This window comes from Cricetulus griseus, chromosome 3 (assembly GCF_003668045.3).
Source record: "Cricetulus griseus strain 17A/GY chromosome 3, alternate assembly CriGri-PICRH-1.0, whole genome shotgun sequence".
NCBI classification, from domain to species: Eukaryota; Metazoa; Chordata; class Mammalia; order Rodentia; family Cricetidae; genus Cricetulus; species Cricetulus griseus.
In genome coordinates this window covers 32397406-32685763 of record NC_048596.1, presented here as the reverse complement: position 1 = coordinate 32685763, position 288358 = coordinate 32397406, and the positions used below count along the sequence as shown (strand labels likewise).

At 42.1% G+C, this 288358-nt stretch overlaps 5 protein-coding genes and 1 pseudogene across 16 annotated transcripts; 4 read left to right on the top strand and 2 right to left on the bottom strand.

Annotated features, from left to right (window-relative positions):
* Positions 1-36573: 36573 nt before the first annotated feature.
* Positions 36574-38801, top strand: LOC100760605 (annotated as a pseudogene).
* Positions 38802-87276: 48475 nt separating this feature from the next.
* Positions 87277-152776, top strand: Slc1a1 (solute carrier family 1 member 1). Its single transcript, XM_027406456.2, has 12 exons — positions 87277-87367; positions 123001-123141; positions 133773-133865; positions 134600-134714; positions 136171-136213; positions 137557-137652; positions 141607-141791; positions 142837-142944; positions 144506-144628; positions 145189-145383; positions 150471-150605; positions 152530-152776. Exons 1-12 carry the CDS (start codon positions 87277-87279, stop codon positions 152774-152776), a joined length of 1572 nt encoding a protein of 523 aa, XP_027262257.1.
* Spata6l (spermatogenesis associated 6 like) lies at positions 132355-214533 on the bottom strand. Of its 11 annotated transcripts, none has more exons than XM_027406445.2 (13): positions 214369-214532; positions 210149-210286; positions 206864-206912; positions 197150-197191; positions 190029-190153; positions 186983-187060; positions 185725-185958; positions 182823-182925; positions 180257-180291; positions 179499-179719; positions 170502-170586; positions 169487-169588; positions 165565-165789 (listed from the first exon to the last, which is right to left on the bottom strand). In XM_027406445.2, the coding sequence occupies exons 1-12, from the start codon at positions 214405-214407 to the stop codon at positions 169499-169501; spliced, it is 1239 nt and encodes a 412-aa protein (XP_027262246.1). In that variant the 5' UTR covers positions 214408-214532; the 3' UTR covers positions 165565-165789; positions 169487-169498. The 11 variants fall into 11 exon arrangements, with proteins under 11 accessions (XP_035297786.1, XP_027262246.1, XP_027262247.1 ...); XM_027406446.2 differs by having other exon boundaries at positions 165565-165767; positions 179529-179719; XM_027406444.2 differs by having other exon boundaries at positions 165565-165767; positions 214369-214531.
* Positions 210514-213561, top strand: Plpp6 (phospholipid phosphatase 6). The gene has a single exon (XM_027406454.2). The coding sequence runs from the start codon at positions 210595-210597 to the stop codon at positions 211465-211467; it is 873 nt and encodes a 290-aa protein (XP_027262255.1). The 5' UTR covers positions 210514-210594; the 3' UTR covers positions 211468-213561.
* A 6311-nt stretch (positions 214534-220844) lies between the features above and the next one.
* Cdc37l1 (cell division cycle 37 like 1) lies at positions 220845-250211 on the top strand. Of its 2 annotated transcripts, XR_003483522.2 has the most exons (8): positions 220845-221130; positions 225524-225805; positions 232005-232095; positions 239197-239312; positions 239908-240030; positions 244444-244608; positions 245605-245727; positions 248640-250211. XR_003483522.2 is itself a non-coding variant. In XM_027406455.2 (7 exons), the coding sequence occupies exons 1-7, from the start codon at positions 220999-221001 to the stop codon at positions 248736-248738; spliced, it is 1008 nt and encodes a 335-aa protein (XP_027262256.1). In that variant the 5' UTR covers positions 220849-220998; the 3' UTR covers positions 248739-250211. The 2 variants fall into 2 exon arrangements, 1 of the variants encoding a protein (XP_027262256.1); XM_027406455.2 differs by lacking the exon at positions 245605-245727 and having other exon boundaries at positions 220849-221130.
* A 4008-nt stretch (positions 250212-254219) lies between these two features.
* On the bottom strand, positions 254220-279680 carry Ak3 (adenylate kinase 3). The gene is made up of 5 exons (XM_027406443.2): positions 279394-279680; positions 271453-271572; positions 260825-260997; positions 259771-259889; positions 254220-256168 (listed from the first exon to the last, which is right to left on the bottom strand). The coding sequence occupies exons 1-5, from the start codon at positions 279542-279544 to the stop codon at positions 256048-256050; spliced, it is 684 nt and encodes a 227-aa protein (XP_027262244.1). The 5' UTR covers positions 279545-279680; the 3' UTR covers positions 254220-256047.
* Positions 279681-288358: the final 8678 nt, after the last annotated feature.

Here is a 288358-nt window from a genome sequence, read left to right as displayed (position 1 = left end):
TCCAGATAACTCCTTTAGCAGCTACCACTTACCTTTATCCTCCTTCTAATCTCCGTGGAGAGGTAGCTTCTGACTGGTGACAGGGGTAAAAGACACAAGAAATGTTTTACTTTATTGAACATTTTGTTGAAAGAACTTGGGAGTAAATAGCACCCAGGAAATCTAACACTTGGATTTTCGTTTAATTTTAGAACTAAAATGTATTTTAAAATGGTAGAATGCCTGCTTTGGATCTTGGGAGTATAAGTGGATACTGATTTCTGCTGAAGTTAATATCAGGAATCATACTACCCTAGTCTCCACCTTAGCAAATATTTACCTTGGAAAAGTAATTATTATTGATAGTAAGTCAAAAATATATATATATATATATATATATATATATATATATATATATATGTCCCTGGTGGATGTTGACTATACATACTTATGCAAATTTATGTGCTAATTTACATATATTGTTATTCTTATAGTTATACAATAGTTACAGAGTACATATTCTAAGCAGAATATAAGAATTTGTAAAAGAAGCAAGTTATAAAAATGGCAGCCCACCTATGGTCTTCACATTTCCTGATGATGTCATCACTGCCCTCTGTTGTCTGTACTCCTGCAGGGCCCTTGCTCTGTGCAGACAGAAGTCAGTGGAGAAAGTAAAATATCCGAGTGACCAACTCATCAGTCCCATCTCCGTTTTTAGATTACTTAACATCAGACAACTCTATCTTTGCATGTCCTCTATGTATAAAAAGATGCTGTGACATTGACTAATCTGACCATTGTGCAGAAAATTTGACCCATCTCAGCCAACACCCACCTCCATCCCACAGGCAAGTAATGCAAATGTACCAGGTTAGGAAGACGTGGCTGGATGCCTAATACAATCACATTAATATTAAATTGATATCATTTTCATAGTTAACTCTAGAATGCATTGAGCCCTTTTCATTTACCATTCTAGGTTATTCCTTGACTCACCCCCATGAGGTCAATGCTGTCAGCCACATTTTATAAATGAAACATTTGAAGCTAATAAATGCTAAATCCTTTGCACACTGCCCCACAGATATTAAGGGTTGGGGTTTGAATAAATGTCTATTTGGTTTCAAAGACTATATTCTTAAAATTGAATTATATTGCCTTTTGCTGATTGACAGGGCTGTTCAAGTGCACATGTTTTAAAGGTCCTGCAAAAGCAGTTGATCCATGGTAGGTGACGTTGGGGAAGAATGCTCCTGAGACAGAGGACCTGGCTTGGGGAGGCACAAGGCAAGGGGATAAAGGAGCATCCTGCAGTCAGTCACTAATTGCTTTGACCTTATATTGTCCAGATGCCTGTTTCTTAGTCTTCATGTTTTCTTTCTGAGGGCCTCATATTTTTTGTCATCAATCACGAATGCACATAACATTCAATATAATAGTTACTAGGTATTTGCAATACCATCTGTCCCTGTCTGAGGGTCCATGAGTTGACATGAGGAGGTATGCTGCTAGTCCCGACTGCTCTTGGCTAGCCTGTCTAGGGAATAGCAGACACAAGGAGAGTGCAAGTCTTTTGGGTTTTTTGTTTGTTTGTTTTGTTTTTTCGAGACAGGATTTCTCTCTGTAGCTTTGGAGCCTATCCTGGAACTCACTCTGGAAACCAGGCTGGCCTCCAACTCACAGAGATCTGCCTGCCTCTGCCTCCCGAGTGCTGGGATTAAAGGCGTTTGCCACCAATCCCAAGAGTGCAAGTCTTGTCTCACTGTGGGCAGCTTTCTAAGGATGGCTGGTAGATTTGGCAAAAAGCAAGACCTGAGCCGGGCGGTGGTGGCGCACGCCTTTAATCCCAGCACTCCAGAGGCAGAGGCAAGTGGATATCTGTGAGTTCGGGACCAGCATGGTCTACAAGAGCTAGTTCCAGGACAGCCTCCACAGCCACAGGGAAACCCTGTCTCGCAAAACAAAAAACAAAACCAAAAAACAAACAAAACAAACAAAACTTGACTCAGCAGTTAACTATGAAAATGGACTCCTCTGGCAGATGATCCACTTGTTGAGTTCCCCAGGGGACCCTTGAAACCTCTTTTACAACTGTTTCATAGCTGGGCTTCTCCTGACCAAAGCTGCTCCTTCGCTCGCTGCATCCCCCTTCCACCACCACCACCACCACACACACATTGCTGTTCTCTCAGGAACCCAAAACAACAGTTCTTATAAATGAATTTTGTCAACAAAAAGATTCAGGTTTACAAGGCTGAAGTTAAGCTCTGTCCTGGGAGAGAACCAGAGTAGAAGCCCAAGCTTCCAGCTCCCTACATTCCTTCCCTACCCACTCTGTAAGCAGTCCAGGCTTGACCTTGCTCTGACCTTGCAGACAGAATAGGAAGAGTTGGCACCAGAAGTCATCCAAGATGAGTAACCCTGTTTCCTTGGCGTAACATGACAATTTTATTACATCTTAAAACTTTCAATTTGGTTGAACATCAGTAGAAAATCTGAAGCTTAATTTGAAGTTCCTTCCACAATGGTGAAGGGAAGGATCTTACAATGTTTGAAGAATTTTTTTTTGTTTTGCTTTGTTTTTGAAAGTTTGGAATGTTATCTCCTCTCTCCCTGTCCAAAGGAAATAAAATGTGCTAGCAGTTTAATGAGAAAAATCTAAGTGGAATTCCAATGATCAACGGATATGCTCTTTCAAGCTTACAAAGCAGAAGCAGGCTGGTGATAAATGGCCGGTGATGGGCTCTACATTTGCTTATATGAAATAAATCACTAAAGGGGTCCATCAGGCCCTCTTGCAGCCATACTTGCTGGGAGAGGCAATGATTAGGACACAGGCAAGCCTCTGGACATCAAACTAGTCTCGATTTTCCAAAGCCAGTGGGTGGGGCAGATTTTTCACAACATGGATTTGCTATGGATTTTTTTGCCACCCTTCTTTTCTTTCTCCTTTTTGCTTTTTCTTTCTTTTGCAAAACATTCTCTCAGCTAGGTCAGAAAGGAAACTCTCATTTTTCTGCTGACTGGCTTGTGCACAACTGGCAATTATCAAAGAAATCGCTGTATCATTGATGTAGTCAGAAAACAGGAAGACGGTTTTCATCTGAAAACAAACCCTCTCAGCTGAAGTTCTCTTTGGGGTTGATGACCACACTCTTTCCATCTTGGCACAAGGCCAGTTTTTATTAAACTCCTACAGCACCAGCTTATTTTTTCAAATATTCCCAAACAGAGCTTTTCCGACGGCTTTCTCTCCGAGTCATGTGCACGGTCATGTGTTTGCTGCCAGCAGAGTCCCACAGGACTAGGGCCTTACCTTCTATGGGCAAGGCCTGGATGAGATTCTTGTGATCAAAAGCATTTGGAGGGCTGTGGAAGGAGATGACTCAGTTGGTAAAATGCCTGTACTGCAAGCATGAGGACCTGAGTTTGAAACCTCAGACACATAAAAGCTTGGCATAGTGATGAAACTCCAGTGATAAGGCTATGGGGAGAGAGGGAAAGACAGGTGGAGCTCACTGGGCAACCAGCCTGGCTCACTTAATGACCTCCAAGTTCCATGAGAGACCTTGTTTCAAACAATAAGGAAAATATGGTAGAGGAGGGCAACAAATGTTGACGTCAGGCCTCTACTACATACAAAAGCACCTACACATATACAGGCATACACACTCATGAATGTGGACATACACCCACCCACCCCCACACAATCGTTTGGTTGCCCTTTAGTTAACACTCACTCAAAGATGAGGGTGGGCAAAAAATGGACACGAGAGATTGGGAATCCAGCTTTTTATCATGTGAGTGGGAAAAAACAAACTCTGCAGGCCTAGAGAGCGACCTGGTAAGTCTACCTGGAGAGTATGGGAAAGCATAAAATACATTTAATTTGGAGGAGAAAGAAATAGAATTAGAAAAGTTTGGAGGAAGAAAGAAGAGAGGCTAAAATGGCCAAGAAGAAATATAGTCATGTTGATGTCTGTGTGGGGTCCATTCAAGACTCCTCTAGGGATAACCCCAATCCACGTATGCCCAAGTTCCCTAAAGAAAATGGTTAATATCTGTATATAACATACCCACACATTTCTATATACTTTAGAGGCATCTCTAGATTGTTCAAGATGCCTAATATAAGGTGAGTACTGTACAAATAGAAATGGTAAAAACAATTGCCTGTAAATGTTCTGTGCAAACACAATTTTCCACTCAAATATTTTAAACTCTGTCCAGTTGAATCCATGGTTGTGGAGCCCCTGGCTGCAGAAATGAGACTGTATCTGTAATTCAAAGAGAAACAAAGGCAAAAGAAAGAGAGAATATGAGAACTGGAAACTAGTCCATCATTTATTTGGTAAATCAGAAGTCAGTTTCATATAAACTATGATATTTTTGGTCATAAAAACAATTAATTCCAAGAGACAGACTACCAAGAAAACCATGAAGAAGAAGGAGAAGGAGAAAAAGAAGGGAGAGAAGGAAAGAAGAAGAGGAGAGGAGGAGGAAGAAAATAGTGATCAATAATCAATAATTCTTAACATTCAAAGATAGTTTTAAGTGATTTGATAGCTTTAATATCATAAACAGTCAAATTAATTTACTTTAAGAATGAATCTTAGTGTTCCTCAAACACATTTAAGATGTTTATAAACCACATTCAAGCTTTGGAGCAGAATTCTGTCCATTGCAGAAGTTAAGAGTACGATGGTGGAACTGGTTAGCATTAAAGAGAACGTAGTCTATTCCCTGGGTATCCCAGAACTGGAGTCCCCTCTGTAACAACCTCAACAAACAGACCCTGAGTAACCTTCATCAGAGCCCTGTTTTTCCATTCATATCTGTGAAGTCCATCTATAAAATTTCCATGGAATTCTTTTGCTCTGAAAACATATGTGTGCACATAGCACTATTTGTAATAAGTGGCCATCAAGGTTAATAAAGTTTGAGTTACAAAGACTTGCAATTATTCTTGTTAGGATCTTACAATGTTCCTAGTTATGGAGCAGTGTGGCAGGACTCCTAGTCCAATGCTCAGAAGAGCCTTCTGGAATCTTCAAGCCTCATCTTAAGCTCCTCTTTGGAAGCCTTCCTCTGTTGGCAGGCTGCATATAATTCTTACCAAGAATGATCTATTAAAAATTAAAAGCACATAGCACTGATAGTGAATGAGTGGCCATGTTATAAAACCCTGCCTGGCCAGGCTAAACTTGGGTAAAAGCCAAATGGATTGTTTAAGGCTCTCACTTAAAAGCAGAAACACTTGATCATTTTGTTTGATCTTAATGATACCACTGAGTCTACAGAAGAACTTCTACTCAATAGGAGAGCAAATCACTCTGCAATTCTTTGGTCCTGTCTCTGAAGTGAATTCTGAAAAAGTGGCCAGAACAACACTACTTTCAGTTCACACTAGTCAAATTCTTCTTCAAGCTATATTGTATATCTTGGGCAAAGATAAGGTTTAAATATCCAAGTCTAATATTCATTGGCCATTTTCAAGGCTGAATATTTCCATTATACTGATTAAATTTCTTAAATAAATTATGGTATTTTTGGTCATTAAAAACAATGCCACCAGCTGGGCAGTGGTGGTGCATGCCTTTAGTCCCAGCACTCAGGAGGCAGAGACAGGCAGATTTCTGTGAGTTTGAGACCAGCCTGGTCTACAAGAGCTAGTTCTAGGACAGCCTCCAAAGCCACAGAAAAACCCTGTCTCAAAAAAACAAAACCAAACCAAAACAAAAAACACAAAAAACAAAACAAACAAACAAAAAAACCAATGCCACCAATAAAAATAATGGTGTATTTGAAATTTGTGATATATAAATAAGTGAATAAAATCAGATTACAAAATAGTAATACAATCTATCAATAATTTCTTTGTGAAACCTGTATATGAGTACAAGGAAAAACTATCTCAAATATTATATCCCAAACAATTTAATTTTTTTTTTTTTGGTTTTTTGAGACAGGGTTTCTCTGTGTAGCTTTGGAGCCTGTCCTGTAACTAGCTCTTGTAGACCAGGCTGGCTTCGAACTCACAGAGATCTGCCTGCATCTGCCTCCCGAGTACTGGGATGAAAGGCGTGCGCCACCAACGCCCAGCACAATTTAATATTTTAATGGTAGTTATTTTTTAAATATGGGGCCATGCTTGTCATTTCATCTTTGTCTCTACTTCCCTATTACACTTAATTTATATTTTATGTCTTCATGCTATCATCACCTATTGCTTTTAAAATAAGAAAATATATAAAATTATTCTATTTTGGAGTGAAAAGAAATGGGATACTTTTAACTTCCAATCATATTCCATACCTTTTGAAGATGACGTCTCTATTAGAGGATCTGGTATCTTGTGTGAGTTTACCCAGCCACTTCTCTTGGCAGTTATGGTCTCCACAGACATGCTACTAGCTTGAGGATGAGGATGAAAGATGAAACCCCCTGATGTACAGGTGGTTTAAATAGGAGAAAGAACCCAAGCAAATGAGAAAGATCACATCAAACACATCCAAAACCCTGATCTTACAACCCTGACTTATTCACATAGATAAAATTTGAAACTCCAAAAACAGCACCAGACCTTCTCCAGCTAACTCCAGTCCACTGACTACTAAGTGTCCCCCACCACCTGAGGGGGGAGAAATCACTTTCTACTTCTTTTTAAAAAATAAAATGACTCTAAAATAAATCATCTAAATCAATCATCTAAAATAAAATATCCCTTTGTTTCTATCCAGAAGAGTTAAAGAGTTAGAGTGTGCAGCAGTTGCCCCTACACTTACATGTTAGAATCCATAAAACCAATTTAATTAAATTTCTTTATTTCTGACTCCAATTCTAAGGTTTCTTTTGAGTGTGTTGGGAAAGAGAGGCTGATGGAATATGCTGATAGGTCTAATATCATCATAAGGATATTGGGTGCTCAGGAGACAGGAAGAAAGGGGACCAAAGAGGCGAGAGAGATAAATGGGGCAAGGAGCCTGACCAAATCCACATTTTTCTAGTTGTTGATCATATTCTCATTTCTGTATTTTGATATCACCATGGCTCAATAATAGATCAGCCCAAATAACTGTTTTAGAGTAATTTAAAAGAGAAAAGAGAAACACTAAATTTCTTGAGTTAGTTGCCTGAGGCTGAATTAATCCAAAATATTGAGTTTAAAAGCTAAAAGTAAATAATTAATTGATTTTTTAAAACACAACTATTTTTTTTTGAGAGGATGCAGGAAGGGGATGCAGCTACACCATTTCCAATAAATGGTTTGACTGCATTTTTTCCAGAGATGACCCAAAGCTTGGGTGTCATGCAGACACAGCGTCTCTGTTTCTTCCTTGTGCTTGGAGCAAGAACGTTCCATTCCAAGCAATTCATGAATTTTAAAAACCATGAACCTTGCCTCCCATTCTGGAAGCACACAGACGTTCTCCTGTACGGGAGCTGTTCGGAGGGTGAATGCTCAAGTCATCTCCATGCCAACAGCAAGAAGCCTTGTCAGGCTGCCTTTATTTTCAGCTGGCCAGAGGCTCTGGGCCCAGGACTTTCAGTAGTGTCTGGACATATGGTCGGGTAGAGAGCACAGGGCTGAAGTTACCAACCACCAACTGCCATAACGGCCCTGTCCCTGGAAAACAGCCAAACTGTTGAGTCAAGTGCCAATGCCACCATGTTGTCACTTAACAACCAAGTAACCTTTAGCCACACAGCCATGGAAGGCCACTGGCGCCCTCTAGTGGTGGAACACAATGGCTAAGGCCCTGGGCCCAAGAACAAGACACTCACTCCTAAAACTGCCTTTTTGATAGTTATCTCTATTCATTTCTCTGTGAGGTAATATTCGCGGCCTCTGAATTGCAGTGACAAAACAGCAACACTCAGATTCAGAAAGTTCTCTAGTGATGTTTTTTATTGCCCTTAAAATTAACGACCCAAATCACCCCCAAGGCTTCTGAGGCCCTATCCCCTGTCTACCTCTGAGCTCCAAGGATGGCCAGCCACTATCACTCTCAACTCACAATTCCTGCACGTTCTCTCTTTGGTGTTTGCATGACTGTTTGCTGCCTCACTTTGAAATAATGGTGATTTCTTCACTGCCACCTTCACATTTGGCTAAGTCTTACACATCCTTTAAGAATTAACTTAAACATCAATGCCTTCCTTGATCTCCAAAACTAGCATACATAAAAAGAAGAAAAGTCACCAGACTGGGGTGGCATACATCTTTAATCCCAGCACTCTGTGAGCTCAAGGCCAGCCTGGTCTACAGAGTGAGTTCCAGGACAGTCAGGGCTGTTACGCAGAGAAATCTTGTTTGTTTGTTGTTGTTTTTTTAAAGAGGAAAAGTCTAGAAAGAAAAAAGTGACCTTTATTTTATGTAAATATAGGCTGGGCACTATTATTACATTTCCCCTTCATTCAAAACAATAAAGGAAAATGCCATCTTCAATTTATAGTCAGAAAAGCAAAGTCCACAGAAATTTAGAAATTACAACCAAGTACAATTTTAAAAGCCTGCCAGCTTTTACTGCATGGCTCTTTCTCTTAGCCCAACTTAACCACCGTCTGTTCTTGCTTATCTGTGTCATCAGAGGCATCACACGGCATGGCTACTCTCAGAGAGAGGCATCTAAAACTCATTCCTATCAGGTTTTCACTGGTGGGTTTCTTTTTATATTCTAAAGGGGGGTTTTATAAATGTTCTTAATGTCTTCAAATAAATTAAATCAGTCTGAGAAGTCCTTATTAGTGCATTTTCTGAGCCACATGGCAACGGGACATCTCAAGGTGGAGACTAGAAAGAGCCCCACAATCCTGTTTCTTAAGCCAAGCCACATAATGACTTTCATAAAACTGCTTTGGTCTCGGGACCTTAGTTCTTCATCTTCCAAAAGAAGGAAATAGAAGCTGGCATGATGGAGTACCCCTGCAATCCCAGTAGCTAGGGAGGCTGAAACAGGAGGACTTTAAGTTCAAGGCCTGCCTAGTCTTTGTGGCCAGACTCTATGCCAAACATTGGAAGGAAGGAAGTCTAGGCTAGAATAGATTTTTAAGGGCTCCTTCCACCCCCATCCCAAGTCTCAACTTCCATTGTTCTATTTGAGGTGGAGCTGGCTACCCTAAAACTCGCTGGCAAGGCAGTAATTTTGTTTCTAGCTAATAGACTTCTTCAAACACTTTTCAGTTAGAGTAATCAGCATCTTGTTGATGTAGGCTGAAGTTTAATTAAACAGAACAAATCATGCTCCAAAGGATGAAGTGAAAATCCTTCAGCCTGTCTAAGTTGAAATACAGAGATCCCATATCAGGATCCCAAGCGAGGTTCACATGCTTTCCCATAGCACACCCTTTCTGAACATCAGCTTCATCGTGGAATTCTCATACATGGCTAAGCAGCTTCTATCTGCAATCATCACCCATTAGAACTTAGAGTCCTTCTCGTTGAATTATCCTTGTTTACCCACACTCCTAGGTTGTCCAAAAACGTAGCCTCCAAGACATTTGAAGAATCTCAAAAGGGGGAGATATCTTTCTCGCATAATTATTCTCTGCAAGAACTCTTGTGTAGCACTTACTTTGTCCTTTCACTTGGAACAAAAATCCTTACCTTTCCTGAGAGTCTCCTCTGAGAAATGAAAGCAATAATATCAACTTAAGAGACAGGCCTTTTGCCAGGCGTTGGTGGCGCACGCCTTTAATTCCAGCTCTCGGGAGGCAGAGGCAGGAGGATCTCTGTGAGTTCAAGGCCAGCCTGGTCTCCAGGGCAAGTGCCAGAGTAGGCTCCAAAGCTACACAGAGAAACCCTGTCTCAAAAAACCCAAAGAGAGGGGGGGGGATCTTTGGTATGTGCATTCTAATACATCCACTCTTCACTCTTCAGTTCAAAGTTGTCCTCAGTGAGAGAAGGAACATCTGCCTGAAGGTCAAAAGACTGGCTGGAGTGCCTTGGCCCTTAATCCTCTGTTTCTCACCTATAATGGAGGTTTGTAGTATAACAACATGCTGAGGAAATGCACACATGGCTGGCAGAGTTGGCTTAGAGTCTCAGTGACCAAATCAGGATGCCAAAGGACCTTGATGAGCTACAACCATGACCTACATCTGAATGAGGTTCATCTAACTAACACAAAGCCCCATGCTCATGACAAGAAAACAAATAATTAAAAAGCAATGCATGAGTGGAGAGACAGTGAAAAGAATCAGAGACATGAAGCCAAATACAAATCAGTAACGCCTTATGATTCTCCCAAAGCTCATACTTCTGTGGGCTCTGTATCAGCAAGGAGTTGCTTTATTCACAGGCCGTCTTCACTGAGTGGAGAGCATCGTTCCCATAGACCTCCACGGCCTCACGCTCTTCCGCATCTTCTCCACCTGCCTCATCCCTGCCCCAGTGTACTCATCACCACCCCGTCAACCTCATCACCGCCCAAATGTCCTCACCACTGCCCCACTGGCCTCATCCCTGCCCCAGTGTTGTGCACTTCTTCAAGGTTCTTGTTAAATTTTCAGTCACCGGAAAGAACCTTATCTCTCAGTTAACTCTCTAGACTCAGTTCATTTGAAGCACTGTTCCAAATTGCCAAGATTTTCAGGAATTTGAGTTTGGTCACTGTCTCTGTTCCCTGAGAAGCCGATGAATCTCAAACATGCACTGGTGTGGAACGACAGAAAAGACAGGAGCTGGATATGGTCAGGTGTTTGAAATAGAAAATCACTATACTTAATCTGTATGTGTTTTGAATATGTATATTTGTTTGTTTCTTATAATAAATACAGAATATTGTTTTCATTTAATTATATAAATTGAATTATTATCAAATACTTGGATCATCTTCCATGTGCACTGTTTTTTTGTTTGTTTGTTTGTTTGTTTTTTATTTTTTGAGACAGGGTTTCTCTTTGTATCCCTGGCTGTCCTGGAACTCACATTGTAGACAAGGCTACCCTCGAACTCAGAGATCTGCTGCCTCTGCCTCCAGAATACTGGGATTAAAGACATGCCCACTGTCCAGCTCCTATCTATGTGCACTTTTTTTTTTGCACTTTTTGAAGTATCCAGATACCCATCTTCTGCTCACCAATGCTTGGCCCTTGATGAAGACTTCAAGAGTGACTTCTAAGGTACTAGAGACTGCAAAGGGAGCAGCATTTTGGTTCTGCTTCCAGGGAGGCTCAAGGTAAGCACACAGCATGTAAGGAGCATTAATCTGTTGAAAGCCCCCAAAGTAAAACAGATGGTTCCTCCAAAATAACAAAAAAGACTCTCATTTTTGCAAATTAAGGGAGAATACAAAGATAAAACAATGGAATCTTGAAATTCACAGGCAAATGGATGGAACTAAAAGAAACCATTCTGAGCAAGGTAACCCAGTCACAAAAAAGACAGACATGGTATAAACTCACTCATATGTGGATTTTACACATAGAGTAAAAGATTACCAGTCTACAATCCACACCACTAGAGAAGTTAGGCAACAAGGAGGACTCTAAGAGAGACATGCATGGTCCCCTGGAGAAGGGCAAAGGGACAAGATCTTCTGAGAAAATTGGGAGCATGGGGAGAGGGGAGGGGGAGGTAGGAGAATGAGAAGGGGAGAAGAGAAAGGTGAAGAGGACATAAAGGCGCAGGAAGGTTGTGTAGGGGAAAGATCAGAGGAGAGCAAAATAAGAAATGCCATCAGAGAGGGAGCCAGTATAGGTTTAAAGAGAATTCAGGCACTAGGGAAATGTTCAGAGATCTACAAGGATGACACCAACTAACCATTTAAGCAATAGTGGAGAGGCTACCTTAAATGCCCTCTCCTGATAATAAAATTGATGACTAACTTATATGCCATCATATAGCCTTCATCCAGCAGCTGATGGAAATAGAAGCAGATACCAATAGCTAAACACTGAACTGAACTGGAATCCAGTTGCAGAGAAGGAGGAGTGATGAGCAAAGTGGACAAGACCAGGCTGGTGAAACAACAGGAACAGCTGACCTGAACAAGTGGGAGCTCTTGGCCCCCAGACTGATCACTGGGAAACCAGCATGGAACTGATCCAGATCCCATGAATGTGGGTGTCAGTAAGAGGCCTCAGAAATCTATGGGACCTCTTGTAGTAGATCAGTACTTATCCCTAGGATAGGAATGGAATTTGTGAGCCCATTTCACATAGAGGGATACTCCCTGAGCCTAGACTCACAGGGGAGGGACTAGGCCCTATCCCAAAAGATATGACAGACTCTGAAGACCCCGAATGGAAGACTTCACTCTTGCTGGGGAGCAGAAATGGTATGGAATAGGTAGGGTGTTAGTGGGGGCAGGGGAGGAGGGGAGGGAGAGGGAACTGGGATTGACATGTAAAACAATCTTGTTTCTTATTTAAATAAAAAATAGAGGGAAAAAAGGGGGGAGAGAAAAAAAACCAAAGATAAAATACTAAAGATATTTAGCCTCTAAACATTAACAGTGACTCAAAATTGTACTTACTTAGATTTTTCCATTTTACTTATTTATGATTCAGATTTTTATAATAAGAAAAATGTAGCTTGATTATTTTATCTTCTAAAAGCCTTTGTATAAAATGTTTTGGTCCAGGCCTTAAGTCTGGCTGGTTCCCAGGCTTGTCTAAGATGAACACTATCCTTCCACCTGCATGTTCAGTGTCCACTTGGGACAAAGCCTGGCTGGATAGGGCAGAGGCCTTCAAGCGGCTGTAGAGCACTGTCTGGAGGAGGCACTGGCGAGTCCCTCCTGTCCCCAGACCAAGCCCATTTCTTTCACTGGATAGCACCTTATTATTAAGGCCCAGCCTCTTCTCATATGTGCTAATACTCTCCAGCTCCGATGTTGTCTGTGCACTGCCTATCTAGGGGTTGGTGTTCTGCCCACAAACCTGGCTCAATGTGAATAGTTCGGAGGCTTTTCCCTGCCAGACCTGCCAGTGGGGACTCCTCTCCATCCACAGGCTAGACTCATTTTGCTGATCTCTCAAGTTGCCTCTGTCTTTTGTCCTGTCTCTCCCACTGTTCACTGTGACACTTTGGCTAAAGTCATCATTATAAAACAGAAATAACTCTGTGTTGCCCTTTAAAAGTTCCTCATATTCTACAAGGTGAATTTTAATTGTTATCCTCAAGTACAGCTGGAGACCCAGTCCTTTGCTTCAAGGTATAGGCTGCATCTCAGCACTGTACAGAGTGGGATACACGCTTGCTAACCTATACCATTGCCTCCTACTGCCCCACCCATGAAGCCTCAGCCTTGCCTGTCTGCCGACCTCTACTGGCCAAATCTCCACCTGGGTCTTTTTGAGTCTCCTGGTCCCTGTCTTCTCTCCACTGTTCCTAAGAGGCAACCTTCTAACACTTATTAACCAACCCTGTTTTTGCTCTTTGTGTGACTGAGCCTGGAGTAATTAATCTGGAAAGAATTCTCCTTGGCACACACCTGTGATCCCAGCCTTAGGAAGACTAAGGCAGGGAAGTCCGAGTCCAAAGCTACCTTGAGCTATTTAGTGAGTTTGAGGCTAGCCTGAGCTACATAGTGAAACCCTATCTCAACAACAAAAGAAAGCAAATGAAATTTGCCAAGGAAAAGACACTGCCGGCTTCAGAGGCACGGGGCCGGTGCTCAGAAGTACAGAGTATCACACTCTTGCCGCCATCTTGATGTATTAAATAGTTTCCGTTTGAACTTCTGTTATATAGGTTGTATTAATCATGTGTTTTAATTTTCTATATTTAACGATGCTTTTACATCTTGGGGACATTGTGGACCAGGCAGGGACTGCCCATGCTATGGTTAGCTAATTCAAAGAATTCATAAGCAAGGTATCTCTAAGCATGACTTTGCTTTGCAGACTAGCTAGTCTAGAGTAATACTCCAAAGCACCCCCCAGGCTGGCTTTTAGTGAGAGGCAACATTCCTCTGTACCCATGACCTCAGGACAACTGGGCACCACTCCTGTAGCTCAAAGTCCGACAGAATTCTTACCACCAGATACTCACAGGGGACTGTTCCCCCCTTCCTTCTCATGAAAACCCTAGCCAAGGCTCTGGCCCTCGTGTTCTCTCTCATTCCTCCTGCCTCCCGACTGACCTCAGTTAATTATGTTCTTGAGAAATGGAGAGAGAAGGATGCTATGTTGCTCTCGCCACAAGAATGTTAACTATGTGAGATAATGCATTTATTAATCGGCTAGATTTAGCCCATCTACACAATGCATATGCACTTCAAAGCGTCAGCTTTATATAATAAACTGCACAGCGTTACGTCAAAATATTTTAATTTTAAACCCAAAAGAATGAAATTGGCTTTGACAATATAAAGATGGATGCTAAAATTCAGGCTAAAAATTTAAATTTTCATCACCCAGGCTAGCATTGTGTAGCAATTTAAAAACCCTATAGCAAGTTGGAGGGGGGGAAGACTGTAGAAGAAAGAAAACACTTATTTTTTTTATTTAAGTATCTTTAATGATGCTATTTTTTCTCCCTGCCTTTTGAAGGAAGGACCGGTATTTCTACTTCCCATTCTATCTAAAAATCATGTAACCAACTGGAGGAGAGGGCAGAGAGAATCTTGTCACCCTGGTTATGACTAAGCCCCCCAAGTGCACTTACCAAGGAAAGTATTGTGGGAGTTTTGTTAAGTGCCTGGATGAGGGGTGTCTTGGTTGGCACAATTAGGGATGGGATTCAGTTAGAAAAGAGATGGCAAGTCTACCAGAGACTTTAGCAAGTGGACGGTGCCCTGGAGGGATGAGCAGACACATGCTGTTAAGACAGCTGCCCCCTAGTTAATGGAGAGGAGCCAAGAACGATGAGCCACCCTTGCATATAAAAAGCCAGCATAGAAATCACACCGTGTTTGCACTTAAATTCGAACTACTATGCATTAAAAACTTTGTCTCAAATTTAGAACTTTCTAGATTCGACTAATTTGGGGGGCTGTCTGGTGACCAAAAGGGGAAAGTCTTGCTGCCAGCAGTATTTCTGAAGGATTCCAATCTGCTGAAGTAGACTACTTTCCTAGATACCTCTAAAAATAGTTGGGAAGTGAGATGTAATTCCAAGGGTTCATCTAGCCTAGACAGAATCTGTGGCTATTATCCATTCCATTCACGTTCTTCCCAACTCCCATCATAGTGGCAGCAATGCCACTGCCCTTCCGAGCCTCTAACAGACAGTGAAGCCTCTGGGATACCCACCTAGGTGTCTTGTGCAGTGACCAGGTACTAGTAGGTCTCCCACCAATGTTTACAGAAGCCACAAAAGTGTGCCAGAAAGATAAACATAGTCTAGACAGGCAGTGGTGGTGCACAACTTTAACCCCAGCACTTGTGAGGCAGAGGCAGTTGGAACTCTGTGACTTTGAGGCCAACTTGGTCTCCAGAATGAGTTCCAGGACAGCCAGAGCTGTTACACAGAGAAGCCCTGTCTCAAAACAACAACAACAACAAAAACAAACAAAAACTAAAAAGGATAAACACAGTCTGATTATTATCCATTACCATATCTCAGAACATTGTATCACCCCCCAGGAAGGTGTCTATGTGTTTCCTGAGTTCCAAGCATGTGAAAACAGGGGGTTCTGGGATTTATGCAGCTTTCAGCAATGCTTACTTATGTGAAGATGGACTTTCATGGCATCACTAAGGAGCCTGGGGATGCTAAACATTGTTCTCAGATACTGCCTATCAGTGATGTGGAGGCCTCACTGTCAGGGAACGGGGAAGATGGCGAGACCTTTAGCAGGCAGCCACTTACATCATTTGGGATGTGGTCTTGTAAGAGAGTGTGGGACCCTGGCATCCCCATTCTCTCATTTGCTTCCTGGCTACACAGTGAGCATATGCAGGTCTGCCTGGCTACAAATCCAAATCAACAGGGCAACTGACCCTGGGCTGAAACCATTGGAACTGTGAACCAAAATTGATTGCCTCAGGCAACACAAAGCTAAATAACTGGGGGCTAAAGAATTCTTAGTACTTCAGACTGTCATGACTGAACAGCTCACATTGTCACATGTGCCCTTTTACAGACACTTCCCAGGTAATCAAACAAATGGAACAAGTCACAGTGATGCTGACGCTTCCATATAGAAGTAGTCTCTGTCTACAAGCATGTCCACTGTTTGATCCTGCTGCTGAAATGCAGAGGAGGTCCTGATGACTGAAACTTTGTCACAGGATGCCATCGCTGCTAGGCAGTTCTGCTATGAGGGAAACTACAAAAGGAGTTAGAACAATTCCCTTTGTCTGAAGTGATCACTGTGGAGAACAAACCTCTCTGTGCCCCAGTCCCTACTCTACTTATCCTTCTGAAACAAAATTGTTGGAAGGGCTGGCGATTAGCTTCATGCTTTGTGTTCCTGGCTGTCCTGACCTTCTACTTTGTAGTACATTTTAAAAGAGCCAATACTCCGGTCACAACACACACATACACACACACACACTATATCTTTATCTATCTATCTATCTATCTATCTATCTATCTATCTATCTGGATATATATGTAACATACATATATATGTAATATACACTATATCTGTATCTGTATATATATTTATGGATATATATATGGAACATACATATATATGTAACCCACACTATCTATATCTGTATCTATATTTACATGGATATATATTACGTATATGTACATATATATATATATATATATGGATGTATATATATATATATGGGTGTATATATATATATATATATATATATATATATATATATATATATGGATGTATGAGAGAAATACAGATATAGAAAATACACTTTTAACCAATTTTTGGCCAGTTCTTAAAAGAGCATCTTACATAATCCCACATAGACCCACTTGAGGCCCTGAAGGCAGTGAATTCTATCTGTGTAAAGCTCACATGTGGCAGCTGTGTCTCTCACATACTTTCCATGGGACATGTCCCCCCCCCAACTCATCACTCTGAGGAAATTATCAATCAAGGCATCACTTCTTCCCCTGTGAGTTGAGGAGTGAGAGCCAAGTTGGCTGCAGAGTCATCTCATCTCCTGTATAAAAGATTGCATTCCCAAAGCAAAGTGTAGATGTCACTCCAAAAATACAAATTAGCCACACTTCGATGGAGCTGCTGTAATTCACTGATTTTGTAGCCCTCCCATTGACACACATGCATGAAATTGAATACATGGCTTTGTTATTTTTTTTCCATTTAACAATAGGCCTTGTGTATTCTCCCACATGACAAAGCTTCTTTCCTATTCTGTTAGTTGGAGTCTACAGCAGCATGCCTCTGGTGTGGCCATTTCAACCTATCCCCTGCCATCGTGTGTTAGTGTTTCCAGCTTGCCACTATTGGATAATGCTCCACTCTTTCTGCTAGATCCTAAGTCCAAATTCTGTCTTATGACAAAACATACTGCTTAGTCATTCTTCATGTTACAAAAATAAACTTCATATCCTTTTTGGAGGGCTGATTCCTGTGCCCCCTAAAAGGAAAGGGCTTCTCACACGCTTAAAGGTTGAGGGGATTTCAGTCAAGCCTCCCTGACTCCAGCATTCAAATGACAAGTTTCTCCTTCAGTAGAAGTGAAGGCGATCCTAAAGCTCCAGTAAGCAAAACAGAATGAGAGAAACAAAATCGGTCAAGTTGCAAGATGTGTACATTTCTATTATGCTTTTGATGGGGAATGAGAGATACATTTGTACTGTAGATTATAAAGACAAGTTTTCTCTATGGGACATTTAACAGGCGATGTGTCCACTAGAGGGTCTCTGCTGACTGATGCTCTCTCTAGACTGTGCAATGGTACCATCTTGTGGCTGACACAAAAGATAACCAGACGACATCCAGTTTTCTATCTTTTCTATCCTTCAACAGTAACACAATGTGCATGTGTGGCTTTTTCACCTTTTCAAACTGTGCCCAGAGAGAGTGAATGTTGTAAGCATTTCCTGACCTCAAACAGTAACAGACAGGCAGGTGTGAGAAAGCTCCAGAATCTTCTAGAACACTAATGTTTGACAGGCAATCGGAAGGTATTTAGCTCCCCTGTTGGATACTATTTCATTCACAAGAAATTTTGGAGAAGTTGAAAAAACACCACAGGAACTACTTTTAGAAAAAAAAAAAAGTTCGAATGTTGGCTAAAGTTTCAGTAACTGTAATATCAGCATCTCAGTTTGAAGTATACAGGGGAGAGAGTGTCTGTGCTGTGAGGTCAGGGTTGTCTGTGAGAAATGGGATGAAATTTGCTAAAGCAGGGACCAAACATAAGCCCTTGTTGTTGTTGTTCTGAAAGTTTGGATTAACAACTGGCTTTCAAAAACAAGTGGTGTGCGGGGCTGGAAAGATAACTCATTGGGAGAGAACACCTGCTCTGAGTTCCAGGGCCTGAGTTCAAAGCCCTGGAACCCACAGAATAAGCTGGTTGTGGCCACACATGCACCTGTAACCCATCCTGTGAAGGACAGTGACGAAAGGAACACTGAGGCTTGCTGGCTGTCAGCCTGCCTCCACGTTCAGTGACAGACTCTGTCTCAGTAGGAGAGTGACATATAGGATACTCTTATGTTCTCTTTAGTCATTGTGTGAGCACATGGGCACATGCATGCATCCTCCGTATGTGTGCATGCACGAGTGCGTGTGCACACACACACACACACACACACACACACAACACACACACACACACACACACACACACACACACACACACAGAGAGAGAGAGAGAGAGAGAGAGAGAGAGAGAGAGAGAGAGAGAGAGCCCAAGTGGTGTGGGACTTCTTTAGTATTCTCAGATAGTGAAGCTGAGATTGTCCCGGCAGGGGAATGTGGTGATACATTATGGTTTATAAAGGCTTGCCTGAAGATTCAGAAAGCAAAGCAGTCCGCCACTAGCTCTTACCCCTACCTTAGACTGAAAGGTGATCCTGGCTCCACCAAACTTCAGACTGCAATCCCAAACTGCTATGATCTCTTCAACATGGCTGGAGAATCCTGAGACTGACTCCTGAAGACCCTGCTCCTATCTTTTATATCTCTAGTGCTGGGATTAAAGGCATGAGCTCTGTTACACTTTTAGACTGATTCAATCTCGTGTAGCCCTGGGTGGCCTTGAACTTGGAGAGATTCATCTGCCTTTGTCTCCTGAGGCCTAGGATTAAAGGTGTGTGCCACCACTGCCTCATCTATAGCTTGAGACTGACTTTGCTTTCTGAATCCTCAGGCACACTTTAATAAATCACAAAAATATATTAACACAGGGGAATGGTGTTAGGAAGGAAACTGGTTAGGCAGGGCACGTAGATCAGAAGTAGAACAGTAGTACCATGTGTTCAAAGCCCTGGATTCCATCCCCAGCACCAGAGAGGCAAGCACGGAAGGATTGGGTTGATGGAGGAAAAGTGGAATGGCTCAAAAAGAAATAATTAACCTATCTCTTCAGGTGTCAAACATTTCAAACCTGAAGGAATGAAGGAGAGCCATCTGAAGGCTTTCTTCTAGGGGTAGAATCTTCAGAAGCCATAGCAGACAGTACTGAGTTTAGACCAGGATCTGTGTTTCTAGTTCTAAATACAAGGGCAATGGCGGAAGCCCCGGAGGAACATTCAGATATGTTTCTCTGTATTTGTATCTAAGCAGCATATGCTAGAGCAGAGGCTCTCAACCATGAGGGATCAAACTGACCCTTTCACCCTTGATCAGATATCCTGCTAAGCAGATATTTACACTGCAGTTCATAACAGTAGCAAAATTACAATTATTAAGTAGCAACAAAAATAATTTTATAGCTGGGGGTGAGCACAACATGAGGAACGGTATTAAAAGGTTGCAGCATTAGGAAGGTTGAGAACCACTGTGCTAGAGGGTCAAACACAATACCAAAGAGCAAGGAAACAACTTTTGAAGTCTTTTTTCCACAAAAGAAAATAAAAATGTAGTTATTCATATGGCAAAAAAAAAACATGTGTAAATATTTGCCATATCAAAGAAGAAATATTATTTTTAACCTTATAAAAAAGCAAAGTTATAATAGCCAAATAATGAAACTTTGAAAGAACTATTGGATACTTTTTACTGTCAGGTAAGAGGGGCAAAAAAGTTCCAGTGAGGCTCTCATGCCAGAGTGGCTGCTGGGTTGTTCCTAGTCATATGGCCACCATACTGACCATATGCATCAAGACACTTCTGGTGCCCATGTTCTTAAAGCTGGTGTTTCACTGCTGGAGGCTAAAGAGGACAACAATTAAGAATGCAGACACTGATCCAGGTCCTGGAAATAAGCCTCCCAGCTCACTACATAGTAACAGGAAAGTGACTGATCCCCACACATCAGTTTCTTCATCTATAAAATAGACAACACTATCCATTTCACAAAATAGTATACATTAGTAAATATGAATCTAGAATAAGCCCAGTTCACCATAGATGCTATCAACATTGCTAGTACCTTTATTATTTGAAAAATATAGCAATTTTCTGAAAGTTTAATTTTCTCATAAAATATTTATTGAGCAGTCCTTTGGTTGAACAAGAGAGAACAGCCAAGGTCTCTGGTGAGAGGAGCTCATAATGCAATTGTAAAACAAATATGCTCGTGGGATGTTGGTGGTGCACACTTTTAATCCCAGCACTCAGGAGGCAGAGGCAGGTGGATCTCTGTGAGTTCAAGGCCAGCCTGGTCTACAGAGCGAATTCTAGGACAGTCTCAAAGCAATACAGAGAAACCCTATCTCGAAAAACAAAAACAAAAACAAAACAAAAATATGCTCAGGCAGGCATGGGGTGCAAACTTGTAATCTCAGTACATGAGAGGCTGAGGCAGGAGGAATATTGCAAATTATAGACCTATCTGGCCTACATAATGAGTATTAGACCAACCAACCAGTGCCACAGAGCAAGGTATCTCAAAATAAACAAACAACAAATCCACAAAAACTGATGTCCATTTAGTAATATTTGTAGTGGTTGTCAGTATTTAAAACTGTGTGTCCATAATCCCTCGTGGCTAGTACACAGTGCATCTGTCTCATGAAATGGATGCCCACAAAGTACCATAAAGCATGTTCACTCAGTGAAACACAGCTACAAGGCTTAATTTCTCATCTGCTAAGGGGATACAACTCAGTCATTAAGAGGCTGAGCACAGTTATGAATACAGGAAGGCTTTGGAAACAGTCAAATCATACACAAAAAATGTTTATTACTAATTGCTAGGGTCTATAGAAATGCAATTACAAAGACAATTTTAGTGAATATTTACTGCCTTCAGAAACTGTGCATGTATTATCTTATTTAATCTTCACTCTGGGGTACCAGGTTTAGAAAAAATTACATTTAGTCAGTTAAATTTTATTTCAATTAAAGAATGAATAATTTAGCCAGGCAGGATGGTGCACACCTTTAATCCCAGCACTCAGGAAGCAGAGGCAGGAGGATTTCTGTGAGTTTGAGACCAGTGTGCAACGATCAGGGTTTATCTGATATGTTTAAGGCTATGTATTTAATGCTAAAGCTAAATTTAATGTTTAATGTTAAAATTTCCCTGAGTGTGTTTCACCAGCAGCCATATATCAGTAGATACAATAACTATATAATGTAATGTGGCAAATAATGTCCAGTTTGACTGTCCATCAGAAATCACCAATTACTCCTTGCATGGAGAAGTAGTGTTAAATAAAGAGACAGAATGAAAAAAACCAGGCTATTATTCCATGTTTCTCATTGTTAGAATATTAAAATATTCCATTTTCTCAAAATAAGTTAATCCAAAATCCAAATACAAAATGCAAAAATGTGTTATGTGGTTGTTAAGACAGCTTGGCGGGTAATGGACCTGTCGCCAAGGCTGATGACTTGTGTTCCATCCCAAGAATCTACCTGGTGGAAGAAAGTACTTTGTCCTCCAAATTGTCCTCTGACCTCTACACACACCCCACAGCTCCACACATAAAATAAATAAATACAATATAATATAAGGATTTTAAAAGAAAATGTGTTTCCAAGCCAAATCTAAATGATTTTGGATTTTAGTCATTTTGGAGAACTTACTATATCCGTCTCTTCTTTCGTTGTAGACTATTGATGGGAGCATATGCCTGTAAATGCTTACTGGCTATTCTGAGCTAAGATTTCAGGGTCTGGAAGTTAACCCAGAGTAGTCCCTTTTCATTGGTTGGTGGTAACTGACTTGCTTTTTGCTGTGTCGGTGGACCTTGAAATGATCATGGCTGTCTGTTCCTGCCTCCCAATTTGTCATCAGCATCGCTGGGTGAGTAAGATGCAATCATTCACTGGCAATGCTGGACTAGTTCCAAAAAGCTTTTCACTCCTGGATAAAGGATGCCACGTTCCTTTTGCAAACAGTGGGTGCAAAGGAGGAGCCTAATTCAATTATGTCATGCTATAATACATTGCAAAGAGTAGTAACAGTGTGTGTGTGTGTGTGTGTGTGTGTGTGTGTGTGTGTGTGTGTGTATCTATGTATGTGTGTGCACCTGCATATGTGTTAGCAAAGATAAAAACTCTGCATTGGAGGTGGAGCCAGGAAACCTGGATTCCATTGTCAGTTCCTCAATTAACTCCTGGTGTGACCTCCCACGAGCACCTCTATTCTTCCCAAGCCTTAGTTTTACCATCTAAAGAACATCAATATCTGCTCTCCTCCCTGGGCCTATGTGGAGATGGAGCATCAAGTCAGGAAGGCGATTTGCTATATGCTACCAGGAGAAGAAAGCTTATACAACTGGTTTATTATGAGCCCGCCCTAAGAATTTCTAATGGGATATTTCTTGTCTTCTTTGATACATGCTAATTAGACAATTATTTAGTGCTGTGTCTTTTTAAAATGGCTTTCTACTCTCTATTATATATAATAAAAACCTCTGTCACATACAAGAAAGATAATTGATTCAAAGAAAATGATTTCAGAAACCAGGGGGCAAACTTCACATCATTACTGCCCATCTAAGATGTCTGATGACAAGAGAGTCTGCTGTAAAAGATAAAAATATTTTCAAAACCACGCAAGGAAGAAAGAATAATAGTGTCAGAGCTGAAAACAAAGGCAGTAGTTGTCAGTAGTCTCACATTTTTGTACCATCAGAGCCACCTGGTGTGCTTGTTAAACGTGGGATTTTTCTGGGCCCCTTATACGAGAGTCTGAATCAGTAGAATGAATGAAATTGGGAGAAAAAATCTTCCCACTTAAAAACTGAGATTCAGATGGTCTAATGAAGACACTTGGAAGAATATTAGTCATTATCAATCACATATGAGCTTATAGCCAAGTTTTTAAATACATTCTGAAAAGAATATGAACAGGTGGTGGTGGTACATGCCTTTAATCCTAGCACTCGGGATGCAGTGACAGTCAGACCCTTGTGAGTTCTGGACCAGACTGATCAACAGTGTGAGATCCAAGACAACCAGGGATACATAAGTGAAACCCTTTTGAAGAAAAAGAAGAAGAATTTAACTTACTCTCAGGTTCTGGAAAAAGAGGGACAGGACTTTTCCACAGTGAGATGAGTAGAGAAGGATTTCTCCAGCAATGTCTACTCTCATGAAATATCTCTCAGTCTGAATCAGAAGATTGGTAAAGCTGATACAAGAAAATAGACAAACCTAAGAGTTGAAAAAACCCTAGTCTACAGCCCAAGGATAGAGAGAAATGGCCACAGGACAATTAGTCTCCCAGATTGTGGGATCATAAAGGTGTGAAAAATAGGGAAGAACCAGGAATTCATTGATCAAAGTGGGGAATCTGTTCACTAAAAAATAATATGAACAAAGCAAAAGAGAAAACAACAAAAGTTTGAGTGTTTTGTAGGGATTATATACTTTGTCCATGGAAAGTTTGATGAGAGGAAAATAAGTAAAAATATGTTCAATGTGAAAATGTTTTTATATTCTACAAGTATTATGGGATGGGAAAGTACTTTGACAAGCAGAAAGAAAGAATGAATCTGGTGGCACTATTGTTTGGCTCTGCAATGTCACCCAAAGGCCCATGTCTTAAAGGCTTGGTTTCCAGAGTAGTAGTACTAGGAGATGATAGAGCTTGTAAGAGGTCAGGTAGAGTGAGAGATCTTCAGGCCACAGAAAGGATGCACATGAAGGGGACTGGGAGCTCTGGTATATTCCACACCTTCTCATTTGCTTCCCAGCCACAAGACAAACTCCTTGGAGTCTGGCTCTGTCACCTGTTCCCATGGTCATCTACTGATGGGGATGTCCTTCTGTACATATGCTTCTCTTATTAGTTGTGAATAAAACACTGATTGGCCAATAGCCAGGTAGGAAGTATAGGCAGGGATACCAGAGGAGGAGGATTCTGGGGAGAGGATGCAGAGAGGAGCTGACGAGGAGACACCATGTAGCTCCAGGGAAGATAGGACACGCTAGGCATTCTCTGGTAAGATAAGGACACATAAAAATACATAGATTAATAGTTATTGGTTAATAATTGAGAGAGAGCTAGCCAGTAAGAGGCCTGAACCATTGGCCAAAAGTTTCTAATTAATGTGTCTCTGTGTGTTTATTTAGGGCTGAAGGGTGGCAGGACCAGGTGCAACAGAAACTTTGTCTACATCTACAGCTCCTTCACATCCCTAAAAGCAGCAGGGCCACCCAACCAAAGGTCACATCCTCTAAGACTGTGAGCCAAAATAAAATTTCTCTTCATTAGTTGATTGCTTCAGACTTTTGTTATGGTGAAAGCTGATTAACACATCTGATTGTTACTTACAATATTTTCAATGGCTATAAAGTTATTCAACTCCTTTTGGCTTTAAAACTACTTAAGAAAGACTGGTATTATCTTTGAACCTCCAGAAAATAACACAATGCTTGGCATATAATAGGTACTGACTAAATGGATAAATGGGTGGATAGATTGATGAATGTTGAATTAATGGATGGGACAGCTATATGAATGGATTGGATGGATGGTTGAATGGACTGTGTGTGTGTGTATACATGTATCTGTGAGTCATGAACAGACTAGACTGGAAAATGAAATAATGTATGGGTGGGTTGATGGGTGCATACATGCATTGGCTGTACAGATTGAATTGATGGATTGGACATAATGAAAATGAATAGATGAATGGGATTGAATGGATGATATACTGATTGGGCTGTGTGTTTGGATGAATTGGATGGATGAATGGATGGGTGAATGGAGTTAACATAGACAGAGAAGCAAGAAGTTTTGTAGTCACCTGGTATGCACACAACTTATAGCCACCATTCTCTACCCATCATATCTGAGCTAATAAGTGGTTGTCATAGGACTAGATAATATTGCAGCATTAATACCTCCTGGTGATTATGCATGAGTCTCAAATGTGGCACGTTTATTTGCCTTCCAGAAGGAGCTTGATTTCTTTTACTTGACAGACCAGTTACCTACCTATTTTCCTCAGTTCCACCTTCTATTTTGTATTGTTGGGGTTGGTCATCCATAACTACATTCCCCAAATGCCTATACTATGAGGCTTTTGTCAAAATGCTAGAAGAAGGAAGAGCTATTGTTTAGTCCTTATACTCCTTTAAGTCTGCTGGTATTTGTGGAAGCAAGTATTGCCTTTCAACAATCCAGCTTTCTGCTCTAACTGCTGTCATTTACTGGTGCCAACACTGGCTGGGGTGACTGTGCTCAGCATTCCTAACATTGGCTGGCCTAGGAACCTAATCCTATATTTTAATGACAGCTCTTCTTCCCTTTTATCTTTTAGTCCCCAAGGCTGGCCACTACATCATGCAGATACTGACCTCTGGGTTTCACATTGTCGTTGCGCCCCACCCCCGCTTTACTTCTCAAGCCCTCTTGCTTTTATTATTAGGTTTTCTTTCCAGGACTCATAATCCACAATTCTGAAGATGGTAGAGTAGTTTCTATTCTTCTGGCAAGACCCTAGCTGATAAACTTGGTGAAAGAGGAGAAATACGATTATAATGAGGTATCAAAAGCACAAGTTTGAGAGTATTTCATTTGTTCTAGAGGAATCTAGAGTAGAAATCAAATTGGCTAATTGTATCACTGTTACATAGCCTATTACTACAGTTTGGATCATAACTGTCCTTCAAAAGTCTATGCACTCAAACCTCACTTGTCACCCCATGGCACTACTAGGAAGTGGTAGAATCCTTAGTAAATGAGGCCTGGTGGAAAGAGGTTAGTTCACTGTGATGCATGCTCTTAAAAGGATGTGGTAAATTGGGTATTGATGGTGCGTGCCTTTAGTCTCAGCACTCAGGAGGCAGAGGCAGTCGGATCTCTGTGAGTTCGAGGCCAGCCTGGTCTATGGAGCCATGACAAGCTCCAAAGCCATACAGAGAAACACTGTCTTGAAAAACCTAAAAAAATAAAAAGGGTATATGCCTAAGAGTGGAATTGCTGGATCTTGTGGTAGACTGATTCCCATTTTTCTGAGGAATTGCCATACAGTTTTCCAAAGTGGCTGTACAAGTTGGCACTCCCACCAGCAGTGGAGGAGTGTTCCCCTTTCTCCACAACCTATCCAGCATAAACTGTCATTCTGTTTTTGATTTTAGCCATTCTGACAGGTGTAAGACGGTATCTCAGAATTGTTTTGATTTGCATTTCCCTGATGGCTAAGGATGTTGAACACTTTCTTATGTGTCTTTCAGCCATCTTAGATTCCTCTATTGAGAATTGTCTATTTAGTTCTGTACCCCACTTTTTAATTGGATTATTTGGTGTTTTGGAGACTAGCTTCTTGAGTTCTTTGTAAATTTTGGAGATCAGCCCTCTGTTGGATGTGGGGTTGGTGAATATCTTTTCCCAATCCGTGGGCTGTCATTTTGTCTTGTTGACTGTGTCCTTTGCCTTCCAGAAGCTTCTCAGTTTCAGGAGGTCCCATTTATTAATTGTGGATCTCAGTGTCTGTGCTGCTGGTGTTATGTTCAGGAAACGGTCTACTGTACCAATTCATTCAAAGGTATTTCCTACTTTCTCTTCTAAGAGGTTCAGTGTGGCTGGGTTTACATTGAGGTCTTTGATCCATTTGGACTTAAGTTTTGTGCATGACGATAGACATGGATCTATCTGCAGTCTTCTACATGCCAGCATCCAGTTATGCCAGCACCATTTGTTGAAGATGCTTTCTTTATTCCATTGTATATCTTTAGCTTCTTTGTCAAAAATCAGGTGTTCGTAGGTGTGTGGGCTAATATCAGGGTTTTCAACTCGATTCCATTGGTCTACCTATCTATTTTTGTGCCAATACCAAGCTGTTTACAGGACTATAGCTCTATAATAGAGCTTGAAATCAGGGATGGTGATGCCTCCGGAAGTTCTTTTATTGTACAGGGTTGTTTTGGCTATCCTGGGTCTTTTCTTTTTCCATAAAAAATTGAGAACTTTTTTTTCAAGTTCTGTGAAGAATTGTGCTGGGATTTTGATGGGGATTGCATTGAATCTGTAGATTGCTTTTGGCAAGATTGCCATTTTTACTATGTTGATCCTACCTATCCAAGAACATGGGAGATCCTCCCATTTTCTGGTATCTTCTTTAATTCTTTCTTTAAAGACTCAAAATTCTTATGATACAGGTCTTTCACTTTTTTGGTTAGCATTATCCCAAGGTATTTTATGTTGTTTGTGGCAATAGTAAAGGGTAATGTTTCTCTGATTTCTTTCTCAGCCCATTTATCATCCATATATAGTAGGGCTACTGATTTTTTGGGTTAATCTTGTATCCTGTCACTTTGCTGAAGGTGTTTATCAGCTGTAGGAGTTCCTTGGTAGAGTTTTTTGGTTCACTTATGTAGACTATCATATCATCTGCAAACAGGAAGTACATTCCTACAACAAGGACATCTGTTCAACTATGTTCATAGCAGCATTATTTGTAATAACCAGAACCTGGAAGCAACATAGATGCCCCTCAACTGAAGAATGGATAGAAAAAATGCGGTACATTTACACAATGGAGTACTACTCAGTGGGGGAAAAAAGGCAATGGAATCTTGAAATTCACAGGCAAATGGATGGAACTAGAAGAAACCATTCTGAGGTAGGTAACCCAGTCACAAAAAGACAGGCATTGTATGTACTCACTCATATGGGGATTTTAGACATAGAGTAAAGGATTGCCAGCCTGCAGCCCAGGCTGCCAGAGAGGCTGGTAAACAAGGAGGACCCTAAGAGAGACATACATGGTCCCCTGGAGAAGGGGAAAGGGACAAGATCTCCTGAGCAAATTGGGAGCATGGGGGGAGGAGGGAGGGAACTAAGAGAATGAGAAGGGGAGAGGAGGAGGGGTGAGGAAGACATGATGGGACAGGGAGGTTGAGTTGGGGGAAGAACAGAAGAGAGCAAGATAAGAGATAATATAATAGAGGGAGACATTATAAGTTAAAAGAGAAATCAGGAAATGTCTCTAGAGCTACAAAGATGACACCAACTAACAATCTAAGCAACAGAAGAGAGGCTACCTTAAATGCCCTCTCCTGATAATGAGATTGATGACTAATTCATATGCCATCATATAGCCTTCATCCAGCAGCTGGTGGAAGTAGAAGCAGACACCTGCAGCTAAACCTTGAACTGAACTGAAATCCAGATGCAGAGAAGGAAGACTGAAGAGCAAAGGGGTCCATACCAAGCTGGTGAAACTCACAGAAACAGCTGACTTGAACAAGGGAAAACTCTTGGTCCCCAGACTGATAGCTGGGAAACCAGCATGGAACTGATCCAGACCCCCCTGAATGTGGGTGTCAATGAGGAGACTTTGGAAATCTTTGGGACCTCTTGTAGTGGATCAGTACTTATCGCTACCATAGGAATGGACTTTAGGAGCCCATCCCACATGGAAGGATACTCCCAATATGACAGACTTTTAAGGCCCCCTATGGAAGGCCTCACCCTGCCTGGGGACCAGAAAGGGTAGGGGATAGGTAGGGCGTTAGTTGGGGGGGGAGGTGGGGGAGGGAGAGGGACCTGGGATTGACATGTAAAATAATTTTCTTTCTAATAAAAAAAGAAAAAAAGAAAAAAAACCACAAGGAAAAAAATAAAATAAAAAATAAAAAGGGGATATGATGATGTTATTTTTCCACTCTTTGCTTCCTGGATACCATGAGATGAACAAGTCTTTGGCACCATATGTTTCTGCCATGATATGATGTACTGCCACAGGCCCAGAACTACACGTCTAAGAAAGCATGGACTAAGCCCTCTGAAATAAGTAAGTCAAAATGTATGCTTTCTTCTCATAAACTGATAATCTCAGGCATTTTCCCCAGTAGCTGAAAGCTGATTGCTGCATACATGTAGCCATTAGAATGTCCCACCCAGGTTGGACTAGCCCCTTGTTTCCATTGTCCTAGTACTGTTTTTTGTTTGTTTGTTTGTTTTTCTCAATCTTTTCTCCCTTTTGAGACAGGGTGTTGTGGGATATTTTGATTACACTCTGGCACTCTCTAGACTGGCAATGAAGTTAAACCTTGAATCAGAGGGTGGAGTTAACTTTCAACAGGCCGGAATTAACCATAGAGTCGTTTTGTGGATCCAGATTAGGATAGAGATACTCAGGGAAGAATAGGGAGGGGCTTGGAAAGATTTGTGGGCATCTTCCATCTGGAAGTGTGGGGAGGCAGGGTCAGCTGTTTGTTTCATTATTGCTCTGTGGATACATCAGGTTTTTACACCATTATCTGACTCCCAAGATTCTATTGATTAAAGACTAACTTAGATAAGTGCTTCAATGGGGTCTTCCCAAGTACTCAAGACCTGCTCCAAACCCACTATATAGCCGGACTTGCCCTCAAACTTGAAATCCTCCTGCTTCAGCCTCCCAAGCGCTGGGCTTACAGGGATGCTTGACCACACTCATTGCACTGCCTTCTTGTTTAGGATTGTGATGAATTAGCCAGAGAGTCCATGGAAGAAAAAACTTGCCAGAAGAGCTAAATCTTAATCATATAATATAGTTGTTTTTCCCTTTTTTGTTGTTATTCTGCTTTCCTACCCAGACCTACAAGGATCTCTTCCTTACAGGACATTTTTCCATGAGTTCCAAATGATCTTTGGTTTCCTGGGTTTCTTGAGTATTTTATCGAGTATACCAAATCTGAGTGTTCATCAGAATTCCCAGAAAAGCCTAGGTATCAGGACACCACATCCCTAATCTCCAGAATCAAAGTTAGTTGTATTTTTTCTGCTATGTAGGTGATTGATCCTGTCAAGGTCAGGGAGGGCCCTTGTATTTCTTATGTAACTTTCATTGCGTCTAACATAGCAGAAGCAGAAAACAAAAGTGCCTTGGTTTTTCCCAGTGTTTCATGTGAGGGAAGATTCCCAGGACGACCAGGTGGTGTCACTACCACCTAATTAATATTCCCAGCTCCTTGGAAATCATCTCCCACAGCTGACTTGGACCTTCCCTGGACCCTGCACTTTGTGTTTGCTTTCCTTTCTCAACTGCACAAACTTTGTCAAGAAAACAGCAAAATCTATGCAGCTTGGCTTCTCAGAAATCGAGACTGGCATGAGCTCGGTGGCCTCACTGGAGAAGCAAGGACCAGTAGCAGAAAGCTGATTGCTGCACACATGTAACAATTAGAATGCCCCAGCCAGGTTGGAATAGCCCCTTGTTTCCATCGCCCTTGATGCCCAAAGGAGATTCCACTTAATGGACATTTGAGAGAAGCTGGATATTTTTTTTACACTTTAATTCTCTTTAATTCACCCTTTACAATCTTGCTAATTTTCAGTAACATTTGAATTGAATAAAGCTTAATTTTCTTCTTTATGTCTATTGCTGCTATATCATGCTTGAATAAGCAAACATCAGGGTTTACCATGAAGTATTTGTTTTATTTATTGTTTTAGTTTTTTGTATATTTTTTTCTGTGGACCTGGCATTTTGAAAATATGATACTTTTTTTTTCTATCATAATGATTCTCCTTGTCGGGGTTAGAGACGGCTCATCAGTTAAGGGCACTGGCTACTCTTCCAGAGGGGGTAAGGTAAGGGAACCATCATTTGCACACGGTAAGACTTGTGCATATGAAATTAAAGTAAGTACTCTGGAGTGAGATGTGAAAACCTTAGTCAATCTGAACTTTCACAACTACTGAGTGTCTACTCTGGGCAGACTGTTTTATATGCTTTAACTCATCAAATGCTTATATATATGGACTCATATATACGTTCATATATATGTGGGTTCATGCATATATGGCTTCTCATATATATGTTGATGTAGTTTTCTTGTCCTACCAGGTCCTGCCACCACTTCAGTCCCAAATGAACACACAGAGACGCGATATTAATTATAAAATGTTGCCGATGACTAGAGCTTCTTACTGGCTAGCTCTCTCTTAATTGTTAACCCGTTTCTATTAATCCAAGTATTTCCACGTGGTCTTATCTTACCAGAGAAGGGTCCAGACCTGTTACTCTTTCCTCCGTTACATAGTATCTCTCCGCCTACCTTTCCCAGAATTCTCCTGGTCTCTTAGTTCCACCTATCTTCCTGCCTCTATTGGCCAGTGTTTTATTCATCAAACAATAAGGGAAACATATATACAGAAGGACATCCCCCACACACACACACACACACACACACACACACACACACACACACACACACACACACACACACACACACACACACGCTCATATCTCACAACAAAGGTATTCTTTATTATCCTCCATTTTCCAGATGACATCACTTAGGTTCAAAGAGGTTCAGTCATTTGTCTGAAGCAGTACATCCAATAAGGGCTGAAGCTGAAACTCACTATCAGGGATATTCCCAAAACCCAGGCTCCTGACAGCTGGGCTGTGGCCTCCATCCAGGCTGTCGTTCAGCATCTCTTCCCATACAGGGAAGCACTAGCTTCTACTTTTCTCTCAAGCAGAGAAGGGCTGGATGTGAGGAAGGCTTGCTTTACTTTGAGATTGCTCAGGGCCAGGAGCCAACTGGGATCTCCAAAGGCTGCTGAAACACAAAAATCTTTTGTTGTTGTTAAATACAGTCCGCCAAGAGTTTACATTTCCAAAGACTCTTTAGATCTTGAAACAAACTAAAAATGTAGGGTTCAAGAGAAGGTTCTAGACAAAGAATAAAGCCAGGATCATGGAGTAGGCCTAAAACTCCCAAACTCAGGAGGCAGGAGTGGAAGGAGAAGCTGAAAGCCAGCCTGGGTTACACAATTTCCATCTCAAATAAAATAAAATTATAAAGAAATAATAACCAGGGGAATATGCTCCTTGGTCCTGCATAGGTAGTCATAGAATACAGGACCATCACATCACGTAAAACTTGAGAAACCCATGGGCCAGATGCCTGCAATGGAGGATGAACATCTAAACCGCACAAATGGAGTAGATAATCAGATATATGCAAGGGTAGACAATGGTTAAAGTTGATTCAGGTAGACTTTGTTGAGTGTTTGCTACATTTCAGACGCTGTGCTTATCCTGGCAGGCAATAGCACCAATGATCAAGAATCTTTCTGCAGAAGAGAGGCAACCAAGAAGGCAAAACAGGAGAGTATACAAGAAATGATCGATACTTTTAAGTATGATGACCAGTGTTGCCATCTTGACCGAATCTGGAAGGATGTGGGAGATGAGCCGTCCAGCATGCATCTTGGGGATTATCTCGATGGTGTTATTTGAGTGAGAAGATCCATCCACTGCGAGTGACTGCCACACTGGGATCCCGACCTTGTGCACTGGAAAGGAAGCTGAGCAGCCTGTATGCATTGCTTTCTTCCTCCTGACTTCAGATGCATGAGCAGCTGCCTCAAGTACCTCTTGCCTTCCTTCTCCACCAGGACACTGTGCCTCAAACTGTGAACCAAAGAAAGGAAAGCTTTCTCCTTTACGTTGATTTTGCCAGGTATTTACCACAGCAACAAGGAAAGTATATTAGAAGGCTCCAAGATAGACAGAAGGAAGAAACTAACTGGAGGGAGCGATAAAGGAGCCATCATTCATTCATTCACAGTCATTCATTCCATTAACACATTCTGAGTTAACACTGTATGTTACAATGGGCCAAAGCATAGGCAAATTAAAATTTTTCATTAGAAAAGAAGAGACATTTTAGGGAGAGGAAACAGCATGTACACATTGTTGCAGGAATCTTTCTGGAACAAACACTCCAATACTGAAGTCAGAATAGCTCCCAAAAGGCTTCAATACAGGTTCATTTGCTTTCTCATTTTGAACTCTCAAACCACATGGAGGATCAGACAAACAAGTGATATTTGGGTACTTGGCAGTCAGCAGCTTGTTAAGGGCAATGCCCCATGGTTTCAGCTGTTTCTCCAGGTCATTCTGCTCGAGGTAGCAAATGAATCCATGTTTGGCAAATAGGCAATCACTAATAAATCAGTGTGTAATCATTGGTTTTTCTACTTCATTCTCATTCTACTTCAATATGATAGATCATTGTGTGTCTAGTGAACTCTAAGGTATTCCAAATTGTAGAACATGTCATTTAAAGGAGGAAAAATAGATATAGCAGAAGCATTCAACAATCTTAGGATGCACTGAGCAAAGCAATTCACATTATGTAGGGCCTCATTCTTCATCTACCTACAAGAAATGGCTTAAGTAGATTTTTCAGAGTTCAAACCACAAATTCTGTCTGTATATAATTTGTTCTTCAAAAACAGCCCCAAATGGGCGTGTCCAGAACAACACTTAAAACACAGAGTCTCAGAAAATTGTCACTGTACTCTTAGTAACAGATATTTTAAAGGGGGGGTTGGGGAAGGAAGGAATGGAGGGAGATGACAGTGGCACACGACAGTGGCAGAAGGAAGAAGGACACCAGGGAGACCCCACATCATAGCGGCAGTTTTGTTGGTATATTTCAACACATACACAGGCTTTATTGTGACCAGCTCATTAGTAACCTCACACACACGTGTCATTTATTTTATTAAGAACATCCAAGTTCCAGACTGGGGGTGCACTTCAGTTGATACAGTGACTGCCTAATTAATATGCACAGAACTCTGGGTGTGATCCCAAGTCTAAAAATCCAATACTGGGAAGAAAGAAGTGGATGATTAGAAGTTCAAGGTTGTCTCCTGCTACACTGTGAACGTGAAACCAGCCTGAGATAGATGAAAACTTCTAAGAAAAATAGGCTACCAGGAACACTCAGATGCTATTAGCTATATTGAAGTATGCAATTATGTATTGTCAGCCATAGTTACAGATTCCATCTTTTAAATGGTTTCTTCTGGGATGGTGAATCAGCAGTAGCAGGCTGCCCATGAACCTCTACTCTCTGGAAATTCAGAGAAAGTGTTATGGGACCTTCCATCAAAACCCAGCCAGTCAAATACTCCTAGATTGTGAGGGAGAAACTGAATCAGAGCTGTCCAATATTTGGCAAGATGGAACCCTGGTTGGAGCCAGAGTCTGCAGGACAACATGGGCACAGGTTCCAAGAAGCAGTTCCAGAATGGGAGGGAAGACCCAGGCCCAGGCCCAGAATTTGCAGCTGAAGGACCATTCAAAGGGTTTTCTTGTTGTTGTTGTTGTTTCAAGACAGAGTTTCTTCGTGTGTACCTCTGTCCTGGGACTTGCTCTGTGGTCCAGGCTGTCCTGGAACTCAGAGATCCGCTTGCCTCTGCATCCCAAGTGCTATGCGCCACCAACGCCCTGCCCCATTCAAACTTTAATAAGTATCTGTGACCTCACAAAGGACCACCAAGACAGTTTTCAAAATCTGACCCCTAGGGATAGCCCAGAGATGTGAAAAGAATTTATGACCCAACCTGTGAAGGGTAGTCCACTGCCAGAACCATGACTTGGCCTTGCAAAAGGCTTCCAGAGGTGTGGCAGGAATCTAAAAGTCTGGGAAGAACTGGCAATTTCTCAGGCCACCTCCTCCCACCCCCTCAACATCTTCTTTTGTTTCTCTATATAATTTCCTTTTTCATTTTCCTTTTGAAAAGCTTTCCCAAAGAGTATAGGCTGGCCTAGTTTAGAGGTCTCCATGTCTCACCTCTCCGAGACATAGGACTGCATCAAGTCATCTGGTTCCATTTCTTTATCTCTTTTCATTCTACATTGAGCAAAACCTGCCTCATTTCTTGCCACCTCATCCCTACTATCCCTCCCTTTTCCCCTCCTCTACTTTTCCCTCTGTCTGTATAAGTCTAGTCACCAGTCTTGCTGTACTTTTTCCTTCTACTTCTGCCTATAATAATTCATTAATGTACATTATTGATATTAGTGTACACAGTATACCAAGATTCATTTACTTCCTCAAATAATTAGCATTTAAGGGTGATTGTTTTTTATTTGCTTTATCTTAACATTGACTTACCCTTTGGTGGTGGAAGGAGCATACCTCAATATAATAAATAATTATATGCATTTATAAATTATATATATATATATGTGTATATGTATGTATTTGTACACATATATGCATATGTAATCATTTGTTATATTGAGGTATGCTCCTTTTACTATCTATCTCTCTATATCTATACATATACATATTTGATATATATGTGTGCATGTATGCATAACCATATCCATATTCAATAATCCTTTCCTAAATGAAGAAAAATTCAAAGAAATACTATTAAAATCAAAATTGAGACAAGGCCACCTACTGTTTCCACTTCTATTCCATATAGTTCTGAAATTCTCAGGTAGAACACCATGACAATAAAACAAGTGATACAAGTAGGAAAATAGGTTAAAATACCCTTGTTTTGCAGATGATATAGTGTGCATAAGAGATTCTGAAGATGCAACTAGAAGTCTGGAGAAATGACTCAGTGGTTAGGAGCACATATTGCTCTTGCCCAATACCTGCATATACCTGCACACACACACACACACACACACACACACACACACACACACACACACACTATTTTTTTATTAGTTCAAATTAGAAACAAGCCTGCTTCATATGTCAATCCCTTCTCCCTCTCTCTTTCCCTTCCCATCTCCCCCACCTCCACCAACCCCCATCTCATCCCCCCTCTTCTCCCCAGGGAGGGTAAGGCCCTCCATGGGGGACCCCCAAAGTCTGTCATATCATCCTGGGTAGGGCCTAAGCTCTCCCCCCTATGTGTCTAGGCTGAGAGAGCATCCTTACATGTGGAATGGGCTCCCAAAGCCCTTTCTTATGCCAGGGATAAATACTGATCTACTACCAGAGACCCCATAGAGTGCCGAGGCCTCCTCATTGACATCCACGTTCAGGGGTCTGGATCAGTCCCGTGCTGGCCTCCCAGATATCAGTCAAAGGTCCATGCACTCCTCCTTGTTCAGGTCAGCTGTTTCTGTGGGTTTCACCAGCCCGGTCTTGACCTCTTTGCTCTTCACTCCTCCCTCTCTGCAATTGAGTTCCAGAGCTCAATTCAGTGTTTAGCACACACACACAATTTTAAAGGAAAAAAAATAAAACCTTCATGCCAGGTGGTGCACGCCTTTCATCACAGCACTCGGGAGACAGAGGCAGGCAGATCTCTGTGAGTTCAAGGCCAGCTTGGTCTACAGGGCAAGTTCCAGGACAGGGTCCAAAGCAATTCAGAGAAACCCTGTCTCCAAAAACAAAACAAACAAATAAAAGTTAAGAATAAACCTTCAATTCATCAGATGCTCTGGATAAGATCAGGTACGAGAGTCTGACAGACCCTAGTAAGCTAGACTCTGGGAAGGAGATGCACATTAATCTTATTCCCAACAAACAAGATCGATCCCTTACTATCATGGATACTGGAATTGGAATGACCAAGGCCGACTTGATCAATAACCTTGGTACTATTGCCAAGTCTGGCACCAAAGCCTTCTTGAGGCTTTGCGGGCTGGTGCAGACATCTCTATGATTGGCCAGTTTGGTGTTGGGTTTTACTCTGCATATTTGGTTGCCGAGAAAGTGACTGTGATCACCAAACATAACGATGATGAGCAGTACACCTGGGAGTCCTCAGCCAGGGGCTCCTTCACAGTGAGGACTGACACAGGTGAACCAATGGGTCGTGGAACAAAGCTTATCTTACACCTGAAAGAAGAACAGAGTATTTGGAGGAAAGGAGAATAAAGGAGATTGTGAAGAAAACATTCTCAGTTTATTGGCTATCCCATTACTCTCTTCGTGGAGAAGGAACTCGATAAGGAAGTCAGTGATGATGAAGCTGAAGAAAAACAAGATAAAGAGGAAGAGATGGACTCCGATGACAAGCCAGAAATAGAAGATATGGGTTCTGATGAAGAAGAGGAGGAAAAGAAGGATGGCGACAAGAAGAAAAAGAGGAGGAGGAGGAGGAGGAGGAGGAGGAGGAGGAAGAAGAAGAAGAAGAAGAAGAAGAAGAAGAAGAAGAAGAAGAAGAAGAAGAAGAAGAAGAAGAAGAAGAAGAAAAAGGTGAAGTACATTGACCAAGAAGAGCTCAACAAGACAAAGCCTATTTGGACCAGGAATCCTGATGACATTACTAATGAAGAATATGGAGAGTTCTACAAGAACTTAACCAACGATTGGGAAGAACATTTGGCAGTGAAGCATTTTTCTGTTTAAGGACAATTGGAATTCTGGGCCCTTCTCTTTGTCCCAAGACATGCTCCATTTGATCTGTTTGAAAACAGAAAGAAAAAGAACAACATCAAGTCGTATTGCACAGAGTTTTCATCATGGATAACTGTGAGGAGTTAATGCCTGAGTATCTAAATTTCATTAGAGGAGTGGTGGATTCTGAGGATCTTCCTCTAAATATTTCTCATGAAATGTTGCAGCAAAGCAAAATTTTGAAAGTTATCAGAAAGAACTATTTACTGAAATGGCAGAAGACAAAGAGAACTACAAAAAGTTTTATGAGTAGTTCTCAAAAATATCAAGCTTGGAATTCATGAAGACTCTCAAAATCTGAAGAAGCTTTCAGAACTGTTGTGATACTACACATCTGCTTCTGGAGATGAGATGGTTTCTCTCAAGGACTATTGCAAAATGAAGGAAAACCAGAAGAACATCTACTTCATCACAGGTGAGACCAAGGACCAAGTTGCTAACTCAGCCTTTGTGGAGCATCTCCAAAAGCATGGCTTTGAAGTAATCTATATGATTGAGCCCATTGATGAGTACTGTGTGCAACAGCTGAAGGAGTTTGAGGGCAAGACCTTGGTGTCTGTTACCAAAGAAGGACTGGAACTTCCAGAAGATGAAGAGGAGAAAAAGAAACAGGAAGAGAAAAAGACCAAATTTGAAAATCTCTGCAAGATTATGAAAGGTATTTTGGAGAAAAATGTTGAGAAGGTGGTTGTATCAAACCGATTGGTGACATCCCCTGGCTGTATTGTCACAAGCACATATGGGTGGACAGCAAACATGGAGAGAATCATGAAAGCTCAAGCTCTCAGAGACAACTCAATGATGGGTTATATGGCAGCAAAGAAACACCTGGAGATAAACCCTGACCACTCCATTATTGAAACCCTACGACAAAAGACAGAGGCTGACAAGAATGACAAGTCTGTGAAGGATCTGGTGATCTTACTGTATGAAACTGCACTCCTGTTTTCTGGTTTCAGTCTGGAAGATCCCCAGACACATGTTAACAGGATCTACAGGATGATCAAGCTTGGTCTAGGTATTGACGAGGATGATCCTACTGTGGATGATACCAGTGCTGCTGTAACTGAAGAAATGCCACCCCTGGAAGGAGATGACGACACATCATGCATGGAAGAAGTTGACTAAGCTTCACCAGAGCTATATGTTTGATGCTTACTTTCATTCCTTCTGATAATATATTTTCAAGGATTTTTGTTTATTTTTGTTAACATTTAAAACATCTGTGTGGCATGAAAACTAAGGACAAAAGGACTTGGAAATATTCTTGCCAAGTTTTGAAATACAACTGCTTACTCAGACTATTATACCCAGCAAACCTATCTATCATAATTTAAGGAGAAATAAAAACTTCCCATAGTAAAAACAGGATAACAGAATTCATGACTGCCAAACCGGTTTTACAATAGATACCTGAAGGAATCGTTTAGACTGAAGAGAAAGATAAACATGTCCATGAGGCTAAGGAAAGAACACACCATGCTAGAATAGCAGTTCAGTAAAAGAGGAACAGAACATCAAACTACAGAATCAACAATAGCAGGAGTTAACAAAGAATAATATTGTTTAATAATAACTCTTAATTAAATATAAATCCTAGTTAAGATATACAAATCAACAAATTGTGTTAAAAACAGAAGATTCATCTATTGTTGCCTCCATGAAACACACCTCATAAAAACAGACACAACAGTGAAAGGACAGAAAAAGTTATTCAACACAGAATAAACTAGAAAACAAGCAAGTGTTGCTATTCTTTTATCTCACAAAATAGATATTAAATCAAAAATAGAAAAGACTTAAAGACAGCCAAATGTGAGGGGATACATTTCTACCAAAGTAGGCTTGTCTCATCTATGTAAAGGTATATCCCCTGATTAACATGACTTTGACTCTGTTCCTTTTGAGCTAATAATTCTAGACCTCTACTCTCACCTTGTTTCTGTTGAATTTTTCCATATTATCTGAAAAAAGAAACACTTTTCATGGTCGCTCAGCAACAAGCAACTTTCTGATTGCTAGAATTCTCCCAGGGAAAGTAGGTGTTTGCACATGTACAAGCACTCGAATGCTCATGCATGTATGTGTATATGCATGTGTGCATGTTTGTGCATGTGGGATGGACTGAGATTCAGATACTCTACCAGATTTGTATTTATCTAAAATTTGAAAACAACAGAACACAAGTTTCTCCAGTGACTCAGAGGATAGGAAATCCTTTTGCCTTTTCAAGGCAGTTTTCATAAAACGCATCTGATTCCATGAAACACACCTCTGGTACTTGGTGACTGTCATCATCCTTACAATGTATATCTTCTGAGGAGGCTTCTGATCCCTGATCTAGGTAGCCTCTTCTAGGAAAGGAAAACCAAGCTGATATTTTCCAGGGAAACAGGAGGTGGAGTCCTAAGCTTCAATAGCCTGAGGCTACTGTAGTACCACTGTATTGCTTACTCTAGGTTTGCTGGCTAGCCATCTTCTCTGCATTCTCCAGTCCCCACCTCTTATTTCACTACAGAAGTGCTGGGATTAGAGGTATATACCATTGCATCTGGTGTGTGTGTGTGTGCGTGTGTGTGTGTGTGTGTGTGTGTGTGTGTGTGTGTGTACATATGTATGTATGTATATGTGTGGTGGAATATTATTTTAAGATGGGTTATATTTGTTTATGCTGTGGAACATTTGCTTAATGATGCAAAGATGTGTTGCATTCTTTTATGATGCATTTGTTTAACTCTGTGAGGCTGTTACTTTGTTTGTCTAAAATACCTGATTGGTCTAATAAAGAGCTGAACAGCCAATAGGAGAAAAGATAGGTGGGACTAGCAGGCAGAGAGAATAAATAGGAGGGGAGATCTGGGAAGAGAAGATTGAGGAGTGAGAGAAGGAGAAGGAGGAAGAGAAGGAGGAGGAGGAGAAGGAGGAGGAGGAGGAGAAGGAGAAGGAGGAGAAGGAGAAGGAGAAGGAGGATATCAGGAGCCAGCCACCCGGCCACCCAGCAAGCCACAGAGTAAGAAGATAAGAAAGGTATATAGAATAGAGAAAGATAAAAGTCCAGAGGCAAAATGTAGAAGGGATACTTTAAGAAAAGCTGGCTAGAAAAAGTAAAGCTAAGGCCGGGCATTTTTAAGAAAGAATAAGCCTCTGTTTGATTGTCTTGGGAGCTGGGTTTACAGCACCCCCCACACACACAAAAAAAAAAAGAGTAAAGAGCAAAGAGTTAAAAACAACAACAACAAATAAGGGTTTTGGAGAATTCTGGTCATCATGCTTGTATGGCTACTGTTTTTACTCATGGAGCCATACCCCTAGCTCAAGATTTATTTTTTAAAAGTCACTTGCAACACTGTAGTATGGTAATTATTAAGGAGGGACAAATGTGATACCTTCTCTATTCTTATAATAAGTATTACCAGGGAGCAGGGGGGTGGACCTAAAAGGGCTTATGAGGGAGAAGCCCATCCCCAATGACCTTCAAGCCTACTAATTTCTAACTAGCTACCTAGCACTCCTACTAAAAGTTTTTGAAAATTATTTCAGTGATCACAAATGGACATATTACCAGGAATTTATGTGCATCTTTCATATGTGATAGCCCTTTTTTTAACAAGAGATATAAAATACTTTTAAAGATATTTTATCCCAAATGATATTTCACTGAGCTTTGATTCTGTTAAAACCCTGACAAAGTTAACAGGGTACATAAAATATTAAATTATTATATTTTCAAGCTAGCCCTTTTGCAAATATTATGACAATTATATCAATGTTCTAGGAAAATTCAGTATCTTTGACTATAAACATTATAAAAATATGTTGGCTATAAGCAACATACAAATCTTATAAGATTTATTTTTATAAGCATCTTATAACTGTGTATTCTTTTTATAAGTAATGTATATCTTTTAGTATAATCCTCACATTGCTACAAGATAATGTTATCCCAGGAGTGTATATTCTAATATATGTGTCATATATATATTCCATTAAATCATCTATTTTTTTGTTTGACTTTGGGATAAGTAAAAGATAAAACAGAGTTAGAATGTTTGATTTTAATAATGTATGTGTACATATTCAACTGTATGGAGACGTGTGCGTGTGCGTGTGCGTGTGCGTGTGCGTGTGTGTGTGTGGGGGCACATACATGTTTCTGTATGTGTGTGTGTGTGGAGGCCAGAGTTTGACATCAGGGATCTTCCTCAACTGCTGTCCCCTTTGTGTTTTTAAGACAGGGTTTCTCACTGAGCCTGGAACTTACTGATTGGCTAGGCAGTGAGCCTTAGGGATCCTTCCATCCCCACTTCCTCTGTGCTGTGATTACAGATGCATGTCACCAGACCCAGCTTCTGATATTGTGCTGGGTGTATGAGTTCAGGTCTTCCTGTGTGTATGGCAAGCACTTTACAGACTGAGCCATCTTCCTTGCTCCAAGAATTTTAACTATAACTCAAATATCATTCCATCATGAAATTTTCAGAAGCTCAAAATTGAATGTGTAGCCTCATATAATACTTTAGACAAGACATAGATGTAGAGATGCATATTTATTTAAAATGTAGCATTTTTAGGATGTGGGAAAATCAAAGTATTTTTTTAAAGATTTTATTTATTTATTATGTATACAACATTCTGCTTCCATGTATATCTGCACACCAGAAGAGGGCACCAGATCTTATAACGGATGGTTGTGAGCCACCATATGGTTGCTGGGAATTGAACTCAGGACCTCTGGAAGAGCAGTCAGTGCTCTTAACCACTGAGCCATCTCTCCAGCCCCAAATCAAAGTTTTTTCTCTGTTGGTTTTTTAACCTAATATCATTTGACAACATAGATTTAAACATTTTAATGGCATTGATTGGTTTGTGTGTGTGTGTGTTGTGGGGAGGATATGGTACATGTGCTCAGTGGGCATGTGGAGGTCAGAGGGCGACTTGCAGGAGTTGTTCTCACCTTCCCCCATGTGAGCCCAGAGGTCAAACTCAGGCTATCAGGATGAGCGACAAGCGCCTTAGCCCACTGACCTATCTTCCCAGCACAACATGGATATTTTTGTCATAAAAAGAATTATGTGTGTTGATCGTCATAAAAACATGAGAATCATAAAAAGTAAACTTAAAAAAAACTCCAGCACTGGGGTAGACAACCTTCCTCTGAGTTGTTGTTTGGAGAGGTTCCTGAAGCCCCGAAAGCAATACAGATTAATTCCACTGCTATTGGTCACCCAGCAGAACTAGATGGTAAGACCCAATTGCTGAAGACACATGTGCTTCGGTTTCAGTACATTGAGAAATCAAGCTGGAACTGAGCTTAAAGGTTGCTTCCTGTCTAGCCTCTTTAGTGCCAAAAAGTATTACGCAGGCTTCTAGAAAACTGTTGTCAACTGCCTTGCTCAGCTGTGACCCTGAATAATATATGATGGACCTTCCAGACAAGATGTGTCCAATGGTGCAATAATGACAAGTCTGTTAAGGGGTTATCAACAGCTTTCTTACTGGATCTGGGGCAGGCTCTACAGGAGAGAACTCATACTATAAACCAGTTAAAAGCCCATGGCACAGGGAGTCATACGCATGAATGTAGAAGCTACTGCTGTTGTTTAGCTAAGTGGATGTGATGTGCCTGTCAAATTGCCTTCTAACCATTCATGTGAATGCCCATGAATTAACGCCACTGTCTTCTTGGTCACAGAAGCTTCTTTTTACAGGGGGCATCAGTTACTACAGTGGGAGTCATAACAGGTCAAAGCACTAAGAATACGTTATTTAGAAGGCTAGGCCCTAGTGGGACAGCAATATCACCTTCTTCCAAGTAACATGGGATAGGAAGTGGAAAAAATATAAGAGCTGGAAGAAGGAATAGAGCATTAATCTTGTTTTCCAAACATGAGACGGTAAATGTATTCTTGAACTCACAGCAACTATTATTATATACATATGACCTGCACAAAATGTGTTGCTCAATATCTCCTCATGGATAGTGGAGAGAGTCATGAAGCACCAGTAGGCAGTTAACAGTTGCTGAAAGAGGGACAGACATTTTCCTCAGTGCTGTGGACATTGGCAAGGTGCAATGGCCCCTCACCCATTCTTCTGTAGACAACCGAAATTTAATTCATTGGATAACAAAACCCAAAGGACATGAAAGTATTCAGGGGAGTAATTGGGAAGAAGAAAATCGCCAAGAGTAAGAAGGGGACAAGAAAAGGCAATGGAGAATGAATATGATAAAAATTCGTTATATCCAGGCATGAAAATGTTGTGATGAAACCTGTTATAATATATAATATATTCTAATAAACAACTTAAAAATAAAAATAAAATGAACAAAAACTTTAATAATTCATGTTTAAATTGCCAGAAACATATTTAATAGTATTATATTATTTCCATAACAAATGAGCATGTAGTATGATGTAATGACCCAATGAACATAGAAACCCTAATTGTAACTTTGCCTTTTTGAGAGCAATACTGGTTTAATCTTAAAAATTTTATGATATATATATATGTGTGTGTGTGTGTATATATGAAGTTAAATATTAAAATATCTAGTATACAGAATTCTTTATGAAAAATGTATTATCTATCAGCAGTGGATTAATGTTGAAAAGCAATTTTATGGTCCCAATAGCTAATTTAGCCCATTTTAATACCAACCTTATGTATGTAATAATCTATAAATACATTATACGTATAATATATAATAGTATACATATATAATATGCAATAATATATTTTATGCCAATATGTGTTATATAGAAATATATGATGTTAAATAAAAACAACATATAATATATGATATAAAAACATATATTCTTACATGGAATATATATTATATGAAACAAACCTCAGAGACCATGCAAAAATTTGCCCGCATATAGGACCAGTCTCTTCATTTTTAATCTCTTAAATTATATTTTGTTTGCACAGAAAAAAATGTAGAAATTTTCTGAGCATTTAAACAAAGATATTTTAATAATTTAATCACCCTTTAAATCTAGGCTATCAGTTTTCCCTCTTGGTGGTAAGGCCTGACAGCATAGTTCCTTTGTGTACTGCATACAGAACAATAGAAACATCTCACCTAGATCTGTCAGTTAGTGCTTAGAGAAGTTAGCATCTCCTGTAACCCCTTCATAAAAAGGAAATTTAACATAAAGCTCTTTGAAAACCATATGCACATCTATAAATTTTTGTGTATCACAGTCTCATTAAAAATCCCACATAGAGTTGGCCTGAAAAAGGGAAAGCATATCGACCCAGACGCTCTTTGGGAGGCCAGTACGGGACTGATCCAGCCCCCTGATCATGGATGCCAGTGGGGAGGCCCCTGCACTCCTGGGAGCCTCCAGAGGTGGACTGGCTTTTTGCCCTGGTGTGTGTGGGGGACTTTGAGAGCCCATCCCACTTGAAGGGATGCACTCTGTCTCTGGACACATGGGGAGGGACCTAGGCCCAGCACAGGAAGATTTGGTGGACTTGGTGGAGCCCCGGTTGGGGGCCCTACCCTGCCTGGGGAGTGGTGGGTGGATGGGGTGGGGGGTAGGTTGGAGGTGGGGGAGAAGGAATGGGGGTGAGGGGAGGGAGAGGGAGAGGGGAATTACATGTGAAACAAGCCTGTTCCCTAATGAATTAATAATAATAATAATAATAATAATAATAATAATAATAATAAAAAGAAAAAAATCCCACATAGTATTCCTAGAAAATAAATACACAGCAATAATCTGAAAACATTTAGAGATATTTTGGTTTATTTCTATAGTTATATATCACCAAACTAATGCTTGATAGCCTCCATACATCAGGAAAATCTCCCAAAGCAATCATATTTGGATTTTTATGTATTCATTTTAAAATGCTTTTAAAATATTGGATTTTGATTAACATAAAGCATTTGTGTCCTCTCATTTATTATCCTTGACTACTTAGGAAAAACTGAATAAAATTTAATCTATTTCTAGTATCTGCTTTAGAAGAAAATCTTTATTAAAATCTATGTAACAAATACAAAAAGTCTTGTTAAGTTACACAATTTGTGTTTGTTTATTTTTCTTTTCTGGACGAGGCCGCCTGTCACTGAAACAAAACAGTCAGTCTGGCTGATGCTATGGTAAACTGAAATAGACTCTTTTCCGCTTCAGTTGCTTTTGGTCATGGTGTTTATCGCAGCAATACGAAACAGAGACAAGACCCTGTCTCAAGGACTAAAGGATTTAAAAAATGTGTCTGTCCTCAGTCTATTTTATCAAGGAAGTTAGTAGGCTTTGGGGCGAATGCTTTTAAAAGAGAAGAATTATGTGTGGTTGTAGTTCTTGAAGAAGCAAAGGAAAACTATGTTTCAGGTTTTAGTTTGGGGGGGTCTCTGAGAGGGCCTCTGAGAGGGTGGAATATAGATTTACCTTTCATTCAGTTGACTGCAGGTGAGAACCAATTTACAGCCTTCCACGGGGCCAGCTTTATGCCCCACCCCAGAGTTTCTCAGAAAAGTCTGCCCATGCGTTGACTCACTTTTCCTAAGGAAAATCTGATTCATCGCAGCTGATACTATGTTCATTTTTTACTGGGAATGGGCTTATGCAAGCATGCTTCTCATTCCTCTCACTGCAAACAAGAATGAGTACAACCTCATTGAGCTGTCCCTGTGTCACAGTAATAGCTAAGCTCTACCAAATATAGCCACCTCTAACTATTGTGAGGTGAGCATCTCTACACTTGGAGACCACAATAGCCAGTGCTATAATTAGCTACTTAATCAGTCTGGTCTGGGAGAGCACTCTGAATATGATTCTTGAATTAAATATCCAGCAGATGACTAATTGCTGATTTAAAAAATTCAGAACCACAGTTCCTGAATGTCTCTAACTGTATACAATGCTTCCTAATTGCTCATTAAGAGCAGAGTGGGCAGCTCTTGCCCATAGGCAATCTGCTAAAGGTTAATGTTGAGGGCTTTATATAGGCCACGTTCATGAATTTACAAATTATTCCCATGAAGGTAAATATTTAGTAATTCCATTTTTTAAATCCCAATCACATCTTTTCCTTTGAAAGACACTGTTTTGCAAGTATAATGCAAATCTATTTGTTAACTTGACATTATTTATGTGACCCCTAAAACACATGAGCTGCATGCCTAGCCGGATTACTTTGTTGAGACACTGGCATGATTTTCTATTTCCCATTATCACTCCCTGCAGGGTTTTGTGACCCTTCAATGTAGTTAGCTTATGATCTCTCCAGCAAGCAGTATGAATATATGGTGGTATCTACCACCCAAGCTCAACCAAAGGAAAGGGTGTTCCAACTACACCAGTACTTGTGTCTTGAAAGGTGACATTTTTCTTTCCAGAAAGGCCTGGGAACACTCTAACTGGCTCTGGAAAAGGCCTATATGAAGGGTATATTATGAGAATGGTGACTCCTTTCCAGCAGGCACTTGACACAACTCTGGCTACATGGCAGCCCAGGTTGATGCCGAAGAAACTCGAGGCAATAGAATTGACGTTACTAATAGTAAGTTAGTAGACTTGCTTATGAGAAATTAAATCTTGCCATGTAGAATTTACCTAAAGAGGTGCTGTCTCCAAAAATACCACAAATGGAAGCAGTATGCTACCTGGGCCTGTTAGAGATAAGCAAAATATATGATGCTAGGATGTAAATGTTTGTCCACCAGTATTGACCAGTCATTAGGCCCATCCCCAAAGAACACACCTTTGATGGGTAGGTCAAGGGGACATCACAGGGCCACAGCTACCATTAAGTCCTGGTCTGCTATTAAGTCTCCTGTGCTCTTACCAGGAAAAGCATAATTCTTTCAGGTGGGCAGATGACCCTGGGTAACAACTTATTCAGAAAGAAGACACTGGTGTACTTATGACATAATTCTGGCAATATCTTCGCCCCACAGGCTTGCTTGCAGACCAATCTAATGGAGGCATTTCTCAATTGAGGTTCCTTCTTCTCGGATAACTCTACCTTGCTGGCACAAACCTAACCAGGACAGGGAGAAAAAGATTTATTTCATCTTGCAGCTCCCTGGTAACAGTTCATGGCTGAGAGTTCAGATCAGGAACTCACATGGGATCCTGGAGTCAGGAGCCAAATCGGGAACTAAGGAGGACTGCAGCTTATTGGATTGCTTTCCACAGTTTACTCAGCTACTTTTCTTATCTAGCCCTGGACTACCTGCCCACAAATGGCTGGGCCCTCCTACATCAATTAGCAACCAAGAAAGTGCCGCAGAGACATGCCCAGAGGCCAGTCTGATGGTGGCAATTCCTGGGTTGAGGTTGCCTCTTCCCAAGCAACTCTAGTTTGTTTCAAGGTAACAAAAACAAAGCAGTACACTACCTCTTAAAGCCCTTTTGTGGATCCCAGGTTAAAACTGTTGTAAAGCTGGTGCTAGTTCCCTGTGCTATGGTTAGGAACTACTGCAAGCCTAGATGTGGCTGATACAGTTTGACCTCGTAACTCCCTCTCTTCTATGGGGGTGCTCCAGCCACTCGTTACCTTCTCCAAGCGTCGTCTTCTCTTGTCTCCCTTGTCACTGTCTTTCCCTGTGGTGTTGCCAACCCATTATTGCGCTTTGCTTTAATTGCTGATTTGGGTAGCAGTAGAGTCATATTGCTCAACAATAGAAATGGAGTCCCACCCACGACTCCTGCCTACCCACCAGCAGCAGCTGCTGAAGAGAAGCTAGCAGAGGCCTTCAAGGCAGTGTGATGCTGCTCTTCAATCCCACACCCCTTGCAGAGAACAAAGAAATGAATTACATGTACCAAAGCATTGGTGAGCATGCCCAAGGACTCCTGGGAAGGGATAAAAGGAGATGAGCATATTACCAAGCAAGTGACTTGAAATATCACATGACCATTTCTCCAATATGACTTCTTAGTGCCCCCCTCCCCCAGCTCCATTCTCCTCCTATGCAGAGCCATTCTTCTCCTCCTCCTCCTCCTCCTCCTCCTCCTCCTCCTCCTCCTCCTCCTCCTCCTCCTTTTCTTCTACAAACCCTTCTCCATCCTGATAAATATACAAAAGTCCCTAAAGTCAAAGGTTCCCCCACTGGAAAAAGAATTTAAGATGACTTATCATGACTTCAAGATAACTTTCTGGTGAGTGCTTCAACCCAAACCCAGGTGGTTTATCACAGTGTTTCTTCAATGTACACAATACTATTAGGAAGCTAACATTTATCGGATCATTAACAGTGGGGGTAAGTGGCTATGCTCTACATTTTTGCTATTCAAAGTGTGTTACATGGAGCTCTGGCTTAGACATTACCTGGGATCTTGTTGGAAATGCAGTCTTGCAAGCCCTCCCCAGGGATTTGAATCAGAATTGTATTCCAAACAGTATCCTCAGGTGATTACCTGACCATTAAAGTGTCCTCTACCACCACCTCAGAGCCTTTCACACACCATCATAGCAGCCTTTCTACCCGCCCGCAAGTGTCTTGGAGTTCAGGCACTGCAGTGGTTAACCATGTCCTGGAGAACATTACCATTCCCCACCCCCACCCCCAACAGACCCATGAGCTCCAGTCTGCAGGGTGGATCAATTTTGGGGACTAGGTCCCTTGATTCCTCCTTAGCTAAAAGTGGTTCTTAGCCTAGTCTCTGCTCCATATCCAGCACCACCTTCTGAATCTTAGTATAGCTGTTCAATCCTCTCTCACACCCTCCTTCCATGTATCTTAGGTTTTGGAAGGGAAGGGAAACTCCTGAGTTGTCTCATGGGTGTCCCAGGCACTGTGCCAAGAGCTTTATTATGTACTATTTTTAATTCAACCTCATTTAAAATGGTGACAGTGGAAGAAGTCCTATCTGCAATTACAGCACAAAACAAAACAAAGCAACTAAGATCCAGGAAGACTAAATACCTTCTCTAAGATTGAATGATGGGTCAGAAGGCAGAAGCAAGACCAAGCCCTCATCACTGATCCCCCTGAGTCATGCTACCTTTCTTTCATAGCTACTGTTGCTGGGTGAATTTCTGTAACTTGTTGCTGGATGCTCAGGTCAAGGTATTCATCTATATTTTATCCATATCTTGGGGAGGCTTTCTTTCACTCAATACATTTTCCTTTTCACCATGCAACCCCCATCAGAGGTTGGTGCTGACAAGTAAATTACAACACAGGGAGAAGTGTGCTATAGTGATAGCAACTCGTGGGCTGCTTTAGCATTGCTGGGAGAAGCACCTACCCCAGGCTGTGGAATGGGGCTTATTTTATTTGATGCTATAGCCAAGTTGTAGGGGAGAGAATGAGTAGAAGAAACAAGAAATGTAAACATCAGAGGTGAGGACCATGTAATTGGGTCAGGGAATGAAGAGAAAGCAGGAGTAGCATCAGGGATGGACTATGGGACATGAGGGGAAAGAGGTCCAATTCGAGCAGTATTCAGATTATCAAGAGCTTCAGAAACCATGTGAGCAGTTGCTCTTCACCCTGGGGACAAGGAATGCCATTGAGGTTTTCATTATGGGAGCCATATGACCACAGCGTTTTTTGAAAGGTAGCTTTTCTGGGTGATTATTGATTAAAGACGGAGCCTGAAAGAGCTGGAGAGGTAACAGGTTAAATAATCTGGATGGGAGATGACCGTGGCCCAAACTAGAAGACTAGCAGGAAGGTTAGAGAAGACACAGACAGGCAAGACTATCTGTGTAGTAAATCTTAACAGGGCTTCATTGGTGAGCTGTGACTCAAGAGAGTAAGAAGGCCTTCTCCCCCTTGGGGATAGATGTTAGCAGTATATACAGGACTCAAAGAAACAGCCCTACTATTGACTACCAGGTGAGTTAACACACCATTTTTTTCTGCTAACAGATGCTGTCACCATTGCCTTTGTCATGATTACAGCAAGGCCTCATGAGTGAATAACTACCAGGCCAAATGCTTACTATAATTGCATTGTTGTAGGGAACACAGTGACAATCACCATCACAGTATGGCATCCAAACGAAAACCGTTGAGCGGGGAAAAGCATTCGTGACTCCAGTAATTCTAACCCTGTCATATTTCTACTTGGGGTTGTTTGATTGGAGAATGACTAGAAGCAGGTTGGAAGCAAGGAACAAATGTTCAGTCAGCCTCGTACTATCAATGTGATAGGAAGCAAGATGCCATAAAGGAACTCTGTCCCCAGGAAAAACAAACAAGAGCTGTGCCTCCTGGGTAGTTCTAGTCGAGGGATTTCCCTGGTCCCCAAATACCTGCAAGTGATTTTTTTGGTATCTTTTTGACAATACTCACAAACAGAAGAATGATTTCTCGAACAATGTATGGATGGTGAATCTGAAGGCTGGAGTTCTTTATCGGGGCTCAGATATTAACAAAAAAGTTATATGACACAGAACTGGCTGCTGATTGTTTTTTTCCAAAGTGTTTCCCCACCCTTTGGAATAGAACTATATATGGGAAGTTGTGTTTCAACCTTCTTTACATGTATTGGCCAAAAAAGAAAATAAAATTATGTAAGTTAAGTGTTAAGATTTTAAATATGTAAATTAAAACTATGATTAAAATAAAATCATAAAGATTTCACACAAGCCAGCTATAATTTTATTCTACTTATTAAAAACAAAAAGGTCAAGAGGTGTAGACTTTCATTTGTCTGCCAGCATGACAAATTGTCCTCTGTCATCATGTAACAAAGATGCTAGATAATAGAAGCAGCATGCTCAGCTCACTGTTTTAGTGACTGTGAGATGCTGTCAAGGATACTGAAGTTTGAAGTCATCAGATCTCCTTGATAGACATGCACGGAAAGATTTAGGTCCTATTTAACTGCCAGCAAGTGTCTCAACTTCAATCACTTTGAAAATCAATAAAATGTTTACAGAGAACTAGCATTTGCTGAATATTTAGACATTTGTTTCCAGTTTGGGAGTTACTGACTAAGGGACTAGAGGCAGACAGCTTTCCCTTTGGCCTTGTTCTATTTTTATTTTTCCACTTGACCTCATTTTTAGAAAATTCACATTTTTGATTTGTGGTATATGCTCTATGACAAAACTGTCTTCAGTCCTTTTCTGAGGCCCCAAAGCATGGAAGCTCACAGTTAATGCTCCCCTAAAAAACCAACCTGTGGGCAATTGGCTTAATCACCATCCACCATGGTCTTACAGGATATGTTTACTTTTTTTTTTTAATCTGGAACCTCTTCTCTTTAAAGTTTTTTCAATGTGTAGTCTTAAAGTTATAGAGAAAATGAAATTATTCTTGAAATGTATTTTGCTAAAACATGCCATTTAAGCTGAGCAGTGATGTTGTACACCTTTAATCCCAGCACTCACTCCGGGGGCAGAGGCAGGTGGATCTCTGTGAGTTCGATGCCAGTCTGGTCTACAGAGTGAGATCCAGGACAGCCAAGGCTACACACAGAAACCCTGTCTCAAAAACCAAAACAAACAACAACAACAACAAAAACACCAAAAATGAAAATGCCATTTAATATCTTGGCTCATTAATGTTGCTGAGTAGTTTATGTGAAATAAGCTAGCCAGATGATCTGGAAATTCAGAGAAATATTTCTAAGCTATAACACACAGTGCTACACACAGAGTAACCTTGTAAGCCATCTGGAGATGGCAGCGCTTCTGTGGGGTTGGGTCTCTGAGTGGCTCTGTGGAGTGTACCCTGCTTTTCCAGCCCTTCTTACCATATAGATCAGTATGGGTTAGAAGTTAGCTTGTGTTATGTCGAGCAGCTGAGATCTGAACTAGCACACTAGCTCAGGAGTGGAATCTGTTACATAGGAATTGCTCTGTCAAAAGAATTTCAGGCCTGTACCGCCAGGCCTGCCTGATAATGGGTTTCTTTAATACAGTTTTACTGAAGCAAAAGCTACCTTAGACTAGCAACTAAGTTCAGATCCTGCCCCTTCCTGAGGACCAAGTTTGGTTCCTAGAACCTACATTTTCAGAAAGGACAGAAATTTTGTGGAGATAAAGGAGAAGGGACATAATTTTCTTCCATTATTGAATCTACATTCTATTGCCTTGCCTAGCTTATGAGAAAGTGTCTACCCACAGAGCTTAAGAAGGATAATTAGAGGGTGATGACAGAGCCAAAAAAGCATCTCTAGACCTTACCCATTACTTACAAGGCATCGGGACCCAGGGAATATATAATTAGTCATTTTTTGGTTTGGCATTAGAATGACAGTGAGCATTATAGGTAAGGTGTGTTGGCCAGAACCCATTGACTATTTGATTGTCATAATGTTGATAGCTTGATTACACTGTGCAATCACAGTAAAACGACTAGGTTTCACAGCCCCCTTAAATTTATATTGTTTCCCTGTGTTATTTACCACCCCCTAGTAAATTCACTTCTATTGCACTTACAAAAATATCCATTGTTAACCCAAAGTATCTGCAACCAAAAAATGCATGTTGGCTTCTGCACAGCTAATATGTTGGGATTTTTGTTTTAAAGCACTGAATTGTGAATTCATCTCCTTTTGACCATCTCTGTGTTTTCTTTAAAGTCAGTGAGTGCTGGCTTATACAAAGGCACCGTTAGAACCATTCTCCATTTAGGGATGACCTCTCAGTTGATTGGTATTCTTGAGAGCCTAGAATAATCTGCTGGGGGATAGGACCTTATGCTCTCTCATGGGGGCTTCTATTGCCACACAACAGGAAACAGAAGCAGAAGCAAGGCTACACAAGGACACTCACTGGCTTGAGGAAGCCTCACATCTCTGCTTCCCCAGACCTGCTTAATTAGAGGTGGTGCTTCTGTCTTTCCCAAAAGAGACATTTCATCACTGAAATATGTACTCTAGGTTGGCTGTGTGTGAGGCACTCTGTGGGTTTCAGTGGAATGCAAAGACCTCACCCAAAACAGCATCTTTATTGGAACTGGCCTGGGAAGGGCGCTCTGCTGGAACTGACTTTGCTGGCTGCCTTGTCCTCAGCACTCACTCAGTCATTCCATGAGCTTGCGCTGAGAACAAGCAAAAGCAGGAGGACGGCCCTTCCTTCAGCAAGTATGCAAGCTTAGGAGTTAAAATGTTGAGTCAGACCCAAGTGACACAGCCTAGTGCAGGAATTCTCAACGTTAAACCAGGGGCACCTCTGAAATCTGTGGCCAGGTTTCAGAGAGTCATTAAAAGTGGATGGAAAAAAAGTTTTTTTTTCTTTTGTTCCTCCACATTACTTGTAATTAGTGCACCAAGTAACGTATTTTCATAACTCTCTTCGTATGTTTGTAGTTTTGGTCAGCTCACTCCCTACCACCTCTCCCCCGTCCAACGGCTCTCATCTCTGCTTGTACCTTTAGCCCCAGAATTTCCCACCTTTATCTTTGCTACTGGCTTCTCCCTTCCAAAGGTTTCTCCGCACTTCCCCTTACCCCCGCCATGGGCACTTTCTAGTTTCCTGACCTCTAAAGACACTGTAAATGAAACACACAAATCTAAAAATTCAAAGCTAGGATCCAAATATCAGTGAGAATGTGAAGCACTCTTCTTTTTGGGCCCAGGAGACTTCAGTTACTAGAAAATCTTCCATTTCCATCACTCTTCTAAGAATCTAATAATTTCACTTCTTTTTTTTTTACAGCTAATATTCCCTTGTAGGTATGTACCTTGTTTTCATTACCTATTCATCACCTAATGATGCATAATTAGGGAGAAACCATTTCCTAGCTATTGTGAATAGAGCAGCAATGAACATGGGTGGAAAGTTTAAACAGAGGTACCCTGCCCCCGGGAAGGCATGGGTTATTAGATGAAAATCTAGATGCCAGATGTAGGAGATCATCCTAGGAGGTGAGGGAGGCCCCAAAGGCCTCCAAAACGACAGAGGCTATTGCTATTGCTCTTGACCACCTTCCATAGCTAGATGGGAAGACTGCATTGCTGGACACAACACAGTTCAGTTGTAGGACATAGAAAAATGACAATGGAACTCACCTGGATACTGCTTCCCTGCTGTCTAGCTCTTTCATAGTACCAGAGAGTGATATGCAGGCTGCCGACTGGAAAGGTCATCAATGACCTCACCCAAGAGTGGACTTTTCATGCTATATTACCCAGCAGGCCATGAAAGATGTTCCCACAGGTGCAATATTGGAATGGCTTTTTATGGGGAATCAACCACTTTCTGATTGGATTTGATTCTACATGGGAGAGAATTTATGTCGGATACTGTAAGCCTTGTCAAAAGCCCATGGCTGGGGATGTCATAAGCTGGAGTATGGGTATAGGGGGTGTCTTACATAGTTCTATTGCTGTAATAAGACTCTATAACTAAAAGCAACTTGGGGAAGAAAGTTTTTACTTCATCCTAAAGTTTATGGTCCATCATGAGGGAAGTCTGGTCAGAAAGTCAAGGCAGAAACCTGAAGGTAGGAACTGAAGCTAAGCAATGCTTCTCATTGGCTTGCTATTCCAGGCTTGGTAGGTTTTCTGTCTGGGACCACCTGCTCAGGGATGGCATCACCCACAGTGCCCAGGTGGGGGGTGATCCTCCACATCAATCAGTACTCAAGAAAATGCTCCATAGGTTTGCCTGTATGCTAATCTCAATTGAGGTTCTTCCTCTCAGATGACTCTAGCTTGTGTGAAGTTGATAAAAACACAAGTTACCCCTTGTTAACGTCACACACACACACACACACACACACACACACACACACACACACACCACTATTAAAGCATGAGTTTTCCCTTTCTTGTTTGCCCCCAGAATGTCAAGTTAATATCACAAAATAGAACATAAAATAACTTTAAAGATCCCACAATCTTTAAAAAAAAATTCACACTTTAAAAGATGCATGTTTTCTTTAAAGGTCCAATGTCTCCTTAAAAGACAAAAGTCTCTCAACAGTGGGCAACAGTAAAATAAAAAATAAGTTGCAAACGTTATGACTCAAAGAAGGAAGAACCAAGGCATAGTTGTCATCAAATGAAAGCAAAATCAAACTTCAACAGTGTAAAAAGTTCACTGCTTGACTTCCGAGACACCATTCATGATTCTCAGTGCTCCATAGCACCTTGGCAGGCCTGCTTCTTCAGCTCTCCCAACAATACACAGTCGCAGGCTCAGGCTGGCTGCTGCTGTCCTTAGTGGTCATCTCATGTCCTAGCATCCAATATAGTAGGGTTTCTAGGCTGCACCTTCACCAATGGCCTCCTGGCTCTTTCCTCACCATGTAAAGCCACAGCCTTCTCCATGACCCCTTCAATCCTTAGCCCTGTGAAGCCAATTTGCCGATTTAGCACTTGCATCACTGTCATGATTATTTGGATGTACCTGTAACAAGGCATGCCTTGCGGGTGGGGGAATCATGGCTGCCATCTTGCTCTGTCTTGTGGTAGATTACAGCTACCACACAGATGACACAACTAAGCACCAGAGAGATTCAGAGACGCATGTCCAAGAGGAGCAATTGTCTATATATACAGAGCTCAAAACACTTATGCTAATTATCTGGCCTCTTATAATTTGTACTTCATAAATTGACTTACATGAACTATCTCCATTTGACAAAAAGATACAATAATAGGACTAAAATGGAGGCTGTTACCCTTCATACCATGCCAATAAATCTTAGCATTTTATTATATTTCTTTGGACATACAATATTTTGGGGAAAATAGCTATAAGAAACATATTTCTCTGGTAATTTACAGAAGACTGGTAATGACATGCAGTGAAAGTCCAGGTAGCAAAAAGACTGCATTTGTGTGTGTGTCAGAGAAACCTGCCCGCCTCGGAAGTATTTTCCTAAGGAGGAAAACATGAAGCTGAGGGATGACGAGATGGCGGCAAGGTGATGCTTTTCACCCCAAGCTCCCCCATCCTGCTTTGGAAGGGTTCCTAAAGCTGGCATTTATTATTCTTTTGCGTGTTTTACATAATCCTACTACATATGTAGATTTTCTATAAATGTAAATAGCTTTTAAGAATGGATGCATGCTGTTAAAATGTATCTAAGGCCAGCATGGTCCTCTTCTGTGACTCATGTCTCCTCAGTGTGCCTGTGACCTTAGCCCTTTGTCACTCAGGGCTGTATTCTGAATAAATTTTTTCACTGCTACCTTCCAGTTCACTAATTACCCCTGCAAGGATGCAAGTTTACTTTTCAAAGACTTTTGTTTGTTTTCTGTTTCCAAGCTTTCTTACTCATTCCTTTTCGTTTTAGATTTTGCTATTTTGGCTTTACAGTTCTTTATTTGTGATAAATGTATGCCTTTCTTTTTCTCCTTGAATATCTTAAATAGAAACAGCTTAAAGTTTCTGTTAGACTAAAATAATGAAATTAATTAAGAACAGGGGTCGAGGTAAATTTTTTTAAAAAATCCCACTGCCATCATCTTACAAGCTCTTTGGCTCATGGAACCCTCCTTATTAAAATGGTTATGGAGTGGTGGTCTAAAAGTAGACCACTTGTTACCTGGTTACTTATTGCTTGTAATTAATATTCATGTAATTCATACGAAGGCAAATGTGTTGTCTGTGTCCTTAACTATTTTATGTCTAAAAGACACTGCAAAATCTTAAGATTTATAAGGGTTAATGTGATAAGCATCTTCACAGTCTTCATTACAATTCACCATAAATTGATCTCATTTCTAATGAATTTATGTCTTTCTTGGCATTAGATTTACCTATGTGTTTGTAGTTGCTAACTTGGAGTCTTGTTTATAATTGGATGGATTTTGTTTTAATTTTCTTTGTCTTTTTTTGTTTTTCTTCATTCTCAGTGTTTGGAAGTTGCTTCCGTATCTTTTCCTATCCTAGTCCAGAACACAATCCACTGTGCTTCAAAAGGACCTCCGGTGGTACATTCCAGTGCCTGGCTTTAGTAAAACTTATATCTAGTCCTTCAACTTCTCTAGAATATCCCAGAATCCCTGTGTTTGGTGTGAGCTATAGCATGCTCTCTGACCCAGAAGCACATAGGGCTGTAATTTCAGCCCCTCTCATGAGCTCATTTCTCATGTCCAAAGACAACCACCTATTTTTTTTCAGTTCAGTTGTGTTTTAAGATGAAAGCTACAAAATTACTAAAATGCTACTATTTTAACCTATGAAGCTGCAATTGCAAGAGTTTCAACTTTCTTCTCCATGGCTTATGCCGCAAACTAAATCTTAAAGCAGAAGTGTGTCAAAATATAAAATTACTTTTGTACAATTTAACTACAAGTTGTTTCTCTCTCTTAAAAGAAAATCTGTATTCATAATGAGTTAGTAATTAACTCACAGAAAGAACACAAAATCAAAAAGGCTTAGAGTTTCTAAGCCAAAGGGAAGGATTATGGGAAACAAGTGCCATCCAATTAAGTTGATTAAATAAGGGATCGATGATAGAGAAGAAAACAACCAGGTTTGAAATAGGAAAAAGGCAGGATTATGGGAATAAAGACCACACTGTCAGAGAATCTGTCAAGAGTGTCTCCATCTGGTTCAGAAGGGTTTGCGGGGCCAGAAAAGGAAATAATACGCTTACATGTCAAGTGATCGTTAAGAAAGCTGCTTTGACCTAAACTCAATTCAGAGTTTTGAGCAGAGAATTCAGGAGGTCATTGTGTTTTTCAAATCCAAGAGAAAAATGTTGAGCTGGTCTCTGATCCAAGAGCTTGGCTCAAAGAAATCAAAATTGTTGCTCTATCTCCCATTCACTAAGTTCAGGCTGGGGGTCCCTATACTTTGTTATATTTGAAGTGGTTCTCTCCCCAAGCCTCTCTAAGGTACAGTCAAAGAGATTTGATTCCTGGAGACTGTGGGTATGTGAGTGAACCATCCCAAAGCACCAATCCTGGAATAAAGGAAGGAGTGAGGCCAGTCAAGTAAGGAACATGTCTTTTTTTAAAATTTATTTTTCATTTTATGTACCAAGTCCAGTTCCCCCTCCCTCCCTTCTCCTGCCCCCCTCCTTCCTTTCCACCCTGCCCCCATTCATTCCTCAGAGGGGGTAAGATCTTCCTTGGGAAGTCAACAAAGTCTGGCATACCAAGTGGAGGCAGGACCAAGCCCCTCCCCCTCGGTATCAAGGCTGAGTAAGGTATCCCACCATAGGAAATGGGCTCGAAAAAGCCAGTTCCTGCACCTGGGATAGGTCCTGGTGCCACTACCAGGGCCCCTCCCGCAACAGATCAAGCCACATAACTGTCACCCACATTCAGAGGTTGGGTTCTGTCCCATGCAAGTTCTCTACCACAAGGATATTTGCTCAACTATGTCCATAACAGCATTATTTGTAGTAGCCAGAACCTGGAAATAACCTAGATGTCCATCAACCAAATAATGAATAAAGAAAATGTGGTACATTTACACAATGGAGTATTACTCAAAGGTTTAAAAAAAAAAAACAAACTAAACAAGACAATAACATCTTGAAATCTGAAGGCAAATGGACAGAACTAGAAAAATCCACCCTGAGTAAAGTATCCCAGACCTGTATGTATTCACTCTTAAGAGGATATTAGATATAAAGCAAAGGCTAACCAGACTACAATCCATAACCCCAGAGAAGCTAGGTACAAAGGTGGACCCTAAGAGGGACACACATGGAGGGCCCCAGGAAGAGGAAATAGTTAAGATCTCCAGGGTAAACTGGGAGACGGGGTAGAAGGGAGGGGATGGAATGGGAACACGAGGGATCAAGAAGACCAAGTTGGGGGAGGGATGGAAGGGGGAACAATGAAAGAGATATCTTGAAAGAGGGAGCCATTATGGGGTTAGGGAGAAGCCTTGAGCTAGAGAAATTCTCAGGAATCCACAAAGATGACCCCAGCTAAGACTCCTAGCAATAGTGGAGAGAGTATCCTCATACAAGCAGATTAGTGACCACCCTAACTGTCATCAGAGAAGCTTCATCCAGTAACTGATGGAAGCAGATGCAGTGACCCATGGCAAGCACTAGGCTTAGCTCCGCTAGTTCAGCTGAAGAGGGGGAGGAGGGATCATATGAACAAGGGGGGGGGGTCAAGAGCATGATGGGGAAACCAGAGTGACAGCTGACCCGAGCTAGTGGGAGCTCAAGGGACATGTCTAGATCTGATGGTCGTCACTATAGTGATGACGGGAGTGAAGGGATCTAACAGTCTGAAATATGATCTCAGATTTTCATTCATATTCCTGATGCCCTTCTACCAACCTGCATCAGACAAAGGTTCTGCAAAATGATATGCACCACTTACTTAGTTCACAGAAACACTATAATTATTATGCTTGTCAGACGGAGTAATAAAGATACCCAGGTAACAGCCATGTGCTGACATGGTAGGAGGTGTGTAATCACATGCTAAGCTTATTTCCCCCCTTCCTTTCCATCTGGGTTCATTAGCATTGTTACAATTCAGTTCATGCTTTCCTTGAAAATAAGGAAAAATAAGTTGTGTGCTCTGGCCTGCCAGTCTCATGCAATTTGTTATCGCCAAACTCCTGCATTTCCCGTGCATCACCAACTCTTTTCCCCATTCACTTCAAAGTCACTGGCCTATAAAGCCAGGCCTTTGGGAAAGTGATGGCATCATAAAGACTGGAGAGTATGAATGAAATGAATATCTTCATAAAAATGGCCACAGCAACTTCTCTGCCCTTCTTCCACCATGTGAAGGCAAACCAGAGAGCAGACACCAAATCTGCTAGTGCAGCTTAGCCCTGGAATTCCTAGCCTCCAGAATGAGGAGAGATTTAATTTTTGTTGTTTATGAATTACTCTGAAGTTTCTTATAGAGCCCAAATAGACTAAGACAACAAAGAAACATCCAGATTCTGTATTATGGTGTCAAACATGTTCCATGATTCTGATCCGTTTTCCTTCTTGCTCACCTCTTACCTCTTCTGGCCTTTTGCTTAGGGTCCAACTGCATTGAACAAACATCCAATGACCCACATGTGCTGGTTCTCACTCTGACACCCTTGCTTCTTGTTCACAACATACGCTCCACCTGCTACAAACCTCTATGCTTTAACTTTCGTATTTCTTCATAAAATTTTATTTTTGTAAGTGTATAAAAGGGAGGTTACACACATATGTGCCACAGATCACATGTGGTGGTCAGAGAACAACTTTCAGGGAGTCAGTTCTCTCCTTCTACTATGTGAGTCCCAGGGATCCAACTCAGGTCATCAGGCGTGATGGCAAGTGCCCTGACTCACTAAGCCTGCTTGCCATCCCTTATTTTCTTTTAAGATGGTTTGGATCCTGCTCCTGGCACCACCCAGATGTTCCTCCATGGTGTACTCATGCTATTTTACATATCCTATTCTGTTTACCTTGTAGGAGGGCTGAGAGTCCTTGTTTGATGTCTGTTCCAATGAGAACCTCCGCTAATGCCCTTCACGATCTTTCTTGGTCAGAATCGATCAGCTATCCCCCTTCTTGAGCTTCATTCTTACAGATATCTTTGACTCTAAGTATTGCTGATATAGGGAAGAGATGGAATTTTCTGTGCAACAGATGGCTTGATTGAGAGCACTCCCCTGAAGGAGACCAGGGCTCTTTACATTTCCGGTTGAATGGACATCTTAGAAAGCAGCAAGCCTGTTGGAACCCATCCCTCTGTTGAGTGCCGAGACCAGTTTGCTTCACCCGAGGGTTCTTTTTTCCTAGGTCCTTCTTGCATTCTTTTTCACTGCTCTTTGCTTCCCTAGCTTTCCCTGTCACATGCTCCATCTTCAGTTTTAAAATCTCTTTTCTTGATCGGCAAAAGTTCAGAATCAGGAAAGTATGTGTGCAAGTACATCGTAAGGTATGTATTCTGCAGGCATTAATGCCTGCAAGGCAAAGAAGTGTTGAAAAACACTACAGCAAGAAGTACTCTGGTGCCCAGAATTCACAAGCTATAATGAATCCTCTGGAAGAAGTAATTTCTTTTTAAATTTACTGACTATTAAAGTTTTATTTAAATTTTTTGGTTGAATTTAAATTTAGAATTACCAAACTGAGGTTAGGAAATTTTTTTTTTCAAAACTAAGCTTGTTTCCTCAAATAGGGTACACAATTTAAATGCATACTGTTAATTTTTTCTTCTAAGTTTTCAAATTCTGTTCATTTATTTTTCTGGATATAGTGAACTCTATTGATGGTGTGGGACAAAATGGGGCTCCCTAAGGCCCTCTCCTCAGTTTCTGTACTGGAAAGTGTGAGGGGAGGAGCTTGTGGGGGAGTCTCCAGAAGCTATGGACCTCTCTTTCTCTCCTATTCCTTCTGGGATGAGTAATCCAGGACTTCCTACTCCTTGGGGGCCAAGGTAACCACAAGGCATTGACAGCCCAGCATCCACGTTGAAGAATGAGAGTCATCACTGTTAAAGTTTCGAGAGACAGACAAGCTGGTGTAGCTGGGGATGCCATCAAGGAGAGCCCGTCAATGCCTACTTCACCATCTTCTTGATGTCATTGTATTCGTCAGCTTTCTGCAGAAAGCATGTCGGGTCCACTACATGTTAGAGGTGGGAACATGAACAATCATGCCAGTAGCTTCCTGTTCACCTCTGGGATGATCTTACCCACAGCCTAGGAAGGACCAGTGGATTCAGGGAGGATGTTCTAGGCAGTCCCATAGCCAATGAACCACAGTTTCCTAGAAGTGTTGAGTATCTGCAGTCTTCTGGATGGTGGCAATGGCAGAGACTATGCTCATGGTGCCAAGGTTGTTATGGATGACCTTGGCTAGGGGTCTAAGCAGTGGTGGTGCAGGAGGCATTGCTGACACTATTTCATGAGTTGTCATACTTCCCATACTTCACACCCACTATAAACATGGAGGCATCAGTAGAAGGCGTAGAGATGCTAATTAAGACACGGTGAACTCCATAACATACTCAGTACTAGCCACACACCATTTGATATTGGTGGGATCTCACCCCTGAAAGATGGAGATAACCTTCCTGTTGATGACAAATTTCCTGTTCTCAGCTTTGACTGTATGGTGGAAAATTTCTATGAGCTTAGTCTCACTAGAACATGTATCATGTGTGTTTGATGTCAATGAAGGAATCCTTAATGGAACGGTATCTACTTGGCCTGAGTTGAAGGCATCCCTAGCAACTAAGCATTCAATAGTACCAAATCTATTCACTCTGAACCTCATCTTTATGTCCCAGGGATAGGGCTGGCACTGCATGGGAAGATGCAGCTGTCTCTGAAATAGTGAGGAGCAGACAGCCGATTTCTCACTTCTTATTAGTGCGTGTGTGTGGGAGTGTGGGTGTGTGTGGGTGTGGGGGGTGTGGGTATGTGTGTCTGTGTCTGATGTGAGTGCCCACATACATACAGGGATGCCTATGCTACAGTATGTTTGTGGAAGTCAGGAAACACAGGTCTTGTCTTCCACCTTGTTTAGGCAAAGTCTTTATTTCTAATGTTCCAGATTTTCCAAGCTATCTGCCCTGGGAGCTTCTGGACAATACTGTCTCCATTTCCCATCACTCTGTAGAACTGTCATAATTACAGATGTGTGCCGCTGCCTTCAGCTTTTCTATGCGGGTTCCAGTGATTGAATGTAGGTCATCATTGCTTTCACAGCAGGTGCTTCTGAGCCATCTCACCAGTTCTTCTATAATATCTAAATATTATATCTTGGAGTTTAGAAATCCTGCAAAAAATAAAATTCTACTTTTGCCAAGAGATGAATCTTTAAGTAACTCACTGAAGGGATACTAGCCCACTCCACCATGTGGCTCTGTCAGGTATTGCCATTCTCCCCAGTTCCCTTTGCCTTGCTAAAAAAAGCCACTAGATTACATTAGATTAGATTTTCCCCAGGTCCATTCCCTTATTTGAGCACTTCCTCCTCCTGAGGTTGGCTACTAAGGTCCAGCTATCAAAGTATTGAAATTGAGCAATCAGAAGCCCCCTTTGGCTCACCTAATTAGCATGCCCAATTAAAACTAAACACCTCATCCTAACATAGGGTTTCCCATTTTTACCTTTATAAACTATCATTTTCCCAAGTGCCATGCCTATCTTCTCTCTATCCAGAGGCAGTTCTTTGTCCCTCTGGGATAAATATCCCTTCCCCTTCTTCCTGGTCCCTTTCCTCTTCTCCCTCTTCCTCTATCTCCTGTCTTTGTCCCTTATCCCTGCCCTCTGTCCCTCTGGGGCAAATAAATCTCCTTTGTGCTACGAACTTGTTCTGAGAACTTGGCCTTGGGAGGTCCTGACTGGATACTTTTCCTTTCACTGGCACGGAATTTCTCTGATCTCTGAGTTGGTAGGGGAGAGGAATGTGATGTTTTTGCCCTTGGCACCCATAACATCCTATGCCCAATCCTTTGAAACTTAAATATGATTTGCCCTAACCTGTGGAGGAAAATGAGACTCGACTCACCGTTGTTAAGGAGTACATGGGGGTACTGGGTATATAAGACATTCTGTCCAGTCTTTCTCTCTGTTTTATACCTCACCTGCCTCCATACACTGATCAGAATCCATACCCTGTACCAGAAAGAGTTAATGAAGTTTTGTAGCCATAGGTTAGATAGAAGCTACACTCAACAGGAAGCCCTTTAATGCTGTTAACTCCAGATAAGGTTCTGGGCAACTGATGTCAAGGCTGAGGAGTCCAAAGACAAACACAACTTTGTATTTTTCCTCTCAAAAAGCTTTCACAGAAAAGACAACCAAATAAACAAAGGCTAAAATTAAAAGAAATACATGCAAACGGGTTTAAAGAGAATTGCAGGGCACTTAAAAGGCTAAAGAAGAACTCAGCTAGCATTTGAGATGGTTCCGATATTATTGAAATGAGGAAGTAAGTAATTCTCTTGATAGAAGGAGTAGGGCGTAAGATCCTCAGAACACAAAGTATAGACTGTTCTGAACAAATAGAGAACACGGGCTTCGAGAGCAAAGGTGATAAAGAAGATAAAGCCAACAGGACGAGGAAAGACTCAAGTGCGTGCCGGTGAATAATGAAAAAGTAAATGATCCATTGTGAGTTGGGTGAAGGTTAGGTTGTAGTGGGCAGAGTAGACAAACAACAAGGAATGCAGCTGAAGAACTTTTAGAGTAAAAATGCCATATGCACTTAGGGTTTCTGAATTGCATAGACAAAGAGCCCTTCTAGCTAAGATATAAAAGGGGAAATATTGAGAGATACTAGATGTTTGGGTCCAGACTCGCAGAGCTATGTTGTAGGAACAAATCAACTCCCTAATTTCATAGCTTAAAACAACTATTTAAGTTTCATCCTTTGATGTCAGAGATTGCTAAGAGCTATAGACCTGCATCTTGCATTTGATTTCTTGGGGATCGAGGATCACCCAGTAGGTACAAGTCAGAGAGTCCACATCCACTCTTCAAGATCCATGCCATCTGCATTTATAGCTTGGTCCCTAAAGCGATTAATACAGCTCCAATCAGTCACAGGATGCTGGGAAGGACAGGGGTACATAGTGCCTTCTAGAGATATAACTGCCTCTTCTGTTGCCAGGGACCCAAAGGGAGTACTGGACCACCTGGCCACATGATGCAGTGAGACACAGCAATAAATTGTTCTAAAATAATATAAAATGTGTCCCTTGTTTAATAATTTATATAAAAAGAGAAAGATCATGGGGACTTATCCTTATATCAAAATTATAGAAGGCTCAAATGCAGGTAGAGAATAATTATAAAAGTAAATGCAAATAGGAATGTAATCTAGTCTGATATCAGCTCAACTTACAGCTGAGGTTCCAAAATTTCAGCACCTTAATTCTTGTGGGAATTAAAAAGGTAAAGCTGCCACCAGAAAAGGAGGAAAAGGAGGAGAAGGGATAATTACCGTCAAGATCAGGAAATCTGTGGCATTATGACTATAGTTAATTGCAACATATTGTAACCTTAAAAATGCTCAGATAGTGGCTATTTAGAGTTCTCCTCACAAAAATGGTAACCAGGAGGCAATGCATTTGTTAGGTGTTAGGCATCCCAAGACGTATACACACTTAAAATATATTGTACATGTTAAATATATACAATTTTATAAATTAACTTAAAATATAAATATATCTGAGAAGTAGCAAAGACAGGAGAGGAGTGGTGTGTCTATGCACTGAGACTCACTAGACATTCTCTTGTAGTACCATAAGACAAGGATCTGCAACTCCAGGCACGTTCTCCTACTGGGTCCTAAGTATTCTCAATTCTGTGTGGGTAGGAACAAAATTCCCCCAGGCTTTTCCTCAAACAGGAGTGATTTGTATCAAAGAATTAACAAGCCTCCTTAAGTATGGAACATAGGGTCTGCGAGTAACTAGGCTCATGTGAGATCTTTAAGATCTCTTTTTATTAAAAAACATTTTAGATGAAATGAGTTGTCAGAATAAGAAAGAGGGAATAAGGACAGATCCCCACAGCATGGCGGTCTTGGGAGAAGAGAATCATGGGAGGCTTTCATTCTCCTTTTTCCTCTCCCTCAGTGGCAATGCTATATCTTATTCTGCTGTTGAGCCTCATACAGCTCTTGCTTTTTACCTCCCTCTGGGATGTATGTTTCTGCTATGTTTTGAAAAATATTAAGAGCATTTTTTCTATCTCTTCTGAAATATAAACAGGGTGTGGAGGTGTGGGGGTGTGGGGCTGTGGAGGTGTGGGGGTGTGGGGCTGAGGAGGTGATGGGGGTGTTGGGTCACGTTGTTCTTTCACTAGCCGTGACATCCAGCTCCACTTGTATTCATTCACATGTCTGCAGCTTCTTCATGGAACATAAGGCACAGAGCACAGAACATGAGGCTGGAGAAGGGCCATGCAGTGTGCACTGCCATCTTGTAACTATGCTAGGAATCTTTATGCTTCTTGTAGTAACTCATTGCCCTCATATTGAAGTCAGAGCAAGCACAGAGTTTATTGACCACATTCTCTCATTTTTCTAACTCTGACACTGACTCTGTGAAACTTGAGCTTTCTACCTTACTTTACAATTGAACATTAAGTCATAGATCCAACATAGGGAAGACCTTGCCTCAAGTGTTGCCTTCCTACATACAGCTATGAGAATGGCTTTATTTCTGGCCAAGAACTACCTTCCTTCTCCATCCACACATATCCACAAAGCAATGCCCATGTTCTCACATGACCTCTGGAGATCCTGCATTGCTGATGGGTCTCTCTCTGAGTCATCACATGCCCCTTCCCTGAGACAATAATCATTTCACCTAAAGATGAGTACTTGGCCTGGATGGTTAATCAGGCTCTGTCCTGGGAGTTTTAAGATTGGAACTAGGAGCTGGAGCGATGGCTCAGAGGTTAATATCTCTGGTCACTCTTCCAAAGGAGCTGGGTTCAATCCCTTGCACCCATATGGCAGCACGCAAGCATTACTAATATCAGTTCCAGGAGATCCATCACCCTCTTCTAGCCTCTGAGGGCAGTGCATGAACATGGTGCATATACATTCATGCCAGCGAAACAAATGCACACAAAATAATGCAATTATTTTTGAGACAGGGTTTCTCTGTGTAATGGTCCTGGCTGCCCTGGAACTTGCTTTATAGACCAGGCTCGCCTCAAACTCACTGAGATTCTCCTGCCTCTGCCTCCCAAGTGCTAGGATTAAAGCCATGCACCATCACTGCCTGGCACAATTTTTAAAACAAACAATAACTATTTTTAATGGAACCGAGAATTCAGTGGTTCAAGCCTGTAGAGTGTTGTTCTCCGCCATCCCACTCATTGGTTTCTGCTGAGGCCATCTGTGGCCTGATGGTCATTCCCCAGTGCTAATCTCCAGACTTAATTTTTTCTGCCATGCGGCAGTATTCACAGTGTCTGTCCACTTCCTGTTCCACTTTCTCCCTTCTTGTGGTTCTTTTGCTTACTGGCTATTTCTTCCTGTGCTCATTTGCAGCTTTGTCCCCAGATTCCCATCTTCAGTTTGGAGATCTTGAGAGCACAGGCTTCCCACCTCTGTGTCCTCAATCTACCTTGGCTGATCTTTGATTCTCTTTTCCTCTCATACCTCCTTATGCAATGCTTCAGAATACAATACTGACTGCCTTCAAATATCTAATCACTTTCCACCAACTTTACCACCTCAGGCCTCAACATCTCTTGTGATGAGTATTGAAATAATCCTTCAGTATTTCCCCTGCCTTTTCTCATTCCCTCTTTGATAGTTAATAATGATGGCTGTGCTAGTTTGTTTTGTTTTGTTTTGTTTTGTTTTGTTTTTGTCAACTTGACACAAGATGGGATCATCTGGGAAGACAGAACCTTAGCTGAGAAAATTCCTCCATCAGACTGGCCTGTAGGCAAGTGTGTGTGTGTGTGTGTGGTGCATTTTCTTGATTAATGATTGATATGGGAGGGCCCAGCCAACTTATGGATGGTGCCATCCCTAGACAGGTGGTCCTAGGTTTTATGAGAAAGTATCTGAGAAGTCATGGGAAACAAACCAGTAAGAAATGTTCCCCTATGTTATCTGCTTGAGTTCCTGCCTCCAAGGCCCTGCCTTGAGTTTCTGTTTTGGCTTCTCTAGATAATGAACTATAACCTGTAAGCCAGATAAATCCTTTTCTCCCCAAGTTGCTTTCTGTAACTTGAACTTTCTTTTTCTTTTCTTTCTTTTTTTTTTATTTGTTTGGTGGCTAGAGACAGCCTGGGTGCTGGGATGGGTAATGTTCTTCTCTGTATATGTTTGTCTTATTGGTTGATAAATAACATACTGATTGGCCAGGGAGGATGATAGGTAGGACTAGGAGACAAGGAGGATTCTGGGAAGTATAGGCAGAGAGGCGTCATCATGTGATCCTAGGAAGTGATGTAGCTGGGCAGAAACTGCCGCTAGCTAACCATACGGGTCTGGAGGTCTGTGCAGACAGGCAGGAAGTGATGTAGCTGGGCAGAATCAGAATATAAGCAGGGGCAAACAGAAAATTGCTCTCTTTTCTCTGCAGAGTCGCTGAACAGTTGAGATGTAGGACGCCAGAGGAATAAGAGGTCCCTGGACCTTTCTCCAGTAAGATAAGACCATGTGGAAATACTTAGATTTATAGAAATGGGTTAATAATTAAGACAGAGCTAGCCTATGAGAAGCCATAGTCATTGGCCAACAGTTTCATAACTAATATAGCATCCATGTGCTTCTTTGGAGCAGAGAAGGGTGGTGGGACCTCGCTGGGCCAAGAAAACTCACTTTACTACAGCCTTTTATCATTTTTGTAAATCACAGCACTAGAAAGCAAGCTAGAGCAATTGCTAGAGGAGTCGGTTCTCTGCCGTATGCACGGGAAAGCTAGCTCCTCAAACAAGAGGTACAGATGCATTTGCCACAGTCAGAGGATGCATGAGGTTGGAAGGGAGACTAGCAACATTTCCCTCTGTGCCCTGCAGTCTTCCCTTGGTCTTCCCTCACATGCCATTCCAATGTGCTGGGACACAGGGAGGGCAAACACACTCGGGCGTGGACTCAGATTTGAACACTTAGATTTGTGTTTCAGCTCTCCCTAATCTTGGGCAATATTGTGTGTAAACTTTGGAGGAAGATTTTCTTTACTTGTCTATAAAATTAGTATTTTTCACATTCTAGTGTAAAGATTTCTATCTGTTTTTCAGATGCTAAAATTTTACACAAACTGGGATGCTGTCCATGGTTCTTCCAATGACAGCGAAAGTCTGGTCATTGTACTTCAAAGATGTTACAATCTGTTTTAGTTGGAACCGGGTTGTTACAATAGAACTCCTTGAACTTCTATTCAGACACCTGGAAACTTCTACAAGGAAGTAAGCTGTTTTGCATTTCCTCAGCTCCTCATGGGGTCAGCCCAGTTTCCCAAAAGCTCTCTTTCAGTGGATGCCATTATCTTTCTTGTTGGCTAGCCTTTGAGGGATTCCATTGAACGGTGAATTTTGGATGGTATTAAAGAATATGGTGCCAACTGAGGCAGGATTTGAATACTAGGGTGACTCTAAATGAGTCACCTAATTTGTCCTAAATGAGGTGAGGTTAGGGATTGTGATTTGTGAGGTGTCTGTAACACACTGCACTCACTGCCTTGCTCAGGTACTTGATAATTTAGATCAGTGCAGATTTGTATTTGGCCAGAATCCTGTATCTCTTTTGTAGTTCAGCATCTTACTTTACTTTAAGGAAGGGTTTGTTTTCCTGTTTGTGCAGTCTTAGAGGACTGTTGTATTAATCGTGCTTCCCTAAAGGAACAGAACTGACAGAAATATGTGTGTGTGTGTGTGTGTGTGTGTGTGTATGTATGTATGTATGTATGTATGTGTGTATACATATATATGCACATATATGACTAAAATATATGTACATATTTTGTGTATGTGTGAATGTATGTATGTATTATGTATGTATTATGTATGTATTATGTATGTATGTATTAGACTAGCATGCAGGATAGTTCAACAATGACTGTCTTAAGACAGAAAGATTGAAAATCCCCTAGTTGTTCACTCCATGAAGCTGGATGTCTCTTCAGTCCAGTCTGTTGATTGAGTCCTGGAGGATTCCTGAACAGCTGCTGATCTTCAGTCTAAATTGAAATCCCAGAGGAGTATGTTCTAATACAGAGAAGGGTTGGCTCTGCAGCAGCATTGATGAACTGGCCAGTGAGAGTGAAGGCAAGCAGGTAAAAAAGTAAAGCTTCCTTCTTCCCTCTCCCGTGATCTGGGCTGCCATCAGAAGGCATGGCCCAGAATTAGGGTGGGTCTTCCTGATTTGAATAATCTGATTAAGAAAATTCCTCCTAATGGGAGGGCCCATAGCTTGGGTTTTCATTGCTTGCCGGCACAGTCAGGTTGACAACCAAGATTAGTCATCACAGCTGTCAATCAAGATAGCTCACTATTTCAGTCTGAGTTGTATTCCTTTACCATCATCTAGGTGATTTACAAAGGAAACATAATTTCTTATAGTTTTGGAGACAGAGAAGTCTAATATCAAAGTGTCTGGCAAAAGGCTCCTTACTGTAACCACGTGGCAGAAGGTGAGACAAGAAGAAGGGGGGAGCAGGAGTCTTTATTGTAATAGGAACCCACTCCTGAAATACCAGCAGTAATCCACTCGTGGAAGCAAGCTCTCATGACCTAAACCCATTTTAGAGTTTGCAGCCTTTAATACCCCTAAGTTTCTGCCAGACATGCTGGCACACATGCCTTTAATCCCAGAACTCCAGAGGCAGAGGCAGGTGGGTCTCTGTGAGTTAAAGGCCAGCCTGGTCTACATAGTGAGCTCCAGGGCAGCCAGAGCTACACAGTGAGACCCCGCCTCAAAAAAAAAAAGACGCAAAAACAACAACAATAACAACAACAACACAAAGAAAAAAGAATTGGGTTCCAACAAATGAACTTCAGGGGACACATTCAAACCATGGCACCCACTCTCTTTCTCTAGATCTTCCTGGGTCTAGAGGAAACTGAGTCTGCAAAAATGTCATAGCAGAGTCCTCTTTATGTATAGTGTAGAGCAGATTTTTAGGACATATTATTTATAAAAATGTACAGACTTGCAGGAAAGTATAAGTTTAGAACCAAGCATATTGGCTCATGAGTCTGAGGCAGGATATTCACTGTGTGTTTAAGTCCAGCCTAGGTTACAGTATAAAAGGAAGAGCAAAAGGGAGGGGAGGGGCGGTGAAGTAGACGAAGAAATTTAAGAACTGTAAAAATTAGCATGTATTCTTCTCCCAAATGGAAATGTGAATTATTTGCAACTTCTCTTTCAATCATTTCTCTATTTGCTTGTCATGGTCTACCCACCTGTTATTGTTCTCCGCCATTTGGTGGTAAGACACAGACAAAAGATTCCTTTAACTTTAAGTATGTTAGTATGCACTTCCTAAAAAAAACAAGGGCATCTCTTATGTAATCACGGATGAATTATTAATGTCAGACAATCAACACTCCTCCAAATACCCTTATGTAATCTATAGACCATATTCACGTTGTTTCAGTGGCATCCTTTCACAACTGCCCTGCCCCCTCTCTGTCTGTTCTTTCTCTCACTGCTGGCATGGCCCTGACTTCAGGCATTTTAGAAGAACATGCCTACTTTTAACACAAATGAATTTCAAAAGAAAAGTGTCAGAAAGTGAAGAGAGCATCTTGAAAATGCTGTCATACAGGAAGACTGCATGACTTTTGTCTGAGTCGAGATCACCAACCACTTCTTGCTTTTCCATTTTCCCTATGACTGTTTCTACATAAAATTCCCAGGGATTTTTTTTTATTTCCCACAGTGACAGCATTAGAGAGGAGCTGGCCATCAGTAGGTAAAGAAGAGCCATCCATAGCTCAAGAACACTGTGTGAGTGAGAACTGAAGGAGAAGGTATTAACTCTTGGAGGAGGAAAATAGAACATAATAGATGAGGCCTGGGATGTGACCCAGCGTATCTCAAAGAGAGGCCCAAGAGATTCCTTTGTGTGATAGGAAACCAATCTTTAAGCAACATGAAATAAGGTAGCAAAGAGATTGCCCAAGTTTCCATTTCTTTGGGAGTTTTGTTACATTAAAAATAAATCAGCTTGTTTAAGTTTTAATGAATTTCTAACTACTTTTCATTGCAATGGAGAGCAGACCTCCACTTCCGAATCCTCAATAAGTAAGTCGCTGTGTAGCATTAAATAAAGTTGTTTCATTGTCATTTTTTATTTTTATTATGATCTAAAAGAGTGTTGTTGGTTACTGATTTTTGATGATAACATTGTTTCTCTTGGGATACAACCCTTTAAGTAAAAGAAAACTTGTCAAAAGACAATCTTAGGCAAAACCCATAACTGTAGCACCTAAGTGTGGCAACAACTTAAGAGGGTTCTATGTGAAATATCAAGGTCAGGAAACACTGATGGAATCAGCATGAAGCTCACTCTTGAACTTAAACCAGATGTGGGAGATGGGCATGTATGAACAAGGGAAGGTCAGTGGGGTGTAAAGATGACGCCAGACCTGTCTCCGGTCGACTTAATTCCTCTGAACAGACAGATTTGTATCAGGTCAAAGGGGTGTGGCCACCTGATTAGAGTCTGCAAACTCCACTGACACAGCTCTTAGGAAACTGCTTACAGATTCTGTACACTGCCCATTTGATTGCCAAAGTATGTGCATTTCCCCCTCAGTTTCCAGGATGAGACAGGACTTCGGGATTCCCCCACCCTTTACAGATTGCTAGACATATTTTTCTAGTTATTCAAGAAAAGCTAACCCTGTAAGACACCATGAAATTTACATACATTACTGGGTGTATTTTAGTATAAATAATGGTAATAAAAACCAGAAATATCATCTTGGTTAATCCGGAGGTCATCAATGACTTGGGCATACAATGTACTTTTACTTCGGAGTTAATGTATGAGAATTGTTTCTGCTGATGTATAAAACTTTGAGTTCAACAAAATATTTATTAAATCAAAATATGTCCTGGGATCTGTGTTAAGTATTACAGAAATATAAAAGGAGACATTTTCTTCCTTCAAGGCACCCACAGATGCAGAACCCAAACTTGATCTGTGCATTATCTATAAAATTTGTCTTAGTCCGTGAAGCAATTTCACTTTGAATTTCTTGGTTCCTACTAAAACATTGTGATACAAGATACTGTTTTCCTCACTTTTCAGACAAGGAAACTGACACTTAGCAGGGTTGTAGGACCTGCCCCAGGTAATAATAGCAGCATTAGCACCAGCACTAATAAAATAACTCATGGCAGGTTAGTGTTCCTGCTGCTCTCAAAGCCAGCAAACATGACACCAACATCTACACCATATTGGGAGTGAAAAATAAGACTTCATTGAAGACTTAAGAAAACATTAACACATGAGGGTATTAATGAACAACTTTATTCCAGTAAGTCTGACAGCTTAGATGAAATGAATAAATCCACTAATATGTTGTCTTAGTTAGGAATTTTTATTGCTGTGAAGATACACCATGACCATGGCAACACTTAGAAAGAAAACATTTAATTGGGGTGGTGGCTTACAGTTTCAGAGGTTCAGTCTGCTATCATCGTGACAGGGACCATGGATTGCAGACAGATGTGGTGCTAGAGCTGAGAGTGCTGCTTCTTGCAGGCAACAGGAAGTCAATTGAGGGAAGCTTGAGTAAAAGAGACCACAAAGCCCATCCCAACAGTGACACACTTCCTTCAACAAGGCCACACCTCCTAATGGTGCCACTTTCTTTGGAGGCCATTTTCTTTCAAACCACCATATATATGAATTACAGAAATTAATTCAAGAAGAAACAGAAAGCTTGAATGATCAAGACAAATTAAAGAAATTAAATTCAGTGTCAGGCATGGTGGTGCATACCCACAATCCCAGTGGCTGGAAGACTGAGGCAGGAGGACTGAGTTTGAGGCAAGTTTGGGCTGTAGAGTAAATTCAAGCCCACATGGAGCAAGACCCTGTATCAAACAAACAAATACATAGAAAACAACCTCCCACAAAGAAACTCCACATTAGAGGAGACCATAATTTCTCTGATTCTAAGACCAGGCAAGGTCACAATGAGAAATAAAATTATGTAGCATTATAACATAGATATAAAACTTGCAGTATGTCTTAAGTAGGGTGTTTATTTATCTCTGTGATAAAACACCATGGCCAAAGCAGCTTGGAGAGAGAGGGGTTTATTTTATCTTACAGTTGAAGAGAAGGCTCTGTGCTTAAGAGCACTAATTGTTCTTGTAGAGTAACTGGGTTCAATTCCTAGCACCCATAATTCCATTCCCAGGGTATCCAATGCCCTCTACAGGAACCAAGCATGTACATAGTTCACATACATATTTGTAAGCAAAACACCCATACACATAAAATAAATAAGTATTAAACATCTAAAAAGATACTATTTTGCATTGAAATGCATCAAAACATCAAGGTACATTCAAGAGAAAAAATCTAGGAAGAGATTCACAAAACTTCTACATAGAAACTATAAAACATTGCTTCCACAACTAAGGAAAATCTGAACAAAGAAAGATACCAGGATAGTGAATTAGAAAACAAAACTCAGGAACTGGAATACTATAAATGTGTCATCTCCCCCAGATTCTACTATGGATTCAAATCATTCTCAAACAAAACCAAAGAAAATCTTTCTATGTACGTTAGAAAGTTATTTGGAACAAATGTGGAAGTTCAGGGCCTAGTCACTAAGCAGGGCAATTTGGAAAAATAGATTTGTAAGATCCAACTCACTAGCTCTAATTATTGACTTATAAAAACAGTTTTGAATAGGAATTGGGAGAGACACAGAAATAAAGCAATGAAACAAAACCCTGCCTAGGAACAGGCTCCCACGCCTAGCTATGACAACAATGCCGATTTTTCTTTCATAAATTACTGTTAGATTCATTGTATTTTCACACAGAGAAAAATGGATTAGATGGATTTTAAACCAAAAATTAGAGAAAGAAAATAAAACTTCTAACACAAGGCACATAATATAGTTATGTCTTTGTTGTAGACAAGTGTTTCTTAAGCAAAAATCCTTGGTTCCCCAAACTTAAATTGGAAAATATTCACAACTTTTAATTCAGAAAATCTGTGGAAATCAGAAGAGTAAAAGTCAAGCCTGGGGGAAAAGTGGGATAAATAAAGAACTTATGTCATAGGAAGAAAAGAAGAATCTGGACTGAAAGGTGGGACAGTTAAGGTGTCCGGATGTCCATTCCGTGTGTGGAGCAGCTCAGCCTCACGAGCTCGTGGGAAATGGACACTAAAATCACCATGGCATACCATCGTTTTCCCACCATAATGGGCCAGCTATTTTTTCATGCTCATATGTTATGTAGGCATGGATGAATGTGTGTGAGGATGAGTGTGCCCATTTGTATGTCCTCATGCATACACACACGAGGAGGCCAGAGGACAGCCTCAGGTGTCACTCTCAGAAATACTGTCCACCTCCTTTGAACTCACCAATTAGACTAGATTGCTAACCAAGGGTCCCAGAGATCCTAGTGTCTCTGCCTCCCCAGAGTTGGAATTACAGAGCTGACCCTGCTTTTTGTGAACCCCAAGATAGCCAACCCCTGACCCGCCAGCACAGGAGAATGGACCCTGCCCCTAATAGGAATGCTGCCCCTGACACCCCCTTAGCCCCTACCCCACCCCCACACTTGGGAAAGCTGGGCTGTCCTTGGGGCCCAACTGACCGGCTCAGCTACCACCCAAGCACATATCAGGGCTTTGAGTTGACACTCTGAACATCTATCCCATCTACCCCAACATCTACCCTTGCTCACCTGCTGGAGTGCAAAAAGGTCCTGCAGAACCATAGCGACAGGAGCTCCATGACTAGGGCGATAGCGGGATATCTGAGATGAGTTTCAGTGGGGGCCCAGTATTGTTGGTGTATAGGAAGCCACAGGCCTTGAACCTGACCAAAAACATATTACACAATGAATATTTGCAAGGAAAGCTGTCTGGAAAAAGGGGTCTACTGCACAATACACGGCAGCTCTCAATGCCACTAAGAAGAATGAAGATGGAGAGTTGAGAAAGATGGAGGACCAAAGTGGTTTTGTTGCTGTTGTTTGCTTTTATTTGTTGGTTTTAAATGAATATTCTTATCTGTATTTTTTATTTTTAGTTTATTTTTATTATTCCTTTTTTAGTGTTCCTTTGGGGGTGCTACAAGGGTGAAGGGAGGATATGGAGGGACTGAGAAATGAGTGGGATTGGGGTTCAGGATGTGAAATTCCTGAAGACACAATAAAAAATTATGTGAAAACAACAACAACAACAACAAAACAAGTATATACTACCATGTTCAGTGTCTCACATGGGTGCTAAGATGGAACTCTAGCCTCAAATGTGTCTTCTTTTGTTGTTTTTTGTTTGTTTTTTCGAGACAGGTTTTCTCTGTGTAACTTTGAAGCCTCTCCTGGCACTCGCTCTGGAGACCAGGTTGGCATCGAACTCACAGAGTTCCACTTGCCTCTGCCTTCCAAGTGCCGGGATTAAAGGTGCACCCAACCACCACCCAGCAGCCTCACATGTATATAAAGGTAGTTTACTGATCAGCCTCCCAGTTAATCTTCTAAAACCTGAGAATACAGAACTAGGTCAAGACCTAGAGGGAACAGACTGATGCCTTCAAGTTTGCACTTGGGAAGGTTTGTTTGTTTTCTAAAATTCTCACGAGAAGGCATTGGGAGGTGTGAGGATGCCATGGGGCAAAAGGAATAATTATGCTACCAAAGTCTCAATTTATCTGCCGAAGAGCACTGGAAATGGGGAGTCGGAAACTGCCATTATCCATCATGATTTATTACATGCCAGGGCCATCACAGCCATTCTCACTGCCACCGCAGGTGAGTCAGCACAGGGCCTGCTTGAGGCAGGTAGGACCATTCTCTCTGTGTGATGGCGATTGTCACAGCTGTCACTTGGCACATGGCTGTCAGCCAACAATGATACCTGACTCAGTGAATGGAGTAAGAGCCTTCATTCTCAGCCAAGGGTTTACAAGAAGTGTCCCAGAACACTCTCTGTGCATATAGCACTGATGAAGGTGCACAGCCTGGGAGCTCCAGATGGTGGTGAGCATGGTCCCTTTGGAGAGCTGTCTGGAGGTTTCTAATACAGGTGAACATTTGTCCTGTGACCCAGCATTTCCACAGGTAGCCATATACCCAAGACATGTGTATAGCAATCGCATGTGTAAGATTGTTTGGGTAGACTTAATTATAATAGGAGCTGCCACAAATAGTCCAATGGTCTGTCCACTGCATAAGGGGAAATAAATTGCAGCCTACTTATACAATGTAAACTCTTTATGTATGAAGACAGTATGGGTAAATTACACAATACACTTATGGATTGAAATAAGCCAGATCCAAGGATAGAAAAAAGTAATACATGTTAACAATAAGTAGGAAAATAGGAGTATACCTAAAGGGATATTTGACTATGTGCCTAGAACAGGAAGTCCAACCACCCACCAGATACTATCGGAATTTCCACTGCAGAAGCCATCCAATAACGTGTACGGAGCATTGACTCAGCAAAGAGAGAGGTTCCCACCCCACCATCCTCAGCCTCTTCTTTACATTTGATTGGAGGAAGGAAAAACAAAGATAAGAGGAATGAGGAGGAGATAGAAGAGGAGAGAGATGGGACCATAGAACACCTCATAGTTTCCAGTCCTTTGTGTGCCTTGTTTCTTCTCTTTCCCCCAGCAACACTGTGTTGTGTTACTGACCTGTTTTTCTACAATTCACTTTTAAACTATAAGAGAAACAAGAAAGACATGTGAAATACAAATCTTGGGCTCTGTTTTATACAAATAAAAGGGAGTGAGAGTGTGGAAGCTGGCACATACAGAAAACATCGATATAATGCCATAAGAAGCTTTTGTGTGATATTGTGTGCAAGACCATCCCCGAAGCACCAATGCTGTCGGAATTGTATGTGACCAGATACAGCTTTTGGGGGGAGGGGCTTGAAAGATTTAGGCAGAAAGATGCAGTCTACTTGTTTCCCACCTAATACTTATTTTCCATGTTTTTAGTTAGTAAGCTAAAATGGATAAATAAAAGTGCCGAGCAGATGTATATATTAAGATGTATTATCCTTTTATTTTTACAGCTAAGTCTGACTATATAACTGTGGTGTCCAGCCAATTATAAGAAGAGTGCTGTATGGAATCCCAGGAAGTATCTTGGAATACAGCAAACTTGCCTGGACATTGTAGCAAGTTCCTACCTCTCCATTCCTATTTTCTGGATTATGAACCTGACGTCTGGTATCCTGCCATCCACCTTCAACCACAAGGCTGCTCGCCTCTGTTGTAGACCAGAAAAAAAAAAGGCAGGGATGCAGACAAAAAGCTTCCTTGTAGAGACCAGGCTGCCTGCCTTTAGATTTCTTGCCTCAGAAAAAAAAAAAAAAAAAAAAAAGAAAAAAAAAAAAAAACAACAACAACCAAAAACCAGAACCTGTGTACTCATAGTTATTCAAATGATGCTAGTGCTAGCTAACCTAGGCCAAAAGAACTTCCTGTCCGGCTATTAAAACAGGTACAGATAAAACGATACGTTGGCTTAAGCCAAGTCATGAAAGCCAAATAAACTGGGCATGACGGCACACATTTGTAGGCCCAGTACTGAGAAAAGAGAGACAGGAGGACCTGGGGGGCCTTGCTAGTCATCCGACCGAGCCAAATAGGTGACCTCCAGGGTATGTGAAAGACCCTGTCTCAAAAGAATGAGGATAACTGAGTTGGTACCTACCTCTGACCTCCATGATGTAGACACATATGAATGAGTACACACACACACACACACACACACACACACACACACACACACACACACACACCTAAATAAAATAAAACTATAATCCTGGTGGTGGTAGCCCACACCTTTAATCCCAGTATTTGGGAGACAGAGGTAGGCATATCTCTGCAGTCCAGTTCAAGGTCAGCCTGGTCTACAGAACAAGATCTAAGACAGCCAGGACTACACACAGAAAAACCCTGTCTCAAAAAACAAAAACTGAAACTGAAAAATTAAGTCATGGATTGATTGGGGTCTACAGTAGTTGCCAGGCAGTGACAGCTCACACCTTTGATCACAGCACTTGGGAGACAAATTCAGGTAGATCTTTGAGTTCCAGGCCAGCCTGGTGTACAAAGCAAGTTCCAGGACAGCCAAGGTTACACAGAGAAACACTGTCTTGAAAAACCAGTGTGTGTGTGTGTGTGTGTGTGTGTGTGTGTGTGTGTGTGTGTGTGTGTAAACTAAATAAGTTACATTTAAACAGTATTAATAAAGACTTAAAACTAACCATCCCTGTTTATCTTGTTAGCTTCTATGGGTTGCATGTCCTTGAGATGATTTCTATCTGCCCTACCTTCCCAGAAACACCTAGATAAAAGCCAGAGATTGGATATCTCTTCCTGACGCCACATTGCCTGACCTGATGCTGCTGACTGGAAACCAGCCTTGGAGGGAGCAATTAGTGGGGTATTTACCAGAGGCTACATTTCATGGCCATTTTTGATCTGTCTCTCTCTCTCTCTCTCTCTCTCTCTCTCTCTCTCTCTCTCTCTCTCTGTGTGTGTGTGTGTATGTGTGTGTGTGTATGTGTGTGTCTTTGTGTGTGTCTCCCTCCCCACCCCTCTTTCTCTCCTCCAGAGAGCTTGCTGGTAAACATGTATACCACAGTAGCATCGAGTGAACTGAATGCTACTTCTTGTGATATTGTTCATAAGCAGGAAATGCTGAAGGAAGCCAACTAGTTGTCCATCATCAGGGAGAGTGTTAAATAACCCTCCGGGACAGCCATGCACTGTTAGATTCTGCAAGCATGGGAAGGAATGAGGAAGAGACCTCCAGAACAAGGTCTGCACAGAGCAGGGATAAGCAGAGAAGGGAATGAGGAAGAAATCTTCACTGTGAGCGAGCACTAAGCTGTATTGTTCAACAAGAAAGGCAAGCGCAGGGCAGGGCCCATAAAATGCCACCTGTGTGAAATCAACAGAGGGGGTATGAATGGAAGTGTCTGTATTTTCTAAGACAGAGCAACAGGACCAACCAAAGGCTTACACAGACTGAACTATTCGCTGCCTGCCGTGGGGGAGGGGGAAGCTACATGGAAGGCTTTTGTCACTGTTGTTTTTATTATTATTATTATTACATTGTGTAAAACTTACAGAGGGCTCACAAGATGGCTTAGCAGCTAAAGGCTGAGTCACCAGGTCTGCCCACCTGAGCTCAACTCCAGGTCCCACATGGTGGAAGGAGAAGTTTCCCACAGTCTATCTGACACCCACATGTACACTGTGGCATGTGCATGCCCCCTAAAATAAGTAGCTAAACAAATAAACGGCTTTTAAACTATCTATTGACTTTTTTGAAATGAATTTCTAAAACTTAAAAACAAATAGAAAACTATAATCCTAAATGCATATCAAATTGAGGGCATAATTGTATTGAAGAATTATGTGAAATTGCTCCTAAACTCATACTTTGAGTCTTCAGGAGTCACAGGAACCACCAGGAAATCAATTTTCATCCAGCGGGCTTGTTACTATATGACTTAATAACACAAAAACACTTTGGGGTCAGGGAGCTGGCTTAGTGGGTAAAGAGCATATTGCCTAAGCATGAGGATCTGAGTTCAAGTCCCCAAGAGCCACATAGAAAAGCCAGGCATGACAATGTCCCATCTGTGGTTCCAGCACTTGGGTTGGAAAGGCAGGAGGCCCCTTTCACCTGGAAAAAGTCAAGAAACAAGGACAGCATGGTCACAATGAACCCTGTCACCAAGAATGTAGTTGTAGGCAAATGCTTGCCCAAAAGTCAGAAAAAAAAATGAGAGAGCTCTTATTGGCTAAATATGGAGTTTGAGCATGTGACTAGAACACATTCACCTACTTATAATACTTCGGTACATTTAAAAGCTCCCAGCAGTCCCAATCCAAAGCTGCCAGTACACTCGTTGGTTACTAAGAAAACCAACCTGTCCCACCATTTCTGTAGGAAATCTACTTTACATTGACCAAATAGTTGTTTCCAGAAAATATATTCAGTATGAATGCAAGAATCCAAGTGAGGTAGCACATGACTGCAATCCCAATTCACCTGGGAAACTGAGGTTTGGGGATCTTTAATTGGAGGTCAATATACCAGTACAAAAAAAAAAAAAGTCACATGAGAAATCCGTGGCACCATGCCCAAAGGAGGAATGATAAAATCAGGATGACTTCATGACTTCAATTGAATGGTCTTGATCATTACCAAAGATGCTCAAACAATGAAAAAAGTCATGGGGGAATGTCACAGATGAACCCCTGGCATCAGACTTTACCTGCTAAACCGCAGATTGCTGAATATTTGAACTCTAACTTATCCGCTTAGAGAAAACATGGGGTACAGAGAATCAAGTAGGCTGTCACCGTGCAGAAGCAATACAGATTGTGGGGAACTGTGTAAACCAGGTAAGGTCTCTTAAACAAGTAGATGGGACCAAGATCAGTTGCAGCATCAAAGAGACTTGGAAAAATTAACAAGATGGGTGTGGTGGCACACGCCTGTAATCCCAGCCCTTGGCAGGTGCAGGCAGAAGAATCAGTAGTTCAAAGTCATCTTTAGTGAATTTGAGGCCAGCTGATGCTACGTGAGTCAAGTAGGCCAAAAAATATTGAATAACAAAAGTAATGTGTGGATTTATCAAGAGTCTGAAATCCACTTGGTCATTCTCTGTGGCTCTGGCAGACTTGCCCTGTAGCATGGCTGAAACCTGTGTCTATGAAGACGTATTTTGTACTGTCTCCTGGTTAGGACCCATGGCCTCACCCCAGCCAGTGCTGGGATCAAAGCTGAAAGTGTCTGCACGGAGGCAGTGAACACAGGTTCCCCAGATTCTGAGTCGTCTTGTCACCCATGGTGACTCCTAAGCCAGTATACAGGCATCAAGAATAGGATAACTGGGTGTGTTAGCTGGGGTTTCTATTGCTGTAAAGAGACACCATGACCATGGCAACTCAGACACACTTCTTCCAACAAAGCCACACCCACTCCAGTAAAGTCAAACCTCCTAATAGTGCCACTCTCTATGGGCCAAGCATTCAATCACACTAGTCTATGGGGTTCATTAATGGAGATGTCCTTCTGTATGCTGTGAATATATGTTCCTTTATGACCAATAAACCTATTTTGACCAATGAACAGGCAGGATTTAGCCAGGCAGGAAATCCAAACAGGGATAGAAAAAGGTAATAGGCAGAGTCAAGGAGACCCCAGGAAGCTGCTGACCAAGCAAGAAGTCTGGGCATCACTGGTAAATCAAGACCACGTGGAGATAGACAGATTAATAGAAATTGGTTAATAATTAAGAGGGAGCTAGCCAATAAGAAGCCTGAGCAATAGGCCAAACAGTTCATAATTAATATTAGCCTCTCTGTGTTTATTTGGGACTAAATGGCTGCGGGACTGAGAGGGACAGAAACGTCCACCTACAGGTCATATCTAGTCAAACCGCTCAAACTCCACACTGGGAAATGAAGTCTCCAAGCTGTTCGAAGCTTCACCAAGCTGTCCTGACTGTGAGCTGATGGGGATCGGAAGGAGAAGCCAGCAGGCAGTTTCCTAGGTAGAGAACAGGGTACAGAGTAATCATTGTCTTTTCTCTAACACACAGCTTCTTCCTAGACAAAGCCACTACCCCTTCCCACTCTCCTCTTCTTCTTCCTACTAGGTCACTGGTGAATTTTTTTCTTATCTCCCATGTCTCATTCACCTTCTGGGACACATTCAGAACAGATCTGCTAGGCTAGGCTTTTGATAGTTAATGGGGAGACAACAAAGAATGTGCCTGTCCCTGATAACAACAACCCTGGTTTCCATTATTAATCATGAGAACATGCAAGAGAGGAGTCCGGTGACTAGTTTAGAATCCTTGGTAGCAAATTCTGACCCCCCTACTCCAAGCATGTGAAGACCTCAGCTAGCTGAGCTTGGAAAGGAAAGTGCAGGGCAAAAAAATACATCACAAAGAGCATGTCACAATTCTTCACACGCCACTGGAACTGTGTTGTACAAATGTCATTTATTGTTTTCAAGTACATGAGTGAAAAATGACTGTATCCTCATTGTATGAAAACATCCAGCCCAGGTTTATAACATATTTTTCACATCCCAAAGCGTAGATTTATAGCAGGCATGGTGAGACACACCTGTAACCCTAGCACTTGGGAGATGGGTGTGGAAGGATCAGGAGTTCAGTGTCATCCTTGGCTACATAGTGTGTTAGAGGCCAGCCCATGCTACAGAAGACACTGTCTCAAAAGCAAACAAACAGGCACCCATAGTTTTGCATCTGTGTTTATCAACCTAATATTTCCAAACTGCATCCCACATTATTTGATATCCTTATTTTTAAGAGACAGGGTCCTGCTAGGTGACCTAGGCTGGCCTCAAACTTGAGATATTCGGGTCTCAACCTCTATTAGCACTTGGATACACACCTGTGCTTATAATGCAACATTCTGTTACAAAGTTGTTATTCTCTGCTTTGCACTGTGCAGTCTCCAGACCTCTCCACACTGAGTCTTCTGCCAGTCTGAGTTCTGGTTAAGCTGGTTCCACAGACCTGGGTTAAGCAGCTCTTGCTCACATCTTTGGATATTTTTTTATTGTTTTGTTTTTGCGTCTGTTTTGGTAGAAATCTTGACGGTTTTGATTCATGTGAAGAATATAAGCAGGTTTGCAAAAATGTTTTTCTTGTTGGGTGGTGGTGGCACACACCTTAATCCCAACATTTGGGAGGCAGAGGCAGGTCGATCTTTGTGAGTTCAAGGCTAGCCTGATCTATAGAGTGAGTTCCACAACAGCCTGGACTGTTACACAGAGAAAAACAAAACAGAACAAAATAAAGTTTTTCTTAACATATATGAACTATTCATAATAATGGATTCCAATATAACATTTTCATATATGTACATAATGCATTTGTTTCTATTGTATTCATGCCCCCCAAAGCCTCTCCTGTTAGCTTCATGCTCCCTCAGAACTAATACTCTCCTCTTCCCAGTTTCCCCCTTTCACTTTCATGACTCATCTGATGAGACTCACGAGAGTTGTTTACAGTGTTCTCTGATTTGATGTCTGCTTCATAGGAGGGAATATATATATATATCTGTAAAACCAGGCGAGAGCCACAGCTGGGTGGTCACAGGCCCTACCACAGGCTCTGCTGTTGTTTTGTGACACAGACATGATAAGTCTGTCGACAACTAAATAACTACGTTTGTGCCCACAGGTTAGTACTGTTGTCAGCTCCGTTCAGAAAAGCTTCCTGCAGCAGTCCCATGACAGAAACTCGAAACTCAAAACTGGTCAAAAAGTCCTAATTAAAAAATATGCTACAAACTGTATAATCATCCTCAAGAAAGAAAATCATTGTATCTTCTAGATATATAAATGCAGGGCACAATACTGCCCATTTCTCCAGGTTAATGTTTTTGGCTTGCAATCCCAAGATAACTGGGCTCCAGATCAAGATTAGAAGAGCCTTTACCAAAGGGCATCTGATACACTGACAGTATCCACAGGTCCTACAGTCATGGTAGACTACCTAAGAAGGTGAAGATCACTTGTGTGCTTGTGACCTCCTCCATCACTGCTGTGTGACACCATTCAACCGTATTTGCCTTGTGATGGAATAACTGCAGCCATCAAATCACTTCCAAAGGGGCTGGTCATTAAGAGTTGGCCTTTGGTTTCTGACTTTCTTTTTCATTTCTATACTAGTTGATATAAAAGGCCACTGTCACCTGCTGTTTAACCTTGTGTGACAAAGTCAAAGTCTCTTTTCTTTAATTGCTAACTAGTTATTCCATGAGTCAACATTTAAAAGAAAAAAGGAAAAACAATAACAATAAGGAACACCAGTTTCTTAGAAGGAGGAGTTGTTCTCACAGTAGAGAAATTTAATTAATGAAAATCAGACAAAGGATAAAGGAATTTGAGAGACTTAGGAATAGAAGGGAGGTGTTCACATTTATTGTAGAAAAGCAACTCCACCAGTTCTTACTCTTTAGTTTCAGGCTTTTACCACAGGGAAGTCGTCTTCCAGGCACAGGTGTGCTACATACAGGAGAAATAGCCCTCCACTGTCACCCCATCTGACATCATTTGTGTTCACAATCAGAGAGGATCTCCAACTCCTCTCTCCATAGCAGTGCTTGCCCCCACCATTTCTTGTTTTAGGCTGAAAAGTCCCAAAGTATGAGATGCCGGTCACAAGGTCAGTGGATTCAGAAGTTCACTCCTTGCTCCCATAAAATAGATTTGCTGTTCCCTTGAGAACAGCTCATTCAGATGTCCAAGTGTCTTCTGCAAGTGGACAGGGTATATCCTTAAGGACCTTGAGTCAAGCAAACCAGTGACTCAAGAGACACTTCCCTATCAGAGCTCTGTGTATGCCCCACCCAGAGGGAATTAGTTCAATAACCTAGCTTGGAGGCGGCTTCTCACTTCAATCCCTGCTCCTCCTCGCAACACAGAGAAGAACCTGTGCACCATTCTTAACTCACAAGCACCTAGCTTTGCCCACCCACAAGATGGAGGTGAGGCAAACATCCGGTTTGACTCTCACAACTTCTATAAAACCCCGGGAGTGAAGATCTGAGCACCCTTGTCACAGATGGAGTGAAATGTCAGCATTAAGGAACAGGTTCAAAGCCACCTCACTAGTAAGCAGTGCAGGGACTGGAAGTAAGTTCCTCCTCGCAGTATGCAAAGGCTGTGAGGTCGACAAGGTCCCATCTCCAGGGTGTGCTAGTTTTATAAATCCAATAGAACACACTGGAGCACAGCTATGGAGGCACTTCTAACACACAGGACACCGGAAGGGGAAACACAAAAATGTGGCACACCACTGCAGAGTCCCAGTGTATTTCACTGTGTCATTTCTAAGCCCATAGCTCTGTTTTACAGATGTTTTTACATACATATGATCAAATTACACATACAGTTTTTAACTTTTTTTTCTTACCCCATGGTACTAAGGGACTCCATTAGTTTCCTTTCTGTAGACTGCATCTGGCTGCATGAAGTTCTATAAAATACTTAATATACCCCCCTTTTTCACATTGGGCATTTGAGTTTGTCCCTTTTTTAATGGAATGATTCTTTTCTTGATAGTTTGCTTCTTCAGACATTTTTATTTCCATCTCTAGACTGGACACCCAATGATCTTGAGTTCCCTCTCTCCTGACTTTTTTGAAAGTTTAACCCCTGGAAGGGAAGTGATCTTTCATACTGTAATGTACATGATCAATAAAACCTAGTCCACTGCATTTTGAAGTTTTTATTTTTTTAATTAATCAGTTTAAACCAAAGGAATGGGGTTCTAATTGTGGGGTTCTATCGATCAATTAATCTGGACAAGGAGATTGCCCTGACACCCAACCACAGAGTAAACTCCATAATGCCAAAAAGGTACAAGGCTCACTTAGTTACAGTAGTGATATGCTCATGGCAAGTGAAGAGTCTGCTTAAATCAGGGTGAAAACAGAAAGAGAAATTCAGTTAGTGCAAGAGTGTATGGCCACACTAACCCAGATTCTTCAACAACATCCTGTAAGGTATTTGGCCTTGGGGATGGGATGGGCCCGCCCACCTTCCACACCAGCCAGGCCTGGTTCTCACCCCTAATTATAGAATGATGGCCACAGAGCAAGTCCTAGGGGTGCAATTGTTAAATTGTGCAAGGCACCTAAGAGGGGGCAATTGTTAAGTTGACCACTGCCTTAGGCGGGGTGTATGCCTGGATCCTGGCGGATCCTGTTTGAGCTGCGAGTCAGAGAATTAAATAATCCCGCGGGGAATATCAGAGATCCGGTGGGAAAATTCCCCAAATCTGTTCCTTCTTCTAGAGAATCTGCGCCCTGGGGTCCAAAGCAGAAAAGCGTCCCCACATCGAATCCCCTAGCAACCGGTCAGGACTGTGTGTCCCCAAGGAGACTCTCTGTAGGTCAGAAGCTCCTCCGGTGGGAAGCCTCCGCTCGGATTAGAGGAGGACCCGATCGCCCCACGCGCGCCGCCCCACCGGGACGCTCCGCCCTCGGCCTCGCTGGTTGGCCGCGGCGCTGCAGCGAGCGGCGGTGGGAGGAGTCGGGCGCGCCTGCCACGCAAAACCACCGTGCTCGGTCCCCAGCGGTGGTGGCAGCGCTGACAGCAGCCGGTGCGCTGTGTCCCTGTGGCGCCCAATATCCAGCATCCCGCATCCGGCATCCCTCATTCGCCACGCTCCCGGAATCGCCGCTAGCGCCAGTGCCCACCATGGGGAAGCCCACGAGCTCTAGATTCGATTGGCGCCGCTTCCTGCGGAATAACTGGCTGCTGCTCTCCACGGTGACCGCCGTGGTGCTAGGTGAGCCGCGCGGGGGGCGAGGCGCGCGCCCGGGGACAGGCCGCGTGCGGGGTCGGGTGGGCTCGGCGTGGCTTGAGCTGCCCGCATTCCCTGGGCCTGGACCCCCAAGCTCGGGGACATCCCGAGCGCTTTGCTTTCACGCAGGAACAATGCTCATAGGGAACCCCCATTCGGGTGCTCCGGGAGCTGCTGTCCCTGATTTCTTCAATATGATCAAAGGGGCTTGGAAGGTGGACAGGGGTCATTTGAAAACAAGCAGGGTTTAATTTGATCTTTATCCTTAACTGTTCGCACACACGCACACCACCACCACCACCACCACCACCACCACCACCACCACCTTCGAGCCCGATGAGACCTATGAATTACAGTTTTCTGTCGGTTTTGAAGAGACATCTGGGCCTGCAGGATGGTAAAGATCCTGGGAATGTTGGAGCCTCTGGCAGGGGGTGGGTGCCCTCTTCCAGGATTGCCCTCCTCCAATCAGATTTTTGCCTGAATTCCCACCTAGCAGTTGTGGCTCAAGGGAGGCCACAGGCAACCGCGCTAAAGAGAACTCAGCCCCCTTCTTCCTCCTGGGCTACCTGCTCACCACATATTTCTATTAAAAATATTATAAGTCGCTTTTATTTGTTTTCACACTCGCATGTGTTTAAGTGACCCACACCTGACACACGGTCGAGCCAGGACTAGGTGCATGTCTGAGCCACTGCTCAGAGGTTTGAGTTACTCATGTTTAGAATTTCATTTTCAGGCCACATTATCTTTTGAACTTGAGCTTGACAGTGTACTTTAGGGTGGAAGCCCTGGGGATCTTTATATCCCAGGCAGGGCAGCCCAGCAGGTGACAGCAGGTGCACCCTTGAGGGAAAGTGGGTCCCTAGGCAGCCTCTACCCTCTGTCTGGAAATTGCAGCTGCCTCTGCTGGAAAAGAGATGGGACAGCCGGTTCTTCTTCCTGGGTATGCACGTTGTTCGAGTCTGGGACGACTTGGTGTTGCCTGCTCTCCTCCAAGGTCTTCACCACCAAAAAACAAAATAAAATGCCTTAAGAAGTTAATGGAATCATTGGGATTATATGGGCTCCTCTGGAACCTTATGCAAAAAGAAGCCAGGCTTCTAGTAAATAAATAACATCCTGGAATCGCCTTAACAGAGGACGTTTGTGGGAGGAAAGGGGGGGAAGTAAAGCCACTAGTGCTCACTTTCCCCAGCGCCAAGCGGTTTAGGGCGTTGGGGGGGGGGGTATCTTGCGTCACCACATTAAAATAACAGGCCCTTCCGAGAGAATGAATGGATTTGAAGACATGCCTTGTTTGTTTTCCCAATGATTAGTACAGACTTTATTTTTAAATCTGTTTTTGAAAGCCTTGGAGGTGACTAAAGCTTGTGTCTCCTTCCCAGTTCTGTGTGTGTCTGCAGCCCTGAGCACTTCAGAGAGTCCTCTTGGTCACCAAGTGTTTCCACCCCAGCAGCTGGCGAGAGCCTTGGTGCCCCACAACCCAATTCAGCAGAGGCTGCTCTGGGAAGGGAGCTTGGCCTTTACTCACTGGCCTTTGAACAAGTAGCACAAGCAACATGTTCAGGCCAAAAAAGGGTTCCCTTCTATGTCTCTGGCACTGGCCTGTGATCTCCAGTCGACCCCTTTCCCCAGTTTGAGTGTGGCTGAGCCAGAACAAGTGTCCTGGTATTTTGCTTTAGCCACAAATCCACCATTTAAAATTGTAAGTGCCCAGCCGAGGTTTAGCAATTGCTTGCTCTTTTGAAGTAGGACAGACCAGGTATGTTACCTTCTGGCAGGAGAAACCATCAGGGTGTCCAAGCAGACACTAGCTGGAGTCCTCCTCTTGCCACTCAGAGGACCTTTGTCTGAGTGAAAACTCGAATCTTCCTTTGTTCAGTTTACACTGTCTTGCCTGTTTAATAAGCAATGCAATCCCAGCCACTTGTCTTGAGTATTTACCAGTCCTTTTTGAGGCTGTGATAGTCAAGTTTTTCTACAGCTGCCTGAATTGATCCAGCAAAATTACCAAAGCTCTCCCGAAGTTTTCTTTGGGGGGTTTTGGGGCATGTAGGCCTTTAAAAAGGGGGCGGATGTTAAATGCAGTTAGTTCTTCTGCAAAACATGAACACAGCCATTAAAATTATTTGGTCCCCGAAATTAGTTGGCAGCTATGACTATGTAAAATATTCTGGTTAGTGAATCTAAAGGCAAAGTTTTCTTTTTCCCATGCAAGGTGGCACAAGCCTGTCATCCCAGAATCAGGAGGTAGAAACAGGAAGATCAGGAGTTTAAGGTCAACCTCAGCTACCTAGAGAGTGTGACCAGTGTTTATTAAGAAACTATGGAAATAGCCAGTTTATGGATTGCATGTAGTAGGCATTCGGTAAATGCTACATGGAAGAAAATCTGAATTTAAATATGAGACAATTAATATTTTGTTTTGAAATTGAGTGTATTCTGCCTAATGTCCAGTTTATAATTTGAAGCCCATAGTAATGGGTTTAATGGCATTTGATGGCACTAAAGCATCTGTAGCACTAGTTGCTTTAAAAAGAGGGAATAGACAAAGTTAGTGACTGTTTTTTTGTTTTGTTTTAGTTTGGTTTTTTTTTTTCTCTATGGACTAATTCTCAACTTGCTTAACAGGCAGAAAGTCAGTGGGAAGAAATTTTGCAGTCTTAGTGGGAATTATGTCAAAGCAGAATTCCTTTGTGTGAGAATTCAGCCACCAAGGCTAGGGCTGCTTGTAGTACTGGGGAGATACTTGTAGACTCCCCATCACACTTGCTATAGGCAGTGTCACCTTCCCTCCAGGTTATGTGTGGAGAAATCTTCAATGTCCAGCTTGGGGACTTTCAGAAAAGGCTACAAATACTGCTTGCACTGGGCAGCTGTCAAACCTGTTCACTGCTGAGCTGTTCCTATGGGCTCTAAGAAAGCAATCATCTCTAGTGTAGAGACTGAGCTAATCACCCCAACTTCCTAGTAACACCCTTATTCAGTCTTGTGTCTTCTGCCCTGGAGTGGCTCTGTACATGCCTCACAGTGTTCACTTGGACCTAGCCTTTGCTTTCTGTTGTTTCATTTTGGAGCCGTCCATGAATCACATGAATCCAGACCCAGCTCTTCATCTCCCTAGCATTGGTACATCAGGATTTAAGAGTGTATCTGACTGGTGTGGTGGCACATGTCTTTAATTCCATCCCTTGAGGCAGACGCAGGTACATCTCTATGAGTTTGAGGCCAGCCTGGTCTATACAGTGAGTCTGAGGCCAGCTAAGAAACAAGTTGTTGCACAGATATCTGTGGCATCCTGACTCCTTAAATACATAGTAGGGAAAGGTTGGGGATGGGCTGGAAGGTTTGAAATGGTGCTGAGAAAGGGACCAAACAACAGGGTGGACCAGGTTCGTATCTAAGCAAGGAAAGAAAGGGCCTCATCCAGGCAGTGGAAGTAGGAGGAAATGAAGGCCATCAAGTTAACTCCCTAGGGCCTGGTGGAATTTGGTCAGAGTGAGAATGACTGTCTTTAACAGGATCGGGGATTCCAGAAAAGGGCTTGGTGTGGACATATTGAGGTGGAAGAGCCTCCAGGGGCCTTTGGGTGAAGCTAGGCAGGGAGTCTGGAGTCTGGAGACAGGTTGCAAGCCGAGTGGAGTGGAGTGTTAGGTAGAACAGGTCAGGCTCAGGAAGAGCTGGGGCGACAAATGAACCCGCTTGAACAGGGATATGAAAGACAGAGAGCTAACGAGTGCAGAGAGGAGGTGCTGACCAGAAACCAGCAGTTAAAGACTGAACAGTGCTAGGAGAGGATGCTCACCAGTGTGCTGTGAGTGGAGGAGGGAAGGTAACCCCATGAGACTTTCTTTGGAGGCACTGGGGCGTGGAAGGGTTGGGAGAAAGTGGTGATTCAGTGTTACAGCCAGAGAACATTATCCTGTTTTGTTTTGGGTTTTGAGTCTGCTTTAATTCCAAAGGAAGCCATCTTAAAGGTGGAGATGAGAGGGGAGAGAGAAGGGAAGGAGGGAGGGCAAGAGGGAGGGAGGGAGGGAGGGAAGGAGAAAGAGAGAAGCAGAGCAGGGGAGAGAGAATGCATATGAGTTATGCTGGGTAGAACAAGGCCCAGGAGAATAGGATGCTTGCCACAGGTTAGAGGGACCTGGTGAGGGCTTGACCTGAGCAGGGCACAGGGTTATATGTTTGACTTCCTCTGGATCTGCCTTTTCTGGTGGCCGAACCTGGCTGGCTCCCACTCCTCCCCAGATCCTTAGGTAACTGGCATCACACTGTAGGGGTTGATGTTCACAGGTTCCAGAGACTAAGACATGGCCGGTCCATTTGGATGCCATCATTGAAGCCTCTGCTATGCTAATAGTTGAGACTGCTATCCAAGTGACCTTGCTTAGAAGCAGATCAGATCATCTCATTTGGGGCCTTAAAATAGCCTCTGGCTGCTGCTCCCGTAGGGTGGAGAGGCTGTCTCTCCAGCATGGCATCCCACTGTCTACTTCTATCCCATAGCCGCATTCTTCAGCATATAACTCCGCACAGCTTCTTGGGTTGAAGCACCTTCTGAGAGATACAAGGCACCCTCCCTTCTTGTTTTACCTTTGATAAGATCTAGAGTTTGCTGTCACTGTCAGTGCTGTGTGTGTTTCCACCTATTTTATCTTTCCTGCAAGCATATTTCCAGGAAACTGAGATACTGACAGAAAGTAGCCCGAGGTCACTGATCAGCGGCAGAGCTATAAAATCAAACCCTGGTGGTTTGGCTCCACAGACTCTGCTACTGTCCACCATACTTCCTCCTGATGTACAAAGCCCATACCTGCCTGGTCTTTGTTACTCTCTCTTCCGATTTCTCTGCCTCCCCACCAACCATAGGCCCCTAATGGAGGACTCTGTGCCCACAGCACTGTCTCATTGATTTATAGGCTCTGTACATTTGTTGAATTGTTGAGCGATTTATGACTCAGAGTATTGGGACATACAGACATGGTCCTGGTTTGTTAAATGAATAAATGAGCTCCACACCAGGTTCTATTTCTCCATAAATTCTTTTCAACTTGCTTCAGTCCCCTCTGATCAACATAAGTAACTCAGTATAACACTTAATTAGTCTGCATATACATCAGGCATACTCATTTTTCTTTCCTAAAATTAGATACAGACCCCCTTGGGGGGTGCTCCCATTATGGGACTGTAAAATAATGCAGCTGACCCTTTTTTTTTCTTTTTTCTTTTCTTTCTTTTTTTTTTTTTTGAGACAGGGTTTCTCTGTGTAGCTTTGGAACCTATCCTGACACTCGTTCTGGAGACCAGGCTAGCCTCGATCTCACAGAGATCTGCCTGCCTCTGCCTCCCGAGTGCTGGGATTAAAGGCGTGAGCCACCAACGCCCGGCTGCAGCTGACTCTTAAAAGTCCACACAAAGAAAAAGTATATCTAATATACTTGGGGGCCTTTGTTTCATATCAAAAAGAAAAGAGTTTATAGTATCTAAAAGAACAAAGAAGATTCCATTCACACATTAATTTATTTATAGGTAGTAAATTGTCTTATCTGGTGCAGTGTTTGTTGAGAAAGAATTGGAAGCAAAATTTCTGAAATTGATTATTGATGTCTCCCAAGGACTCAAGAGCTGGACATAGTAGTAGGTGAGCTACATACTTGTTCCCGGCTTAGGAAATCTCTGAGGATCCTTCTAGTTTTAAGAACCTTTAGCTCCATGGTCACTCCTTAGCTCATTGCTGGAACCAGAGGAGCTCCTGTGTAGGGCACTAAGGAAGTACTGAAGAGTATCATATGAAGATGAAATTTCCTTGGTGTACCATCAACTGTTCTGTGACTTAGAGACAATTCAAACTAGCCATAGGTGAGGCTACTAACCAAGATAATATTCTACATCAGTATCAGATGATTTCCCAACAGATTTCAGAGGTCTAATAAACACATGCATTTGGCCTTGATATATCTCTAGTTTAAAATATTTCTGAAACATAGGATATTCCAACTCACAAAATAAAAATACTATGTGATCTTTCTTTTTTTTTTTTTTTAAGTTTTTGTGACAAGGTGTAGCTTTGTGGACCAAGTTGGCCTTGAACTCACAGAGATCTGCCTGCCTCTATGTCTGGAGTGCTGGGATTAAAGGCAGATGCCACCACCACCCGGCTTATCTGGTCTTTCTTTAAAGTGATAGAATAGCTTGGTTCTGTATCCTCAAATCACTAATTTCTGTGGCATACAATCAATAATTGGTGTAGGGAAAACAAAAGATATAATTTCTCATATGTAATAAAGGACTTATACTCCCCCCACACACATTTGAGCTTTTGATGAAAAATAGAACCCCCTCTGTTTATGTATTTTTAGGAAATGGGAAAAACAAAGTTGCTGGTTTAGGAGTGCATTTTATTTGCAATAGTATATTTAATCCACACCTTGCTGCAGATATGACATTAGCAAAATAGTGGTTATTAAAATGGGTTTTTGTGACATTTTCTGGAAGTATTGAGGTTGATAGTTTATTGGTTACATTTGTCTCATTGACTTTATAGATAGCTAAATACATATACACATACTCTTTCTTATGTGTTAATGAAATACTGCTATGTTGTCCCTTCCTGAGTACCTGTCTATCTAGCATCCATCCTCATCTATCCTCAATAGCTGCTTAAAGAATCTTAGTCTAAGTTTCACATACTGAAGAGCTGAAACAAGAAAACTGGGCTTTAGACCTCAAACTGCTGCCATAAAATAGAAAGAGAAAGGCACTATCATACCCTGTCTACTTAGCCAGCTCCCTTATACCATACACAAAACAAACAAACAAAGAAAAAAACTATAAACCAGTTTCCCTGATAACCATAAATATAAATCTAGGGGAAAATCTTGCAAACCAAATTCAAAATCATAGTAAGATTGTGCACTGTGACCAAGTTGGTTTCATTTCCAGGGATTAGAGACTGTCTAACATTGGCAAAAGAAATGCATGTAATGCAGAACATTAAGACGTAAGGACAGAAATTACATGATCATTTCAATTGATGCCAGAAAAGGCCTTTGAAAAACTTTAGCATCCCTTCATTATAAAAGCCTTGAAGAAACTAAAAGGAACATCTACCAATGTAATAAAGGCTATTACAACTAACCGGTACTCAACATTATAGTAAATGAGGGGAAAGTGAGAGCATTTGCTTTGAAATCTGAAATGAGACAAGGATGCCGCTCTCTCCACTCATTTGATTTAGCATTCAAAGTCTTATCTAGAGCAATCAGATGAGAAGAAGGAATAAAGGGGTACAAATGGGGAAATGAAGACGTCAAATTGTTGTACTTACAGATGAGATCCTGCACTTAAAATACCATAAAGACTCCCAGAAAATGTTTAGAACTAATAAGCACTTTGACCAAAGCACTATGACACAAAAATCAATTTAAATAAAGAACAACAACCAAAACCCAGTAGCTTCTCATACTTCTGTCTTACTTAGGGTTTCTACTACTGTGAAGAGACACCATGACAGCGGCAAATCTTACAAAGAAAAACATTTAACTGGGTCTGGCTTAATAGTTCAGAGGTTTAGTCCATTATTATCATGGCAGGAGGCATGGTGGCACTCAGGCAGACATGCTGCTGGAGAAGGAGCTGAGAGCTCTATATCTTGACCACAGAGCCAACAGGAAGTGAACTTTTATGAGAACTCAAAGCCTACCCCTTAGCGACCCACTTTCTCCAACAGAGCCACACCGACCCCAACCTCCTAGTAATGTCACTCCCTATGAAATAAGTATTAAAACACACCAGTCCATGAGTGTAGACCAACCATTCTTTGCCATCTGCCAATTCCCAAATAACCAACACAGAGATTTAATATTAATTATAAATGCTATGCCAGTAGCTTAGGTTTGTTACTAACTAGTTCTTTTTATTTTTTGTTTTTCGAGACAGGGTTTCTCTGTGGCTTTGGAGGCTGTCATGGAACTAGCTCTTGTAGACCAGGCTGGTCTCGAACTCACAGAGATCCACCTGCCTCTGCCTCCCGAGTGCTGGGACTAAAGTCATGCGCCACCACCGCCCGGCCACTAACTAGTTCTTACATCTTGAATTAACCCACATTTCCTATCTACCCCTGCCACATGGCAGTACCTTCTTTCAGCGTGGCGTGTTTATGTCCTGATTCTTCGTCTCGCTCGAGACTCCTTTGACTCTGCCCTTCTTAAGACTCTGTGCAGAGTTCTGAGTCTGGTTTTCCCACCCAACCTTATCCTGTCCAGCTATTGGCCAGTCAGCTTCTTTATTAAACGAATCATGGCATAATTTACACAGCGCACAGAAGGTTATTCCACAGCATAGGGGGGCCATTCCTATTCAAACCACCATAGAACCAATAGTGAACTTGCCAAGAAAGAACTCAGGCAAATCTTGTTCTCAAAAGCTTTAAAAAACAAAAACAAAAACCCAAAAAACAAACAAAAAAAAACTAGAAATAAACCTAACAAAGGAGGTGAAAGTTCTCTACAATGAAGATGGAAAAACCTCCCATGCACATAAATTGGAATAATTAATATTGTGAAGATGACTATGTTACCAAAATCCCATCAAAATCTCAGTGTCATTCTTTGTAGAATTAGGATAACAACCATAAAATTCACGCGGAAGTGCAAATGTCCCCAAACAGCCAAGGTAATCAACCCTTAACAGAAGGTCCAATGGAATGTGTATCAAAATATCCTATCTCAAATTACATAACAAAGCCATAATAATATAATAATAACTATAAAATAATAAAAAAAACGGCATGGTGCTTGTACAAAACAGATATGTAGATAAGCTGTATAGTCTAGAAGACTCCAAAACCCACACATTTAGAGCCATCTAGCATTTGACAAAATTTGTCAAAAACATACATAGGAGAAAAGACAAACACTTTAATAAGTGGTACTGAGAAAACTGGATTTCCACTGTAAAAGAATAAAACTATCTCTGTGCAAAAATCAATTGGAAAATGTAATACATGCATGCAATGGAATTTATTCAGGCCCAAAAATGGAGTTATGGCATTTGCAAGAAAGTGAATGAAACTAGAAATTTATGTTAAGCATAATAAGCTGGACTCAGAAAGACAAACATTTTTTCTCTTACATATGGAGCCTAGATAAGACTATATATGTGTATGTGTGTATAAGTCACAAAACTAGAAGCTAGATAATGAACATGTAAGTGATCTTCAGAGAGTTAGCAATAGAGAGGGCAATGGAAGACTTGTGTTAAGAAAGCCAAAGGGAACAAACTGTAGAGAACATTTAAGTGGTGGAGGGGGGGTTGATGAGTGAGAACAAAGGATGATATGTACATATATAAGATGCAACAATGATACTTGTTGGTTTGCATGCTAACCTTAAAAAGAAACTTTAAAAAGAAAGGAAAATTGGCTTTTGATATCTGTGACTGCTTTCAGTTTGAAATGAAGGCAGATCATATGAGAATGGAAAAATCTTGGAAAAGATTCTAATTCTAGAATGTTCTTCGTACCTCAAATCTACTAGGCCAAACTCTAAAACAAATTAAACAAAAATTAGAGAATGATTCCTGCAAGTGATTCCACATACCAGGTTCTGCACATACAAGTATCCTTTTCATCTAAATGTCTGCCTTTTTAGAATGCTGAGAATTGAAATTGCTAATGGTTGACACATATTAAATATCTTGTTAAACGCTATTTTATCTAAAAGACAGTGGCTTGTCATTGGTTTGGTTTTGTTTTAGCTTAGCAAAACTATAGAATCAAAGTTACCTTTCAAAAATTTGAGCACCTGCACTCATATGTGGATTTTAGACATAGAGTAAGGGATTACCAGCCTGCAATCCACACTGCCAGAGAAACTAGTAAACAAGGAGGACCCTAAGAGAGACAAACTTTGTCCCCTGGAGAAGGGGAAAGGGTCAGGATCCCCTGAGCAAATTGAGAACATGGGAAGAGGGGGGAGGGAGCTACTAGAATGAGAAGGGAGGAAGAGGAAGGATGCAGAGGCCATGAGGGAGCAGAAAGGTTGAGTCAGGTGTAGATTAGAAGAAAGGCTATGTGATAGGTAGGGTTTTAGTTGGGGGGTAGTAGGGGAGGAAGGGAGGGAGAAGGGAACTGGGATTGTCATGTAATTTAATCTTGTTTGTAATTAGAATAAAAAAATTGAGCACCTGGCATAATAAATAAAGGATACTCCAAATGGAGACACGCTGTAGAGAAAATTCTGTGTATTGATGCAGTATATGCTGACAGTCAAAGAATATACCTAAGGTGGGTGAAAAGTCTAGGAAGGTGTAGGAAGTAGGATTAAGAATCAGCTATGGAGAGAGAGAGAGAGAGAGAGAGAGAGAGAGAGAGAGAGAGAGAGAGAGAATATGTATCTACATGTGCTCCTGCTCATATAGATAAAGTATTCCATGGAGAGAGAGAGAGAGAGAGAGAGAGAGAGAGAGAGAGAGAGAGAGAGAGAGAGAGAGAGAGAGTACATGTACACACAAGCACTCCTGCTCATATAGATAAAGTGTTCCATATTAATTACTTGTGAGAAACTGTGATTACCTTTAACCGAGCTGAGCCTAAAAATTACTGTCCTAGAGAGAGTAGCAGCATACTGGCCGGGTGCCAGAGTCCTGCTTGCCTAAGGAGCTGCAAATCTTCCCAGTGTCACTGGAGACCAAAGGCCACTTTGTGGAGTCTCAAGCACTTAGAAGGAAATGTGCTTGCTACAGACTTATAGACAACATCAAGTACCATTTAACCCTGCAGTGGTGTCTGCTAAAGTGGCAAGTGCTTTAAATGCCTTTTTATTTTCCTTGGAAAATACAAATGAACGTGCATCTAATAGAAGACAGCATTGGAGACAGTTACTGTGAACCCACAATTTTCTCCAGAGCCCTGGGTTTAGCAAGGCATGTAACCCCAAAAGGAGTGTGTCAACTGGCTGAGGGAACAGCCTTAATGTGACAGAGTGCTCTGTTGTCACTAGCACACTCAACAGTGACACCTCTGTAGTCAGCCCAGATGGGAACAGGGTGTTTAGGTTCACCTGAACCAGCACTGAGCAGTAAGGCCCGCCAGCAGAACTCTGCTTAGCCTGAAGCCTTGGCTCCTGGGCCCCCATTACACCCATAGTCCCCAGGTCCAGAGGCATGACAATGTTCATCACAGAGCTCTATGTGTCAAGGAAGGGTCTTGACACCATCTTCTTGTGATCTTGGCCTCCGTGTTGGGCTAAAATGGTGACTGTGGGGAGTGGAGCTAGAAAACCACACCAGAGATGATCCACACAGTATGTTTGTTCTTATAACTGCCGAGAGAGCCATCTGGGTTCAGTGTTCAGCTGCTTAAAACTATAGCATGTATTCAGCCAAGGGGAAAATCGTTCGTCAGGGGAGAGAGCCTGGGTGAGTCGAATTATTTTTCTATTACTGTGCTACCGCCTGGAAGTTATTTGGTTACTTATAATTCAGCAAAGCTCTAAGCCAAGAACGATGGCCAAAGGTACGCACCCTCACCGGAAATGGCCAGCTGCAGGAAGCCCGACCTCCTGCCTCTCCACACTCCTAGAAAAATGAACCCAGTTTCTAGGCATGTCTCATATAATTATATTCTGAGCCACTTAGGCATCCTGAGGGTTTCATATAGGATTCCTGGGGTTGTGAGGCTTTCAGAGACATCTCCTCTGAGTTTTGTCTGTAGCTGAGCAAAGTGATGCTAATATTTACAGGGGAGTTCCTGTGGATTTCATTTGCTGCCAGTGTGGTTAGTACATTGAGGGAGCATCCTTTGTGGGATGAAGAAACAGAAACTTGGGTCATGGGGGTAAGAACAAAGGTGCAAACTCGGGACTGTCTGATTCAAAAGTTCAAGTTAGCCATTAAGCAAGGTTTCTTCCCTTTGAGGGAACCCAGATGTGCCTAATTAGTAATTAAGGACACTGTAACAGACCTCTTTCTTACAAAAGCACTAAAGGACCTTGAACTTTCTCTTGGTTTCTCCCTGCTCTGTCTCTGGGCTCTTCTTCACCTTGTCCTTAGAGTATTCCATACTGCTTATACTGCTTAGTCCTTTCTCTGTAAACAGGTTTTGCTGTCCTACCTGCCAGCTCCCAAATAACCACACAGAGACTTATTAATTATTAAAGCTTGGCTGGTAGCCTAGGCGTCTCTGTCACTAACACTTATAACTTAAATTAACCCATTTCTATCAATTTACTTTTTGCCTTGTGGCTTTATTGCCATTACTCTATATTGCCCATGCTGCTTTCCTGTCCATCTTTGGAGTCTACTCCTGACTCCGTTCTTCTTCTTCCCAGCATTCTCTCTGCCTGGAAAATCCTGTCCAGCTATTGGCCATTTAGCTTTTCATTAAACCAATATGAGTGATACTTCTTCACAGTGAACAAAAAGATTATTTCACAACATTTCTCCTACATAAACTGCCTACGTTATATCTTAAGTGAACTTAGCTAGTACTCTCTCAGGGTGGGTTGTACTTTGTGACATTGATGCCCAGATGTTTCTTCTATCATTATCCTGTCTGTTGACGATGGCTCTAATTCCTATGTTTACCATATAGACTCATCTGATTGCTCAGTCAGAGGTCATCTCCCTCTTCAAACCCTTGCAGCCCCAAATTTATATTCACAAGCACTCAGCATTCACACCATCGCACCTTAGCCTACCCTGTGGCAGACATCACTAATTGATGACAACCCCTTCCACTTGGGGACTTTAAACTATGTTCCAGGCAGTCACTGTTAATCAAACAGAATCGGCATATGAGATGAAAATTGAGGTCTGTGGCTAGGAAAAATCTATTCATTTAGCAGCCAACGAGGAAAGCAATTTAAATTGTACAAGAATGGACCTTGCTGTCAAGAGATGCAGAGTTGGATGTCTGTGATAGATTGCTTCAGTCTGTTAATAGCAATATATGGGCAAGCATCGCTCACATGAGCCTCTGTAAGGTGGTTCTGGAAGGATGCTCCCACATTCCTTGACTTCAAAGGAGAACTGGAATTGGAGAAGGGGTTTTTAGCAGAGCCACAGAGACAGTGGCTGTGAGCAGAGGTAGGCAGGTGTGCTGGAGTTTTAGCAATAGCAAGGTCAGGTAAAAGTTTCAAGTCAAAGTCAGAGGCCTTCGTTTTTCACATTTAATTTTCAAATTGTGTGGAACTACATTTGTTTTATTCTGTTTCAGTTGCTGTAAAATTAAAAAAAAATGTGTTAAAAAATAAGTTTATTTGAGTGCAAAGCCCTGGAACCTGAGAAGTCCAAGTGCACAGGGCTGTGAGGTGCATGTCAGCTCATGATAGAAAAGCAGGATAAACAGGTGTGTCTGAAGAAATGAAAGAGAGCAGTGGTTCTCAACCTGTGGGTCACTACCCCGTTGGGGTGCAACAGCCCTTTCTCGGGGGTCACCTAAGACCATCCTGCATAGCAGATATTTACATTCCGAGTCATGACAGTAGCAAAATTACAGTTATGAAACAGCAACAAAATAATGTTATGGTTGGGGGTCACCTCATCATGAGAAATTGTGTTAAAGGGTCAGGGCAGCGTTAGGAAGGTCAAGGACCACTGAAATAGAGGAAATGGCCTCAGCTCATAATAGCCTGCTCCTGCAGTAGCTAAGAGAGTGAGAACACACAGGGAGAAAGGGATGATTGATCTTCTGTTAGTGGTGTACTCACTCTTCATAGGCCCCTCCTCCTAACACTGCCATTACAGCAATGAGCTTCAGAGGGGACAGAGCATATCCAGCCCATAGCAATATGTACCGTCCCATTTCTCACCTCCATCTGCGGAGGGACTAGGAATGAGGTCATTAATGAACGTGTCATTCGGATAAGAGATGCTCAAAAAATGTTTTTTTTTTTGATGCATTACAAAACCTTTATCAAAGAGTGAAACATGTAAGCCCTTGATGAGTCTATTCCATTGGTCCTTTATTATCCACACACTTGAGTGAGATTTTAGAGAGTGGTGGAGGACACTGTTCCCCATGTTCTAGTTTTCTAGGTCCTAGTTTAAAGGTTCCAGGGAAAAATCAATTGCTAACAGCTCTGCAACCACTGTGGTGAGAGCTCAGTATGGCTGGAGCTGTCAACAGCACAGTTTCAAGGATGCTGGGGTCATGGCAGACCTCAGTAGTAAAGAGCATTGTCACCATTTAGTGATGTCTGGCATGGGGTGGAATGGGAATCGCGGAAGAGTCCCTGTCAGTGCGCATATGCTCTCCACCACCACCACAGGGTGAAGTCAGAGCAAGAACCAGCCTGCTTTCTGGAGAAAAGCGGATTATTTCTCTGCCTTTCAATAAGTGGGTCTCAACTTAGGGCTGGAGCAGCTGCAGATGCATAGAGACCTTTCAAAAGCAAGGGTCAGCTGCTTCTACACCTTAAAGTGAATTTATATCCAGGTTCCCCTCTCCAAGAGTCCTTCTGCTCTTGTCCTCGTCCCCTTTCTCTCAGTTTGGAGGTAATTTCTATGATAATAGGTTAATTTGCCTGCCTGGGTTGTGTGTTACAGCTGACCTTGAACAAACTGTTGCAGCATTAGCCTTAGTCATTAAAGCAGTGTTTCTCAGCCCATGGGGGTCGCATATCAGATATTTACATTAAGGGTTCATACATAGTGACAGTAGCAAAATTGCAGTTGTAGCCATGAAATAATTTTATGGTTGGGGTCACAACAGCATGAGGAACTGTATTAAAGGGTCGAGGTATTAGGAAGGTTGAGAACCACTGTGTTAAAGACTCGGAGATTGAGGGTTTGGGTTGGTTTTTTGTTTTGTTTTGGTTTTTCTTATTGATAGAAGTTAATTACCAACCAGGAAATGTAACAGGCTGGTTCCACTTCTGCTTCCTGTCCATGGATTCCTTTCTGGGTGTCTTTGGGGGGAACTGGGGGGAGCTTTATTCATTCATTCATTCATTCATTCATTCATTCATTCATTTGAGATAGGGTCTCACTATGTAGCCTTGACTGTCGTGAAACTCACCATGTAGTCCACGCTGGCCTCGAACTCACAGAAATCCACCTGCCTCTCCTCATAGTGCAGGGACTAAAGGTGTGCACCACCACAGCCAATGGAGAATTCCTGAGATTTCACTAGACTGCAGAGGTTCTGAATTCTTTGGAGGAGCTACAAAACCTGCAAAACATATCTGAGTCTCCTCTGGAATCAGCTTGTTGCCTACATTAGATATTAATAATTTCCAGTAATCCCATTCACTTGTTGCTTACATTGGTTAGAGTGGTCAGGATTGTTAGGGCTGGTTGTTCTTTTTAACTTCTTAAGTCAGTAGCCACAGAACTGGCTTGTCCCTCATCTAGAACTCTGGAGTTACTTAAGCCATGCTTATCCTGGACTCTTACAGTTACCTGGGTCCTATCCAGGGCCCCAGAAGTCTGGGAGAAGCCTCCAGGTGTAGGAACTCATCCCTGAACTCCATGCTTACAGCATCATGGCCATAGTCAAGGGAGAGCCAGTTCATGAGTCAGGGTTGCTGCACTGGTCACATTTAAGATGCAGGTCAGAGTGTGATTTCCATGGGAAAATGGCAGAATTTATCTCCCCCCCCCCGCCCCCCGTACTTGCCCCCATGACTTAGCTTTCTTTTAATGGGCTCTTCCCAACTGTTTCCTTTTGCCTGTCATGATCAGGTTCGATGCATGCCAGGTGGACGAGGCAGTAGCTGCCTGGGCATGCGCATCAAGTAGTGATTCTAAAGCATTGCTGGTTCAGTTCAGTGTTGCAGGTGTCAGTGGCCGGCAGTGGGCACAGTGCTTCAGCCTCCAGCTTGGGATAGACAGGGGCTGCTCAGAGAGGGTAACTAATGCAGAAAAGACTCAGTAAGGGCCAGTGAGACTCTGCAGCTCAGAGACAGGCCTGAGAAAGGCTTCATGGAAAAGGTGGCAGTTTCAGTAGGAATGGGAAGATGTCTTGAGTCAGAGATAGGATAAAAGTTTTCCGACGAGGAGTGTGTTCATGAACAGGGGTGTGGAAGAAAGTTCTGTGGAGCATCTTTAAGAAGCATCAGGGAGTTCGTGGTGACTGGAAATGTGGAGACTGGGGTCGGGAATGTGAGCTGCTACAGTTAGGGGCCTGGCAAGAAACTGACGGCACATTTACTCAGACAAGATTCACCAAACAGAATCCCATCCCAGAGCTATTATAGAGTTAGACAAGGTTACAGGGACTAGGAAGGCTGGGAGGTCCCAGGAACCAACCAGCTGTGGCACTCTGTAATCTCCCGGGGCCTGAACAGGCAGTGCTAGCACAGTCTTAGAAGGGCTGAGGCTATGGTAGAGGGAACAAATGACAGGGCTTTTATAGCCCTCCAGAAACAAAGTCACCTGGTCTACAAAGCAAGTTCCAGCATGTCAGAGCTGTTGTTGTACAGGGAAACACTGTCGAGCGCACACACACGCACGCACGCACACGCACACAGAGCTGCCACCGGAACCCTATCAAGGAGAAAATAATTTCCATTCTTGGTTCCACCCTCAAGATCTACAGCTAGTATTGTTCCTTGACTTCATCCAGCCAAAACCAGAGGGCAAGGAACCATGGGTTAGTTGGCCGGCACACAGAGCAGGTCAAAGAGGGGCCGAGAGTGAGCCTGCAAGACACTTAAGTGGAGACTAAGCCACACCGAAGCAAGTGGCACCAGGTGCCATACTGAAGCATTTTCAGGATACCATTATTTAAAAGAAATAAGCATTGAAGAGAGACGGAAAGTCCATGAGTGGCCAGGAAGTTATAATAACTGGTGGTGATAACTAGTGGCTGTCCCTAATGGCCACTGTAGGAGGTGAGATAATAATGGCTTCCACCATTCTGTAGCTCAATACCAACATGGCCACTTTCGTTCCCTTGGCCTGCCCCACAAACTTCTTGGCACCCTATCTGAAAGGCCTTGCACCCACATCACTAGCAGCTAGGGCATATGTGTTTGGCGGAGGAGTTACCCAGAGAACCACAGACACCTTCTCAATTGCTTCCCCCCCTGTAATTTAGGATTCTTAATTGGAAGTGCCAGGAAGGCACTTCCAGTCCAAACAGGTTTAAGTCAGAAAACGAGGACAGTTCGAGATTTTATGGCTTCTGTAACTTAGGCAGCCAAAAATATAGTACCTAGCTAGCTTCAGGTATAGCTTGTGCTGGGACTGAAACCATATCATCTGGACCCCTTCCTTCCTTGCAAGTCCCCTGTGCATCTCTGCATTCCTGGGTTGTTTGCAGCGAGCACAAGATTCCCCTGGTTAGCAAGCTAGTTCCCAGTATTCAGCGGTTCCCTTTCCCTGTTCTGCAGGGAAAAGAACAGTGAGAGAGAGGTTCTGATTCTGGTAGGCTCAGACAACACATCCTAGGCTCTCCACCCTAATTAGGTCATGGATGCATTCCTCAACTAGGTCCTGAGACAAAAAGAATTGGCCTGATGGAGTCACTCCTTCATCCTCCACTGTCCCCCAAACTTCTCCAGTAGCTGCGGAGCTGGCCGCACCTGGAACTGATTGAGTTAGGAGGTGTGCCAGTACCGGTTGTTGTTGTTTCACATTTCCTGTTTTTGTAACATATACTAGTTATATAAGATAATGGATTTCATCTCGACAGTTTAGTTCATGCACATCACATGTTTTGACCACTCTCGCCCCTCTTTTCCCTTCCTCCTTTCCTGTCCCCTCACCTCTTGCCTAGTATTTCACATTCACTCACGTGTCTTTGGTCTTGGTTTTGTTTTGTTTGGTTTTTCCTAGTTTCTACATATGGAAAAAGAAACATGCAATACTTGTTTGAGTCTGACTTGCTTTGCTCCAGTTCTGTCTGTTTTCCTGCCAATGGCATGAGCATTCTTCATATGCACTCCTCTGAGTGTATATATGCAGCATTGTCCATTCATCCACTGACAGGCACGTAGGTCGATTCCATAGTGCGACCACTGGGAATGATGTCACGATCAGCAGGACTGAGTTAAGTTTGACTCCTTCAGGCATATACCCAGAGGTGGTGCGGCTGAATCATGAAGTTGCTCTATTTTCAGCTCTTTGAAGGACCTCATACTGGTTTCCAGAGTGGCTGCACCAATTTACATTCCCACCAATAGTGTATGAGGTTTTGTTTTCTGTCTTGGGTTTCATTGTGGCATGTTAATATATAGCTGTCACTATACTTTATGTTTTTCTGTTGATAGCCATTATGAGTATGGTGAAATGGACTCTCAATGTAGTTTTGATGGACATTTTCCCTATAGTTAAAGATGAAGACTTTTTCATATATTATTAGTCATATATATTTATATGTTTTTGAGAACTGTATCTAGCCAACTCAGTTGCCTATTTGTTGATTCTATTGTTTGGATCTTTTGATATCTAATTATTTTGAGTTGTAGGTATCAATCCCCTGTCAGGTTAAATTTTTCTCCTATTGTTTACTCTAGTTATTGTTCCTTTGGCTGCACAGAAGCCTTTTAGTTTGGTTTAATCTGATTGTCAGCTCTTGTTATTGTTACCTTAGCTGCTAGAGTCCTTTCCAGAAACTCCTTCCATGTCTTGAACACTTTCACCTGTAATTTTCCTCTAGCAATTTTGAAGTTTCAGGTCTTGCATTGAGGTCTTTGAACCATTTTGAATTGATTTTTTCACAGGGTAAGAGGTAGGTGTCCAGTTTTAATGGTTCTCCAGGTTCCCCAGCACTATTTATTAAAGAAGTTCTCTTTTCTCCAACATGTTTTTGAAACCTTCGTCAGGAACCACATAGCTGTAACAGTGTAGGTTTATTTCTGAGGCCCAACACCATTGGTCTGCATATCTGGTTTTGTGCCACCACCATGCTGGCCACGTCACTATGGCTCTGTAGTATATTTGGGAATCAGACATTGTGATACCTCCCAGCATGGTTCTTTTGCTTCGGATTGCTTTGTTCTATTATGTGAAGAGTGACATTAGGATTTTTATAGGGATTGCATTGAACATGCACATCATTCAGTAATATTTTTAAAATATTAAATGTGCCAATTCATAAGCATGGGAGGTCTTTCAATTTTCTAGGGTCTTCATTGACTTCTTTCTTCAGTGTTTTGGTTTTTTACCATAGAGGTCCTTTACCTTCTTGGTTAAGTTTATTTTTATATTTGTTTGTTTGTTTGTTTCGAGACAAGGATTCTCTATGTAGCCTTGTCTGTCCTGGAGGTCACTCTGTAGACCTGGCCTGGAATTCAGAAGTCCTCATGCCTCTGCCTCCCCATGCTGGAATTAAAGGAGTGTACCACTATGCCTAGATTATTTTAAGCTATTGGAAGTGAATTTTCTTTCTCAATTCATTTTTCAGGGATTTTGCTATTGGTGCATAAGAAAAGTAGAAGATGTAATATTAATAGACAAAACCATAGCTACTGAGTGGTAACGTCCACAAAAACCTTGACTTCTATCTGCTGTGTACCTAGACTATTGCCTGGTATGATTAGTAGACACTTGTAAGTTAAATCCTGCTGAATTCATAATGTCAGAAAAGCCATTGAAGTTACTGTTTAGTCATTTTAACTCCATCTTAATCTAATTTTTCCCAGAGACTAGGTGACTAATAAACAAAGCTTCATTCTGCATATTTTTCTGGAGGCTGTAAATTCCAAGGTTTAAGAGTTAGGAGCTGCTTCTGCAAGGCTGTTCTTTTTTTTTTTTTTTTTTTGGTTTTTTGGGTTTTTTTTTTTTGAGACATGGTTCTCTGTATTGTTTAGAGGTTGCCCTGGAACTCACTCTGTAGACCTGGCTGGTCTCGAACTCACAGAGATCTGTCTACCTCTGCCTCCTGAGTGCTGGGATTAAAGGCATGCACCACCAACACCCAGAGCAAGGCTGTTCTTGCTCATTGGAAATTTCTTCAGAATCTCAAGTTGGCACTGGCATAATATGGCAAGAAAGATGGTCATAAGAGACAGACCCAAACAAGTGTTTATAACAGATTCATTTTCACAATAAACCATTGACTCAGTGGTTCTCAACTTGTGGGTCGTGGCCCCTTTGGTTGTTGAATGACTCTTTCACAGGCTGGCCAAAGATCACTGAAAAACACAAATATTTACATTATGATTCATAGCAGTAGCAAAATTGCAGTTATGAAGTGGCAACAAAAATAATTTTATAGTTAGAGCGTCAACACAATATGAGGAACTGTATTAAATGGTCACAGAATTAGGAAGATTGAAAATGACTGGATTAACCCCTGATCCATGAATGGATTAGTTCTTGAGGGCTGGGTTCTAATGGCCCAATTGCTTCTTAGGGCTTGTCTCTTTAGCTCCTCAGAATAAGGATCAATTAAACATACAAGAGTTTGGGTGGGATTATTGAAACTATGGTAGCACATAGTTTAAACTTGACTAAATTTGGACAGAAACTACAGTAAAGTATGAGAGAACAAGTCTTAAAGCATTCAGGCTGTAATAACAAATGTTACAACTGAGTAACATAAACAAATTTGCCCCTCATAGCTCTAGCAATTGATTTGGTGTCTGGTGTTGGACTCATTTTCTGGTTCATGGATGGCACCTTCTACTTGTGTTCTTGTGTGGTAGAAGGGAAAAGACAGCTCTCCAGGGCCTTCCTCATAAGAACATGGATCCCATTCATGAGTATCTCCTCCAATGGCCTGACCACCTTCCAAAGGCCTTTCCTCCTGCGTGGTCACATTGGTGATTAGCTTTTCAGCACACCAAATTTACAGTAACATAAACAGTCAGACCATAACAGAAGAAAAAGAAAAGTAAGCAATGACTATAATGGAAGTTTAACTCTAAAAATTTCTCACATTAAAAAATACTATAGCTAAAAATTCCTCACATTAAAACATACTATGACTAAAAATTCCACATTAAAAAATACCATAGCACTAATATGTCTTCGGGGAAACTCTTATTGCTTTTGTCCTAGAAGTAAGAATAAGACAATGATGTTCATTCTTGCATCTACTCAGTGTCTCAGTGGAAGCCTTACACACTGCCATAGGGCGGAAAAAGAAATGCAAGGCATAGACAGACAAACAGACACAGAGGCAGGCAGGTAGTGCAAGACTGGACACCCAGCTGACTCTATAAAATCCATGTGCTAAAAATACCGTGCAGTTAAAGTCATTTCTTTTGCAGAATGGGGAGCGTTAGGTTGAACAATAGAACAGTGATGGAAGAAATCAAAATCCTTGGTTAAAAGGAGACCCACACTCGTTCATGGACTGGATGACTCCAAACAATAGAGGTGTCAGTTCTCCAGCAACTGGGTTATAGGTCTAATATAATTTTGATCAGAACATCACCAGGACTTTATTCAGATACGTCAGATAAACTGGTTCTAAGATTTATGCTAAAGTCAAAGGAATGAGACCTAAAATAATTTTGGAAAATAAGAAGAAAATTGGGGAACCACATTATTATTCCAACACGATAATTAGTTGAACCAGTAAAACAATAATGAAAGGCTAGACACAGATCGGTGAAACAGAAAAGTGATTCCAGAAATAAACTTGTACTACTGTGCCCAGCTGATACTTGACAACGGTACATTCAAAGAAGGGTATTCTTTTCAGTAGGTGTTATTGGAATAGCTGGACATTATAGGAGGAAAAAAAGACCCTCAGTCCAAACAATACGTTTTGCAATAATAAATAATAATAATCGCCCACTAAGTCCAAATGGGTCACAGATATAAAGGAAAAGAACAAAATATAAAACTTTAAGGAAAAAATATAGAAGATAAATGTCCATAGCCTGCAGTTTGGCAAAGAGACTTAAACACCAAAATACAGTTCTTCAAAGAAAAAATGACGTTCCACTTTAAAAAAAATAAATCTTTATGAAAGACAAAAAATAAGCTGTAGAGTAGGTGGTAATCCTTACTCTATTGGAGGACACCTCTCCAATACATCTACAGTTATATCGAGAATATATAGAGAACTTCCAGAACTCAATAGTAGGCAGACAAACTACCCAACTTCTAGGTAGACAGTTACTTCACTGAAGACTATGTAACAAAGGAAAATAAAGGCATGTAAATATTTTTAGCATCAGATCCACCAGGGAAATGAAAATTACAACCTTAAGGTCTTGCCAAATACCTATTAGAATGTCTAAAATAAAACATAAAGCACCAAGTGTTAATGAGAAGGTGGAACAAGCAGAACTCCTACACATTGCTAGGGCCGCTCTGAACACACTTGAGTGGGTTTTTATAAACTTAACCCGTATTGTACCCCAAATCCCACTTTCAGATACAGAACCTAGAGAAAGAAATATTTATAGTCATGTCAAAACCAGCCCGTAAATATTGACGGGCAGCCCTATTCATAATTACTCAAAATAGAAAACTTCTCAAATATCCTTCAATTAGTAAGTGAAAAAGCAAATTACAGTTTATATGATACCATCTATGTGATATTCTCAAAAAGACAAGGACATCATTGAGAACTACATCCCGGGAGTTCCCCGAACCACTGACAGGCAGCTACAGCAAAGTCTCCTTTTCTATTGTCTATTGGTTATATAAACTTAGGGGGGGGCATTCTGAGCTTTCTAAATCTCTGTACATTTCGTGGTCTTCCTGGGCTTTGTAAATTTCTTCTGCTTCCTGAAATTTTTCCTATTTTTGTTATTTATTTATTTATTTTGTTGTTGTTTTTTGAGTCAAGGTTTCTCTGTGTAGCCCTGGATGTCCTGGAACGAACTTTGTAACCAAGGATGACCTCCTGCCTCTGCCTCCCAAGTGCTGGGATTAAAGGTGTGCACCATCACCACTTGGCTAGCACCTTGAATTTTATGAACGTCCCTCCTCTTTCTTTCTTTTCTTCTTTTTCTTTTTTTTTTCTTTTTTTGGTTTTTCGAAACAGGGTTTCTCTGTGTAGCTTTGGAGCCTGTCCTGGCACTCGCTCTGGAGACCAGGCTGGCCTCGAACTCACAGCGATCCACCTGCCTCTGCCTCCCGAGTGCTGGGATTAAAGGCTTGCACCACCAACGCCCGGCTGTCCCTCCTCTTTCTAAGACGTGTTTCAATTGGGAGAGTATAGTTATTATGAGGAGGTTGAGAAGGTTTTCCAAACACCCACCTATTGGGTTTTATAGTAGCTGACATGGCATCCAGGAGAGCAGAAGGGGCAATGAGCAAAGGCCCAGTGCCATGGGCAGAACTGAAACAGTGGGGCAAGGTTGGAGGAGAGTCTGGGGTAAGCAGGAGGCTTGCATGCTATTCGGTGTTGGGAATTGAAAGGGCTGTATGTAGAAAAGTGGCTCAGCTAACTGTTGGGGCCTAGGACAGATGACCCAGGGAGTGTGATTTCCTGGAGCAGCAGAAGGTTCTGCTGTTTCATGCTCACCATTTCTCTGGCAGCCATCTGCAGACCTCTTTGCTTAGAGTCTGTTGTGGAGGAGACCTCAGTCCTTCCAACTCCAGCCATCTGCCAATGTCGTGTCTGTGGCTTCTTGCAGATAGAGGAGCCATCAGTAGCTGTACAATAACCCTGCTTCCATTATCACTTCCAGCATGGGCTTCTACTTTCCTTGAGGAGAAGGACAAATGTGACAGGAAAGACAGAAAAGGGGAGTTCCTGACTTTATCTCTTATCAACCTCTAGTGTTCAACCTGTCTCTGGGTCAGGTGACAGTCCTTCCTGACCTGTGGCATGATAAAGATGCAAGTAGGCTGCCATTTACCTTCTTTCTGAAGCCAGGAAACATAACAATAGTAGAATTTGGGCCAAATTGTGTGCCCTTATACATGTTTGCTCTTATGTTTTTATCCCATGTTTGCCCTTATACTTTATCCCATGGTTGCCTGCTTTCCTGCCTGCTTTGGGGTCTTCTGCATCTCTCTGCCTAGTCTCTAAGCCTGGTCCTTGCACATATTTTTGTTAGTCTGCAGAATGTTGTGAGCTGAGCTGAAATAAACGGAAGTTGGATTTCTTCCTTCTCTCAATGGAAATTTTTGTTCTGCCATCCTCTGGGAAATGTTTTTAGGCCTCCAATTTTTACACCCAAAATATCTCTATAATTTAAGTGGTTTTCTGGGAAGTAAGAATGACTGTAAAAGATCTGTATGTTCTAAAATATGAATAGTGGACAACATTGACTTAGAACGAAAAGTGCTTCTTATATGCTTTTTCTCCTTCTGTTTTCATCTTTCTTAAATAGCTTTGTTGCAGTTTCAGATAAAGCAACCAAAAGCAAAAGGATTTAATGACAAAGCGTGGTGATAGAAGTGGAATTAAAACTCAGATCTTTGATTCTCTTCCCAGCATCTGACTCTGTGTATATTTGTACCAGGGACTACAGTGTTTTGGAAATGCTCTTCTGTCTACTTTTGCTGTCGTTATTGTTGCCTCCTGTCACTTTTCAGTCATGGCAAATTCTGATGGAACTCTCTTCTGGCCCAGGGGAAGGGCTGAGTTTTGCCTTCGTTATGCCATTTAGTGCTCACAATAGCCAAGTGACCAAATGGCTCCTTTAACTGATAAGGATGCTCCTTTAACTGATAAGGATGCTACGCTCACTTATATAAGAGGTTAAGTAGCTTATAGTCACACTACTAGAAACTGAAAGGGAGGACTCAGCTCCAGGACTGAAAAACTCCTGGAAATGCCTTGCAATAATGACTGGAGAAATGACTCAGTGGCTAAGAGCACTGGCTGCTCTTATGCGAGATCCAGGTTTGGTTCTTAGTACCTACATAGTAGCTCACAACTCCAATTCTAGGGGATCTAACACCCTCTTCTGGCCTCTGTGGGCACCAGCTATGCATGCAGGAAAACATAAAATAAAATAAGCCAGACCTACTGAGGCTGTAAACCGTGTAGGAACCAGGGCCTTGTGGTCTCCACAAAGCTTAGCAAAATGGTTGCAAGTAACAGGCACACAAGCCACTCTTTCACTAATGGGAGATGAATTTTTTTGCATCATTTGTTTTGATTGTTTTTCTTTCAGTGTTCTGCAGTTAACATTCTTCTTACAATAATCCGGGATTTCTATTGTTCATTTTGATTCATTTTTATACTGTGCAAGTGAAAACGAATCTCTCAAACACTACCTTTGCTAGTTATGAACCACAATCTATAATCACGTTTTCTCTTTTTTCCTCCATTTTTTAATTTAAATTAGAAACAAGATTGTTTTACATGTCAAACCCCGTTCCCTCTCCCTGCCCTTCTCCCCTGCCCCTCCCCAGCTAACACTCTACCTATCCCATACCCTTTGTGCTCCACAGGGAGAGTGAGATCTTCCATAGGGGGTCTTCAGAGTCTGTCATATCCTTTGGGATAGGGCCTAGGCCCTCCCCTGAATCACACGTTTTCTTAAACCGATGAGTCTCCTTTTAAACTGTTAATAAACATGTCTGGCTTCAATCAGGGTTTCAAACTATTATTTCCAGATGGTGAGACGCTCAAATCTGATAAGGTCTCATACAGCCTACCAAGTGGAACAAAATGCCACAGCTTTGGCAGTCATTGTGCCATTAATATGACGATGAGAATAAACAAGCTCCCTTGTGTTGCTGCGATCCCTCCCACCCCAGGAAAAACCATCAAATTGTTAACCAATCAAAATGTAAATGGATCACACTCAGTGTTAGTATCTGCTTACACACACACACACACACACACACACACACACACACACACACACACACACACACTTTTTTGAGACAGGGTTTTTCTGTGTAGCCCTAGCTATCCTGGAACTCCCTCTGTAGATCAGGCTGACCTCGAGCTCACAGAGATCCACCTGCCTCTGCCTCCCAAGTGCTGGGATTAAAGGCATGCACCACCACCATCTGGCTCTTTTTTTTTCCATTTTAATAAATTTGTTCATTTATCTAGAAGTGTTAAAACCTAAGCCTTTTATGAAGTAATCATTTACGTGCATGTCTGTGCATTGTGTCCTTTTAATTGAATGTAATTCACATAAGTTACCACTTATGTATACAGTTCAATGGTTTTTTCTGTATATGGTTTATTTAGGACAGACATTATCATTGTCTAATTTCCTATTCCCAGCCATGCTATCAAAAGAAACCCCGTACCTGTTGTCAGTGCCAGTCCTCTCCTCACCCATGGCAATGCGCATTCTACTGTCTGCCTCTGGTTTGTCTATTCTGGACACTTTTACATTGATGAAGTCACATAGTAAAAGCTTATACGTTTGCCTTCTTTCTTTATATAAGACTTTCAGAACTGAGCCAGGCTGGGATGTGTGCCAGTCAGTGCTTTATAGCTTCTTATGGCTGAATAGCATTCCCCTGTGCAGATACGTCTTACTTTGTTTAGAAGTTGATGGACACTCAGATTGCTTCCCCTTTTCAGCTATTATTACTGCTATTATTGCTACTATTGCTATGACATTTTCTGCGGGGCTCTGTTTGGATGTCTTTTGTCTTCTTGGGTATACATCTTACACACCCAAGAGTTTACTTACTGGTTTATATGGTAACTGATGAACTTTTTAAAGAACTGTCAGTGTCCCCCAAAGTCTGCACCACTCCACATTCCCACCCACAGTATGGAAGGACTCCAGTTTCCCCATATCCTTCCACATTTTCTAACTCGAGTTTGTTATTGTTGTTGTTTTAATATGAACAACCCAATGAGTATAAAATAGCATCTTGTGATTTTGATTTACTCATAACTAATCATTTCTCTTCATGTACCTGTTGGTCATTTTGTATCTTATATGGAGAAATGGCAATTCAAAAATATTTGCTTGATTTCAAGTGGATTGTCTTCTTTTTAAAAAGAAAACAAATTTCTTCTTTTTTGATTTTATTTTTTATATATTTGAATTACAAACAAGATTGAATTACATGACGATCCCAGTTCCCTTCTCCATCCCTTCCTCCTCTACCACCCCCCCAACTAAAATCCTACCTATCATATGTCCTTTCTTCTAATCTACACCTGACTTTCTGCTTCCTCATGACCTCTGCATCCTTCCTAAGAAAACAAATTTTTATTGTGTAGAAAAACATATATATATATTCCTCAGCTTCTTCAATGCCTCCGGTATAAAGGACATTATTATGCCTTAGTAAAACTCCACCCATATTTCCAGACAGTGCCCCATCTATGTATTATTTGGTATTTGCAAGCTGCACTTTCATGTAGCCATATACATATTGTATTCCTCATTTAAGTTTTATCACTGGTTTTCCTGTCCACTGAAGAAAAGGTTGGGGACTGAGGGGCTAAACTCATCATGAATAACCCCACAAGCTCTGTAGGCTAATAACTGCTGCCCATCCCTTGTGACTGGAGCAGCTGCACCAGGACCCAGAGAAATGTGATTGTCTTTTTATTTTTGACTTTTAAATATTGTTTTCTACATTGCTAAGTCTTTATCAGGTCCATGATTTGCATGTCTGCCTTTGCTGAGTCACTTAAAAATATAAAACTTTTCAGAATGTTTCTATTTTGTCACCATGTGAAGCCAAAGTCCTACCATGTCTTTACCTGTTAACTTTTGGAAGGCCAACAGAATTCATGCTTGAAAATAGGAATTGGGGCAAGAATGAAGATCTGCGTTTGTAGAGGGTTTCACTGTGGAGGTCTTGCACCAATCCTTCCCACCACTGCCTTGAGGAAGGCTGCAGTCCCCTCTTCCATGGTGGCAGGTGGTATCAATGCTGAGTATACATGCTGTGGCAGAAGTTATGGGTTCCTAGTCTGGCAAATCCTGGCCCTGATGTGTGATCCAGCCACAGGTAAACTGAGAGCAATTAAGACTAGAAGACTCAGGATTGCAGACTCGCTGACATAAACATAGCTATCGGCACTGCAGGAGGAGGGGATCCCTTCGAATTGAGTAGTAAAGTGACTTCATCGGAGCTGAATGTTACTGAATTGTCTCAAGCTACTATCAGTGAAACCAGACACATTCTTGGCACGGTAACTCCAGAGTCTGGTGTAAACTCCACATACCACACTAATGACTTTGTTATTTGCAGACTGATGGGAAACTAACCAGATGACTCAGGACATCATGGCAGTTATAACTCAAGATGGCTGCTATAGGTCAAACGGGATCCACATAGTTATCACACTTTCAGTCTGGGTAGGAGGGAGACACTGTTTCCGCTTCAGAGATGCAGGAAAGAATGTTTATAGGACAGTTCTTGTCGATACAAGCTTGCCCGTTGGAGGTGCTGTGACTAGAAGCATTGAGGCAGATAGTGGTGGTCACCCTTTCCTTCACCCAGTTTCCACTGTCATCTCAACACTACCTCATGCAGAGAAGCCCAGAGCCCCACATGGAGGGAGGCAGAATAGGGAAGAACAGACTGCAGCTGATGATGATGGAAGCCAAGAGGGGGAAAAGAGTGGGCAAAGATACTACTTTGTTCGAGACCTTTCTAAAGGGACAAGTCAGCTTGTTTGCATGTTGACTAAGCCACATTCACTTCCTCATCTTTCTGTTCTGTTGGTGTGGGTTTATGCCAGTATATCAGTACTGGTGAGGATGTCCCTAATGGATGTCCTAGCTAGGCTGACGTACATCTCTGCTACTCCATCTTTGGTCCTACTAAATTTGGACCTTCCTTTTTACAAGATCCCCAGGTGATTTATACATACATCAAAGTCTGAGCATTAGAGCTTTTTGTGCGTGCGTGTGTGTGTGTGTGTGTGTGTGTGTGTGTGTGTGTGTGTGTGTGTGTGTGTGTGTGATGGTACCTGGACAGAGGCAGAGGAGGACATCAGGTATCTTGCTGTATCAATTGTCATCATTCCTTTGAGAAAAGGAATATGGAACTGGCTGGCAGGTGGACTGCTGTGTGGCATTACAGGCTCACGTGGCCACACCCAGCTTTTATGTGGGAGCTAGGATTTGAACTCAAGTCTTCATACTTGTGCATAGATTTATGCCCTGCTCCCCTCCTTCTGTGTACTTCACATGGTTCAGTCAATACCATCTGAGTCATCCTCGTCATTTTCCATAGCTTCCATGGATTTGGTCTAGGATATTCTTGGTACAATCTTAATTCTGACTCTAGTTTCTTTTCGTTTCTGGGCGAGTAAAAATAATCTCGACCAACTGGCATGGAGTTTTCTCAGAGTTGTCCACAGTTCCATAAGAACCCCACTCTGCTGGTTTACAATTGAGATTGGTCCTCACCGACTGGAGCTCCTTAAGGAAGAGGTGTGTGTCAACCATGCTTTACATGTCTTTACACCCATGCTGGGGCCTAAAACAGATACCGAACACAGTAAACAGTGACAGGATTTAGTTAGGTCTTTGAACTACAAAGAGAAGTATTTCAGAAGACACCAAAAACATATCAGGTGACTTTTCTTCTGTTCTCAACAAGATTCTGATAATTTTATTTCAGGGACAGCCAGTGGTACAGGAATTATGTCACACTCAGTGACTTCATAGAGCTTTTATGTATCCTGATTTCAATTCTGGATTTTTTTAATGAAAGGGCCAAAAGTAAATGTTTTTCTGTTCAAATAATTGGGATAGGTTAAACAAATGACCTTGTGAATTTAGACACACTGAAAATATCTTACATTGACTTCTCTTAACCCTAGTTCTGTTGCTTTTGAGGTCTGTGGCCATGACACCTGTCAGAGCCATAACTGTCTTTGAAGATCTCATGAGAAACTCCCTGAAGAATGCGTAAGACATATTAGTCAATATGCGTTACTTCTATTTACTCTGTGAGCCAGTGCTTTTCAGACAGTTACATTACTTTTCACTCATTACAGATGGTCTTGTCGTGCTACTAATGACTTTCTAAAGTTGACAGTCTAATAAGCCCATTGTTACAGGTGAGGTGCAGGCAGCAGGTTAAGGTAATTTTGGCCAAGATAATATAACTCATAAGGTGGTGAGACCAGGATTTGGACACAGAGCCAAAAGGAAGCTGTGCCAAGTTAATAACTTAAATTTATATAAACATTTATTTACAAGCAAATTTGGCACTGAGTACATGATGTAAAACAACAATAAAATCATAATCACATGTGCATAATCATAAATAAGATAGAGTTTATAAACCAATAGTTTGAATGCTATTATTTATTGGGATTATATTTCCTGTAGTCCTCTCCATGAAAAGGAGACTTAACACAAGGATCTTCAGTAAACATATATCCGTTAAGTTGCATACAGTCCAGCTTTAGTAAATAAACCTTATAATTAAGCTTTATATTTTTTTCTCAGATTTTTTTAAAGTTTGAATTAGAAACAAGATTGTTTTACATGACAATCCCAGTTCCCTTCTCCCTCCCGTCCTCCCCTACCACCGCCCCCCTCCCAACTAAAACCCTACCTATCACAAATCCTTTCTGTTCCCCCTGGATGGTGAGGCCTTCCATAGGGGGTCATCAGAGTCTACCGTATCCTTTGGGATAGGGCCTAGGCCCACCCCCATGTGTCTTGGCTCAGGGAGTATCCCTCTATGTGGAATGGGCTCCCACAGTCCACACCTGTGCTAGGGATAAGCACTGAACTTCTACAGGATGTCCCATAGATTTTCGAGGTTTCCTCACTGAAATCCATGTTCCTGGGGTCTGGTTCAGTCCCATGCTGGTATCCCAGCTATCAGTCTGGGGAGCAATAGTTCTCCGATGTTCAGGTCAGCTGTTTCTGTGGGTTTCACCAGCCTGGTCTGGACCCCTTTGCTCTTCACTTGTCCTTCTCTGCATCTGGATTCCAGTTCAGTTCAGTGATTAGTTGTGTGTGTCAGCTTCTACTTCTACCAGCTACTGGATGAGGGCTATTGGGTAGCATATAAGTCAGTCATCAATCTCATTATCAGGGGAGGGCATTTAAGGTAGCCTCTTCTCTGTTGCTTAGATTGTTAGCTGGTGTCATCTTTGTACATCTCCAGACATTTCCCTAGTGTCTGATTTCTCTGTAAACCTAAAATGTCATCCTCTATTATGGTATCTCCATTCTTGTTATCTTCTATTCTTGCCCTGACTCAACCTTTCTGCTCCCTCATTTCCTCCTCAGCCCTCCTCTTCTCCCCTTCTCATTCTAGCTCCCTCTCCCTCTCCCCATGCTCCCAATTTGCTCAGCAGATCTTGACCCTTTCCCCTTCTCCAGGGGACCATAGATGTCTCTCTTAGGGTCCTCCTTGTTTATTAGCTTCTCTGACAGTGTGGATTGTAGGCTGGTAATCCTTTACTCTATGTCTAAAATCCATGTATGAGTGAGTACATACCATGTTTGTCTTTTTGTGATTGGGTTACCTCGCTCAGAATGGTTTCTTCTAGTTCCATCCATTTTCCTGCAAATTTCAAGATTCTATAATTAAGCTTTATATTAAAAATATTTTGAAAAAAGAAATCAGGATTTTTATGCTACCTATTTTATGAGATGCAAATGAGATGTATATATATGTAATATATATACATATTTAAATCTTTATTAAAATCCATGTATATAACATTAAATTTTATAGCTTAATCAAATCTTATGGTTAATGAATATTGTTTTATGTAAACAATTAGCATTTTAAGCTTTTTTAAAAAGATTTACTTATTATGTATGCAGCGTTGTGTTTGCATGTATGCCTGCAGGTTAGAAGAGGGCACCAGATCTCATTACAGATGGTTGTGAGTCATCATGTGGTTGCTGGGAATTGAACTCAGGACCTCTGGAAGAGCAGCCAGTGCTCTTAACTGCTGAGCCATCACTCTAGCCAACATTTTAAATTTTTATGAAGCATTTCATATAACCAAAGATATCATTTTAGTAGGTCTTAAGATGCTTAGCATACTCACATTAATAAGATAGTGTTCCGAATTAGGTCTTTTAATATGTCAATACTTAGATTTGTTAGTCTGCATGTGTATTTTAATTGGGCATGCCAAAAAATAATTTTAGCATGTAACAAAAATAAATCTTTTTAAAAATAACAGAAGTGGTCCCAGCTTGTTTAAAAATAATTATTTTGACATAAACAACATATGAAAACAATTGTCATAGACACTCAGGACACAACTGCACAAAATCTAGGTGCATGTACTTTAGGAAAAAATGGTAGCAAGTTTATATATCTGTGTGAACTATGTTTTAAAATGTACTAACTATTTCAACTATTACAGGTATGGGCAGGCATGTTTTTGAATACTTTTTATTAAACCTCCCAAAGGGAATGCTGTTGGATTTCTAGGTCTGAGCCCAATGCAATTCAGCTTCTATCCCAGGTTTGTTTTGTAACTATGGAAAGTATAAATGCCTGAAATTGGAAGAGGGGGAACAATAGGCTGAGCTGATGCTAGCTGCACCCCCCTTTTTTTGTTTCATCATTTGTCCAGAAAATGGAACATTAAATGGTAGCATTCCCTGAATCTTCTCTTTTAAACTTGAGTCTTCAAATTTAAGAATCTTAGATTGGTTTCTTCCTGTGTTTCTTCTCTGTTACGTGTGTGTGTGTGTGTGTGTGTGTGTGTGTGTGTGTGTGTGTGTGTGTGTGTGTGTTAGCATAAGAACTGGAGAAGGCATGGGCAGGTTTCATCTGACATTCTGTCATCCTATTTTAAGGTGAGAGAACCAAGGCTAGAGTGAAATCCAGCCTCCTGGGCAGTAGAAGGGCTCTTTGGAGCCAGTTAACATTAAGTTTTGCCCCAGCGTAGGGGACTAGTTAAGTTAAAGAAGTTAAAGTTCCTTCAACTGTTACCAGTATTCTTCCCCCCTCTGAACCTGCTTAGGGATCATCTTGCAGATGGTTGGGAAGGAAGACCCACAATGATGAATGTGTCCATTTCTAGGGCAGCTTGTGTGGAGTTAATGACTGCGTCTTGGAGGATTTCGGTTGGCCTGGCCAAAGTCCTCTCTCGTTAGAGAGGTCATTCATCTTCCCCCTTCCTAGTTGGGGAACTCTCCCCCCCCCCCGCCACCCCGGTGAACTTGGCTGTTCACCTCCAGGTTAGAAGTTCCTCACAGCACCCTCTGGCTTTGGAGACTGTGCACCTTCACACAGCCCAAGGTTCCTGATACCAGATGTGGACACTTGTTTGTAGGCAGAGTTTTCCTGTGCTGTGGCCACTTCCCAAATAACCAACACAGAGACTCAATATTAACTACAAATGCTTGGTCTGTAGCTCAGGCTTGTTACTAACTAACTGTTACACTTATCCCATTTTTTTTTATCAATGCTTTGCCACGTGGCTTGGTACCTTTTCTCAGTATAGTGTACCCATTTTGCCTTCTCTGTGTCTGCTGGCGACTCTTACTTCACCCCTCTTCATCCCAGTATCCTCAGTTTGATTGTCCTGCATAACTTTATCCTGACTTGCTGTAGGCCAATCAGCTTCTTTATTAACCAATGATAGTAACACATAGCCACAGTGTACAGAGGATTATTCCACAGCATTTGTTGGCATGGAAACAGTAAATAAGAAAGAAGCCAAACATCAGAAACCAGATAGGCAACGCTTCATTGAAAGTATTGCTCCTGAGTAACTGGAAGCCAGCACTGACCAGGTTGCTTGGTAAACAAAGGGAGAGGCAAGTATTGCTCTCAGCTGTGTTGAGTCTAGAACTTTTCATTAGTTTTGTACATGAGTGCAGAAGATGCCTTTCTTCTTATGCTCTAATGCTCTAGCTTTATACTTCATAGATTGCCAGAATCAAGTTGTCCCAGGGATTTCTGAGTTTCTCTTACAGCTGACATCATTGCCTTGAAAAGACATCTGTAGTTAGTGTAGACCTTGTGAAACCCTTGAGTTGTTGCCATTATCTTGAATCTGATGTTTCCAAATTTTCTTGAAATTAGTAAAGCACACCCACTTCTAAGCTGTAACCCTTGGCCAAGGTTATTCACCAGACCCTTTTAGGTCAGGATGCCAGGGTGCTAGTTGTGAACCTCTGACTACTTCCTTAGGGCTTGGTTGGCATTTCTAGTCTTTGCAACTAAAGGAAAACTATTAGGGTACTGTGGCATTCAACTTGATAGAAATCATAGTTAACAAATGTAACGCATTTATTCATCATGCATTATTTTCAACTATTCCACATAGCAGCTCTTTTGTTTCTCCCATAAAAATCCTTATCTGGCTAAAGACTGAAAAACTAATACAGTGTTTCCTAGCCAGCCTGCACCCATATGGGTTGGAGATGATTCTGGGCATAGTTCTTGTTCATTGTTAATGTAAGTGTGAAAGTTGAGCATGTAGGGTTTGCTGCTCAATGGAACAATTCTGTGGCTGCTGTTGTTATTGGTTCTGAGTACAGACACCTTTATTTTTATAGACCAAGATTCCTTTTTCATAAAAGTCCAAAATTTACCAGAAGCAACCGGTTGACATTCCATGAAACAGTTGAAGACAGGCAATTCACAAAGCAAGAAATGAAAATGTCATGCCTTTTAAATTTATTTAAAATATTTTGAATACTTGGTATCTTACCTATTCATGAGTCTCCAGCACTTGTTTTTAACATAGGAAGTACGTTGGATTGATAATACAGTTCTTCTTTTTTTATAGCCACATTTTGGGAATTATCTAAGTATCAATATGTGTCAAGGCAAAATATATAGAAGAGTAGAATTTAGGTAAAGGCTAAGGTTCTTCAATATCTTGTGTGGTTCATCCACTAGAGGAGGGCGAAGGATGGATACATGCTTTTGAGTGAAGATTGTATTGTTCATTATAATTCAGCTCCCTTTTTATTGCCCTGTGCCCAAATGACTTTTCCTAAACTATTTGAGTTTCTGAATTTGCATATTCAGTGACATCCTCTTTGAATCTTGCTGTGATTTAATCATTTTTCCCCTCCAGCTAACATGTCGCTTGTCAGGCTAACATGTCACACACAGGAAGAAAGATATGACAGTCATCTAACTCATTTATTTCTTGATTTTAAAAAAAGGTATGTGTTTTGGGGGAAAGGCAAGACAGAACAGTTAGATGTTATTTGAAGTAGTTGGAATAAGATAATAAGAAAATGTTAATATTTTATAAGTCTTAGTGATCAAAGTCATTGTTAAATTGGGCCTCCATACAGCGGGTAGTTTTCACATAGACATCTTAAGACAAGGTTTCAGAGAATCTGTAACATTTCTTGTTCCTTTTTCTTCTCTTAAAAATTATTTATAAATAACCTATTATTTATTCCTGGAGTTTTCCATGCAATATTTTATGACTGAGATTCAAGTAGGTTACTGAAACTTCAGCACATAAGGTAAGGGTCCAGGGCTGTTGGACATGTAAAATCCTAGTTTATTGAGATTAATGAGGGGCCCTCCTATCTTGAGGATGTGTTTGGTTGCCATGGGAACCAACCAACCTTTCGAATCAAGGCATTCTTAGGGGAGGGGAAAAGGGGAAAAGGGCTGATAAACTAATAGTCAATGATGTAATAATCAATATGTATAGAACCAATGAGGAGGAAAGGAAAACAAAATCTTTCATGTGGAGAATATTATTTTTTACATTTTTAAATGCATGCTTCCTATTCACTACCTTCTGGATTTTCTGAGTCTAAACTTTATAGATTTGCAAGAGATGGTCTAAACAGCTTTTCTTGCCATTGAAATTTGCATTCTGCAGTACTTTCCCATCAAATTATATGCAAGAGAACTAAAAGTGTTTCCTCTCTCTTCCCTGTTTTTCTTAGGCATCGCCATAGGAGTCTTGGTTCGTGGACACAGTGAGCTCTCAAACCTGGATAAATTCTACTTCGCTTTTCCTGGAGAAATTCTAATGAGGATGCTGAAGCTTGTCATCTTGCCATTGATTATATCCAGCATGATCACAGGTACCTTGCGTTCTCTGTTATTTAAGGAGCCCATGAGAACCTGGGCTGTTCTTTACTAATTATGGTAACTTCAAAACGCATTAGGCACACACACACACACACACACACACACACACACACACACACACACAGCCCACATTTGCAAAGCACATTCCCTTGACTTGAAATGTAATGGTACTCTCAAAGTGGCATTGCATCATTTGTGACACTGTCCCTCGGGTACTGTGGACCACAGCTCAAACCTTCATTTGTCCAACATGTCATGTCTTGTGCACAAGATGCCAGTTTTAAACATATTATGAATAAAACTTTATCTAGGGCACAGAATGGGGAAATGCACATTTGGCCATAGAAATGTCAGCTTATGACCTCGGGAAAAATACAGTTGTCAATTTTGATCATATTTTCTGTAGCTGGCTTCTTTGGTTCCTAACTCCAGCTCTCCTGCCTACTAACTTCTGGGCAGCTGTCCTGAAGGTGCCTCTCCTCTTGGCTGAGCACCCACTTCCCCTCCTCCACAGAGCTCAGCACTAGCTATGTACCTGCCCTGCAAGCCTGCCATGAGGTCAGAAGCCAAGAGCAATAGCAAAGGTTTAATTAGAGTTTGCATCCTAGTCTAGAATACTAGTGTTTTTAAATCTGCACATAGAACACAGTTGGATTTGGAAGTGGTTTTTCTCTTTCAGATCATTATGTCGCAGAGTTCCTTCAAACAGCACCAAACGTGCTTATGTAGAGAGTAACTTGATTTATTTTTTAATGCCATTTTTCTGGAGTTGGTATGCTGCTGTGTGATTCTGTGCTACTTTAATACTGGCACTTGGTAAAATGTGCCATGATATCTCTCACTAGTGCTATGGGCTTGAAAATGCAAGGTTTTATGTAACTATGCAATTAGGAGCCTTGACATGTCCTCCTTCCAGAACTCTCTTCTCAGTGTTATGGCAAAGGCTCAGTCTGTTGAGTCTGACTTTAGAGGTGGTGAGAGTGTCAGCATTTGCTGTCACCAGCTGCATTCTCTGAAATGCTGCCACAGTTGCCTATTCCCAGGTGTCAAGCTCCAGTCACACCAGAGGCCCGTGGGACCATTTTTCTTAAGCGACCTTGGTGTTCTTGGCTTATTAGAAACCTAAAGAGAACATTTAATTACTTTTATTCATGGGTTTAATTATGGTTAAAAATTACCAGTTTCTTTCCAGCCTAATGGCCTGAGGAGTGGGGGGGGGGGGACAGAAGATCTGTTATTTGTCTGTATAATGTTTGCCTATTTAAATTATTGAAAGCATTTAAAGTTTGGAAGATGTCTTATAAATTCCCAGATTTCTGGCATTTAAAAAATCAAATCTGCAAACATTGGGTCCATGTTTCCCCACATTAATAGTGTCCTGGAGCAAGAGACAGCTGTTCAATTTAGCTGTCACAAATGCATTTGAGGACACCAAAGTCACCAGCCACCCTTCCCTATTGTGTGCTCTCTAATTGCCCTGTAAGCATTGCAGTTATAACTTAGAATTTTCTCCCTATTAGAGATCCTTAAGTTGATTCTTGTACTCTTTTAGACAATATGAAGTCTTGGGCTTTCGCTCAAGAAAAATACTCATATTTGTACATATACAGAATATCTTGCATGTATCTATACAAAGCTTTATGTATGACATAGTTTGATTCTTCTGGTTTATGGGGAAAGTAAAAACAACAACAACAACAAAAAAAACTAATCCAGAGTAGAAAGAAAACTCAGAATTTATATAGTAAGCCAAAGTTTAGAAGAAAGGGTAAAAATATGTGTATGAATATGCTACTTTTATAATAGTATGTTTGGACAGTATCATTCTTGTCAGCAAAGTAAAAAAAAAAAAGTCTTCCAGATTTGCAGTCTGGAAGTTTTGTTGTGTAGCTTGGCCTTGAACATTATGTATGGGAAGAATTTAGAACTCTCAGATTCCATGAGTAGCCCAGCTCTGTCGCAACTGCAGCCCATAGCTCTCCACTTTCCCTCTACCAGTCTCCAGGAGCTGGAGCAAACATATGCCTCGTCCTTTTGATATGAAACAATGAAAGGTCAAAGGCTTGAGGGACATCAGCAAACACAGCTAGGAGGGCACTGCCACACTCATGTATCTAATCTTTAGGTTAGTGGGGGAGAGTGTTGGCAGGAATGTAGGGGAGAAAACTCAGTTTTACCTTTTCTGTTACCATATCAACTTAGACACACTCCGGAAGGCAGCAGGAAGCATGTTCGGACATTTCCGGCAAGTGAGCCTAGACAAGTTTTATCATAAAGGGGGTATATCCGTAGAGATCCATTCCAAGACCCAGGTATAGGACCCGCCAGATAGTGCTTTCATAATGACAGTGTGAATGGTTGTTACACACATAAGCTAGCATGTTGCAACTGCTAAAAGCCCGCTTGGATACATACCAAATGGCCCATGAGAATGTTTCCAGTATAGCTCTGAACAAAAGAAACAAATACAACACAAGAGACATTGTGACCGTCTGGACCGTATTTTATAGTATTAGCATTTTTAAAAGTTGACCCAAAACTGAAAGATTAACAGTCTTTCAGTGAGAATAGAAAGAAAATATGACCAATTGTGCTTTCTTCACATTTTTGAGGTGAACTCGTGTTATTTTTGTTACAATGTGTCTTTATAGTGTTTTTATTTTCTTCTTATGCTTAAGAAGAAAATCAGAGAGTGGATGAATTCTTCACCGTGTGCTTCAGACTCTGTCTCTGCTAGTCCCCTGCTCCCTTCCCTTCCCCAGCTCTTTTCCCTGCCAAAGCAATGCCACTTTTACCCTGCACGCCAGTCCTGCACTCGTCTTTGCCTCTGCACCCAGAGATAAGGTGATCCCATTACAAAATCCTTTCCCTAGGGCAACAGCTTAATCCATTCCTGGTGGGAGCTTGGGGGCCAGAGGTAAAACAGGAGGAAGTGTCAGGGAAGCTGTGGGTTGTGGGTGGGGTTGAATCCGTTCTCTGGAAATAGGTAGAGGCAAAAGAACTGCTAAGACTCAGATCCAAGACCAATAGAGTAAGCTCTTGTAGGAAAAACAACAACAACAACAACAACAACAACAACTAATTTGTCATCAAAGTCTTTTGGGAATAAAAATACATATTTTATAGCTGTATTTTTTTTTTAACATTGAGCATCCTTCTTGGTGATGTGTGGTTAGGAAATGATGTTTACCAGAGAAATTTGAATTGAGACTTGCTATTAAATGGTGTGAGGTGATTGTTAATCATTTAGTCAAGAGGTGATAATGATATACAGGTTTATGAACAAAATACCCTTATTTTCTAAACGCACATGGAACTATGTAGAGCTGAACTGACACAAGACCTCACATTGACTTTAGAATGGAGGGGGGTTGGGCATTTCCAGAGACGGGGTGTCATAGGAAGCCAGAATTCTCACCATGATTTGCATCCTGAAGAAAGAGTACTTTCCTGTCGTGGGAGAGATGTGGGCTTAACGCCCTTTGAAAGTTTCAGTTTTTAAGCTGTGTTCTATCAAACCACTAGAGACATCATGGGGCAAGTGGTGGAGCTGCCTGAGAACCGCGGCTCTGCGAAAACTCGGGAGTAGGTCTCCGCGGCTCACGAGTTTATATCTGGGTCACATTTCTTCAGTACAGTAAATCTGATGGCTGGAGCTTTTCCCACCACCAGCCCATGAAAAGATCGGCCTTCCCCATCCCACTCCAGGATTCCAGGATGCTCTTCGCTGCCACCCAGGTGCACTGCGCTCCATTAGCACAGCCGTGCCCCCTGCTGTCCGCTGTGGCTGCCTGCCTTCACACCTCTAATCCTGATAAGTTTCCCCTTCACTCCTCCATCTAATCAAGGAGCTTAACAATTCTCCATAGAATGGATGAGGACCCAGCGTTGCCAAGGACTTAGGCGTGTAATCAGAAGCAGCTGAGACACCAGCATTCAGTCACTTCCATAAAGGGCTCTTCAGGGTCTGTGCTGCTCCACAGGACTCCCATCTGCTTAGCTACCCTGCTTCCAAGATGGTGGAGAAGCTTCTGCCTCTGCATGAGAGCAGTCCAACTTGGCGCACCTTGGGCCCAGCACCTGATTCTAACGAGGAAAAGCTTCATCGCCACCCAAACTCCCTGTCCCGGCAAGTGTGCCCTCTTCCTGTTTTAAGTGCCATTGGAGACCATCCACCTTGGAGACAGCGTCTTTGTTGCCTCGAAGGGCATTTGCTTGTGAGTTCCATCAAAGTACTTAACCCTAGTACCTGATGGGTTGTTGGATATCCACCCAGCCAGTGGCCTGGAGAATGTCCAGGTCTGGCTGAATCAGATCGATGTTGACTTCAGTGTATATTTCTTCCCCAGATCAGGGGGAAGCTCATTCCTAACTGTTTCCTGCAAATGCTGGCAGCACACAAGGATGTGCATAGCAAGTGAGGAAACGTCCCTCGAGGGTGGCTCTGGGAATTCCAAGTTTATGCCAAGCTGAGGACACGCCCTTCTCCCCCTCCCCCCCCCCCCCGGTCTCTCCCGGGCCATGAGTGTGAATCCCAGGACCGAGTCCATTTCCTGAGCAGGACACATCACCAAACACTAGACATCAATACAAATTGTCTGCCCTCCATTTATCAAAAACAGCAGTGCCAGGATAGCACTGCTGGAATGATTGGGTGTGTATTGGTAGTAAGATTCTCCAAGATATTTTGACTTTGTGCTCAGAAGATTTCAAAAATATTGGCACAGATTATAAAGTGATTGTTACTCTTAACTTCTACATTAGGATGGCAAAATGTTTTAGGTTTGACTTATACGCTAAAAGGAAACCTCTCTTCTCCCATTGTTTTTTATTTTTATTTTTTATTTTTTTATTTATTTTTTTGTTTGTTTTTCCAGACAGGGTTTCTCTGTGTAGCTTTGGAGGCTGTCATGGCACTCGCTCTGGAGACCAGGCTGGCCTCGAACTCACAGCGATCCACCTGCCTCTGCCTCCCGAGTGCTGGGATTACAGGCGTGAGCTACCAACACCCGGCATCCTGTTACTTTTTAGCCAAGAAAAGCCGAGGCCTTATGTGACCTTATGGTTTTAAGGCAGGTGTAGTAACTCAAGCCTGTAATCCCAGCACATAGGAGGTGGAGACAGGAGGGTCAGAAATTCAAGGCCAGCCTTGGCTGCATAGTGGCATAGTGAGTTTGGATCTAATTTGGGCTACATAAGACCCTGTGTAGAAAAGGGATTATCAATTAATTTTTGAGAAGGTGCTGTAGAATGAAAGGGTAGAGGAGAGAAAACTGAATTGGGCTGAAGAATTTGAAGAGACTCACTTTTTACATTGAGTCTTGTAAAACTTGTGAAGGCGTTATTTTCAGTGCCACTTCATAGCTGTAATTTTGCTATGGTTATGAATTGCAATGTAAATACCCATGTTTTCCAATGGTCTTAGACATGTTTGGGGGTCGTGACTCACAGGTTGAGAATCAATGCTCTACACTGTGTTGAATTCGTTCATTGGATAACAAGCTTTGTGAAGAGCTTGTGGGATCTCCTGAGCAATTGACCCCAAACACCAATGTCTCCAATATTCAGTGATACGGAAAAAACCCAAAAAGCAGAATAACCATGCCGTGTGTGTGTGTGTGTGTGTGTGTGTGTGTGTGTGTGTGTGTGTGTGTGTGTGTTAGCTGGCTGGCTAGCAAGCTCCCAGGGCCCACCTGTCTCCTCTGCATGATGCTGGGTTGCAAACTTGTACCACCACACCCAGATTTCCTTGTGGGTGCTGAGGATCCAAACTCCACTCCTCATGCTTGCATGGCAAGCCCTTTAGCCATTGGTCCATCTCCCCAGCCCACTCACTGTTTCTTGACAGGCTTTGTGGCATCAAACATGGAGCAGATGACAGCATGGCTCTTCTTTAATCTGAGGATGAGCTTATTTTGTTAGCTTCCCAGAGAAGTGTAGAGTTCTGATGCAGCCTTGTTTCAAGGGAGCTCTTTGTATGAGTGTCATTAAGAAATATAGATGCTGGGCTGGAGAGATGGCTCAGAGGTTGAGAGCATCAGCTGCTCTTCCAGAGGTCCTGAGTTCAATTCCCAGCAAATAGTGGCTCACAACCATCCATTATGAGATCTGGTGCCCTCTTCTGATGTGCAGATATACATGGAAGCAGAATGTTGTATACATAATAAATAAATAAACTCTTAAAAAAAGAAATACAGATGCCATAAAGCATGAACACAAACAAATACATTCTGTGTGCTCCCACTGCCTTTCATAAAAGGATTTATTTATTTATTTTATGTATATGAGTGCTCTATCTGCATGTATGCCTTTATGCCAGAAGAGGGCACAAGATCTCATTATAGATGGTTGTGAGCCACCATGTAGTTGCTGAGAATTGAACTCAAGACCTCTGAAGAACAGCCAGGCTCTTAACTGCTGAGCCATCTCTCCAGCCCCTCCCTCTGCCTTTTCCAACCCAGAAGTATTCATCTTGAAAGCTGAGGTTTCCAGTGCCCTAGATTAACAAAGTAAGATTGTATACAGCCTTGTTTTCCCTAGAGAATGAAAAGAAAATACAGTTTTAAAAATGGTAACATGTTTGTTTACTCCTCATTGCAACCCTAAGAAGTAGTCAAGTGGGTGGGGTCTTGTCTCCATCTGTAGAGATAAGGAAACAGAAGTTTGGAACAAGATTAAGCCACTTTCTCAAGATCACATAAATCACAGGGCAGCACCTGGAACAGACAATTCCATTCTAGAACAATCTGCTTCCCAGAAGGCTGGGCTATACCACCACACATGGATATGTTAAATAGTCACTCACACACACATTACGTGTGTGTGTGTGTGTGTGTGTGTGTGTGTGTGTGTGTGTGTGTGTGTGTGTAGACAGAGAGACAGAGAGAGAGAGAGAGAGAGAGAGAGAGAGAGAGAGAGAGAGAGAGAGACTTTATGAGGCTTATAGTCTAGTGAGAAAGGCAAGTGTTAGTTAATGAGACCATTGATTTTTATTTTTAAGTGAAACACATTAGGCACAGGATGCCAATCATGGACCCTTGGTGCTCAGAGAAGGGACCCGGGGAAAGGACTTAAAAGCCAGATGAGGAATGGAGAATAACAGCTGGAGAGAAGGGCCTGAGTGAAGGCCCTGAGGAGGAGCCTGGTCTAACAGTGAAGAGGGCAGGGGGAGTGACACGTCCATCAGGTACACATGCAGGCTGGAGATGCGTCGGTTGGGTCTCATACCCCAGGGTGAGAGTTTACTATTTTATCCTCAGTGCCACTGAACAATTATACTGGAATCTGAAAGTTTTTTTTGATATTTTTAAAAGGTATATTGACTGACAGTGCAGTGAAGGATGAAGGAGGGGGAATGGATAATGAGAATGCTTCTGAGGTGTGTTTTGTTGCTCAGTAACACACATCACCAGCCACTGATGCCACAGGTGTAGACGGTGGCAGCTCTAATGCTCACAGGCTGTGCAAGCCAGCCTGTTCAGCTTGCCCCTCAATATCAACTTGAAGGAGAGCTGGCTTTTAAAGACCACTGTGTACATGAATGAACCGAGTTTGGGAACAAAGCCCATGCTTATTCCTCTTCGTGCAACTGGCTTCTCGGCTGGTGACAGAGCTGGAGTCACTCACACGGTTGTTTAACTCCTGTGTCACACTGAGCTTGGATGCTCTGGCCACTCAGACCTCGGGAGCGCTAGCAAATACTAGACTCCGGTGACAGTTCATCTTGACACCCTGACTAGGAGATATAGAGGTTGTCACGAAGACTTCATTCAGGTGGGTGGCAGCTTCGTCAGTGAGCACTCTTGAGAAGTCTCTTGTTGCCTTCGGATATTTATTTTTAAAGCCGCCTATTGTTTAGCCCACCCTGCTTCCTTTGTAGTGTTGTTATAAAAAGTTCAGATGATTATCCGTTGGCCAAGCACCAACACCCCCGATCATTGCTCCTCAGAGCATCCTCCTGAGATAAATAAAGAAAATGCCTTTTCCCTAAAATAAAGAGCCAGCAGGTGCCCCTCACTTCTAAGGACAAGCTTGAGTTCTAGCTTGAAACAGTAGGGGACAGCATGCAAGAGAATGTAGCTTATTGTGTAATCCTCTCTACTGCCCCTGTGATGGCAAGGTGGAGAGGGTTCAAGGAGTTTCCTTAATGCCATTAAGTCTAAGTTTGTTCCCTTGGCATGGCTGAGTGCCCATTTAGTGCGCAACAGTCTGGTGAGGTGTGGAGATCGCGCTATGTTGTCCATATGGTTGGTAGCCATGAGTCACATGTGGCTATTTGAATAGAGATTCATTTCAATTAAGCAAAATTATAATTCAGTGCTTCAGTCACTTAGACACCTGGCAAGTGTTCGATAGCCATATGTAGCTTGAGGTTACTTCAGAGGACAGAGTAAACACAGACAATTTCTACAGAACAGGAAGGCCTACTAGGCAGTGCTGCTTTGGAACTAGTGCACGGAAGAAGCTGATGTGTCGTGGTGCATAAATGTGACAGACTTTGATGATCTCCCGTGGGAGGCCTCACCCTCCCTGGGGAGTGGTTGGGGTGGCATGCGGGGTAGGTGGGGGGGGCATGGAAGGACAGGAGGGAGAGGGAACTGGGATCAGTATGTAAAATAAGATTGTTTTTAATTTAAATAAAAATATAAGGAAAAAATTTTAAATGTGAATACAGCTCTACCAAAAAAAAAAAAATGTGGATTTTGGGGTCAAACCTGTGTTGGAATCCTAGCTCCATTGCTTACTTCCATAGCTTGAGGGCATGTTGTATAGCCTATCTGAGCCAAAGATTTATGGTCTCTAAAAATGGGCTAATAATGCCTACCTCGTTGAGTTAAAACGAGAATTAAAGGATATTTGTGGTCAATGAGCATCCATTGCTCAAGACAGTGTTACCATTATCAACTTCTTCTACAGATATGAAGGATTCTTTTTACCCAGACAGATATTTCATAATCCTTTCAGTAATAGTTTTGAAGATATAGCTGTTTTCCCTATGTTCCTTCTTTCTATAGTAGTTGCCAACCTCCCAACCCCCCCCCCATGGTGTGTTGTAAATCTTCCAAAAGCCTGGGTTTGGGGGCTGTGGTACCCTCCCTTTTTTGTGACTATAATGGTAGAAAGAATAGACAATATTAGAGAAGTATGATTGTTGATTTTAGTAAAATTTTGTCTGGCTGGGAAACATTAATGACAGAGACACAAGAAAAATGGAAATAAAGCTGTTCCTAAGGGTGAGCCCGAGAGAGTCACTGCAGCCACTTGGGATGTATCTGTGTAACATATTTCCATCAAGGATCCCATTTTTAGAAAGCTTTTTGTTGTCTGCTGAGTCCTAAAGTCGAGGTGGAGGCACTGAACTCATGATGGTGAGAGGTACTTCATCTCCTGGGAAGAAGAAACAGAGAAAAGGGGAGGAACCAGGCATGAGATTGCCCCGTGTGTGTGTCGGGGGTGGGGTGGGGGGTTCTCTGCAAACACCATGGCCAGCAGAGTGTTGGTCCAGGGGGATGTTGGTCCAGGGAGGGCAAGAAGAAAATTTGGTTCAGTGGGACTCAATAGCTGACATTGACTCAAACCTGCAGAGTCTGACCCAGAGTTATTTATTTCAGGAATGTTTAAGCACAGCACAATTTGTCCCTTCAAACAAACCTCAAAAGACTAGACAACATTCGATTTATTTTATTGGTAGCTAAGACTGTTTGAAAGTAGAGCAAACAATGTGGCCATTAAGTCTCTTGACTTTCCAGTGCCATGGAAATTATCTGTATCCTTCCAGTCTTAGATTTTTGAGGTATCTCACAGTAGCATCATACATTTGTTCAGCTAGGAATAATTTGGAAATCATGAAAAGAGCTGGTAAATATGCTAGGGTGGATAATGAAATTATCATGGTTTATTATTGAGTTAGGTTCAGAGACAATCTAGAGATCCAACAACAAGGGACCAAAAAGCACATTGCAGTCCAGCCACATGTCAAATGATTATACACCAATTAAAATCACCCTTAGGGTAAGTTTGTGAGGGTGAAGACTAGTAGTCTTGTGTTAACTATAAACTTATCTATGCTTACAAACTTTGAGAAGAAAATTTAGTAGAATGCTAACTATAGCTGGTGAGATGAAGTGTGTTTGTGGGCAGGGGTGATCAATATCTATTACCTTAATAATTGTAGGCAGATGTTATCTTCTCAGCTTGAGCCTCCTGATAGAAAAGACAGAGATGACCACAACTGTGATTTGTAGGAGTGTCACTGCACAATAAGATAATTAACTTGGTTCTAGATAAGTGGTTCCTCAATACTGAATTTCAAAGAGGTTTATCTCTGCTCTTGAGTGATATTATGTGCAGATCCTAACTCTCCATACATCACCTGTAGAAGGGGGACAGTTTCTATTGTATGACCAGCCTCAAGAAAACCAGAGGCCATGGCTGTGGAAATGAGCTGTGTAGGGAGTTTGTGTCCACACTGGCTTCCACTTCTGAATTCTGCATTTACAATTTTAAAGTCTTTGCTACACCTGATGAACTGTGTGAGATGGACCTCTCAGCTCCTTATTAGTGTCCCTAGCCCTGGAAATCTGCCTTTGAGCTGTGACTTGACCTTTCTCCCCTCCCCCTCTAGGTGTCGCTGCACTGGATTCCAATGTATCGGGAAAAATTGGTCTGCGTGCCGTAGTGTATTACTTCTGCACCACCATCATTGCTGTGATCCTCGGTGATGCTTTTTTCTGATTCCTTCTTCCTCTATGTATTTGTCGCTTTGTCTTCAAAAAGTAACTGGGCTTCTTAAAATGCATATTTTCAGCCAGAAAGTAATATTGTCAAAGTATCCCAGGCCTTTGCTGCCTTCGAGTCTGCATAACACCTTTTATGTGAAGAAAATGCAATTTTTGACAAAATTTTGACCATAGTACTAGGTCTCAAAGTCTCCAATAAGAAGCAGAGAAAAAGTGATATTTTTGTGCCCTGTCAGTATTACTGGGGAGAAAGAAGTAAGGCCAAGAGTTTATATAATCTTAAGCCAGATAATTAATCTAGGGCGGTAGAATATTTTTAGATGACAGTTCCAGAAAGGGTGTCTTGTATCTACAGGTGGAAATAACGGAAAGGCATCAATCTAATGTGCTTTTATTTCAAATCCTTCTGTGGCTGATTTCATAGACTGAACAGCAGGAGAAAGATGGACCTGGTGTGTCCAAAAGCAATTCTAGAAGTCACTCATTCATTAAAAAGAAAAGCAAGGAGACTTCTCCATTAATGCACTTATTCACTTCAGTGGGTTGGGGGTAAGGTCGTAATTAGGGATTAGCACTTTGTTGAGAACTTGGGGGCCCTCCATGGCACAATATTGCCTTGACCACCATGTCCCCTGGTCCTCTAAAGACCGCCCCAGGATCCTGGCTGCCCTGGAAGCTTTTAATTCTCTGTGAATACTGTCCTTGGCCACAGGTATTGTGCTGGTTGTGAGCATTAAGCCTGGTGTCTCTCAGAAAGTGAGTGAAATCAGCAGGACAGGCAAAAGCCCTGAAGTCAGCACAGTGGATGCCATGTTGGACCTGATCAGGTGAGACTTGCCAGTGGTGACTTCCTGGATGGGTTGTCTGTACAGTTGCACAAGGCCCATGAGTGACTTAATGCTCCAGTGTCTTAACATTTGTAGGTGTGTGTTAAATGAGTGTGTGTATGGTGCACATATGTGGAAGTCAGAAAACAACATCAGTCGCTGACTCTCTCCTTCTGCCTTATTTGAGTGAGGATCTTTTTGTTGCCTTTTGTGCTGTGTATGCTGGGACAGCTCGCCCTTGAGATTCTGCAGATTCCTCTGTATTTGCCCCCCTTTTTACCATACATCACTGAGATTATAAGTATGGATGACTGTGCCCAGCTTTACATAAGTTCTGAGGATTTGAACTCAGATCCTCATGCTCTTGCAGCAAGAACTTTACCTACTGAACCACCCCCAGTCCAATATCTTAACATTTTTAATAGTATTTAAGTTAATATGCATCTTCAATTTTGCTATGAGTCCTACAAATTACATAGCTGGTAATTTCTACTCCCCAAGCATGGTTCAGAAAGCAATGGATAGAACAGGCCCCTGCCTGAAGACTTAGCGTGGACAGGTAGGAGGAAATACCCTTGTTACATAAGGATGCTGGGCAGAACTAGGTGGCCAGTTCTGAAGGTTACTTAGGGAAATTCATGTTTCTATTATACAGAGAAACCCTTCTTTCTAAGGTGGTCAGTACCACAAACAAATTAATGAATTGAAAGGTGTCAATTCAAGCAGAACAAATGGAGAAGCTTGTTCTGGATATGTTCAGGATATGTGCATATTGAGCAGTTTGGCAATGTAGGACCACGGTTGGCTCTACTTGTGACCATCTACTGTAATTTCATATAATTTCTGCTGAATTTGCTGACTTACAAATGCATTGTGAGAATCACTAGGTTCTGTTTCCATAGAGTGGAGCAACCCAATCATGAGAAATTGCCAAGAAAGCCAAATACTTAAATCCGTAGTTTTCTCTTTATATATCAACTGTCCTACCATACCTAACTCAACCACAGAAAATATAGTCACTTGGGTTTCTTGAGTCTCCAGGGTATGTAACTTAGCTATTTATAGGACCCATACAATTTCTTTCATACCCATATTTCATTGGTTCACATGTTTAACTCGGTAAATTATGATAGAATTTGCAACAGACTTATGAAAATGGAAAGATACAGAAAATCAAACAACTGTCTCGACTCTGAGTATCCATCTGCCTGTGCAGCATTTCCGAAATAACAGTAAGGGTGTCGTTTAAGGAATCTGTTAAAGTGGCAGTTGACAGGGGTGGGGGACTCAGCAAAGGGTATTATGCAAAGCAGAAGCCAGAAGAGAAACTGGAATATCTATCCAGTTTCTGGATATATTGCTGGAATATTGCTATTCTCAATTCTATTGATATATAGTTTACCAACTGAAAGCACCTGTTTCCCTGATATAATCAAGCTCTCCGTGTCTCCAACAGGAACATGTTCCCTGAGAACCTGGTGCAAGCCTGTTTTCAGCAGGTAACATTAGTGGTTTTGCTCTTGAGTTATCTCTCTGTCCCCATGACCCACTGAGACTTCGTTTTCTACAAAGACACAGAAATCCAATTAGCCAGTCAACACCTGACAGCAGAAAGTACACCTGTGACCGATGGGGTTTCAGACAACTCTTGTCTTTAGGGCTGTAGTGAAATCATGCCATGGTTAACAGAGTTCTCTTCCCCTCACATAGAGAAAGGCAAGAATTTGCCAACTTGTACTATTTTATTTGTTTGTCTTTTGGAGAGCCATGTTGTATTTGTAAAAACTTGGACTTCCTGTAGATGCAGTGCAGTGGACAGAAGGGCTGTCCATCTCTTCCTTCCCTTCCCTTTCATGGTGACCATGGGTGTCTAACCCACACCATGTTGGCCGGCCCACCCTCAACTGGGTCTTTTCCTTAATATTAGATGTCCATTGCTGGAGCTCCGCAGCAAAGCCATGGCTGTTTTAGATTTCTTATGAATGTTTACTGTTGTCTTCACTCCACTGAAAATCCCTTTTCTGTTTATATGGGCTCCCTAAGACAGCTGAGCCTATCACAAACTGCTGTATTCATTTACATAAATTACATGGACAGAGACTTCTATATATACCAATAAAAGTGGCAAATACATCATTGTCCTGCAGCCCCCACCAGGAACAGAGCCACCTCTATTTATGGGGTGCCTTTGCAGCTCAGTTACAGTGGCCGTTTGTAGGGTTCGAAGTTGGCAGAGATTCTGTATGGAGGACATTTCTTTCCAGCACCATAATATAGTGGCTTTTTCTCAATCCACCGTGATTGAAGCCTCACAGAACTAAACAGGGCGGGATGAAGGGAGGAATTCAACAGGAATCTCACAACATAGCTCTGGAGGTGCTGTTGATGTGGATACAACCACCCAGTTACCCCTTTCTTGGAACTTATTAGTCACTGTGACTGTTTTTATCAAAGTGCTAAGGTTATTTTCCCAGATTAAAAATGATCATTTATAAAAACAAAAAAAGGTTGGCAGGAATCCCCATGTCGGTGAAAGTACCTACAGATAAAACCTGCTTCTTTTTGCATCCACTCATTTTCCCATCATAAAAGGGGGGGGACATTCTTGTATTATTGAATGGCCACTGTGGAAGTCTGGAGTTTGGATTTTTAGATCCCATTTTTCAGTCTCAATGCCTCCTGAGAAAGATCATCAAAAACTAGAAGCAACAAATGAACCACCATTACAGCCCTTCGGTGACAGTTATTTGGTCAAGATAATATCCCTGTGGTGTAGCCCCAATTGGATGCTAAAAAAAAAATCTTTTTACTTTGTGAGCAATTGTTTTTCTCCAATGTGCAGTACAAAACCAAGCGTGAAGAAGTGAAGCCTGTCAGTGATCCTGGGGGGAATGTGACAGAGATGTCTGTCACCACCGCCATGACAACAATGTCTAAGGTACCATCTGCCACCCCACCCTCCCCAGCATGCATGCGCCAGTCTTGAGTGGCAGGAGAGAGAAAGGCATTTAGCTTTGTTATGCATAACATCCACTTTTCGAGTACCTCTTCTCCAAATGTATCTGTAGCCCAGAAACCTTTTGGAGTCCCTCAAGAGTGGCACAAAACTGAGTCACCCACAGTACCTGAATCCAAACTGAGTTTGAACGAGGCTACGATATATCTTCATTTTGGTTTTCATTCAATAAACAAACATACATACATGTTGGTGTATGTTTTATCTCACCTTTATTTTCCTTTCATGCATCTTCTCAGTGATTTTGCAGTCTGTTTGTTTAATTTTGTCCTGTGTTACATTGAGTGAGGATCTCTTTCGCTGACTCTGTGTGTGTGTGTGTGTGTGTGTGTGTGTGTGTGTGTGTGTGTGTGTGTGTGTGTGGTCAGGGATACTGGGAATTCAGCCTTGGGTCTCCTGCATGCCAGACAAGCATTCTATCCTTGAGCTATTTCTCCAGTTCATGCTCTCTCTCTCTCTCTCTCTCTCTCTCTCTCTCTCTCTCTCTCTCTCTTTCTCTCATGAATGCATAATAATGATTGTAATTTGGGGGGCACTCACATATTCTCATGCACTTTGCTCCTAGTCTCCCCATTGTCTTCTCTGCTATGTTCTCCCTAAGAACTCCCTCTGCTCTCATGCAATAGGCACAAGCTGCGTCCCTGCCCTATAGACTTTTCAATCTGGGGTCCATATAGAAGAGAAAACATGCAATATTTGAGTCTGGCATATTTTGTGTGAGTTCCATTTATACTTCTTTTTTCTTGCAAATGGCGTAATTTCACTCATCTTTACGGATGAATGAAATGCCACTATATATATATATATATATATATATATATATATATATATATACATGCCACATGTCCTCTATCCATTCATCTGCCAGTGAGCGTCCAGCCCATATCTCGGCTGTTGTGGATAGTGCTACAATAAACATCAAGGTATCTCTGTGCTGTGGGGACTTCGAGTGTGTACCCAGGAGAGGTACTGCTAGATTATATCTGCAATGCCTCTGCATCCTTGCCAGCACTTACTTGTTTTCCTAACAACAGCCATTGTGACTGGGGTAAGATGGAATCTCAGTGCACCTTTAATTTGTATCTCCCTGACTATCTGTTGATTTTACTGTATAAAATGGATTGAAGCATGGTAATAAAATACTCTGTAATGTTTCTAAGTACAAGAACAGGGTGATGCACTTTGCAGAAAAAAAAATATGTGTTAGAGAAGCTTCATTCAGGCGTTAAGTCTAGTCCTGTTAGCTGTGAATTCCAAGTTAATGAATCAAGATATAGGAAAGCAGACACCTCTAAATAGAAACACATTAAGCAATGGCATGCACTGATTGATTGATATAAATGATGTGAGAAGGCTCGTTACCTCTCCATGGAGTGCTAACATGGTGGTCATGGGGACTTTACTCTTTACCAAGAGTAAAGAGCATCAACTATTCTTAGAGAGAAAACAATGAGCCTTGTCTCTGTACCTCGGCCTCTCCATTCCTTGGGCACAGTTTTAGGTTTATGGGGCTATAAACACAGAATACAGGCCCTGGCTCCTTGCCTGAATCTCTCAGCAGTATGTGAGCCTGGATCATCTTAGACTTCACAGGGCCTCATGGCATGTGTGCCAGGTTCCCTACATGGAACCCAGCACCACTCCAGGATCAAGTGCCACCAATGTTTCTGCAACAAACTCATGTATGTTCTGCCACATCAGAAACACAGTGGCCTCATCTCCATTCAGAGTAGATTTTGCCACCAGAGTATACCATAAAGTCATCAAGAAAATCAACAGGCTTTGAGAGCTATTGAAGTTTTGGAATTGGAGAATCAAATCTGTGGGCCTGAAGTGGTACTTTGTAGGCCCACAATAGACTTCTGAATGAATTTCCCAAAGGAAATACTTGTTCTGGCTTTAAAGTGGGAGAGAGAAGTGGGGAGGGCAGGAGAGAGATTTAGGGCAAAGAATATTCAGTCAACTTATTAATTAAATTAAAGTGGCCATAATGGTGCATGCTTGTAAGCCTAGCACTTAAGAGGTTAAAGCAAGGTCATGAGTTTGAAGCCACCCAGGGCTACTGAGTGAGTCCCTGTCTAAATAAATAAGTAGGGGGCTGGAGAGATGGCTCAGTGATTAAAAGTACTTGCTGATCTTCCAGAGGACTTGGGTTCAGTTCCCAGCACCCACACTGGGGGTTCTGATACCCTCTTCTGGCCTCCATGAGTATCCCCACATACATAACACACACACATGTAATAAATATGTGAATAAATATAATTTAAATTCAGTAGGCCATTGTTGGTTCCCTGCTTCCTACTGCAAAAAGCCTTCATTTCTCCCAACTATGACCACGGGCCCTCTGTGGCCAGGCTTCTTCTTGCCTCCAGGTTGGAGGTGGGGCTCTCTTCTATGCAGATCTACCCTTTACTTGCTCCTTACTCCTCGTTTTTGATAAGATTTCACAGTTTTCTGAGCATCCTCCATATTGGAGTTGCTACTGCACATTAAGAGGATAGTGGAAGGACAGATATGACATCATGTGACAAATGACAGATTGGTCATATTCTCAGGCAAGGAATGATGAATGTCATCATCAGAGAAAGCAGGGTGCTTTGGGAACACTGGGGCCATAAAGGTTGAGGAAGAATCATTGGAGGTTACAGAGGCCAGGTGCATCACACCTTCTGCCTATGACGAATATCTTTCTTGAACATGCTTTGTCTCTTGGGTACTGTGGTGGTTTGAAAGAAAATGGCCCCCAAAAGGAGTAGCACTATTAGGAAGTGTGGCTTTGTTTCAGTGGGTGTGGCCTTGTTGGAGGAAGTATGTCACTGTGGAGGCGGGCTTTGCTCATATATATGCTCAAGCCACACCCAGTGTCTCAGTTCACTTCCTGTTGCTTGCCAATCAAGATGTAGGACTCTCAGCTCTAATACCATATCTGCCTGCACACCACCGTGCCTCACCATGATGATAATAGATTAAACCTCTGAAACCATAAGCTGCCATCTCCATTAAATGTTTTCCTTTGTAAGAGTTGCCAGGGCCATGATGTCCCTTCACAGTAATAGAAATGCTAACTAAGATACCTACCCCTCACCTAGCTTTCCCTAACGTCACAGACATCATGCACATCCTAGTTTCTGTGTGACACTTGCAACTCATACAGTGGCTGTGCAGTTAATCAGCTATCATCTTAGTATTGACTTGGGTTTCTCACAGCTCATCCTATGTCTTCAGCTAAATTTTAAGAACCTTGTGCCACAGCCTGTGCAGTTAGAACATTCTAGCTGCACCATAAACATTTGTTCTGCCACACATAAGAAATGACTGGTACCCCAGTGGCTCATCAGCACAATTCTTTATAGACCTGGCCTGCCCCACACAGACTATGCTATCTCTTAGTAAATCTCGTGCTACTTTTTGCTCAGAATGAAAACATGATTCATAGTACAGATGTCTGGCTAGTTTTCATATCTTTAAAATCCTGTTGGTCACATCAGACTGAAGGCAGTGATGAATCTCCCTCAGATTCATTATCAGGAGGGAACAGATGGTATAATGTCCTCTAAATGTTCATGCTGGTAAACACTATGTAGTTCTTGTATTATTAATTTCTATCCTTTTAAAAACAAGTCTCCAAATGTAGCTAGTGGTTAACCCTGAAAAAATGCCCCAATTCTAAAATTCATAAAAATTTACAACATTGCAACATTGGAAATTTTCAAAAGACATGTTCACAGATGGACTTGTTTAAAAAAACAACTTAAACGAGTGGCTGAGGGCAAAGTGTTTCATGGGTAGGCTTCCCTCATCATCATTATACCTCTGACTTGGATCGCTACAATTCCCAGCATGTTTTCAGTGTATTTTCTTGGTTTTGATCCACAGAACAAGACAAAGGAATACAAAATTGTGGGCCTGTATTCAGATGGCATCAACGTCTTGGGCTTAATTATCTTTTGCCTTGTCTTCGGACTTGTCATTGGGAAAATGGGAGAAAAGGGGCAGATTCTGGTGGATTTCTTCAACGCATTGAGTGACGCAACCATGAAAATCGTCCAGATCATCATGTGGTGAGCAGTGCTGATGGGCACCATTTCCCTTCCCCTGATAACACCTTTGTGGAACATGAAAGAACATTCCTCAGCAGGTCCTCCCTAAAGAAGGTGGACATTTAAAATCAAGACTGGAGTATTAATTAATTTCACACCCTCCTTGGGAGTAGCAGTTATCTCTTGCCTCAGAGGCCTGAAGAGCAGCCTATACCTACCCAGCATTCCTGTTGGAAAGGATCTGAGAAAGTTCCTTCGGAATATGAACACCAGGTGCTTTTCTTCTTAGGCCCTACACAGAAATGAAATTCAAAATATCCCAACTGTTCTAGCCTGGGCATGACCACATCTGAACGAGAAAACTCTTCTGGCATCCAAAGACACGGCCTGTCTGTCCTGCTTCTGAGATGCCCAAAAGTTCAGCTTTCATGGGAGACCTCTCCCTCCCCTCGCTCACGTGGAATTGGCTCAACATTTTATAATCCAAAGGGTAGAAACCGACAGTAAAATGTCCGGTGGTAACAGCCAAGGAAATCACTTAATCCCACTAAAACCTTAGCTTCATCCTCTGTAAGAAAAAGATAGTAAAACCTACCCCCAGGGCTGGGGGAAGAACATTAGGTGAAATGATGTGTGTAAAATACTTCCCTGGCATAAGACATCGCTAGATAGAGCTCCACAAACGGAGCTATCGTGCTCACCCCACTGCTGCTACCCTCGCCTCTATCGATGACACCTGAGAAGCAAGATATAGATGGAAAGATTTTGCTCTTATGACAGTCACTGGGGGGTGTGCACTGCATGGGTGCTTCTGTAGTGCACATTCTTACCAGCTGCCCTTAATTTGGGGTGAGTAGGATGAAGATAGCATGCAGATACTCTAAAGACAGTTGTGCATGCTGGATTTGAAGCTGAACCCCTGACTTCCCGATTGTAGCCAGCGGCCCTCCCAGGGGTGTGAGCATGCGCACTGAGCATGCCCACACTAGCTTGTTCCCTCCCCAGCATCCTGTCTGAGAAACGCTCTGATGACTGAATTGTGACTTGGCCTGTGTTTGCTTTCTAGCTACATGCCGATCGGTATTTTGTTCCTAATTGCTGGGAAGATCATAGAAGTGGAAGACTGGGAAATATTCCGCAAGCTGGGCCTTTACATGGCCACTGTCCTGAGTGGGTATGTCAAGAGAAGAAACAGAATCCATGGCTGATGCCCTAGGATGACTGAGTGTAGCTGGCTAGACACGGCTTTTCTCCCATGTGCAGGGAGAGATGGGGTTTGGAGATAAGAGAGCATCAAGGCTGCCCTTTAACAGCTGTGCCGTAGGTGTGTCATGCTGTGCTAATTTTCAGCTCCTGGCAGAACAGCTTGGACCAGCTTTTGTCATTGCCTCTATTGGTTTGGGTTTAAAACAAGAGAAAAAATTCATTTGAGGGCTCTTGGGGCTATCTCCTGCCCTTTACTTCCTTTAGACTGTAAACTAGCCAAGCAGGAAAGAATGCCTCCCACATATCCCAAGGCTGAAAGAAAGAAGGACCTAAATAAATTCCATCTGAAGCATGTAGGACTGGTTTTGCTTCTGATGTTCTTGCTGGGTTGGTGGCTACTGCTGTGTCTTGTGTCACCAGGGTGTCAGGGTGCTGGAGCGATCATCAGGCTATTCAGCAAGTGTCTGATACCTTTCAGAGGCCATAAAACAAACAAGAAGGTGCGAGGTTGAGTCCCTTACAACACAGCTGTTGGCTCCCTCAGAAGAGATGTCATAGGTTATGAATGGTGCCACCAAACATCTGGCCAAGGACAGAATGGTCCCATCTACTAAGAAATGTGGAGCAAGAGAAAGAGTAAATGCCACTGATTTGCTTTCCATGGGCCAAACACTCAACTTGAGCCATTAGCTTCCCTCTCAGAACCTGGCTACAGAGAGGAGTTCCCAAACACAGCATTGGTTGTTAACCCCAGTGTGCCAAAAACACGGCTTTCCAGCCATACAGAGGCAGCCTGGTCCTACAGCGTGAGTGTCAGAGTTGAGGCCACAGAGATCAGAGAGGCAGGGCTTCTCCCTTCTACAGCCCTGCACTAGAGCTGCTGAGACAGGCAATACCAGGGGCTGTGGTGGGCAGTGACGTGGCTGAGACCGGGGATAATAAGCCATTTCATAATGGGGGTCTGTTGAGTTCTTGACTCTTGCTCTATTTATGTTTCTAACCGAAAACTAAACATCATAGCTAAGATCTCATGATTCTCTGGACTAAGAGGACTCTCTCCTCAGGCCCTCAAGATTCCTATTTGTAGTGATCACCACTTACTATTCAATCTTGTCTAACTGAACCATCCACTTGCCACTGTGTACACACAGACTACTAGTGGCTCTCATTTAGTCAACCCCACTTAGAGTAACCAGTAGATTCCTACGTGAGGCACTTTGGGAAGACAGGAATAATAAAAGAAATGGGGGCCAGACCTAAAGTGCAAGTTTCTCTTTATTGCGACTCTGGCTTCCTTCTTAAATAGTAGACATCATCCCCGAACCTAGTCCAGAGGACAGGATGGGGTGGGCTGTGATGAAAGCAATAATGAGGTAGCATGGTTGGGGACAGATGTGACCTTGGAGGGAGCATGCCCGTCTCATTGAGTTTTTATGCAAGTTTAATGATGTCGTCATTTTAAAAAGAGATTGAAAACCAGGCTCAAGCCTGAGGAAGTGGTATTAAGACTTTCTCCCTCTTGTCTACAGGCTTGCCATCCACTCCATTGTAGTCCTGCCTCTCATCTACTTCATAATTGTGCGGAAAAACCCTTTCCAATTTGCCTTGGGCATGGCGCAGGCTCTCCTGACAGCTCTCATGATATCTTCCAGGTAACTAGAAGAGTGTCGCCTCCAGACGATGCTTTGTCACTTCTGTCACTTGGTGAAGATGACTCCAGCTTCTGGTTGGATAGACACCTTTGAGAGATGGTGCCTGTATTCTCTGTCCATCTCCTTGAATGTATTTCTCCACCCTTTTGAATACTTCCTATACTCTAGCTGTGGCCCGATACCCAGAAAACATCGTGGTGTCACAGGGGGCAGGAGTAGGCACAGCACCTTCCAATTCCGGGATTGGCCCAAAGTACCAGCATACAGGCTGGAGAGGTCCGAGGTTCAAGTCCCAGCACCCACATAATGGCTCACAAACTACTGTAACTCCAATTCCAGGAGAACCAACATCCCCTTCTGACCTCCATGGTCACCAGACACACAGACATGCCTTCAGGCAAAACACCCATGCAAGTAAAAATAAAATAATAAATTATTTTCTTAATTGCCAGCATGCTCTGGGGCCCTTTGTTCACTTTTTAGACCACAGGCATACTTTTTGGGTGGAGACCGAGGCCTGGTGGTTTTTAGACCTAAATTTGCTTCCATTGATCCCACAGTTCAGCAACCCTACCAGTTACATTCCGCTGTGCAGAAGAAAAGAACCAGGTGGATAAGAGGATCACAAGATTTGTGCTGCCTGTTGGTGCCACCATCAACATGGATGGCACTGCACTCTATGAAGCCGTGGCAGCTGTGTTTATTGCACAGCTGAATGGCTTGGACTTGAGCATTGGGCAGATCATCACCATCAGGTGAGGCACAGTGTCGCTCTCATTTGCATCACTGCTCCTTGAACTGCCTCAAGTAAACGTGATCCATGCAGACAAACCAAGAGGGACCTCGAGATGGGATGTTCTATTGGTTTATGAATCCCTGCCAGAGATAAAGACAGGGGGTGGACTCATGGCACATGCAACTCCAGCTTCAGGGTCTGGGTACCTGAGGCATCCCTCTGCTAAGCTTAATGGGACCAGTAGGTGCCAGACAATGCCAGGCACAGATTAAACACCCAAGACTCAAGGTTAAATAAGCATGAGCCCCTGCTCTAACAGGAGTCCCTTGTGAATGGGGAGGCGGTTAAATACCAAATAAATACTGGATCTGTGTTAGGACTCTCATGGAAAATTAATTGGGGTCACAGGATGGACCTAATGAGGGAAGGATCGACTCTACCTAGGAAGAGAAGGGAAGGATTCCTAGAGGGGCGGGAAGTACAGGTGAATCTTAGATGAGGAATAAGAATTTAGCAGGAAAAAGACAAAAGCTAAGAGCTCAGAACAGCGAAAGTATCTCATGGCCTAATCAGAGTCCAGATTCTTTGGCCATAAGAGCCCTGTGTAGAGGATCTAATACAACAGTTTATAATATCATGGATAGGTTTGAATTTTAAAGAGATAACTAGCAGTATGATGGAAGGCTTGGATGGGAGCAGGGACCACAAACTAGAAGATCAGTAAGTCACCAAATGGCCTCTATCAAGATATATATATAAATGTATATGTATATGTATATGTATATGTATATGTATATGTATATGTATATGTATATGTATATGTATATGTATATGTATATGTATACACACACACACACACACACACACACACACACACACACACATTGGGTTCACCTCTGAGTTAGCGAATCATAGAGCTGCCATCTGGTTTCAGGCTAAGGGCCAGGAAAAGGCTAAGATGGGTGATTTGAGCGCGTGAGAACAAGAGAAGCAAAAACAAGGGGAAAATGGTATATACTTCTTGACACGTTGAATTTGAATGCCTTTAAGAATTGTAGGGGCTGGAGTGGTAACTCAGTAGTTGAGAGAACTGCTTCCAGGGGACCCAAGAAGCTATCCATGCTGGGTAGCTCAAAACTGCCTAGAAATCCAGCTCCAGGGGAGCCAGTGTCTCTGTCCTACATAGGTGCCTGTACTCATACGCATATACCCTCATGTGTACAGGCAAACACACACACACACACACACACACACACACACACACACACACACAAAAAAAAAAAAAAAAAAAAAAAGTAAATTTAAGCCAGGCAGTAGTGGTACACTCCTTTAATTCCAGCAGTTGGAAGGCAGAGGCAGGCAGATCTCTTGAATTCGGGATCAGCCTGGTCTATAGAGTGCGTTCCAGGATAGCCTGAGCTACACAGAGAAAGCCTTTCTTGAAAAACCAAAAGAAAAAGAAAATTTAAAACACCATAAATTAAGAAAAATGATTGAGGATATAGATCTGAACTACAAACCCAAAAGTAAGGGTCAGCCACTTAACAGTGGTCATAGGACATGTGGGCGCCAAGTCAGGAGTCTGAATCAGTAACACTATGACTAGTTATAACTGTAACCTTGGGCAAGCTTAAGTTCTCTAAGCTCTGTTTTCTCATTTGTAAGTGGAGGAAATAATAGCGCCTATGATTTATTCAAATATGATAATTAGTAAGAGGATGTTTATAAAGTCTTGGTGCCTACACAGCGAGTCCCCAGTAAATGTTAGGAATGGGTGACATTATGCAGAAAGAGTTTGTAAAGAAGGGGAAACAGTGCAAAGCCTCAGAAAATCCCATTAGAGGTAGATAGGAGGGAGGAAAGGAGAACAGGAGGTAGGAGGAAGCCAGGGGCATTGTGGAAACCTAGAGTGGTTTATTTTCAAGGATTAAAATGGCTCAGTGTCTGACGCCAAAAAGAATTCAAGGCAAATGAAGACTGAGGAGGTGTTTGAAATGGCCCTGGTGAATTCTGCTACAGTTGTTTCCTAGGACGGCATTATGCAGCCTCTAGTCCTGTGCGGCCAATGGCTGACTGAATTGGGTAGCACAGGCGTGGAAGAGTCCCATCACTGCGGACGGCCCTGTTGGTTTGCACTGTGTCTGAGTGACAGAATGAGATTCCAGTTATCTCAGGGTTGATGAAACTGGGCCAGCTTCATTTATGCTTCATGCATACTTTATACATAGCCATATATACTCATACACATATGAAGTATTTGTGGTGTGCTTAGGTTTTGACTGTGAGATCATGTGTGGAATTTTCCATTCATATTGTCACATTAGTCTTAAATTTTGGAGCATTTAGGATGTTGAATTTCCAGAAGAGATACTGACATCATCGTGGTGAAGTTGACTGGGGCTACAGGAACAGAGTCCTCTGCTGATTTAAAGAATAAAAAGACAGGCAAGGCAAGGCAAGGTCTCAGCACTCAGCCAGATTTTATTGAAAACAGAAACACACACACACCATACCACACCACATAGAGAGACAAGCTCCCCCAGAAGTAAAGAGGATCCGGAAACCAGAATCTGAGGTTTTCCTGGCAGAGCCAAAACTTTCAAACAAAACAAAAGTTTGAGGGCTGATGAGTTCCCTTTCTCCCTCAGGATTGGCTGGTTTGGGCTGTTGCAAAGGATTGGGTAATCTGGACAAAGAAAAGCTGATTGGTTCCCACAATCAGAGCCCCTCCCTCCATGTAGAGGTCAATACTACATAGTCCCCTCTGGCAGGACAAACATCAAGTCTTTGTCTTAGGGAGGAGGAAGTCAGCCATCCTAAATGTTTATGGGAAGGTACATTCATCTGCCTAGAGCCCCTTTGCCCTGCCTGCCTGCCTACCAGGCAGCTGCTAGCCTCCGGGTCCCTCAGTGTGCTCAACCAGCAGTGGGTAGTGGCCGCTGTACTCAGAGCATCATGTGTATTGATCCTAGCAGAACAGCAAAAGCGGCATATTTATAGTTTGCTGCACAGGTACTATCCTGATCTTGATACAACTTTGTCTACATAAAAGACATCCGATCCCTCAAATCCAGGCAAGGAGTTGAGATCAGAGAAATGCTCAACTGCTGAAGAAAATGCTCATAGCAAATTGGCAGAACCAGGAATGGAGCCAGATGTGTCTGACTCGGACAGCTGTGTCCACACTACTTCACAGCCTTGCCTCCAATCCTGCTGCTCCTGCATGCTGGGAGAGAACCCTGTATCCCAGAAGCTGAAAACCTTTCTGCTGAAGCAGGAAATGTTGAAGCAGATGAGCAGGTTTTCATATATTTCCCCTTATCTGAAGACACAATGTTCTGAATGTCACACCAAAAGCCAGTCAAATGACAGAAGTTCAGTGAGCAAGGTCAAGGCTCAAGGGCAGACTGAATGGATTCTGAAGTCCAGCCTCAAGCTTGTAAGAACATGGCTAACCATGACATGTTGAGGCTTCCAAGGGGGATCAATGAGCCTGGGCACATGGCTCTTTCTACAAAGAAAACCCACTGATGCATTGTTTAAATTCTTTTTCAACCAGCATGGAAATAAAGTTGGATTTTTCCAAAGAGGTCTGAGGAAGGACGGCTCTGAAGGATGATGTAAGCCTCAAACTTTAGACATGTCGGTACAGCTCCAGAACTCTCTTAAGTCACTGCAAACTGGTAGCCATAGCCATGAAAAAAACTGGGATGTTTTAGTACTAGGCAAAGAGTCTGACTGGCTTTTAACTGGTGAGCAGCCTCTAGAACACAACACTAGGCAGATGACCAGGCAGCAGAATCTGTTTTCTGAGAATGCAGAGACCTTTGGAACCCAGAGGGATATGAATGTGGCTAGATCTGGGCTTCATCTAGTTTAACTCAGCAGTTTCCACACCTTTGCCTTTCAGCCCACCCGCATCTGGAAGTGGTACTTTAGCCTGAGGGTGAGGCATAGTTCTGGAAGTCACTACGGGTGTCCCTGCCAGCTCATTCAATTCAAAGGACTTTCAGAGCACAGTGAGCCTTGATTTCTCCAGAATTACCCAATTAAAATAAACATACTGCTGGTGAGAAACTGCTTATTGCCAGGAGAAAAATCCCTGTCCTATTTGTGTGCGCAAGGGGAATTTTGTTCAATACTTGGTAACTAAGTTCCTGTGGCAACCTACCCTGGGCTCCAGATGTCTCCTCCTTTGGCATAAAGTGCACCTGCTGGAATGAAGGACCAGTCAGGAATGCTGTACTTTGGATGGGGTCACAGTTTCTCAAGTCAGTGCCCTGAACAGGTGTTCTTGGGGAAGGCTAGAGTCTTGTGATATGGGGAAATTACGTAAAACCTGCTTAACCATTGCTCCATCTGTTTGCCTTCATCTCACACACCCCTGCCCATCTACTCCACTGTCCCTCTAGCCACCTTCCCAGGCAACAGAAATTCCTGGCGCATACTGAGTGCTCTGTAAATGATTGAGCAGCAGAGACTGAAGGAGGAAGGACACAAGTAGAGAGGGTTCTGACACTTAGGATGGAGGCTTTGGGTGGGCAGATAAAGCCTTGAATAAAAAATTCCTACCATCCTGAGTAATTCTGTCTCAGCATTGATGTCACTTGTTGCTATTCTATATTTCCTTGTTTAGGGTGACCTGCCAAATGCTTTCCTGCTGCCATGATATCCTGTTCCTCGTAAGCCCCAGGAGCTCCCATCGTGTGTGTGTGTGTGTGTGTGTGTGTGTGTGTGTGTGTGTGTGTGTGTGTGTGTTAGATGGGTGGATGGATGGATTATAGACAGATAGATAACAGATACACATGAGTCGGAACTGGTTATTTAACAGTAAGTTCTAACTGTCCACTATAGGAGCATGCTGGGCGTTGGTGACACACGCCTTTAATCCCAACACTCAGGAGGCAGAGGCAGGTGGATCTCTGTGAGTTCAAAGCCAGCCTGGTCTACAGAGCAAGTTCCAGGACAGGCTCCAAAGCAATGCAAAGAAACCCTGTCTTGAAAACAAAACAAAACAAAACAAAAACCCACTATAGTAACATAACAGTACCAGCCACGGAGCCTGTTTCGGTCTAACCCTTTCCTGCTATTGTGTTTTGGCTACAGTATCACATCCACAGCTGCCAGCATTGGAGCTGCTGGCGTGCCGCAGGCTGGCCTGGTGACCATGGTGATCGTGCTGAGTGCTGTAGGCCTGCCTGCTGAGGATGTCACCCTCATCATCGCTGTGGACTGGCTCCTGTGAGTTGGAATAAATACCCCTGCCTCTGCTGGTTGGGCAGGCAGCTTCCTAGCCATGCAGAATCTTTGCTGTGCTCTGCTTTCCTCCTCACAATGCCTAATGAGCCATCTGTTGCTGCTTTCGCTTCCTTTTGGCCAAGCCGTCTGGTTAACATGCTTAAATTTAACTCTTTTGTAACTTCAGCAGGGGTTCTCAAAAGCCAGTGAGCTCCATCAGCTCATGGTATAGGTGGTGGCACTTACGGTTAGAGAACAAGATTAAATAGGAGACAGTATAGTGAAGAAGTGGGGCAAGGCCCCGTAGCCATCCCCAGGTATCCCAGCCCCAAGTCGGCTTCATAAACACGGGACCACCTGCTTCGAAGTTACTGCATCTTTCCAGGTATCTTTGGAATCCTCTGGGCTGGTGGCATGAGCAAAGGTTTTAGCATACGCCTGTGTTCACATCCTCATCTGGTATCTTAAGAGGTTTGAGACCTTGAGCACGTTCCTTAACCACTCTGAGGCCCATTTTTATTTATGAGATGGGGAAAGTTATGCCTACCTCAGTAGCTTGTTGTAGGAACCAAATGGGCTCATCTGAGCCAAGTGTCTAGAAGTATGCCTGGCAGTTCAGTTCATAATCAACATACGGAAAGTTCTATTGTTGTGATGGCAATGAGTCAAACCACTTAGCCCCCAGACAGCTCTCTTCTGTCTTATACACACATCCCCCATACACAGAACATCTGTGTGAGAATTGCCCCCTTGATGCCCAAAGTTGAAGGTGGAGCAGCCTGGTCTTTGGCTTTAGTTTTGAAACACACATCTACCTTCCAGTACCAAGGTTGTGGCTCTACCCCTAGCCATCAGAGTTAAGTGTAGCTCCATACTGAACCTCGTTTCAGATTAGAGAGAGAGACCAGGTTGTACAATGTATACAGCAGCTAAGAGTGGAGAAAGGGAAGCAGTCATGCTGTGGAGGTTCTAACCATGTACCTGACTTGGAAGCCGTGACACTGCACAGAATGGGCATCTCAGGTAAAGAAAGAAACCAGGCTAATTTGAACCCTGGCTTTTCCTAGAAGCAGTGACTCTCTACCAAGGTAAGTGTAAGGCCCAAACTATAGGATGCAAGGATGCTAGGCCAGGACAGTCTGTGGTACTACTCCTGTTAGAAGGGCATCCACAGTGTCATATACAGTCAATGTTGGCCTTTCCTGTCTCACAAATGTCATCTCACCAGGGTCCCCATGTTCACAGTTTTCACCACATCCTCAGTATCAAAATGAGCACGCCCTCTGTAGGCTTTCACTATAGGCCTTCCTGCCACTGGCCTCTTCTCCGGTCTGCCTGGGATTACGACAAATGGAGGGTGTATCATAGAGGAATCCATCTCTGGGCTGGCCTATATCTTTTGGATGCTATGTTCTTCCATGTCTTTACCGGGTTGTTCATGGAATGACCTTATTTAGTAAAGAAATGAATACACCGGGGACACACCTGAGGCCTACATACTTGGCACCATCCACCCCAACCAAATGTTCAGATTCCCTCACCTTAGCCAAGAGAGTCCTTAATACCAGTGCATAATACCTAGGAAAGGCACAAAAACGAAGTCAGAGCTCAAAGACTTACTGAGTTCTGAGCCATCCTTGGTATCCTCCATGTATCTCTGTGGAGACCCCATTCTTATTTGGGAAAAAATGAGGGAATTTCTGGGGACTGAGAGGTCATTGCTACTTTCTGGGAGCATGGGCCAAGTAGAGCCCATTTTCTCATTCTGTCCCTTTGGGAGCCACCTTCTGCCCCAGGCCAGTGAGGCATCTGCCGAGCCAGGAGAACAGCATTCTGCACTGCACTCATCAGAAACTTTTCTTTCTCCACACATCAGTGGAGGAAGATGAAATCTGGGCCCATTCTGATTCTCCTGTCTCTTTGCCAGGGACCGGTTCAGGACCATGGTGAACGTTCTGGGAGATGCATTTGGGACCGGCATTGTGGAGAAGCTCTCCAAGAAGGAGTTGGAGCAGATGGATGTTTCATCTGAAGTCAACATCGTGAACCCCTTTGCTTTGGAACCCACAATCCTTGATAGCGAAGACTCGGATACCAAGAAGTCCTACGTCAATGGCGGCTTTGCAGTGGACAAATCTGATACCATATCATTCACCCAGACCTCACAGTTCTAGAGGCCCAGCTTTCAGGTGACTGGGATGAGGCAGACATCTCCACGGAAGCCATCTGGCAAACTCCAACATTAATGAATGAGAGAAACACTAAGAGTCAACTGTACATTTAGTTTGATAAATAGACCTCCAGATTATTTTCTATATTTGGCTTTATAGCCTTTGTTCTCTGGGTTGGGGAATTTGGGGTGGGGTAGAATGAAAGGAAATTGAGACAGTTGTATTATCTGGGTTTTCTAACTCTATAAAACAAAGTCTGGAAGTATATGATGCAGTTAACTGTTGGAATTAGGTAATGGATATGGAAGAGAAATTGCTTTCTCGTGCATAGACCAGTGTTTGGGGTTTTTAAACAATATTATTATTGGCTACAAATTTTTACTCAGGCTTTCTATTGGCGTGACTTCCTTTGCCTTCTCACTTTTTATAGATATGATGCATCTTAATAGCCCCACCTACTGCCAAATTTTCCATTTTGACCTCATCTTTAGCCACTCTCAAACTAATCTAAAGAAAAAGAAGGATCAACATAGTTCTGCAATAATAGTTTTAAGATAGTTGTGGGGCTAGGGGAAGGGAGAGGGTTTTTTATTCCATGTACTGTATTGGGATGCTGGTAGCTGTTTAGCCAGTGTTCAGTATAGAACTGTATGTATATGTGTGTATATTTATTATTTTCATACAATTTGCAAGACAGAGATCAGTAATGAACTATCAATGTGAAATAAGATACTCTCCTTGTACTTGAATCAAAACTGCAATTCCAAGCTAGACAGTGGTGGCACATGCTTTTAATCCCAACACTTGAGAAGCAGGGACAGGCGAATCTCTATGAGTTTGAGGCCAGCCTGGTCTACAAAGTGAGTCCTAGAACCAGCCAGGGCTATGCAGAGAAACACTTTCTCAAAATAAACAACCAACCAACCAACCAACCAAATCCCTGCAATTCCAGCTGAGGTGTACTTTGGAGCCCACCAGACCACCATCAGGAGCTCTGGGATGAGAAATCAAGTTGCTGGCTTACTGTGTTTCAGCCCTGAAGCAGAAATGTATTATGGTGAAACTCTATGATGGCACAGTCAATCATTTATAACTTCCAGGCTTAAGCTCCCTCCAGGGAGAGAGTCCCTGTTGGCAGTGAATAAATGCATTACAAAGGCAGCTCTCCCAAAGGCTGGATGTGCTCAGAGCCAAACAAGGCTTCAAGGCTTCATTCTTCATGTACACTCAGGTCCACTTCACAAGGCTGTCACTTCACTGCCCTTGGTCCTCTCTGCCCTGTGGGGCAGAAGCAACAGTGGCAAGCCATCTCCAAGTTGTGTTGCAAAATGGGCTGCCTAAATTGAAAAAGCCACATTGCAAGGTGACCAGCTATCCCTATACTGTATGCTTTTTATTTTATATATATTTTTTACTTTTTTGTTTTGTTTGTTTTGCGACAGGGTCTCTCTACATAGGACTGGATGTCATGGAACTCACTATGTAGACTAGGCTGGAACTCACAGAGATCCTCCTGCCTCTTCCTCCCTAGTGCAGGGCTGAAAGGTGGGCAGGGCCACCATGCCCAAAGGCATGTGCCATCATGCCCAGCTCTATACTGTATTCTTACAGAAAAAAACCCAGGACGTGAACTACCAGCACCAGTGGCTCAGGAGAAACACTTCTGTTCCCTCTGTCTCCTCCTTCAGAAAGGATTGTTTGGAGAATCTTGGCCATGCTACTCAGAATCCTCTGCCTGTCTTTCTCCTGCTCACTTCTGAAGATGGCTTATCAAAAGTCTACACTTCTGCCCTCCTCTTGTAAATAAATCTCAACAAAAACTTGTACTTAACATGGAGATAGATTCTTAACAGCCGTGTTTCTGTAGTATCATTAGCCACCTTAAACCCGTGGTTTTACATTTAAGAAGCCAGAAATTGTGCCAAAGATAGCAGGGAGTAAGGGAATGCTCAGTGTTGGCCACTTGCACCTGAAAGCTGCAAGAAAATGACACTGACTTGCTGACCAAGCACAGTTACCAAGGACTCTGAAAACTGGAGTACAAATATCTGTATTCTTTATGGGAAGTAAATCTAAACCTAAATGAAGTTGAATGAATACTTTATTTAGAAACAAATGGTTCTATCCCCCTTATCAGGTGACTCTCATTAATGACACTGGAGTTGGCAGAGCCGTTCACAAATTCACTGGGGTCATCCTTGTAACCAGCCACTTCACACACTGTGCTGTTAACTCGTGAAACAGGACGTGTTCCATTTCTTTCTCAATAAACACTTCTCGTAATCTTTGTCCCCTTATCTTCCAGCCTGCTATCTATTCTTTTACTTATCTGGCTAGATGTGGGAAGGTGAAATTCAGGCTAGTGCAAGAAGCTCTATGATTATTTGCTTTAAAACCAGAGAAGATTGCTTTGACATTTTTTTATCACCTTGAGAATGAAAGGTCAGGACTTGAGGAAAATATACTGATCCTTCATGTTTACCAGAGAGCATTACAGGGATGAAATACAGGCCCATTCTGGACAGTACAGCTCATTTTTTGTGGATGAAATGAGAATAGGATTTTGCTAGAAATTGCTATCATGGAAGACAGCCATATCTCAGATAGCGTGATGACTTGGTTCACTGAAGGACCAATCCTCCCCTCTGAGATAGGACCGCCAATCACAGATGGCAGGATTTGCAGTGCCCTTGAATGGGATGGCATGCTTCTACCTGAGCACACCAGTTATCGGCAAGTTCTGCAGAGCAACACTCATTTGTATGATTGATGGATATCAAAGGAACAGACAGTTTCCTGGGCCCCACTGAGGAAGGGCAGCATAAAAAAATACCAGTTGCTTTCTGGTCACAGGAATACAGGATAGAGTCTTGACTGCAATGTGGACATGGGGCATTTCCAACAACACAGCTCCTTAGTACAAAGTTTGTAACAGCTGGTGCAGCTGAGCAGAGGCCCAACACATGAGCTTAGCTGTCTCCCAAAAGAGAATGTCATTACCAATACCAATGGATGACTTTAATCTTTTGTAAGCTCTCTGGGTTATTAAAAACCCACCTCTGTACTTAAGTCACCATGGGAAATAATGTGACCTGCTGATCAGGAGAAGAGAGCAGAAGCACTGGTAGCTTTGCAGGTGATTAAGAACCTTCCCTCTGTGGCAGGAGGGAAGGGGTCAGGGTCCTGCACAGCCTTGGCTGAGCACTGATGCTGTACATCAGCACAGATACTCTGCAATTAGTAATGCTCAGAAAGAAACCACAGGAGACACACAACTGGTAGGTGTTGTGGGATATTTGCACACTGTGTGAAGATATATGGCTGTGATTCATTTAATAAAGAGCTGAACAGCTAATAGCTAGGTAAGTGGTATAGGCAGGACTTCCTGGTAGAGAGAGGAAATAGGAGGACATGATCTAGGCACACAGGAGACATGGAGAGGAAACAGGAGGTACAAGATGGAAGAGCGGTAATGCCATGCGACGGAATGTAGATTAATATAAATGCTTTAATTTGAGTTATAAGAGTGGGACAAGCCTAAGCTATAGGCTGGGCTTTCATAATAAGGTCTCTGTGTTGTTATTTGGAAGATGGCTGGCGGGATAGAAAAAAGACTCGTTACAGGTAGGCACACAACTCCAATACTCTCTTACCTTAGTGATTCTCCCCAGTAATTTTGCCCCCTCAAAAAAAAAAAAAGTGGACAAAAGGTTAAGGCACTTTCCCAAGGTCATATAAGGAACAGAGGTGGGGGCGGGTGATTCACTTTAATTCAAGTCTCAGGTGACCCAAACATTTTAAGACATTTTAGAATCATTGTAGAGATCTGCTTTACAGCATAATGACTAATTAAAAGTATTGTGTTGCAATACTTACAATTTTGCTAAGAGGGTTTTTAGCATAGAAGGAGGAAGGGAAAGAAGGAGGGAGGGAAGGAATAAGGGAGGGAGGAAGGCTTGCTTTGGAGGTGGTGACAGGGATGACCCTGTACAGAAGGCTATATAAAGTTACACACATTAAATAGCTTTTTTGCTTGGCAATCATGCCTCAATAAAGCAATTTAAATACATTAATAAAATCTTACATTGACCATGTGCTGGTGTGGAGCTAAGTATTTTACATGTACAATCTTATTTGTTCTTTTTAACATTCCTATTGCCCTGTTTTCCAGACGAGAAAGCTGACCTACCAAGGTACTTGCCCAAGGTCACCCAGCTAGGGCATATATGTGATTCCAAGTTCTTTCCTGGCTATCCAGTTACAGGGCTTCAAATTGCTGCAAAGCCAAAGCAGGGGTGTAGGATAGTATCCAGTTTCTGCTTTCAAAGTTGTTTGTGCTTTCTAATGTCATTTAATTTGCTCCAACCAAATTTCCTTATTCAAATTCTCCATCCCCATTTTCCCATTCTGGCTATGGGTCGTTAATGTATCTATGACCCTCCTTTCACCTAATGGCTCGGCCTCCTCTCATTATGGCTGTTTTGATAACACCAATAACATATCCCTCCACCCAAATTCCATTTAGTCCTTCAATCAAATCACAAATTTTCCAGAAGGGCTATCTGTTACAAAATCAGAGGCAGGCAGGCAGATACCAGAAACTGGAGCCCAGTTCCTCTTTCCCTTTTCTTCCACACTTTCTAAACTGTTCATCAGTTTGCCTTTATTTCCTCCCCCTGGTTAAAGTCTTGGTCCCCTGTCTTCCACCCACACAGCTCTCCTAAACCTCCAAGGTAACCAGTGCCCTGTTAGCAAAATCCAAACAGGTACTTCCCCAGGCACAGCCTTTGCTCTTCTGCAGTCCCCATCACCTTTGATTAGTCTATGTCCATCTGGCTGCTGTCTCTCACCTCCACATTTCCTGGCACCTTCTTAAGATGCCCTCCTCCTGCTTCTTATGATCTTGGCTTCCGCCAAGTGCACAGGGACCTTGGATGCTGAGGGATAAGGGAACAAGCTCTGTATCATTCTGGTCTCTCTGTGCCATTCCACCAGAAAGCTGGCCTTTACCACTATCACTCTCCATGGACTATTACCAAAACTATATGGCTACACGATGTAAGTGGCCATTGCCTGCCCTAGCTGCACAGCCAAACTTCAGATCCCATTTCCAGCCTGTACAGGGCTTTTGAACTTAACTTATTCCACACCAACCTCAGAACCTTTTCCAGAAGTCTCTCGAGAACTGAGAGTATTCCCAGAACACAACCATTTCCCCCTCATCTTAGGGTGATGATGGTTCTTCCTGCCTGTGAATCCAACAGAGCTGAGTTGTACGCATTTAGAGAGGTTAGTGCAATCATTTGAGTCCCATTGCTGTGGGCTTCAATAGGAAACCCCTGAGTGGACCATGTTGATCCTGACGTTGCTGCCCAAGATTCTGCCCTTTCGACAAGAATAGTAGAACATGAAAATCCTCTAAATCCTATTTACAACCATGAAACTTTCATAATGAGAAGGAGATTGAAAAAGATTTAAAAAAACAAAAAAAGGGTCAGGCCTCCGGTGCATGTGGGGGCCCGTTCTGCCGCTTCATAGCCCACTCCAAGTGCTCTGAGTGTTTCCTACTCTAGCTCCCCTGCTAAAAAAAAAGACTACTTGACCTCCTTGTTGTTGAGTTTATCTCATGTCACATCTCACAAAGAACACAGTTAGAAAAAGAAGGCGCCCACGTCCTGAGATCTGTCTACAAGACAATTATTCTTTTGGCCAATGTACAACTCCTATTACATCCTTCATGCTTACTTTACAGCTCATCCAAGGCTACCAGCCCCACTGATTCCTGGGAGGACCCAGACCCTGGTCCCCATCACACGCCCATCCACTTTGAAACACCACTAAGATAAGTTGCCTCTTGATTTCCCACCTCCAAACTTCGCCAGTCACTTCCAAACCCCAAGCAAGCTCATCAGAAAGCACTTGACTTTCTCCCCCTTAAGCCTGAGTGCCCATGACACAAAGTCTAGAGCCTTGAGGGCTAATATCTAAGACACTAGAAGATGTCACCAGGGGACAATTCCTCCTCCTTACACAGGCCATTGTCCTCTCCAAATGTCTTCTCCCAATCTCTTTCTGATTTGTCCAGTGTTTCTTACCTCCTGGAACACAAACTAATAACAATATTTTGTCACATGATCAGATATTGCCTTGTTTTATTAAGTTAATTCGAGACCTGGCTAAAAAATTAATGACATTGACTTCTACAAGCCTCACTTCAATCAATATCATTATTTTGTATGACTAAGCAGTGCCATGGCGTCTTCTGTTGCTTCAGAATTGTATTTAGAGAATCTGAACAGCTCATGGGAGACTGGAGGGGGTGTTACACGGTCCATCTCAGTTCCGAGCCACCATTATTTCAAACCCCCTGTGGTTGACAGTCACAAATCCATCCACTGAGTCTTAGCTTACAATACTTTCTGAGAACCACACTTAGAACATCTCGTTCCCTAGTAAGGATAGCAACTTTATTAGGAGACATCATAATGTGACCTCTCCCTTCCCACAGGGTTAGGTTCTCTACCGAGCACAGAGCAGGAACCTAATTGCACATAGTTAGTGAAAAGTGGTGTATCCCCCCAAGGCTGTGGAAGGGGGTGAGCTGTCAGCACTGGGACACAGCATGACCCAGTGCACAAAGGATGCCATCATATGCCTGGGTTGAGCTTCCTTTACGCAGAGCCGGATGGTCTTACATGAACTTCCGCCATGAGTCAAGCACTTCCACCAATAGCACCTACCTCTTACATTCTGTCCCTGGAAGTCATCCCACTAAAACAGGTGTGATATTTATCTCAGTTCAGAACACTGATCTTAAGTGTCAGTTCCTGAAGGAAAAGGAACAGGGAGGCTTATTTTGAAGGGAGGGGGGAAGAAGAACTTCCTAAAAATGCTATTTACAAACACAACATTTTTAAGGACAGGAAATGACAGAAAGCACCTCTTGTTGACACAAGAGGTGGCTAACCTCATTCTCAAGACTCTCAGGAGACCTGAGTTACCCTGTCACTCTGAGACAAATGATGAGTTAGTTTTTTCAAGCAATTTCTAGGAATCCTAGCCTTGGGGTCAATAAGGCTCATGTGACAACCAAGCAAGAAGTAATAGAAAACAACAGATAAGCCATCTGGTTTGGAAACAAGACAGATCAAAGTTTGAAAACCGGCTCTGACATTTGGTTTTCTGAGCCTTGATGTCCTTAGCAAGAAAATGGGAGGAAATGATGTTTTCCTTAAATGATTATAAGAGATGGAAATAATAATGGCTACTACTTGATGGGTTCTGCTATTGTGCTGGGCACTGATTTAACATACTTTTTAAATGAGTCATCGCATTTCAGCATCCTGAGGCAGATAGTATCATAGCCTCCATTTCAAATCTAAGGACACTGAGGAATTATGAGGGTATAGTATCTGTCCAAGGCCCTCACCTTCAATGGCTCTAAATCCAGGGGCTCAATCTTCACACCTCAGTTGATATGCTCGTAAAAAAGTGTTGGACACAGCACATGGCAAGAGATGCCAAGTAAGGGGACTAGTGGATGAGAGCAGATAAGGAGTATACAAAACAGAAGAAAGCATGTGCGTCTATGTTTGTGGCATTTCAGGTCCCACCCACCCACAAGAATCCCAAGACAGATAACGAGGCCTCTAAAAAAAAAGCGACTCTCTAAATCACCCCAAAGTTGTCCTTTTCCTAACCCTTTCCTGTGGAAGAAAGTAAGACAAATTACCCCCCATATCAACCCAAGCTACTCAGGACATACAATGACACATCCTGCCGGGTTCAAAAATATTCCCAACCAATCACAATCAAAAGCCCACCTATCTGCCCTACAGATTATATTTCAACTCTCTCACCTTAGAGCAAACTCCCTACATTGCCAGAGGTTTCCCTTCCCTTTCAAGTGCAGGTCTGGGCTATAGAACTTGAGCTTGTTAGGCAGGTTCTCTGCCACTGAGCCATAGCTTCAGCCTGCCTTTTCTTTGTTTGAAAGTCCTAACCTAGGTGTGTCTTGGGGCCAACAAGCTCCAGAATCCTGATCACTACTTCTGGGGCATCCATGGGAAACCCTCAGTGCTGTGATTTTGGAGTTCTTGGTATGGTCAAGATGATGAGAGGACACACACACAAGTCCTCAGTCATGTAAAGCAAACCTGGCACCACGTATGTTGTGCTGTCTTATGACTGTACAGCCTTAAGGAGAAGGCAAAAGCTACAGACTGTGACTGTGCCCCAGTAGGGGATTCTTGTGTGTAGATATTTGATTATTAGCTGCAGGGCATTTTAAAAATAAAGATAAGGGATAGGGAAATGGCATTAGGTACAAACAGCTGAGATGTCTATTTATCATATCAATGTGGACCTGGCCACCAGGTTCTCCCAGCATCCCTCAGTTCCCGCATGTTACAGGGTTTGACTGGCATAGCCCACCCCCTATCCTAAACTCCAGCCCAGGAGTTGGGCTACTCTTTCCCCAGCTGCCCTCCCTATATAACCCAGCCATTTTGGTTACTTGGTCCTTTTGGTCTACTCTTTTCCTTCCTGAGGTCTGGCTCTCTCCTCTCCCCTCCCTACAATAAACTTTCTTTTCCACCATACCTAAGAACAATCATGTCCTTCCTTTTTTTATTTCTTCTTTTTTTTCCCAATTAGATGCCTCGGTGGGTAATAATGCTTATTTGCCAGCATGAGTAACTGAGTTCAAATCCTACACACCCATCAAAATGATATGCTTTGGGTTCAATGAGAGACACTGTCTAAGACAATAAGGTAGAAAGCCGTGGAGGAAGACATGTGATGTCCTGCTCTGGCTTGTGGGTGAGCACTCTTTTGTGAGTAGAATGTCACATTCACATGTGTGCACCATATCATACATATCACACACAAAGATAAGAAAATCAGGTAGGATATTATACCTGGAATAAAGTGCTTGGAAGGCTGAGGCAGAAGGGTCATAAGTTCTGACCATCCTACATGAACAGGGAGAGTCTGCTTCAAACAACTAACAGCAGGAGACGTGGCAATGTACTTGCCTCTGATGAGCAAGGCCCTGTGTTCAGTCCCCGTAACTGGAAACAGAATGGACTTAGAGAGATATTGGTGGAGCATTCTAAAATATCAGAATCACAGGGTGGAAATACCTGGGACTAGAACTCTGTGAAGAGGCTCTGTCAAGGTGTCTATTCTAAAAAGGACCCATTTGGCACACATGTAAACTCATTTGGACCCCATTCTCTATTTCTGAAGGCAAAACCAAGCATAGGTTCTTCCCTCTGGTAAAGTAACTTCACCATTATAACTGGGAGCTCCAGACCCAGTGTGGAGGGAGGAAGAGTCCCAGACCAAGGGAGCAAAAATCATAGTCTCATTGTCAGAAGGACAAGAGAAAGGAGAGAAGGTCCCTACAAGAACTGAAAACCGACAAGTGCTGGAATGGGTCCCCTAATCAAGAAGAACGATCCCACCTGGCAGTGCTAGCAGATTTGTGGGTCACAGCACGGACTGAAGGCATGCCCTGTTTGAACCGCAGCAAGTCCCTTAAAGGAGCCTGGGTTGGGTATGGAGACATTGAGCAGGGTCCCAACATCCAGGGACTAACCTGACTTCCCACAGGTAACTCCTCAAGCTTCTCAAGTTAGCACCTAAAACCATTTTAGGTCAGATATTATTCTTCATGTTCTCCTTTATATCTCTGTTATAATTCAAAGCCTACAGGATTTATCCAGTCTGGTGAGCAAAGAGAAATGGTGTTGCTGTGTAGAGGCTATTCTTAGAAGGCCCAGGTTCAACACAACAAGGGATGCTGTCCCAGGAGCTTATGCAAACCCAAACACTGTGAAATGTATTTGTAAAATATAGTCCTGGATTTGCCAGATCTGCAACTGTGAAAGTCAAGAAAGGGATTATAAACCAAAACATGACAGGTAGGAATTCTGTTTCATTATGTTTAATGTTCTCTTTTATTGCTGTGAAGAGACACCATGACCAAAGCAAATATATATATATATATATATATATATATATATATATATATACATACATATGGGCTTGCTTACAATTTCAGAGGTTTAGTTCATTATCATCATGAGCTGGAGCAGAGGTTGAGAGCTACAACCTGATTCACAGGCAGAGAGAGAGAGAGAGACTGGGCTTGGCATGGGCCTTTAAAATCTCAAAACCCATTCCCACTGACACACTCCAACAAGGTCACACCTCTTAATCCTCCTAATCCTTTCAAATAGTGTCATGCCCTGGTGACTAAGCATTCAAAAATATGAGCCTACGGGGGCCATTCTTATTCAAATCACCACAGTGATACAGCTCTCCCCATAGCAAGCCAAACTCCCATCACAAAATGATCTATGCTATCCTAGACTCCAAAAGCAAGACTCCTGAACTTCAGTCCTTGCTTCTGTAAGGATCCTCAAAGCTTAAGTAGTTCCTTGAAAAATAAAAAGTTAAAATAATTTAAACAATAAAATGATCAGGTCAGAGAAACTTGAAAGGGGCATAATTGAGAAAAAAAAGGGGGGAGGGAGGGTTTCATATAGAAACGAGCATTTATACTCTTAATAAATTAAAAAGTCATGCTGAAGCCCCACTTGCCTGCCCCCCAAAAGGAACACCAGAGGTCTGAGCAGTTAAGAGCACCTGATGCTTTTGCAAAGGATCCAAGTTCAATTCCTAGCACCCTTGTTTAGCAGCTCACAACTGCCAGTAACTCCACCTCCAGGGGGATCTGACACCTGTGACATCTGCAGGCACCTGCACTCATGTGCACACAACCACATATACATAAACAATAGGAAAAATAAGGGTTTTTTTGTTTTTGAAACTCAATACTGAATGTCTCAACTTATATTTTAACAACTGAAATTAAATGCAAATTCATTAGGGCTGACTTGCCTCAGTTGCTCATGCAGGCAACCCTCTTCTAAGAACTATACTGAAACCTTATCATGACACAGGTTTAATTTTAGTAGCTTTTATTTTTAACAACTATTTAAAATTCACATCAAAATAGCAAACGGACTGTTTCAGAGACACCTCGAACATTTCAAAGGACACATAACTGAGGCTTCCAAAGGTGGAATACACCTTTATTTGGCTGAAATTCTGAAAGAACTCTTAGTTTTGTTTTATTTTGTTTCCAGACTATCTTTTTTTGTTTTGTTTTAATATTTTTTACTCCTGATTTATCTTTGAAAACCCATTACTTAGGCATTAAAACAAAAACAAACAAACAAAACCTGGTTCTCATGTGTCTTATAAAAACTAAAAGGTGTTTGGTGTACTGTGTTTATTCGTTTGGGGTAGAAAGACCACATGCCATAAATTAGGTAGCTTATAAAGAAAAGATACTTGTTTCTCATAGTCCTATCAGTCAGGATGTCCAAGGTCAAGGAGCTAGCAAATTTGAAATCTGGTAAAGGTCTTTTCTTGGTTCACCGCACTGTGTGTGTCCTCATGTGTTAGGAGGGGCAGAGTTCCCACAGAAGATTTTACACCTCATCCATGGGACTCTATCCTTGTGACTCACTGGCTTCCCCTAAAGCTCCATTTCCTAATGGTATCACCTTTCGAGTTAGGATTTCAAGGAGACACAAGCATTCAGACTGAAGCAAACGAGGTTCTAAGAGGGTGGAAGGAAGGCCGCATGCCTCCAGCCCCCTTCCAGATCTTCCTCTTCCGGTTCCCCCAGAATGCCTAAGCATTTCGTAACCACTCCTACAGATGAACTTGAAGTCTAGCTCGGTGGCACTCTCTGTGGCATCTATTTACTCAAAGCAGTTCTCTCAGAAAAATGCTTGCAGAACATCTTGTTTCTGATCTATATTATTAAGAATTGTTGGGAGGGGCAATAGGAAGAGGGGATGGTTAAAACTGCAGAAATTAGCACCTCTCGAAAATTCATCTTAGAAAGTTAAGCTTATTTAAAATGAGACCTGAACTCTTCAGGTATTTATACTCTTTTCCTGGGCTTGAAGGGACTTGATGTCATCCAAGCCTAAAACAACAACAATAACAACAACAACAAAAAAATGAAACACAAAAATCAGATTTATCAAAACGAGACAATCAGGTTGCTGATCTTTTCCCAGTTGGTTTATTTATCATTATTTCCCTAAATAATCAACTCTCTGGCTCATGGAAGACAGTTTTGTTACACTTGTTTCAAGACAGGGTTTCTCTGTGGCTTTGGAGACTGTCCTGGAACTAGCTCTTGTAGACCAGGCTGGTCTCGAACTCACAGAGATCTGCCTGCTTCTGCCTCCCAAGTGCTGGGATTAAAGGCGTGCGCCACCAACGCCCGGCTTAATATATTTTTGTAATGAGTCTCTCTGTCCCACCAGCCATCTCCCAAATAATGACACAAGTACGATGTTAATTATGAAAGCTCAGCCTATAGCTTAGACTGGTTCCTAACTAGCTCTTATAACTTAAATTAACCCATTTCTGTTAATCTATGTTTTACCATGTGGCTTTTTACCTTTCATTCTGTCTGCCGGACTCCCTCCATGTTTCATTGGCGTCTCCCTGAGCCTTGATTATCTCCTCCTCCTTCCACTCTGCCAGAAGTCCTGCCTATACCTCCTGCCTACCTACTGACCCGACAACTCTTTATTGAACCAATCACAGTAATATATCTACACACAGTGTACAAATATCCCACAACATATTTTCATTACAATTTTTAAAAATGCTTTCCAAACGGAAAAGCCCCTGATATACTTCTACTATGTTTCCCAGTTTTCACGCTCAAACACAAATTCTCCAGATGACAAGTGTGAATGAGAGCCCCAAACTGAATTTAATCAACAATTCTTACCTTGGGCACAAAAGACTGAGTATAAGGTTTGATTTAATGGGGGGGGGGCTAGGCACAAGTAACTCAACCCGGACAACAAAGAATGCTGTTCGTTTCTCCAGGGATGTGTCAGTGTCTTGATGACTGAGCCCTTCATCCTTCTTCAGTTTTCATGAATGTTCCCTGTGAAATTTGAAGATCATATCTACATGTGGTATTGAGAAAAAGGTGAATAATAGACACAGCCAAGGAGAGGAACATGAACTATCCTACCCTTAGACCCAGCTCAGTCTCCCAATTGCCTGTTCTCTGGGCCCCTGCCCCTACATACCTGGTTCAGAATACAACAAAGCATTTGACCTCTTTATATAATAGCATGCAATGACAGTCAGAGCATCTACCTCCCAGTACTATGTGTGCAGTTACTGAAGTCCTTGGTTCATGGCAAATGTGCCCAAACCTACTGGATGTCATTGAATGGGAGGGTTAAGCACGTTCCAATCTGCTGTTCTGTAGAGCAATTGTTGAGCATGCAAGGGTGTCAAGTTTGGAATTAGGTGATGTGTGGGTCTTCTGAATTTCCCATTCCCACAAAACTCAAGTCTACTGTACACATCTCAGTCTTAAAGGGCATATAATTTCCTAACAAGCAACTTCCTATAGCATTCCAGGCACTGGGCACCACTGGGGTTAAAGTGGTTTGGAACAGAGCATGGGCTCTATGTTTTCAGAGCCCCCCAGGTGATCATACAGATCTTTGAGACTGTAGGTCTGGGAATTTGCTTACACCTGTGTGATCTGTTGGATGCTGACAGGGGCTTTTTCCAGGATGAAGGCAGATCAGTCACCTACAAGTCACCAAATGACAAGTCCCTTGGATGCTGGTGCCCAAATCTATATGGAAAACACTGACTGAAGGAAGTTGGGCTCTGTCGTATAGGGTTGCTTTGCTTTGGGCTGTGGTGGTAACAGATGTAACAGATCCTCTAGGACAGGTGACATTAAAACCTATGGCCACAACTGTCTCATGAGCTGGGGCTACAGGTGACACCAGGATCGGAAAACAGCACTTTAAACCATCAATTTAACCTTTCTCTTTTCTTGTCATACTTTCTCGTTGTTGTTCTTGAGTTTTCCAAAAGGCAGGAGGCTACAATTTTCCCTGTCTGAGGAATTTCTGACTTGAGTTCCTTGATTACCATCTACTTAGAAGCATGACGGTGAGGCTACCACCTGCTCCCTCCCACTAAGGGTTAGCTCCAGATAAAATCTAGAAGCAGATGGGGAGACTGTAAGCATTCAGTGGGCCAGAGCTGGTGCATGTAGTAAGCACCCACACTCCACCCCCAATGCAAAGAAAATGAGGGCCTGACACTGCTCTCACTCAGTGGGACTGAGACCATCAGAGAAAACCTTTGGATCCCACCCCCACAGTCATGACACTAGACTTGGGCATCAGCTCACTAAGGGCCAGATCATAGGAATAATCATCTCTTCAAGAGAACTTGGGGTACCTGTGGAGTTTGGAGGGGTCATGGGATTTTCCTGTTTGTTCATGGGGGGGGGGCTGTGTTTATTTGGTAGGGAATTTTCTCATTTTTAAATCCACCTATAGATAATCCACCTATGCCCCAAGTCCCATGTCCTGACACATCGGAATAAAATACATTGATGCCTCTACCCACCTCCTTTCCATTCCATGTCTACCAAGACAGACAATGGGACTCCATGTTTGGGTTCAAATTTTCTTAGTATTTAGGTGACTAAGGATCTTTTTAATTTTTCTTGGAGGCTGAGACCACAAGGGAGCCAGGACAGGGAAAGCTGAGCACTGTGAAGGCCTGCTGTCGGGGGGGGGGGGGGGTGTTACCAGAGATTGGGATCTGTCAATGGAGACCTAGGGAAGGCAGAGCAGAGACACATAGCAGAAACCGAAGGGGCTCTGATGTGTAACAAGGAGTCGCCCACTCTGGAATTCACCCACTCTGGGTGATTTCCCCAACCACAGGGTTAGCTCCAGCTCTCCTCTCACATGTCCTTGACCTTGCTTCTCCCCAAGTCTACTGGGTCACTCCTAAGAAATGCCCAGTTACCTTCAGAGTTGACTAGTCTTCTTTGGATTTGTTTCTTTCAACCCGGAGACCCCTCCCTAGTTCCATCCTTTGGGATCCTTGACATACTAGGGATCCAGGACTCAAAACGTAACATTAATCAAAGGAAGAAAGGGCACTTCTGGGAAAGGCCTATGTACGTCTTCCAGACCTTACGTGGGGACTCATGATATGAAAGAAACCCATTTTCTAAGACTGAATTGGCAATGGGGGTGGGAGTCTATTTTACTTCCTTCCTAGCCCCCTCACATCAGTGTCTAGAAATCAGCTTTATGAAACTTGACTTTACCCACATAGAAACTCAGTGTAATTTGCCATTTGGTGACTACGTGTGCTATGTTCCGTGTAATAGCCTAATGAACGCGTAGAGACTCTTGCAAGGAGAGATTAAGTTACCTAGAATCTACCCTTTAATCTACCAAGCAGAACGTTCTAAAGAAAAGCCCACAGAATAGGCAATTATCAAGATATCCTCCTTCTTTCATGCTGAAGGCAGAGAGCCCTGCCAGCTCCCTGCCACCCCCGCACTCTGGGCCAGGGTGAAGTATAAATGACCCTTGAGCCTGACAGGGGAAATCTAGCATGTCATCCCACTCTCCTTCATTGCGTAAAAAGGCCTGCTCCCTTCTGATGGCTAGAAGACATAACACGATTACTCCTAGGGGAAACCTTCAAAGGCAGCCCCCTCCCATCAGGGTACCAAAGGGCTGCCATTTACACATGCACCTACTCCTCATCATTCTTTGGTCATACTCTAGCTTTGGAAAGGCAACAGAATACAGCAATTCAGTATCATAGAGTCCTATCAATCATACTCTTGGCCCTGCCACTGACTAACTAGCCATGTCACTTTGAGCAGGTATCTGGCTCTCTGTACCTCAGTCTCCCTACCTTCAAAAACAGAACTTAGTAGAAACACCCTTCTCGTAGGGCTGTAAAAATTAAACATTAATTTAGCTCATGGCCAGTTCTTGACCCTATGTAGGAAATACATAAAGAAGAGTGAAAAGTCAGTATGATAGCAGAAACCAAGTTCCCCAGCCTCACCCCCACCCCCAGAAATCCAACTTGCAACCATCTACAAGCAAACATGTCACTTTTGAAGAAAACAATTGTTAATTGTAGCATTGGTTAAGGAGGAAAACTACGGGAATACCTAAGAAATGATGACCCACCACCCTATGGACAAGTACCTTATCACATATCAGCATTCACATAGAACTATACTTGCTAACAACTACTCTGGGGGGGTCAAAAGATGTAAGAACAAAGGATGAGTGTGAGAGCAGGGGCCCTTGCTCAGGATCCCTGCCCAGTGTGTGTGATTTGGTTTCCTTGTACTGAGCAAATGCTGACTTTCCATTTCCTTCTACTATAAAAGACTGATTTTAAACAGTAATAATACATTGTTTCTGCTTTGGAAAGAAATGCTAAAGGCTTTGTGTTAGAAGAACAGGGCGAGGCAATGGAGACTCACAGATGAATGGAAGGTTCTCTGTTTGAGTCAGGAAATAGTACTCCAGGTGGCATGTAGAGGACCCAAAGCAGGACAGGAGCTGAAAAGAATCCTCTACATAAAGAGGGAGGGGGTGTGGGACACGGAAATGTGACAACTGGCAGGTCCCTGCTATCCTGTTCCACTGAGATGGGCTGGATTGGGGGGGTTGGGAGTTCTCAGAGCTCCTCACCACCTCCTCCACATTTCCTAGGAATTTCAGTGACAGCAGGAGACAGGCAGAAACTGTTTTTAGCAAACCACAATAACGAGCTGTACTTAAGCTGCTGACTTACATGAGATAGTAGTTAAAAATATCTCTGTCCATGCTGTGGGAATGTCTTCATTGGGCAGCTTGGTCTTGAACAGATATAATTTGTCTCAGGGATAAAATCTTCCTATAATAAAACACATCCAGCAATTACATTATCCGGGATGCAATAAAGGTTGGTAATACCCAGACAGGTGGCTTTCAGTGTGAAGAGGTTTGTGTATCCCCTATGTGCCATACAAATGGGGTCTCGTGTGTGTGTGTGTGTGTGTGTGTGTGTGTGTGTGTGTGCGCGCGCACACGCTTCCTACTCTCCATCTTAAGGGGATTTGTTACCTTTAGGTTAGGAAATAAGACTAAGTCAAAGCTCTTCAGAGAGGAAGAAAGAAACTGACTACTCCCATGGGTACCATGACCAATACCCACTTAACAAATGTCATCCTGCCAGCCTAGTATAAGCTGTGTGGCACGATCAGCTCCAGAGACTCTGGGCCCTTTTGATGCTCCACTGGAATGCCTTTAAATTCAGGTCAAGACCTGCAAGCCTTATTTCTGCAGGAAACATCAAGTGCTGGGCATATCTGTCTGCCTTAGGTCAGAAATCCCCCTAAGACTACAGAAAACAACAAGCACCAAAACACCTAATTAAATATCGATGCCATTTCTTCCAGATGTGGCCCTACATGGGCCCTCACATAAATGTGTTCTTCTCTGTGTTGGGACCACTGTGAACAGAGAGAGAGAGAGCACGGGTGGTTCGTTGGAGCACTCCCAGGACCGCTCTGCCTGATGACTGCTGTGCCGAACCAACTGCTCACATTAATCTCCTCTGGGTCCCTTCCTCTGGAAGCCTGCCCTGACTCCCAACCATGCAGATACCTGCCAGGTCAGGCTCAGGACAACATGTTCTCTCCTGGGTCAGTGTCACAGTTTCACGTGGTTTCTATGGTTACTTCACTGATGTCTGCTTCCCTCACTGGACTTCGAACTCCAGTTCCTACATTTACCAGCAAGGATCTAGTTTCGACAGAACCCCTAACCTTTGGGTGGGCTCTGTGGGATGTCAGGAGGCTGCATACACTCTCATGGATCTTCTCCCACGTAGACTGAGAATGAGGCTGGAACCTGCCCAACAGAGTAAATGGAGTGGAGCATTATGCAGCTACTAAAAAGGATGCTAACTTAGAGCACTTAAATATGAGTTGAAACTTAACCGTAAGCTAAAATGTCAGTATGCAAAAATGGTACACCTATGATTTTAATGCTGGCATCAAACCTACATGTGAGGATCGTGGGGATACAAACCACCAACATGGTTAAAACGTGCTGTGCTTGGTGTCTGCCTATGAGCAGTTCTTCTTTGGACTCTGCTGGGTTTCAGGAAATTCGCTAATGAAAAAAATCCTGATTTTCAACCCCAAATTATATTTGAAAATCTTAATCTCAATTGTTTTCTGCCATAAAGGCTTTACTTCAGTTTAAGCCACTCGGAGCCCAAACTGAAGCACAAGCTGGATGATGTCTTCTAGCTTCCCACACACTGCGCTTTCTCTCTTCCACAGACCCCTCTGTGCAGAAAATCTGCAGCCTTCCCACCCGAGTCCCTGCTTTCATTAACTCCCAACCACTCCCCTGGGATGAACTCCATTGCTGATTTCTCCAGCAAATCCCACTGGTGTGCACCACCACAACCGGTTCCATTGCTGATTTCTCAGGAGACCTGCCCCACCCCGCAGAGGCCAGCTGATCCATATGTTGTTCAGTTCACAAGGCTTCTGACAGTGGACACTGGACACTGTCCCCCCCCCAGCCCCGTCTGGTTAATGTGTTCCCTAGACTGAGACCCAGGCGGAGACTTGGTTTAATATTTCATCCCAGACTTAGTGTGGTGTCACATGCCTGTAATCCTAGCCCCGAGGACACTGAGGTGGAAGGATCATGAGTTTGAGGGTAGCCTGGGCTATACAGCAGAACCCTGTCACAAAAGGCCAAAAGTAGAACTCACCTCAGATCACAGTAGGTATTGAATACCACAGTGTGGTTTAAAGAGTATTGTTTGAGGCACTGGAGGGCGACTTGGTAGTTCAGAGTATTTGTTGCTCCTACTGAGGACCCAGGTTCAGTTCCAACACTCACATCCTCTGCCCCACAACCACCTTCAACTCCAGTGCCAGGACATCCCCTTCTGGTCCCCATGGGAACATGCACACACATGATGCACAGATACACACTCAGGCCCACAAAATAAAGCTTTCAAAAACAATACTGTTTGAGTAGTGAATGTGTTCATACTGTGGTGAGTACCAAGTCCGAAACTCTGAGATATTGCTAAACTAAAGGTGTACACAGAAATTTGATGATGTAAAGTGCAGATGTTGTTTCTTTAAAATATTCAAAGAATTTTAGCAATTTGGGTAAAATCATTCTGTTAATATGTGAGAAACACTATTTGAGATGTTGACAAGGATTGCCATCAAGAATATATAGAAACTGATCTTTAGCCGACTATGGAAGTCTGGAGTGGTTGTTAGGGCCACTATTCCAATGACCCTATGGCTCCTCCTGTCTGTAGTTTGTGCCCATTGATCTCCCATCACACCCTTCTCTGGAGCAAGGACATAAGGCCCAGAGTAGGGCTGAGTCCACCCATCTATTACCAACTCAGAGAAACAATGGGCAGCAAACGTCTGAACCCTCAATGCACTGCTGTGTTTCAGAAAACATGATATACATAATTTCTGCTCTCCTTAAGAATCTTACGAGAAATACAGCAAGCATTTCTTTAAAAGACTTTAAAAATAGCCACCAGCTGGACACATCAGATACTATAGTACAGATACTATACTATAGAGTTGTCTCATCCCAGCATTCGCTGGGATTCTCTTCTCCTCAAATACGAGAAGAGTGAGATTGTATGGTGAGGCAGGCAACATGCTGTGGATGGGGGAGATCTTGGGTGGGGGCTGTCCCTCTTTCCTTTGGGACTACATTCTTCACTCTGGTATTCAAAAGGTTTTGTACATTTTCCATTAAAATCTTTGGCGAAAGCCTAAAATTAAGTCTGCCGTATGACCCAGCAATACCATTCCCGGGCATAGGCTCAAAGGACTCGGCAACCTACTCCACAGACACTCACTCACCAATGTTTATTTCCACCCTCTTTGCAATAGCTAGGAAATGAGAGAAACCTGCATATCCTTTAACGGATGGATGGATGGATAGGGGCAGCGTACTACACATACACTATGGAATACTAGTCAGTTATAAACAACAATGAAATCGTGACATTTTCAGGTAAGTGGATGGAACTAGAAAAGATTATACTGAATGAGGTAACCTGGACCCAGAAAAACAAATGTCACATGTTCTCTCTTATCAGAGGCTCCTGGTCCCAAATCTCCAGATGTGAGTAGATACACAACATGAGTAACCACAGAAACCAGCAAACGACAATGTACTGTGGGAGGCAGGGGGAACTGAGAGAAGAATAAGATACAAGGGGAAAAGAGAAAAGTGGGAAGGAGGGAAGATACACAACATCGAGGTTGTCTGGTACAGCCTCGAGAAATCACATTACTTTATATTTACCTAAAACCCACAATTTATGTAAGTGTGTGTGGGGGGGTGTGGGTGGGTGTGGGTGTGGGTGTGTGTGTAAATGAAGTTGTGTCACTTGGGCTCACAATGCTCCCTACAAGAACAATATACTAACAGTAATAGGCATGAGAAACCACCTTTTGAGTCAAGGTAGTCCAAATGACTCCCCAAATAATATAGGCTTCTGATGTTGCCCTGAGATGCCTCTCAGAGGATAATGTTAAGTAAGACCTATTGCTGAAGACTTTGAACACTTAAGGACACAGGACTTGGATTATTTGAACTGGATCTAATCTGAAAGCATCCTCCCTGCAGTGTAGTTTACATAGCATCATAAAATACTATGCAAGCTGCCAAAGGAGGGAAGCAATTACTCATGCTATCCAGTTATAACACCTATGAACCACAACAATGACCAACATAGTAAGATATCTATAAAAGTGCATTAATGGCGCTCACATGTTGGTAGCAACCAACAGCTGTCTAATTGTCTACTCCACAGGAGAGAAATCATGCCTAGTACTGGAACCCTAGTCAACTACCTGGGGCTAATGAGGTCATAAATCTTAGAAGAGAATCTACCATTGTCTCTTTGCTAGACCAGCATAATTCTTTAACTGCATTAGAAATGTTAACCTTATAACCACATACAAGTCTAGCTATCACACCGAAGAGGGTTCTCTCTACAGCAAATAGACACCATTGCAGAAAACCACAACTGGGCTCAGTGAAAAGATCAATGGGTCATGGGTAGTCCAGCTCCAGTGGATACTATATTTATGTCTCAGGGAACATTTCTGAAGAGAGTAGAAAACTTGAAAGAGCCAGACTGTGAGAAAGTCTATTGTGTGGCTGCCTCTCCTAGGAATTGTTCTGTTAATAGGATCTAAACAATGGAAACTATCAATAAACATGCTAACATGAAAGTGGTAAAAAATCTCACAGTGCCCTACCCTTAAACAAAGAACTATAGGCAATTGACAACTGCTGAGAAAGGGAGAAGTCATCTCCCCCAGGGTTGAACCCCCATGACTGGGTCTTCAATACAAAGTAGTCATCCCTGAAATTGTGTGTGCGTGTGTGTGTGTGTGTGTGTGTGTGTGTGTGTGTGTGTGTGTGTACATATATATAATAAACATTCACTCATCAGGTTATATCTATATATTTATATGTGTGTGTGTAACAATAAAAAAGAAAAAGAGGCTACCAACTTGAGAGTGAGGTGGACACATAAGGGGTTGGAGGGCAGAAAGGGAAAGGAGAAAGTGATGAATTACATTAAAATGTAAAACATTAATTAACGTCTTAAAATATTGGGCTGACTACAGAATGGGAGAAAATTTTGCCAACAATACATCAAACAGGTGATTAGCATCTAGGATACAAAAAGAACAGAAAAAAAAAAAACCCAAAAAACAAAGCCTGTGATTAGTAAATGGGCTGGAAAACTGAATATAGTTCTCAAAGAAACACAAATGTTTAATATTTCTTTAATAATAAAATAATTTTTAAAATGTTCAATACCCTTCCTTAGCTATCAGGGAAATGCAAATAAAACTGCTTTGAGAGTCCATCCTACCATTTCACAATACATATGCTGGCGAGGACTCGAGGAAAGAGGACTCTTCATTTACTGAGAGTGGGAGTAAACTGATGCAGCCACTGTGGAAATCAGGGCAAAGTTTCTGAAAAACAAGAGAGTACAGCTACCATATGATCCAGCTATCCCACTCCTGGGCACGTATCTGGAGTTTTCTAAGGCTACATAACACAAAGATGTCTGCACATCCATGCTCACTGCTGTGGTGTTCGCAACAGCTAGGAAATGGAACCAGCCTACATGCCCATCAATAGATGAATAGGGAAGGAAAAGGTGATAATATTCACAATGGGATCTTATTCTGCCAAATGCTGACATCCGAAGGAAAATGGATGGAACTGGAAATCATTATGCCAGGCAAACAAAGCCAAATTCACAAGACAAATACTATATGTTTTCTCTCATGTAAATCATAAAACCAGAAAGGGAACTACGCTGAATGGTTTGATGTCAACTTGGCATAAGCTATAGCCATCGGAGAGGAGGGAATTTCAATTAAAATGCCTCCATAATATCAGGCTGCAGGTGCATCTGGAAATCGTTTTCTTAACTAATGTTTGGTAGGGGAGGGCCCAGCCCATTGTGGGTGGTGTCATCCTTGGGCTGCTGGTCCTGGGTTTTATAAAAAAGCAGGATGAATAAGCCAGGAAGCAGCACTCCTCCATGACCTCTCTGCATCAGCTCCTGCCTCCAGGTTCCTGCCCTGCTTGAGTTCCTTCACTGATAAACAGTGATGTAGAAATGTAAGCCAAATAAGCCCTTTCCTCCCCATGGTGTTTCATCACAGCAATGATAACACTAACTAGGACGGAAGTCGTACAAGAAGAGACTTTGAGGGGGTAGATGCTGGGAGCAGGGAGGCCATTGCAGGGTAAGGAAGGGAACCAGCAAGGAGTGGGGGAGGGGTGAAAGTCTGATATGAAAAGAACAGAATATATATGAAGTGTCATAATAAGATCCATTACTTTCTATGTTATCTTGGGATCCCTCATCCCTGCAAGCTGAGCATTGACTGCCTCCAGGGTGAAGCTAACAGAGTCTCAAGAGATGTTTCCCATGCACCACCGGGAGGGGCTGGTCCTGTTGGCCCTGTGAAAGGGCAGTCAGAGAGGAAAGAAAAAGGTGCTATAGCCACGAAGGTTCCAGACATCTGCCTTGGTTATCACCTAAACTTGTCAAGGGAGCATCAGAGTTTCCCTGAAGCATCTGAAAGGCATAGCTATTAATTATCATATTATTATTATTATTATTATTATTATTATTATTATTATTATTATTATAAACTTCCACACTATTCCCACAGTGGCTGCATCAATTTCTATCGCCATTATGAGTGAATGGAGGCCTCCTTCTCCCTACATTCCTGCCAGCATACATTGTCCTTTGAAAACAGCTTTCTTTTCTTTCTTTTGGTTTTTTCTTTTCCAAGACAGGATTTCTTTGTGTAGGCCTGGCTGTCCTGAAACTTACCCTGTAGATCAGGCTGGACTCAAACTCAGAGATCTGCTGCTTCTGTCTCCTGAGTGCTAGGGTAAAAGGTGTTCACCACCACTGCCTGGCAAAAAGAGCATTCTTTAAAAGATGGTATGTAAGGCCACTCCTCTAGAAGAAAGGTGGCCAACTAACTTGGCTAATCCAGGTCTCGGGGCTTTCCCACAGTGTGAGACTTGGGAACCAAAGCCAGGATAGCCATAGGCCAACTGGATGGCCTTTCTGTCACAGTTCTTTGTCATTGTGGATCATGGCCTTATTTACACACCCCACAGTCCAGTTAGGTCCAAAGTCACTGTTTAGAATGACTGGCATGCTGAGTTTGCTGCCTCATCTGAGATGGCTGAATGCCCTCTCATCTTCCTTCTGTTCCTTGCCCTGCCTCCACTGACTGAACATTCTAGAGCTCTCTTGCCTTTTCAGTCTCCACTGCTCTTCCACAGCTATCCTCAGATTCTGGAGCCCTGAGACTGAATAGTTCCCCAAATTAATCTTACTGATGGGAGCAAACAATGCCCCTGTCTTCTCTCCTCCCATCCCTTCTTACCATTAACTCAGTCATGAACCAACTTTCTTCAGGGCCCACATGAAATGTTACCTCCTCTACCACTGTAAAAGCCATTCTCCTCATTTATTCTCTAAAAGCACCCAACCTATAAGTTCTGCCTTATAGAAGTGTGTGTGTGTGTGTGTGTGTGTGTGTGTGTGTATGTGTGTATGCGTGCATGAGTATGCATGTGTTTTTCCATTCTGTGCTATGTTGCAAATTATCAGAAAACAGGAGAAATGTGTAACATGTTAAGTCTCCATTCCAGGCTTGGTAAACAGATTATCAATCTTAACACTCTCTCACACACTCAACTCCAATCCCAATGGATTCTGTTTGACTCTGTCAACACGAGACAATTCTTTCATCAGCCAAAAGTGAGAATCAACTAGCCAATTTCATGAAAACATGCATCAAAGGGGAGCTGAATGAATACATAAATGCATATGCCATCTGACATGTTGAGAAGCAGCAGGGCCCTCCCTCTGCCCTGCCTCCTGCAGGAATTAGCTTCTTCCTGTTCTGTCTTCCCCCAGCATTTGGACTACTGTTGAGGGCATCTCATGATCTATGTCATGTTAAGCAGGATGGTGTAACATGAATCATAAAAATCCAGAGACACATATTGGGGTTCAAGCTGAAGATCAGAAAAGCAAAGCAGCTAAGCCACCAGAGAGTTCTTACCTCTACCAAGGCTGAGGAGATCCTGACCTCAACATGACTGGAGACTAACTGTCAAGTGAGCCCAGCATATTCCTCTCTAGGCTGGAATTAAAGGAGTGAGCTCTGTTTCTTTTTTAGACTGATTCATTCTCATGTAGCCCTGGGTGGCCTTGAACTCACAGAGATCCATCTGCCTCTGTCTCCTGAGTCCTGAGATTAAAGACATGTGCCACCACCACCTGGCTTCTATGGCTGTGGCTAGCTTTTCATTCTGATCTTCTGTGGCTTTATTAGACCATAAACAGCATATCACCACAGGATGGGGTCATGTGAACCTTCTTGTCTAGTCTATGAGCCCCTGGAAAGTAGAGATGTGCCGTGATCAGGTACATTACGAATAGCTGTCTGAGAATTTCATATGTACTTTAGGGTCAGGAAAGCCTGCTGTACTAATTCTAAGAGCTAGGAAGGTATCTCTAAACAAAGCACTCAAAAGCCTTGGGCTACCCCAGTTCCTGCAGCAGAAAAGCACTGTAGCTAAAAGCAGATGGGCCTTTGGTCATCTCAGTCATCTTCATGATGGAACAAGAATGCTGCTGAGATCGCATATCACTTAGACAAGTGTCACTAGTGCCCACACCTCTAGCTCATCACCAGTTCCCAGGCTCTAGGTCTCTGAACACTGAATAATGCTCTCATTGCCAGCCTGGGAGAAGCACAATCCAGAAGGGAAGGAGACAAGGCAGGAATAACTATGATGCTGAACATCTGCCCCAGAGAACCTGATGTCTTTAAATATTATACCATTTTTCAGTACAGTGAATAATCAAGAATTGGCATTACATTGCTATCTTATTACTATATGTTATGTAATTTCCCCAGAGAGTGTAACATTTTAATACAGTTGTTCTTTCATTTGTGAAAAACACTAAAAGATGTATTGCTACTTTCTTATACTACCTCAAACTCAAGTATAATTCCTGTAAAATCTCCAGGGATGTTTAGATTCTGGGACTGCTTAAAGTGGGTCCCTGTGTGTGCGCAGCAATTGTGTTTTCTAGGGAAGGGCCTGTCTAACTCTCATCACTAACAATGTAGAGAAAAGCTGACAGGCATGTCTTTCTTTCAAAGCTGCTTTCTGATTTTTGTTTCCAGTGGCCTTTCCATTGAGTAAAGATAACCAGCCCCTTCTGCTGATTTGTCTGCTGATTTGTTTTAGTTCCCTAAAACACATGGCTTTGGCTAACCCTGGCAGACTTAAGAGAACCAAATGGCTATTCATATTATTTGAGATGCTGACTGGCAAATATAGACCCCTGCTTCACCTCTTCGGACAGAGTCTTATGCAAATGTTTTTCACTACTTGCAGTAATGTAAACAAACCAAGAGACTATGTCTATGCAAATGAGATATAGATATATGCACATTAATGGTGTTTGTTGTTGATTGGTGGGACATAAGAGATTTTCCCCCAACTCTTTTCGGTGGTGTGTAGCTTCTAAAATGTCTACGGAACCTCTTTATAGTGTAAAAATGAAAACTTCAGTTTTAAAATTTATGATAGAAAATAATGGGTATGTATACACATGTGTGTGCATTCATACATGTGTATGTATGTGTATGCAGCAAAGGAAGAAAGATGCTGGGTGCCCCTGCCACTCACTCTCTGCCTTTTTCCCTTGGGACAAGTTTGCTCACTGAACCTAAAACTCAATCTCTGTCTTCAACCCAACCCTACCCAGTTCACCTCCATCAGGGGCCACACGGGGCTTTCCTACGTGGGTGCTGGGATTCTGAACTCAGATCCTCACGCTTGTGCTGCAAGTGTGCGCTCTTATTCCATGGATCATCTCCTCCACCTGTTTTTCTGTTGTGTATGGTTTGCTTTGGTTTTTCTTTTTGGCAGTACTGGAGATTGAACCTCAGGCCTCATACGTGCTAGACAGGTGCTATACCATTGAGTTACACTGCTAAACCTACACCAGGTACCCTCAAACACTTTCCCATGGGAAGAGAAGAAGCTAACTGTATGTTTTGTGCAGGTTTTACAAAAGATAGTCATATGCACCAACTGAATATTCCAGCAAAACAAACTGTCAAGGCATACAAGCTTTCTTCCTGACAGAGCACAAGACTCACCAGGCAAGAGGATGGGTACTAGCTTCTGACCTTTCTTGAAGAGGAGGCTTATCCAGAGGGCTGGGAGATCTGGAATGCCGGGGGGTGTTGGAAAATGGAGTTTCCAGGTGGAAATCGGCATCCCCTTGGTGACTGGGAATGGGTTTTTCGGACATCCTTGAATCTAAAGGTGATGGTGGCTGATTCCTTAAAAGAATACGTTCATCTGGCTCTCTGGTAACCTGAGTAACAACATGCATTATTCTTCACTTGTAGTTTTGGTTTTGAACAAGGAAGAGAAACTGAGATAAGATAACAGAATATGTGGTCAGGGATCTCCCACAAATAAAAGATGGGGCTGTGGTGCAAAAGCCTCAGGAATATGAGCCAGGGGGATACAGCTGAGAGCTCTGTGTTTGGCAACATTAATGAGCCAAAGTAAACTCCTTCATATGCATCTCTCAGTTTGTAGCATACAAGCTGGAGCTTTCGGTTGGCCAATTGATCAAACTTGAGGACACGATTACCACCTCCTTGTATAAAAGGTATCTGATTAAAGACAGGCAATGTATAAAACCTTCCTTGATGATTGATCACACAGATGAAAAAAAAAAGGAACAATTCAATAACTTCACAATGTAGCAGACAGTGGATTCGGAGCACTGGTCTGCATAAACCCGACTTAAGCTATGCTTCTCTAAAATGAGCAGCACAGCTGGGAACATATTCTCCCACTGACTGCACAGGGCTTGACATAGATGCTGGAAATAAATCATTACCTTGATGTTTGTTGCAAGGCTTTCAAGAGAAGATGCTAGAAGAAAGAAGAACATGAGTGTGAGGAACTTGTTACCAGTTAGCCATAAAACTGCTGATACATTCATCACATAGAAGAACAAAGATTTTAGACAATAAATGAATGACAAAGGAACTAAATGCTCCCTTGTAAAATCCAAGATCACAACCGAGTCTCTCTTAGGGCACTGAAATTCTAGGGAGCTTTCTGTCTTCCTGGGGTCCACAGTCAGGTTACATTTTCAGTTATAGCGCAGCTAGAAAGGGTATGGGGGGGACCAACATGCTATGGAGCAGAAGTTCAAGACCCTTACAGCCTTAAAGAGAGAAAACACTTTTGCCCAGATGCCCAGAGATTCAAAGAAGACAATATGGATCTAATATAAAGTTGCTATGCTCTGCTGCATAAGTCCTTAGCTCTTGAGTATACTTGTCTGAGGTAAACACGAAATTTGACACTGAGCCACAAAAATACATAAGAATACATAAAAACATAGAGAAACGTGATGCATACAAACCACAAATTATTGTCATTACCCTAAATGTCCACGAGAGGCAAGTAGCTCTCACAGTAGTGAGTAGCAAGGATGACTAGAAAGCAAAGTAATAGCCTAATATGATCAAGGTCTAATTCCAAAATAAAACAAAATCTTTGACTCTAAAAGTAATAAATACACATGGAGAAAACTGAAATGCAAGTGGATTTTTTTTCCAAGTTTAATGACAAAACATTCTCCAGACTCTTCGTCCCCTTACACCACCAGTTGCAATAAGAAAAGGAGAGATTTTTAAAGCCTGACACCTTCCCTATCTGGGCATACTCATCTGTGTGTGTGTGTGTGTGTGTGGTCCTGGAACACCTCCATGGCCCGCCCCTATAAACTGGACAAGGAATCATCAATGCTAAGTCCCTGGTAGCGATAGCTACAAAACCATTCAGAAGCCTAGGAACTCCTTGGGCACTCCCCTGCAGGGAGGTTAGAACTGCATTTACATCTGCTTTGATTTGAACCCTTGTTTCTCAAGGTAATCCATGGCCCAGCAGCACAAGGACCCAGGCCCCACACCCGTGCTTTATCAAGTTGTCCAGTTCAACAAGCATCCCAGCTGACTCAGAGGCACACAGAGTCTTGGAGACCTGGCTTTTATTCCCCTATACATCTGGAAGTGACCTAAGCATAGGGATGGCCTGAAAGTCCCAGGGGTTCCAGTATCTAGGTCCAGAGATCTGAACATCTGGAGGCTGTAGCTCCACTAACATCTTGGTGTAATACTTGTACTCACACTGCCCGGATCAAGAAATGGCAAGCACGGTGTATAAGCGCCATCAGAGGCAAGCCAGCATCAAGCTCCACTGCTGTTGCTTGTTTTCACTGTGACAGGGATGATAGCACTGATTTTACGGGTTGCACCAGTGATTTTCAATCACAGTGCTTAAATTAAATGTCAGAGGTGATGAAGCTCTTTCTCCTCCCAACCTCACCCTCTGTCCGGGTCAGCTGTTAACTGTCACTCTGTCTGGCCAGAGTTACCACAAAACACTCTCTAGTCCTTTAAAACTACAAACCACTAAGCCAAACACAGGAAACTCCACTGTGAGGCCATCACAAGTCTAGTCCCACCAAGGGGGAACAAAAGGGATCATCGCCAGCCCAGTCTAGACTCAGAACTCCAGGCCAGCTGCCGTGACCTTCACTAGGGACAGACTCACACATCTCAGACCTGAGGTAAAAGCCTCCCAGGAGTGCCTTAGCCCCAGACACTGTCAATTAGTAACGTACAGTTCAGTAACCTCAATGGTCATGGGGGGTCCCTTTAGGACCTTTCATGAAACCTCCTAATCAAAACCTGCATTCATAATTATACTAAGACATGATTTATTCTTCTCAACTCTCATTCTCCCACAGTGTAACAAAGCCACCACAGCACATCATAACAATATGATTCTGATGGCTAGTGACTTTTCTGCTGGTATATTACATTTTTATGATTACGCAGTTTCAATTTCTAACATGCTAAATGTGGATACCATCATCCATGTCAATCAAAGCGCTTTAAAGTTCCCAATATTATTTGCAAATGTATCCTGAAATCCATAGCTCTGAAGACTACTTTAGCCTAACTGTTTCAGAGAATCGGCTCCCTCCTCACTAACGTGTAATCGGGTCAGCAAGTGTCATGACTGCTATCAGTCTCTTGCTCCTTTATCCTCAGAAAAATGGTAAAACAAACAATGTATTTGCTAACTGTCAGCGATGCAAGGAGCTCACGCCAGCAGAAGCAGCTATCTGCTTTGCCAGCCTACCCACAGGCTGTGGCCACATGTGGTTAGTCACACCACGCAGCTCAGTCCCCTTCAAGTACTGAGGGCAACTTGAAGATGAACAGCTTCTTAGATGCCTCAGCCCCGTGGGAACACCTCGGCTGGAGAGACCTTAAATATCGGGTTCACAGTTAGCAGTGTAACCTATCTATCCCCAGAGTGAGAGATGCTAAGTGGGATGCACTCATGCTCATTTAGGGAACATTAGTAACAAGAAACTCAAGTACCTCTTCTCACTGGAATATCAAAGTCAAAGAACTTAGATTTTCTTCTGGACTTCTGTAAAAGATGATCCAAATTGCTTTCACCAAAGGGGTTTTCACTGTCCACCTGAAAGTGAAGGAGACATGTAAGACTCCACCTGCTGTAGCTTGGATTGCCTTCTAATTACCCATAATGCCCCACCCCAACTCAGAGAGAAGCTGGAAAACAACCTAAATCACAGTCTCCAAGTATAGTAAGTTATACCCCACAGAAGAAACCATCCACCATCTCCACCGGGGCTAGATAGGAGGGTGTGTGTTAAATGTGAACATAGAGAACTGAAGATAGATTTAAAAAAAAAAAAAAAGACAGCACAAAGCTTCTGCCTCATGAGTGCTGGGATTAAACATGTGAGCCATCACACCGGGCTCGGAATCCTTTGGACGGACAGAGTATTCCAAGAACAAGAGACTGACCATTCAGATTCCCTTCCAATCTGCCATCTAGATTCTTTTTGAACACAATAGAGCCCAACAGTGGTGGCTCATACACTTGGAAGGCAGAGGCAGGAAGACTGAGGTTCAAGGCTAACCTGGTTGATAGACCAAGTTCCAGGATAGCTAGGGCTACACAGAGAAACCTTGTCTCAAAAAGCAAAAATCAAACAAACTAACGAACCCCACAACAGCAGTAACTATTCTCTTACTTAAAGTGGCAGGCCATGTTTCCTAAGACAAAATTGGTCAGCATGATCTGCAGAAGAAGCAGGTCAATGGGCTTGAAAAAGAGATTCTTCTACAGCATAAATTTCGAAATAGACTTGGGATTTTATTTGTTTTTTTTTTTTCAGTAAAGCAGGCTACAATGGTAGTTTTCATTATATGACAAGAAATACTGATTACATCTTCTAATTTAAAACTTTTTAATGTGCTTTGCTTGCATGTGTGTCCATGTACTACATGTATGCTGATGCCCACAGAGGCCAGAAGATGGCATCAGATCCCCTGGAACTGGAGTTACAAACAGGGACTGCTGTGTGGGTGTTGGGAACTGAACCTGAGTCCTCTGGAAAAACAGCCAATGTTCTTAACTACTGAATGAGCCACCTCTCCAGATACAAGTTCTCTAAATTTTAATGCTTCTGCTAAGGATGTCTCATGTATGATCACAAAATCTGGCTAATTAAGAATGTAAGATTATCCATAAAAGAGCTTAGCATATAGCAAAAACTGTAATGACTTGTTAAATAATAGGTTTCTACTTCCTAAGAAATCTAACCATTTTTTAAAAGGATTAATTACTCCACAGTGGCAAGGACTGCATTTTATAATCATATATATGGAATAGAATAAATCACACTGTCCAAAAAATGCTAGCTATCAACACTTCTACAGAGCCATATTTAATGTTGTGTTGCTACATTTTTTCCAGGTGTCTTTAGCAAGACCAACAAAAAGAAAACAGCCATTTAGTATTTCTGTGTCTACGAATAGTTCTTATTTGCAGATTAGCTAATTGGAATTTTCCAGCCAGAAAGCTCAATTCTACCTACAAGTAAACTACACACAACCATCTCTATGGCACCTTGACTGAGACTTGCCCCATCTCACAGCCTGTATCAAATGCACAATCATAATTTCTGGTGACCCTAGTGAAAATATCAGCAATTTATCCATTGCTAACATTCTGAAGATAGCCACTAGCTAGAATGTGTGGTAGAGTTCATGAAGAGTCCAAAGTAACAGGAAATGTTAGTTTGCATCTGTCTGTCTGTCTGTCTGTCTGTCTGTCTATCTATCCATCCGTCCATCCAACCATCTATCTATAGTATAATTACAGCTTCATGGAAAACATAAAGGCTATTAATACAAAAACTGAAGACGTTAATCAAATTAATGATTTGTGGCTGGTTGTGTGTGTGTGTGTGTGTGTGTGTGTGTGTGTGTGTGTGTGTGTGTGTGTAACTCAATAGCTCAACTTTTCCTGAAACACTCTATGTAATCCAGGCTAGCCTCAAACTCATGGTAATCCCCCTGTCTTAGTCTCCCAAGTGCTGGATTGCAAGGGCATATCACCACATCTGACTTTAGATATTCTTTATATTACACTGATGAGCCAATGTGTAAACTTACTTTGAATGTCTCTGTTTTATAATACAGTAATTAAAAACAAATTTTTGCTGAGCGGTGGTGGCACACACCTTTAATCCCAGCACTCAGGAGGCAGAGGCAGGTGGGTCTCTGTGAGTTCGAGACCAGCCTGGTCTACAAGACCTAGTTCCAGGACAGCCTCCAAAGCCACAGAGAAACCCTGTCTCGAAAAAAAAAAGAAAGAAAGAAAGAAAGAAAGAAAGAAAGAAAGAAAGAAAGAAAGAAAGAAAAGAAAAAAGAAAAACAAAATTTCAAGACAACTAGGAGAACTACAGTGACTAACCACTGCCTCTGGTGACTAAGATTCAGATGGCTCCTTGAGTGAGGCCCATCACTGCTTTTTCCCCGCAGACACCCTGTCCCTGCTCAGCATTTGGCTGTTGAACACCAGTCTCACTGAGAAAGTGAAAACTTTTTCTTGAGTTGATGCACCTTATCAGTCAGCCTTTGATTAACATCTTCAATTTCTGGCAGTTTCAGACTCCTCTGAGTAATGATGAGTTCTCATCTACAGACGTCATACTCTATTAATACTGTTCAGAAATTAGAAATGGGATGATTGACATTTACTGAGCAAATTCCCTCTGTGATGCCTGTATAGACATATCCCAACAATGACACTGGAAAATGAACATCATTCAATGACAGCTACTATTCATTTGAATTCCCTCTTTGGTTACTGTTGCCCACTTGCATAGCTCAAAGCTTCTTTCTCCCACTGCTATCCACATCCTCCATGCAACAAGTTACCCTGAAAAAATCACTTTAAGCTCACATGTCTAACCACAAACGGAGGCTTTCTTTCTCCAGGGAGCCCGAAGCTTTTGCCAAAGTTCACTGGCGTCGGCTGGTGCGGGAGGAGACGTCTGGGAGATGATGGGGTGGGTACCCGGGACGAGTTGCCTTTGGGAAGTCGGTCGGGACTTTTCTCCTTTGGCTTCATCTTTCTGTAATTTGTGGGAGCTCTTTGTGATTTAAATAAAAGCCTTTGTGATTTACAGTTGTCTTCCTGAAAGCAGAAAACAAACAAACAGACAGAGATTTGCTGTGCTGTTTCTTTTTGTTAGGCCTTGACCATGCTTAGAAGGCACTTGGCCCACTCCAGCCAAAAATATTCTTTTGATTGGAAAAAAGATGATAATTCTGTCAATTAATCCAGTAATTAATTGAACATTTATAAACTATGACAGAAGACTGCCTCAGATTTATAAAACAAAACTTCAAAGAAAGGTATTTGTTTACTTAATCTACCACTTAGCTTAACATATTTTAAGTAATAACAGCCAGCTTTATTTGTATTAGGGGAAACTTTGAAAATGGCAGATACACACAGACATATTCCAAGCACAGGTTTTTATAGACACGGAGAAGCATAAATGGCATATATAATTGGGTCCAACCATTTCACTTCAAAGAATTTACTGAAAGTAATCAAGTACTGATATGTGTACAGCAATGAGAGCATTTCTAATAGTTTAGGGAAGGTGCTGTTCTTTAGAGACAGGGTCTCACCATGTAGCCTCAGCTGCCCTTCAACAGTAGCAAGCTCCCACATCAGCATCCCCAGAGCTAAGATTCCATATGTGTGTCACCATGACCAGCTTAAAATGGTTTTAAAAATTAAAAACTAGCTGTCTTGGCGAATAAACGATCATCTTAGCTGAAATCCCACCTCAGCTCTATGACACTGTAGCAAAGACTGACGGCTCCTTTTCCTTCATCCAGCTGTTCTGATTGGTTGGTCTGTGGTGGGGGGGGTGGGGCAGGGGGCTAATGGTCTCCCATGCTGTTTGACACCATCAGTTAACCATCGTTCACTTGAACACCACCACTCCTAAGACACAGCAAACATACTGTAATGGGACAGGCTGAGCAAATGGTTTGAACACAGAAATCAAACCCAGCAAAAACTGCCCAGGTTTCTGTATGTTCAGTTTCATTTAAACTCAGCAAACTGAATTCAAACTAAGAGTCTTTAAATTGTGGTAAGAGGCTCTTGTCATTTCTGTCATTGTCCCTTTAACTATACTTACAAAAAATCTGTTGCTAAGCGGGCACATGCATTCTCGGATGGCTGTCCTTGTAGAAAACTCTAGTTTGGGAGCAATACCCTAAAAAACAAGGCAGCATGAAGAGAAGCAAATTAAATTACTAGAAATAATTCTCTTGCCCATCTCATCTTCACTGGAAACCCACTAAGAACCCAAATGTCCTTCTGTGGTCCGCATAATCAGAATATTTTCTTGACGTCAGAAGAGCTGATGTGTACACTGTACTGACTGAGGTCTAAGTCAACTTGGTATATACACTCATACTCCTAACACAGTTCTGTGAAGGGGGTCCTAATGAAAATTTTCTTTTGACATGATAGCTTACATAGCCTGTCAGGCTGGCTTCGGCATAGCTGGTAATTGGATCTAGGCATCTGGGTTCCAATGTCCATGCTGTTAACTACTCTGTTAGCTGTTCTGTCTAAAATACAGGAGTGTGGAAATTAGGTTATTAAAGAGGAACAGGTAGAGGGTCTTCTTCCCTACCTACTTGCCTTGGAAAACTTGGCTTTCATCTTATATCAAGCATTTATATTCATCAGGTCTATTCTCAAACTGTTTTATTAACTGCTATATGTCTATTTTGGTGTGGTGTTTTATCATCTAAATGACTGTTGAAGTCTAAAGTGAAGTAAACCACAATGTATGGGAATACAAAGAAAAACGCCACCATAGTGGATAAAATCAATCTAATTGCTAATGAACTGATAAGTCACAGTAAGCAGATGAATGGTTTGCCTGACCTACTTAGGTCATGCATCTCATTTTCTACAGCTGTAATAGAAACCAAGAAGAGTGAACTCAAATAAATCCAAGAGAATTAGTATCATGTTTGTGGCTAAGAGTATAAACCCCAAAGAACAAGAGTTCCTGTTCTTCGAGCCCAGGTACATTTCTGATACACAGCAGCTCCATTCCATATGATGAGGAAAGGAACAGTTGTCCCTCCCCAGGATGGCAGAACAAAACAACCCATGTTATGAGCTCAGCACACACCATGCACACCAACTGACACTGAAACTCTGGCAAGTGGCTCAGTTTTGATTTGTGAAATGTTTCAGAGGAATTGAACCACTCTATCTTTTTATCTATCTATCAAATTGTTCATAGAGTCTGATAAACTCAATTACAAGAATTGATATCCATGTGTGAAGGCATTTCAATGCATTTTAAAGGTTTTTCCTGACAATCACCTTCATTTATAAATAACTACAAATACACTGGGCGTTGGTGGTGCATGCCTTTAATCCCAGCACTCGGGAGGCAGAGACAGGTGGATCTCTGTGAGTTCGAGGCCATCCTGGTCTACAGAGCGAGTTCCAGGACAGCCTCCAAAGCAATACAGAGAAACCCTGTCTCGGAAAAAAAACCAAAATAGATAGATAGATAGATAGATAGATAGATAGATAGATAGATAGAGATAACTACAAATACAACTTCATATCCAATAATCTTTGTATTCATGCCCAGAATATTCAACATGTGACACTTGAGGAAAAGAAAGTGTTTCTCCTTGTTTTGATTTTAAAGATGGCTTTTATTTAACAGGGAATTTGAGGAAAACAAAGTTAATGTGAGAGTTTCCTCAGGCTGGTTCATTCCCATTAACTTTTATTCCCTTTTAGGTTCTGTAGGGCAACACGCCAATAATTGAAGTAATAAAGGTTAGCATCTCACAGGTACCATGGACTTAAGTGATAGATGAAGGTGATGTTGGAGAAAGATAAAGAGTGGTTTTAGGAATATTTGCCAGACCCCTTAAGACAACAAAGAGGGCTTAAAGTTATAGGTATTTGGGATTCTGATTAGGATAACTTTCGATGAATGTTGACGTTTGGCTTACATATCCATCATCAGAAGCATTGAAGGGACAATTGCACCCTTGAAGAGAACTCTCAGCAGGTTGGGGACAGCTACACTTCTCTACATGATAAGACAGGAAATCACAGTGTAGAAACAGAAAGCCTACGTGTTAATTATGCTTTTTATAATTCACAAACATGTGGCCCTTAAAGGGGAGGTCATCTAAAAGACATAAAAATTCACTAAAAAAAAAAAAAAGTGGTTGTTTCAAAGACAGAAATCATAGACCATAATATCAAATGAATGTCTTGAGTCTGTGCTGTGGAATAATCCTTCTGCATACTGTGAAAGTGTGTTGCTCTCATTGTTAATAAAAAGCTGATTGTCCTATAGTTGGGCAGGAAGAGACTGGGAGAGACAGCCTAACTAGGAGAATTCTGGGAAGAAGAGAGGAGTCTGGAGTCACCAGCAGATGCAGGGAGAAGCAAGATGGGCATGCTGTACTGAGAAAAGGTACCAAGCCACAAGGCAAAGCATAGATAAGAAATATGGGCTAGTTGAAAATATGAGTTAGCTAATAACAAGCCTGAGCTATTTGCTGAGCATTTATAAGTAATATAAGCCTCAGTGTGTTAGCTGCAGGACAGGAAAACTCCATCAACAAGTTTGGATTCAGATAAATGGCACCAAACAGGTTATTAGCTGCCTATCTGCTGCACCATGCATGGTTCCTCAACAACATTGGCCTCTATCAGTTCCCCTCTGCTAAAGCAGAACTGATTGACAATATCAGCCTTGGCTAATTTGCAAATTAGGAAGAGAATAACTAAAAATGTAGAAAGTTGAAGGTATAAAACAAATGCGAGATAATATTATTTCTGTCATTACTCTATTTAGTAAAAACAGCTATGACCAAACAGACCTTTCTGTCAATCTGCAATAAGAAGTAGTTGAAAGAGGAACCTTTTATGATATCATGTGACAACTGACTATGGCAATGATATAGTTTAGTTAGATAATAAAACTTTTGGCTCTTATTGTATCAATAGTGGAAATCGGTATAGTTTGGTATCATGATCTGAGCATCTGACCATAGATGAAAACAGAACTGAGGTAACTAAGCAAGACAAAGCTACCTGCCTAAGATCAACCCTGTCAGGAATAAAATGTTCAAGCCCCAAAAATTTCTCTCCCTGTAGAAGCCCAAGTGGGGAGGGTCACTCACTGGAAAGCCTATTGCTGTCTTCATGAGCACCTCTCTATCCAAGCCAAGGTGTAAAGATGTCAGCTTGGGCTCAGGGAATAGAAAATTGCGTGTGTTTTCTTCATAGTAGGCCAGCTCTTCCCATACTAGAAGGAAAAGAGAAAAAGCATAAGTGAATGTACTCTACACCCTTCGAGTTTCACAAAATAGATACTCAGATGGTGTGCTGGTTAGTTTTTTGTCAACTTGACACGATCTATAGTCATCTGAGAGGAGGGAACATGAACTGAGAAAATGCCTCCTTGAGACTGTGCTATAGGCAAGCCTGTAGTGCATTTTCAATTGGTGATTGATGTGGGAGCGCCTACCCCTTTGTGGGTAGTACCACTCCTGGGCTGGTGGTCCTGGGTTCTATAACAAACTGAACACGCTATGGAGAGAAAGCCAATAAGCAGCACTCCTACATGGCCTCTGTATCGGCTCCTGCCTCCAGGTTCATGTCCTGACTTCCTTTTAGGATGAACAATGATGTGGAAATGTAAGCCAAATGAAGCCTTTCTTCTGCAAGGTGCTTTGGTGTTTCATCACAGCCAGTAACCCTAACTAAGACCAATGGTGTCAGAGAGGGCACTTGAGTCAAACTAGATATTTTGAACCTAGCATTTGTTATTCAAAAATAAGTTAATTTCTATTACTTTTTATCTTGTGGATAATTTACCTCATGGATAGTCTTCTTGAAAAAAAATGGAAGGTTGCTATACAAAATTGAACAAAATAAATCTATCCATCTGCCCATCCATCCTTTCCTTCACCAAATATATATTGAAGATAAATTTTGAGTCAGACCCTGAAAGCAGACAGGAATGAGGCCAACACAATCATGCTCACACAAAGCTTATAGTTTAAGTGGGCTCTGTATGTTTGGGCACAGGGGTGCCAGTAGCTCAGAGAGCAAGCAGACTTCTTGGCAAGATGGTATCAACCTAGTGATGATTTAGACATATGTTAAGATCATTTACAAGAAGGAATCAGCAATGCTTCAATGTCCTGTGGAGCTCAAGACACTCCCACATATTTTTTTCTACCATGCATGGCTTTCTAATGTCTTACTAGACATTTCTTTAGGTTAAAAATAATCTAATGATCATCTGAGCCTGGGACTTAAAGCTATACTACAAAGAACTTTTTGTATGATTTTATAATACACTGACTTTTCTAGACATGTGGGTATTGTACAAATAAAAGAACAATTTTGTTTTTTTCTTGTTTGGGTTTCTACTAAGCCTATTTGACATTTTGAAAATCATATCACATTTAAATACATCATTATTCCCAGTGTTATATTCTAAAATGCATCCTGTTTCATTATAATGCAAACAGTGGAGGCCCAACTCATGCAACAAGCACTCTATTAAGAACTGGAAAATGGCCATTTGTGTGATATTTTGGGCACAAATCTAGTTTCATTCTGCCCTTATCCTGAGAACTTGAGTGAAGTTGAATTTCAAGTCTATTTCAAAATAGACTAATTTTGTGGAGGGAATGTCAAGACAGGAGAAGATGCATATTGGTAGTGAGAACAGTGAGAAAGCACTTGTAATCATTAAAGAGATGATCCCTGAGGAGAAACAACCTACATGCACTGAGACAACAGGCTGGGTGCCCCAAGGGCAAAACCCCACTCACGGTAAAAGTTCTCTTAGGAAGATTCAAACATAACTGAGGGAAGAAAGCCTAAACTGAATAGGTTCCTTACTCCTTGAAGTAAGAAATAGTCCTAGGGGAATATTTCCCAGGATCGTCACATTTAAGTTGATACAGCTATAGTCCAAGAGAACCATGCTTCATCTTGAGCTGGCTGTAATACTTGGAAATGTCATCCATATACTATTGGTTTTAGAGTCAAGAAAGATGCCAGACTGAAGGTGTCATGAAATCTTGTTCCATAGTTTCAGAGAATGTCTGAGTCCAGTAAATGTGTGGTAGAGTCAGAGTCCCTTGCAAGGAGGCCTTGAGAGGCCACTGTGTCAAACTGTGCAGATGAAGCTGTAAATGTGGAGACTGTGTTCCAATGAAAATGCCAAGATACTGGAGAGGCCATGACTGTAGCACACCCACCAAGAGTTACTGTGGGCATGGAGTGGAATCAGACCAACAGAGAACTTACATGAGTTACAGGTTGCATATCTAGAGGGATGGGGCTACCCAAGCCCTTTGGAGCACAACCAGTTTTATCATGTGCCAGATGCTGGACATGGAGCTGCAGAGTTTGATGTTTTCCCTGCTGGATTTTGGTCTCACTTTGATCATTCCTTCCCATACTCTGATTCTTCCACTTTTGAAATGTGGATGTTCATTTTGTGTCATTCTATGTTGGAAATGTACAACTTGTTTTTTTTATTTTATAGGGACTCACAGTTTAGAGATTGCCTTGAGTCTCACATAGACTTTTATAGTTTTGGAATTATTAAAGACAAAGGAAACTTTTGAAGATGGATTGTGCCATATTATGAGATGAACTTGAGACTTTGGGGACAAGGGATGGAAGATTATGATTCAAAGTGATACATTAAGGTGGACCTGAAGAGACTCAGTGATTAAGACAACTTCCTACTTTTCCAGAGGACCTCAATTTAGTTCCCAGCACTCATGTTGGGTGTCTCACAACTGCCTATAACTCCACCTCAAGAGGAATAGACCATCTTTTAGCCTTCACAGGCTCCCATACATCCATAGCATATATTTACACAGAAACACATATATTCATAAATAAAAATAATGAATTTTTAAATGATATGCTTAAAGGACTGGAGAGATTGCTCAGAGATTAAGAGCACTGGTTAGTCTGCTTTTCTAGAGGTCCTGAGTTCCCAGAAACCACATAGTGGCTTTCAATCATCTACAATGGGATCCAATGCCCTGTTCTATTGTGCAAGAATACATGCAGACAAAGAATTCATATACATAAAATACATAAACAAGTAAACCTTTTTAAAGTGATGTATTTGGGTATCAAGTTGACTAGAGTGGAGTTGTGATGGTTAATCTTTATTGCCAACTTAATGAGACATAGAAGTATATGGGAGACTGGCATCTGGGCATGCCAGTGGGGTTAGGTTAATCGAGGTAGTAAGAGCCATACACTGTGGTTGGCACCATTCCCTGAGTTGGGATCCTTAACTATATAAAAAGAAGAAAGTAACACAAACACTTACTACTCTCTGCTTCTTGCCTATAGATGCAATGTGACCAGCTGACCCTATGACTTCCCTTCACTGATGAACTATAACCATGAATTGTAAGCCCCAATAAATCATTTCTTCCTGGGTGGCTTTTGTTAGAGATTTTATTACAACAGAAAGGTAAGATAAGACTGAAGCATGGTTATAAACTCGTTAGAAGGCTATCAAGTGTCTTAAAACCATCTCCAGAGTTAGATAATTTTTCAGTAACCCAAATGGTGGCCAATATGGAAATGTCAGCACATGATGAGATGTTACAGAGCCAAGGCAATAAATAATGAGAGTGCTCAGACTGCTAATTATATGAGCCAAGAAATGTGGCTGAAAGCACTCCGTGTTCTCAATCAGCTGATGACATAGACATTGACGTCATCAGTGCCAAAGGTGAAATCAGTGAATAGCCTCTTCCCCAAAGGGAAACAATGAGACTACAAAAACTGAAAATGTTAGGAATAGCACCAGTTTGAAAACTATCTTGCGTTTCTAGAGCATATGACAGTTAACACATGCTTCCTGGTAGAGTAGCTCATTGGGTTCTCTTTGAGACTGAGAGTTTAACATAGCTGTTGTCATAATGCCACATGGCAAAGTAGGAATTCAAAGCCATGTCTGTAGGCTGTCTTCCCTTACTGCCTTCTAGTGACCATTACTGACTGTAGTTGGAAACTGAGCTCTGACTCAGCACACAGGTGCCCAGGAAAGGGGGGTTTACAGTTGTACTGACTCTATATGATTTGCCAAAGAGAAAGTATCAGCTTAGGATGTTAATAAAAAGAAAGCACCAAGTGCATAGTCAAATAGTATTACACTGCCCCCCTGTGTCTGTCACTTTCTCACACCTTTGCAAACTGACAACCAGAGGCTGGTCTTCATTTATTGGGAGCAACGTCCCTGGCTCTCTTTAGTCACTACCATAAGCTACAAACAGAAATGAGCATCACTACTCATAGAAATGAGTATCTCTAATCTGATGGCCAAATGCCCTTTGACTGTGTGTCTGAAGATGCTGTGAAAAAAAAAAAAACACAAGAGTATACTGCCTACAGCAAAACAAAGAGGTAATGGGTTGGCGAGTAAAAGAACTAGTCTCTGAGAATTCAAAAACGGTACATCTGACCTTACATGCAACTTTAAGCAAATTTCTTTTAGCCAGTTAGTACCAAGGACCACCAATGCTGCCATATGCCACGTTCAGGTAATTAACTGATTAATATGCACAGTATCCGGCTCTGAGTGAAATTGTTATTTTCAATAACTCAAACTGAGTGCCACTAAAATCACAGTCTGAAATTGAAGGGCTATGGACAACAAGCAAGCAAGTACCACAAGTCTCCCATTTTGCATACGGTTAACTTTTGAGTTATAAACAGTTGTGAACAGCTGTAACTTGTGAGTTGTATGCATGCTGTCAGCTCAGATATTCCCCAGTCTTCACTTTCTAGCGGCTGTTCTTATAACCTCACAGATGGATATATGATCATCTGAAAGATCTGCAAATCCTAGCACTCAGCAGGGTGAGACAGGAGGGACCATGCGTTCAAAGTCAGCAATAATCCAAAACACGTACAATTCTGAAAAGTAAGTTTCAAAATGTATATATTCATTATATATATATATATATATATATATATATATATATATACACAGTATCCTATTATAGGACAGATAATTGTATATAGGTGCTGTGTGTTTTACTTTGGAGTTAGGTTTATATGCCAATACATTATATACTAATTGCATTTCTTAAAAAGTCTAAAAAAAATACATAGCAAATTGCCAATAAAGTATCTGTCAGGAATCATTAATTAATGGGTTCTTTTTTACTTTTAGTCTATCTAATCATGTCTTAGTTGAAATTTTTATATTGGGTGATTTTTTTAATTAGTACAAAATTAAGTAAGACCAAAATTAACATGCTCCTATTCTATTAACATAAAATCTAACTTGCCAGTTCACAGGGTTATATGCTTAAATATAAAATTGGGTCAAACAAGAAAAAAAAAACTTATGGAAAAAAACTCAATGGCCTGGTTTTAGCCTGTCAATTTTTTTTTTTTTTTTGTCTAGAAAAAAAAAAAAGCCATTCAGTAAGAATTTCTGAATAGCAGGAAGGAGGCATTGCTCTGTATTGTTGACCAAAACGAATAATTTTTGAATGGATAGACTCATCCTATTATATTCAAGTATCTTTTGGGGGGGGCGGAGGTTCGAGATAGGGTTTCTCTGTGGCTTTGGAGACTATCCTAGAACTAGCTCTTGTAGACCAGGCTGGTCTCGAACTCATACAGATCCACCTGCCTCTACCTTCCTAGTGCTGGGATTAAAGGTGTGCGCCACCAATGCCCGGCTTATATTCAAGTATCTATTCCTAGATTCACACCATAATCTGTAGATTAACACCGTGGTTACTTGGTGTCTTGTTTATCCTTGGATTGACACCATAACATTCAGATGCTTATCCCTGGATTTACACAGTAACACTTGAGTGTCATCCATAGTCCAAATTCAAGAATTTATCTTTGGATTCACACTAATATCTTAATGACTGTATCTAGATTCAGACTACAACATCTGTGTCCACGTTGAGAGCATTAATCCCCACATTCACACCATAATAGTTGAACATCTGTCTATATATTCACACCAAAATATTCAAGTGCCTATCCCTAGTTCACACTAAAATATCCAATTGCCTATCACTAGATTTACACTACAATAATTGGAGGGTCAATCCCTATATTCCTAGAGTGTTGCCTTCTTATCTGTTTCTAGGGCTACCTTTGCTAAAGAACCAAGAAGCAAGTCCCTAGCTCAACACCCCTTTCTGGGGCCCCTTTCCTGCCCCAGGGATCCAATTATGGGTAGATCCACAGCCTTCATAAAAGCCTGTGTGCAACCTGCCCCCTTTAGCTGAGATATCTTCTATCCAGGTCACTACTCTTTTCTCAGTAACTCTCAGGGGGAAAAAAAGTCCATTTGAGGAAATATCAAAATGGTGCAATGAAAAGGAGAAATGCATTCAAACTGATCAGAACTGATTAAAGACTTCAATAAAAATATTATAAATTTATAACAAAGGGAAATGCTTACATCCAGACCTCATTCTGCAGTCAATCAAGAACAATGACCAGAAGGAAAAAAATTGAGGCTTCTAAGAAGGAAAATTTAAATTGAGGATTACACATCACATCTAAAAAATAAGGGGTATTAAATATGATTAAAATATATATAAACTATTGTACAATTCAAATGTAATAAATTCAAATGATAATGCCCAGCTTAGCCAAGACATGAGGCACAGGCATGCTCTACTGGGATCCAGTTTGTCCCAGGCTCACAAAGCATAGGTCAGTCTGGGAATTCTACTCTGTAAATATACTAAAAGAGGAATAAATAATAATTTTCATGGTTATGTGAAAGACAAAAAACATAAATAACAATTTGGTAATAATAATACTTTGGAAATAGCTATTAAAAATGACAAACACATTAACTCTGGTAACAAAGTAAAGAAAACCCAAAATACTATATATTCACATTGTTCATACTCTGTAAAGACACACAAGTAGCAGGTGATGGGAATGTATGCTGAGGCGAGAAGGCTATGAACTCGCAGTCAGCCTAAGTGATTCAGTGAGACTTTGCCTCAAAATTAAAGCCATTTTTAAAAAGTCTAGGGTGTAGTGCTTATCTAACATGCATGAGGTCCTGGGTTCAGTCCTCAGGAATACATACACACACATTAATGAAATTCTTTATACCTATCAAAGATGATGGTATAGAGTATACACTAGAAATGATTCAGTCATAAAGAAAACGGAAATCCGTCCCCATTCTTTCATGTCAAAATCCTTCAAAGTAAAATTGTTAAGTTTAGAAGTATGTTTACAGGCATATTACCTGGAGACACTAGCTGTATCAATTCAAACCTGGTTAGGAAACCTAAAAATGAAAAAAACAAAGAAGAAACAAGACATTTTAATAGTTCAGAAAAATTGTCTGTTTCTTAATATATGCTAAAGTAAACTACTGCATCTCATTTACACTATTGATAAAATAATAAAGTTGCCCCCATGTACAGAGTCTTAACTATTTTTTAAGCAACTTCAGACAGACAACAGTTACAAAGTACTCACATCTGTGCTAACATGCACTCTTTTCTCTTTATGCTCTAAACAATGCAGAATAACACCTCTAGGCAGTATATAATACAGAGATAATCTCAATTATGTGGGATATACACACATGCACACATACACATATTCATGCATAGCTACAGGCAAATTCTACATCATTTTAATTATGGCCCTTGAGCACCTATGTACTTTGGTATGTGTGGAAGTCCTGGAACCATTTTTCTAAGGACACCAAAGAACCAAAGAACACATATAATTTAAAATAAGTGTCATGGCAACAATGAAACAGATTTTCATAAAATGAGGGAGTGGAGCAAAGATGAATGAGCTACAAATTTAGCTTTTTACTTCCTAAAAAGTATATAATATTTTGTCTCTTAAATGAAAGATGGCTGTGTCAAGAGAGCATACGGGCCCTTTCTTCATCTGCCCTGCTCAGGGACACCTGAGGCCAAGGGGCCCCTCACAGCGGATCCCAATTTGGTGGGATCCAACACACCCAGAGACTGCCAAGGCCCCCGGTACCAGTCCTGCCTCCATCCACGAGAAGAGGAGAGACATCGGAGTATTGGATCTGTTTGCCCCTACCAGAAGGGAACCTTGGCTGTACCCACCAGGAGAGGAACAGACTCCTTCTACACCCACCAGAAGAAAGGATGAGAAGAAGACAATATAAAAACACATTCAACAACAGAAAAACCAATATGACACCACCAGAGTCTAGGGACCTTACACCAGCAAAACCTGAACATCACCACGCAGATGAAGCAGAAGAGAATGACCTTAAAAACATCTTCATGAGCCCTCCGCCAGACTGACCCCTACCAAGATGAGTGTACCCTCTGCTCTTGCCTACTCCTGCCCAAAATCCCATTCACCCCAGATCTCTCTGGGCCTGTGTCTGCTTGGAGTGGACACGCCCAGCCAGGGAGGAGCTCCCTGAGCCTGGAAATACCTCACTCTTCCTTCCCCCTCCTCTGGTCTGACCCCTACCAAGGCCTGACCCCTACCAAGTGAGGAGACTACCAGGAGAGGCAAGACCATCCAGAGCTGCAGACATTGAAGTCTTGGCCCACACACACCACCCAGTGACAAGAGGAGATAGAGAGACCCCACCTGCACCCAGAATCTAGGGACTCCGCACCAGCAAGATCTAAAAAGCCCAACACAGAAGATGCAGAAGAGATGGACCTCAGAAATTATCTTAAGAAGATGATTGAGACCTTTAAAGAGGAAGCAAGAAAATTCCTTAAAGAAATAGAAGAAAAACCAAGCAAAAAATTACATGAGGCTGAGCCCTCTGCCTGCCACCGGAGAGAGGGAGAGACCCCACCTGCACTCACTGGAAGAAGGGATGGGAAGAAGACAGAATAAGAACACACTCAACATCAGAAAGACCAATATGACACCACCAGAATCTAGGGACTCCACACTAGCAAGATCTGAAAAGCCCAACACAGAGGATAAAGAAAAGATGGACCTCAAAAATTATCTTAGGAAGATCATTTTTTAGAGGAAACAAGAAAATCCATTAAAGAAATAGAAGAAAAAACAAGCAAAAAGTTACATGAAATGGAGGAAAAGACAAACCAAAAAATTCAAGAAGTAAACAACTTTCTTAAAGAATCTAAAGAAAGCCAAGAAAAAAATAACCAAACAAGTGAAGGAAGCTCTTGAAACAGTTCAAGCTAAGAAAGCTGAAATAGACACAATAAACAAAATGAGGCGATGCTGGAAATAGAAAGGCTGGATAAAGGATCAGGAACTAAAGATGTGAGTATAACCAATAGAATTCAAGAGATGGAAAAGAGAATCTCAGTTGTTGAAGATTCGCTAGAGGATATACAGTCATGACCAAAGAAAATCTCAAGTCCAACAAATGCCTAACAAAATATCCAGGAAATATGGGACACCGTGAAAAGGCCAAACCTAAGAATAATAGGTATAGAAGAAGGTGAAAAAATAGAGCTCAAAGGTACAGAAAACATATTCAATAAAATCATAGAAGAAAACTTCCCCCAGCCTACAGAAGGATATGCCTATGAAAGTACAAGAAGCTTACAGAACAACAAACAGACTGGACCACAAAAAAGAAGTCCCCTCACCACATAATAATCAAAACAACAAACCTACAGAATAAAGAGAAAATATTAAGAGCATCAAAGGAAAAGGGCCAAGTAACATATAAAGGCAGACGTATCAGAATCACAACTGAATTCTCAATGGAAACTTTGAAAGCCAGAAGGTCCTGGATAGATATTCTACAAACACTAAGGGAGCATGGATGCCAACCCAGATTACTGTACCCAGCAAAGCTTTCAATCACTATAGATGGAGAAAACAACATATTCCATGACAAAACCAGACTTAAACAATACATATCCACAAAACCAGCACTACAGAAAGTTCCAGAAGAAAAACTCCAACCCAACAAAGATAACTACACGCGCAAAAACATAGGCAATAGATAATCCAATTTTACCAAACACGAAAAGAAACACGAGGGCAAAATACACACACAATGATACCACCAACAATGAATCCAAAACAAACAAGAACCTAATATCCCTCAATGTCAATGTTCTTAACCTGCCCATAAAAAGATACAGGCTAACAGAATGGATACAAAGACAGAAGCCATCCTTCTGCTGTATACAAGAAACACACCTCAACTTCAAAGACAGGTGTTACCTCAGAGTAAAGGGTTGGGAAAAGATTTTCCAATCAAATGGGCCCAAGAAACAAGCTGGTGTAGCAATCCTAACACCTAACAAATTAGACTTCAAACTAAAATCAATCAAATAAGATGAAGAAGGGCATTTCATACTCATCACAGGAGAAATCCACCAGGATGAAGTCTCAATCCTGAACATCTATGCCCCAAATACAAAGGCACCCTCATTTGCAAAAGAAACATTACTAAAGCTCAAACCACGCATAAAACCACACACACTTATAGTAGGAGACTTAAACACCCCACTTTCACCACCAGACAGGATCACCAGACAGAAACTTAACAAAGAAACAAAGGATCTAACAGAAGTTATGACCCAACTGGGTTTAACAGGTATCTATAAAACATTCCATCCAAACACAAAAGAATATACCTTCTTCTCAGCACCACATGGCACCTTCTCTAAAATTGACCACATAGTTGGCAATAAAGCAAACCTCCACAGATACAAAAGAATTGAAACAACCCCCTGTATCTTATCAGATCACCATGCTTTAAAGTTAGAATTCGACAGCAATACAAATAGCAGAAAACCTACAAACTCGTGGAAATTGAATAGCCCCCAATTGCACCATTCCTGGGTTGAGGAAGAAATAAAAAAAAAGAAAGAAATTAAAGACTTCCTAGAATTTAATGAAAATGTGGACACTCTGAAAGCAGTGCTAAGAGGAAAGTTCATAGCACTAAGTGCCCACATGAAGAAACTGGAGAAGAGTCATCCTAGAGAATTGACAGAACAACTGAAAGCTTTAGAGCACAAAGAAGCAAACTCACCACGTAGGAGTAGATGCCAGGAAATAATCAAACTGAGGGCTGAAATCAATAAAGTAGAAACTAGGAAAACATTACATAGAATCAATGAAACAAAGAGTTGGTTCTTTGAGAAGACCAACAAGATAGACAAACCTCTATCCAAACTAACCAAAAGGCAGAGAGAGAGCATGCTAATTAACAAAATCAGAAACGAAAAGGGGGATATAACAACGGACACTGAGGAAATCCAGAGAATCATCAGGTCATACTTTGAAAACCTGTACTCCACAAAATTCGAAAATCTAAAGGAAATGAACAATTTCCTGGATAGATATCACTTACCAAAATTAAACCAAGAACAGATAAGCAATTTAAATCGACCTATAATCCCTAATGAAATAGAAGCAGTCATTAAAAGCCTCCCAACCAAAACAAGCCCAGGGCCAGATGGCTTCACTGCAGAATTCTACCAGAAGTTCAAACAAGAGCTAATACAAGTACTCCTCAAATTGTTCCACACAATAGAAGCAGAAGGGACATTGCCAAACTCTTTTTACGAGGCTACAATCACTTTGATACCCAAACCACACAAAGATACAACTAAAAAAGAGAACTACAGACCAATATCCCTCATGAACATTGATGCAAAAATACTCAACAAAATATTGGCAAATCGAACCCAAGAACACATCAGAAAAATCATCCAGTATGATCAAGTAAGTTTCATCCCAGGGACGCAAGGATGGTTCAACATACGAAAATCCATCAATGTAATCCACCATATAAACAAACTGAAAAAGAAAAACCACATGATCATCTCACTAAATGCTGAAAAGCCTTTGACAAAATCCAACATCGCTTCCTGATAAAGATATTGGAGAGAACAGGAATAACAGGAACATACCCCTCAACATAATAAAAGCAATATACAGGAGGGATGAGGAGGACATGAGGGATTAGGAAGGTTGAGTTGGGGGAAGAATTGAAGAAAACAAGATAAGAGATAACGTAATAGAGACATTGTAGGTTTAAAGAGAAATCAGGCACTAGGGAAATGTCTGGAGAGCTACAAAGATGACACCAAATAACAATCTAAGCAACAGAGGAGAGGCTACCTCAAATGCCCCCCCCATAATGAGATTGATGACTAACTTATATGTCATCCTATAGCCTTCATCCAGCAGCTTATGGAAGTAGAAGCAGACACCCATAAATAAACACTGAACTGAACTGGAATCCAGTTGCAGAGGAGGAGGAGTGATAAGACCAGGCTGGTGAAACCCACAGAAACAGCTGATCTGAACAAGGGAGAGCTCTTGGTCCACAGACTGATAGCTGGGAAACCAGCATGGGACTGATCCAGACTCCATGAACGTAGGTGTCACAGAGGAGACTTTAGAAATCTATTGGGCCCTTTGTAGTAGATCAGTACTTATCCCTAGTATAGGAATGGACTTTGGGAGCCCATCCCACATAGAGAGATACTCCCTGAGCCTAGACACTTGGGGGTGGGCCTAGGCCCTATCCCAAAGGATATGACAGACTCTGAAGACTCTCTATGGAAGGCCTCATCCTCCCTAGGGAGCAGAAAGAGTATGGGATAGGTAGGGTGTTAGGGGGGGCAGGGGAGGAGGGGAGGGAGAGGGAACTGTGATTGACATGTAAAACCATCTTGTTTCTAATTCAAATTAAAAAATGGAGAAAAAAAGAGAGAGAGCACAGCTCTTGCAAAGGACCCAAGTTCTATTCCCAGCACCTGTGTCAGGCAGCTAAGAACTGCCTGTAACTCCAGCTCTGGAGTATATAATCCCCTCTCTTGCTTTTCTGGGCACTTGTGTATACACGTAGCACACAGACACACATAAATAAAAGCATGTATATTCATAGAGCACTAAAATAACATCATATTATGTTATCCATTAATGCAAAACTTTAGCTTGCCTAAAAAGCATGCTGTATGGCTATACATGTGTTATAAAATGTATCTTACTATGTTCCTTGAGATTAAAGTAGTTTTAAAGAGGTTATTATATCTATAAAGACAAGACTAAAATTTAAATCTTGGACCAGGAGGGGTGATTCGCAGGTTAAAGTGTATGTTACTTAAGCCTGATGATTTTAGTTAAATTCCCAGAACCCACAGAAGCAGCAGATAACCAACCTCTAAAGTTATCCTTTGAGTTTTATATATGCACCCACACTCACATGTCATATGTGCAAGCACATGCTCATGGGCAGGCACACACACACACACACACACACACACACACACACACACACACACACACACACGCACGCACGTGCGTGTACACACACACACACACACACACACACACACACTGGTGTGCACATACTCACACATGCATCACCACATATAATAAGCTTTGAAATACTGGGCGGGGGCGGAGAGAACCTGGAAGATGAACAAACCACCCATGTTTACATGGATTGCCAGAATATAATGAAAATGACTATAACAAAATGTGATCTACAGATTCAGCTCAATTGCCATCAAAATTTCAGTGGCATTCTTCACAGAAATATTCAAATGGAAGCCACACACACAAGATACCTAAAGTGCATTAGGATGGGAGGGAGGAGACCCACATGCCTGCCCGGGGGAGGGGGGGCTGCCTGGGGGAGAGAGGAGAAATTATTATGGTAAGCAAACATGGTAGGGTATGAGAGAGACAGAGAGAGGGGGCAGAGAGAGAGAGAGAGAGAGAGAGAGAGAGAGAGAGAGAGAGAGAGAGAGAGAATGGTTCATGTCCTGTGGAAAGAGGCATATCTGAAACAATGAAGGCAGTAAGGAGCAGGCTGAGGTGGGTGGCTGACTTGCCACCCAGAGCCATGGTGATGCCCTGGGATGTTGCCAAGAACCATGTCTGGGTCTGTGGCCCCGCAGCAGCTTTGGGCTGTAGCTCCTGTTACCACCAATCAACAATGGACTGATGAAAAGAAGACACAATAGTGAAAAGATGAAGCACAAACGAACAATATGAGAAAGGGCAGGTGTGAGGACACACACCTATAACCCAGCACTTAGGAGGTGGAGAGGGAATCAGGAGTCAAGGTCATCCTCGACTGTATAGTGAGTCTGAGGCCAGCCTGGCTTATAGGAGACCTAGTTTCAAAAAAAAAATGGAAAAAATGTTCAACATCCTTAGGCATAAAGAGAACACAAATTAAAACTACATGAAGAGTTAATCTCACTCCAATCAAATTAATTATTAAGAAAATAACAAATGTTGGTAAGAATCTGGGAAGGGAGGGAAGGAAAGGGGAGGGGAGGGGAGGAAAGGGAAGGGAAGGGAGGGAAGGGAAGAGAAGGGAAAGGAAGGGAAGGGAAGGGAGGGGAGAGGGGGGAGGGGAGGGAGGGAAAGGTAGGGGAGGAGAGGGAAGGGAAGGGAAGTGAAAAAGGAAAAGGAAGGGAAGTGAGGGGGAAAGGAGGGGAGGGGAGAAGAGGGAAGAGAAGGGAATGGAGGGAAGGGAAAGGAGGGAAGGGGAGGGAAGGGGAGGGAAAGAAAGGGGAAGAAAGGGAAAAAGGGAAGGCAAGGGAAGGGATAAAGGAAAAGGAAAGGGGACTGTTACACACTGCTGGTGGGAATGTGAATTAATCCACTTGGTATAGAGATTGCTCAGGAAGAAAAAAAAAGACCCTAAAAACTGGAAGTATCATGCAACACAGATAAAGTGCTTCTTGGTATATACCCAGAGAACTCAAGACAACATACCACCAGGATCGATACTCATGGTTATTGCAGCACTATGTGCAACAGCTGAGCTTTAGAATCAGCCTGGCTGGCCATCAACGGATGAATAAAGAAAACGGTCCATACACAACAGAGATTTGTTCATGCCATCTTGGTTACATTGCTATTGTTGTGATAAGACACCATGACCAAGGCAACTTGTAAAAGAAAATGTTGAATTTGTGGCTCACGGTCACAGAGGGTTAGAGTCTATAAGCCATTGTGGCAGGAAGCATGGCAACAGGCAGGCAGGCATGGTAGTGAGCAGTAGCTGGGAGCTCACATCTTGAGCCGTAAGCAGGAGGCAGAGGAAGAAATACTGGACCTCAAAGCCCTTAACAGCGGCACATCCCATCACATCTCTTGATCCTTTCCAAGTAGTTCCACCAACTGGGAGCAAGTATTCAACATATAAGCCTATGGCACTGTTCCCATTCAAACCATCTCACAGACAAAGAAGAATACATGCACATTACTAGCAGTAGAAAATAGATGTAACTGTATGTAGATCACCACATAAAGTGAAAGAGAGACACAGGCAAATGTTAGGAATTTTCTCTCATTTGAAAGTCTTGGGATTCTTTAGAAGGAATACTTTTAACTCGGTTTTAGAGAAACGCAATCCAATTAAAAAGTAGGAAGAAAGTATGAATAGACATTTCTTCAAAGTACATGTAACACCATTAGCTATTAGAGACATGCAAAAACAATGGCAAGCACTGCAAACCCACAGGCCTCAACCAATCAAAATGACAGCAAGAAAATATTAGCCAAAACAGCGGAGAAAGAATGAACCCTCCAAACACTGCTGGTTCATTATGAAGTGGTTCAGCTGCTTTGGTAAGTAGTGTAAGAGACTTTAAAGGTTACTAAACATACTGTGAGTTACTATATGATCCACTTATATGAATGTGTTTGTATGTATGTGTATATGTGCCCGTGCATGTGTATGTCCAAGAGAGTTGAGAACACATTTCCATACAAAAACTTATACACAAATATTCACAACATCATTATTCACCATAGTCTAAAAAGCATAAGCAAACCAAATGTCCATTAATTGATGACTAGAAAAGCAAAATGTGGTAAATTCATATGCCAGAATGTTAAAGAATGAGGTACTGACAAATTCTGTAATATAATGAACTTGATGCTAATTGGAAGAAGCCAATCATAGAGGACCACATGCCACACACACTCCATGTGAGATACTAGAATAAGCGGATATCTGCTCACTGGGAATGGTGGAACATTCCTGTAACCCCAGCACTCAGGAGACAGAGAAAGGAGTGTGAGGCCAGCCTGGGCTCTGGGGTGGAGAAATTGACATTTGCATTTGATCGGACAGTAATAGATGCATAAGAAGTTAACCACTAACAGATGAAGTGTTTCTTTTTGTGGCACTGAAAATGTTCTAATTGATCAAATGATCTAATTGATTGCTGTGACAGAATCCACTTTATGTTTATAATAACCAAACAGAATCGTATCATCCAGAAAAAAACATTATAATATAAAATTTTGAGAGTTTTTGTTTTGTTTTGTTTTGTTTTGGGTGGTTTTAGAGACAATGTTTCATGTGGCCAGGCTATCCTCAAGCTAGATATATTATCAAACTTAAACTTGAAGTTTTGGTCCTCTTGCCTCTAACTTCCAAGTTAGAGGTTAGAGTCATGTGCCACCACATCTGGTTTCATTGAGAAAAAACGTTGATAACAATTTAAAAAGTGACTTGAGGTAGGTGTGATGGGTGGCGAGATTGAGTGGGCAAAGAAGCCCAAGGACCTGAGTTCCATCTCAAGAACTCATGATGGAAGGAGGCAATCAACTCACCATTGTCCTCTAATTGTCTCAAGCACACACAGCACACTCGCACCTATATTCTCACATACACATACACACACACACACACACACACACACACACACACACACACACACACACACACAATAATAATAATAATAATAATAAAATTTAAAGATTGCTGTGATGACATATGTCTATAATCCCAATACTTTGGAATAATGGGGGCAGGTGGAAGTTCAAGGCCAGCCTAGATGACACAGCAAGATTATTTTTCTAAAACCCAAACAAACAACAAATAAATCATGAACCAAATTTCACCCTAGAATTTCCCTAAATTTGAATATTAATGAAACATAAATATCATACTTCAGAAGCATCAGAATTCTGTACCTATGAATTATATATGAGTCTTTTTTTTCTCTTAAGTACCTACTTTCTAAAATTTCTGCAACAGCTCCGGGATCGATTGCATTTTCAAATTTCTATAGAGAAAATCAAGGAAAAGAAATTTTCAAGGTTTTTAGTAAAAGGTATTCCTAAAAATTGTAGTTTATGTTCTTTCAAGTAATTAGCATATAGAACATCAAGCCATACAATATTTTAGGGTTCAACAGGAACATTTTTAAGATGTGTGTGGTGAAAGTACAACAAAAAGCACAGAAGAATTAAAGTTATCAGAATAATAAGTGCAAAATAAGTTGAGTTAGCTAAATCTATCACATGCTTAAAATGCCATCAGTTTGACCTACTGTACCAGCAAACACATTTTGCATCAACCTGAGTCTTGAGTACACAGAAAAGCATTCTGCATACAGCAGTTACTCATCAAGTGTTAGCTAGATGACCTCTCTGCCCACTCAATCGGTTATGCTAAACAGGAAGACAAACAGAAATTTTAACCATATGTAACATCAAAGACAAGTAGTGGCAGGGTGAGGAGGAAACTCTACCATCAACTACAGAGAAACATTACTATTTCACCTTAAATGCTGTCAGATCTGCATACTTTGTGCTTAAAATAACAGATTCTGAGGCAGCACTGAAACAGAACAGGCCTCCAGGGACCTTATGAAAAAAAAAAAAAGATTTTCAGTAGTTTTCAGCAATACCTTTAGCCTTTAAACTTCTGACTTAAATGATGTTTAAAGGTAAGCATGGATAAAATTCTGCTTGAGGTTTCAAAGCCAGTTTTCTTTTAAGGGCAAAAATGGACACTGCTTTGCTGCTTACATTTATTAAGTAAATGTGGATAACATGGGTTTTTTTTTTTTTGCCTAAACTATTTAAGTAGCTACATCCTTCCATTTCACACTATTATCAGTTGAATTGTGTACCTGTCAGAATCACAGGTTGGCATCTAACCCCAGTATCTCAGGGTCAATATAGATATGCTTAGTTAAAATTTGAATGAAGTCATACTGGAGTAGATTGGGCATCTAACACATGGTTGATGCCTTTTTCATTTAAGTTAGTATTTGAGCACAAAAAAAATCATGTTTTTAAAGTTAAAAATAAACTAAAAAAATTCATGAATGTACTTGAGCAGGAAAAATTCATGAACCAGACAGAGCTCAGAAGGAGCCCCTGTTATAAACTGGGCAGAGAGTTTTCTACTCTGACATGCCAAGCAGAGAAAGCAAATGTAGTTGATTGGTCAGAGTGGGCAGGCCAAGCACAGATCACCTGACACTTCTCATCCAGGAAGTCTCTGCCTCACACAAATCTTCCTTTGACTTAAACAACTAGAGCCTCTCTTGTCTAATGCTCAGAATGTTTTTAACTCCATGCACTATAAAGAACAAAGGTTACATGGTGAATATTGGGGTGAGGTGCTCTAAATCAGTAAAGCATCCATCCCCCCTGCCTTGAGAAGTACCAAGGTTCCAACAGCATTCCACTGTCTTCCAGCTCTCAGTACTGTAACAGTAAGTTGGCTGTCTGTGGGTTACTTCTGTATGCCACCTCTAAGAGCCCAATATATCCCATGAAAGGGTTTCCTTATATGTGATCTAGGGAGCAGTCAGCTTGGTCTATTCAAATACAATGGCTTATGAATTCTTTTGAAGAATTTGTTTATCCAGATGCTTTCAAGTATTCAAAACTGAGTCATGCAAACAGGCTGTGGGGGAAGAAAATGCTTTTGCTACTTGCTATAAGTATTTTGGGCTAAAGAACGGGACGATTGCAAGAAACGTGGAACTAGGAGAAACTAGAATGTAAGCCTAAACAACTCAGTTTTAGAAAAAGAAAAAAATGGTATACTCAACTAGTAATCTCAAACCAACAGTGTTTCTACACAGCAGTAGGGAAACATCTAAAGTTTGAGTCTCAGACATTCTCCTTTTAAAAAACAAAGGAGGTTAGACTAGGTACGTTCCCAAGGTGGTTGATGGATGTATCATTCTGTGCTTGCACAATTTTGTATCTATGGGCTTCTTACAGATGTATCTTAGAAGTCCTCTACAGGGCTATTGAAACTGATAAATGAAGAAAATGTTGGGAGGAAAAAAGCTACCTACTTTTCATCATACCTATTGCTTGCACATGGCCAGAAGAATCATCTGGGTTTTCAATGTATTTTCTAAGGTAATAACTATTTGCTCTTTTACCCAATCAGTTTGCATATTTTTTAATGAATAGGTTGTAATATTTTTTAAGATCTATTTATTTATTATGTATACAGTGTTCTGCCTTCATGTATGCCTGCAGGCCAGAAGAGGGCACCAGATCTTATTACACATGGTGGTGAGCTACCATGTGGAGGCTGGGAATTGAACTCAGGACCTCTGGAAGAGCTGCCAGCGCTCTTAACCTCTGAGCCATCTCTCCAGCCCCTGGGTTGTAATTTTTTTAATGTTACCATCTTCATCTTTTCTCCCATCCTTGAGTCAAAAGAGACAGGTGGGTTTCTGGGCACCATTTCCCAGACCTTTTGAAAGCAATGTGATGTAGTCTTTCCTCTGCACCAGAGTCCCCTGTCAGTGACACTAGCAAAATCATTAGACTTACGAAAGAGAACTCTGATTTCATCTCCAAATCCAAAACCAAAATAGTTGGTGATTAAAGAGTAATGAAATGGGATGAATATTCTACAGCACGCTGTAGTGGTAAGCCCTGGCTAGTGTTGTGGCCGTATTTTTTTTTTTTTTAAATCATGATTGCATTCATTGGAATGGAATCTAGCCCTTACTACTAGCTACATAACACACTTAAGGTAACTCAGAAAACATGGACGACTTTCTTGTGTTTAGTTACAAGATTTAACTGATTTAGTTATAGTTTTAAATTATTTTTCTGGGTTTGAGAAAGTTTTTTTTCTTAAGGTCTGCAGTTTATTAATAGCCCCTTTCATAAATGTAATGCAACTGTCTCTAACACCTCCAAGAACATTCAGAAACGCTCTCTGCTCCAGTTAGAAAACGCCATGGGAGCTCCAAGAATAGAAAGCACCCACCAGGGTATTTAGCACTCGATTGACAGAACTTGGCTCGGACCTGCAAAGCAAAAGCAAGTCTTCCAGACTATGGTTTTTGCCTCAAGACTCCCTGTACTTTTAAATTATACTGAATTGTCTTAGGGTCAGTTTTTTGTTTTTTTTGTTTGTTTGTTTGTTTGTTGTTTTTTTTTTAAGGAAAAGAATGTACAAAAGCCATTATTTTTTATAGTAACTAAGTATGCTGACTCCAGGCAGCACAACCCACTGAGAAGTCAAGATCACCTTTTCAAATCTCATGCTCTGTTGAATCTCAATAGGGAACATAGAGCGAAAGCAGTCTGTCTCCAGGTACTGATTCAGGAGGTAGACTCCAAGGTACACACTTTCCTTGTCCGGCAGGAACACTCCCGGGCAAGAAATCTTAAAAAGAAGAGGAGGGCAATCAGGGTTTGTTTTTGTGCAGAATGGTTGTTTCTCCTAACCTCCCACAGCCTCTGAAATTACCCCATCACTGCATCCTTCACCCATATTTTCCAACATCGCCACCCTCCCAACTCTCCTCGAGCTGGATATTCCGGTCCCCTCCCACGTCTCCACCAGGTGTCACAATCGTGCTCTGCGGCTCCTCGGCCCGCCCTCCAGGATGGGAGTGCGGAAGCGGAAGAGGCTGCGGAGCCGGGAAGCCTCTCTCGGAACTGGCCGGGTCCCCGGGACCGCCGCCCGCCGCGATGCCGAGCCCCCGGAGGACCATCGAGGGACGGTCGCTGGGCGCCTCGGGCGGGAACAGCGTCCCGGGCAGCCCGGCCCACGGCGGCGGCGGTGGCAGGTTCGAGTTTCAGTCATTGCTGAGCTCCCGTGCGGGCGCGGATCCTGCCTGCGCCCGGCTGCGCGCGTCCGACAGCCCGGTGCACCGGTGCGGCTCCTTCCCGCTGGCCTCCGCGGGCCCCGCTCAAGCAGCCCCGGCCCTGCCGCCCGAGGACGACCGCATGAACTTGAACCCGTCCTTCCTGGGCATCGCCCTGCGCTCCCTGCTGGCCATCGACCTGTGGCTATCCAAGAAGCTGGGGGTGTGCGCCGGGGAAAGCTCGGCCTGGGGCAGCGTGCGACCCCTGATGAAGTTGCTGGAGATCTCGGGGCATGGCATCCCCTGGCTGCTGGGCACCCTCTACTGCCTGCTTAGGAGCGACAGCTGGGCCGGACGCGAAGTGCTGATGAACCTGCTCTTCGCCCTGCTGTTGGACCTGCTGGTGGTGGCTGTGTTGAAAGGGCTGGTCCGCAGGCGTCGACCAGCGCACAATCAGATGGACATGTTTTTCACCCTCTCGGTGGACAAGTACTCCTTTCCCTCGGGCCACACCACCAGGGCCGCCCTAGTGTCGCGGTTCATTCTGAACCATCTGGTGCTGGCCATTCCACTGAGGGTGCTGGTGGTACTGTGGGCCTTCGTCTTAGGCCTCTCCAGGGTCATGCTTGGGCGGCACAACGTCACTGATGTAGCTTTTGGCTTTTTTGTAGGCTACATGCTGTACAGCATTGTGGATTATTGCTGGCTGTCACCCCACAGTGTTCCGGTTCTCTTTGTACTGTGGAATCAACAGTGACACCATTTCTTCTTGTTGGCACCAGGAGGTCTGAAGGTTTCCACCTTCGAGGAGTCTGACCTAAACCAGAGCCATCCAGGCACTCTCAGACACTTCAGGCACCTTTGAGAATTCTGGGACCCCACTGTCTTGACATGTTCCTAGTGGGAGCACATGCGGGCTAGTATTGAAAACAGCTATACTAGAGAAAGAAAGTCTATTGTGTATATATTCAACAGCTGTTTATCTCCAAGACAAATGCAAAGGAATCAAGCTGACTGATTATATGATTGCTATTTATTTAAAGTTGACAGATTTGTGTTAATTAGTAATCCCCCCAAAAACCAATGTTATCACTTGTAAATTGAATTTTAAGAGACACAAGCTTCCAGATAAACCATGTGCTATTCCCAGACCTTTCCCTGTGGTAGATTTTAAACAGTATTTTTAAAGTCTAAGGCTGATTTTTCCAGTTCATCCTCTGAACATCTGTTGCCATAATTGGAGCTTTCTCTTTCTCCTGATTGCTCATAACAAGCTCTCCCACCTTTGTGGATTAGGTAGTAAGAAGAGGTTACATACAGTAATTGCCTTTCTTCCTATACCTCTCAAAAGCCTGTGGATGTTTACTTTCTATTACTCTTTAATAGTCTTTTAGCATTCCTAGAACAAACCGAGATGTTAAAGAAGACATACTCAAAAAGTGGGCTTGTCTAAGGTTCCCAAAGAAAAGTAAGTATGAGACTACTGTTCATTTCCTAATTCTGTTGACAACCAGTAGCAATGCATAGCAGGTAGCCTAGAAGCTGAGCTGCTGGGGAGAGGCTGGGGAAGTTAAGAGTCTGGAAGTAGGCAGACCATAGATGTCAATGACCAGATGAAGCCCTGCTGCCCATCATCTCTACTCAACAGAGCAAATGGTCCTCTATTAAGTAAAAAATGGAAAAGTGATGTGATTTTTCAGTGTGCTATCATAGTTTTCTTGTGTTTATCACAAAGAAGACTGTATGCTATCCATTTTTCATATCAATTCCACTTTGCTGTATCTAGCACATTTTAGGTAATAGCACTTAACTTGAAATTCTTCAGGAGAGCCTATTGCCCTACGTGACCACTAGGTATGACTCCTAAATATCTGTTTACATGGAAAGCTGTTCACTCACACGCCTCCCCCAGTCATAAGACCAAAGATGACCAAATAATGTGGTAGACTCTGATTACTGTCTGACCTGGAAAGACCAAAGAGAGTATGTGCTATATAAATCTGTAAATGCTGCTCTATCTGGAAAGAAACCCTTTAAATCACTGGGGCAGTGGTATGTCAGATAATCTTAATGACCAATTGTTCTGGCCATTTATAAATAGAATGGATTGTTGGCTGTGATCTAACATGCAAGGGTGTGGACCGGGCTGTACAGAATGGCTGTGCTAAACATATTCTCACGAGGAGGAAGCAGGACCTGGGGGGGGGGGTGGCGGTCAGGCACACCAAATAGGAACAGCTCTTCCTCTGAGTAAACAGTCACTGCATTTCCACAACACCCTGAACACTGACTACCTCTTTGCTTACTAACTCTGCCGAGCTGTGAGGTTCTAAGTGGTCTGTGTGTGTTGTTTAAAGTTTCCGATTGGGGTGGGGGCTGAGGGTTTTGGGGGGGGAACGGGAGACAGAGTTTCTTTGTGTAGCCCTGGCTGTTCTGGAACTGGCTCTGTAGACCAGGCTGGCCTTGAATTCACAGAGATCCTCCTGCCTCTGCCTCCCCCGAGTGCTGGGATTAAAGGTGTGCACCATCACCACCCAGCTTCAGAGATCATTTTTAATTGTAGCATTCAGGCAGACAGTGTCTGCTCTTAACCGTGTCCCCAGATTTGATTACTGAGGGCTGATCTTCTAGTTTCTAGTTACACTTCTAGAATGCCATGTTTTTGTTTGCTGGGGCCTGAGTTTGCCGGCTGTCTAAAATAGGATCAGATCAAGTCATCTGACTTCATGGATCATCCTAAATTCTCTAGAGTAAAATATTGTTTTTTCTTTTGTTGTTGTTAATTGCTTGTACACTGAAGGATGCCTTTTAAAAATCAAAATAAATTAAACCGTAATGTTGAATGACATGAGATGAAATCTTAATTTCTGTTTTGCTGTAAGAGAGCTCTCTTGGCCTTGTAGGGTTCCCTTCCTCTTCCTCAGCACTTGAAAGTGATACAGCACAACTGATAACTGTCAGTAAAATGGAACCAAAACTAGGATCCTTTAACTTCATTATGCTCCATGAAACAGAGTTTGCTGTTTTATGGCATCTAGCTGAATTTCCATGCAGTGCCCTGTTAGCATCCACTGGTAACTATGGCCAGTTGTGAAGCACCTTATAATTAGGAGGCCAAACTCCATGCCAGTCTTGTTATTATAAATGGGATGATGGGAGAATGGTGAAACAAGAGGAATAACTGACTCCCAAATAGGAATAGTATAGTCCCTGTGCTCCAGCACCTCACTTAAGGAGTTGGTGGGTAATTATAAAGTGTTTATTGTTAAACGGAGTGTCCTGTTGAATTTAGCAACCCAAAGCCAAGGGAAAGTGCTTTGGTTCCTAGAAGTGGCACATTCATCAGGAGTGGAGCTTTAAAAACTATATATTCTTTGACTACTTAGAGAAACAACATTAAATCCTTCTACAAAGTCTTTTGAAATGAAAATACTTCTTGAACTTTTCAGTCAGGATCGTTTTAAGAAGCCAAGAAACATAATGGTTTTGGAAAGAAAAATAAAAGACGGGACAGATTGAACTGAATTAAAAGCTACGGAGTTCAAGGGTGATAAACGTGCAAAATCTTAGGGACAGAAGAACAGCTTGTACCAAAAGCGATGCGTGTGGAGTAAGCGGAGAACGTGGGGTTAACACGGCAGGCTGGCCGATCTCTTACCGCCCGGATATGTAGCTCCACCACCACCTCCAGAGGCATCCTTTCCTGTGTGGGCGAAAGCACCGCAAAGATCCTTTTGTGCTGAACCTTGAACCGATTATTTCTTAGTTTACATCAAGGCAAGGGTTTTTCCAGAAGTTTCCCTGCCTCCCACCCCACCCCTTTGTTCCCCCATCAGTCCCTGCCCAGGTCCCTCCCACAGGGACGGGTATCTCACAAGCTTTGGATGGTAAGCTTCCAGAAGGCGGAAGCATCAGGTTGCCACGGACACTCAAACGCTCAACCTTCTCCCCTGGAACGCAAGAGAGGCCAAGGCGCAGGCGCGCTAATGCTCGGCTGGGAACCCCAGTTCTTGTTAGCCTCCCTGGTGGTGGACCGGCTCAGCTTTTGCTGTCTTTCCCTGGATTCCTGCGATACTTTCTATTTAGCATAGTTTCCTGTTCCCTACAGGACTCCCATATTAAATGTATTGTCTCCTTTTGCCTCAGAAAACATTCTCACTGTCGATAAGAAATTGAACAGTGTACTAATTAGAAATAGAAAGGTCATTTCTAAAGTTAGAAATCAAAACTGTCAGTTCCTCTTCACTATACAGTTCAGCTTTTCCAAGTAGTCTAAGGCAAGCATTGAATTGCATCATCTCCCAGAGGAGATCCATCGGGTGGCAGGCAGAGTAAGACGTATCAAGTGGCAAGAGAAATGACATTTCCCTCTTTTTATGTGATTTTTAAAACAACAGTGGACAGCAGGAGAATGTGGCTGTTTTTAGCAGATCCAAATTTTCCCAAAAGGCCAATGACTCAAAAAATTAAGCAAGTAAATAGATAATGTTCTTAAAAATTAGGGCTGGGCCATGTGGTTCAGTTATTAGTGTTTGCCCAGTCTAGCGTCCACCAGAACTACATAAATCTGTCTTTGGTGGATGTTTGTACTCCTAGAGCTGTTAAAAGAATCAGAAAGTCAAAGTTACCCTGGGATAGCTAATAAGCTTGAAGTCAGCCTGGACGACATGAGACCCTGCTAAAAATAAAATAGAATTTTTAAAAAAGTATTTTGTGATTTATTATTAATACATTGAGATCTATGCAGTTGGAAATGATGCAGGAAGATGTCCTTAAAAAGATACTGCTGAAGATTTTCACCAGTAGCTATAGTTCGTTTTTTGAAAGGAAAATACCAGTGTGGTAATGAATGGAGCATTATGTCTATACCCAATTCCTAGTGCTATTTTTCTCTACAACCAAAGGCGTACAGAGATGGGTGCCAAGCTCTCTGGATACCCAGAGCACAGATATGTCATAACAGCTAACTGGCACAAGGCCTGCAATATCACGGGGATAGCACCAATTGATAATACTAATACTGTGTCAAAACAAATTTATAGTTAAGTTTCTAGAGATAAAATAAAAGGTGGCATCAATTCTTATTGAAGATCTACAAAAAGGTGGGCATGTTGCATGTGGTCATTTCATTGGCACAGTAATTCTTTGGGAGATGTTACCTTTATTTTTCAGCTTCAGACTGGAAGCCAAACAGCCTTTTCCCCAAGGCTATATACTAATAACACAGTCATGTTTGAGTTCAGGTCCCTACCACCTCACTGCTCCACAACGCAGATCTTATTGGTCCCTAGAAACACTGTCCTGTTCACGTGCTCTTTGTGCCCAGTCTTTCTACGTCTTGATATCCTTAGACTCTCTTCTAACAATTGTTAATACTAGGCTCACCTGGATGGGGTGGTAGACCCTGAGTTCTTTGGATTTCCCTTTGACTATCTAGCCATTCTTTTTGTCTGTGTTTGCTCTCCTTTACCTGGCCAACTAGTATTTTTGGAATCCTTTGTTTAACTCACTGACCTTTATTGAGGTGACACTCAATATATACTGGTTAACACACACAAGTTTGCGTATGCCACCCAGATCTCTTAATTCTTCCCATTGTGGTTACTTTGTCCCCGACTATGGTCATCTCAGACTCCCAGATGCCACGGAAATGTGGAAGCTGCTACAGACATAATGTCTCAAGCCCTTCTTGCAAACCATTTAATCAATGATGCTGCCCATCTCAGCTGGAGACCAAGCAAAGAGATTTAAGGATTAGATTGTCACCAAGTCAAGTCAAATGAATGGCTTCATCTCCGATGTAGCTACCTGTACTGAGTTGGTTTTTGTCAACTTGACACAAGCCTAGTCTTATCTAGGAAGGACTTTTAATGGAGAAAATGCCTTCATAAGACTGGCTTATAAGCAAGTCTGTGGAGATTGTCCTCATTAGCCATTGATGTGAAAGAGGCCACCCCACAGGGAATGGAGCCATCCCTGGGCAGGTGGTCCTGAGCTGTATAAGAAAGCAAGCTGAGCAAGCCAGTAAGCAGTGTTCCCCCATGGCTTCTGCTTCAGTTCTGCCTCCGTGTTTCTGCCTTGAGTTCCTGCTCTGGCTGAACTCAGTGATGGAGTGTGAGCTGAGAGTTGGAAGATGAAATGAACACTTTCCTCCCATGTTGATTTGGTTCATGGTGTTTTATTACAACAGTAGAAACCTTAAGACTGTGTAGCAATAAACAGATGCCAGTGACTAGCTTCTACTACCACGGGCTTCTGCAGGGCAGCTTGATGGCTCAGCATTGCAGAAATGACATATCTCCCATACTGTTCACATCCTAGCCACAGCAGAGAAAACAAAAGCATTCCCCAAGTGGGAATCTCCACAGAGTGAATTAATCAGGAGCAAGAATGTGACAATCAGGTCCTCATGAACAAGTTGTCTCTTTTAGCTTAAAACAGAATTATTAGCCCAACATCATAAATAACAGAAACAGCATCTGTGTGAGGGAGAAACTTTTTTTTTTTAAGGAATGAAAGGAAAGGGTATGAGGAAATGCATATTGTTGGTAGGAATGAAAATTTTTTAAATGTGTGAGTATCCAATGGCTACTATAACAAATTTCTATATTCTCAGGACCTTAAAATTTTTATTATCTTCCAGTTTTTCAAAACAACAGTCTAACTTGCATCCTTCTGGGCAAGAATTTTAGGCAGCAGGAGGGTACTGGCACCTTTCAGTTCTCTTGCATTTCTAGTTTCTAAAGGTTTCCTTGGCTTAAAGCTCCCTTCCTCCATCTTCAAAGCCAGTGACATGAAATCAAGTCTTGGTTGTGCTGCCTTTGTGCTGGGCTTGTTGGAGGTTTAAAAGCACCCACTGCTCTTGCACAGGACCCAAGTTTTGCTCCTACCACCTATGCTGAATGGTTCACTTGATGGAGCTTGACTCACTGTAAGTCAAGCTGTGGCCTCTGCCAGCACCTGCACTCATGCACACACACACACACACACACACACACACACACACACACACACACATTAAAAATAAGATAATCTTTTTAAAAAAGTTCTTGTGACCATGTTAGGACCACTCAGAGAATCCAAGGTAACTCCCCTATTTTAAAGTTAATTGGTTAACCACTCCAAGATAATTCCAAGAAGAATTATCTCCAGTAGATTCCAAGATAATTCTCCTATTTTTTTTTTTCAAGACAGGGTTTCTCTGTGGCTTTGGAGGATGTCCTGGAACTAGCTCTTGTAGACCAAGCTGGTCTCGAACTCACAGCAACCTGCCTGCTTCTCCCTCCCCAGTGCTGGGATTAAAGGTGTATGCCACCACCACCTGGCTGGTAATTCCCCTATCTTGAGATTAGTTGGTTAACAACCTCATTTTCACCTAAATCCTCAATAACCCCTTTATTATGTAAAATAACATACTTTCAGTCTCCATGGTTTGGATATGGTCATCTTTGGGGCCAATTATTGTGCTTACAATAGACAACTTCTCTAGAAAGTGATTTGATGTCTCTCAAAAATTTTAATTTGGCTCAGTATTTCTGCTACTAAATTCCTAAATTCTGTGGATATACTTTCACACAAAAACCCATGAAGATATATGTCACATCATTAAGATTTAAAAACAAAATAAGAACCAAATGTTCACTACATAGAGTCATATTAAGCTGATGGATACTACAGCATGAGAAAAGAAAGGAGCAGAGCGGTGAGCTTAACAGTAAATAATCTCTAAGAAGAAAATAAATGCATGGAACAAAAAAATACATTTAATACACTGCCATTTCAGTTAGGGAAAATACAGTATGTATAATTATGCTTCAAGTATTTCTGGGGCAGGAGGGCAGGGGAACACCAGAGACTTAATAATGTATACCTTTGGAAAGAGCCTCAGGTAGAGTGATGGAAGGGAAGCTTGCTTTTCATTTAATACCCTAAGGTGCTGTTAGATGCTGTTATTCCCAACAACCTCTATTACTAAACCCCAAAGAGAAAAATATCAAATAATTAAAGAACATAAAACAATAGAAAAAGAGAAGCCTAAAAACACAGAAAAGAGCAAGAGCCCACATGTTGGAGTCAAAGCTATGGTCATTGACAAGATCATTCCCCTTACAAAATCTGAGCATTCCTAAGATAAGAGGTCAGGCAGAAGAGAAGGAAACTGAGGAGAGGGACTCAGAACTTACAGTGAAGCTGTGTCCACAGAGAGCTGGTTTCTTTGTCAGTCACCACTCAAAGCACTTTGTGGTTTCAAATAAAGAGGGAAAAACGGTTTTGTTTGTTTGTTTTGTTTTCTTTCTTTTTCTCCTGTCACACTTCACCCCCTGTGACTTTTTAAACCTGACTTTAACAGGGGTTGAGTGAAATGCTTTTCAACTTTTGTTAATGATTTAAAAGTTATATACTTGTAGGAAAAATCTTCAATCACAATACAGGAACGCTAACAGTAAAAGAATCTTTCCTCCCTGGCCTTAGTTACCGAGATTATTAAATTTCTTCTATACCTTCCAAGAAGTACACACACACACACACACACACACACACACACACACACACAGCATGCATTTGAGTGTGCACCTTTAAAAAACAAACAAATTCAAGTTCTCACTCTACATAGATTTCCTTAACTCAGTTCCCGGTCTATGCAGCCCAGCTTGGCGGTTAAGTAGACACTCCTCATGCCTCAGCCTTTCCCAGGATTACAGACGTGTGCCACCACACATAGTTCATTCCAGAGATATTTCCATATCAGCACACTTAGATCTACTTTACTCTTAATCCATGAACAATTCCATTGCTTCTACTTATTTATTTTTTAGCATTCTTTTACCACCTCCAAACATCTTTGTAGAGAAATCATTGGCCACTGCTGTAAAAATATTGTCGGGTGTTTTCCTGGTCGAGGAAGAGCAGAACAGAAGCATAAATGGTCTCATGTCGTTCCTCTTCCCTGGAGGTTTACCCAGCATTTCTAACTACATCTTTCTCGTGCATTGGTCAACCAGTAGGATTAACTAACCTCAAGAGTTTACCAACCAAAGCGAGGGCAGATGGCTCGGTGGATGAGAATGCTAGTTGTGCAAGCATGTTGTCCCCCAGCAATCGTGTAAAAAGCTTACACCTCTGTAGGAGGATTGAGACCCAAGGATCATGGGTCTTGCCTGGTGTCAATCTAGAGTTCTCCAAGCTCAGTGACTCAGTGAGAGACCTTGTTTCAAGGGAATAGGGTGAAGAATGATGGAGCAGACAAGGGATGTGGTCCTCTAGCCTATTCCTGTGAACCTCCAACCCCTCATACACAAAGCTTGCCAAGCAAAGGCCGGGAGATTGTAGACTGCCTGGATCCTAGCAGTCTCTGTTTCTGGTCCTAGAAATTGATATTAGGACCTACCTGTGCTAGGCAAGCACTCTACTATCAAGGTACATTCCCAGGTCTTGGGTCTCTCCCCTCCCTCCCTCTCTCTCTCCTTCCTCCTTCCCTCACCCGCCCCCCATTTTGTTTTTCAAGACAGGGTTTCACGCTGTAGACCAGGCTGACCTCAAACTCACAGACATATGCCTGCCTCTGCCTCCCGAGTGCTGGGATTAAAGGCGTGCGCCACCAATGCAGGCCTCTGCGTCTTTCTCTTAAAATGTGCTCTGGGGCAATTTAGGAACATTTCATCTCAAAAAAGAAAAAGGACAGCGAGAGCATGGATCTTCACGATTCTAAAAGATATGAGAGACAGGAAGCCCTCCGATATGTCTACTTGTCTCGATTCTTCACAAACGTGCTTGCTCCGGTGTTTGATTTTTAGCGTCCTCCCCAGCGGTGGGTCCCAGGGTTTGCAGAACTGTCTTGTCTCGAGTAACCTGAAGTTAAAGCAAAGTTGGCTCTGCTCCCTAAAACGCTCCCCCTCCGACTCCGGCTTAGACTGCCGTGCACGAGGTAGCTGCAGTTTGGAACACTAGGAGGAGGAGCAAGGCAAAACTCCCCGAGATCACCGGGACCCGAACCCTCAGTATCGCTAGTCTCCCTGGACCCTCGCTCGGCTCCAGACCTCAGCCCTCCGCTCAGGCGAAGCCACGCCCTGTCTCGTCCACCGGAAATGACGCCGCGGCCGGCTAGTTCTTCTTCCGCAGTCGGACGGCGGCGCGGCCCAGGCCTGCTCCCGGCGTGCGTCGGCTCGGCCGACGGCAGGGGAATTGTGGGTAACGACCGTGGCCGGCGGGGCGGCTGGCTCCGCCCAGCGGGTTCTACTCACGCCGGGGCAGTTGGCGGTGGCGGTTGTCGGGCCCGGACCAGCGGGACATGGAGCAGCCGTGGCCGCCGCCGGGCCCCTGGAGCTTCCCGAGGACTGGCGGGGAGGCCGAGGAGGAGAGCGACGTGGACGTGTCCCCCTCTTCTTCCCACTTCCCGCCGGTGCCTGGCGGCGGCGCCCAGGTGAGAGCCGCCTGCGTTCGTGGGGGGCGGGGAGGGGGGAGGACGAGGAGAAACGTCCGCGGGCATCGCGGGGGCGGTGGTGCTCGCCCGCTCACCCGCCCACCGACCCACCCACAGCGCTGGCAGCCCCTTCCGCCGCGCGCTCACCCCCCGGCCTCCACGTCCCCTCGTCCCCGCTCTCCCTCCCCGGTCAGCGCGGGGATACGGGGGCCGCCCAGGCTGCATAACGTTGACCCTTTGTCCTCTGGTACGCGCTTCCACCCGAGCCTTTTATTGCAGGCTCCGGCTACTCTGTGCACAGTTGCTGGGAACAGCGAGCGACTGTACTTGTCTTAACAGTACACCGAGTCCTGGCACCAGCACCTCACGCGCTCTTCTTTCCCACGCTGACATCTCAGCGGATTCCCTGAGCCTCGCTTCCGCTCACGCTTTGGTCCCTTACTGTAAAGCTAGTTTCGTCCCTCCGGTGGAAAACATCACAGCCACAGGACTGTGGCTTTTCTTTCAGACTTCCACTCCCCCGCCCCCCGAGTTCCTGATACTACTTGTGGTTTTCAACTCCCGCTTTCCCGACTCGGAAGTATGACATGTCATTTACAGTTTGTTTTTTTGTTTTGTTTTGTTTTGTTTTCTGCTTACATACGTCTCTTGTCCTGACTTCTCACCTGGGTGTGTTTTGAACTAGATTTCAAGATCACAGACAAAACACTAATCTGTTCAGTGAAATTGATTGTAGATGTCTTTTTTTTCCTAGGCTTTGTTTTTTTGCAAAACGCGCTACAATATTGTAACAATAACCTTTTTTTTTTAAATAAAGACGACCGTTTTAGATTGTCTGCCAGCCAGTGTAGGATAATGGTGTCATGTCAGCCAGCTGAGTTAACTGGACTCACACAACAGTATGCTGTTTCATAACCGCAGGCAATGCACATCTAGCTAGTCACAGGGAAAGTGAGGCAAAATGAGAGTGAGAGTGGATGGGTCAGTCGTCACCTGCTAATTATGGCTCACCGGTGTCATCTGTGTGTACATGGTATTACAGTGGGAGAAAGTGAACAATTGCTAGTGTCAGTTTGAACAGATGTGGCGAGGGAAAATGATCTCAGGAATTTCAGTGCGTTGTGGTTGAATCCAAGAAGTAACCCAAGAAATTCAGTATTTTAAAGCACATTTTACCGTTGCATTTGTTTAGGTGATGGGGTTTAAAAGTAAAGAGGCTTTTATTTCCTTCATTAAAAGAGATTCCCCTGAGGTCATCTAGTTAGTTTGAGGCAGGCTTCCCGCTAGAACTCTTGTGCACTGCCTATCTGGAGAAATGCTATAAGATTTTATTTGCATGAGAAAAGCCTTTAAATAGTGGTAAAAATCTGCAAAGTCATTACTCCCAAGGATCTATAATAATTACAAGTCTTCTTATATTTCTTATTAGCTTTAGGACTTAAATTTGGGGGTTAGTACTTAAAAACAATAAAATGTTTAATCAATCAACAATCTTTTAAAATCCGGATTAGATGGCTGGCTTAATTTTCTGCCAAATTTTCTGGTCAAATGTGAGAGATAGTGCTATCTCAGTATGACTAGTGATGTGTGAAAAGGCAAGCCAGAATTTGGAAGTCCTATTTAAGAATTTTTTAAAATTATTGTATCTTTGTATTGAAATTTTCGTACATTGTTTTGCTCACGTTTTTCCACTCTAACTCGGCCCATATTTTCCCTACCTGTCTCCCTACCCACCTTTATGTTATTTCTCTCGTAAAAATGAAAACAAACCACCGCCAGGTGAAATTCAAAATCAGCAAAAGACCAGTAAGAATAAATAAATAAATAAAATTTTAAAACACTAAAATGAAGCAGAATGTCCACAAAAACCCATTAAGTTTGTTTTGTGTTGACCTATTGTGCTAACTATTCCTTAGCATAGGGCCCTGGAGTACGGTTGATGGTACTCAGTAACATTCTGTTGAAGAAGGTGATTTTCTCTTTTCTAGCAGGTATTAGGGGTGGAGCCCCTGCCCTCTTACCCCTCTCAGGGCTGGGACCCTGTCTGGCTTGCTATTTGAGAACTTTTGACATAAAGTTACAACAGTAAACTTTAATAACAACAGTTCCTTTGCAAAGCTTTTGTTCATTAAAATTTATGTTCTTCTAAAATTTTATATGGTCACTGATTAAAATAAGACCTAATGTGACTTGGGAATGTAGCTCAACAGAATGTAGCTCATGTTCTTACCCTAACATGGGGCATTGCATTCTTTTTTTAACTCATTATACTTAGTCGTCTCAATGCATGTTGGATAGAATGACCAAATGGTATAAGGGTAGTCTATGGAGAATAATTTAAAAATAAATCATTCTATTACTAGGTTTGATTTGAGAAATACTTGCTTCTGTTTAATTAGAAAGTGAAGATACCCCATTTATTCACAATTGCCTTTATTGGTATAGTTTTGTCTTTTACAAATAAAGTTTTACAGCTTCGTTTTCCTCCATTTTCTGGCTCCATTTTAAAGTGTAGTTATCTTCGGCTAATTTTTCTTTTTAAAAATCATTTTATTGTTTTGTGTATGAGTGCTTTGCTTGCATGAATGGATATGCACCCCATGCATTCTTGATGCCTGCCAAGGTCAGAAGAGGATGTTGGATTCCCTGGAGTTACAGACAATTATGAAGCATCATATAGGTGGGAGAAATGGAACCCAGGTTCTGTACAAGAGCAACAAGTGCTCTTAACTACTGAGCCAACTCTCTAGACCCATAAATTTTTTTAGTGTATCAAAAAGTAAAAATAAGTGTTTTATTTGATTATTTAGAGACATGGTGGTATCTGGGCTTTAAGCCCTCATAGTGACTAAATAAGGAACCAGGAGAGCAAGTGTCCATAAACAGCCACAGTCCACATACACATACTGTAGAAATCTTGAATGTGTTGTGCCTGCAGACTCAGGAAGTAGGATAGCCTTGTTTATTACCTGCCTCAGAACAGTTTGTTCAAGAAGATTAGTTTATTCATCTAACAGTTATTAAATTCTAACTCTTACAAAGCTGGTAGTCAGAAAGAAAAATAAGTATCATGTTAAAAATAAATAACCACTGTCGGGCAGTGGTGGCACACACCTTTAGTCCCAGCACTCAGGAGGCAGAGACAGTGGGAATTTCTGTGAGTTCAAGGCCAGCGTGGTGTACAGAGTGAGTTTCAGGATAGCTAGGGCTACACAGAAAAACCCTATCTCCTAATAACCAAAACAAAACAAAAAACATACTATAGAAATGTGTATACTTTGGGTTTGGAGAGAATGGATAAGAAAAGGCTTAAGGATTGGGCAGGAGTTGGATAGAGAACAGAGGATTGTCGGTGAAAAGGGAAAACAGGGTATTGAGAGTGGGAAGAGTAAGCCAGAAAGTAAAAGTAACTGGAACTCAGGAGTCTTTAATTGTCATTGTCATCATCATCATCATCATCATCATCATCATCTCTCAGATAATGGACTCTAGTAAATAACATGAGGTCCCCCCCCTTTTTTTTGAAGGAGCACTCTAGTAGAAAATGGCTAATGAAGACTAAAAAATAGGATTATATTTGTACAGTTTAGATGTAAAATTGTAAGGGCTTGAATACTGAAACAGGTGTGGGAACAGACTGAGAATAGTGGTTCTCAGTAAGTAATATCAAATTGTGCTTTTAACCAAGAAATCCTAAAAAAAAAAAAAACCCTAGGTTTTGTTGAAACAAAGAGTATAAGAAATTAAACACCTATTGCATTTACATAAGTAATTATGCAAATATTAAAAGTTATTACTCTCCAGTAGAGCAGAGTCACCAGGATAGACCACTCAGCACTTAATTTAACCTTTACTTTTTTGATTTGGATTGTTAATGTATGACAATATGATATAATCATTTATAAATAGAATTTTCTATTTTGAACTCTCACATTGCCACAAATTGTGGTAACACAGAAATAAAGTAGAAACAATAAATGATTGCTTTGAAGTAAAAGGATTCTCAGTGCAGGAAGAAGCCGAAGGTTGAAGCTCTGAAGGTCTGGTTTTCAGGATGAGGAGCCATAAATAACTGACGAACTGGACTTAAGCTTTGCTTTCCGACTGGTGAAGAATCTGGAGCCTGCACATCTGATGCTTGTTGTGGGCCAGCTGTATGCAAGTTACTGACAGTTGCCAGGCTTTGTGTTGTTAGTTGTCAGGGGAGGGGAGTGGATGAACAAAGAAGCTCAGAGTCTATTGACGAATGTAAAATGCAATTGTAGACAAAGAGTACAGATATGCCGTGCTCCAGAAACATCACACAGAGATTCTCTGAGTTGGAAAACAGTTAACCGTCTCATTGCTGCCACCTTCTTTCCTTACTAATACTGTTGTTGATACTTTTGTTTAGATGTATAGTGATGGGATTGAGCTGGCTTGCCAAAAGCAGAAAGAATTTGTGAAGAGCTCTGTGGCGTGCAAATGGAATCTTGCTGAAGCCCAGCAGAAACTTGGCAGCTTAGCTCTGCATAACTCTGAGTCCTTGGATCAGGAACATGCCAAAGCTCAGACTGCAGTGTCAGAACTGAGGCAGCGGGAGGAAGAATGGCGACAGAAAGAGGAGGCTCTGGTCCAAAGAGAGAGGATGTGTCTCTGGAACATGGATGCCATTAGCAAGGATGTTTTTAATAAGGTATGATCTTTTGTTGGACCATAAAGAAAGAAGAAAAGGTCCTGGGTATGTGGCTCAGAGGTAGAGCGTGCAAGAGGCCCTGGGTTCCATTCCCAGCACCACAGATGAAAAACAAAGAAGGAAAAACAAACACTTCTGTAAATAACTGTTAGCAAAGCAACAGAGAGTCCTGTTAAACAGCAAACATCTCCAAGCCTTGCTTTCTTCAACATCTAGGGTAGCTGGGAAGATTAAGTCAGGTAACGTCTCAAAAGGTAATGTGATGGCCTGTGCCTGTGCGCTGCCCCTGACAGGTGAGTCCTTCCTGCTGTTGCTGTGCTGTCAGCTCCCTGTCAGTTTTGTGGCACACGTAGTCACTGGATTTGTAAATAAAGTTGTTCAGTTTGCCAGCACAGGTTTAGTAAACTCAGGTAACGATCTCTCTTTTTTAAATTTAAATTTTATTGTAGTGGGTTATGTAAAGCTTTTTCTTGGAGGTATACAATGTACTTTGATATATCCAGCTCTTATACCCTTCCGTTCTTCCTTTTCTCACCCATTTCCCTACCTGCTAGCTGCCTTTGTGCCCCTAGATAGTTTCACATTGTCTGTACTTTAGTGATTTTGTGCACTGATAGAAAATCTAGGGCCTACACATGAGAGAAAACAGGTAATATGATTATATACAAGTGTAATTTATTTTCCTGCAAACCACATCACCTCATTTTTTATGGTTATTAAATAATGTGTTTTACATTTATACATGTGGGTGTATGTATGCACTAGTGTATGTTTATCTCACTTTATCCTTCAGTTGTTGGATACCCATGTCAGTTCCATAACTTAGAGCTATTGTCCTAGCTAATAAAGTAGTGCAACAAATTTTGATGTGCAAGTACTTCTCATACGTTGACTGACAGTCTTTTAGGTAACTATCCAGGAGTAAAATAGCCAGGCCATATGGTAGATCTATTTTTAGTTTCTTGAGAAATCAACATTCTAATTTCCATAGTAGCTGGGCTCTCATACATTCCTATTAGTGTGTGAGTGTTCCCTTTTGTCTGCAACCTTGCCAGCATTTGCTGTTACTTGTTTTTGTAATGACCGCTATGCTGGTTGGGATGAGATGGAATCTCAATATAGTTTTGATTTGCATTTCTTGGATGACTGGTAGTGTCGAATTTTTTTTGTTTGTTGGTTTGTTTTTAGCCATTTGTTTTTTATCTTTTGAGAATTGTCTGCTCATTTCAGTAGCCTATTTGTTGATTGGGATGTTTGATTTCTTGTTAGCCAGTATTTTGGTTCTTTGTGTGCTTTAGTAAAAGATATTAGGGCCAGTGAGATGGTTCAGCAGGTAAATGTGCTTGCCACCGAGTCTAATGACCCAAGTTTGATCCTTAGGACAGACCCATATGGTGAAGGGAGAAACCCTTGAAGATTGTCTTCTGACCACCACACACGTTCTGTGGTATGTTCTCCCAGGCATGTGCACGAACATGCACACACACACATGCTCATGCAAAATAAACAAGTAAATGTAATAAGGCATTTTAATCTTAAAACAGGTAGTAAACCTCTGCTGAGGTATAGCTAACACATTTTTATCTCATCTTGTAGACTATCTCTTTGTTTTTCTACATGGAAACTTTGTATAAAATGTCTGGTTAATTGCTGGTGTTATTTCTTGAGTGACAGTCCTATTCAGACTATTGACTATGCTGTTATCTTGAAATGTTTTCTGTACCTTTTCCTTTAGTAATGCCAAACTTTCTGGTCTCACATTAAGGTCTTCCATCCATTTGGATGAGAGATCTAGATTCTTCCATGTGTGTATACCCTGTTTTGCCACCACAACTTGAAGAGGCTGTCGGTTTATTTTTGACATCTTTGTCAGCTGTGGCGGTGTGATAGTATGCTGTTTTTTGTTTTTACCGTGGCTCCAGTACAGTTGAAATCAAGTATAATGGTACCTCTAGCATTATTCTTTTAGCTCAGTGTTGTTTGGGCTGTCCTGTGGTCTTTTGTGCTTCCCTTTGAATTTTTTGGATTTTTTTTCTGTTTTTCTGTGAAAAAACACACTGAGATTTTGATGGAGATTGCATTGAATCAGTAATTGCTTTTGGTATGATAGCCATTTTCACAATATTAAATCTTCTAATTCATCAACCTAGAAGAGCTTTCCATTGTCTTTGAATTCTTTCCTCAGTGTTTTAGGGTTTTTACCATAGACGATTTCTTTTTACTTCCTTGGTAACATTAGGTTTATTCCAACATCTTTTGTTTTTGTCTGTATTTAAAGCAATTGTGAATGGGACTTTTTTATTTTCTGATTTCTCAGCATATTAGTCTATAAGCTACTGATTTTTATGTTAGTTTTTTATCCTACCATTTTGCTGAAAGTGTATCAAATTAAAGATATTTCTGGTATAGTCCTTAGGGTCCCTAACAAATAGAGCTATATATTTGCAAGTAAGATCACATTTACTTCTTCCTTTCCTATTCTTTAGTCTTACTTTTGTAAGACATCAAGTAGCATATTGACTAAGAATGAAGGAATTAGGCACCCTTGTCTTGTTTTAGGTACCAGTCTTGACTTCTTTTACAAGTATTAATATTGAAACAGCCCTTTAAAATTAATAATCTAGATAGTTCAGTCTCTTAAATAGTATAATACTTTTGCCAAATTAATAGGGTTTTGTTGTTGTTGTTGTAGACAGAATCAGTTTTGTTTTGTCTTACTTTGTTTTTTAGAAAGGGTCCAATTGTGTAGCCCTGATCAGTCTGGAACTTGGTCTATACCCTAGGCAGGCCTCAAAATCAGAGATCTGCTTGCCTCTGCTTCCCTTGGAGGGGGGGTGTGATATATGGCACCACACCCAGTGTTAAGACTGGATCAGGGTATTGAATCACATGCCTTCAAACCCCAGCCACAGTTAGTCAGATCTCAGTAAATTGATGCCAGTCTGGTTCACACAGCTTCCGGAACAGTTTTGTCTACATAGAGAGACCCTGCCCCCAAAATAAAGCAAAATAAAAAACAACACAACAAAACAAACAATCCCTCTTCCTTAGCTTGTGGTGGTGGGGCCACTAACTGGCAACGTTAGTAGGTTTTTGCTTCAGTGTGTGTGTGTGTGTGTGTGTGTGTGTGTGTGTGTGTGTGTGTGTGTAGGGAGAATGGGGAGAGAGAGCAGTTGTATACACAAGAGCAAGCTTACCAGGACATATGTATGAAGGTCAGAGGATAAGTTACTGGAGTTGGTCCTCTCTTTCCATAATGTGAATTCAGTCCCTTGACCTGCCTATCCACCTTTCCATCTCTAAGTTAGTTTTTTTCAGGACATTATTCTGTTTCTCACTAGTGTATGGAAGCTGTAGCTTTTCCTTTTGAATCTGAAGAAGAAACGGGTTTAAATTGTAGATGAGAGACTTGTTGTTAGAGGAATGTGGAAGAGCCAGTTTAAGCAGGTTGTGAAAACATTTTGGTGCTGTCCAACCAGCATTTTTATCTTCTTCAAATGGGGGGGAAAAACCATAGTTCATCCTACTTAATAAAGGTCACCACTGTGTCATAAAATTCTTTTGGGGGAATATGTATTCATGCTAGGACATATACAGTGTTATTTCTTGATCTAAATTGTATTTGAAGGGTTGAAAGCTCTTACAGCTTACAGATTGCCTACATTTTTTTGTTTGTTTGTTTGAGGGGTTTTGTTTTTGTGTTGCTGGAAGTTGAACCCAAGGCACTGTACTGCTAAGCCAATACCCCTAACCTCTGTAGGCAATTTTCACTTACCAGTCTAAAATACTGTTTATATACATGTGAAGCTGAGCAAACATGTAGAAAGTGTTCAGTGTTTTTAAGGATAGAGAATTTAAGGATAAGAGCAGCTAAATCCAAGTTAAGAATACTTTGTTCACAGCCCACATTTAGTGCTTCTAATGTGGTCACTGTTTCAGAGATTTTTAATTGAGCCACCTTATTTTATTAATGAAGAAGCTAAAAATTAAGTACCCGATCAGGTACTGGATTAAGTCAAGAAGAAATGCTAAACTGTGGGATTGAAAGATGAGGTAAAAATTATTAGGATGTCTTTAGGAATGAGGGGCTAGAGAGATGGCTCAGAAGTTAAGAGCACTGTCTGCTCTTCCAGAAACCATATGGTAGCTCATAACTGTCGTTAACTCTAGTTCAAGTGGATCCAATGCCCTCTTCTAGACCCTGTGGACACAAGCATACACAGGTGTGCATATGTGTAAGGCCAAAAATTCATACATGTAAATTTTTAAATGGAAAAATAAAAAAGATGTCTTTAAGAATGAAAATACTCAGGGAGGGAGAGGGAACTGGGGTTGACATGTGAAACAATCTTGTTTCTAATTCAAATAAAAAAAATCTGAAAAAAAAATGAAAATATTCCTACTTGGCTTGATGATACAGGCTTGTAATCCAAGGTGGCTGAGGCAGACAGTCTACAAGTTCAAGGTAGCCTAAGCAATTTAGTGAGACCTTATCTCAATAAAAAAGTAAAAAGAGGACTGAGGCTGTAGCTTAGGGTAGAGCACCTGCCTAGCATGCTCAAGACCCCAGGCTCAATTCCTAGAAATACATACACCCCTCAAAATAAAAAGGAAATAAAATGATTTCCTTATAATGATGTTCATTGTTACTGCTAACAAAGGACATCGCTAATCGTTGGCCTAGCTGAACTAGTAAAATCTCATTTTTCTCAAACTACTCTGGGTTACATATTTGTTTTCTGTTTGGAAACTAGAGTTTATAAAGATGGGTTTCAAAGTGCATGAAAAGGGGGAGGAAGGTGAAACAAGATAACAGATGTTTTTAAGACAATAAATTTTGAGTAAATATTGAAGATAGTAGCCAACATTACTTTGGAGAAATGTAAGTCTGTGAATATACAGATCGGTATAAATGTTTTGATTCTCTCTATCAGATTGACTAAGGAAAACAGATCACAGAACCTAAAGGCTTTATTTTTATGACAAAGGTAGATTTGGTATATTCCATTAGTGTTTTCTGAGTCTGAAACAGTACTGTACCTCTGAAGAGAATTTAATTTAGAGCAATGAGGCCTGAAGATGTTGTCACTTCCTGTCAAAGTTTAACTTTTTGCAATTTATGTGTGTGTATGTGTGCGTGTATATGTGTTTGTTTGATTGTAAGTCACAAGTGCACAGGTTCTGGTGGAGCCAGAACAGGATGTTGGATTCCCTGGAGCTGGAGTTAAAGGCAATGCTAATCAATACCACATGAGATATTGAGCAATTGAAAAGTGGTTAATCCAAGTTAAGATGTGCTGTAAGTGTAAAATATACACTGAATTCCATTACTCAGTACCAAAACACCAGGAGTGAAGTATTGGTTAATAATTTTTTGGTGTTTTTTTTTCTACATTGAAATGATAATATGTTGAATATATTAGGTTATGAACATCATTTATTTCTTTTTTGATGGGGCTAGTATAGAAAATTCTAAGGTGTATTTGTAACTAGGACAATATTGGTCTAGATAACAAAAAAAGTACAAGGTGCTTTTATTTTGAAATATAAGCTGGCAGGGAGCTAGTTTGTGCTTTTTAATTTGGTAGTGATAATATCGGTATAAAGTATATCATAGAATACTGTGGGAAACTGTTGTGCTAGTTTTGCTGATTAGATGAGAAACTTGTTGGTCTGTTTCATGATTTACTTAATAAATGTAAGTACTTCCTCAGTAGAAGTTTGTGTAGTTTTAAGAATTAAACTATTTAGCTTCCCAAGAGACAGTTTTTAGGAATGCAATATCAAGGTTTATTTTTTGTTTTATCTCTTCTCAAATATTTATAGTAAATATCTTTGACTCTGTGTGCTTTGGATGCTGAGTTTGCTTCTAGCAAGAAGCTCAAAGATTAGGCTAGAGTTGCAAGTATGTATTGGAAATGAATAACACATGTAAAAGAATTTTTCCATTCCTGTTTTTGATAGGATAACCTGGGTAACAAAAAGATTCATTCAACTGTTTTTCCTGTGTGATGGCTAGATAAATTTATAATTTAAAACAAAACCAATGGAACTACCAAGTGAGAATGTTTAATATTTTTAATGACAAGTTTAACAGATTAGTACTGTGCCATGTTTTTATTACATCACGTCTATAGGAAAGATTGCTAAGCATTCAGCATCTGGAGAGATTCTGATTTTAGTTACTAAATTTTTCCAGAGTTTTATTAATCAAGATAAAAGAAAAACAGAAGATGAAGATAAATCACAATCATTTATGCAGAAATATGAGCAAAAAATCCGACATTTTGGTGAGTCTACTCCTTAAGTTTCCTTCTTTATTGTGTTTGATACCATCAGTATGTGTATAAAACGGAACCTCTAAAATGAGATCCAAGAAGCATGTGGCCAGCTCCACTCCTGCTGTGTGGGGTCATCAGATCTGCTGCAGACCTTGCTTGTGTCTTAAACCAGGTTATAATGCTGCTCTCTCTTATGGCATCACCACTTCGCATTTCTTGACTGATCCTATGCTTTGTTTTGTTTTGTTTTTCTCTTTTCTCTATTTTCTCTTAACATTAAAAGATTAGTGGCCATTTAAACATTTTATATATATTTTCTTCATGGGCAGAGGGGGAGGGGTCAGGTGCATGCCACGGCACATGTGTAGAGGTCAGAGTACAACTTAATGGAGTCAGTTCTCTCCTTTCCACTATGTGAGTTCTAGGGGTTGAACTTGAGTCATCAGGTTTGGTGGCAAGTAACCTTACCACTGTGTCATCCAGCGCCAACACTTTTTTGTTTTCTTTTTTCAGGTTTGGATAGGATGTTGTGTAATTCATAGTTCCTTGACATGTTGCTCAGATAATAGAACAGAAATACACACACACACACACACACACACACACACACACACACACACACACACAGATCTAAGGTACAGGTTTTGCCATTTATTTTTAAATATATGTGTGTATGTGTTTGTGTCTATGTAAGTATATGCCACATGTGTAGGGTGCCCATGGAGAACACAAGAAGGCATCAGATCCCCTGGAGCTTGAGTAATGGGTGGTTGTGAGCCACCCAGCATGGGTGCTAGGATCTAAACTCAGATTCTGGAAAAGCGGGAAGCATTCCTAATGGCTGAACCATTTCTCTAGTCCCAGAACTGGCTTTTTCTATTGGGGGAAGAAGGGTAGGGGGTGAAGCTGAAGTAAATGAAGGGTTCCTGGGGAAGGTAATGTTTGAGTTTGTTTAGGAGGGGCAGATAAGGATTTTTGGTGGAGATTAGGCAACAGCATTAGAATTGCAGAGTCAGATCTGGGTGGTGTTCGCACCACCAGGAGGCAGAGACAGGAGGATCTCTGTGAGTTCAAGGCCACCCTGGTCTACAGAGCTAGTTCCAGGACAGGCTCCAAAGCTTCAGAGAAACCCTGTCTCAAAAAACAAAACAAAAAACAAAAAAAAAAATGCAGAGTCAGAATAATATATTATTGGTGTGTTCTGAGACATACAAGCAGTGTGATACTGTTACTTTGAAATCAATGCTGCTTGGGGAGCTGGAGAGGTGGCTCAGCCATTAAGAGCCCTGGCTGTTCTTCCAGAGGTCCTGAGTTCAATTCCTACCACATGGTGGCTCACAACCATCAGTAATGAGATCATCCAGCCACCCTCTTCTGGCCTGCAGTTTACATGCGGGCAGAACACTGTATACGTATAAATACATAAATCTTTTAAAAAAGAGAGAAAATGCTGCTCGGAAGTGTGTGGAGTTGAGTTTCAGACTATTTTTTTTATTCAAGTATTGTGTGAATTAAAAGACATGGTTATTGTTTGTGTTTTGTTCATCATTGGCATGTTGAAACCTTTTTCCATTTGTGCCCCTGCAGAGAGAGTATTATTTATGCTTCAAAAGGAAAACCGGTACATTAATTCAAGAATAGTTAGTACCTGAAGAAAGCTGGGCATGATAACACATTCTTGTAATCACAGCACTGAAGAGGCTGAAGCTAGGGGATCTCAAGTTCAGGGCTAGCCTGGACTGTGAGATTGTCACAAATAGCCAGAAAGCAAGGAAAGGCTAGTATTTGAAAGCTAAACATACAAATTCACGTTTCTATATGTATCAGTGTGTCAATTCATATAATTGAAACAAAAGGGATAAGTAATCCTCTCTTGGATAGATATTAAAATTTTTAAACCAGCAGGGTCTTGAATCACAGGGATAGAAGACAGTCATTTGCAAATGAGTCCTGTGTTGTTGGTTGTCCTCTCTACAGTCCTTGCTACCAAGGCCCATGTGTTCTGCAGGGAAATGATGTGCTATCTACTGGTGCTTCTTTCTGGGCTCACCTGGCATTTGATAGAGTGGTGTCACTGGTGTTTTTGCCCAGCTGGCATTCTGTAGACTGTTTGCTTTGAAGCCGTGTCACCTAGTAAGTGAGAAATAGTACCTTCTTTCATTGTAGATTTGAGTGCTTTGGTTAAATGCAGTTCTGTGTGGGAAAACATCCCAGCTGCACAAGATGTTGTAATCCACCTGACACTGAGACTCAGTCTTCAGTAGACCCTTTCCTCACTATGTAAATCTGGCTGTTTCTGAGTAGTCCATGGTAAGACCAGTGAATTTCATGAGTTCTTGTTCATCGTTTATTTTGATATGAAATGAGCCACAAATAACGTGGTACAGTAACCAGTTCATCTCGTAAACCCCAAAATGTAATTCTGATAGAAAGGTAAAGAGAATGTTCATGTGAGGGATTATTGATTCCCTCCAAGAAGAAATTGGACCAATAATACTCAAGCTGCTGCTTTATGCCTAGATGATTAATTCTAAAGAGTATGGTTCCATATTGGGGTTTTAGCATGAGTTTTTTTGCTCCTGAAAAATTTGGTATCCATTGATTCTACTGGACTAGGTTACTAAAATGTCCTTAGTGAGAAGAATCCATGCTCTTGAATCTGCATAAAGTCAAGCCTGTGCCCACCTAAGCCTATTGTGTGTTTAGTCAGATGGCCAGGAAAAAAGACTGGCTTGGCATCCAGAGATGATTATTGTGCAGTTGTTCTACCATTGCATGTTGTGAGTTTCCAGCATTTCATCTTGTAATACTAACCAGACCCTTGCTGTCTTCAAATCCAACCAGACTTATAGCCAGTCCCAGACTCACATTGTACCTGTTTCTTAGTGGAAATGCACATTGGCTTTTCACTTTGGAGGAGATACCCTACTTGCTGCAGCACATTGGATCCACAAAAATGTTCCTAAGGTAGTAGGCTCCCAAATTTTTCATGTGTTTAACTTCCACTCTCTGACATATGTGTATCTTATATATAATAGGCATCGGTGGTTTCTGCTAGTTCTGCTTGCCAAGTTCCAGCAACGTAACGTGGACTAAACTTACAGTTCCAGGAGTTGATGAGATAGCAGAATTCACATTTACAAAGTCGTAGCACAGCTGATAGAGGCCTGAGGCAAGAGTTTTGGGGGTTTGATGGTATTTATCCACCTTTGGAGAAAGCACATACTTCTGCAGGTGTATGCTTATTAGTAACGAAAAAAAGCATCGCCAGACTGGTAGGTACAGTGATGAACTCCTTAAAAACATCTGGAATGGCAACTGTAAGTAAAGCTTCTAAGTGGAGACTTTCCAAAGTTGGATTCCATTGTAGATTGTTGAAAAAGAGGGCCTGTGAATGTGCGTTTGTTGTCTGTGTAGGACAGCAGGGACTTCACACCAATATTTGTCTTACCTGCACTTAGGTACTTAATAGTTCTTCCTAATTCTCCCTTATACTGTTTGATGACTCTTTTCCTGTTGCTTTTACCCTTATACTTGAATGAAATTTACCCATTACCAGTAAATAGTACCATTATTATATATAGTGTTACAGATTATTGAAATCTGATTTTCCTTTCTATTTTTGTTTATTGGTTGATTCATGCCTTAGAAATACAAAATGCTGATTTAGACAGAGAGCTCATTTACTCTTATAATTCACAACAGTTTCCAGTTATTTGCACCTTTAACATCACTGTCTTTGTGGTCCTCAGAGCTGCTTTTCGAATTGTGCGGTGGTTTTTCGGAGCACATCATTTGCCTTCCAGCCATAGTTAGCTTTGATTCAGCATTTTCTGAATCTAGGTAGTATGTGGTCATTGGAAATTTTATCAAAAGCTATAAACATCTGTATAAAAGCTTTCATTTATAATATCTTCATTGTATTCACTTGTGTTTTACTTTTAAAAATATTAATAACCTGTTTTTGAAAAAAAATAAAGTACTTGAGTAAAATATAAAGTAAAATGAACTGAAATCATATGTATTGTAGGATTTAAATTGTCTCTGTAATAGAATTGTGTATTTTTTTTACTTTGGGGACTTTCCAAATTCTTCACAACAAATATATTTAATTTTTATTACCTGAAAAAATATTTTAAGGTCTTATTCTAAAATTTTGGCATGGCTTTATATTTTAAAAGATGTATCTAGTATATAATAGTATAACCACCGAACTTCATGGTCAGTTTGATGCCAGAGAAATGGAAAGTCAAGAGGAGTTTCTTGAATACCTGACGGGGGTAACCTGAAACCTCAGAAGCATTGTGGGGTGGCAGGGAAAAGGATGGATTTGGTTTTTAGCTAACATGACTGAGCATAGGTATGGAGGTGGAAAACAAACAAACAAACAAAAAACGGTTGTGTGGTGATAGATGACGGGAAATGCAGGGAGGGCTCAGAAACTTAAAGTAATCACTGTTTTCTCAAGGGTCTTGCAGCCTAGCTTGGGGAGTTTTGGCAGGTAGTTACGATAGATGGTATGAAATGCTAAATGTATTCTGTAAATATAATGCAGGCTTTGTTGTGTACTGGAAGCAGTTTTAACAATCATATAGACTATTGAGAACCGATGACAGATGTTTGTCAGGAAGACACATGGTTTGAAAGTTAACTTATTTTAATTTGTCAAAGTAAGCTATTCTAAGAATTCTTACTTGGGTGGCTTATCCTTAATCAAAGATGGTCTAAGTAAGTATTTGGTATATGAGTGAATTAGTAACTATTGTATTAATACTTGCTATCAAGTATTTCCTATGTGAGGCCCTGTTCTAAGTGCTTTATATGAACTAATACCTTTAATTCATAAAACCCTTCATGTCAGGTACTGTTTTAGCCCCCTCTACGTGGGAAGATGCAGGCTTATATGAAGGAACTTGCCCAAGGTGAAGCAGTTCACAGCAAGGCTCTTTAGCTCTAGAGTCTGTCTCCTTGGCTGTCACCCTAGCTCATGTACTGTTTACAACTCTCAAAATGACAGGGATTTCAAATATGCTCCTTTCCTGTAACTTTAGGCTTTCTTTAAAGACTTTCTTATAAAATTCCACACCTTTTCTCCTATATGGACTACTTGTAACTTCTCAATTTCCTACTAATTCAAGATCTAATTTACTTAGATACAGGAAATCTTTGTCCAGTCTCAAGTGTCTTAGGTATTAAAAAGATAAAAACCAGCTTGTAACAGATTGGTAACAAGTGTTACCAATCCTTTTCATATTGTCTTTAGTTCAGAATCCAAATGGACAGGGTTTTGTTTATAAAGTCATAATGCTGCCATGTTGAGGTAATTGTAGATGATTGACTGTAGACAAAATCTCTTTAGAAGTACAAGCAGGTTAGCAAAGGGACTGGGAATGTAGCTTATTTGGGAGGGTGCATAACTAGTATGATGGAGCCCTAGGCTTTATCTTTCAAAGTACAGAAATCTGGCATGGTGGCGCAAGATCCTGTATTCCTAGCACTGGAGAAAGAAGATCGTGGCAGGTTCAAAGTCACCCTGGGTTCCATGAGTTCCTCTCAAAAGAGAGTATGGGGGAAAGGAAAGGGGCAGAAACTGAGCCATAGTTGTCATCTGTCCTTAGGTATAAGAAATTAGGATGGGGGAAGTGGGAGGAGGGGTGGGAGGGGGAATGAACTATGGTTGGTATGTAAAATGAATTTTAAAAATTCAAATTAGGAAAAAAAAAACAGAAATAAGGATTGTCCTTTCATCAGCTCAGGTTTTCAGAATCATTCTGTGTCTCAGAATCTTAAATGACCCAGCTGTCAGAAAAGTGTGGTGTACCCTTGTAATCCTGACACTGGAAGGAAGGGTCGGGAGAAGTTTAAAGAATGAGGGGTTCTTGAGTTAAGTAGAATACCCTGGCCCCCCTTTTTTTCTTAATTTAAAAAATGCTGAAATTGCCCCCAGCATTTTTCTAAAGATAGTATATTTCCAGTTGGTTCCCCACACATACTTGTTTTTTATTTCTATCTTATGTTCTCATGTGAAATTAAGTATGTAGGAATTTATTTATGACTCTCAAGACATAAATGACACTTAAGTGATGACTTAATATCTACACTGTTTTTGCTGCTGTGAATAATCTAAAAGTTTCTGACATAGTGATCATTCAAGTGTAACCCTGAACAGCACATTCCCAGGTTCTGGGTTGTTTGGCTACAGTAACTTTGTTAAGTTAGATAAAGATGCAGATGCATGCTAACTGCTACTTGGATTCATTTAATATCTTGAAACAAAACAGCAGCCTTTCATACATGTTCAACTAATTTTTTTAAAAAGTTTATTGTATAACTAAAAAGACAGCATTAGTAATTGCCTAATGTGACTAAATAATTGCAGTGTATTAGTTATTGTAACGCTGACTTACTTCTTTCCCAGGAGGTAAAGTTTCCTGAATTTTATCCTATATTTTACTGTATTTTAAACTCTTTAAAAAATAAATTAGAGGTAATAAGAATTTTTAGTAAGCCCTTAAATTTGCCAAGTATAGTTTTGAAGTCTTGCTTTTTAAAAATGTTTTACTAGAGATTAAGCCTTAGGCCTCATGCATAATAATAGGCAAACACTTTTATCATTGAACCATGCCCTAGTCTTGCACAGTTGCTCAGGCTGTCCTTAAACAGGTTCTGTGGCCATTTGCAGTCTTTTGCCGAAGCCACTCAGTAACAGATTCTTAACTGTCTTTCTAATAAAAAGCATTTTGTTCTCTTAGTAAATGATAGGAGTACCTCAAAAACATTTGCTCTCGCTTTAACCTTAAGGGAAGACCAAGTTGTGCACAGTATGTGGGACTTCAGGCATTCCTATAAGCAGAGGACTTCTGCTGGTCTTCCTATAAGCAGGGAACTTCAACTGGTCACTCTTCTTAGACTATGTGAAATAAAGCTTGCTGTCATTCCAGCCTGCTGGATGTTGCTTTCAGAGTTATTACCGCTCATGGCGTGCCCTATCACATTACCATAGTGCTCTGGTACTGGGAACTGACTTTAAAAGAAACATTTAAAATCCATTTCTTGCTTCACAGAAAGAAAGGAAATATTTGACGTCTGTGATTCAATTCTCTTTTACAGGTATGTTGAGTCGGTGGGATGATAGTCAGAGGTTTCTGTCTGACCACCCATACCTTGTATGCGAAGAAACTGCTAAATATCTTATTTTATGGTGTTTTCACCTAGAAGCTGAGCAGGTATCGTATGAATCTTTGGTGTCTGGAAACGTTAATAGAATTCTTAGTTTTTACTTTAAAAAAAAAAAATGTTACTTACTTTAAATGAAGCAGGGGGTTGGGCGGTGGAAGCTCACGCCTTTAATCCCAGCCCTCCAGAGGCAGAGGCAGAGGCAGAGGCAGAGGCAGAGGCAGGCAGAGCTCTGAATTCAAGGACCGCCTGGTCTAAAAAGCTAGTTCTAAGACAGCCAGCGCTACAGAGAGGTGGGAGGGGGAAGCAGGAAGGTTAAGAAGGAATTAGGAAGTTTTATTGTTTATTTTCAAGTTTGCTGCAAGGATTTTGTTGTTTCCCAGTGTATTCGCTTTGCTGCCTTCTGATCACTCTCATGCACTGTAATTACTCTTTTCCTTTTCTGCTAATTAGTCATGTTTAAAATTTTTCATAAAGTAATCATGATGTGAACCAAGCCAAGCAGTCTTTATGTCTATATAATATTTTATTTAACAATAAGGAGAATAAAATCAAAAGTACTCTGAAAATTCAAAATTTGCCTCAGTGCCAATTCAGTCTCTTTCCAGAAGTATTTTGTGTAACTCTGGTATGTGTCTCTTTCAGAAAGGTGCTCTAATGGAACAAATAGCACATCAAGCTGTGGTAATGCAGTTTATTATGGAAATGGCCAAAAACTCTAATGTGGATCCAAGAGGCTGTTTTCGTTTGTTTTTCCAGAAAGCCAAAGTAAGTAGTAACTTGGTGTTGTTGAGTAAGGGTGGACTGTAGCTGAGCTCTCTTTGTTCTGTATGTATCAGAAAGAGCTGTCTAGGCAGTAGGATGCTGGATGCTGTAGGTTTCCTAGGGAAAAGAAAGGTATATAGTATTATAAGTATATATAAGCTAGTATAGTGGTTACATAGTATGTTAACTTTTATAATACAGTGTAGTATCCCAGTTTTTGTGCTGATTGAGAATTAAAATGAGAAAGAGGCTGCACTAGGCCACATATTTAAAAACCCCATTTTTGAAACCCATGCAAATTAATGTGACTATTATGAGCTACTTCATCATTTACCCATTTACTATAGAGAGAGTATTTACTAACGGATAGCAAAGCCATTTCAAATGCCATGTAGAACTCAGCATTTAAGAAACCAAATTTGTAATGAAAAAATTACAAGCTATACTCGGGAGGCAAGGCAAGAGGATTATGAGTTGCAGATCAGCACAGCCTGCAATAGTGAGATCCTGTTGAGAGACAATAGAGGAGGAGGAGAGGGGGGGAAGAAGGAAGCAAGCCAGCAACCTGACTTGCAGAAGGCACAGTGGACATGGAATGTTACACAGCTATTGCATACTTTTGGAACATTGTTAATAATTAAGAAAATGTTTATATTGCAAGTTTAAAGCAAGAGATACATGGTTTATAGAAACCTAAGGTTGGCCCTACTACGGAAAATAGATATGTGTAGAAAGATTACTGTTTGATGTTTACTGGATCAGTAATAATTAAAAGTTTTCTAAGAAGCAAAGTAGTAAGAATTGAATTCACTGCTGGTAGAAGTAGGAGTTAGAACACCCCCTTTAAAAGGGAAGGATTTCTGGGGGAACTGAGCAAGTGCATGTCTGAACAGCAAAACCCTTTTGAGGAATGCTCCATAGAGAGCAGGTTCTTAGAGTGTGCTCAGGGCCTGGTAGTTGGGAGACCTCAGTAACCATGGTTTTCATAAGACTAGTGTGATATTAGCCTGCTTTCACTCTCATCCACTCCTGAGTGTGCAGTTGATGCTGAAGCAGATGGTAGAACTTGTCATCTTCTGTTAAAGCCAGCATGAGAGATTTGAGAGAATGAAAATCAAATTTCACAATTGTCACCTTTGGGGAAGGGCGCTTTAAGGAATCATTTTTGTCTTTTAAATATTACATATTGTGTGTATGCAGGTTTACTTACACACTTTGTGGCGGCTGGAAGTTGACAACCGGTATTTTCCTCTATCATGCTCCATCCAATTTTCCAAGGCAGGGTCTCTCAGTGAACTTGAAGCTTGCCATTTTGGCTAAGCCAGCAAACCCCCAGGATCAGCTTGTCTTTGTCAGATCCCCTTCCCCCACTTCAGTGCTGGGGTTCCAAATGTGTGCCATCATGCCAAGAATTTATATGGGAGCTGAGGATCCAACTTGGGTCCTAATGCTTTAGAGAAGGTGTCACCGCTGCCCAGACTTGTCACATTCCTGGGCTTCACTGGTCACCTTTTCTGAGTCTCAAGTAGACATACATCATTATCACCATATGTTTAGTTCTGTGAAAACACAATTGTGTAAAATAAAAGTACACTGCTAGTGGCAGCATGTAATAAGTTTATTCCTGGGTCTTTTTAAGTTTTTGAACACAGTAAATATTGACTGCATTAAGTGAGTTTTTCATGTAGAAGGGCCGTGAGGCTTGAGAATCTCTGTCCCAAAGCAGCTCTTACATCTCTGCACATGGTGCTGTGCTGCTCATAGATTTGTTTATAATACCAAAAGACTGGCCGCCTTTGCTAGTAACCCTAAGAATAAATTGGGTGTATTCATTGATAGATTTTTATCATCAGTATAGATGGAAAAAAGCAAACAATAGGAATGAATGAAACAAGCTAGTTGTGTAGCCACTATCAATTTTAAAGATGTATTTTATAAAGTTGGTAGTTTTAAGTATTTTATGTTTTATAAAGCGTTTTTAGAGGCATAATAACTAAACAGTATATTTTTGAGAGCTACATGTATGAGCAGGAAAAGTAAAGCAAAATGAATGACTTGAGACCCAGGGAGAAGAGAAGAACCTTTGGGAACTGCTTTCTGAGGTACTGGTGATGATCTGGTTCCTAATTTCTGTGGGTATGGAGTGGAATTTTTGCCCAGTAAAACTGCATGTGTATATTTTGTGGGCATGTGCGAGCGCTCGTGCGCGCGCGCGCGCGCGCGCGCGCGCGCGCGCGCACACACACACACACACACACATACACACACGTATATATGGCTTTTTGCACTTTTTATCATATGTAATTAGAAGTTAAAAGGAAATGTACCAGAAGTTTAACTTTGATTATGAGTAGTAGAGTTTTTAGTTTCATTTTCTTTATGACCTACTTTAGTGAACAATTCTTGTTAGAAACAGACAACAAAATAATTCTGTTTTTATATGTAAAAAAAGAAATGTAGCAAGGTGACAGTAGTCCTACTGTCTGAAGTGCAGTCTGTTCATGCCGTTTCCTACAATCTTGTCCTATAGTTTACAGTAGACTTTGAATGAACAAATGACTGGGTGGGAATTTTGGCTAGGCTTATGGTAACTAAATTTTTACTTGACTCATAAAATCAATAAAAACTATACCTTTTGGTGATACCTTAATTTTTTTAAACTGATACTTAATTTGGTAATGGGACATTGCCACACTACATATAAATTTTTTCTTTGATAAAACAGAACTGAAAATCCTTAAAATCTTCAGCCTTAACAGTTTTAATATTAAAAATTAGGTAGTAATATCCATGGGGTACTTCTGTCATGATAGGCTGGCTCTGTTTTAATCATTTTGCATAGGTTAACTTATTAAATCCTTCTGGATTTTTGAAGATTTTTACTCTTGTTTCGTAAGGGAGGAAACTGGTATAAAGAAAATAAAGTGTCTTGTAGCTTACTTCATTAAACAGAGTCAGGTCTCTTCAGAGATTTAAGCCTCTCTGCCTTAGGACTACAGGAAAGTCAGCAATCACGATATTTGCTTATGATAGCGATTGCCTTTGGATGTAAGCACTGGACAGGAGCATAGGTCCACACAAGCACTAGCTAGTTATGACTACAGTAAGAGTTAAGTCTAACTAAGGAAATTATTCAAAAAAAGACAGATATCCTCCCAGAACTAATGTACAATCTCAACCAAATTCTACAACCTAAACTCTATTGTCAAGATCTTTCTACCCCCTGAACTTAAAGCAAGCCTACTGTTAGCACAGGGCATGTACCCTGCCAGATACACATAGAAGAAATGTTTGAAAAGAGGCTTCTGTCAGTAGAGAGGGGCTTTCGTGGAGAACTCCTACATCATTGGATGCTAGAAAGTGAGTCTCTGCCCTGCCTAAGTTACCATGCTTGTTTGTTTCCCAATCAGCCAGACAATTGCTGAGCTAGAACACTTAAGACATCCTTATAATAATTAAGTTGAATGTTGAGCTTGTCTTTTGTAACTGTCAGAAATAAAGTCTTAAAAGGTCAGAGATATACTGGATAGTAATAGTGCCCCCTCCCCAATTAAGTGAGAATAAAGTGAGTGTGAGGGTTAATAAAGTTTGTTTGTGATTCTTGGAATTGAGTCTAGGGCCTTGTGCATACTGAGCAAGTACCCTAGTGTTCTTAATCGGACTAAATAATAAAAACCCAGAGTCAGATACAGAAGAAAATGCTGAGAGATCAGAGAGAAACAGCAAGCCACCACCACACCATACCTCTCAGCTAATAAGACAGCAAGTTCTGTTTCTCCCTGCTTATATCCTGTTTCTGCCCCACCTATCTCACTTCCTGTCTGTACCTCCAGAACCCTATGGTTAGCTAGTGGCAAGCTCCATTTTCTGACCCTCAGACAGGCTTTGTTTGTACAAGCAAGATATCACCACACCCCAACCTGTCTCAAAGTTAAAAAATAATAATAATAATAACTTGGAGTTTTTTTGTTTTTGTTTTTTGAGATTAGGCTTCAGATAGTGCTCTGACTGTCCTGGAACTCACAGAGATCTGCCTGAGGGTCTCACTAAGTTGCCCTGTTCTGATAAATTTACTCTTTTGCCTACCCAGCCTTGAACTTGCTATCTTCCTGCCTAAGCCTCCTGAGTAGCTGGTCTTAAAAAGCTGTACCCAGGCCACTCCCACTCTGTGTGTATAAATAGGAGTGTTGTTTCTTGCGAGTTAATTTTGTTGAGCCCGAAAAAATCAGAGCAGACCAACTATTTGTAAATGTTCCTGTGAAAGAAACTGTTCACAAATGTGCCAGGGGACTGTGCTGGTTTCTGCATTTGACTGTTCTTCACTGCCTCTACTCAGGTCTGCTATGCGCTTTTGAAATCGACTCTGTATTTAGTAGTCCAGAAACATTGTTTTGTTTGTTTGTTTTTGTGTTCTAGGCAGAGGAAGAAGGTTATTTTGAAGCATTCAAAAATGAACTTGAAGCTTTCAAGTCAAGAGTAAGACTTTACGCTCAATCACAAAGCTTTCAACCTGTGACGGTTCAGAATCATGTTCCCCATTCTGGAGTTGGATGCATAGGCTCCTTAGAACCCTTATCACAGGTAAGCTGGAAAAAGGGATGCTTATTTCATAAATTCATTCACATAATTTTGTTGTAGGACCACTCGTGAATATTGTATGTGTGACCACTTACATTTTTCTTGCCTCAAAAAATAACCCTTAGTGCAGATATGGTGGCACACACCTTTAATCCAAGCACTCAGGAAGCAAAGGCAGATGGATCTCTGTGAGTTTGAGGCCTGATCACCATAGTGAGCTCCAGGCCAGCCATGGGTATGTTGAGACACCCTGCCTCCAAAATAAATTAGTAAATTAATAAATAATAATAATCCTTATTATTTCTTATTTCTTTTCTTTTTTTCTTTTTTTTTTCTCGATTCAAAAGCAAAGTGTCTTTTATTGCAGTTGTTTAACAAGCTAACCCCATTAGCTTGGGCCCTTCATTCATTCGCCACAGCGAATGGCTGCAGAAGAGACCCCCTTAATCTTATTTCATTCCATGCTTTGGCATTGAGTTTCTTCTATCTTTTAGAGACACCACATTCTGTCTCATTTTAATGTGGAAAAGATGAGCTGTACCTAAACATTTTAAATATCAGGCATCACTACCTAATGGTTATCTCAGTCATAAACTCAGGGTGGCTTCCCACAAACATCTCCTTCTGAGTGAAATACACTGTTGGCAGTTTTCTAAAGGATGAAATTAGCTTGAGAGCGACGTGAGTGGTAGCTAAAGTGATCTGCTGCGTGGCTTTATGTAATTAATACCTTGTTAAGTAGCACTTGTTAAGTAGCACTTTTTGTATGTTATCTATCCAGTACTGTTAGCAACTGTTTGAACCTCCTTAGAGTCTGCTGTTAGATCAAGGTAAAAATTATGCTTTAACAGGAAAGAGTGTCAGTGAAGAGAGGGGAGCAAACCGCTAGTGTAGCTGACTGCTTACTTCTTAGAGCTTTAAGATATTGTCAGACAGTCCCTGCCCGTTGTGACTTTAGAAGTAGCAGCTTAATAGAGCCCAGTTATCTCTCATTTCCAGGCTCCAAGATTTTAAGACCAGCTTTAGCCAGTTTATTCTGTTGTCTACATTGGGAGATGGAAAGTGTCATTCAGAAGACAATATGAGGAGAGTCCTGTATTTATCTTTAAGCCTCATAAAATGGTAAAAATTGAGATTTTCAATTTCTTGACCTTATGTCACTATAATTTTACCATTTTAGTAACGTGTTTTTAAAATAGCTGTTAAATTTTACATTAGCACTTTTAACCTCATGTAATATCCAAAATAGTAAGGAAAGCAACTGGTCATATTTAACTCAAAAACATTTTCAAGGATATATACATTCACATTCTGACTTTAAATAATTACTAGTGTTCTCCTTTAATTAGGCATGTTAGGAATAGTGCCCTAAAGAATGCCTACAGATCACTTTTTAAATTTTTTTTCTTATTTTTTATATATTTGAATATATATTGAATTGAATTACATGACAAGATTGAATTATATGACAATCCCAGTTCCCTTCTCCCTCCCTTCCTCCCCTACCACCCCTCCCAACTAAAATCCTAATATCATATGTCCTTTCAGATCACTTCTTTATTTTCAATTTTTTAAATATTTGTTTTATTTTATTTGTTTTATTATTTTATTTGTATGAAAATATTTTGCCTGCATGTATCCAATGTGTGCCGGGTGCCTACACAGGGAGGCCAGAAAAGAGGGCTTTTGGATCCCCTGGAACTGTTGGTTATACATGGTTATGAACCACCATGTGGGTACCAGGAAGTGAGCCCTGGTCCTCTGCAAGGGAGCAAGTACTCTAACTGCTGAGCCGTCTCCCTAGACCCCAGATCACTTCTTTAATATTACTTAAATACAGTGTTGAGAAGTAGCACACGAGAAAGCAGTTTTTTCCAAGGAAGCTTTATGATGTCAAAGGCAGTAGATAAACCTGAAATTGGTCGCCTAATGCATACAGAGGAAAAAGATACTTAAACGATATCTGTTTCTTTACACGTAACAAAATATAAGCGGCCTGTATTATCCTGAAGATGCTTTCGGTTTGAGAGCAGTAAGCCTTTCCATACATAAAGTTAGCAGCTGACACTGGTTGCTAGGCCTCCATTGTCACTTGTAGCAGAGAAGGCTGGAGTCATAATTTTGTTATTTGAATTATTACTACTATCAGGAGTCTTCATACTTAATTACTCTGGGTTAGTAGACTCCTTACAGGGTGAGAATTTAGGCATCCTGCCCTAGACAACAGCCTCAGGGAGAGCAGTGCTGCTCAAGATTCCTGTTAGTGCCTAAGATTATTGACTAGCTGGAAGAAACGGTAGGAGGAGGCCACCCAAGGGAAGTCTGAAAACAGTCTTACTATAATAATGGCATATCACTTCATGGGTTGTATAATATGTTGACACGTATCATTTAAACTTCTTTAAAATGCTGTGGTTTATTTAAATTCATTTTTGCACATAAGTAAGTTGAAAATTACAGAGGTTAAATTACTTTGCCTAAGCCAACACAGTAAATGACACTCTAATTTTGAATGTCCTTCCCTAGCCTTCGAAGTCCTACACTACAAGTAGTCATGCCCTTGGGGAGAACTGTGTACTGAGATAAGTGAAATGCTGAGAATGCTGACAGACAGACAGACAGATGGGGAAACCAGTGGAGTTTCAGTATTGCTTAGGTTAGGGATATTGATTGCTTTTAATTCTGAGTATCACGTTAGAGTTACTGTAAGTTTGGTCTTGAAGGGCTCTGGGATCTGAAGTGGATGGTAATATAAGAAGAGTGTTGACTTTTACAAAGTGTCTAATTCGGTAACATTTGATTTGAGTTTTTTATAGTGAAAAACAGTCCTCTGAAACACACCATATATTTCCATTGTTAGCCATGATAGGACTCAGCAGTGGCTTCTTGGATAAAAGTAGTGGCTGCTTCATGTTTATTCTCTGGACTGACTTTTAGTGGTATTAAGTTGTGACAGGTTTTTTTTTCTTGAATATTAATAATACTAAATAGAAACATTAAAACAAAATAAAAAAAGACTCTCTTGGAAATAATCAAATTCCTACCTAGCTTTTGGCTTTTACTAAAGAAACCTATTTCATTTGGATAACGTTACTCATTAATGTTTATTAAAAACAAATGAAGTTAGGTAATAAAAGTTATAAAAAGTCCAAATCACTGGAAAATACTCAGAATAACTGAGTAGGAAAAAAAAAATCACTTCAAAAGAAGGAAATGGCCAAGTAAAATCTTGAGTTTTAAGAGCTTACACTGTTACCCATGGAACATTTAAAAATCAGTCTTGTGTTAGTTGAACAATATTTTGAAATCTTATGTTTTTTTTTTTAAATGTAGGCAAAAGTACCTCTTCAGTAAAGATTTTTTTCTTCAAGTTTATTTTACTCAGTACATGAATTTTGCCTTTATCAAAATGTTTTACATTTATAGTACGTCACTGTCTTAATTAGTAATTTTAAGGATACATTGTTGACTAAAAACTGTATCTTAACAGATGTTAAGATTGTATTATTTTATGTGGGTGGGTGTTTTGCCTACAGACGTGTCTGTGTACCATGTGCATGTAGTACTCACAGAGGCCAGGCGTGGCTGGCAGATTCCCTGGAACTAGAGTTCAGGTGGTTGTGAGCTGCCATGTGAGTGCTGGGAACCAAACCCTGGTACTTTGGAAGAGCAACAAGTGCTCTCTGTTGAGTCATCTCTCTAGCCCCCTAAAAGCCATATTTATTAAAATATACTACTTATGGGGAAATTTAACCTTGTATAGTTAAAGAATTAAAATTAGTTTTGTTGAAAGTGTTAAAAAGGTGTGGTACCTATTATATTTCTGTTCACATATATCCACATCTCTTTGGATTAAGTAACATCATCCTACCATTAGTTCTTTGAGTTTCAGCCCAAGTAGACTCCAAAAATGCATTTTCTTTCCTATTTGCTATGCTGCAGAAGAGTAGACTGCATGAAGCCAAATGGGCAGGTGACTGTGCTAGAGTGAGCTGCTTCTCAAGTGTTTCCCTCTTTCTTTCTGTCTCCCCCAGAATCCAGATTATCTTCAGTATTCTATCAATACACCTCTCTGCAGTTTAAACTCAGTGGTACATAAAGAAGATGACGACAAAATGATGGACACTGTGTAATTCAGTTAAGACTGCTGAGGCCAAGGACTATTTTGTTACAAGAAAGGAAGAGCTTGGCTATTTTCTTGACACTTTTATGGGTGCTGCACTTTATTTTTGTTTGGTTTTTGATGGGAGGGAAAAGAGTACTGAAATGTTTTGCAACTTTTTTTTATGTGCTGCTAGGGTTTTTTGTTGTTTTGTTTTGTTTCTGAAGGGAGGAGCGGTACCATACATTGCAGGAAGTCAAACTGGACTCTCCCCACCCCTCAGTTACTAAATTTGCCTTTAACTGTTGTTAATTTTGGAATCAAAGTATGAAAATCTGCACAATGCAATGTTTACAAGACTGAGGAGACATCTGCTACAGAGTCTTTTAAATGTGGATATGTACATGTCCGACTTGATGGAAACAATTAAAGATAAAAGTGTGCTTGTCCCACTGCTGTCAAAGTTCAGCTGTCAGATCTGGTGTTCGTCACATTAAAAGCAATAAATCAGTAGTGGTAACCTACTTTACTAATAAGTAAACTGGGTGGCACAAATTATTGTTTTAAGGTAATATTTACATTTGTATTTTCGGCACCACCAGTTAACTCCTTCACTATATAGTTGGTATTAAAAACATGACATTGACCCCTCAAGTAGTCTCAAAACTGTTCAGGAGTTGACTTTGTCCTGATGACTGTTAAAATGTTAAGGAGTGTAACATGTGTAGGAAGTGATACAATTTTCTGGTTTTCCAACAAGATGAACTGCAAGCTTACTCTGAACTCTTTACTTGACATAGTCTGGGACCTCTCAGGGAGTAAGTTTTAAAAGAATAGAGCAGCCTGTAAGAACAAACAGTAAGAGGAACATGATGGTTATTGTGTTTCCTTCTGGTAAAGCCGGGAGAAGTGATGTAGAGCTAAGCTGCCTTGACTGCCAGCCATGTCTAAGAATTTGGTAATCATCACCTCAGTGGTAATGACAGTTTCGCTCCATCTGTTACTGGCTTCTAGCTCGGGAGATGCTGCTGAGCTTTACTTCCTGTTAAGTCACTGAGATCCACCAGGATATTTGATGATTCTTTGTATTTAGAGTTAGATGACAGTGCCAATTATGATGTCTTTATTATTTGAGGGTTAATCTTCCGACTTACAGGAACGGTAGCTGTGGTTATTTTTGAGTGTAATCTTTGGCTCAGTACCCACTTCAATTCGTAGCAGTTATAAAGTCAGTACCTGCGGTTGGGCACGCAGGTCACAGTTTGAGTAAGAAATCACACGGAGCGGCCTGCATGGGCTAGAGCTGTGACATGGGCTTCATCTGTTTTCTTCCAGCCAATGGGGCTGAGTTAGGTGATGGGGCACCCAATACTTGTGGAAATGGACTGGAATCATTGAATCATATTCCTGTAATGTCACAATCTCCCTGGCTCCCAGAATAAAAGTCTTTTTGTGTTTTTGATATAAATATATATACTCTATAATAAAATGTTTGACTAATTTATATAGTAGTGCTCACTGGCTTGTAATGGTTTTAATCAGTGACTAGTCATGGGAGATTGTTTTGTTTTTGTTGTATTTGTTCCTCTCTTTGTTCTTGTTTGGAGCATACTCTCAGTTTTCCTCTTCATACCAAATGGACAGACTAGAACAGAATGAACCCCTGATCTCACAGAAGTGGTATTGGACAGACTAGAGCAGGATGAATCCCTGATCTCACAGAAGTGGTACTGGACTGACAGTTTCCCACTCTGACTTCACTCTGCCCTCACCTTGTCTGCTCAGCCAAATGGTTGCGACTTTCTGCCTTCTATAATTTAAACTTTAAAAAAATTTTTTATTAATTTTTTACATTCCAATCCCAGTTCCCCCCTCCCCCCCCCCACTTCTCCCATCTGCTCCTCAAAGAAGTAAGACCTAGGAAGTCTACTAAGTCCTTCCTATCATTAGTTGAGGCAGGACCAAAGCACCTCTCCACTCCCACACCCCTGTGTCTAGGCTGAGCAAGCTATCTCTCCATATAGAATGGACTCCACTAAGTCAGTTTGTGCATTAGAGTTAGATCTTGGACCCACTGCCAGTGGCCTCATACATAGTCCCAGTCACACCACTGACACCTATATTTAGGGAGTCCAGTTCGGTCTTACGCAGGTTTCCCCATTTGTCAGACCTGAGTCAGTGATCTCTCACTAGCTCGGGTCAGCTGATTCTGTGGGTTTCCCCATCATGGTCTTGACCCCTTTGTTCATATTATCACTCCTCCCTCACTTCCATTGTACTCCAGGAGCTTGGCCCAACAGTTAGTTGTGGATTTCTAAATCTGTTTCTAGAAGAGGGTTCTAGCTTCTCTGGGGTTGTGGATTGTAGGCAGGATTATAATTTAAACTCTTAATGGCCAAAAACTGGTGACAAAAAAAAAAAAGGTATTAGCAAAATAAGTATATAATTAAAGTTTATTTTGGTTTTATTTTCTGAGACAAAAACTGATTAAGAAAAAAAAATGCTGTTGACATTTGACTGTAATTTTTTTTCTCCTGAAGGAAGTGTTCTTTGTTTTAGTGTGTTAAAAGTGTAATTGATTTGTTTGGGGAACCACTAGTGGATATTAAATTAATCAGTGGCAGGACATTAGTATTAAGACAGTATATTGGGCTAGGTGTGGTAGCCCATGCCTGTAATCCCAGCACCTGGGAGGCATTGGGTGGTGGATCTCTGAGTCCTGGACAGCCAGGGCTAGGTAGAGAGGCCCTGTCTCAAAAAACAAAACAATATATCAGAGTCCCTTTATTTATTTTGAAAATGTCCTTAGTATTGAGAGCTGGCTATCTCCTGCCAAAATAAATTTCTTCTTTTTTCTTTAGTAGTACATAGCAAATAGATAACTCATATTTCAGGTCATAAAAATTTTCCCTAATCTGTGAGAGATTCAAATTGATCAGTGAAAAATATTTGACATCAAAATATTCAATGAAGACTGTTGTTTTACTTGGTAAATTTCATGTGTTGTTTAATAAAATATTTTCTTTTTTAAATGAGACAGCTGGAGACTTAAGATACAGTTCAGTTGGTAGAGTTCTTCCCTAGGATGCTCGAAGCCCTTAATTGTATCCACAGCACCACATAAACTGGGCATGGTGGCACATACTGTGGCCCTAGTGCTGGGAAGTGAAGACAGGGTGGTTCATGCTTTTCCTCAGCTGCATTGCAGATTCAAGGCCAGCCTTGTGGCTACCTGAGAGACTGTCTTAGAAGGAGAGGGAAGACCAAATAGCTGTAACTCCATTTACCCTGTTAAATGTCATTTCATTATGGTAATGGGGAAAATACTGGTCAGACGAGCATTCATACCATGTTTAAAGTGAATAAGGGCTGTTGAGATGGCACCTTCAGTAAAGGTGTTTGCTGTCAAGCCAGACAACCTGATTCCAGTGTCTGGTACCTAAGTGGTGGGAAGAGAACCAACTCCTTAAGCTTCATCAGACCTTCATACATGAACAAGAGAACACACATAACACACACAAATGTTTTAATTTTTAAATTGTTTTAATTTTTAAGTGAATTAAGATGCTTCCCCCAAGAGCACACGCATCTCCATTACTCAGTGGCTCTCACTGCAGTGTAGGATGTAGGCAAGGTGATTGCTAAGTTAATCCTAGGGGATTTTCAGAGAAAAATGAAAGTCAATTTACTACTCTGAGTTAGTCACATTGCAGCTCTTAAATTGATATGGGACATAGGTGGTACTTGTCCTGGTTGGGGTTGGGTTTCCCATTTACATTTTCTAGCATGTCATTCATATTTTAGCAAGAAGACCCTTAAATCCTGCATCTTTTAGTTCCTATCTGTATGGATATGTTTGTCCTGTTTCATAGGTTGTCCAAGAAGCTGGTAGTGGCTTGCTCACAGTGTCAGTTAATGGGGAAATTACAAAGACCAGTAAATGTTGATTGTGCATTGTTTACCATCAATAACAGGTGAAAATATTTTCATAGGCCTTACAGAACTAGACCTTTTCTAAAGGTAGGAAACTATTTTAAGATCCTTATATCTTTCATTTGGTGTCTCATGCTACTCTTCAGACACTTGTAATCCTTTGGGGGAAAACAGATGACACTACTTGTGTTCTCTATGGAAAAACAGGTTTTTTAGAGGTCTTTAAAAGGTGAGGGATACTCTCTCAGCCTAGGCCCTGCACCAAATGATGGGACAGACTTTGATCCCCCATGGAAAGCCTCATCCTCCATGAGAAGTGGATGGGGGGCCAGTGGGGGTCATGGGAGATGGGAGGGAGAGAGAACTGGGATTGATATGTAAAATAAGATTTTTTCCAATTTAAATAAAAATTTATGCTTAAAAAAAAAAGGTGGGGCCTAAAGAGATGAGTCCTTGGTTAAGAGCACTTGCTGCTTTTGCAGAGGGCTCGAGTTTGACTTCAAACACCCATGTCAGGTGGCTCACAAGCTCCTGTAACTCCAGTTCCAGGAGACCTGATAGCCTCTGCAGGTACCCACATACATGTGCACACACACACACACACACACTAAATAAAAATGAAACCTAGGGATGGCTCAGAGGGTAAAATCATTGGCTGCTCTTCCAGAGGTCCTGAGTTCAATTCCCAGCAACCACATGGTGGCTCACAACCATCTCTAGTAGAATCTGATGCCCTCTTCTGGCCTGCAGGCAAACATGCAGACAGCTCACTGTATACATAATAAATAAAAATAAAAACCTTAAAAATTTTGAAAAATAATGAAACCTAAAAAAAGAAAAAATGGGGGGAACGCTACATATGCAAAAACTGGTATGGTACTGGCCTTTACTAGTGCTTTTTGAGCCCAGTTAGACTATTTTAATCGATTAAAACAAAATTAATCCTAACTTCCAGAATGAAAATCTTTAGTTGCAAGCTGTAGTTATTAATACAGGGATCTTGTCAGTGAGAAGGTACAATGTTCCTGCCCAGGGCATTCAGCTCCATGCATATCCCATGTGCCAAAAAATAAAAGTTCTTGCACTGGTCCCCACAACATCTGCTTTTCAGCATCATGTATTCAGTGATGATCCTTTTTTAAAAGAACGTTTATGTGTATCAGTGTCTGCCTGTGTGTATGTTTGTGCAGTATGTGTGTGCATGATGCCCATGGAGGTCAGAAGAGGACATTGGATTTCCTAGAACTAGGTTAACATATGGTTATAAGCTGCCATGTGGGCACTAGGAATCAAACCTGGCTCTTCTGGTAGAGCAGCCAATGCACCTACCTGCTGAACCATCTGTCCAGCCCCAACAATGATATCCATTATCAATGTCTGATATCAACCTATCCACCAGAAAACAGGTCCCCTCTGTCTGTTTTAATAGAAATACATGGTTCCCAAATGGATGTATATACAAAATCTTGGTCATTCCGATCACAGGATAAAGAAGTTTGTCACTTCATGTTCTCCAATCCTCTCTACCGCCACATCACCAAACAGTGTCATAAAAGTCAGTACACATGAGATAAAGAAGTCATTATTTGAAGACCTGTTTATTAGAAAGGTGCTATTGGAAGACAATTTATTACAAAGAAGCCAGTGAGAAGCCACAACAGACATGAAGGGGGTTGGAGGGCCAGAGGCCACGGACAGACAGAAAACAGAAGGCAGCCACAGTGCTGATATCGCCACAAGTAACAACCTGCTGATCAGTTTAGATAGTTCACAACATTGTTAGAAATCAGTTACCAGCATTCAGATAGAAACATTGACAAAGGACAAGATGTTCATTGTAATCCTGTTTAAAGGCCTAGTCCATCTTGAAAGATCAACAATGAATTTTAAAAATCAAACATTCCAACCCCACTCCCAGATATGTTAAGAACCACCTGCTGGCATTTGTACTTAAGTGTCTGAAATAAAACAGGCCAAAATTTCAAAGCCTGTGCAAGGGCTTGATTCTTTGATTTAGCACCAAGTAATATAAAGAGTACATTTTCCTTGAAGGTAGAGTTGTTTTTTCTTCACTTCTTGTATTTTCTCACTTGGGGCCACAATATATAAGGATGTGTCCTTGCCCCACTAAGGAATCTAAAGTGACCGAAGTTTAGATTGGTTTCCCAGGCCTGGCTTAGTGGTACACACCTGTAATTTAAGCACTTGGAGGTTTAAACAAGAGGGTCATGAAAATTAGGCCAGCGTGGACTATATCATTTCAAGCTAGCCTGGGCTACATAGGCTGGGGCTGGGGCCAGCTGTGGTGGTCCACACCTTTAATCCCAGCATTTGGGAGGCAGAAGCAGGTGGATCTCTGTGAGTTAGAAGCCAGCCTTGTTAACATAGTTCTGGACAGCCAGAACTACATAATGAGATCTTGTCTCAAACAAACAAAAATCCACACAAGAAAAAGAAAAGACTAAAGGCTGGAGGTGTGGTACTGCAGTAGGATGCTTGCCCAGCACACAAGGCTGAGTTGGATCCACAGTGCTGTCGGTGGATGAGGAGCCTGCTTAGATGGTACAAGAAGAGTTGTTTCCCTTTGAAGCAGTGGCAACCGGTAGCACACAGTGATGCCAGCACTAGGCTGAGGCATAGTCCTCAGCCTGAGCAATGTGCGAGGATCTAGGACTATCCACTGCCATTTGCCAGTGCTCCTCTGAGAACTCAGTTAACATAAATCATATCCCTCAGTACATGCATGTTTGGAAAAGAAAACAAGCCATATTAAAATGTCCATAAGTGCATTTTCATAGCAAATTGGAAACTAGTAGATAGAGGACACAGCATGGTGGCCTGTGCCCTTGCTTTTCCTGTAAAGGCAGCAGTGAGCTTGCATCTGGCAGCATCTGTAAATAAAGCCAGTTGCTTTCTTCCTGTCATCTATAGACTTCCCACATACCACATCCCATGGCGCTAGAAAACATTTTTTGGGGGTTGTGATGGGGCATTGGCTTATGTAAAAGCCTTAATGAGATATTTATCTGCCTCAAATGATGTAATTTTTTTAAAAAACTTTTCCAGAAAATCATGAAAATGTGATCAACCGCTAACTGAACATGAGGGTAGACAATTAACTAGTTGCTCTTTTAATTGGGCTATGATTTTTTTTTTTTAAGTTTCAACATCTCTAATGTTTTCTAATTGCAAATCCACAGAAGACATCTAGATTAAACATTCCAGGTTATTTTAACAGATCAGCCTTACTTAGTGTCTGACTCATTGGCGCATCCTTAGTAACATCCAAAAGAAAGCCATTATGAATAAGACATAATTTTCAGAGACGTCTTAGGAAAAGAGCTTCAAAAAACAGAGGCAAGGCGAGGCAAGGAGGCCCTGCTTCATCCTGCTAAATACTGCCCTCCTCAAGGAGTAACAGAGGCTTTCTGGGTAGTTTCTGGAACTTTCGTCAGTAGGAAAGAATATACATGGGGCCAGATCTTGTTGGTTTCCGTTCCAGAGAATGTTTCCAACACTCCTTTTTTCCTAAAGATGAAAAACAAATAGGTAGATAGGTAAATAGATTACACAGGACTGAGTGTGCCTACTGAGCTTTTTCAAAGGAATTTGTAGTCCATGTGACTTCGGAAGTCCTGAGAGTTTAGGTCTCTGATCCAGGGGAAGGAACTTGGCTGGACAGCAAAACCTTTGTTCTCTGACATAAGGGGCTCTTTAAAAAGATCTGAGCTGTCCTATTGAGCCTGTGCTGCTGGCTAAGCCTATACTAATGCTTCATGTCTTGTCAAAAGCCCAGATGCTCCTACTTACAGACACTCTTGCCTTATAGGAAGGGACTCAATCGCCAGGTGGGCAGGTTAGAAACAGAGCTGGTCAGCACCAGGACATCATCCTGCCTTGCCTTGTCCACTGAAGTCTGAAAGTTTCCTAACACTCATTATCCTTCCTTTTTACCAAGTTCCTTTCCCCTCTATTCTACCTTCCTGAATCATTTCTCCTGTCAGAGTTCTCTGTGTATCCCTGGCTTATCCCCAGACAGACCAGCCATCAAAGTATTTTATTTTACTCTAGTGTTCAGGATGGGGTAAGGATGAAGTATGGGGCTCAGAATCCTGGCATTTGCCTTAAGGTTCTGAACTCCCCTAACCCACACACATTTCTTGGGTGTGCACACTGGTTTGTAGGTCACCCAAGAACAGATATATAAGTTGATTTATTAATTTCCACAAATAGGCTGTCATAGCTCTGCAGCTGTTCTCACCAGGCTGTCGCCAGGACAAAGGAATCCCTTTGTTGACAACTCACATTTGCTGTGGTTAACTTAAATAACAGGAGCTGTTTTCTGGGTGAAAGCATCTGCAACAGAGAAAAATTATGCAAAGGGAATATTTGCATAGTAGAAGCCCTTTATCCTCTCAATTCTCAGGCAGGTGGAACTCTCAAGAGACCAAGCTCTGAATAAGAAAGCTTGCAGACAATCTAGCATCAGCTGTGGTGCCAGGAGTGATGTATTACTGAGGCAGAACCCCAGGCACCCATTCCCTACACACATACATTTGCCATTATAATTTCCCTAATGAAATGAAGCCAGCTACAAAAATTAGCCTTCCACGGAGTAAGAGCATTACATTTCTAGACAGATGAACCTTCCCCGGCTAGGAAAAACAAGAAGACTTAAGCTTGTTCAAATTACAGTACTGGCTATTATGAAGTTTCTTTTTTTTTTTTTTTTCTTTTTTCTTCTTGTTTGTTTTTGTTTCTTGAGACAGAGTTTCTCTGTATAGCCTTGGCTGTCCTGGAACTCACTCTGTAGACCAGGCTGGCCTCGAACTCAGAGATTCACCTGCCTCTGTCTCCCAAGTCCTGGGATTACAGGTGTACGCCACCACCGCCCAGCATGAAATTTCTTTTTAAGACTCTTTCCATTTTTAGTTAAACCTGTAAGTCTATGCATGAGATCTTAGGTGGAAAAGCATGAATTTATGGGCAAAAAGTATCAGGCGTCAGGAGCCCAGAAAGAAAGTCACTAATTTCTGTAGCTTTCCCCACCCTCCCATCTTGTGTCAGAACTAATCCTTACAGGCACTTTCTCTAGGCACAGCCTCTTGGGAGTGTTATTATCTGCCCAGGCACAGGGCGTTCTCTGCTCTGAGTCCTGTGGACCGTCAAGTAGAGCACACTCAGTACATGAGGTTCAAGTGAGAGGGTTCCCACACCTTCTCTTCAACAGTGTTTGGCTGCAGCTCATCCCACAACTTTAGCTGGGGGGGGGGGTGTCTCTTTTCTGCTGAGTTAGTGGAGCTGGCAGGAGCTGAGCTAAAGTCAGAAAACATTGCAGCCACCTGGGACCGAAGCCAACACCGGGAATGGAACTGAAAGGGCTGAGTTTTGACGGCACTCCTTAAGCCCCTGGGCCAGCCATCTGCCATCTGTATGTGGACTTCTTGGTTATAGGATTAACAACTCCCACCACCCCACCCCTGTTTGCTTAAGGCAGTGTGAATGGTTTCTGATGGTAAGCATGTATTGCATCCCATTGCACGATGCATGTTGTTTGCACAGTTTTCCTCTTACCCATACAAGGTGACTTCCTCGGAGGCTCATAAGAACCGAGTCTAATTGTCTGCTTAGACAAGGGCCTGGCACAGTGCCAGCAGAGTACCCAAAAGCGGCTGCTTCAGTAGCTGAGGATTGCTCTAAGCCTTTGCAGGGGTTCTCTCACTCCAGGCCGCTAACAGGTCTATAGAGCAGGGACCATTTAATGCTGGCTGACCGTAAGGTAGGAATCAGTGGTACAGAGGAGAAATGCCTTGCCTAGGGTTATAGGGTCAGGCTCAGTATACCAACACAAGCTTAAAAACAGCTACTGTAAAAAGTGAATCTCCAACTCTTGTAATTTCACCCTCCAGAAATGAACTATTAGAAATGTTAGGACAGTTAGGGGACCTGTTCAGATGGTCCTGCATGCTTATCCTAATGTAGCAGAAATAGCCACCATAATTACAGCTAATATATGTCCAGCATTTCCTGTGCATCCAGGACAATTCGATGAGTTACATATAGTAACTCACTTTCAAGCCTCTAAACTCACCCACATTTTACAAAAGGGAAACCAGGCAGGGCTTAAGCAAGAGGCAAAGGTCATGTTAATTAAATAGCAAGCTGGGCTTTGAAAGTGGGGTCTTCTCACTCTGGGTCTATGCTCTTACTGCAACAGCATGTACCACTTTGGCCCTGAATCGTTAGCAGGATACAGTGAAAGCAAAGCGCAGTACTCATGCCCTGGAAGAAGAAAGGAAGGGAGGGACAGAGGAAGGGAGGGGGAGGGAGGGAGGGAGGAGAGGGAGGGAGGGAGGGAGGGAGGAGGGAGGGAGGGAGGGAGGGAGGACGGAAAGCAGACTTGCTTCTTGGCCTGAGTTGAGTATTCGCTCAGAGTAGTTCTCATATTCTGTGTATGATACGGACTTCCTTGAAGAACAGATTAAAATGTGAGTAGAAGCCTTCAAAGACTGTTGACCCCATAATAATTCTGAGGGTTAGCTATCATTTGAAATTCTATGCTTAGGAAACCTCTCTGGGTACCTTTGGTGGGCTCTATTGGGCTTACTATTGCCCCCACACTGGTTCCAGCCCTCCACTACATGGCCTAATGTAGGTGGAAATGAGCTCAAAGCCTTGGATGTGGACTAGCCTGTATCCAGCCTCCCAAGCCCCATGATCGATACTGGAACTGGCAGTAACCCAGGCTTAGAACAATGAGTATGAGGTTTCCTAACCAGTGGCTGCAGTGTTTCATCTAAGTGATGCTGATGCCCAGAGCTTTTGTTCTCCGAATAAAAGGTTTACTCCTCAGCCCTTCGGGAAAGAGGAAGGAGTGGCCTTTCTGGCAAATACCAGCAACTGTGAAGGAAAAACAAAGCCAGTACATAGAAGTGGGCAAAACTAAGAGAATGGCAAAACTGAGGAAAGCTAGGAGACTGAAGCCCTGCCTGTTTTTGTTACAGCCTAGAAATCTCGTTACTGCTTAAGCCAGCTGGGAATGGGGCTTCTGGTAGCTTAGTATTTCAGCTGTAAAGTATGGAAAATCAAAACTGATTGTCTGAGAGCAGTTGAGAAAAGCAAGAACTCACTGGTAATACTGTAGAACTGGCTCTGTCTGGGCTTCATACGCCTTTAGTCTCTTGATCACCGTCTCTGGTTTGTCGTCCTCTCGCTGAATCAGAGGTTCTCCTGTCAGGTCATCAATGCCCTAAGACAGCCATTAGGGCATCAGCTCAGTAATACGGTACTTTTCTAAGCAGACAGCCTTTTTACTGTAGCACCAATCACAAAAAATGTGCTAACATTTCAGTAAACAGGGTCCAAACTAAAGGTAAAGAGATCACTGTAGCAGTGAGAACCCCCAAGGTCCTTTCCATAGCACTGTGCAGTTTGGACTTGGAAGCCCCTCTCTGTCGTTAGGCCCAAGTCCTCAAGTGTGGGCTACTGGGAGGTGGTTGACATTCCAACTGTAATCCAGTGTTGCAAATCCTCCCTGCCTCTGCCTTCACTCACACCCTGGCACACAGGATGAAAATCAAAACCATGTCAGGTTTCTCATCGCTGTAACTAACACCGGAGAAAAACAAGTAGAAGGGACCAACTGTTTATTTGGGCACATAGTATCTGAAGGTTCACATCTATCTTGGCTGCTTGGGCTCATGAGCTTGGACTTCTGGACATCATGGTTGGAGTGTGTAGGTCTTTGTGTGTGTGTGTGTGTGTGTGTGTGTGTGTGTGTGTGTGTGTGTGTGTGTGTGTGGTTTTCTTCACAGTATACATAAGAAGCAGAGCGTGGGGAAGGGGCTAAGGATCATGCATGATCTGCCGAGACAGTGCCCCAGTGACTTCTTCCAGTTGTGCTCCACCTCAAAAATGGCACCACCAGTTGGGGACCAAGCAGTCGACCCACTGTTCCTATGGGGGACATGGCACAATTACAGCATAGCACTTGTGAATGAGGAGCACACCTGTGACAGAGGAACTCAGCTTTACTACTAAGCTTGGGTGGACGAGACTCATCAAGTAATACCCTAGCAGTTGTCTTGGTCAGACAGAGGATGTCCAGGTTTACAGAGCTTTGCCTGCTAGGGAAGAGAACTCGGGGACATTGTGCTGTGTGTCAGCCCCACTATTGCTACTCACCACAGTTTTGGGAGGATTGAACTCAATGTTGTATACCCGGCCACTGGCAGGATGAATCCAGCGAGCTGTAAGGCGTTGTTTAATGACCTCAAAGGGCACGTTGAGGTTTATCACTGTGTCTATCTGGTAAGTTTTATCCAGGGCTTCTGCCTGTGGAAGTGTCCTTGGAAAACCTTTATATGAGGGGGAGGGAGGAAAAGACAAGAAAGAAAAGGGATTAGTGTTAGGCAAACTGAACCCAAGGAATGAAACCAGGCAAGTGTATCAAAACTGTAATACAACTGTGCTCAAATTTTTTGGTGTCTTCTTGACTGGGCTGTAGAGTGCTCAGATATTTGGCCAAACATTCTGAGTGTGCATGTGAGGGTGTTGCTGTATAATAATAATACATTGCTGTATATAATAATACATTGCTCTCCCGGGTGGGTAAGCTTCAGTGAAACAGTTGGAAGCCTGTGTAGAAGAAAAGTACCAAAGAACTAACTGCCTGCCTGCCATCATGCTTACCAGCCAAACTAAATCCAAGTCAGGTGTACTGACTAGCATGCCTGTAATCCCTTGGGAAGTAGAGGCAAGAGGATCTGGAGTTCAAAGCCTTGGCTACACGAGACTCTGTCTTGGAAACAAACAAAAGGGGTTAGAGAGAGGGTTCAGTGGTTTAAAGCACTTGCTGATATTGTATAGGTTCAGTCCCTAGCACTCACTTGGCAGCTCAAAACCATAACTCCAGTTGGAAGGGTTCTGATTTTCCCTTCTGGTCTCCAAGGGCACCAGGCGCGCACATGGTACTCATATATAACATGTAAGCACAACACCAATAAATCTTAAATGAAGCAAGTGTGAGTCACCACACTTGGCTCTCTAAAACAAAACAAAGTTTAAAAACAAAACACCAAAACAAAAAAAGCCCTACAAAATAACAAAAAAAAACAACCAAACACAAAGTACCCTCATCCAGTGGCTCACACCAACTGTAACTCCAGTTCTAAGGGATCTGACACCTTCTGGCCAACAACACCTGTCCACATATGAACACAATACTTTTAAAATAAGACGGACTGGTGGCAGCACTCAGGAGGCAAAAGAGGAAGGCTGAATTCTGAATTTGAGACCAGCCTGGTCTACATAGCGAGCTCCATCAGGGCTACACAGTGAGACCCTATCTTAAAAAAAAAAAAAAAAAAAAAAAAAAAAAGGAAAGAACTTGTCAGGAAGACATCATCTTCACTCAGAATCTCAGAAGGCTGTGTTTGGAATATGACAGCAAAACACAAGAGGAGCGGGCCCTGACATAAATAACAATTTTTGCAGTCTGAACAACCCTACTCCAGAAATCTAGATCCAGTGATGTCAGAAAGTGTCTAACTGGGGATTCAGGGTGTTCAGGATGCTCAGATGGTAAAGTGTACACAGCTGAAAGTACAAACACTCTGAAATAGAAAACATGTGGTCTCAGGCATTTGAAAACTGGGATACATAGCCAGTGCAGCTAAAATAGTTTAAACAATGTGAGGCAAAAATACAGAGAAAAGCAACTAGAACTGATTATTGAATCCCAAAATAGACACAGCTACGCTGGGGAATTGGAAATGGTATTTTGATCCTAAATTTTTTACTTTATAATGTTATGGCTAGGAACATTCTGTCCAGAACACATGGGAAATTAAAACAGAAGGAAATGATACACTTCTCAAAGGTGACAAAGGTTGAGATGCATATGCAATGATTTGTTAGAGCTGAAAACACATCTTGCTAACCCTGAAACATGGAAAATTTTATGACTTAGACCTTAAAATGTGATTAACTATTAAGGAACCTGGATTGGGGGAAAACAGTCTCCAAAGAAAGATAATGGCAAGAGATTCAACCTGCAACACTTTAAATAGCCCCAAGTTGAAAGAAAAATAACAATCATTTACTATAAAGTTTATAATGAAGTAAGTCATCCTGAGAGAAACAATTTTAATATCTCTAATGAGACTAATAGAATACAATACTTCATTCCACGGAATGCTTTCAGACGCCAACATCCATACACTAAAGGTTAATAGGGATCATTTCTTTCAACTGCCCTAACAGTCCTAAGAGAGATGCTGGTGTTATCTCCACTCTACAAATGAGGAGACAGACAGAGCAGCAGCAAATGTCTTGCTGCCACTCGTGAAGCTGTTAAGCAGCAGCAGTTACGTATGAACATAGCAATCTATCTAACTTGACACCTGCACTTGTAACCCAGGAGTTTACACTGAAAAAAAGTCTTAACAAAAATCCCTCTCTATTCTTATTACAATGTTCATACTGATGCTCTTAGGGAGGGTCCAGCTTCAATTCCCATCTCTCAACATAACACCCACAACCATCTGTAACTCTTCCTCCAGGAGCTCGGACGCCCACCCTTCTCTGGCTTCTATGGGCACCATACATATGTGGTGCACATACATGCTTGCAGGCAAAGCACTCTACACACATTTTTTTCAATGTCTATCTTCAGTAACTTGGAATAAAACATCAATTGGAATAAGACCAGACTCAAAATAACCCGTGACAGGAAAAGAAACACAAGGCTAGGTTTGCAGCATCATTCCAAACAGTAAAAACCTGGCTGCAACCCAAGTGCTCCTCAAGTAGGGAATTATATGTATGCTAAATGCAAGAAAATGCATATTTTAGCCCATTGAGATAAGCCTGCCAGTTGTAGTTTAATTCAGCTGAAATGCAAATTGAATAAGTTGGTTTATGTGTTTGTATTAGCTAGGACTCTCTAGAGGAACAGAACTTAGAGAATGAATACATACATACATACATACATACATACATACATTAGAATGGCTTCCAGGCTATCATCCAGCTAGTCCAACAATGGCTGTCTACAAACAGAAGATTCAAGAATCCAATAGTTGTTCGGTTCATGAGGTCAGATGTCTTAGCTGGTCTACAGTATATGCCAGGTTGGCTCTAATGCCAGTGAAGGAATGGACTAGAGCAAGCAGGCTTAGAGAGCAAGCTTCTCTCTTCCATGTCCTTTACGTAGGCTGCCAGCAGAAGGAGTGGCCCAGATTAAAGGTGGGTCTTCATATCTCAAAAGATCTGGATTAAATGCAGGGCGTTGGTGGTGTATGCCTTTAATCCCAGCCCTTGGGAGGCAGAGGCAGGCAGATCTCTGTGAGTTCGAGGCCAGCCTGGTCTACAGAGAGAGTCCCAGGACAGCCTCCAAAACAATACAGAGAAACCCTGTCTCAAAAAACCCAAAAAACAAAAACAAAAAAAGATCTGAATTAAACATGTTATCTTCTCACCTCAAAGATCCAGGTTAAAAGTGAGTCTTCACACTTCAAATGAATTAAGAAAAAAAAAATCCCTCACAGGTGTCCTCAGCCACTTGGGTTTTAGTTCATTCTAGAGGTCATCAAGTTGACAACCAAGAACACCTATCACAAGTCCATCCTTTGTCAACTTGACACACAAACATCTCTTTATATCATGCTTTAATTTCCCAATGAAAACAACCAGCCATAATAATGGCTAGCTATCCCATGTACAGTCACAAACATATTATATATTTAACCAGGACATAATTATGCCTAACATAATATAACTATCCCTTGTACAACTGCAAACGCATTGTGCATTTAGTATAGGTGGCAATGTCCCTTGAGGGAAATTCTTCTAGTATCTCAAAACTTAAATATGATAAACACTGATAATCTCGTAATTGATGTTACATGAGAAAGAGACGGAGGAAGGAGAACACAGATATCTATGCAAACACATTCTTAATAAATATGACAGAAGCATTTATGTCAATGATAATCCTTGTGTCTGCAACTGGTCACATGGCACTAGCTGGTATTTATAACTACCTTCCTCGACTACCCATTCTATATTTCCTCTATCCTCAGCAAGCTCCTCAGTGGATTTTATCTCTTTTCCTGGAAGACGATCCATACCTTCATTTCTGAAGCATCTGTGCCCTTTGTCATCCTCTCTGGATTAGGCTTTAATCACAGAACATGATAACACCAAGAGATGCTCTAAACAACCTCCCACATCCAGACATTATCCTTTCCTGTATTGGGGGGAAGCAATCTGATTTCTCCTTGGTAATCTGGTCCAATCACCACTCCTGTAACACTGTTTATTCCTTTCTTAGCCTGTTGGCTTAAGGGCATCAGAAGCCCAAATGGCCATGGAAAAGCCTGAACTTTCAGCTCAATGGAATGTTTGTTGTATCTCCTCGAAGGAGTACCCCCAACCATGTCTGGATCCAAAACTTCTAGACCAGCAGAATTTAAGGTCATGGGAACAGGAGGAAAAATTTTCTAGTGGGTCAATAGGACAACAGTGGGTGAAACTATTCCCTTTTCCACTGTGTTAGTTAGGGTTTCCATTGCTGTGAGGAAACACCATGACCACAGCAACTCTTACAAATGAAATTAATGGGATGGTTTTCAGTTCAGAGGTTTAGTCCATTATCATCATGGTGGAACATGGCAGCATACAGGCAAACATGGTGCTAGAAAAGGAGAATTTTACATCTCCATCCAAAGGCAACAGGAAGTGGGCTGTCTCATTGGGCATAGCTTGAGCATATATGAGACCTCAAAGCCCACCTCCACATTAACACACTTCCTCCAACAAGGCCACACCTCCTAATAGTACCACTCCCTTTTGGGGCCATTTTCTTTCAAACCACCACATTCACCCCTTGATTCCTGGACCTGTGGATCCTGGCTATGAAAGAAACTACCATATATTGGACACTGATTCAAAGCATATGCTGTCTTCTGGAGAACCCTGCCTCAGCCCTCCCGGCTGCTGCCACCTAATTGGCGCTGTAACTATTTCTACAAGGGGCCATTTTGTCTTTGCCAGACCAACTGATTCAGGATGGTGGGGGACACGGTGAGACCGACCAGTGGATTCTGTGACCATGGGCCCACTGTCTAGCTTCTCTAGCTATGAAGTGAGTTCCTTTCCACAAGGAAGTGGTCCAGTATAGTCAACCTGTCACTAGGTAGTTGTCTGATCATCCCTAGGAATGGTGTTGTAAAAGGGATTCTGTTGGTGTCTGTTGTTGGCAAATCTGGCACTCAGCACCAGTTGTAGCCAGGTCAGTCTTGGTGAGTAGAAGTCCATGTTGTTGAGCCCATGCATAACCTTCATCTCTGCCACCATGACCACTTTGTTTATGTGTCCATCGGGCAGTGACAGGGATGGCTGGGCAAAGAGGCTGACTGTCCACTGAACAGATCAACCTATAAACTAAGTTACTGAACTCTCCTCCTCTGCTGAAGTCATCTTTTGGTGAGCATTTACATGGGACACAAGTATCTTCACACCCTTGCCATTTGCAGAGCTCTGTCCACTTACTTCTTCCCCAGATGGCTTTCTCACCAATTTTCCAATCATGTTCTTTCCAGATCCCTGACCATCCAGCCAATACATTGGCTACAGTTCATAAATTAGTGAGCAATCGTATATGTGGCCATTTCTCTTTCCAAATAAAATGCATGACCATGTACACTGCCCTAAGTTCTGCCCACTGTGAAGATCTCCCTTCACAGATGTCTTTCAGGGTTGCCCAGAAAGGGGTTGGAATACCACTTGTGAGTAGTGTCAGTATTATGTGCAGAACCATCAGTAAACCAGGTCCTCTCTCCCTCAGGGCACACCCCATGAGGCTATAGGTGCATGACTGGCAGCAGATATAACAGGAGTAGAAACCATAGGCATTGGGGAAACTTCTCCATGTAACTTGCTTGTGCCTTCAGGACCTGCTCAGGCCCAATCACATATATACCACTTCCATTTGCTAATAGATTGCTGTTGTGCATGTCCTACTTTATGACTTGGTGGGTCAGTTAACACCTAGCCCATGTTGGGCAGCTCAGGTCACATGGTAACTTGGTGGCCCATTGTCAAAAGTTTAGTTTCCACTAAGGCCCAATAGTAGACCAAGAGCTGTGTCTCAAAGGGAGAATGGTGTCTGCAGATGATGGTGGAGATCCAAGATGATGCTCCAAGTGGTGGAGCATCCTTCACTGAATCCTGGACCTGTTGAAGAGCCTTGTCCTGTTCCAGGACACACACAAAGCTAGCAGCTTTCTTAGTCACTTGGTATATGGGCCAGAGTAACACAGTAAGTGAGGAATGTGCTGTCTCCAGAATCCAAATAGGCCCACTAAACATTGTGTTTCTTGCTTGGTGGTTGGAGAAAGCCAAGTGCAATACCTTATCCTTCACTTTAGAAGGATTGTCTCTGCATGCCCTACACCACTGGACTCCAAAGAATTTCACGGAGGTAGAAGGTCCTTGAATTGTGGTTGGATTTCTTTCCCATCCTCTGATATGCACATGTGTTACCAATGAGTTCAAAGCGGTTACTCCTGCTCACTTGGTCCAATCAGTATAATGTCATCAATATAGTGTATTAGTGGGATGTTTTGTAGAAGAGACATATGATCAAGATCCCTTCTAAGTAAGTTTTATGACACTTAATTTTATGACAGGGCTGGAGAGTTACTATATCCTTGAGGTAAAACTGTAATGTAAAGGTATACTGCTGGCCTCAGCAAATTTCTTCGAGTGGCCCTTATGAACAGGTCCCAAGAAAAATGTATTTTCTAGATCAATAGCTGCATACCATGTACCAAAAGATATGCTGATCTGCTTAAGTAAGAACACCACATCTGGTACAACAGCTGCAAGCAGAGTCACTACTTGATTGAGTTTTTGATAGTCCATTGTCACTCTCCATGATCCATCTGTCTTCTGCACTGGCTATTTAGGAGAGTTAAAGGGAGACACAGTAGGGCCCCCACCCCTGCATCTTTCAAGTTCTTGTTGGTGGCACTAATTTCTGCAGTTCCTCCAGGGATGTGATTACTGTGTTTGATTCACTATTTCCACTGGCAGAGGCAACTCTAAAGATTTCATTTACCCTTTCCAACCATACCCTTCCTCAGTCCACAGGTGGGAAGCAATATGAGAATTCTGTTAACTTCTAAGTATATCTATCCCAATTATATATTCTGGAGCTGGAGAAATAACCACGGGATGAGATCGGGAACCCACTGGACCTACTGTGAGTCAGACATTAGCCAAAATTCCATTAAACTGGCCTCTCTAAGCCCCTACTTTAACTAACTGGAGGGCCACAGTGTTTCTTGGGATCTCCTGGAATCAGTGTCAATTCAGAACCAGTAGACCCCAGAGAGTCTGATTGTTTCCCTTCCCCCGGTGTACAGTTAACCTTGTAGAAGGTCATATGTCCCCTTGGACTAGAGAAGGGCTAACAGTAATACTTTTATGTGTTTTATCAAGGTCCTTCCTCAGGGGAACCTGGCCATTCTTGTATTCAAAGGGTTCTAGGCCTGCAAACTGGCTCAAGTCTGGAAATTCGTTCATGGGCCAAGATAACCTTTTGCCATCATCCAATGAAGCCTTTCATTTGTTTGAGAAATCTTCCATTTATACAGATCAAACAGAAAGGCAGTAGGCTTCTTACCTATTTCATGGCTGGAAACACTGATTGATTAGCCAGTACCAAAGGTCCATATGTGTCATGCCACCATAAAAATCACTTTGCCTGTTCTAACCATTATGGATCAGACCATTACAGACATTGCTTTGCCTATGCTGCCCACTGTGGTCAAGCCAGTCCAACAATGACTGTCTACCAGAAGAAGGTCCAAGAATCTGTAGTTGTTCAGTACACGAGGCCGGATGTCTCAGATTGTTTTCCGTATACACCAAAAGCTTAAAGAAATAGTCTCTAATGCTAGTGATGGAGTGATCTCACCAGCAGGAGAGCAAGGGCAAGCAGGCAAAGAACCAAAGCCTCCTCCTTCCATGTCCTTCTCATGGGCTGCCAGTAGAGGGCATGGCCAGATTAAAGGTGGGTCTTCCCACCGCAAAAGATCTGGACTAAAGGTGGGTCTGTGATTTAAGAAAAAAGTCCCTCATAGGTGCATCCAGCTGCTTGGATTTCAGTTAATTTCAGATGTAGTTGACAACCAAGAATAACTGTCACAGCATGTATCTCTCTGTGTGTATATGTCACAGTTTGGATAATAAGTTGTATCCCCCAAAAGCTTATGTGTTGGTCCCCACTTGACAGATCCAGTCATTGAGAGATGGCTGTGATTACATTGATGAATTAACCCATACATACATCGTTGACATACAGTCAACGATGCCACAAAGAGAGCAGCTCAGATTCAGTCACACTCTCAACAAGGCCCAGAAACAACATGGGCAGGAGCATGGACTGAAAATTCTGAAACTAGAAGCCCAAATAAATCATCCCTCTTTCCAGTTGTCTTTCTGAAGTATTTGTCACTCCAGCAAAAAGAAAAACAATATTAAGGCCTGATGGTGGAGACGCAAAACTTTAATCCCAGCACTGAGGAGGCAAAGGCAGGTGAATCTCTGTGAGTTCAAAGCCAGCCTGCTCTATAAAATGAGTTCCAAGACAGCCAGGACTATTTCACAGAGAAACAAAACAAAACAAAAAAATAATATGAAATATTATTTGTGGGGAGAGCAAAACTTATATCTAATAATGGATGGAAGTTTGTGTACTTGTATATTTTTTATTACTATACAGAATGCCTGTTTAAAGAAAGGCAATTAAACATAGTTGCTGTAGGAGGGTGTGATCATTGAGGATGCTACTTCTCTTATACGTTTTCATCTGCTTTAGTTTTTCTAAAGGAAAAGGCATTGTTCCAGTACAACAATGAAGAAATAAAAATACAAACATTCCACATTCCAGGCCCTTCCCCTGTTACTCTGTCTTGAGCCTAGTCCCCAGATATACTCTACTGATGGCCATGGGCTCTTAGGAAATTGTCCACTTCTTTGTGCTGGGCAGCATCCACACTCAACCTTCATGTACCCCATTCCTTCAGCTAAAGAGACCCACATAGGCTACCTGTCAACAGTACTTCTAAATCCCAGCATCTCGAAGAAGCAAGACTTCATTAAACCTGAGGATAAAATGGTGACTCATGTGTCCACATTTTCTACCAGAAAGGGAAACAAGCACCCACCTGCCCTTCACATGGCTCTCTGTGCACATTAACACTGAATCTGTGCTTATCCAAACTTTTCTACTAGAGTATACTGTCCATATAAGCAAAGATTTTGTTCTTGCTTAGGTTCAGTGCCTAGAACAGCTTTGTGTACCTAGAAGGCACTTAGTCAACATTTATGTCATGAATAACTATATGCAGCCTGGTATACACAGTCACTAGTCTTTAGCATGGTATTTACACACCAAAGACCTCTTAGAAGTGTTTCGAGAATTTTTAAAGTCCTTGAGATTCTGTGCATATACATTATGTGGACATACGGGCAAGCGTTTTTTTGTTTGTTTTGTTTTTCTTCCTGATACTAACTCTAATAAACCAGAGTAAGGAACTCTGTCCTGCCTCTCCCTTTGTTCATTCTCTACTTCACCTTTCTGAGTCATCTAGGACCTTTTTACAGTTAGGGACTAGGACACCTTCTCTGCCTGCTAGCAAACAAGCTGAGCTGCGGTGCAGTGGGCAGCCCTGAGGAATCATGTGTGAAGGTGGAGAATGGGGTTAAACAGAAGAGAAGTAACAGGACCTCTTCCAAAATGGAATTAGAACTTTGATCTTGAAGGAAAGTATCCCATGTTTAAGGGCCTCTTCTGTGTCCTCCTACATCAGAAAGCAGCATATACAAGCCACCCTGCCCTGAGACTCTGCCAGGACTCTGGCTGGGAAAAGCCTATAGTGTATTGTAAGTCACTCTTCAGTCTAACTGCTTTTGTACAGATCCTTTCTTAGCACAAAATATTCTCAGCTGGGTATGGTGCTGCAGGCCTGGAATCCTACTCTGTGGGGAGGGGGCTGAGGCAGGAGGCTCACAAGTTCAAGGTCAGCCTGGGCTACATCATAAGACTGTCTCAAAAAGCAAAACAACAGAAGTTTAGAAAGTCAAAGAATATTGTTTAAAGTGGGGAAGAAACTAAAGTTACATCTGTAGTAGTCTAGAAACCGTGCTGTCCAACAGCCTCTTTCCCTTCCAAATAAAGAACCAGACCCAGGGCTAGAAACATGGAGCAGCGGTTAAGAGCACTGACTGATCTTCCAGAGAACCGGGGTTCGATTCCCAGCACCCACATGGCAGCTCAACTGTCTGTAACTCTAAGATCTGACTCCCTCACATAGACATACATGCAGGCAAAACACCAATGCACACAAAATGAAAATAAATCAAAAAATATATTTAAAAAAAAAAAGGACCAGACCCTTGGGCTTGGGATATAGCTCAGTTGGTAGCATGTCTGCCTAGCATGCAGGAAGCCTTGAGTTCGATCACCACAACATATAAACAAGCTTGTCCACCCATTCTTGTAACCCCAGCACCTGAGAGGCAAAGGAAAGAGGATCAAACATTGCAGTTCATCCTTAGCTACATGGCATACTGGAAGCCAGACCTTGCCTCAAAATAAGTTAATCAGTTCACTGATTCAATCTTAAAATTAGACTCAAAGGGGACTGACTGCCCTCCTGATGACTGTCCCTTGTCCCAACTGCTCTTTCTCCTGCTGGCACTCATTACTTCAGGCAGCAGAACTGCTTGTGTGCACTTACCATCCAACAGCCAGCTACACTGGGTGAGGTTTTTCAGCTCATGAAGGGCCAGCCGCGTCATGACATCATCTGGGATGAGCTTCCCTTGGTCAATGAAAGTCTTGGCCAGCACACCAATTTCTACAGCAAGGGAAAAGCCAGTAAGTATGTTTGCTTTATCCTACTCCAGATCTCAGAATCCATTTTCTACAGGATGTTTCCGGAAGTCAGGCCCATGAGAAAGTGTGTTATCCGCAGCTTTTCTGCTACAAGCAGAGGTTACCTGGACACAGTGGCGCACAACTGAAATACCCGAAGGAAGGAGTTCAAGGCCAGCCCCAGGTACATATGTGGGGTTGAGGTCAGTTTGTGCTACAGAAGGCCCTGTCTCAAAACAAGCAAACCAAAGGGAAGTGAAGACAGTGGGGCTGCCCCAAGTTTAACCCAGATCTAGTTGCATATCAAGTTCCAGGCCATCCAGGACCTGGTACTGAACTCACATGTGTACACCACACACACACACACACACACACACACACAGAGAGAGAGAGAGAGAGAGAGAGAGAGAGAGAGAGAGAGAGAGAGAGAAGAATATTTAAAAGTAACTAAATAAAATAGTCTTTGTAAAGTTCCATGTACTTAATATATGTAGACCTCATTCGTTTCTTTGGACCACTTCTTTTTTAAAAAATTATGTGTAAGGTCCTTTTGTCTACATGCATACCTGGTTCCCAAAGAGGCCAGAAGGGCCTCAGATCCTCTGAAACTGGAGTTAAAGATGGTTGTGAGCTGACATGTGGGTGCTGGGAATCAAACCTGGTCCTCTGAGAGAGGAGCAGTTCTCTTACTGATGAGCCATCTCTCCAGCCTCCGCATGTCCTTTTAATTAGTTTTTTTTTTTTTTGTCCTTTTAATTCTTATTCTACCCCTACATAGTTATAAAACTTTCAGGTATTGGATTTTTCACAAGAACTACATTTTAGCGGGGCGTTGGTGGCGCCCACACACACAGAGAAACCCTGTCTCGAACTTCCCCACCCCCACCCCCAAAAAAGAACTACATTTTAAAACAATGTATCTCCCTCAACCTTCGTTCCTTCCTCTGGTGAAACAGCTCGAAAGCCTTCCTCTTCCAGACCTGTCTCCTGCTTCCTCATCGTGCTTCAGGACAGAATTCCAGCCCAGTTGCACAGGTCTGGCAGTGGGCAGCACTTGCCTAGCATGGTCCTCATGGTCTGCCTTCACCCTACCTCGTTCCTTCCCCGCTTGCACTCTCTTCCAGGCACTCCCCCTACCAGGAGAGTAACAAACCCCAGCAAGTCCCTTGTGTTAGCCCCGTCACCTGGGAGGATGCACTCAGGCAGTACCCTGACCAGCCCAGGGTCTTATGGCTGCTATGTCACTCGTAGTCTGCACGCAAGTGCAAAGGTCCCTTTAAGAGGAAAACTCTGCTCTCTCTTTCCCGCAGTTCCTCTGAAGGGGCCAACAAGACTTTTCCTGTCTCTTCTCTCTCTGTCTCTCTCCCCTCTCTCCCTTTTCTTTTTCTATCCCCTTCCCTCTCTCCCAATAAAACGTCCCACTTAAGCTCTGTCTGCGTGTTGTTTGTCCCTCGCCTACCATGGGATCTGTCACGACCCCACCTTAAGCTGTATTATAACACCTTGCTCCTTCTTTTGATTGATAATAGGACTCTTCACAAGATTTGGGATGTGGCTGATCCAAAATAAGCAAATCAAGATACAGGTATGTGTTAGGGGGGCCAGACATTCATGAGCCAGAGCTCATTATAAAACCTGGCGCCCAGAGAAACAATGTTGAAGGAAGTAGACTCTCTGAGGTGTTTGGTTCCTAAGTCCACCCTCATGAAGAGATAATGATGCTGGGCGAGTTCTCTGGCAGTGAGTCCTAGGTAACTGCTTGCCGAGGTTTCTCTCTTCCTCATGTACCCACGTGCTCTCCCACTCTCCTGCATGGGATAACCCAGCACAGATCTTTGCCAGCTGCATAGGTCTTGGCACTTCAGATCCCAACGGCTGCACACTGGATAAGCTTTTCTTTTTCTTTTTTTTATAAAGTATTCAATGTCTAGTCTTTGGTTATAGCAATGAAAACAGAAATTATTTTAAAAGACACTTAAGGCAAGAAAACCTCAACCTCCTAGGTAACCAGGTTTCCCTCTAGGCTCTTGTAATGTCGTGAGCACTCTAGAGCTCGTGCACGCGCCTGCCTGCCTGCCTGCCTGCCTGCCTCCCTCCCCTCTGCCTCTGCCTCTCTGCTCTCTCTCTCTCTCTCTCTCTCTCTCTCTCTCTCTCTCTCTCTCTCTCCTCTCCTCTCCTCTCCTCTCCTCTCCTCTCTCCTCTGTCTCTCCCCTGAAGTCACATGCTAATCCTGCTACTGCTATGGACTGAGCAGTCCCAAGTCCATACACTGAAACTCGAACCTAACCTCTACTGTGATATTTAGACTATTTATCTTTAAGAAGGTAATTAAGGTTGAATGGGGTCTTAGGGTGGGGCCTCCATCTCATAGAAACTGTAAACACTGAGAGGAGACAGCAGGAGTGCCTGAGCACAGAAGAAAGGCCATAAAGTCAGATGTTCCAGAAAGGCAAGCCTCATCACAAACCAACTCTTCCAGAGCCTTCATCTTGGACCTCTAGGCTCCAAAAGTAATTCTGCTATCTGAGCCACCAGACTGTGGTGTGCTATTATGGCAGCCACTGTGACTAATACACACATCCACGTGCCCCAGTTGTGAGCACCTTCAGTGAAATCCCCCACTCGGTGTGCATGCCTAATGGACCCACAGATCACTGGGTATGTGGGCACAGACAAGGGGCAAGGTTCTTCTGAAGTCTAGCTGTGGTGTTTTATTAAATAATTAATCTATGAATTTGGCACTCTGCATGAAAACATCAAAAGAAAACCCTTTGTTTTGTATATGAAAAACTGAAAAAAAAATCCAGCAATTTAGCAGCTTACTTTTTATGGCGGTAGTTCTGAACCAATGCCTCTTTTTTAAGGTTGCTCTGAATGACTTTGATACAAAACAATGGAAAAAAGGAAGCTCATTCAAATATCAGCTAAGCAAAATGTAAAACATCCATATAATACAATAAAAAGTAACCAAGTCCTAATATTACAGCATGAGGGGATCTTTAAAAGCCTAAGTCAAGCTGGGCATAGTGGCATTCACCCCGAGTTTCAGTTACCCAGGAGGCTGAGGTAAGAGGATTACTTGAGCCAGGAGTTCATATCCAGCCTGGGCAACACAATGTGACAGACTCAGAACAGCACTGACAGCTCAGAGGTCAAAGAAACTTGCCACTGAGCTTTATACCCTGAGCTGGATTCCTGAACCCACATGATAGAGTGACTATCCACCTACCCACAAGATGTCCTCTGACCTCCACAGACCATGGCACACACATACACAAGTACACATACACTCTAAGTAAATGAACATAGTTGAGAAAAATAATACGCTAAGTGAAAGAAGCCAGAGAGAAAAGACCATAGACTACCATTTCATTTCTGTGACATGTCCATGAAAAATGAAAGATATAATAGTATTGCCAGAGGCTTAGGTGGGGTGGGTGGGGACAGGAGTGACTCATAGCTATAAGGCTTCTTTTGTGGGTAATAAAAATGTTCTTAAGTCTGTTGTGGTGACAGTTACCCAACTCGGTGACACATTAAGTGCACTGGATTTTGCATACATACACTTTAAATAATGCTGAAGTCACATGGCAGCGAATCATCCGGGCCAGACAATGCTAGGGGAGAAATGTGACACTCCCAGAAAGCATACTGTTGACTGTTGAAGGTTCTGCACGTTATGGACCTGTGTTAGCGCCAAGTCATGTATGCATGAAATATCTTACAAGGCTCTCTTCACTAAATATTTGTTTCAATGTTTTTTTTTTTAATTCCAAACCGTGTAAATGCATTGACTATTACAAATTACCATTATAAAAATAACCTGTTCTGCCATCAATCTAAGTCTAGTTATACACACTATGCTCCATGGTCCACATGACGATGCCTGGCCACATGGAGGACACTTGGGGGCTCAAGATTATCTACTGAGTTAGCCTCTCCCAACATACAGATGATAGCAAATGAGACTGAAAGGGTCATTCCTCTCATCGGGTACCACAGATGAAACACCCACCAATGAGCCAGACCAGGCTACCACTCACATGCTCACCTTGAGACAGCTGCCACATCTGAATTACTGTTTCCTTTAAGCAGCGCACCTCCTAAATGAGCTAAAAAATGTTCACAAAATGTAAGTTCTTCTTGGCAAATAAATAAAGAAAAAGTCTATCTAAAATGACCACATGAACCTCAATTTGGGAAGTACTGCCCTGTGGAAAGAATATATAACTGACACCTGGGGCCTGGGTTTCCACCCTGGTGCCCCAGAAAACTCTGTTTATTTTCGTTTTGGGTTTTGTGTGTATGGGAAGGAGTTCACGAGTCTGAATCTCACTCTCGTCTGAGCCCAGACTAATGGTCTGTAGCATACCAGCTTCAGGACGTGTGCTGCCCAGGTGAGTACAGAAAGGAATTCTTCAACCTCCGTGGCGCTCGTTTTTTCTCATGAAAGGAATGAGAGGAATACAATAATGGTAAGTCTCAGACTCAGACCTTCGGACTCCACTGTCCTGGTTGGTGCTCTAGGGTCTCAGGTCTGCTAGTGTCACCAGGTCACCTAGTGTTTCCAAAGCCATTGTTATCTATCTTGAGATGACTGTTTTTCTCACATGCACTTTTGGCTTTAATGAATACTACGCACAGCTTGCATTTTAAATCAAATATAGAGCTGAGGAAGGGGTCTAGGTCTAAAAATGGGTAAAGGCGAAGCGATGACTGCTGGAAGGGACTGGGTCCTCCTACTCCCACCAGACACATTTTAGACTATGTAGTCAGGGTTATAAAATAACACTCATGAAATGACGGTGAGTTCCTCGAAATGCCACACTTGGAATTCACTCAAAGGAAAATAAGCAGAGTTGCAGTCTGCTACTTGGGTACCCAGCAGTATTTATTACAGCCAAGAATGGTTAACAACACAAATGTCCAATCAGTAGGGGTCTGGAGAGCCAGCTCTGGGGCATACACAAGGCCCCAGACTTGGTTTCTGGCATCAATAAATAAATATAAAAAATCAATAGCTAATAACAGGCAAAGTTCAAATAAAGTGTACAATCTTCCTGAAATTAAGACTGAAACTTGATATATAACAAATGAGAATAAAAAAGAATCTAATAACAATTGTACAACTGCACACAAATGCAACAAGGAGACAGAAAAGAATAAAGGAGAACACACCAAAAGACTAATCAATCATGTCTCTGTGAGGTCAACTTACAGGATGTCAGTTTCCTCTTCTGAATTCTCAGCCCTTTCTAAGAATTTTTTAAAGATTACTTCTACCTAGGCTGTTTCTGTGGGAAATATCCAATCCTTTCACAAATATTTATTGGGACTATATTCTCGGCCCTGACCCACGGGACCTGTTGGATACCATTTAGTGAAAAACTATTCTGCATAATGAACTATTAACATCTGTGAAAACATCTCATGACCCGCCCCACAAGCTGCTTCTTGTGTTCCTGTTAAGGAATTGCCCATACTTCTTTGAAGAATAAGTGACCCCGCCATCCCATGACCTCCCACTTCCAGATTTCAGGCATCAGTTAGATGAGCCAGACTCAGTGTAAACCATCCTTAGGGGCCTGGCTGGGGCTTCCCTCTGAGATCTGTACCTTTTCCCAGCTGATCAGAGACTAACCCGCTGTGTGTACCTTGAACTTTGACCTGCAAAGACTTCTCTCACAACAAATCTTAGTTCTAGCAGGGCCTGGTGGATCTGCAATCCCAACATGCATGAGATTAAGGCAGGAGGATTGCTACAAGTTCAAGACCAGCCAGAGGTACTATGTGAGACCCTGTTAAAACAAATAACCACCTACTTCTGATAATGAATTTTTACAGTTTAAAGAAAGTATTTGTCCGTGTCTTAAAAAAGAAAAGAGCTACCCACTAAAACTACAAAATGAGAGGCTAGAGTGTTGGCTCAGTGGTTAAGAGCACCGACTGTTCTTCCAGAAGACCGGGGTTCAGTTCCCAACACCGTCATGGCTGCTAACAACTGCCTGTAACTCCAAAATCTGACACTCTCACACAGACATACATCCAGGCAAAACACCAATGCATGCAAAATGAAAATGAATAAGTTAAAAAAAAAAAACGTACAGAATGAGCCGCTGAACATCTTTGTGTACCCCTCCATGTTACAGAGTTTCAATACCTAACTCTTTAACAGGTTTAAAGTGAATCAAGGAGCGCTGTTTCTAAAATTTCCTTTCATTTACTCTTAAAATGTCCTATATTTTCCTACAGCAGTGTGCATTCTTTGCCATCCACAATCAGGTGAGCGCTGACTCAGCCTACAGGTCATTCCTAAAGTCTTCTGTACTTTGGATAGCAGCAAACTAATCAGACAGTCTCCAGGACTGGGGACATGTAGCAAGAGTCAAACAACCTTTTGATAAAGTTTAGTTAACTACAACCTTTATTATTTTTTAAAGTCAACATTAGAAGGGAGTGAAAACATGCTCCAGGGGTGCTGAGGAGCCAACCAGAGAGACAGAAAACAGTGGGTTGGGTTTCTTCTCCCCTATTTGAATGTCAGTGTCTTTTAAACAAAAGCAAAAAAGCACCCTTTTCTGGAAATTAGTTATACACCCACCAGGAGGGAGGGAACAGGTTAAATAAATCACGGTAGATTCAGCAAACTGGTGGTTAAACACACAGGGTAATGGACATATGGGTGTCGGATGAGATCAGAGTGTGAAAACGGCTGCTGAGTAAATACACAGTAACATGATCCACAGAGGATATACACGTGTGCCTGTACACAGAGATACTTCAGAAGGAAATGCATTGTTTCTCTCTGAAAAACAGGGTAGGGGCAGGAATAAGAGAAAGCTTTGCTTTTTACTTTCTTTCCTTCTGTCTTCCCTTCGCTGTAGGACCTTTACTTTTTCCATTTTTTTTTTTCTTTTATCTTGAACAGGTACGATTTCTATGTAAATAAGCTTCAAACGACTTTCAAAATAGGCACTAGTTAGGAACTGAAGGTCAACGCTATTTTGCAGAAAACATCTGGTGTTAACTTTTTAAAAATAGCCTACAGCTGCTAGTTGGCTAGTGCCTGGTAATCCCAGAACTCACTAGGGAGGCTGAGGCAGGAGGATCTCAAGTTTAAGTTAAAATTAACCTTGGCTACATTGAATGACACTGTGTCAAAAAAAAAAATTCTAATGCTTTTCTTAGAGTAGAATTTACCACAAACCCACCCACTGTAAAGTGTAGTTTGTTGAGTAGATTTTATGCTGAGTTAGAACAATTTGGGCAGGAGAAACACAACAATCATTTATGTAACAGTGCAAAAGGATACCCTTCGTGCCCGAGAAATGTCTGGGGGCATCAAAATCTAAGCCAATTTTGTGACTGCAAAGAGTATAAGTAATACTTGACCTTGAAAATATAAAGATCAGAACTACAAGATCCCACGGAGCTTACCAAGGGCGGGAGGGGGAGTGTAGAAAAAAAAAAAAAAGCTAACTGGGGCAGAGCCAAAGCCTGCCTTCCGCATACAAGGACACGTGGAGAGCCGGGCACAGTTCCCCAGGCTGGACCCCCGCAGTAGCTGCCAGCCGGTCGGATGTGCCATTCGAACAAAGCCGAGGGCTTTCCTTCTGTCTTTGAACTTCTTAGTTCCACCCCCGCAATCTACCCGAAGCTGCCCACCGAGGCCAGAGGTTTCGGAGCGCCGCAGCTGTTTCCCCAGGCGACGGCAGGGAGCGGAGCGCTGCAAGACCCTCGACCCCGGCCCGCAAAGCCCCTGCGGGACGACCGCACGCTGCCAGCCCTTGGTCGCAGCTCCCACCTGTGCCCTGCAGCATGTTCTGGCGGAGCAGGTCCCCGCTGGAGAGGTGCTTCAGCTCGAAGTGTTTGGTGATGCGTGACGACACGGTGCCCTTGCCGGAGCCCGGGGCCCCCATGATCACGGCGCGCAGCAGCCGCCCCGACGCCCCCATGGTGACGGACAGTGGCCCGAGCTGCACAGACACTGGGCTGCGGCCTGGCCTGCGCGCTCACGGGCTCCCCGGCCCCAGCGAGCAGGCAGCTGCGAGCGGGCGGTGGCCACAGCTCCCCGCTCTCCCGGAAGTGAGCGCTGGCCACCGGGGCCGCCCCGCCTGCTGCTGCACCGCCCCTCCGCACCCCACTCCCCTCGGCTCCACCCCACGCCTCTTGGCATCCCCAGACCTTCCTGCCCTATGCTGCCTGGTCCCAACCCGCAGGCTGTGCCCGGTGCATTGTCCCCGGTGGGCAACCTCTGAGAGTCCCTTTCTACTTCTAGTCGCTCCTTGGCACCTCTGGGTGGCTGGATTTCATTTTCTGTATTCATCTTTTTTCACTCTTAGTCCTTACTAAGAGTCAGGCCCTGTCCTACTCAGTCCCAACAGGAAGCAGGGTGTCCCATTTTATGGCCCCTCTGTTCCCCCGGCTTGCCAACACCCCCCCCAAAAACACACACACACCTTTTCATACCTCCCCTTCCCTCTCTCTTTTCACCCCATTTCCTTCTCCCAGGGTGACCTTGAACCTTTCTCACTGAAGTTCTCAACAAGTGAAGTACTGTCCCAGGTCTGTGAACGGTGTGTCTTATCTCCCAGAACCAAAGGTTACTATGCAGAGGTCACAAGTACTAGTTCCTTTGGAAATACATTCATTTCAGGAATATTTATCCAGTGCCTGTTGTTTGCCACCGTTCTTTTGTTGTTTTGTTTTGTTTTTCGAGACAGGGATTCTCTGTGTAGCTTTGGAGCCTATCCTTGGCACTCGCTCTGGAGACCAGGCTGGCCTCGAACTCACAGAGATCCGCCTGCCTCTACCTCCCGAGTGCTGGGATTAAAGGCGTGCGCCACCAACGCCCGATTTGACACGGTTCTTAAGGGCCTCTCAGAATGCTGTGCTGAACAAAACCGAGGTTGGTGCTGCTGGCGGGTTTAAAAGTCTAGAGGCAGAAGCAAACGAGACCGATAGAAACAGTGCTGGGGGAGGGGGCAAACAAAACAAATAAACAAAAAAAGGTGGCGGGCCAGGGCAGAGCGTTGGTGGCGCACGCCTTTAATCCCAGCACTCGGGAGGCAGAGGCAGGAGGATCTCTGTGAGTTCGAGGCCAGCCTGGTCTACAAGAGCTAGTTATAGGACTGCCTCCAAAGCCACAGAGAATCCCTGTCTCGAAAAACCAAAAAAAAAAAAAAAAGTTTGGGCTGGAGAGATGGCCCAGAGGTTAAGAGCACTGGCTGCTCTTCCAGAGGTCCTGAGTTCAATTCCCAGCAACCACATGGTGGCTCACAACCATCTATAATGAGATCTGGTACCCTCTTCTGGTGTGCAGATATACATGGAAGCAGAATGTTGTGTTGTATACATAATAAATAAAATCTTTAAAAAAAAAAAAAAAGGTGGCAGGCCAGGAGTTGGTGGCTCACGCCTTTAATCCCAGCACTCAGGAGGCAGAGACAGGCGGATCTCTGTTGAGTTCGAGGCCAGCCTGGTCTACAGAGTGAGTTCCTGGACAACCAGGGCAACACAATGAAACCCTTTCTTGAAAACAGTAACAAGAACAAAAACAAGCAAAAGAACAGAAGGTGTAGGGGGCGGGAGGGTGGGAGGGAGCTGTTTTAGAACAGGTAGCAGGGATGCTGGTGAGGCACTGGCTGAATATATACACTGAGCTGAATACAGAGAAGAATGCACTAGGGCGAAGGTAAGGCCCAACTGCTCAAAGTCTGGCATGCTCCAAGAAAAAGCAGAAGAGAAGTAATTGAGTAGCATTTTATCTATAAAATGGACACAGATTAGTGTGGAGCAGTCCAAAGGTATATGAGTTGCTTGTGCAATACCAGGTACTGGGCTAGTGCTCAGAGGAGGTTGCCCACTGTCCATGTGGTATGGTTTCTTGTGCTGGACGCAGGGAGGACAGAAAGGAGTCTCTAAAACATAACAACATGTGTCAGAGGCTGCCAAATGACAGGTTCAAAACTACTTGGAGTTTCTAAGTAGAAATTACTTCCGGAAAAAAAAAGTGGCAAGGGAGGTTTACTTGCTCAAAGAGAGGACCTGATCTGGGTGGCAAGGTGAGGCAGACAGCCCTGCACTTAAAAAGAAAAAGTGGCTCTTACATAGTTATTATTGCACGAGAAAGAATAAAGATGATTAAGTTAAACAGCCAATGCCTGTGTATGGGGTTAGGAAAAAAGCACAAGAGAGGCCCAAGAGAAGCAAAGGAAGGGAGTTAGCAAACAGGCAAGCATGGAAAGGTCTGGGCAAGAACAGGTTATGCAAGACCAGAAAACCTGATGGTGGAGAAAACATTTCTAATCTCTGAAGTTGGGAACATTGTGGTTTCAGCCCTCTCTTGAAAATAAATCTTTGGAATTTTGGGTTATGAGGGGGAAAATGTTCAAACAAACAGTGAGTGGAACAGCTAAGGGTCACCCAGCACCACAACACACATACACGAGCCCGAACAAAAGTCATTACTTGTTCTCTTGGAGCTAACATTCTATTGGGGGTAGAAGATAGAAGCAAACACAGGATTATATAAAACATCAGGTGTTTGAGATGGAAAGCAGAGTGTGTGGTCACGTTAACTGGCCCATAGAAGCCTGCCAGTTTGGGCTTTGCTTAATGCTGTTGATTACAGAGGGGTAAGAGGCTGCCAAACTGGGAAGTCTCCTGGCAAGCATGCACAGGGCAGCCATTTCACCACACACGAGCATTGATTTACATGAGTCTTTGTTTCCCTATTTAACTTGTACCATTGTTAATGACAGTATTCGAAATTAGTACAGATCCTAATTTAAATTTTAATCTAGCAAGGGCGCCCAAACTGCATATGGCCAAATGTTTATATTCATTTGTACTGAAGAAAGCTCAGATGAGTGTCCTGTGTGTAGTAGGCACTCAATAAATGTCTGTTGATGAAAGACTAAGGGTTACTGTTTTGTGACACCAAATGCTGGAATATCTTAAAACCCTAGAATGTACAGAGTAGATGGAGCAGGGACCATAGGTATGTGTTATAGGTTGAGCTCTATCTCCCCCAAATGTGGAGGTGTGTCTCAGTACCTCAGCATGTGACCTGATCTGGAGAAGAGCTGTAACAGAATAGTTAGGGAGATCACATCAGGATGCTCAGTCATTCTCTTTATCATATGCAATGTGACAGCATGAGGACAATAGTATGTGGTCACAGGCAAGAGGCTAGAGTTAAGAGCTGCAAGCCAAGGGACACCAAAGAGCAAAGCAACACCAATGTCTAGAGAAAGACATAGAACTGTTTTCTTAGAGGCCCTTCCAGAACTCCCAGCCCCGCTGATACCTTGGTTTTGGCTCAAAATCTCCCAAACTATGAGGGAAAAAGATCCCTTTCCTGTAAGCAACCCAGTCCCTGGCAATTTGTTACAGCAGGCCTAGGAAATGAATCTACTTGTTCCAGAAATAAGAGCGCATTGTCCCAGCATGAGTTAGGTGAGTGAGAGGAAGATAGACAGGTTCAGTGTCTGGGAAGCCACCAGAGACTGGAAAGAAGCCAGAAGAGGAGGGTGTGTCTGCTACCTATTATGGTAGAGGCCGCCCTAGCCTTTGCTGGCTTAGCATAGCATGACTTAGTTTCCCACACTGGTTCCTCAAGGCTTACTGGCTTACCCACTGGGCTGGATGGCTGGAACAGCCTGGAGAGATTGGTGTTTGTCCATCTGCTCGTCAGTTTCCAGATCTACAGAATCTATGGAGTCTGGGTTCCCTGGCCCGGGGATGTGTTGATGTGTAAATCTTTCCTACATCTCTTGCTGCCTCATTCTTCCGATACCTCATTGGCCAAAGCAAGTCCCATGGCCAAGCCGTGTGTGTGTGTGTGTGTGTGTGTGTGTGTGTGTGTGTGTATACAAAGACAATTCATGAGAAACCACTAATAGAATAATCTGTCTCAGAGACTCTTTAGCTATCTATTGCAATCTAACTAATTATCCCAAAACCCAGTAACTTAAATAATAGCTATCTGGGAAATGGTGGTGCACACCTATAATTCCAGCACTTGGGAGGCAGAGGTAGGAGTATCTCTGAGTTCAAGGCCAGCCTGGTCTTCAGAGTGAGTTCCAGGACAGTCAGGACTACCCAGAGAAATGCTGTCTCAAAAAACCAACAACAAAACACTGATACCTATTGTCTCATAGTTACCATACACCAGGAATTCGGACACAGGCACTGCTCAGCCAGGTACCTCTGGCTCAGGGTCTCATAAAATGCTACAGCAAAAATATTGATAATGGCTGTGGCTACTATCTTCTCCAACCACAACCTAGGGGGTATTTACCTCCAAGTCCCCTGATGTTGCTGTTGGTAAATCTCAGGTCCTCAGTGACTATTAGCCAAAGAGAGGAGTTTCCATGCTGTAAAAAGGTGTGGGGAATGTAGCTCAGTGGTAGAGTGCTTCCCTGATGAAGACGGAGGGCTGGCTATGATGCCCAGCAACACAACCAACACAGACCTGAGCAAGGGAAATGCATTACTTGTTTGTTCTCTTGAGCTAACATTCTGCTGGGGAGAGAGATAAACACAAACACAAAGATATATAGAATGGCAGGTGTCTGGAGATGCCACAAAGAAGAATCTAGAAGGAAGGGGAGAGTAGAGTCAGGATGGAGCTACTGCTGATATATAAGACAATAGGGCAGTAGTAGTGCAGGCCTTTAATCTGAGCACTTAGGAGGCAGAGGCTGGCAGATCTTTGTGAGTTCCAGCCCAGCCAGGATTGCATCATGATATCCTGCCAGACAAGATGGGCTTCTGGGGCAATAATGGAATGATTGTTATGGAAGTAACCCACTTCTTCCTGTTTGGGTTTGAGACCAACTCCGTAAGAGGTGATTCATTCAAGTTACAATAAACCTGGTCAAAAGCCTATGGCTAAGGTTATAGGCCATGTGGGGTGGGGATGGGGTGGGGAGCTGCTGCTGTTGTTTTAAATAAATGGACATGTTGTCAAACTGCGTTATTCTTTGTGTCATGGGCAACAGTCCATGAAGAGACTCCTAACCACTTAAAAGGGCTGAGAAAAGTGAGTTGAGTGTTCAGTTCTAAACAGGACATCTCTATGGACCTCCCCAAGTCTCAAGAAATGTCGTAGAAGAAGAGAGGTTGTTGGGGCCCGGCTTTTATCAGTCCCATGCTATCCGTTCCGGACTGAAGTCTCTGGGGCTGAGACTGGAGGCAGTCAAATGGCCCCAGAGCCATCTCTGAGTGGGGGGATAATGGGGGGTGATGGGGGGTGATGGGGGTGGGTTGCTGTAATTGGAAACTCCTAGCTACCCAAGGGCAATAAAGACCAGACACAGACCTCTTGTCATTTCAGGAGGGCTCTCAGTCCATACTGGAAGTTGAAGTCTCTACTTTATTCTAGCATCCTCCTAAATAGCTTTCCAACAGTGGGGGTGGCTGCAGAAGGCATCTACTATCATGTATATAGCTGATATCAAGTAATAATGTGGGAAATTACCAATACAGAGCCAGGTAGAAATACAAGGGATTTTAATAGGGAAAAAGCCTTACTTATAGAGTGACCTAGCCAGCCGGCAGGCAGCAGTCTGTACAGCAACCCAAAAGTGAAACCAAAACCGAAACCAGCCACCTGAACACCTCTCACTTTACATCACCCTGACCACGCCCTTGCAGGCATGGTAAGGCATACCTGTAGCCAGCCCCTAAACTACAACTTCCCCTACAAAGTAATTTTTTTAATTCAAGAGGCAACTAAACACTCTCTAGGTACTTAAGCAAGTTCTTTGAATAGGAGTGGGCACACCTAGGGTCTGTAGTTATGCAACTAGGAGACATTCTCCAAGGCCAAGCCATCCAGTGGCAATTTAGCCAGCATCTGGAAGACAATGGGAGAATCAGGCTCCTAGAATATGGAGCAGAGGTTTGGACCCCAAGAAACTTTATAATAGATAATTTTTGGTCCCTGACAATAAGTGTAGCACAATAAATAGAAGATCCAGAGACAGACATTGGGGTTCAAGCTTCCAGCTGAAGATCAAAAAAGCAAAGCAGCTGGTCACTATCTTTTACCACTACCTCAGACAACAAGGCGATCCTGGCTCCACCAAACCTCAGACTGAAATCCCAGACTGCTATGCTCTTCTCGATGTGGCTGGAGAATCCTGAGACTCAATGTCTTTCTATCCTCAATGTGGGGGGAGAATGAATGCCAGTTCTGAGACCCTGTTCTTGTGTGATATACCTCCCTAATGTTGGGATTACAGGTGTGTGATCCCAGGTGCTGGGATCAAAGGCATGAGCTCTGTTATTCTTCACTCTTGTGCAACCCATGGTGGCCTTGAACTAACAGTTATCTGTCTACCTCTTAATACTGAGTCCTGGAATTAAAGGTGTGTACTGCCACTGCCTGATCTCTAGAGTTTGAGGCTGACTTTGCTTTCTGAATCCTCAGGCAAGCTTTAATAAATCATAAATAGCCGGGCGTTGGTGGCGCACACCTTTAATCCCAGCACTCAGGAGGCAGAGGCAGGTGGATCTATGTGAGTTCGAGGTCAGCCTGGTCTCCAGAGCGAGTGCCAGGATAGGCTCCAAAACTACACAGAGAAACCCTGTTCTGTAGTTCTGGGATCTCAGAGGTGGTCCAACTCCACGATTCCACTAAGAGTTCTCCTAATGGTGGCGCAGAGATGCTGAGGCAAGATGGAAAGACAGAAGGAATTACTAGGACATGAGAAGAACCCAAAGCCCCACCCTCCAGAATCTGGTCTACATTTCTCACTGGCTAAGAGTCAAGAACATCAACGCAACTGACAAAATCAGGGAAGATTGCCTACAGAGACAGCCACGTTTTTTTGTTGTTTTTTTTTTCTCAGCAACATCTCCAAGAATGTTCAGAAAAACAAACACCACATCTTTTCTTAAAGCCAAAACTGTCTGTGACCTTGAAGTTTAACTTTATCAGAACTCCTCTCTGATCCTTAAACCTGAAAGCACATCCCATAAACCACCTTAGTGGTGCGTTTAAATGAGAAAAAAATTTTAAAATAAAAGAAATACATAAACCACTTCATTTTCTACCTTAATTTTAAAACTGCACTAAATTTTAATATTGCTAAATCTTGAACTTCATTGTAAACTGGTTGTAAATTACATCCTTGGGGCAATGTCACATCAAAAGCCACAAGACCATTTACACACGCATATGTACATACACATATACTTACACATACACATACTTAGTTAAGACACTTAGATGTTTCTCTTTAAATTCCCATGCTTAAATCTACAGTGTATACTATCATCACTTAATAAATCCAGCTCTGCTTCATGATGACTCATTTTGGAATTCTTTTGGGGGTGTTAGGGGGGCAGCCAGGTGACTCAGCAAGTAAAGGCTCTTGATATGGAGTTTGACAAGCTGAGTTTGATTCCTGAGACTCACATGGTGGAAGGGGAGAAACAAGCCCCCCTATTTAACCTCTGACCTTTGAAATGTAGCTGAGAAAGCTATGTCATCACAGCTTTTGTGATCTGTGAGCTTATAAGATTAGCACCAAGTGGCCATGAAGGTTTGCCATGTGAACCTTCCTCAGTTGTGGCTATGGCTATATGAGCCCCAGCTGATCCAGGAGACTCAGAGCAGAATCCTGGCACTGCCTTGGGCAGGGAACCAGCCATTCTGTCCACAAGACCTTGGCACAATGAACCTTTATTGGACAGGGCATTGATCATCATACTTACTGTGTATGTTGGGGGTGGGAGTGTCATTCTCCCAGTGCATGGGACATAGCACCAGGCTTCCTTCTAGCCTTAGGAGAGCTCTTGGTCACCTTTGTAGCAGGGCCCCAGACTTTAGTAGGCCCTCAGACCTTAGCACAACTGACTCCATGATGGAAATTTCATTTAAGCTGTAAAACTCAGCATGTAGACAGCACTGCCTGCCAAAACTAAAACAAAGGCCTGATCCATCAAAGTCCATATAGTTCTGGGAAAGTCTATAAATGCACTAGCTTTGCTTTTTCACTTAGGTAGTTCTGTTTCTGGCTAACTGCTCTTGTCCACTGGAGTATGTCTACCCAGAACATGGTTTTTGGCTTAAAAGCTCATCCCGAATAAGGCTCAGGGCTACACTGAGCTCCCCAGCACCCAGTGTACTTGCCGGTTGACTAATAAAGACTTTCTGTTGGCTTAAACCCAAGTGTGAGCAGCCATCTCTAGTGAATACCACACAACCTCCAGCCCCACTTTGGTTTTGAGCTTACTTTTCCCATTCTTCATTTGATTAGGCTGGTGGTTTTCCACATCATTATGGCCTGTGTCTTTCTAAAAGATAAATTCAGTAGGGTGGTGGTGATACACACCTTTAATCCTAGCATTTGAGGGGCAGCAAAATTCAAGATCAAAGTAGACACAGGTAGTGGAGGGACAAGGTGGAGACCATGCTGTGCAAAGCAGGAGTGGAGAACACAGGCCCCAAAGCACTTAAAAGCTGTAAGCCCATCCAGGAGAGCAGAGCTTCCACGGCTCAGCAGCTGTCCCGATGTCTCATTCCCCAAAGCCTAATCCTAGCACAGAGAGGCTGATGTAGGTGATCCGCAGGTCAGCCTGTGCTACATGGCAAGACCCCGTGTAGATATAAAATTAAATAAAGGTAATTAAAAGTTGACATGGTGACATACACCTTTAATCCCAATACTCAGAAGGTAGAGGCAGAGGCAAATGGATCTTCATGAGTTCAAAACCAGCCTAGTCTACAGAGTGAGTTCCAGGACAGTCAGGAC

What these genes read in the sequence shown, in the direction of transcription:
- Slc1a1 (XM_027406456.2), top strand. Translation starts at nt 87,277, where the DNA reads ATGGGGAAGCCCACGAGCTCTAGATTCGATTGGCGCCGCTTCCTGCGG. An exon ending in GCCATGTTGGACCTGATCAG is followed by an intron (nt 134,715 to 136,170) that starts GTGAGACTTGCC and finishes TGTCTCCAACAG; the next exon opens with GAACATGTTCCCTGAGAACC. An exon ending in CCATGACAACAATGTCTAAG is followed by an intron (nt 137,653 to 141,606) that starts GTACCATCTGCC and finishes TTTGATCCACAG; the next exon opens with AACAAGACAAAGGAATACAA.
- Plpp6 (XM_027406454.2), top strand. Translation starts at nt 210,595, where the DNA reads ATGCCGAGCCCCCGGAGGACCATCGAGGGACGGTCGCTGGGCGCCTCG.
- Spata6l (XM_027406445.2), bottom strand. Translation starts at nt 214,407, where the DNA reads ATGCCTCTGGAGGTGGTGGTGGAGCTACATATCCGGGCG. An exon ending in AGAGCATGAGATTTGAAAAG is followed by an intron (nt 206,913 to 210,148) that starts GTGATCTTGACT and finishes TTTTCTCTATAG; the next exon opens with AAATTTGAAAATGCAATCGA. An exon ending in CCCACAGAGCCCACCCAAAG is followed by an intron (nt 169,589 to 170,501) that starts GTTAGGGGTTCT and finishes GTTTTATTATAG; the next exon opens with GAAGATTTTATCCCTGAGAC.
- Cdc37l1 (XM_027406455.2), top strand. Translation starts at nt 220,999, where the DNA reads ATGGAGCAGCCGTGGCCGCCGCCGGGCCCCTGGAGCTTCCCGAGGACT. An exon ending in GCAAAAAATCCGACATTTTG is followed by an intron (nt 232,096 to 239,196) that starts GTGAGTCTACTC and finishes TCTCTTTTACAG; the next exon opens with GTATGTTGAGTCGGTGGGAT. An exon ending in TTCACCTAGAAGCTGAGCAG is followed by an intron (nt 239,313 to 239,907) that starts GTATCGTATGAA and finishes TGTCTCTTTCAG; the next exon opens with AAAGGTGCTCTAATGGAACA.
- Ak3 (XM_027406443.2), bottom strand. Translation starts at nt 279,544, where the DNA reads ATGGGGGCGTCGGGGCGGCTGCTGCGCGCCGTGATCATGGGGGCCCCG. An exon ending in GAACATGCTGCAGGGCACAG is followed by an intron (nt 271,573 to 279,393) that starts GTGGGAGCTGCG and finishes CCCTTGCTGTAG; the next exon opens with AAATTGGTGTGCTGGCCAAG. An exon ending in GTGTAGCTGGCTGTTGGATG is followed by an intron (nt 260,998 to 271,452) that starts GTAAGTGCACAC and finishes CCTCATATAAAG; the next exon opens with GTTTTCCAAGGACACTTCCA.